The 267,023-nt window shown below is 41.8% G+C and overlaps 21 protein-coding genes and 1 long non-coding RNA gene across 36 annotated transcripts in view; 11 read left to right on the top strand and 11 right to left on the bottom strand.

The window, feature by feature from the left end:
* Nucleotides 1-23,843: 23,843 nt before the first annotated feature.
* LOC115768454 (BTB/POZ domain-containing protein KCTD5) lies at nt 23,844-76,475 on the bottom strand. Of its 3 annotated transcripts, none has more exons than XM_030713018.1 (7): nt 76,328-76,475; nt 38,392-38,547; nt 29,004-29,334; nt 25,581-25,766; nt 25,452-25,517; nt 25,070-25,260; nt 23,844-24,024 (listed from the first exon to the last, which is right to left on the bottom strand). In XM_030713018.1, exons 3-7 carry the CDS (start codon nt 29,187-29,189, stop codon nt 24,012-24,014), a joined length of 642 nt encoding a protein of 213 aa, XP_030568878.1. In that variant the 5' UTR covers nt 29,190-29,334; nt 38,392-38,547; nt 76,328-76,475; the 3' UTR covers nt 23,844-24,011. The 3 variants fall into 3 exon arrangements, with proteins under 3 accessions (XP_030568878.1, XP_030568877.1, XP_030568876.1); XM_030713017.1 differs by lacking the exon at nt 76,328-76,475 and adding an exon at nt 46,692-46,711; XM_030713016.1 differs by lacking the exons at nt 38,392-38,547; nt 76,328-76,475 and having other exon boundaries at nt 29,004-30,040.
* On the top strand, nt 30,791-31,322 carry LOC115768446. Its single transcript, XM_030713005.1, has 3 exons — nt 30,791-30,914; nt 30,990-31,199; nt 31,255-31,322. Exons 1-3 carry the CDS (start codon nt 30,791-30,793, stop codon nt 31,287-31,289), a joined length of 369 nt encoding a protein of 122 aa, XP_030568865.1. The 3' UTR covers nt 31,290-31,322.
* LOC115768453 (glutamate receptor ionotropic, NMDA 2B) lies at nt 46,945-76,730 on the top strand. Of its 2 annotated transcripts, none has more exons than XM_030713015.1 (10): nt 46,945-47,599; nt 68,507-69,278; nt 69,344-69,494; nt 69,718-70,311; nt 70,458-70,747; nt 70,814-70,966; nt 71,159-71,310; nt 71,374-71,881; nt 71,946-72,047; nt 76,506-76,730. In XM_030713015.1, exons 1-10 carry the CDS (start codon nt 46,972-46,974, stop codon nt 76,546-76,548), a joined length of 3,393 nt encoding a protein of 1,130 aa, XP_030568875.1. In that variant the 5' UTR covers nt 46,945-46,971; the 3' UTR covers nt 76,549-76,730. The 2 variants fall into 2 exon arrangements, with proteins under 2 accessions (XP_030568875.1, XP_030568874.1); XM_030713014.1 differs by having other exon boundaries at nt 71,946-72,050.
* A 4,581-nt stretch (nt 76,731-81,311) lies between these two features.
* LOC115768458 (40S ribosomal protein SA) lies at nt 81,312-82,877 on the top strand. The gene is made up of 3 exons (XM_030713025.1): nt 81,312-81,379; nt 81,642-81,884; nt 82,205-82,877. The coding sequence occupies exons 2-3, from the start codon at nt 81,666-81,668 to the stop codon at nt 82,799-82,801; spliced, it is 816 nt and encodes a 271-aa protein (XP_030568885.1). The 5' UTR covers nt 81,312-81,379; nt 81,642-81,665; the 3' UTR covers nt 82,802-82,877.
* A 1,814-nt stretch (nt 82,878-84,691) lies between these two features.
* Nucleotides 84,692-89,174, bottom strand: LOC115768457 (pleckstrin homology domain-containing family F member 1 homolog). 2 transcript variants are annotated; one of them, XM_030713024.1, is made up of 2 exons: nt 87,962-89,174; nt 84,692-84,949 (listed from the first exon to the last, which is right to left on the bottom strand). In XM_030713024.1, exon 1 carries the CDS (start codon nt 88,916-88,918, stop codon nt 88,031-88,033), a length of 888 nt encoding a protein of 295 aa, XP_030568884.1. In that variant the 5' UTR covers nt 88,919-89,174; the 3' UTR covers nt 84,692-84,949; nt 87,962-88,030. The 2 variants fall into 2 exon arrangements, with proteins under 2 accessions (XP_030568884.1, XP_030568883.1); XM_030713023.1 differs by having other exon boundaries at nt 87,968-89,174.
* LOC115768456 lies at nt 84,958-91,284 on the bottom strand. Of its 3 annotated transcripts, none has more exons than XM_030713019.1 (5): nt 91,128-91,284; nt 90,892-91,071; nt 90,125-90,834; nt 89,899-90,069; nt 84,958-86,321 (listed from the first exon to the last, which is right to left on the bottom strand). In XM_030713019.1, exons 1-5 carry the CDS (start codon nt 91,225-91,227, stop codon nt 86,316-86,318), a joined length of 1,167 nt encoding a protein of 388 aa, XP_030568879.1. In that variant the 5' UTR covers nt 91,228-91,284; the 3' UTR covers nt 84,958-86,315. The 3 variants fall into 3 exon arrangements, with proteins under 3 accessions (XP_030568879.1, XP_030568880.1, XP_030568882.1); XM_030713020.1 differs by having other exon boundaries at nt 89,911-90,069; XM_030713022.1 differs by having other exon boundaries at nt 90,892-91,053.
* A 299-nt stretch (nt 91,285-91,583) lies between these two features.
* Nucleotides 91,584-92,940, bottom strand: LOC115768451 (cell cycle negative regulator roughex). The gene is made up of 2 exons (XM_030713012.1): nt 92,762-92,940; nt 91,584-92,706 (listed from the first exon to the last, which is right to left on the bottom strand). Exons 1-2 carry the CDS (start codon nt 92,790-92,792, stop codon nt 91,805-91,807), a joined length of 933 nt encoding a protein of 310 aa, XP_030568872.1. The 5' UTR covers nt 92,793-92,940; the 3' UTR covers nt 91,584-91,804.
* A 78-nt stretch (nt 92,941-93,018) lies between these two features.
* On the top strand, nt 93,019-93,833 carry LOC115768452. The gene has a single exon (XM_030713013.1). The coding sequence runs from the start codon at nt 93,115-93,117 to the stop codon at nt 93,706-93,708; it is 594 nt and encodes a 197-aa protein (XP_030568873.1). The 5' UTR covers nt 93,019-93,114; the 3' UTR covers nt 93,709-93,833.
* A 279-nt stretch (nt 93,834-94,112) lies between these two features.
* LOC115768449 (mpv17-like protein) lies at nt 94,113-96,844 on the top strand. 2 transcript variants are annotated; one of them, XM_030713009.1, is made up of 5 exons: nt 94,113-94,299; nt 95,817-96,030; nt 96,098-96,231; nt 96,288-96,419; nt 96,485-96,844. In XM_030713009.1, exons 2-5 carry the CDS (start codon nt 95,865-95,867, stop codon nt 96,656-96,658), a joined length of 606 nt encoding a protein of 201 aa, XP_030568869.1. In that variant the 5' UTR covers nt 94,113-94,299; nt 95,817-95,864; the 3' UTR covers nt 96,659-96,844. The 2 variants fall into 2 exon arrangements, with proteins under 2 accessions (XP_030568869.1, XP_030568870.1); XM_030713010.1 differs by lacking the exon at nt 94,113-94,299 and having other exon boundaries at nt 95,433-96,030.
* LOC115768450 (protein sym1) lies at nt 95,255-99,849 on the top strand. The gene is made up of 5 exons (XM_030713011.1): nt 95,255-95,369; nt 99,064-99,203; nt 99,259-99,341; nt 99,401-99,583; nt 99,640-99,849. Exons 2-5 carry the CDS (start codon nt 99,068-99,070, stop codon nt 99,796-99,798), a joined length of 561 nt encoding a protein of 186 aa, XP_030568871.1. The 5' UTR covers nt 95,255-95,369; nt 99,064-99,067; the 3' UTR covers nt 99,799-99,849.
* LOC115768448 (trypsin-1) lies at nt 96,841-99,058 on the bottom strand. Its single transcript, XM_030713007.1, has 4 exons — nt 98,860-99,058; nt 98,516-98,765; nt 97,436-97,789; nt 96,841-97,231 (listed from the first exon to the last, which is right to left on the bottom strand). Exons 2-4 carry the CDS (start codon nt 98,684-98,686, stop codon nt 96,848-96,850), a joined length of 909 nt encoding a protein of 302 aa, XP_030568867.1. The 5' UTR covers nt 98,687-98,765; nt 98,860-99,058; the 3' UTR covers nt 96,841-96,847.
* Nucleotides 99,850-100,053: 204 nt separating the features above from the next.
* On the top strand, nt 100,054-101,761 carry LOC115768442. Its single transcript, XM_030713000.1, has 4 exons — nt 100,054-100,241; nt 100,327-100,535; nt 100,604-100,799; nt 100,855-101,761. Exons 1-4 carry the CDS (start codon nt 100,163-100,165, stop codon nt 101,139-101,141), a joined length of 771 nt encoding a protein of 256 aa, XP_030568860.1. The 5' UTR covers nt 100,054-100,162; the 3' UTR covers nt 101,142-101,761.
* Nucleotides 101,762-102,016: 255 nt separating this feature from the next.
* Nucleotides 102,017-105,088, top strand: LOC115768445 (trypsin alpha-3). The gene is made up of 4 exons (XM_030713004.1): nt 102,017-102,110; nt 104,111-104,309; nt 104,375-104,660; nt 104,718-105,088. The coding sequence occupies exons 1-4, from the start codon at nt 102,071-102,073 to the stop codon at nt 105,072-105,074; spliced, it is 882 nt and encodes a 293-aa protein (XP_030568864.1). The 5' UTR covers nt 102,017-102,070; the 3' UTR covers nt 105,075-105,088.
* An 838-nt stretch (nt 105,089-105,926) lies between these two features.
* On the bottom strand, nt 105,927-109,295 carry LOC115768447 (ras-related protein Rab-27A). The gene is made up of 3 exons (XM_030713006.1): nt 108,983-109,295; nt 106,638-106,835; nt 105,927-106,558 (listed from the first exon to the last, which is right to left on the bottom strand). Exons 2-3 carry the CDS (start codon nt 106,794-106,796, stop codon nt 106,037-106,039), a joined length of 681 nt encoding a protein of 226 aa, XP_030568866.1. The 5' UTR covers nt 106,797-106,835; nt 108,983-109,295; the 3' UTR covers nt 105,927-106,036.
* A 1,310-nt stretch (nt 109,296-110,605) lies between these two features.
* Nucleotides 110,606-125,151, bottom strand: LOC115768459 (vesicle-associated membrane protein-associated protein B-like). Of its 4 annotated transcripts, none has more exons than XM_030713030.1 (7): nt 116,001-116,717; nt 115,712-115,924; nt 113,892-114,044; nt 113,714-113,823; nt 113,440-113,646; nt 113,280-113,384; nt 110,606-111,993 (listed from the first exon to the last, which is right to left on the bottom strand). In XM_030713030.1, the coding sequence occupies exons 2-7, from the start codon at nt 115,776-115,778 to the stop codon at nt 111,838-111,840; spliced, it is 798 nt and encodes a 265-aa protein (XP_030568890.1). In that variant the 5' UTR covers nt 115,779-115,924; nt 116,001-116,717; the 3' UTR covers nt 110,606-111,837. The 4 variants fall into 4 exon arrangements, with proteins under 4 accessions (XP_030568890.1, XP_030568889.1, XP_030568888.1 ...); XM_030713029.1 differs by lacking the exons at nt 110,606-111,993; nt 113,280-113,384; nt 113,440-113,646; nt 113,714-113,823; nt 113,892-114,044 and adding exons at nt 117,248-117,375; nt 117,436-119,694; nt 119,749-119,868; nt 124,966-125,151 and having other exon boundaries at nt 115,783-115,924; nt 116,001-116,259; nt 116,417-117,188; XM_030713028.1 differs by lacking the exons at nt 110,606-111,993; nt 113,280-113,384; nt 113,440-113,646; nt 113,714-113,823; nt 113,892-114,044 and adding exons at nt 117,248-117,375; nt 117,436-119,694; nt 119,749-119,868; nt 124,966-125,151 and having other exon boundaries at nt 115,783-115,924; nt 115,985-117,188.
* On the top strand, nt 120,433-124,505 carry LOC115768460 (N-acetylneuraminate 9-O-acetyltransferase). Its single transcript, XM_030713031.1, has 3 exons — nt 120,433-120,820; nt 120,914-121,010; nt 122,007-124,505. The coding sequence occupies exons 1-3, from the start codon at nt 120,598-120,600 to the stop codon at nt 124,261-124,263; spliced, it is 2,577 nt and encodes an 858-aa protein (XP_030568891.1). The 5' UTR covers nt 120,433-120,597; the 3' UTR covers nt 124,264-124,505.
* Nucleotides 125,152-128,358: 3,207 nt separating the features above from the next.
* LOC115768435 lies at nt 128,359-195,411 on the top strand. The gene is made up of 16 exons (XM_030712993.1): nt 128,359-128,522; nt 169,363-169,533; nt 169,692-170,111; nt 170,571-170,754; nt 177,321-177,463; nt 177,584-178,156; nt 178,235-178,392; nt 178,472-178,531; nt 179,814-180,480; nt 184,328-184,452; nt 184,549-184,629; nt 185,984-186,023; nt 186,189-186,297; nt 192,939-193,030; nt 194,119-194,311; nt 194,369-195,411. The coding sequence occupies exons 2-16, from the start codon at nt 169,393-169,395 to the stop codon at nt 195,166-195,168; spliced, it is 3,786 nt and encodes a 1,261-aa protein (XP_030568853.1). The 5' UTR covers nt 128,359-128,522; nt 169,363-169,392; the 3' UTR covers nt 195,169-195,411.
* A 7,681-nt stretch (nt 195,412-203,092) lies between these two features.
* Nucleotides 203,093-208,925, bottom strand: LOC115768444. Its single transcript, XM_030713003.1, has 3 exons — nt 208,898-208,925; nt 203,882-204,717; nt 203,093-203,816 (listed from the first exon to the last, which is right to left on the bottom strand). The coding sequence occupies exons 2-3, from the start codon at nt 204,708-204,710 to the stop codon at nt 203,296-203,298; spliced, it is 1,350 nt and encodes a 449-aa protein (XP_030568863.1). The 5' UTR covers nt 204,711-204,717; nt 208,898-208,925; the 3' UTR covers nt 203,093-203,295.
* A 2,945-nt stretch (nt 208,926-211,870) lies between these two features.
* LOC115768443 (V-type proton ATPase subunit d 1) lies at nt 211,871-214,028 on the bottom strand. Its single transcript, XM_030713002.1, has 3 exons — nt 213,673-214,028; nt 212,871-213,379; nt 211,871-212,676 (listed from the first exon to the last, which is right to left on the bottom strand). The coding sequence occupies exons 1-3, from the start codon at nt 213,797-213,799 to the stop codon at nt 212,260-212,262; spliced, it is 1,053 nt and encodes a 350-aa protein (XP_030568862.1). The 5' UTR covers nt 213,800-214,028; the 3' UTR covers nt 211,871-212,259.
* Nucleotides 214,029-217,009: 2,981 nt separating this feature from the next.
* On the bottom strand, nt 217,010-226,149 carry LOC115768437 (peptide transporter family 1). Its single transcript, XM_030712998.1, has 6 exons — nt 225,981-226,149; nt 225,473-225,533; nt 219,664-219,938; nt 219,528-219,606; nt 218,450-219,453; nt 217,010-218,254 (listed from the first exon to the last, which is right to left on the bottom strand). The coding sequence occupies exons 2-6, from the start codon at nt 225,489-225,491 to the stop codon at nt 217,271-217,273; spliced, it is 2,361 nt and encodes a 786-aa protein (XP_030568858.1). The 5' UTR covers nt 225,492-225,533; nt 225,981-226,149; the 3' UTR covers nt 217,010-217,270.
* A 2,653-nt stretch (nt 226,150-228,802) lies between these two features.
* LOC115768436 (peptide transporter family 1) overlaps nt 228,803-267,023 on the top strand; it is a 52,511-nt gene continuing 14,290 nt past the window's right edge. For 2 of the 5 annotated variants that reach the window (XR_004018558.1, XM_030712996.1), the window contains exons 1-6: nt 228,803-229,611; nt 229,709-229,869; nt 235,477-235,555; nt 236,213-236,441; nt 236,492-237,833; nt 237,900-238,437. Coding sequence is in view for 4 of the 5 variants with exons in the window: in XM_030712996.1 (XP_030568856.1) it covers nt 229,527-229,611; nt 229,709-229,869; nt 235,477-235,555; nt 236,213-236,441; nt 236,492-237,833; nt 237,900-238,406 (2,403 nt within the window). In the remaining variant the exon portion in view is untranslated. Of the gene's footprint in view, nt 229,612-229,708; nt 229,870-235,476; nt 235,556-236,212; nt 236,442-236,491; nt 237,834-237,899; nt 238,438-239,012; nt 239,094-239,114; nt 244,091-264,624; nt 264,765-267,023 lie in introns of those variants that run through there. The other 3 variants (XM_030712994.1, XM_030712995.1, XM_030712997.1) reach the window with 3 other exon arrangements.
* The window catches only part of LOC115768441, a 63,739-nt gene continuing 62,718 nt past the window's right edge, over nt 266,003-267,023 (bottom strand). The window contains exon 3 of the long non-coding RNA XR_004018560.1: nt 266,003-266,174. This is a non-coding gene — a long non-coding RNA (uncharacterized LOC115768441). The remainder of the gene's footprint in view (nt 266,175-267,023) is intronic.

Here is a 267,023-nt window from a genome sequence, read left to right as displayed (position 1 = left end):
GACTCGGCTATTGGTGCTGATCAAGAATATATATACTTTATGGATAATATATATACTTTTTTGCAGATATACAATATACCCTTTTTAAACATTTTTAATGGGTTCAGGGTATAAAAAATGTATGGTCCGCTTTTTACCAAATAGTTACCAAGATATTATGAATATATTCATAATAAAATTATTATATTCATTACTTGCAATGAATGATGAACCTTCTTATGATTTCTTTTCTATTACATTCTATTCTATTCTATATTCTAGCCAAGCAGCATATGGAAATTATAATAATCATCAATCATAAATTGTGTTTATTATATATAATCAATAATAATTATTATTCAAGATATTTGAGTTAATTATGATTGCAAACGGAAAATGCGGAAAAGTTTCATAATACCAGCTTGCAGTGAAAAATTAAGTTTTTTCTGATTTCAATCGGAAAGAAAAAGTCAATAATTATTGTTTTAGATATTTGACAATGCAAACGGAATCAGAACGAATCAATATGCGCCTATTTATGGATCAGATTATTTATTTTTTTATTTTATTATTCCAATATTCCAGATAGAATATGTTAAAATTGGAAAATGCCTAACAGTATTGAAGGGTGTGAAAGAGGAAGCGTTTGCCTTGTTCCATTTTGTATTCTTTGCTGCTTTATCGATTCGCTGGCATTTCGTTGAGATAAAAAAACAAAGGCAAAAACAAAAGCAAAGGCAGAAGTCAAACGAAGCCGGAGATGAACTCGCAACTTCTTCAAGTGGCCAAATAAAAGACTGCAACAATAAAGAGGGGCACATCCGGGCCGCGAATTAATCTGCCCCGTCCAGTCAAGCTTCCCATGCCTCGTTGCCTGTTGATGCCAAGCCGGGCCGGGTGTCTTCCGCCAACTCGGGCTGCTGCTGCTCCAACTCCGGCTGCGACTTCACGGCAAAAACCTTGGGGCACAGGCGTTGACTTTGCACGCATAATTATGCGGCTTTCCTTTCTTCCTTTGCCTTTCCCTTCAGACCTGGACTACCACAACTTGACACATATTTGTCCCCGGTTTTCGACCAACTCTTTACGGGGTACAACTTAACGTAGTCTATATCAAATCAATTAGATTAGTTATATACTCCATTTGACTGTGTTTAATCAGAATCAGGAGCTGGCAATCTTTAGGTTCATTATATGATTACCAGAATATTTAATATTCGACTGTTCTTTGTGCCTCTTATGCCCCTATACCCTTATACCCAAGCAAAACGAGTGTGAAAAACGAGAAAGAGTGCTCTGGTAGAGACTGGCCGACTTCGAGATACCCTGTACGCAGTGTCGAGCTGAATTTTTACCTCGGCTTCTTCTTTCCCTTGCCTAAACACATCTTTTAATTGCACTGCACATTGTATACGAGAATATATATTTAAAAGTACAAGTGTCTAGCCTATGTATTTTCTGAGATCATAGCATGCACACAGATTGACAGCCGCATCGAACTGGTTGCTCTTAGCTTAGCTTTAGTGTGAAGCAGTGTTCTCTGCGTGTTCCTGTGCCGTGAACAGAGCATTGCCTAGCCGGGTGCTTTCTGCCCGAGCAATCTTTTGTCTTTCATTTAAGAATCAACTCCAGCTTCGGCTTCAGCTTCAGCTTCAGCTTTAAATGTGGCTTTTGATGATTTTTGGAAGGCAACACTTTTAGAATCGGAAATGACCCCAAAGAGCGGCAGCCACAAAATGAGGATTCAGTCCTCAGCGGACACAAAGTGCGACTCGCGAAGCAGCAGAAACCTGGCAATTAGCATTAACAGAACAGAACAGAACAGAACACAACTTGACTGCAGTTGGCAAACAAACAAAACCAGGCGATTACCACACAGAGGCGTGGCAGTGCTGGAAAGGCGGACAGGTGAAAAGGTGGACAGATGGTAAGGTGGCATAGTCGAGGCGAATGACTTGTATATTGGCGCACTTGCAGCGCACCTCACGGACCCGGCCAACCGGCGGTAGATGACCAGCCTAAAAGCAGACAAATGCGGCGCAATTTGCGGCACTGTGACAACAGACTGTGTACGGAAATGCAGCTAGGACTCCGACTCCGACTCTGACTCTGGGTCCAGCTACACACTCAGAAAAAAATACGAGCCGGAATTGCCATAAGAATTCGATTCGTACTACTTTGAAGAAAATATATATGTATATGAGAAGGTGAAACCCATTTTAAAACGTAGAAAATGTTGTTCTAAATATCAGAAAAGGCTTTCTGATAGATAAATGTCTGAATTTGTTCTCCTTAAAAACATAAAACCTCTTCTGGAATTTGCAAAAAACTGTCTAAAGCAAAGAATACATATTTTTTAAAATTATTTTTCCAAAATAATTTAATATGTGAAGCTAAGAAAAATATTATTCTCTTTGAGTCGATTTTCTAAAATTTCGAAATATATTTTTTAAATGCAGCTCCCAGCTTCAGCTGCAGAGCTCGTTCTACTTTGAAGAAAATATATCTTGAAAAGATCTAACAAATTTCAGAAAATATAAAGTATTTTCCAAATATCGGAAAAATCTTTCTGCAATTGTGATATTAAAAAAAAATGGGTTAAAAGCAAATAAAACATATATTTTAAAATTATTTGTTCTATCATAAGAAGTTTAATATGTGAAGCAAAGAAAAATATTATGCTCAAAGTTGATTTTCTAAAATTTGGAAATTAGTTTTTCAAGTGCAGCTCGGTGCGGGCGGCGGGCAGTGTTGGACAACGACGTGCAACGCCGCGTAAGTCAAACAACGCAACGAAATGAATTATAAAATAACATGCCAACAAAACCAACAACTGGGCTGCGACTCCTGCCCGAGTCGGGGGGGAGGGGGCTGGATCCTAGCCGCCAGCCAGCGAGGGTGGGCCAACAGTAGGGGAGAGCTGCAGGATAGGGGGGGTAGTTGGGGGCATGGATATGCGGGACTGCTGCATGCTGGATGTGTTTGGGTATATAACTACCTTGTGCTACATGAAATTTTTATTTTATTTAAATGTAATTATCTGCTTGAATAAAAAAATGCTCATCATGATGAGCAGCGAGCGAACAAAAACAAAAAAACAGCGAAAAGTCCGGCAAAAAACAAAAACGAGCCCATGTGCATAAAGTAAAACAAGCGGCACACACGCACACACACACACACACACACACACACACCTACAAAAAAAATCCATTAAAATTGTGCAGGCGAAAATGCCAAAAACAAAACAAAAAAAGAGAATCAAAAAACGAGCACAAAAAATACAAAAACAAAAAGTTATAAAAAAAGGCAGGAAGGTAACGCACCAACACGTTCAGGCCTACTCCGGCCCCAATAACAACAACAACAACAAGCACAACAACAACTGCAACAACAACAACAACAACAACAACAAGTGCAACTGCAACTGCAAAGGACAACGAATGGGCCAGAGCAGGAGCAGGATCTCGCCAGGAGCGGGCGTGGTCTTTTTTTGCTCATTTGCACCGCACTTTGGACACTATTTTCTGGCGCTAGCTGCGCATTCTCCGTCGCAGTCGCCGTCGCCGTCGTCCTCGTCGTCGTCGTCGTCGTCGTCGTCGTCGTCGTCGTCGTCGGCGTCCTGGCTGCAGTTTTCGGCTTTCGATTTCGGGCCTATGCCGCCTATCGGCCCAGGGCCCGTCCGTCGCTTGATTATGCACATGCCACCAATGATGTGTTGCCTTTTCCATTTATTTTTCGACAGCGCCCCAGCACCCCACCCCACAACGCCCCACACCCCCGCCCACACGCACACTGCGCCTGTGTATGTATAGAGAACATTTCATGTATGTACTCTCGCATGTACTTACTCGTATGTATTACCGCGCATCTTCTTTTTTCTTCTCTTCTCTTCTTTTTTTTTTTTTTTTTTTTTTTTGGAAAAAAGCCCGGAAAATAAAACCAACAAAAAGTTGTCAAAATAATATAACGCAGAGCCCGCATTACCCGCGCTTCTGTCCAACACCAACACCCCCACCCTAGCCCCACCCACAACAAACTGCCGCCCACAACTCGCACATAGGCCTATTAAAGCATAAGCACCCTTGGGCGGCAAATTCATGAAAAACGATTGAAAATTTCGCTGCGTTTCCGGACTTTTCGAGCAAAGTGTACGGACCCAAAGTCCCTTCAATTAATTGATACATCATTCTCCACTTTATGCACTTTAACTCTGGCAAAATTCCTAAGATCAAAGTTAGTATTAACTGTAGACGCCGACTTAATTGATGATGATTTCCATAATCTGTAACTATAAAAGTGTTGTCTTGCCTGACGAACTGATTGTTGAACATGGCCGATCTTAAACCTTAAACATAGCTTCGTTTTGGGGGCAGAAGTTTTTGAAAACCCAGCCTTCAAGTATTTAGAAATTATTATATAACAAAGTTATCAACCAGATAGCCGTCACGTCTTAAGCCTGCGCGGCTTGGGTGTCTGAGCGTTGAACTAGCAAGCGGTAGGTCGCCGGCTCAAATCGAAAAAAATACATGATTAAAATAAAAACCTCTTTAATTACCAACTCAAAACCTTGCCAATTGCGCTTATCTAACAATACTTGGAAGGAACATATAAAAAAACTGATTCAAATCCAAAAAAAAAAAAAAAAAAACAAATCATTTACACAATAATAGCCTTTTCAGTTTATAACGATATTTGGTATATAGGAAAAAAATCAAATAAAAACGGGTATTTATACACCCAAAATCAAATAGTTTCATTCAAATTCTGAAATAATATGACAATCCAAGGCTCTAGCAAAAACCAGACAGCATGCAGAAATATACAAAATATTACAGTACGGGAAAAATCAAGAATTTGATCAGGCCTATTTCTCTAGCTCTTAATTCCGCACGTTCCAATATATTGTTATTCCATACCACAATGGATATGAACAACCAGATACACAATCCGAACCAGCCAAAATTGTTTATTGGGATGCATATTTGTTATGAATTCAATCCAGCTAATACAAGAGTTTTTTTTCCCCCAGTGTAAGCTACAATAGAAAACAGCCTCCTGTTATCCAAAGTGTACTCAGTTTGCATTGTGCTTGATTACAGCAGCACTTAAACGATTGTAAATTAATTCGTAGAGCGGTTATTTGATCGCCTTTCAAGGCCCATCGATTGAACCAACACCAAATAATAATTATATGAAATTAAAGGCCCATAAACATATTTAACATTCGTAGAGAGAAGAACAACGTAAATGCGAGTGAGTTGTGGTCTCTTCATAGATCCATGAGCACAGTTTTTGGTTCCAGCCTAGCTTCCAATGCTTAATACAAAGAAAACCAATTACCTTTTCTCATAACATACATTTTAAATTGAGAAGGCAATTTTTAAGCCAGTGAAGACAAACGCTAGCAACTATGGGAAAGAACAAGAGACTCCAGCATAGAAATCCCGCTAAGGTTTCAGTCCATGACCCTTAGAACTATTACAGGTGAGCACCTTCTATTCTATAGATAAATAAATATATATACAGAAGTGAAAAACATAGGTTACATAATCACAAATATAACTTGGCTCTGGCATGGACACAGATTGCATTCTTCCACATATCGTCATAAATTAGGGTTAAACAAAGAAACTTTATTATATTCGTCATACCTGAACGAAAGACTTTTTCAAATAATACGTCTTTATTAGGAATAGTTTTTTAGAAAGATGTTGGACCAGCATGAAGAAGGACAAGATCTCGTCACAAATCAGCAAAAATAATTCTTTGGGTATGTCTACACTTGAGCTACGGCTGGGGCTATTGAGCTCTCTTAACATAGCGAATACTGCCATCTCCCGCCTGCCTGCCGTACTCAGAGGACTATTTGGGTATCCAGTGTTGCACAACGCCCCCTCCCCCCCCCCCTGGAACTGCCACAAGGCCAAACGAAATGAGGCTGACAAAAAAAAAGTGCGAAACATTTGTCAGCTGCAACTCGCTGCAAGCGATTTGAGGACTTCACACGTTTCGCTTTGTTTCTGTTTCTGCATCTGTTTCTGTTGTTGTAATACCCTGCAACCAGTGCAATTGACTAACAAGGCTATACAGTTTTTGCCCATCTGTTTGTAACAGCCAGAAAGTAGCATAAGATCGGACTATAAGCAACGAGATTAATCAAGAATGTATTTCAAACACTATGAGTTTAGTTTAGAAGGAAGACATAATATTCAAATTTCAAATATATATTCTCTTGTGAGATGCGCATTAACTTGACAATTTTTTTTGCTTGATACAATAACTGAATAATTAGAAGAGCTAGATGCACTTAGACAGCTGGAGACTCCATTTATATGACATATTTAAGAGCCTTTAATTTCATGAAGATCGGACTATAAGCACCGAGATTAATCAAGCATTTATTTGTCACAGTATGAGGCTAAGGAAGAAGCATAGCACAAAGAGGAATGCGTTTTTTGTATATTTTGTATATAGCTTTGAACGAATCTCTAATCTTAAAACTTCAAATATATATTCTCGTTTAACAGACGCATAACTTGATAATCTTTTTTTTTTTGATATTATCAGTGGATAATAAGCATAACACATTCAGCTGGAAATGCCTTTTAAGTGACAGAGACTTGCGAACTTTTGTAAGATCCTAAAATTTTACTTAGATCGGACTATAAATTCCGAGATTAATCAAGAATGCATTTCTCACAGTATGAGGCTAAAGAAGCAAGCAGGGGAAGATCTAATGCTATAATAGCGTGGGCTGCAGGGTGTTTCCTAGTCGGGCAGGCCCGAGCTCTCTTGCTTCACAGTCATTGTTGTTGCTGGCCCTTTTTGCCTCATTTTGTCACTTGTGCCTCGTGCCGCTGCATCGTACTGTTGGCCTGCGTGAGGTTGGAGGCCTGAATGCGAATGCCGACTGTGTTTGCGGCTCGGATGGGCGTCCAAGTTGTTTTGAGGCACAAGTTTTGGTCGAGCTCAGCTCGTCATCGTAATTAAAATCATGTTAGAATGCTTTGTGAGCGCCGCTGCAATTGCTGCACTTCCGCGGGCCTTTCTGCCTGATGCTCGAGAGAATATCTATGTGTGTGTTGTGTGTGTTGTGGTTGCTTATGTTGTTGCTGTTTTTTATATTTTTGCTGTTGACAGACAACAAGCTCAAAGACACACACATTTGAGTGCAGATGGTTTGCAAATTCGGCTACAGACAAAGTCAGTCAGCCAGCCTTTGCAGTTAAATATTAAAAACACCAGCGACAACAACAACAACAACAACAAGAACAGCAAACAACAAATTGTGCCTTTGATTTTAGTCGCTGTCGCCCGCTTTCATCTTGCGCTGTCGCGTATCTTTCACAGATACTCAGTTTCTTTTCGGAGCCTGCAGCTGGGCAACATGATTAAAAATACGTAAGTGGCCTCCGACCACAAAAGTTATCAAATCAATTATATTCCGATATGCATGTTGTATTAACAAGGTGGTGCACCACAAGGGATTGATCCAATAACCCTCTTCGCCCTCTTTAGCCTGTCTTTAAGCTAAATTCAATATTTTTAAAGCTTCGAGCAAATCTTATACTGAAACCAATCTAACCCGAAGCCGAGACTCTAATTCTAAAGCCGAAAAGTTGATTTCCAATTATCGATAATTTTTTCCAATTTCGATTGAATCACAAACAAAATCGAAAATCTATAAATGTTTTCCCATTATCGTTACTTTTCTCTATTACCATTACTTAAAAAAAAGTCGAAGCTCGAAAGTTGTTTTCCAGTTATCGATATTATTTCTTTCTATTTCCAATAAATCAAAAAAAAAAGTCGAAACTCGAAAGTTGATTTTCAACTATTGATACTTTTTATCTACTTCCAATAATAGAAAAAAAATCGGGAAAATCTTGGATTTGATAAGTTTCAAAGACGATTAGTATGCAGGTTCTTAAATAGTATACACTAATGCATAATATTTGACTTTTTGGGCACTTTTAGATCATCCTTTCAAAAAGTCAGAATGCATTACCCATAGCGTGGGTCTTAGCGAAGGAGTGTACGCATATAAGTATATGAGAAATCTAAAATGTTTGTACCGGCAGCCTAACGCTTGGTTCAAGGCACCTTTAACCTTTTTCTTTGCCTAGACCATTCTCTAGAAGAAAAAAATACTTCATAACGATAACGATAACGCTTAAAAAAATTGAAGTTTGATTGAATCTTGATTTGAACCGGCGACTTCCCGCTTGCTAGGCCGAACAAGTTTGCCAAGCACACTTCTAGGGGTGGGTAGCTGTTGGTGTCAATCATAAAGCCGCTGTTTTCGCCACTTGGCGGTTGACTTTTCCAAAGGAACGTTTTAGGGCTGTCTTTCGACAGAAAAGTTCAGTAAAAACTGTTTTTTTCTAGCTCTCACAATTGAGGCTGTGCGTTGATAATCAATCAGTCAACAAGGACAAGCAAAAAGAAGTACAAGTTGTACGTTTACAAAATGTGACGATAATTCCATTGCCTGCATACGTATAGGGATGATTTTTTGTGGTGCAGTTTATAAAAATCTGTACGCTTAGCAGGCCGAATGAAAAAGTGCGGAAGTGGTCACGGCTACCATTAGGACTCCCAAGAAGCCGCCAACCGTTCGGCATCTAAATGATCCGCGGTTGGACAACGTCCATGGAGCAAAAAGTTTTACATTAAAATTCCAAACAATCGCAGTTATTTACCTTATCTAAAACATGCCGGCGCGGTGAAAAAGCGCGTCAAATGGGAAACGGTTAGAAATGAGAGCGCGTGGGCAGAGGCGTCGGGCAGAGCAGGGAGGGGGGGAGGGGGGTAGCTACACCTTTTGGACGATTTAAAATCGGCAATACAATGAACAAAAAGCCTTTTGCCTTCCAGCTAGCGGGTGCTGGGGCAGTCAGATTGGGGTACATACCTCTTTTTAAATTGGTTTCTGGCCTTTTTTTTTATTTTATTATTATTAATACCCTTTCAGAGAGTACCACGATTTGTCAGGAAATGTGTAACGCGCAGAAGAAAACAGCTCAATTCTGTGAAATACACTCCTGGTCAATGAGAACAGACGAATCGATATAACTATGACCTGGAAACCTTTCTCCCAGAGATTCCCCTGGCTATTGCAGGCAGTGCATCTGCCGGATCGAAGCACTATATCTTATAGCTATAATAAGCTCTCATGTAACTTTTGAATTAGCTCCAGCCATTTAGCCTTCGCCTAGGACAACACTCCATTAATTAACTGCCCTGAGATTCGAACCAGCATCCTTCTTGTTCAATGGTTTTCAATCTAATATCTTGACCGACTCAGACGCAATCGAGCTACATTATAAATAAAGGCTTTTCTAAGCCGAAAGGATATTAAACTTTCGGCTTGGCACAGCTGGCTATTTATTTTTATTTTTTATTTTTTTGGCTTGTTTTTTTTTTTGGCGTTTTTTATTTAATGCGTGCATTTCACACATTTCACATGTCGACGGCGCAGCGACCGCTATGTCAGCATTGCTGGGGCGCTGGTCAAAGTTTTTATCGATTCGCCGCAAAATATAGAAGCGGGCGGTGGGCGGAGTAGCGGGGCAGCAGGACAGCGGAGCCCACCAAATATGCCTAGAGCAATGCCCATGTCAATGTGTGGTCCAACGGGTAGCTGGGCAGCCGCTTTGGCTAAAACTGAGCCCATCGCAGCGCCAGAAAAAAAAAAATATACAAATAAAAGCAGGAAAACAAAAAAAGGAGCAAACCCGAAAAACCCAAGTGATTAATTCAACATATTCATATGTGCGTGACGGGCGCGGACGCGGGCGCGAGTCGCCGTCGCCCACGCTCCACGTAATGAGCAACATTTCCATTCCCGGATAATTCCCGGAGCCATCAGCGAAAAGAGAGACAAACAGCGAGATGCGATGCTAACCCGAAAATGCTGTCATTCAGCTCAGGGGGGGGTGGGCGTGCCATAAGGGTCTGCGCCAGTGGGTGGTTGGTTGGGTGGCTGGGGGGTGGTTGGTCAGTGGTTCGCTGGTCAGTGAAATATGAGTCGCCGCGTAGATGCCGTCGCAGTCGCAGTCGCTGCTGCTGCTGCTGCCGGCAACCGCAGCTACTTTCTAATTAAGCATGTTTAGTTAGCGAGGCAAGGGTTAGGCTTAGGGTTAGGGTTAGGGAACGGGCAGGGGGACGGGGGTTGGCGACTTTACGCTGGTCATGTCAAAACCAGGCGATGGGTGCTGTGCCTGTGTGTGGGTGTGCGTGTGTGTCTGTGTGTGTGGAGGTCGCAAACAGAAGTGCACACGCATGTCTAAAATATCTAAATCTCCGACCGCGCTTATCTCTGCATGCAAAACGGCAATGAGCAATATGTGCGTGTGTGTGTGTGTGCGTGTGTGTGTGAACCCTTTTTGTTTGACGTTTTGCTGGAAATGATGTTGGTAAAAGTTTCAAATGAAAACTCCCAAAAAACACAAGAGTGCTCTAGTGGGGAGTGCTCGACCAGCAGATGCCCTGCAGCCAAGGTTTGCCAGCTTTATATATACCCTAATCAACATTCTAGCTTCCTTTCTTTACCTTCTTCTCTTAGCCGCTCGATATGGCAAATGTGTTTTTCAATAACTTCCGTCTATGTTGTCCGATTGTAATGAACCTCTAGCTTTTATAGCGCACAGTTAGATTTACAAAACCACAGCCCAATATAATAGTATGAAAACCGGGAGAGGTATCGGAAAAAAGATAAAATCATTCAGATTATTCGCAGATTTAAGGTTTTCAGCTTTAGTAGGTTTTAAGATAGGCGAACAGATCTAGCTCGACTCAACTCGTCGTTCCGCGATCAGGAATATATATAGTATACATATGCTTCCTTCTGTCTGCGGCAACTATGAAACCCTTTTTACCCACATTCAAAGGTTTTAGGGCATGAAAAAAAGTAAAGAAAGGAAGACACACGCATGCAAAAGCCCACCAATACACACACACTACGGCAAAACAATAAGCGAGTGCTTAAAAAAAAAAACGGAGGATAATATATATATTGCAATGGGTCCGCACAGGGTTGACCCCAGCGAGACAGGGTTGCCCTCCCTGTCCTCCCCAGCTGCTCCAACCCAGACCCAGGTCTAACTACCCAAAGCTCATTACACAACATGAATTTCTGTATAAACTGTATATATATATATATATATATATATATATCTAAGTATATAGTATATACGTCTGTGTGTGTGTGTGTGTGTGTGTCCTATGTGCATTGTATTACAATATGAATATGCAAATAAAGCGCTGCATACTTCGAGGCGCAAAAACAACAAACTCTTCGCCAAATGGGGCCGGGTGTTTTGTTTGCCTAAGCAGCTGCACAGCGAGCAGGCACATCATTAGAGCTAACCCCCCGCCACCCCCACTCCCCCCTAAACCCCCTTTTCGTGCCACAACACAACAATTGACAGACAGAAACCCCTAACGACATTGCAATCACTTGCATTTTGCATCCCTTAATAGCGCAACCTCCCTCCGCTGGCCGACAACAAAATATATATATATATATTCTCAAGTGCAGCGGCAACTTACGAGCGCGACACAGCTTGCCCTTGCCCCGGCTATCGGTTGCGCTTACATCTTCGTCTCCGTCTCCGACCGCGTCTCCGTCTCCGGCTCCGACTGCGTCTCGTATTTGGCGTAGTTCAAGTACAGAGATGCCCCCCACCTGCGCGTCTCAAATTTGACACATGCACAAGTACAAAAAAATATATATATATGGAAAAGGAAAAGGTCAGAACAAAAGCGTCTCTCTGCAACTTCATCTGCCACACGGCTTACCCTGGCCCGGTCTCCCTTTTCCGCTCCTAGCTGCCCCTCCCCCACCCCTCTCCACTCACTTTCATTTCACTTTTACAAGTTGCACGCACATCCTCGATTCGTTGTGCCAGCAGCATTCAGTTTCTTTGGCATTTTTACATTTTTTTCTTTTTCTATTCAGCGACTCGCCCCTGTTTGTTGACGTTTCTTGCGACTTCTTGGGGCATGAGGCACCGCACGGTTCCTTTTTTCAATGGCTAAGCAGACGTGGCTGCCACCTCAAACTTTCCATTTCGTTGCATTGACAAAAATATTGCTTTGTGCGCATTACCGTTCCCGTTCCCGTTCCCATTTTCTACCATTTCTATGCCGACTCTTATGACTTGTGCCTCAGCTTGTCAGCCAGCCGCCTCTTCTAAGTGTGTGCATGTGTGTGTGTGTGCGTGTGTGTGTATACTTTAGCATTCATTAGCCGCATCTCCCACTCCAACTCGCGCCGGCGGCATGCAAATTTCTTAAACGTCTACGGTTTATTTTGTTTTGCAGCTTTTTATTCTCAGAGCTTAGTTTCGCTGGCGAAACTTAGGTCCAGCCGGAGCTACCCTATCCTAAGCCGGGCCTCCTCAGCTGGCTGAACGCTTTTGTGATCCTAACGGCTAACCTAGCTAGGTTTTAATTTGCTTTGGAATAAGTAAAAGTCGGAAGTGTTCGACCAGGAAACACCCTTGGCTTGAACTCTTCTTTCATAAGCCTCACAATCACCCCGAAACCATCGATTTTATTGGGGGGCAAGAAAGTTCGGTAGAGGAAACGTGATAGAAACTATTGTAATCTTTGCATAGTACACGAAAAGAATTGTGTGGAGCGTAATCAGTTGTGCATGTGGGATAGGACTAACGAGCGAAAATTGATGGTAGGTCAGGGCTGAGCAGAGAGTGAAGACGCCCTAACAGACAAGTAGAATCCATGTCGCCATCAAACAACTAATGCAGGAAGACAACACTTTATGTTTTGTAAGTAACATCGATCGAGCTCATCAAAGGAGACAATAGACAAGATCCCAATTCTAGCAATTGTGTTTATCAAGGTACTATTGAAAACACTTCTCTCCAGTTCTTTTAATATGCAAACTATTTTTGTAAGAACCAGGCGGAAAAAGTCAGTGTCGATTATTTGTCCCCCAAAAGGCAACTCAGCTTGTCGTCTTGATCAAAAATAAACTAAATATATTTTATGGGGTTCGATACGTTTCGTTCTCCTTGTCCGTTTGTAATGGGCTTGGGGTATAAAAAGGGTGGGCATAGGGTATCCACAGGGTGTTCGCGATTCGGCTAGCCGCTGCAACTCTTTTCCAGTTGCATACAACTCATCTAGACTCACATGTCCACACACTAAAACTCCCAAGTACATGTGTATACAGCAGTCTGTGCAGGAAATGAAGTGCATATAATAGATTTGGGCTTTTGTTTGACAAACGTTTTAGACGAGACACGTAATACCCTAACGCCAAGCAGGGTGGCAGAGGCAGGTTTCCATTTACGAGTTGCAATTAAGAGAGAAGAGTGGGCGTAAGGAGCGAGGTGACGGTGGGGAGAGTGACAGAGTATTAGTTCTAGGCCTAATCTTGATGCAAGAGCTGGTCGAGGGGCAGAGCCCGTCACAGAAGTGGCAGGATGTGTGCGTCAACAGTGAAAGCCAAAGCCGTGTCTTCTGCTTAGTTGCATGCCACGAAAATGGGGTTAAATTGTACAGAAATCACGCACCACGCCCCCCTCAAACAACAGCAAGGCATGGGGGGAGGGGGGAGGGGGAGGAGGAGAACACAGCAGATGGCAGGCAACAGCCAAGAGCCGTGGCTTTGTTTGACGCACTTAACACGGCGATGGCGACATGCACTTGAGTTGCACAAAAGCCCACTCACACACACACAGACACACTCACATACACACAGACACACTCGCACACACACAGGCAAGAAACAAAGCTACACTCAAACAAATTGTAGCTTAGAAATTAGAAAATCACCATGAAAAAAAAATATCTGAAAATATTAGAACAATTTTTTTTATCTTTCTAAAAAATAACAAAAACTACCGTATATTGCCCGGCCTTGCTCGTGAAATGGTTGGTGTTAAAACATTTCCACGAACGTGGAAAATTGAAACCTAGTCGAACCATCTCCATATAAACTTCTGTTAAAAAAAATAGTGCATCGAATAATAAACCAGATTTAAACAAAGATCTTTGAAAATGAGTTTGAGGCCAATCGGATGGTAAACAAAAAAAGTTTCATTCAAACGTTTTTCGCGAATATTCCACACTTGCGGGTGGAATTTTAGCCGAAACCCCGACTCAATGTGCACCTACATCACATAAGGTAAATTTAGTGAAAGTTCCAGCTTCCTCTTCTCTTAAGGTTTGGGCAATCAGTCAAGCAGTCAGTCTGTCAATCTGGACAACGATATTTTAGCATTTTCATTAACATTTTCTGCTTTTAAGTTAAAATAATTCTGAATAATAGAAAATATATTCTATTATCAACATGCATAAACTTTCTACATTTGAATTTCTTTCTAATTAAGAAAAAATTCTGATTAATTGGAGATATATATTCTACTATTTATATGCATAAACTACATTAGAATTTCCCTCCACTTACTAAACAAATTGTGAATAGTTTTGAGAATTGTTTCGGTTTAAGCCTGTTTCTTAATTCTAGTTAGATTCATGGAGAAAATGTTCTCAGTGTACGTTTTTGCACAGTTAGATGCAGTAGACAGCCAGGAGACAAAACGAAGCCAGACGCTTGTCTAGCCCCTGCCCCTACCCCAAGGCGCAACCCTAGTTTTGAACCCTTTCAAGTCGACCACCCACCAGTGCTGCGTGCCACATGCTGCATGCCGCATGCTGCATGCATTAGAATGTCGACTGCGACGCGTTGTCGCTGCCTCTTGTCATGTTGACATAGAATCATAGCTGCTGCTGCTGCTGCTTTTGCTGCTTGCCCCAGGTTTAGTTGCAGCATCAACCCCCGCCAGTGGCAGGTGCAAAAGTGAGTCTCGGCTGCAACGAAAGTGAAACACGGTGGTGGCTGCCATATGAATGTCGCACCATATGAACGTGCCCCCCCCCCCCTCCCCTTTCCGCATGATGGCTGCTGCTTGAGTGCACTTTTTGCACTATTCAAAAGTTAAAGTGGGTGTGCGGGTGTGCGGGTGTGTGTGTGTATGTGTGTGCGGGTGTGTGTTGCATGGTTGGTGGTGCAGCCAACGCTTGCCACGTCTTGCACTTTTTGGGGTCGTTTCTGGGGCTGAAGAACGAACGCGAGGCGTCGCATAACATCCAACCCAACGGGGTGGTTACCAATGCGAATGCCAATGTCGCAGTCGCAGTCGCTGTCGCAGTTACAGTCGCAGACGACGTTGCAGTCGGCGTCGAGTGCAGCGTGGAAGGTGCAAAGATGACTTCAAGTGGCATCGATGCAGGGGCATCCACTTGAGCTGCAACCCCAGTTCGGTTGGCGACGCTTCTTGGCGGGCGCGAAAAGTGAAAGCAGCTCGAGAAAAAGGGGATTTCGATTGGGATTGGCTTTGGGAATGGGATTGAGATTGGGCTTCACGGGCAGGTGTTCGTCATCGTTAGCATAAGAACCAATGAAATTTAGCTTAGGCTTGTGCTGCGTGCTGCGCTTTACGAGCCGGCGGCCCCAAAGGACCTGGCCGGGCCGGCCGGGCTCAGCGCCAACGCGAAACCTTGTAAAACCTTCGAATGGAACCCAAACGCACTAATGTCCTTAACGGCAAGACGCGCTTCCAATAAAAAGTACTCTAGTCGATTGTTGCCGCACCAAGAGATGCCCTGTAAAAGACAACGCTCGGAGGAGGCAAGCAGAAGGAGAACCAGTCAAAAGACAATCTATACAAATGTGACCGAAATCGAAGACAGAAATCAGGCCCAGGTCAAAGGACAAAAATTCTTGCATGCGTTCGAGTTTGTTTGTAATACCCAAATTTCTAAAAACTGAACTCAAATTATTGACTCCATTTGGGAAATGTCGTACTATGTATTTCTAGTTCTTCAAATTCGACTAGTCAAATTTCTGTACTAAGTTTGCGGCTCGAAGTTTCAGCTCGTGCTACTGCTTTTTTATTTCGATATACCCAGCCTATAGATCGAACCGTGGTTTCTTCATATGATTCAAACAATTTTATTGAAACTATATCAATTTTGTAGCCTATCGAAAAACGTGTTCATCTTAATTGTCTATGCACATATTTTTATTACCCCCGAGGTGGTACAGGCAACTGGGCAACGCCTACGTCCAGCTTTATTCGGTTTTCATCTCACCTGTCGCAAGCCTATTCACAACTACATCATGCCTTTTGCTGATACTGATTACAGGGCATGCGTTATAAAAACTTTGGCTGTCGTTTACTGGCCAACAGTTTCGGGCCTCGAGCCTCATGTGCGCGCGGCGACACAACTTTTTATTCCTTTGTTTAGAATAAATATAAATGTGCACGTGTTTTGGCCACGGCCTGCGTTTTAGTGGTGGCAAAAGCAGCACGAGGCACGAGGCATGGGGCATGCGGCATGCGGCATTCGGCATGTGGCATGGGGCATGGGGCAATGAGGCAACAAGAGGCTGTTGCGCTGGGGTTGCTGGCGCAGTTAAATTTTAATGTGGCCATATCGATATGCGTGCATGAATCTGCTGTTGCCAGCCAAATAATAGTCAGAAATAACATTTTGCAACGTGCCAAAGCCATCGCTGCCGCCCCCTCTGTCGCTGCCTACGTCGCAGTCACAGTCGCAGTCGCAGTCGAGGAGAGCGGGAAATGGGGCGGAGGCTGCAACTGAAGCTGGGCGGGAGGCATCTGTTTAGTGTAGGCTGCAGATCTAAGAGTGTCCTCGACACCAGCTGAGAGTCAGTCACACACACACACACACCCACACACAGAGAAAGAGAAAGAGGGAGAGGTAGCTGTGTAGCCGTATGCACTTGGCTATGAATATCTCATGAGCTCAGGAGCTCACGCAACTGAACATTTCTTTTTACTTTGCATAAGTTCGCAATTGCGCAAATTCTAATCAATATCTGCCCCCCTCCCAGCCCCCCTCATCCCACTTCGCGTCACATTGACGCACATCCAGCTGGTAAAAATAAGGCAACGTGCAGAACGCACTCAAGCATTGCTGCTCGACTTAACATTCAATTGTTTCTGCCCGCAACGCAACCAAATGCGTGTCGTTATTCAATTTGCAAGCCTTAGTCACAGTCACTTACTAAACTTACTAACTAACTAACTAACGCTTCGATATGCCTGGCAGATCTTTATTCCCATCCCGATCATATTTAATCATACTCTAGCATTTTATAAGTCAGTATTCGAACTGAAAAAATATTTTTCTAATTATTAAATAATTATTTTTTTTTTTTTTTTTTTCAATTTAAATTATTAAAAATTTAAATTATTTTTTTCAGCTTTGCCCCTTTCACTGAAGTTTATACATGTTATTAAATAATCTCTTTTTGGAAAATTAACAATAAAAAATTACTTACCAGAATCCATCCAAATCAAACTGTTCTGTTTTCAATACAATTTAATATCGACTCGGATTTATTTAGAATCTGGAACAACAAAATGAAAAAACAAGTCGTGATGCATAAGAATTTCCTTTTGAAGCCGAATCGAATTCTATTCATTTGTTCATGTATAGGAAGTCGGTTTGGAACCGACCAGGTTTCGGGCCTAGAATTTGCTAGCGGATTAGTTGGCTAAACACAGACTAGATAAATATATATACTAGTCGATATTATCCAGATTTGCCCTAGTTGAAAAACAATAAATAATGGCTATCTTCGGCACGCCGAATATTTAATACCCTAGCAGACCCAAACTTTTCTTTTCTCTGCTTTTCTCGTATCTAAGAAGCACAGGGAAAATAGTTAATGTCGAGTTTGGTCGAGATATCTTAATAAACAAAATAGTTTTTCACACAAGAATCTACATTTCGACCGATCGTTTCTATGTCTGTCATGATATAGTTGCCCGATCCAGCCGAAACCAACATATGTACTGCAAGCAGCAGAAAGAGGGACTTCGGCAAAGTTTTATGACACTCTTATGAGACTAGTTCGCATGGTAACAGACAGACGGATATGGATATATCGACCTAGCCGGTGAACCTGATCAAGAATATATACTTTTTGGGATCGAAGATGTCTTCTTCTATGCGTTACACATTTCGAGACTGAATTAAAATACGCTCTGCAAGGGTATAATGGGTTTTTACATATGTTTGAAATTGAGTTTCATCCAATCAAATAAAAAACCAACAAGAGATTCTAGTCAACATCAAATGCATATATATATTCTATTTCTGAAGCTATATGTCAAGCTTGGTGACTCCAGCTCTTATTATCTACCAAATTGCCCAAAAAACAGGATATCGATATCGATTTTTATCGATTGCTTTGAAACGGAGTAACCTATTTCAAGTCTCTAGTTCTTATAGGTTCTGAGATCCTTGCGTTCATACATACGGACAGACGGACAGACAGACGGGCTTGGCTAGATCGACTCGGCTATTGGTGCTGATCAAGAATATATATACTTTATGCGGTCGGAGATGCTTCCTTCAACCTGTTACATACATTTGGATTTTGCACAAATACAATATACCCTCCCTTTTTACCAATTTTCAATGGGTTCAGGGTATTAAAACCAATTTATTGATAATGATCCTACTTTGGAGATTTTGTAAAAAGTGTAAACCACGTCTCCAATTGATACTCACAAAGATCTTTGAATACGAGTTAGAGACCGAAATCATGATAATCAGAAAAGTTTTCATACAAGCATTTTCCATAAATTTTCACAACATTTCACAATGCAATTCGCGAAAACCAAGTCCGTAAACTTACCATCATGTAAGGTCGTCTACATTATATATATAAAGATACATATAGATACGATTTGGATTATATGATTAAGAGCTGTTTTAAGCCTCAAGATAATACCCACTGAGATGTATAGAAAGTGTACGGAATATTTCTATACTTAGCCACACTACAAACTAGTCTAGTATTTAAAGGATATACAAAATATTAAGAGCTTAAATCAAACATAGGAAATAGATAAGCTTATACCATAGGAAGCTTAACATAAATTAATTCAATAAAGATTAAAAATTAATTAATGAATATATATACACTATTGGTTGGGTCGATGATTGGCCTTTGCCTAATAGGAAAGCTTTTTTCCGGGCATGTGCTTTTTGTTGACAAGCAGCTTAATTGGTGTGAGGACTTGCTATTTACAGTAAAAGCTTTGACTCCATAAAATAAGCTTAAAGAGCTTTACAAGCAAAGTCCTACGCAAGGACACGCCCTTTCAAAACATGTATACTCAATTTCAACCCTTAAATCTCTTCTTTCCTGGCTTTCAACACGAAGCTTTTCATTAAGCTGTTTTCTGTCAAAGCTTTACTTAAATTTATACTAAATACTTAACCCTTAACAAGCTTGCCAAAACTTCATCCAAATTTTTGTACATATTGCGAAATCAAATTTGTTAAGAGTTTTTCTTTCTTTTTTTTTGTATAATCATTTTATAAAACAATATTGAGGTTTGGAACTTTAAACTTTTGTTTTTTTGTATCGATTGCAGGTTAAAGCTTTAGTAAAATTAAAAAAAATTTTAATTTAATTTAAATTCGATTTAAAATAAAGCCAAATGGTTTAATTTGTGTTGACTTGTCTAAGATTTTCGTTTATGTATTATTTACTTTAATTATAATTATTTAATTATTTAAAAAAGAAGTATTAAAACACGATTTAAACGTTGCTTTTTTAGAAAAGGGATCATTAATTTATTGAAATATTGTCACTGCGAGAGCAGAGATACTTCCAGATATTTCGGTTGATTATAGTTAGTTGCAAGCACAGTGAAGCTTGCCCCCGTGTGGCTTTACATTTGATTTCTATATGTATAAGTAGTATTGTGGTTAAGTAATCAAATACTCGCATATGTGAGAATGTACACATGTGTATATGTGGGCTTTTGAGTTTTCAGCAACGTTTTCACTCGCTTTCCAAACTTTTTTCCACCAACCATTTGCCACTTGTAAATAAGTGACAGATGGTTGGGCTTAAACGGTGCTCGCAGCCGTCTTGAGTAATCGGGATTTACATAAATTGATTATTAATATAATTCATACATATATTTTTGGATGAATTTTGTTGCAGATGCCACGCCCACATCTATATATATATATATATATATATATATATGTGTGTGTGTGTGACATCTGCATCGTATTGCTATAGAACATGTCGCATATTGCATTGCATTTAGTTTTGGATTTTCCTGTTTTGATTTTCCTTGTGGTTTTTCACACACTTTACAAGCTAATGTAAAGGTGTTCTCGAGTCTGGCTTCAGCTTGGGCTTCTACCAAATAATTGTAAGCATTATTCTAACTTGCATTTAGATGCACATAAAATAATTCAAAATGGATACAAAAATGGGTACGAGTAGGTGGCGACGTTCTCTTCTCTTCTTTGTTCTCTTCATCTTCATCATCTTCTTCTTCATTTCTTCTCTTCTTTTTTTAGTGTATAAATTAGTTTACTTTAAAATTATATACATACATAATAAGTATCATTAATAATGCGTATATCTAACAAACGTCGCCGTATTGTTTTTTGTTTTTTGTTATTTTTTTTTTTTTCGTATTTCATATTTCTTCATCTTTTTAGTTGATTTTGTTTTTAGTGCAAGTTCACATAAATTCAGTCGTGATTTAAAATGGTTTTTTGTTGTTTTTTGTTTTTTTTTTTTTTGCCTTTGCTTTTGCTAGTTAAATAAAGCTCAAGGTTATAATGCAAACCGGGCGCTACACACAACGAGGCTGCGTTCGATCTATATATCTATATATATAAATATATATTTATATATGTATATATGCATATATATATATATCAGACACACGTATGTAAATGCAGCTCGAACATATTGTTTTAAGAAAGTAACTTGCTTACAAATAAAGTATGAACACCAATTGGCCTTCTCGCCGATTCTCAATATAGATAAATGCCAACAGAGTTTGTCAAAATTTTGTTGGCATTTTTGTTTTTATATCCTTTTTTTACCCTTAACCCACAGAAAGTGGCTCACAACTGGTTTATAGCTGCTCACATTTTCGTAATATCAACACGATAAGAGCACGGCTCGCAAAACTTTAAGCATATTTTTCTGTTTGGCTAACTTTCCCTGTTACAAGCAATAATTGAACTTGGGTCTGGGTATATGGACACTTTTGTACGCCATATTTAATGCCTGTAAGTTTTTTAAAGATCGGACAACAAATAGCTCAGTTATTGTAGAAAGCATTTACCATAGTGAAAGACTAGGGGAAGAAGAAACACAGCTAGCACGGTTATAGAGTATCTACTAGTCGGACAGGCCCGGCCAGTACTGGCATTATAATAATACTGGTATTCGTCGAATCAGTTTACTATTTCAATTGAATTCTAAAAGAGATGTTCTCTTCATACTACAAGTCCCGAAATAAGAGTGCTCTATTTAGTTTTTCTTCTCTTCTTCTAAATAGAGCACTCTTCTTCTCTTCTTCTTGTTTTCTCTTCCCTTCCCCTGAATACCAGCCCGTGTTTATTGTCAGAGCTTTATGAATTTCTCAGCGCATGCATATTGCATGGACATTTGTGTGGAAACGGAGCTAAAGATAAATATTCCGTATCTTAACGCGAGTCTTCGTATCTCAGAAAAAGGGTTTTCGATTTTCGATTTTGACAAAGTTCTTCAAGTTTAAGAGCTGATCGTGCATACGGACGGACGGACAGACGGACAGACGGACATGGACATATAACGACTGGGCTGAGCAAAAATATATATATATATATATAATTTTTGGGCACAGATATGAGCGCTTCTTCAGTTCGATTTAACCGTATTCAATGGGTATAGGGCATAAAACACCAATTGATTATTATTAATGAGCGAGAGCCTGTTTTAGTAGTTTAGGTTTTAGAATTTAGTTATTAACATTTTGAAAATACATTTAGAATCGCAATTGAAATGAACGCCCGTTCATACTAGAATCCCTATGATGATGCACTAGTATTTCAATATATATATATATATATATATATTATATATTTTTGTATACATTTAATAATCATTTTTTTGTAGTTTGCAGAAATGAGCGCGCTTTTCGCCTCCTCAGGTCCTCATCACCTCATCAATTGTTATTGTTGTTTTTGTTTATATATCTATATATATATATATATATTGTAAGCCCAATAAAAACAGCTAAATAGCTAAAAGTACAAATTGGAAACGTTTCGTCACGCTTCATCCTTAAATTGTTAATATTGTTAAATGTGTGTGTGTGTTTTCTTCGTTTTTTTCTTGTATTCTGTACTCTTCTATTTCATATATCTATTGCATCCGAATTGGTGTTAATGCATATCCTCGCTCTGCTATTAAGCAACTACTTAGTTAGTTAGTGTTAGCTAAATCCTGTTTGTTTTTTTTTTTTTTTGTTGTCTTCTCTGTTTCTATTTCTGTTCTGTTTCTAGCTCAGCATATCATATTAATTGCATACGTAATACATTTATATATATATATATATTTATGGTTTTATAGTTTACTTATTTAGTTTAAACTAAGCAATGTTGGCGGTGTTTTCTTTGTGCTTGCTTGTGCTTTTTTTTTGTATTTGTTTTTGTTTTCGTTTTCGATTCAACTATTAAGCGTATTAATGCACTCTTCAAATGCGGAAGGCAGAAGGGAAGCCAAATTAGTCGACTACTCTCAAGAAAGAAAAAAAAAACAAATGAATAAAATGTATCTAGTGTTCGGTGTGGGTCGTTTGAAGAGCGCTCTGTCTCCCCGAGGCGAGTTTTTCAAGATTTTCCAATAACTCACTAAACCTGGCGAGAAAATCTAAACACATTCACACACATTCATCCGCACTCACACACACACACACACACACACGCAGACATACAGAAATGTTTAACTTTGTCATATTCAGCGTTCGAAAAAAAAAATCAATAATAATTAACAAAGACAAAAAAAAACTTATCAAGCTTGGGAGCTTGTTTGAATCCCCCTTCTTAATTATAAGAGAAAAATTTCCAAGTTTCTTGCAAAGTGAATATAAATAGCAGCATACATAAGGGTTAATGATAACCGATTGATTGATTTAGGTGGTCAACTTCATGATTGATTGATTGACTGACGGGATCTAACTGTATCTCAGCAGCAGATGGAAACGTTTGAGGTAATGTCATGTTTGAAAAGTTAATCAATCGAAATTTACAAAACAAGAAGCAATCAATCAATCGATAAAGGCTACACCATATTGTCTTATTTCTCACAAGAGAAAGAAATGTGACCAAAATGTTTTGCTTCAAAGTGAATATAAATAACATACATAAGGGTTAATGGTTGCCGATTGATTGATTTAAGTGCTCAAGTTCGTGACTGATTGACTGACTGGATCTACATAAGGGTTAAGAATTGCTGATTGATGTCAATTGTCAGAAGCATGTTTCATGCCAATTATGAATAACTAACACTCAGGGTATTAATGATTGCCGACTGATTGATTGACGTGTGACTGATCGATTGAATTCAGGACTGATCGACGGCTGGGATCTATGGATCAGACGGACGTGTTAAACTTGTCATATTTCAGAATTTATCGAATGTAGTAAAAAAAAATATAATAATAAAATATAGTCAATGAATGGGAAATGTATTAAACAAAAATGAAATCTACCTCTGCTCTTGTTTTTGCTCAAGAGAAATGTTTCCTATTTCTGGTTTCGTTTCCTTCAGGATAAATATTAAAACACACATACGGCTTAGTGAACGCTGATTGACTGATTGATTGATTGATTTGAATTGATAACTGACTGACTGCTGGCATATTTTCCAATTGAATGCAGCTCTGCCAAAAAGTGGATCCCTGCTATTGCTGTTTTTGATGTTTTGTTGTTTTGGTTTTTGTTTTATGATTTTGGTTATTTTGTATTTTTTTTTTTTTTGTTTAATTCTTGTTTTCCCGTTTTGCTGGTTGTTTTTGTTGTTGATGATGTTGTGCTTGGTTGTGGTGTATTATTTAAGCTTGGTGTTGGATGATGGGAGTTATTTTTTGTTTTTGTTTTTGTTTTTGATTTTGATTTTGGATGGCATACACACGCTCTACAAGCATTGCTTAAATTCCAAGACTGCAATTAAACAGAGAGAGAGAGAGAGAGAGAGAGAGAGAGAGAGAGAGAAAGAGAAAGAAAGAGAGAAAAAGGTGGGCTTCAATTATTAGGTACTCGAAACAATAAACAGGATAACTTATGCTTATCTAACTAATGTGTGTGTGCGTGTGTGAGTGTGTGTGTGTGTTAATACTAACCAAACCTAAAGCTACATTCAAAAAAAAAATGTATGGAAAAAAAAAAGTGAAAAACTGCGCTGACAAATTTTTGTTTTGTATTCAGAAATTGTGTGTACGCTTATTAAAAGGAGATATCGCTTATTAAATTAAGAATTCAGATTCCAAATCTTTTTCTAAAATTATTTTTGTAAGCAATTGCGAAAGCTTTTGAGAAAATGCATCGCGAAAAAGCATAAAATACTTTTGAAGCAGACGGCTTCGCCTTATCGAGCGCACACTGTACCAACATAAATGCAGCTATGTAAATGTTGAAATACGCAAAGAATATAAAAAAGTTATACATAGATCTATGCTGAAAAATTGTTCTGCGTCTTGTCGGTGTGTTTATGTGAGTGTGCGTGTGTGTGTGTGTGTTTGGTAAATATTGAAACTAGTTTCTAGCCAATGCTGAGAACAGAAGCAGTTGTCATTTTGAATGTACGCTTAGATCTAATTGACAAATATTTTGTCCTAGTTGGACAATAATTAATGTGCGCTTTTTTATTCTATATATTATTTTTTTTGTTTTTTGAATTCAGCTTCTTTTGTGGCGTTTAGATGCATTTGATTGCCAAAATCTGTTCTGGTCTTTCGGTGGGGCATTTTGATGCGAAAAAATGTCAAGCTTTCGAGTCCAATTAGAAAACCGTAACAAAACGGAAACAGATAGCCGCACGCTTTATCAGCTTATCAGCTGCTAATGAGTTCGTAATTGGGCAATGTCAGGCCAAATGGCCTGATTGGGTTTGGAAGAGCGAGTGGGTGGTAGGTGTATAGGTTAAGTGAACTGTGGACTGATAAGGTATTTGGCCTGTCGCTCGATGCCCTGTTGCCGTTTTGCTTACATTCGCGATCCCTTCTGCTGCAGCACCTTGGCGCGATCATTGAGCTCCAACTCACGGCCGGCTGTGGAGCCGCACTCCTTGGAGACGACGCAGAGGAACTCGTTGTTCTCGAACGGGCCATAGTTGGAGTATTGCATGCCGACGCTGATAAGCTGCTCGAAACGCCAGCCATCCGACAGCGTTGAGATCATCTGAAAAGGATAAAGACAAGTTAATACTGGCCAACAGTTAAGGCAAATACTTCAAACTTGAGACACTGATTCATTCAGTCGTTTATTCAAACCTCAGTCTATTTTCGGTTTTATCGATTGAATGGGTGGATGGGTTACCGTGCTCGATGCAAATGAATTTATTCATGCACTGCTCGAGCTAAGGGCATTACCTGCGTCAGTTCCTGTTCGCGGCACTGCAGCACACGATAGACGCGCTTTTTGTCCGCATGCGGTCGCTGCGTTGGGCGAGAATATAAATCAAAATTAAGTTGAGCTGTGCATATTCGATGCGGACTCACCTGGTCTCTGTGGCTGATGCACTCCTTCAGCTGCGCTATTAGCTGCGTCACATTGTAGAACTCGGCCTCCTCGAGCACACCCTCCTCAGAGACGCCGTCCAGCACGAGCTTGCCGTGGCGCAAATAATTGAGCACGGGCGCAAAGTACTTGGGATCTCTGTCAATTAAATATGCGCCCGTCTCATCCTAAATGCAAATCCAAATCCGAATGCGAATGCAAATCAAGTCAGGCAGCGGAAAAAAGGAAACCAATTAGTCATGACTCTGACAAAACATGTGTCTAGTGCTTATAGAGGGCGAATGGGCGTGGGTGGACGTGTCTCTCTCTCTCTGTGTGTGTGTGTGTGTGTGTGTGCAGCTCTTATTGGAAATGTGTCAGTTTCAGTTTCGAGGCAGCCAAGCATTGAGTCAATGCCTCTGCCCGGGCTAGGGGGCAGATTTGTGGCCGACAAACGAAATTTTGTTTTTTTTCTACTTGATGGGCCATGCATTATATATATATATATATATCCATATATAAGTATGTGCGTGTGAGTTGCATTCTACAGTAATGACATTTCTCTGTGCACATATTCCCATTGTGTACTCTTTTATTATGCTAAACGATGTACACAAGAGCTGCCCGCCAGTCCGCCAGCCCGCCAGCCAGTTAGTCGGGCAGCTTTTGTTCTTGACTATATATGACTTTCGGTCTTAATACTCTTTGCAGCAGGTGTATGCCTACTTTGTAAGCATGTACGTAACGTTGAGAGAGACAAATTGTTCTTTATAATTAGAAAAATGTTTGTCCCGATTAATACATGGTATGAAGATAGATAGTATGAGCCTGGGTAATACAAGGTATATATAAATTCCTGATCCAGATCTTGTCAACACTTGGCATAGATAGGCCACATTATGCCATATACTTTCATAGAAGCTATCGGATAGTGTTTGCATTGGGAAACATATCTGAATAAGCTTGCAAATTATGAGCTTCAATATGAGCCTATCGGAATTCCTATATTATAAAACTTCTAAAGGCAGCAAATCTTCCGAAATTGAGTTGCTTTTTTAAAAGATTGTTGTGTGTTTATATGCTGCAAGGAGATTTCATTTGCGGCAGCCCCAAGAAAACTTATTTTCCTGTGTTTACCCTGTACCCATGGAAGGGGTCTTTCGGACTTCAAAGAAGACCTGAGCCAATCTGGCCAAGTCCGTCTTGAAACTTCAAATGTAGTTTCATTAAAAAAAGAAGACCTTACCCTAATATTTCAGACATCGTTTTTTAGGCATAACTCGCAAGTTATAAGAGTTATAAGTTATAAGTAGAAGCCGGAATTCTAGATTCCAGTCTGAAATTTAAAGAAGAATGAAAGAAAAAAGCTGCAATTTGTGCTACTACAGCTCGTAGGGTATCTCCCAGTCGGGCAGAGCAATCTTGCTAATTTTTTTTTTTTTGGGTTTTTCAACAATTTGAGAACAATTTGACTAAAGCAGGCGCAGTCGCATGCTCCCATCAACCATTCATTCATTCATCTAGGTGCCAGGCTGGCTTTCTGTATGCCGAGTGCATGTATATATATATTTGTTATATAGGGTATATCTATATATATATATATATATATGTATATGGTATATATGTGGGTGCTTTAATTGGCGGGCTGCCTTGGCATGAGTTGCGAGAGGCCAGAGGCGAGAAGGGAGGAGAGGGCCGCACGAATTTAATCAATAACAAAAGCGGGCGCACAGCAAGTAAAACAATCAAACATTTCAAGAAAAACAAACATGCACAACTTTTTTTTATTGTAATATATTTGTGCAATCGACAATCGGCAATACGGAAAAGGCAACATCAGCAACAACATTTGCGAATTTATAATAGGCATTCTTTCGGTTCGGTTCGGTTCGATTCGGTTCGCCTTTTGTTCAGAAACTCGGCCAATGGAAATTGCCAAATGCATATTTGTGTGTATATTAGATATGCACACATATATATATATATATATATCTTATGATGGCTAAGACTTGGCCAAATTTATTGCGCTATAGAAAAATGCCGTTTTCTATGTTATTGTTCTCCGAGGCAATACCCTTTCCCCTCCCGCTACCCTCTAACGACAACCAGGCCGCCAAGGACTTGGTCTAAAAAGAAGATAGACTAACTAAAGCTGGAAAATCCGGATAGTTTTAGAGGCAGATTTGTGAAGATAAATTGCGGAGTTTGGTAAAATTACCAAAATAACGCACAATAATTTTCCCTACAAAAACTCTATTTACTTTCTTCTGATATCGACAAGATATGGCTCAGAGCTAACGAGTTTGATAAAGATTTCTATATGATAAAGTGCTCTGATAAATGGACCTATAAAGCTTTTTATCGAGAAACAGACAGACGAACAACTTGGCGTTCAAAGTAATCAGAAACATGCTTTATACACTTTATGAGCTCCAAGCTGTTGAATTTAATGCTAAATTTCCCTTTATTTATTTGCGCTGTTCGAAATTTCTCAAATTTCCTTTTTATTAAACGCGTCGTCTCACGAATATTTCCCAATTTAACTCTGCACTGCTCTAAAAAAAAACACTACGCCAGCGTCGCAGTCGACGTAGAAGGCGCTCTGTGACAGCCCTGGCTGCTGCAGTCCCTATTGTTGTTGTTGTTGTTCTTGTAATTGTTCGTGAAATGACCTGCAGAGACTGTGTGTGTATGTGTGCCTGTGTGCGTGTGTGCACTCATGGGCTGACAATTCTTGGTGTTAGGTTTATGACTATTCACATAGCTGGCAGCTATGAGCAAGGTTGCCATTTTAGCTATTTACTAGCTACATTTGGCCGTGCACACAGGTTAACAGCCGGAAGCAGTTGTAAATTGTAACCGATTGAGGTTTTTTCAATGACAAGCAATAACAACCCTGTTTGGTGCCAATTTGCGCTCAGAAAGCGAATTAGGCTATTTTTAGCTCCTTTTTAAATTGGATTCGGCCACTTTTTTTTTTAAGCGGAAGCTGGCAGCACTGGCTATGCCCACTATAAATACGTAAATGCATTCCACATAAATTTTAAACTATTAATATATAAATATATGAGGGCCGTTAAAGCCGTTGATAGATTAAGATATAAAGACGTTAATTTTCCAATCTTTGCAAGAAATTGAAAAGAAATAAAAAGAAAACTGAAAACAAAGTTCAATACATTTAACAAAAATATAACAATAATTGCTATCCGTATATATTTTTTGTGCATTCTTTGATTATTTTCTTTTTTTTTGAAAAGCGAACAAAGAAACGGCAAATGTTCGCTTAAAGGAGCGTTTACTGTATGCCTAAATATAAGCGCATTTTCTTATGTGTAATTAAATAAATAAATACATACACATGCACATATATATATGAATAGATGTGTGCATGTGTGTGTGTGTGGGTGTGTGTGTGTGGAACTCACCCGATCTGATATCAAATCACAGTCCTCTTGTATAAGACGCGACAAAAACGAATTGGGGTCACGGGAAAGCGTCGTTTTGGTGGTTAGAAAATAGGTCCCACCCACATTCAGCTTGACCCATTGGTCTGTGCCCTGCTTCTTAAGCACATTTGGGCTTTTGCGCGAGTTTATAAACACTGTGCTCATATTGTTGTTGTTGTTGCTGCTGCTGTAGTTGTTGTTGTTGTTGTTGTGTTGGTGTGTGTGCGCCTGCTGCTGCTGGGACGCCGTGATGCTGCTGCTGCTGCGCGGCTGGGTCTGGCAAGGCTTGACAATGTTTCCGTTATTGTAGCTGTTAATATTGTTGTTGTTGTTGTTGTTGTTGCATTGCTTGCTTGCAATTTTAGCTAGCAATTTTTAGTTAGCATACAACACATACAAACATGCATGTGCATACAGGCACACGCATACACATACATACACGTGACTCCGCTGGTTCCAGCAAGCAATGTGCCAATCAGCACGCGGACGTTGGCAGAGCAGATCAATTAGTTTTCCTGCACACGTCGTTATTGTCTTTGTCGCCGTCGAAATTGTCACCTTATTTAAAGTTTCTTGCCCCTGCGTTGCACAGCGTTGCCTTGAAATTATCTTTTTGTGTGGCTCGCTGTCTTTCTGTCTGTCTGTCTGTGTGTGTATGTGTGTGTTGGTGTGCTTGTCCAGTTTCAGCTCATGCTTTCCTGGCCGTGGGTCTTTGTTGCGGTTGTAATTTACTGCAATTTCTACACACTATTCTACTGTGTTCAGCTACACTCGGCGCACGTTCGTCTATACAGCCACGTTTTGGTTTGTGCAACTCATTTATGTCACCGTTCCATTTGCATTTGATGATGGCAAATTATTTTCTCAATGAACATTAAAAAACAAAACACAGCCAAAATACCGATTGATTGTGGTGGCCCAGCGATAACTAATCGATACATTATGGTGTGATACACATGCCATTGAATAGTTCCGCTATTTCCTAACCCAATTCGCCTAACTACACATCGATATTTGTGCACGCAACTCGGGCAGCATGCTAACAAGCTGTATGCCTTGTGGTGCGCGCAGCGTGACAAAGTCTGATTGCTGCAAAACAGCCAGCTATTTTGAATGCGCTTTTCACTGACTTAACGTGTTTTTGTCGATCTTATTGTTGATATTTAATTATTAAACAAAATGTGATTTTAATTATTGATTGTGGCATTTTAATACACCTGTGCTGTCTAATATTTTTGTTGCAGAAAATGTCAATTCTGACGCTATTTGGGAGTGGCGGCAAAGCAAACTTTAAATGCTGCCCCCTATTTTGCATGCGCTTTTTAAACGCAGCACCGCAATACTGGTTTAACGTGTTTTTGGCGACTTAATTGTTGAAATTTAGTTAAATTTTTTTTTTTAAATATCAATAAAGACATTTTAATACAGCTAATATAATGTATAATGTTTTTCGTACGGAAAATGTCAACTCTGTCAACGGCCGCGCAAAAAGCCAAAACCAACTTTAAATGCTGCCCCCTATTTTGCATGCGCTTTTCAAACACAGCACAGCAATACTGGTCTAACGTGTATTTTGCCGAATTAATCTTATAATTTTTAATATGGCAAATGACATTTTACAGCACAGCTGTAGTGCTGTATAATGTCTTTATGATGGAAATTGAACGCCCGCGCAAAAATCCGCAAACAGTTGCGAATCGTTCGCTTAGTTCGTGATCAGTTCTCGACAGCTGCAGACGAAAAAGCGACTCTTTGGATCGTACAAGATGAGGGCTTATCCATGGCTGGCAACTGGGCTAACATTGGCGCTGGCCTTGGATCTGGTTTGCGCAGGCGTCGCGCCCATGACCACATTATATAAGCGCAACTCGGAGGAGAAGTACGAGCCGGGTGAGTTGCTGCTCGAACTAGACTTGGACTTGGACTTGGTAATTTGGATTTAGTCTGACCTGCCACGCCTTCTAGATTTGGTGGCCGTTTCCTCGACCGTTATTCCCTTGACGGTGCTGGAGGTGAGCTACGGGCTGGGCGGCAAGCCCAGCGATGCCTACAAGGCGGCCTATCTGCGCAAGCTGCGCAAACAGGTGCTCCAACGGGCGCAGGCGGAGGCCAGCGGCGCCACGCCCCTCGCCGAACTGCCGCCGGCGCCCAGCGATGCGGACGCCCTGATCACAGGTGAGCCAATAGATAAACGCATCAAATCAACTGCAGCTCACAAACCATTTTGCAGTCAAATCCAAGCAGGCCAAAGTCAAGGCTGTTTAGTCTGAAGCCGGAGCTGGGCCAGACGCGTGTGCGTGGGCTTCCTCATGATATCATACGAATTTTGCTTTTCTCTTTTTTTTTTGTTTATAAAAATTTAGTTAATAAATTGCGTCATTCGCTTTGCCAAGTTGAGGGCTTCAGTTGTCGCTGGCAAAATGTTTTCCTTTTTTTTTTTGGGGCATATTTGTTGAACATGGATCGCATCCTGGTCGAAGCGGAAGGATGTGCGCGCACACGAATTGAATCAAAATGTTGAGTAAATGCAGTTTAAGGGCAAGCTTTTGATTTTTTTGCAGTCGGCTGCAACTGACTGCACGATACTCTGTTCGCTGTAGAGCAGTTTTTGGCTTATAAACTTTTCTTTGCAGAGGGACAGGGGCATAAAACCGAAGGAATCAATTTGCGAAAATTGAATCTAAGCCTAGGCTTAAGTCAATATGAGGGTCATAAAATCGAAAGAATCGAAAGGGAATATCAATTTGTGAATATATAATCGAAACTTAAACTCAAGTCAAACTTAAATCAATATGAGGGTCATTTAACAAAAGAATTGAGGGGGAATATCATCAATTAGAAATTGAATCTAAGTCAAAACTTATGCCTTGCAATTGTTAAGTCTGTCTTGAGAACGAAGAAATTCCAGAGCACATTCTGATCTGAGATCTTAGATATGAGGGAAACGAACAACCTGCGGTCGAACAGAAGCATGTGGCAGCCAGCCAATATACCCGCTTGTACGCTGTAAACAGTGTATAGAGAATAACAATATTTGCAGCTACGGAAAGCACTTCCAGGTCCATGTCCTGTGGCTCGCGGCTTGGCTGGCTTTGGGGGGGGCTGACGGTGGGCATTTTGACGTGCTTTGACAGAATTATGATTAAATCAAACGGGAAATGACGAGAAAAGACAACAGAGACTGGCGACGTGGGACGTGGGAGGGGACGAACAAGGATAACTACAAGCAGGCTGCAGAAGAAAAATGACAGAACAATGTAGGGAAAAAAAATGCTAAGGAATTTCACATAGTTCAGACAACTGTGTGGTTGTCTGTGTGCGAGGCAAAAGGACGATAAATGGCGCTCATAAAAAATGAACAACAAAGCTTTCGCCCTCATCGTTTCACTCCTGCCCCTTGTTAAACACGTGTGTGGGCGGGCGAGAGATAGATAGATAAACCGACAGTTATCATTAGCACACGCTTTTGTTGTCGAAAGTTGTTCGCAAACAATAGGCACGGCGACATCCGATAAATCCAAGAAATACACTTAACACATTTCCACAATTCATCTTGGCCGCAATCCGATTGCCCCAATCCCAATCCCAAATCGCAGGCAGCACACTCAAGTGCTCCAGTCGGGAGTGACCGACTATGCGGTGGTTGTGCTTCCTCCTCCTCCACTTTTGAGTTATGCCCAAATTATAGGATGACAACCTACGTAAGACAACCTACAAAAGGCAACCTACGTAAGACAACCTACTTATCAAGTTTGGCGTATCTAACTCTTATTAGTTTTGAGTTATACCCAAATTATATGATGACAACCTACGTAAGACAACCTACATAAGACAACCTGTGTAAGACAACCTACGTAAGACAACCTACTTAAGACAACCTACGGACAATCAGATTGCCTATTGCCTATTAATTTCTGCTCTGTGACATGTTGTGTTATGCAACACTGGCACGCAATTGGTTTTTTAGTATGGGGCGCAGCCAACTTAACAAGTGCATCGGAATTGTTCAGTGCTGCCAGATCGCACGAGTCGCAAGAGTGGCTTAAATAAACACGAATTCGAATTACAAATTCGATTCGCACGATGAAAAACAAGAATAAGTGCGTGTGTGTGCGTGTGACTTGCTCCATATCGAGCAAACACTTGAACCAACACTCGAACAGGGCAGGCAATGGGAGAAGCATCGGTAAGCCAAAAAGTCGCCATATGCGTGCTGGGCAAACATTAGTCAGACATGGACACGGACAAGCAGTTCGACATGGACAGGGACAGGGACAGGGACAAGCACAGGGACGGGGACATTTAAACTGGCTAAAGTCCTTGCCCGTTACAGACATACACACACACACAGATACCTGTCAGCTCGTCGTTTGCCGTCAGTTGTTTATTTTCTTGAATACTCTTCGCAGCAGGGTATCACAAGCTTGGCATGAGATATGAGACAGCTTCAGCTGCCTAAAGGTAGTTGGTTATCATGAAACTCTGGACATGCGTCTATGTCTATGTTTCACTTTTCTTTATTAATTAGAGGAAATAAATAATAATAATATGCAGAGGTATACCCAAGCGATATGCCTGGGCACACATATGGATAGCTTTGCTCAGCTTTATAACTTCCACACAATTTTTTTTTTCGTGTACTACGAAAAGTCAGGATACCTTCCGAAAGTCACGGGTCATTCCCAGGCATGGTAGGGGAATAAATTGCCAGACAGGCTAAACATTTACCCCAGATTGCCCAACACTGGCTCTTTATCCCATCTACTTAACACTCTATATATTAAGTATAAATTTTCTTACTTAATAACTTCGCGTTTTTGTCGAAATAAATAAATAAACACATAAATAAATCGACACATTTATAGGGTATTAAATGATGTTAATACCCTTGTTAGGCTTGACATTTAAAGGGTATTTAATGATGTAAATATCCTTGCATTAAATGAATGTTTATTGATGTAATACCCTTGTGTGGCGCATTTATAGGGTATTTAATGAAGCAAAAACCCTTGTTTAGCTTAGCTTTTATAGGGTATTTAATGTTCGGCTACCCGCAAACAATTATTCTTTTCCATTTTCTTATTGCTTTGTTGTGCGCTTGGTTGTTAGCGAGCTTAGCATTTTCCAACGTCTTCGCCCTTCTCACACACTCCTCTCTCTCTCTCTCTCTCTTTCTCTCTGTCTCGCTCTCTCCCCTGATCTCCATCCCTCTCGTTTCCTTATTGAAATCGGTGTCCTGTCAATGTAGTTGTCAAACGCACAAGCTGCCTTCCTTCCTCCTGATGCTTTATTGTCGATTCCCGCAAGTCAAGTCGAGCCATATGTGCACACACACACACACACACACACATGCAGGCAGCTAGTTTAGCTATTTTCTAACTAAATTTGGCTGCTTTCAGAGGGGCCTAGCCGCAATGCTGCTTTCCTCGCAACATTTCGCAACACTGGTCGCCTAAGAGTATGCAGCATTTGTGGTTTTATGGAAATGTCGCAACAATTGAAAACCGTCGAGCACCCTCCCCCTTAGCCTGCCTTCTACCTACCCTGCCACACCTTTGCCCACCTGCACGTTGATTAAACAGTGTCAAATGTGACATGAAACTAGTTATTTGCTATAAACACGATTTGCATCTGCCGCGCTGCCAGTTGGCAGATTCCTCCTCGCCACGTATTCAATTTAAATACGTCAACCTATTGCATGTTAATGTGCGAGTGTGTGCATACGTGTGTGTGTGTGTGTGTGTGTGTGTCATCTACGTACATGCACGTAAATGGAGCTGTGATTGTTTTCCACCCACATCGCGTGCTCTGGGCTGGATAGATCATCGCACTCTCTTACACTTAATTGTCTGAGCCAATGCTGCGCGTTTTGCTTTTAAGTTTGCTTTCTGCTCGACTTAAGTATATGCTCTAATACCCTGTAGACATTTCGTGGGCTCAAGCTGGGCATAACAGGCGTGTAACTTACGAGAAAGTGGGCAGAGATTGAGGAAGAGACACGGCTAGATTCTTATAAGCTGCACAGGGCAGGGCAGGGTATTTATTAATGAATTTAAAGAAATCGATAAATATCGATTTCCTGCGATGATTTTTGATAAAAAGAGTTGCATATTGTATATGTGGAATATAAAAGACTTATCAAAAGAAAAAAACCCTAAGACTCGATAAATATTGTATTACCTAAAAAGAACGTTTACAATTCTCTGATAAAAATCGATAAATATCGATGAGATGGTTTTTTAAACAATTATCGGCAGTCAAAAGAGTTCGACTCTGTATATTTGGAATATGGCTTCTCGAATACCAAACGGAGGTCTAGAATATATCACACCTTGGATATCTTTCCCATTTTCCATACGATAAATCGATTAATATCGATTTTCGTCGATGATTTTGTAAAGATCAAAAAAGTTAGAGACTGCAAATTTGGAATATAGCTTCTCGAATATCAAACGCAGATTTCCTCACGCTCTGATACTTGCCCAAGGATTGGTTTAAGCAGGACACGCAGCACAAGACCAAAGACTTTGCCAATGGCTACAGGGTAGCTCACAGCCGGTCACTGGCGCTATTGTTGTATCGGGCTCGCTGGCGCTGTCAACGCCTGCAGCTGTGAAATGTGTTTGATCTGCATATTATGCGTTTGCACGCTTCTCGGCTTTGCCCGGGCTACCCAGCGTTGCCCGGACGCAGCTTATCACTCGGCACGTACATGTTCCGACATGACACGCGCCTGATGAGTGCGGGGAAGTGCGGCGTGGGGAAGGGGGGCCTGCCTTCATTTACTTTAGCCGCTGGCGGTAAAAGCCAAACGAATTACTGGATTTTTGCCGTTCGATTGTGAACTTGTCTCGATGTCTTTTCGTCTGCGCCGTTTCCTGCCTGCCTCCATCTACTTACAACTCCCCTCCGTTCGCTCTCCTATGATTTATGCCAAAATTCATGGCCCTGCCCCGCCCCGTCCCGCCCGGGCTAAGCTTCAAAATCGAGTCTCAGCCTTGTGAAGTGATTTTTTCGTGCCTCTGGATTTTATTGAGCTCTTCGCAAAATCTATTTGGCCCAAATCGCATATTAAACAGACTCTGTCATTGACAACAACTTTCTCAAGACTCTAATGGGCAGTATCCGACTAGGAGATACGCTCAGCCCAGCCTCGAGCTGGAGACCGAGGAAGAGAGAGGGGCAGTAGGGTCGGGAATGCCAAAAAATTTAAATACTTTTAACTGAATAAACTATTTGAGAGCCTGCACAACTCAAGGTAAATAAATCTCGCTCAAAATCGAAATTTATCGAAATGAGAATTATTAAAAAAAATTATCGACAAAAAAAAGATGAGATATAGACAAAAAAGGATACGCCCAATGTCCAGCTCTCGGAACAGTATGAGAGAATATATATACAGATATATATATAACAAGTAAGAGGCTCTAGGCGGGAGTTCCCGACTAGGGAATACCCTACACCCTCTTCTGCCAACACTAAGAGCGCGCTCGATTAAGCAATAATAAAAAATAAAATTAAATAAAATAAAATAAATTAATTAAATATCAGCACATTCACACAGCAGAGCTAATAATAGAATTCAAATAAAAAAAAATAGGAGAGTATACACTTTAAACGGACAGAAAGAAAAAAACTAGATCCACGCAGCTCTTCATCCTGATCAGATATACATATAGCATACTTAATGGGATCGAACATAATGTGGAGCTTCGCTAATTATCAATAAAATGACATTGAACAGGTGTTACCTGCTAAACACCTATATCTAGCCAGACAGACAAGTGCGATATCTCTGGCGCTCGGTCAAACGCGGCGTATACGTAATATCGCTGCAGTCGAGCGAGTGGGAAGGAAGCCTTGCTCGGCTTGCGCATTGTCGTCTAATTAATAAAATTAATTAACTTGTAAATGCATTAAATGACAGCATATGCTACCTGAATGGGCATTCGAGACGAACGCTGGACACGGGCTTCTGTTTGTTGCCGTTGTCAACATTAGTAAAAACGATATTTAATGGCCAGTCGACAATTGCGAGACGGCACCTTTACGGCATTATGTTGCCGCACAGATAATTATGCAAATTTCATGCCAACAAAAACCGAAAGCCAGCTACAAACTACACTGACTCCGACTCCGACTCCGACTCTGACTCCGACTCAGCCTGCGTCTCAGCCACATATTGAATTGAGCACAATTCAATGATGTGGAAAATTGCTTTAATCGACGGCCCAGCCGTTGCCCTCAAATAAAAAGCCAGTTGTTCCGGCCACACGCAGCCTGTTTACCAGAGTTGCCAGCTGCTAGCTCTCAACAAATTTAGCTGAATTTCATGACAATAGCCCCATTCGACAGAATATCGATATCGATTCTTATCGATTGCTTGGAAACGGAGTAAGTTATCGATTATCGGAAACAAACTCAATCTGCGCGGGAACTAGGAGCATCTACATCTAAAATTTCAAGTCTCTAGCTCTTATAGGTTCTGAGATCTTTGCGTTCATATATACGGACAGACGGACAGACGGACAGACAGACAGACAGACGGACATGGCTAGATCGACTCGGCTATTGGTGCTGATCAAGTATACTTTATGGGGTCGGAGATGCTTCCTTCTGCCTGTTACATACATTTGGATTTTGCACAAATACAATATACCCTTATACCCATTTTGAATGGGTTCAGGGTATAAATATAGCTTAATTTGAATGCCAAGAAACAAAAGCTAAATGCGCTAAAAACTGCAACTGCCCGCAGCTGAGAAGCACGAGCCGCATTTGACTAGAAAATCGCTAAATGGGCAGCACTGCCAACTTTCCCCAACCACCCTCTCCCTCAACCCGAGCAGAAAAACCAAATTTACAAAATACAAAAAGCCAACAATAAATGCTAGCTGGTATAACGCCCAAAAAATGTGTTTTAGGCGCTTCCAATTTCGCTTCAACTATGATGATGAGGATGCCGATGCCTGCTCTTAGTGTGTGTGTGTGTGGCTGTGTGTGGGCGTGAGTGTGTGTGGGTGGGTGTGTTTGTGTGTGCGTGAGTGCGCTTAGAAGATATGGGCATATTTTGTCGGCAATGACTATCATATCCTGCCTTCCAGCCAGCCTGCCAAGCAATCTGCGTAAGGCAAACAGAATGTGCTATGCACACACACACACACACACACACACACACACACACACACACACACACACACACACACACACACACACACACTTACTACTAACAGCCAGTTAGTACAGTTATAATTTTGAAGCAATTGCTGAGCGTATGTTTTGGCGCATTTCATGCGCGATTAGTAAGAACTTAAGGCATGTATTTATATTTAATAAGTATATATTACGAACAAAATTGTGTACTTACGTCGTGTCTTTATGATTTCCATGAAGCAGTTGAAGTAAGTTATAATTAAGTTAAATGAAGCATCGAATAGATTCAATCGCTTTTCGATCTCAAGCGGCAGCGCAGCCAACTTCGCTTCTAACACAAATGTTCCATTCCGTCGTTCCTTAATGTTTTCTATAAAAAAAAGTAAAAGTTATATTGTTATATTGTATAGATTCAATCGCTTTTCGATCTCAATCGGAAGCGCAACCAACTTCACGGCAAGTGAAAATGTGCCATTCCATCGTTCCTTAATGTTATCAATAATAAAGTTTAAGTAACTTAGAATTAGGTTAAAGGAAGCATGTATATCGAATAGATTCAATCGCTTTTTGATCTCTTTTGATGCATTCCATTGAAATAGCATCAATCGCCTTTTGATCTCAATCGGACAAATGTTCCATTCCATCGTTTCCAAAATTTATTGGGAAGTTATTAAGACTTTAAATGGAGCAAAAAGAATCTATATATTTTTGAGCTATATTGAATTGTATTACCGAAGGAGACAAGACCTTTAATTTGAGCAGCACATTGGGTATTTTGGCAGATAAAATACCCTAGCATTAACCCAATAAAATATACAATTCGGTTCGGCTGCGAAACTTCTTCAAAATCGAAGAAGTCGCTCGGAATTAACTGAGCTGCGAGTCGTGAGTGGGAGGGGGGGAGTCGTTGGGTGGAGGAAGGGGAGTTATGTTCGCTCTCTACTTCTCTCGCTCACTCACTCTGTCGCTCGCTCGCCCTCTCTCTACCCGACTCGCTGGCAGCATCTATCATAGACATGTCAACAGTCAGGCCTAATCGCTTGTCCCTGCCGCTGCTTGATCAAATTTCTGTGAAAGGACGCACTCGGGGGCCACGTTTTTGCAGGCAGTTTATGAAATTACCAAATTGGCCGCCAAGTTGGCAGCCCAAGTCCGAGACCTGAGCCTGGCCAAACGTGTTCGCGACCAAAAAACCGATGTCGCAGCTAAAAGCCACAACAGCCTCGACAATGCCGACGATGTTGCGCCCATGGGGCGCAGCCACAGCCAAGGGCTGTTCGGAAGGGGGGTTAAAAGGGGGCGTGTGTGCGCGCCTGTCAAGCCGTTCTCGCGTCCTGGCTTGATACCACAAAGGATTCAATTAAAAAAGTTTCAAAGGCAAAATGCGCATAATCAAAACAAATCAACACGTGGTTTTTCAGCCTTGCCAGAAAGCCAAACCGAAGCCGAAGCCGAACCGAAGCCGAGCCGATCCCAACGAAGCTCTGACCTCAGCGAGGGCAACGCAGCTCTGCAGCTCTGCTGTTTATTCTGACCTGCGCAGCATCCGCTCTCGCGCGCGCTCTTTTCCTCTCCCTCTCTCGTTCTCTCTCGCTTCCTCTTGCAGTGTCGGTCCTTGTATAGCCGCATTGGCTGCCAGTGCTGCCAGCCTGTTGCACAAGTGCAATCATTCGCCATATATATAACTCGTGTGTCGCCTCAGATTTACAGCTAGTTGGGCATATTATATGCGCACAATTATTTTTTATTTTATTTTGCATTTTATCAAATTTTTTTTAGTATATTTTTAAGGAGCTCTAGCTGTGAGGTCCTTCCATTTGTTATTTACGAAGATATAAACAGAAATCCATTGAAACTATCTGGCAACGTTAAAGCTGAGCTCGGCCTGTTGGGCAGCGCGACGGGTGGGGTCAGAGAGAGAGGGACAGAGAGAGAGAGAGAGAGCGAGAGAGCGTTCAAATGGGATTGGCACGTGGCTTTCGCGAGAGAGGCTAGCCCATAATACATATACGCAACGTTGAGGGCGTTTTTGCGTCTCTTTGGCGCACAGCAACCGTTACCAGATGCCCAAAAGCCTGCGCGCTCCTTTGACATTGACGAACGCAAGGAGGATGCTGCTATCCACCTCCGCACCCCCCGCGGCCTTTCGCAAGCCTTTGGCCAGCTGTAGAGAGTAGGGCATAGCGAGAGAGCGCGCAATGCCAAAAATCACACACAAATACAGCTAAACACACATACGCGTAATGCGTGAGAGCGCCTGTATGTGTGTGTAAAGTTACTGTAAATTTCGTAATCAGCATCAATTTTTGCTCTGCTGCCGCGGCTGCTGCTGAGGCTGCTGCTGGTAGTTACGGCTGTGCTGATGTCCCGGGTTGGCAGTGCCACATCGTTGCTCGTCGCATTCAGTCCGCATCGGCATCGGCAACGGCAACGGCAGCGTCGCATCTCGTCAGCGGGGCTAACACAAACGCGCGACGACGTTAACGGCAACCCAGACGTAGACCCACAGACCCACAGACCCACAGACCCGCAGACCTGCAGACCCAGACCGAGACCCAAATGTAAACGTTAACAAGCGACTAGACCTGAACGGAACGCAGAACCAAGCTAACCAAGTGACCCCACCCCAGACTGGGCGACTGCTGACTGCCGCACTGATATACCCGAGCAGTGTATTGTAACAGTTAATTGTAAACAGTAAATAAGTGAAACGTAAGCAAAACGAAAATAGAACAACAAATAAATAAAATAGCCCGCATTTAACACAAAAAAAAAAAAAATTAAAAAAAAAAAACCAAAAAAAAATCCAAAAAAAAGTTAGCGCAAATCCAGGCCACAAATTCAGCTCGCAAATATAAATACATATTAACGTAACTGTATGTCTGTGTGTGTGTGTGCGTGTGTGTGTGTGCGTGTTTGTGTGTGTGCGTGTGTCTGGCTGTGGCTGTACGTGTGTGCGCCGTTGTCGACGTTGACGCTGACGTTGACGTCGGCGTTGTGCGTGTCTTCGAATTTTTGGGTGTGGACTTGTTTCTTGTTTCATTTTCTGCTGCTGTTGTTGTGTGTTTCTCTTTGCTCGCTACCTTCTGCCCCCCCCCCCCCCCCCCGCCCCCTGCCCCCTGCTCGCTGCTCGCTGCGCGCTGCGCGCTGCCCGACAACAAAAAAGCCTAAGAGCAATAACAACAAAAATGGCTTCAAAGTGATCAAAGTGCATGACAAGTGCAGCTACAGCTGCTCTCAATTTTGTTCTTGTGTGTGTGTGTGTGTGTGTGTTTGTTTGTTTTTTTTTTTTGCTTTTACTTTGCTGTTGTTATACAAGTGAGTGTTGGCTTGGGATTGTCCCAAAAATGCATAAATTAAATTGCTCTGGAACACGCCTCCCACCGCACCCCGCCCCCGGCGACCAGGCCTACGTGCTGTTCTTTAAGTTAAGTGTCGCCTGAAAGTATGCAAGCCTTTTTGTTTAATGGTGCTTTCTCAAGGCTTATCAATCATGCCGTATCAAACAGTGTGACCAGAGTCGCCACATCTTTTTTTAAATCATTTTTTTTCAAGTGCAGCCGATTTAAAGTGTCAACGTGCAAAGGTAAAGATCAGAGAAGGCGCGCACTGCTAGCCACGCCTACAATTTAAGACGCCTCAAATTTGTTTCAATTGCAGCTGCAGATTTTGTCACGCACACACACACACAGACACACACTCACACACATGCGTAATGTTAAAGCAAAGCGGAACAAAGTTAAGACAAACAATAAAAGGGAAACAACAAAAAAAAAAACGCTGCGTTATCAACTGAATTAATTGCGTATGCCTGTAATTGTCTGTGTGTGTGTGTGTGTGTGTGCGTGTGTGAGTGTGCCCAAAATGTACAACAGACAGCTGCTCCTTTGACGCTTTTTGTTGCTGCTGCTGCTGCTGCTGCTGCTGCTAACGAATCGCGCATCATCAACGTCAAAAAGATAACACGCCCCATTTTTCTCGGCTGGCAGTTTTTGTTTTTGTTTTTGTTTGCCTCCTTTTTTTTTTTTGCTGTGCCTTTCCTTGCGCTGGCTTCTGACACGTCGACGACAACAACAACAAAATGGCGAAAGTGGCAAAATGGCCAAAAACTAATAAGCAGCAACAACAACAACAACTACAACGACAACGACAACAATCAGAATAATGGGACAGCAACAATAAGCGGAATATTCGTAACAAGACGCACGCTGACAGCGGTCGACACACTGTCGATTTACGACTACAGAAGGTGAAGGACACTGTGTGGGAGGGGGGGCATGACAATGGCTGCTGGTAAGGCTGCACAAATTGAAAGCAAAAGTTGGCCCACATCACGAGCCGAACAACAGCAACAACTGCACCAACCTTTCTGCCTACTGATAGCGCTAGTGGGCGTGGCCGGCTCTGCATCAAGTAAATAGAAAAACTGTCAAAGGCGCGCTAACCCCTTTTTTTTTTCTTTTCATGTATATGTGTACGGCTGTGCGTGTGTGTGTGTGTGTGTGTGTGTGTGTGTGTGAGTCGAGAAGCTGTCGCCGAGAATTGTCCTGAGTCGGGGCGTAGTAAAAGTCATAAAACTGGCAACGAAAGCAACGCCAAAGGACAGTTGATAATGATAAAACTGCTGCGGGAGCAGCCGAGACACAACTATGGCCACTAAAATCGCAGCAGTGGGGACACTCGACTAGGCAATACCCTGCACTAAATGTTAATAGAGAAGCTGTCGCTTGTAACTGTAGATAAACTGTATTTGCCTTAAAGGATCACATTATCATGAGTGCAGGGTATGCACATATTCATTAGTTAGTCAGAATACTCGACTAGACAATAGCTCGCAGTAAACGTGAGCTATTAATTTAATAGTTTCAACAGTCAATATCGTACAGATTCCGAAAGTATATTGTTTAATATTGCCCAAAACCATAAGGAGTTAAACGGGAAATACCAGGCTAATGCATGATCTTAGTGTTTTTTGACTCAAAGACCCTAGTAGCCAGACCTTTCCGAAAATTCGTGATAATAAATACACAATTACTAATAACATTAATCCTTACAATAATAATGATATTCATATTAATAATAACAGAAATAAAAATAAATGCAGTATTGCTAATAACAATAACAAATAATTATAATAATCTCTATAATAATAATAACTGAATATATATATCTGATAATGGCATTAATGCTAATGACATTCGAAACAATCATAAATACAGTATGACTAATGGATAATTGCCATTAGTCATACTAATAATAATAATAATAATAATAATAATAATAATAATTATAATTATAATGATGTTCACATTTATAATAATAGAATAATAATAAATACGGTAATACTAATAACAATTATAAATAATATTAATAGTAATCATAATAATTATAATGGCATTCCTAATAACAACAGTTGTAAGCTCAAGAGGTCTGTCGCATGACATTCCATGCACGATTCTAATATGGGGACCACTTAAATTTCTCGCAGTTTTAATTTGGCAGCGTCCACTGTACAAAATGAAATTCCATATCCAGCCAAAAGCGATGTGAATTCATTCCACGTCCGATGAACGGGACACTTAAACTACATGGAACCAAGACAAACGGGAGGGGGGCAGCAGGTACTACACATGGTTATAGTGCGGGATTAGGAGACGGGCAAAAGGGGCCGTATTATGCCGCAAAGCAGCCGGCGAACGTAGTCTGGAGACCGGAGAAACAGGAGCTCGGAGGCCAATGGCGGCTTTTATTTGGTTTTCATAAGATACAATTTATTGCTGCCTTGTCATGAACGTACATATAGATGAGTATATCGTATAAATACGTACGTTGTGTGTTATAAATTCCTCTTTTGTCGCTGTCTGTGTGCGTGTGCGTGTTTATAACATAGGCTCAGACGCTGCCATAGACATAGACAGCAACAAAAAATAAGATATAGGCGAATAAAAGGCACGCCATTTTATAGCCAGCGTGTGTGTGTGTGTGTGTGTGTTGGCATGTGTGTGTGTCTATGGGATAGCTGTGACCTTCTGTGTCTTTGGCTATTGCGGCAACCGATGCAGCTGTTGTTGTTGCTGCTGCTTTTGTTGCGGCTTAAAAAGACGAACCCGCAAAAGTAATCACTGCTTTGTCCCGCTACATTGGGTCAACAACAAGGCACACACACACAGGCAGTTATATGCAGACGTTTGGCTGCTTATCGACAGCAACTAAGTGGGGAAAAAAACAGTGTTTAAGGCAGTGCCAGTCACTCAAAACGCCCAACAAATTGGTGGGGGCCAAAGCTGCCAGCCGACAGTCAGCAAGCCTTAGTATCAGCAGCATCCAATACCAGTTGCCAGCTAACAGTTCCAGTGTCAACAGCAACGCCCTCAGCTTTAGCTGCAACCCGAACAAACACGAGTGAAGGCGACAGCCAGCAAGGCCGACAGCCGCCACAACGGCACAATGTGCTGACGTAGAAAGGTTGGCAAAACACTAACCAAACGCCCAACGCCCAATCACCTCGACCCACTAGGCCCCACTAGGTCCCACTACGCCCCACAACCTATGGCAGCAGCCAAAACTAAGCAGCAGCGGCTACGCCCAAGCAAAAGATAAATAACTTAAGGCACCTAGCAATATTTTGAGAGCATCAATGTCAATAGCGCTTACAACAATATTCATGAAAATGAAAATCATAATGATGATAGTAACAAGAATAAAAATAATGACAATGACAATGATAATGATAATGATAATGATAATGATAATGATAATGATAATGATAATGATAATGATAATGATAATGATAATGATAATGATAATGATAATGATAATGATAATGATAATGATAATGATAATGATAATGATAATGATAATGATAATGATAATGATAATGATAATGATAATGATAATGATAATGATAATGATAATGATAATGATAATGATAATGATAATGATAATGATAATGATAATGATAATGATAATGATAATGATAATGATAATGATAATGATAATGATAATGATAATGATAATGATAATGATAATGATAATGATAATGATAATGATAATGATAATGATAATGATAATGATAATGATAATGATAATGATAATGATAATGATAATGATAATGAGGCTAATGCTAATGCTAATGCTACTACTTAGTCTTAGGGTAACCCTAGTTTGAATAATGGTCAAAGCTAACGCTAATGCTACTTAGGCTAGACTAACCCTAATTCCAATGATGGTCTAGGCTAATGCCAACACTACTGTTTAGGTGAAGGCTAACTCTAATCTATCAATGCTAATGCAAATGCTAATGAAAATGAATAGAAGCGGAATAATACGCATAAGTATGTAGAATGTTGAAACCAACAACCGGCAAATTGAAAGCCAGAGGTCAGTCGCATGCCACGTTCACAATAATTGCAATCGTGCCACGCTGCACGCTTCAGCTGTAAATCAAGGACAGCCAACAGGGACAAGAAACGCTGTGCGGGTGGGGCAAAAAAAGAAAACAGAAAAAAAAAAGAAAATTAAACAAACTTTGCCAAAGTCAAAGCGACACACTAAAGCTCTCACCTGACACAATTTATTAGCAGCAGCCGCTGTGCGTAGATTTACATATTTCTGTATACACTTACATGCATACATATATTCAGCGTAAATTGAATTAATCTCTGAGCTCATTTTGCTCCAGCTAAGCTGCCGCAACAGCAGTAACAACAACGACAACAAGTGCCACCTGTGTAACGCCCATAAATAGAAACACTTCACAGTGGGCCAAGCGGGCGGCCAATGCCATCAGTGCTAGCAACAACAGCAACAGCAACAACAACAGCAACAGTTGCAGCTGTCAATTGGCCAGGCTGTTGCTGCCATTCAACAACAAGCAACAAATTAAGGACGGAAACGGAAGGCGTCAAGTCGTTACAGCTGTTGTTGCTGCTGCTGTTGCCCAGCGGCAACTTTATGAACATGTGTGTGTGTGTGTGTGACTTTTACCTATTCGTGTTTAAAATTAGCAATGCATAATAAAGCCGGTAATAAATGCAATAAATTAAACGACGGCAACAGCTCTAGAACTAGTGCTAATGCCAATGCTAATATTAATACGAATGCTAATACGAATTATACTGCTAACGCTACTGTTTAGGCTAAGGCTAACCCTAATTCGAATAATGGTCAAGCTAACGCTAATACGAATGCTAATGCTAATGCCAACACTACTGTTTAGGCGAAGGCTAACTCTAATCTATCAATGCTAATGCAAATGCTAATGATGACGCCATCCGGAAACGGAAGGCGTCAAGTCATTACAAATGTTGCTGTTGTTGCCCAGCGGCAACTTTATGAACATGTGTGTGTGTGTGTGACTTTTACATGTTCGTGTTAAAAATTAGCAATGCATAATGGAGGCAGTAATTGCAATAAGTTAAACGACGGCCACAACTCTAGAACTTTTTATAGATATGCAACTGTTGATGAACCCAATCCATCCACAAAAAAAAAATTAATGAAAGAAAAACATACCTCTAAAAAGCAGAAAGCAGATAATCAGCTACTGGCAATGAAACCCAAATGAGCTAAAAATCGACAGCAGCAACATCAACAAAATCGACAGCAACAGCAGCGAATATTTAAATTAAATTAACTATAATTATTGCGGCTGGGGCGAAACGAAAGCAGAGCGGATCAATTGGTCTAGGTGATGGTCGAATTAATGCGACATGCTGTGCAGCAGCAGCAGCAGCAACAGTCGCACTGGCAGCAGCAGGACGCCAGCAACAGCAACAGCAATATTAACAGGCAGATGAACTGGAGAAAATGGCAGCTGAGGCGTGGCAATAGCAAAACAAAAGTAAAGCTGAAATGTAGAAGGACAACAGCAACATTAGCTGCCAGGCCGACTGAAGGCAGCAAAAAGCGTGATTCCAAAATTTCAGCAACAACAGCAGCAGCAACAACAGCAGCAACGGGAAATGTTGCTGACAATTGCAATATGGATGGAGCATTGGATATTGCCGCAACTGACGACAACAACAGCAACACTGCCAACAGCAACAGAGTTTACAATAGCAATATAAGAAGAAGTTTCACAGCAGCAACAACAGCGCGAGCCGCAAGCAGAAAGTCGACGAAAATGTGGCTATTGTTGCCAATTTTGCTAATTTATGCATGTCCAGGCAGCGAGGCGCTGCGGCTCACCAATGGCGGCAACAGCCTCAGCAAGGGCGTCGGTGCCAATAAGGAGCAGCTGAATATCGGACTGATTGCGCCGCACACGAACTTTGGGAAGCGCGAGTATTTGCGTAGCATTAACAATGCGGTCACCGGGCTAACAAAGACACGGGGAGCCAAGCTCACCTTCCTTAAGGACTACTCGTTCGAGCAGAAGAATATCCATTTCGATATGATGTCCTTGACGCCGAGTCCAACCGGTAAGTGTTGCCCATCTATGTTAACTCACTGTTAGTTAAACCTTTTCTTGTATTCGTCCGGTTGGTTCCTGGAATCAGCGGGTGGCAACCGCCCAGATAGGCGTTCTAATGCGCCAACACGACACAATTTTAATTAAGATTCGTCCTGGCGGCTCTGACACCCCGTGTCCATATGGACAATGGGGTATATCAAGTTATTTAAATGTAATTTCTGGCATATAGCACGCAAATTATGTTTAATACCTTGACGTTTGTGTTTTTTATTGATTTACAGTGCCCGCGTTTTGAGCAAAAAAAACTTCAAAACTCGACAATCAATCAGTCACACATTTAGTCAGTTAGTCAGTCGTGCACTCAGTCAATCAGTGGGAGAGTCAGTCAATCGCTCAGTCGATCAGTTATCACTCAATCAGTCGGTCCGTCAGTTGGTCAGTCAGTCAAGCCAGTCAGTCGATCAATCAGTTAGGCAGTCAATCAGACAGTCAATCAGTTAGGCTGCCAATCAGTCGGGCAGTCACTCAGTTAGGCAATCAATCAGTCAGACAGTTAATCAGTCAGGCAGTCAATCGTTTAGGCAGTCTATCTGCCAGGCAGTCAATAAGTTAGGCAATCAATCACTGGGCTAGTCAATCAGCCAAGCATTCAATCGGTCGAGCAGTCAATCGGTCAGACAGTCGATCAGCTAGGCAATCAATCAGTCATTCAGGCAATCAATTATATGCATATTTCGCAGCTGAATGCAGGGTATCTACTAGTCGGGGCACTCTTACCTGTGCAACTTGGTTGACTTGAGAACATAAGCTCAGGTACATGGAACCTTGTTTTAGTTGACCAAGGCTGTGCAAACCCTTTCCCCACCTTCCCCCCCGCCCTCACCTTACCATCCTCTGGTATTTAGAAACTAAAAGCTAAGATGAAAACGGACTAAGAATATCTAGAGTAAAGCCATGTAGTGGGCGTGTCTGTTGGGCGTGGCTTTGCACACACACACACATACACACACATACACAGTGAAGGAGCACAAATATACCTACATAATCACACACACAGACACACACATGCGGCATATATATTTATATACATGTGTGTTTATACCGTAATATCCATTTAAAAACTTTGCTAATTAAATGAGAGCGCAATTCAGGGTCGCATAAATCCAATTCTCCGTTTAATGTGCATGTGTGTGTGTGTGTGTGTGCAATACATGTACATAGATGTGTATGCATGTATGTGTTGATATATATATATATAAGTGTGTGTGCATGTACATTCATCCGTAAAAAATGAATCTTGTTATGCCCGCTGACAAGTATAAAGACTGATTGGGTGTGCGTGGGTGTGGCTGTGTATATATATATATATATATATATATATATATATATATATATATATATATATACATATGTGTGTGTGTGTGTGTATATATATATATGTGTGTGTGTGTGTGTGTGGGTGTGGCTGTGTGTTTATTTTACTCAATATTTCCTAGTCTAACGCAGTCGAATGGCCGAATCCAATGATTATTGACAATTTTATTATAGCCCCAACTTATTGAATATGTGAAAAGGGGTAGCATGATTTTGTGCAAGTGTTTGTAACAGGCATAAGATACATTTTCTTGATAGGGACAGCGAGCTAAGTCATGCCTGTCCGACCGTCCGTGTGAACGTGCCGAAATGCTAGAGCTTCAATTCTCGTATGCCTTATGCAAAATGATTTTATTTCATTTTTCTCAGCTCCACCAAAATTGCATAATTTCAACAAATATCGATTTTCAGACGAGATACAACAACAAACTAATTATAGATTCTAAATGTGTCATCAATTATTTCCACCCAAAATTGAAAAAGTCTCCAAAGTCTTACACACACAATTTGTTGCCAAATTTATGAGCTGAAAACTGCATAATGATCGGCCTACAAATACCGAAGTTAATTAGAAACTGGAAGATGTAGCAAGGCTGAATTAATTAAAGTAGAGGGAGGGAAACTAGAATGTTTCATCAGGGCAGCTCAGCACCTGGTTTTAGGGTATCTCGACGTCGTGCAGGCCAGTTGAGAGCACTCGAACTTGTTTCTTGCCGTTGAATAAATTGATAAAACAAACTCGGAGCAGCGGCGGAAATGCAAACAAACGAAATTTACATGATGTTTAATGTTTATTATTGGATGGCCATGGGCATAGACTGGAGTTGGGCCTGGAACTGGGCCAGAGACTTGCTTGAGCCGGAACCGGAGTCGGACCTAGAGCCTGAGCCTGGCATGTGGGTACGCAAATTACAACACATAACAAATGTCTGACGACTGATTGTCTGCTCTGTCTATATGTCTATGTGTGTGTCTATGCCAGTTGGGAATTTATAATGGTTTTCTATTCTACAGCACGCACAAGCTCGCATATATTTCTAACAATAGGCGCACATGCGAGCTAGTCGGCCTGATTTGAATTTCAGGCCCTGGCACTTACTTTGGTTCCACTGATTGCTTATATCTTGTTTGTGCGCAATTGAAAACTGAGCGTTTTGTACCCAAATCAAATCTTAACAAAAAAAAAAAATAAACGAGAAAGAAGGGCACGCTGAAGATTTAATACCCTTGCAGAGCCAACCTTTTCATAATGCTCATAATGCTTTGCCTGTATCCAAGTAGCACACAACAACTTAATTTTCGACCGATTGTTGTTATTATAAAAATATATATAGACATCCGATCCAGCCGAATCCGACATATGTACTGCGTGCTGCTTTACAACTGAGAGACTAGCTCGTATAAAAACAGACAGACGGACGGACTGGCGGGCTCGAAAATGTCTCCGTTACACATTTTACGACAAAAATAGAATACCCTTTGCAAGGGTACAAAGGGAAAAACATTTGCCGATTTTCGTTTGGTTCATTTGAAAAGAAATTGTGCAATAATTGTATGGAAATTGAATTCGATTCCAGACCCAGCCAAAAACACTTCCCAATTCCCAAATGTTTATGGCGCTGGCAGCGCCTTTGTTCAGCATTTTGACGTGCCGACTCAGTGGGGCATTCGATTGAGGCTCAGCTTGATCCCGGATACAAAAAGTGTCATTGACTTGGCCCGAGACCAAACAAACAATGCAACAGCTTCGATCTGGCTGGCACAATACACTGAGAGAAACGAGAGGGTAGCAACTGAAAGATAACCGCAGGCCAGGTGGCTTTTCAACATTCTAATTTTGATCTGTGCACAATGCGATAGGTCTTATCATCTTTAAACCGAACAAACATGATTGTTAAAAATTCACATACCAATTGCACTTAACATTTTGGAGAACAAAACGTAGCAGACTTTCCATCCTGGTCATATTTTCATTAAATATGACGATTATTCCAGGGTCTGTGCCATTCTGAAGGCCATCAACATTAGGTCCAACCCAGACACGTTGCAAGCCACATTGGGTCCCAGCCAGGGCCTCTTGGCCGCAGTTGAGTATAAAATTGTATTGTTTTGACCTCGGCCAGACACAACAAACGATAATGGACTACTATCAGAGCCCTTATTCAGCACAGAGCCGTGCACACACGTCCTTTCAACCGGCTCTGGCAACAGGAAGGAAACGCGATAAACTTTGATTGCCCGATTATCGAGTTAGGCTCATTTGCGGCCTGGCAGCAAGCCGGGGCCGAGCCGATGATATGAGTTCCAAGTATTTGTTGTACTTAATTCGAGGAGCCATGTTTGAGTATGTTTTTCATGCGGCATTCGCTGGTTAACCGACAAAAAATTGTTTGTCATGTACAATGGGTCGTATGATTAACATGTGGCATCAATTATGTTACCACTACGACTCGACCACGATGTGCCAAGTTAAGTTGATTCGGCTTTTTATTTTGACCTTGCGTGTTCTAGCTACGGCCTATATCTATATCTGAGACATAATCGATAATAACTTTGCCATATCCTCACCAAACTCACCAATTATAGTCTGTTTTCACTATGCTCAAAGAATGTTAATTTACAAGCTTCACATTCTGCGATTCCATTAGCAAGTGTCCGTTGTCGGTAACATGTGAATGGCAAAATTAGCGCCTTTGTTAAATGTTAAAAACTTCGGTTTTAGTGAAGAAATGTTGATGTGGAATTTAGCTATTACTCGGGATGAATACCAACATTTTCTGATAATGGGAAAAAATGTGTGGCAAACGTACAGGCAACATATTTCACATTCGGATTAAGGCTAACAGTTCTCCTCAAAACCCTAAGTCCAATGTCTATAAGAGTATTTAATTTTCGGTTTTGTTAACGTTGGATTTAGCTTCTTTTTTTTTGATGCCAACATTGGCAACATTCGCAACATTTCTCCCAATATTTCCGAATGGCAAATGGCAAATTATGGATACGACAATTTACACTTTGAGGCGGTTAACCCAATAACAGCTGCGGCAACCGTTTGGGGCACGTTGTCCAATGCAAATTGCCAACAGACTTTGCCGCATGTCACACATGCAAATGCCCGTGTGTGTGTGTGCTGCACTGGACTCATTGTTGCTATCAATAAATGATTGAATGCCGCAAATCGCCAACCTGGCCCAGCTTCTTCTGGCTTTGCACTCTGCCAAATGATAAGTATTTCAGTTTTTTCTTTTGTCCAAGCGTCAGCTCATTTATCACTCATCCATTGTGTGCCCCCCTCAATGGTACTCAAAAAGAAATTGTTCACAGACGGACAGATGGATGGACCCGCCGACCACTATTTTTAGGCATTACCAGCTCGATGGGGGGGCGCTGCTCTATATATGTATAAGCACACAGGTGCAGCTAGGAGCAGGAGGAGCCCTGCATAATTACTCGCCCAGTTATCAATTGGCTGGGAAAGGGAATTGCACTTGCCTGCCACCACAACCAGGCACACTCACCTTGTTAGCCCTGTTTACACATTGTCTACATGCGGCATTACAAATAGCCAAGCCCCGTGCCGCACTGTCCACTCGTGCGCTCGTTGACCGCATGAGCCCACAATAACGGGGTGAACAATGGGATGCGATCAAAGTGCACATTAATATGCCATTGAAGCATGTTTCTGTCGTTAAGCGCCGGGCGCACACCTGTTAGTGCCGACGCCAATGGCATCGATGCTTAGGTCCTTGTCGATGCCATCAACTCCCCAAGTTGCGGGTCGGGCGAATACTTGAAAAGCGTGCTTAAATCAGCAGAAAGAAACCTCTCGCCCAGCGTGCCCGACAACGTGATACCCTTGCAAAGCTATCAAGCCTTCTGCTCATTAAAGCACACTCTTATAGCCCTACTCCACTGTCAACATTTTTTACATTTTCTGCGAATGTAACATGTGAAATATGTCGCCTGTTTGTAATTCCCAAATGAAACCACATTTTTCACAAATGTGCAAAAAAATGTTGATAATTGCCCCAAAAAAGCTTTTTATTTTTTATTGAAAGAAGATATATTGACCAAGATAGGGACAAAGCCTTATGAGCATTGTGAAAAGTTTGGGTCTGCAAGGGTATTAGATAGCCTTTCTTTCTCTTTTTTGTTTTAAATCGGACTTTAAGGTCCGATCCGTATAAACATCCAAATTAATGCGCTCAAACAAACGGTCCAAACGGACCAGCTCAGCTCGAAGTAAATATAATCAAGCATATAGATATGCTTAACTAAAAGTACTATTGGTCTAGTCGAGCGTGCCCGACTAGCAGATACCCTAAAACACATTGATTTTTTTTGTGTTAGAGGTTTTCTTTAATTACTTCTGCGATTATTGAGCCATCGTCAGTCCCATTAATCATGAGGAACAAGTGAGCTTCGCTTGATTAGTTGCCTGTAGCTTAAAAATGGTTGCAGATTTGGAGGCGGGCAGGAATAGTCCATAAATGGATGTCAGACTGGCAATTGTGAATGAGATTTAATATTGCCAACTTAAGCGTGTATATTGTATATGTATATGTCGAACTACTTACATTGAAAGTAGGTTGCTGTTCATACATTTTTATGATCAACAATTCGAGGCAGTGCAATGGGGTGTATGTGGCTCGGGCTCGAGTTCCATTTGCGCAACTAGTCGAGTGACTTGTTTATTGAAACTTGGCGAGTGTGGAGTGAGAGAGTCGAGCCGAGGCAGCGAATAGCGAAGTGAGAAATTCACAAAGCTTGAAAGCCGCAAAATACGTGGCCCATGGCATAGTCCTTGTGCAGTTGCAGACTGACAACAGACAATGGCATCCATTCAACTTGTGCCTTGTTTGCGGTGCAAAAGCCAGCGGGTGGCCTCCGGCAGCCAAATGGCAACAAGACCGAAACAAATGGCCAGAGAGCAGTGGGGCGAGAGTGAACCACAGCCAAAGCCAGTCAAATGAAAAAGTATGGCCGTGCCCCGGCCAGGACCGACACCGAAGTCAAACCGAACAGGAAAACGCAGAATAACCCAATGCAGCCAGACAGAGACAGAAAGAAATCAAGATGTAGATAGGGAACTGAGATAAAGTAGGTTGCTTGGGCATGCTTCGCATAAATACTTGTAGACGTGCACCAAGCCAAGTCCACCTAATTGGGCCGCAAGGATGCTTACAGTCAGTTTCAGGTCAACTGATGCTGCCCTCCCACTGGGCCGGGCCACGCCAGGCCCTGCCTCAGTACCAGCACCCAGACCCACTCCAACCCCAATCCTATTCCTGGCCGCATCAAGACTTTTGAACTTGGACTCTTTTACGCATTGCTTCAACTTTGTATACCCTGAACCCATGGCCAAAAAGGCTGTAATGGCTTTTAAGCATAACTCAAACATAAGAGCTTGGCTTCTCGATCCGATTGAAAAGAAAAAAAAACCCTTTTAAAACTTAAATCCCGACGCCTTGCTATTGTGCAAGCCTCGCTGAAAATGTAATAAATATCGGATTATGAGCACCGAAGTTAATCAAGAATGCTTTTTTCACATATATAAAGTGTGGGATTATGGGCGGAAGGGTATTCCTTAGTCGGGCTGAGCTAGCTCACTTGTTATTCACACATAATGCTCCGGCTGCGAGCTGGGTTTGTTCTGGTCCTGGCACTTGGAAAAACTGGAAAAAGCAGCAACAACAATCTGGCCGAGGCCCTGGCCTGCGGTTGCCTCGGCCTCGGCCTCGGCCTCAGCCGACCGAAGCTGAGCTGAGCTGAGCTGAGCTGGCAAGCCGTTTGCTTGTCGGTTTTAGGTTACGGGTTATAGCTAAGGTTTTGGTTTAGGTTTCGGTTTGTTGACAGCCTGTCCGCGTGTGTGTGTGTGTGTGTGTGAGGCTGCGGCATGCGGCAGGGCAGCAGTTGCAGCTGTCGCCAGCAGCCCGTGCTTCAAATCGGTTTCTCTTTGAACCAGTCTATTGCTTCATTATATACACCAAACTGCTATTGATGCATTTTTTCCCCGGATGGAACAAGTAAAAGGCTCTAGTCGGGAGTTTCCGACTAGGGAATACCCAGAATCCGCTTCTAACAGCCCAAAATACAATACAATACAATACGATCTTGATGAAATTTTGAACAGTTAGTCATATTGTGCTATAGTATATATATGTTTATAAGCTCAAAGAAACAAAGGGTGACCTACCAAATTCAAAGTCTCCAGCTGCAGCTGCAGATTTTGAGATGCTTGCGTTTATACATGCGGACAGACGGACATGGTTAGCTCGACTCGGCTATTGATGCTGATTAATAATATATGTATATTATGGGATCGAAGATGCTTTCTTCTGCCTGTTACATGCATTTGCACAAATACATTATACCCTTTGTATACATTTTTAATGGGTTCAGGGTATAAGCAGAGCTCCTACTGCCCCTCAAGCCCTCAACACCCTCTCGCTTGACGAGTGCAGCCGCAGTCCAAGCAGAGCTGTTTATGCTTTGCCGCTCTGCGGGCCAAACAGTTCAGCTCGAGACTGGGCAGCAGCTAAACCCTCCGGGGCCAACCGCTGCTAATGGCCAAAGCCTATGCCAGCCAGACGGTCGTCCCTTTGGTTGGGGCACGGCAAGCAGCTGCGGTCATTCCGGATAGCACGCGATTTGCATTGCCCGTAAGTGCTCCGGCATTTACCATTTACCACTCAGTGGTCTTCACATCTTCGCACATACCTGAACGTCTCTCGCACAGCACAATTGTGTCTATGCTGGGGCAGCCATCCATCTGCTAAGATAAAAACGTCCTGACAGACTATTCAGTCAGCTGCAGAGACCACTGAGTGGTAAATGCCGGAGCCGCACACAACAGTTAAAGCTAAATGGGATATTTGACCCGCAAGTGATTAAAATTTCTATGAAGAACATTTAAAAATACCTGCATAAATTCATGTAATTGTCTGGCTAAGACCCTTAAACTAACATGCGAGAGGTCGCCGGTTCAATTGCAGCTGTAAAGTTTTGATTTTTTCTAGTTAATCAATTTCACAACAAGAAAATAATGAGAAGATTGGGAAAATTGTATAATTTCCCTGTGCCACTTTTATACGTGCAAAGCCAGGGTATTAAATCTTCGGCGTGCCTTCTTTCTCGTTAATAGATTCAAACAGAAGGTATATGGTGTGTGGGTAGACGCGAAGTGCATATATTTCAGAGACTATGCATATTTTAGAAATTGGTGCGAATCACACGAACAATGGCGTTTACACTTGCATAATTTCTGCTATTATACTTGTAAAATACAACACAGCGAAAGTTGAAAGGGATGAGCGAAAGTGCGAATCATTTACCTGCACTAAGAAACTGCACGCGGGTGGAAAACTGGGTAGCTATGTTTCCCGACTGACTGACTGATTGACTGACTGACTGATTGATTGACTGACTGACTGACTGACTGACTGACTGACTGACTGACGGACTGACTGTATAACTGACTGATAATAGAAACGTGCTAGTGAAACATATATTTATATAAAACTACAAAATGGAAAACACATTGAAGAAAACATCACGGATCTCATAAAGCATAAATATTAGAGAAACGAGTAAGAGGTTCTAGTCGGCAGCTCCCGACTAGGGGTTACCCTGAACCCTCTTCTTCCAAAATCAAATGCATATATATATATTCTATTTTAGAAGCTATATGTCATGTTTGGTGACTCTAGCTCTTATTATTTACCAAAATTGCCCAAAAAACAGGATATCGACATCGATTTTTATCGATTGCTTGGAAACGGAGTAAGTTATCGATTATCGGAAACAAGCTCGATCTGCGCAGGCACTAGGAGCACCTATTTCAAGTCTCTAGCTCTTTTAGGTTCTGAGGTCCTTGCGTTCATACATACGGATAGACGGACAGACAGACGGGCTTGGCTAGATCGACTCGGCTATTGGTGCTGATCAAGAATATATATACTTTATGCGGTCGGAGATGCTTCCTTCAACCTGTTACATACATTTGGATTTTGCACAAATACAATATACCCTTATACCCATTTTTAATGGGTTCAGGGTATTAAAATAAATCAACAACAAAATTCCTTGTATTAAAACTAGCTTGATATGTAATGAATTTGCTTGTCTTCTTTTTTATCAGCTAGTTAATGTATATTTGATTCAGCGTAATATGGGATATGGGATTGAGGTTAGGTGTAAAAGATTGTTTAAAATTAAATGAAAACTTTTGCAGTATTATAAAATATTAACCCAATCAAGCTGTAAGAGCTGGACCTGTCCTCACATTGTAGTTTCTGCTAATGACCCCTGAAAACTTTTGCTGAGCTCAAGTCCCAAGCGTGTTTGTGTGAATCGTGTAAATCCTTATCTCTGCCCGATATGTAATTTATAATGTATTGAACTATTAATTTGGATGCCATTAAAGTAACGAGCAGTGCTACAAAAGCAACCCTAAGCGGGAAATCGATGGATTTTATCGCCTCGCTTTGTCAGCCAGCCAGAGGGAGAAGGAGCTGCTACTCCTCCTCCTCCTCCTGCTCAAGGCGTCTGCATCAGCTAAAATGAATCAGCTGTAATTTGACTTAGCTAGCACAAAAAAAAAAACATGTCGCGAGTGCCCGACTAGGGGATACCCACTTATTATTTATATTACATTCCCTTAGCCCCATTGTACGCACAGTAGACTTCGGTGCTTATAGTCCGATCTTAATGAAACTTTCAGAGATTCAATATGGCATGCAAGAGTGTATATAAGCCATCTTACATCTATCGATATTTATCGATAGTATAACAATGAAGGATATATCGAGAAAAGTTCGTTTTGCTTATAGGAAAATATACATATGAAATTTCAAGTCTCTTTCTAGATCAACCCATATTTGTAATCTTATATCTATCGATACTTATCGAACGTATTTCAATGAAGGATATATCGAAAGCAGTTCGTTTTGCTTTTAGGAAAATATTCGAATTTCTGAGACTAACCGATGAACAAGTCTAGATTAACTCTGAAATGTATACCTTATAAGCCCATTATACCTCATTAAGCAATTTTTCATGGGTTTTCATGGGTATCAGAAAGTTTCCATTGTCGCACCGAAGTTTTGACACTCTGCCAAGACGAGCAAGGCAATATTAAAAAAAAATGCACTTTCTCGTATGGCTTGGAATGCCGTTTGACTGAAAAGGCTGCTAACTTTTAATTCTAGGAAACAACAAAGCTATTCTAAGCATATTAAAAATGCATTTGTGCGAGTGTCACTTTCTAGGGGTGTGTGTGTGTGTGCGCGCGAATGTGAGCGTGAGTGTGCGTCTCTGTGTGTGTGTGTGTTTGAGTTGTGTGTCGGCTAAACATTTCACGTGTTAAACTCATCTGACAACAGCAAAAGGAGGAAAACCAAAAAATCATCTCAACAACACTTTGATATTCGATAAAAGGCATAAGCGGGGACTATGTGTGAGTGTGTGTGTGAGACTGAGTGTCTGTGAGTGTGTGTGAGTGAGTGTGAGTGAGTGTGTGTGCTTGTAGCACAAAATCCGAGTGGCAAATGGGGCGTCGTCAGCCATGTCCCTATCCTCGTCTTCGCCATCGTCGTCGTCCTCGTGGCTGGTTACTGTGGCTATCATTGTGTGTGTATGTGTCTGTATTTGTGTGCATGTCAGTGTGTCAGTCTGTGTGTGTGTGTGTGTGTGTGTGTGTGTGTGTGCGTTACAGCTGACCATGTGACGTCAACATCAATCTATAAAATATGCGCCAAGTTTAACGCCAACGAAAGTTAACTTTAGTTTGCCTTCATTTATACATTTTTATTTTTTTGCTGCTGCATGCCACGCCCATGTCATATACTCATTAATTTGTATTTGTATGTGTGTGTGTGTGCGTGTGTGCATGTGGTTTGTGTCTAGATTATATTTATGTGCTCGATAGGGAAACAGCGCGAAAAGCCGTCACTCATATGTTCATGCCGTGTGTCAGCTCAGCTTCTAATGGCGATTTGTGGATTAGATGCAGATGACTTTGTATTAGTGTGTGTGTGTGTGTGTGTGTGTGTGTGTGTGTAACACCATGCAGCGCTCTGCTACAGTGAAAACTCGCTCGAGCGCCACTTGAGCAATTTTTATCGGCACAAAAGAATTGTCCGTATACCTGTTCTGTATACCCTATAACGAATTTTGCGAGGGAGCCACCATATTTATACCCTGAACCCATTAAAAATGGGTAAAAAGGGTATATTGTATTTGTGCGAAAGCCAACTGTATGTATCAGGTTGAAGGAAGCATCTCCGACCCCATAAAGTATATATATTCTTGATCAGCATCAATAGCCGAGGCGATCTAGCCATGTTCGTCTGTCTGTCTGTCCGTCCGTCCGTCTGCCCGTCTATCCGTATGTATGAACGCAAGGACCTCAGAACCTAAAAGAGCTAGAGACTTGAAATAGGTGGTCCAAGTGCCTGCGCAGATCGAGTTTGTTTCCGATAATCGATAACTCACTCCGTTTTCAAGCAATCGATAAAAATCGATGTCGATATCCTGTTTTTTGGGCAATTTTGGTAATAATAAGAGCTACAGTCACCAAACATGACATATAGCTTCTAAAATAGAATATATATATGCATTTGATGTTGGAAGAAGAGGGTTCAGGGTAACCCCTAGTCGGAAGCTCCCGACTAGAACCTCTTACTTGTTTCAATGTGGATTTCTTAATTAAGAACAGTTTAGAAAGTTCTTACATAATTTTTGTACATAATTTGAATTATATATTATTTTTTAACATAAACTGTCGTTTTATATTCGAATATGCTCGCACAAGCTGAGCGTTCGTTTTGGCGAGTTTTCACTGTATTTGGTTGGGCATACGCGACGTATACGCGATACATGCAGCCGCATTCGTTGGCAATTAAACCACTTTGAAGTGGAATTGCAGGCGGCGTGCATGTCACACACACACACACACACACATACACACACACACACACATACACACACACACATATACACAAACACAAACACACACAAATACAAATACAAAGACAGAGACACGATAAACAACGGATGACTCTTGACTAATTGTGTTTTATGGCACTTGACACTAGCCTGTCCCCGTTCCCGTCCCAACCCTCCTCTATCCGCACGCAATTTGGCACGTTTGGCACTCCTCCTCCTCCTCATGCTCATACTCATCCTCCAAATCTGTTCAGCATTGGACCCACGTTCCAGCATAATGCGTGTATAAAAATATTATTTTGCTTTTATGTAGCTGCAGGCTTTTTGGACATTTTACCACTTCGAATAGCTTACCGAAGAATTGTGTCGTAAACTGTGACAAGTCGCACACAAACACACACACACACACACACACACACATACATACGCCTAGTGTGTGATCTACGGTCTACAAATCGAAATGTCCGTGAGGAATCGTGGCAAACCAAAATGAATACCAAATTGTACTGAGCGCTCTGCTCTGCCTCTGCCTCTGCTGCCTCTTCTGCTTCTTCTTTTGTGCCTGTAGCCTGATTGTCAGCGCGGCTTCCGTTTCCCGCTGCCTGCCAATATGAAGCTTAATGCAAAAAGTTTGCCCGCCGAAAGGACGAGAGCCCCACACACATGGCCAGCAGGAGGTGTTTATACGCTATACCCCTTAAAAAAGATTGCAAAGGGGTATCCAAATTTTTCAGACAGAAAGAAGCATCTCCTAATCAAAAAAAAAAAAACGTGTGTACTCTTAAGCAACTTAAAAATTTAAATATATATTCGCCCATTTTCGAAATCTCATCCCAACTTCATAGGTGTTTAAAGGATCAACTCAAAGATTGGGACCACGTAGAGTTAAAGCAATCAATCAGTTATATACAGAAAAGATGTATAAAAGGCAGATTGATGGGCATAGCTGGGTGCAGAGTATCTTCTAGTCGGGCACGCCCGACCAGAGACCTCTTGGTTGTTTTCTAGCAACAGCAGCCAAGCGGAGAGCCAAACACTTGGCAACTCCTGCCATTGTTGCCCAACTCTTGATAACTTGCGATAAAAATGAAGGCAATTGAATGATGCTTAAATGAAATTAATGGATGTTATAATAAGTTGACAGACTTGCCAGTTTGCCCAGTGTCTGTGTGTGTGTGTGTGTCTTTGCTTAAATGGGTTTCCTTGACGCGCCGGCTGCTGTCAAGTGTGTGCGTGTGTGTGTGTGTTTGTGTGTGTGCCTAAGCCTAAGCTTGCCTTCAAGTTAGGACTGCACAGTAAAAGAAGAAGTAAATTCTAATTTCGTGCTTTAGCGTTGTAAATTTAAAGCCTAATTGAATTTAATTTAATTGTATCTTAAATTTGGTTAAACATTTGAAAACAACTATGAGGCTCTAGCCGGCAGCTCCCAACTAGGGCATACCCTGAACCCTCTTCTACCAGCACAGAATACAATACAATTGCAATGCTGTTGACAGAGTTGAATAAATACGTGTCTGTGTGTCATATATACAGACTTTCATGCTAACATGTTAAGCAAACAATAACTTCATGAATAAGTCTTAGCCGATCTGGATGAAAGTTTAAACAGTAGATTCTATTGTGCTATGGACAATTGCAATAAAATTGCGGCTTCAAATAACTATCATGGCAATAGCTATTATATATACTATTCAGGAAGCTACTTGTCAAATTTTGTGACTCTAGCTCTTATAACATACGAGAATTGATCAAAAGACAGGATTTCGATATCGATCGAATTATCGATTACTTGGAAACGAAGTAAGTTATCGATTATCGGAAACAAACACGTACTGCGCGGGCACCATGCGGACCTACATTCCAAATTCCAAGTCTCTAGCTCTTATAGGTTCTGAGATCCTTGTTTTCATACATACGGACAGACGGAAGGACGGACAGACAGACAGACAGACATGGCTAGATCGACTCGGCTTATGATTGTACATTTAAAGCTTAGTTTAATTAAATTTAATTAATTTTTAAATTTGGCTAAGCATTTGAAAATTTTCAACACCAAATAGTAGATCTCCCTCTCCCTCTCCCTCTCCCTCTCCCGCTCCCTCTCTCTCTCTCTCTACTAAAGCTCGAACTTTTTCTTTTATTCTTTAATTCATGTGAGAAGTTTAGTTGCCTTCGACCACGAGAAGCCCAGTGGTTGCCCGGTTCTCGATAGCATTTATAGCAAAGTTGTTTAATTATTTATTTCTGGCAGGCATTAACCGGCTTTGCCTGGGCTTAGTTGTTCGCTTCAGATTTTAAATATTACTTTGCCAGCGGTGGAACATTTGAAACTCTACCCTTGAAGTCTGTGTGAAAAACTTTTCAAATGAGCTCGCAACAAGAATCTGTGCAAATAAATCTGAAGCTGTCTGAATGCAACCCAAAGTAATTTAATACAACAATTTTGCGCACATTTTCTGCTGACCTTGGGCGCTGATTTAACAAAAGTCGCTAATTTCTTGAAAAAGAAAAAAGTTAGCAGCCAATCGGATTTCAATTGAATTTTGGCCGCCAATTATAAAATTTCCACCAGCTAGACATAAGCATCTGCCTGGGCTAGAGTCTACAAAAGTTGTTTATATATATTCAAATTCTCCGTCTAAGACGGAGTTTCGAAAATGTTTACCGTTCAATGGAAGAAATCGTTGTTAACAGTTTATATTTAAAACAAATCTTGTCGGGAGCTCCCGACTAGGGCATACCCTGAACCCTCTTCTTCCAACATCAAATGCATATATATATATTCTATTTTAGAAGCTATATGTCATGTTTGGTGACTCTAGCTCTTATTATTTACCAAAATTGCCCAAAAAACAGGATATCGACATCGATTTTTATCGATTGCTTGGAAACGGAGTAAGTTATCGATTATCGAAAACAAACTCGATCTGCGCAGGCACTAGGAGCACCTACATCTAAAATTGCAAGTCTCTAGCTCTTATAGGTTCTGATATCCTTGCGCTCATATATACGGACACACGGTCAGACGGACATGGCTAGATCGCCTCGACTATTGGTGCTGATCAAGAATATATATACTTAATGGGGTCGGAGATGCTTCCTTCTGCCTGTTACATACATTTGCATTCTGCACAAATAGAATATACCCTTTTTACCCATTTTCAATGGGTTCAGGGTACAAAAATGAGCAGACAACGTAGAAATATACGTGTACTTTATCATAAGCCCGGCAGGTAGCCGGTTCAATTCCAGCAGCAAGCAGGGAGAATGCTTAGACGAACTGAAAACAACGCAGTAATATATGTACGTGAACTTAGTCATAAGTTCGACTTTAGCTTAGCTGTTTAAGCGTCGTCCAACAAGCGGCAGGTCGCTGGTTCAAATTCAGCAAGCAGGGGGTACGCTTAGAAGAACAGCCCAACAAATTGGTAAATTTTAACCAGCTGCTGAATAATTTCCTCTTTATGGATAACAAAAGCTAACTCTTTGCTGCTTCTTTTAATCAAAAGAGCAGAAGGCCATGTAAAAATAATTTAAATTTGAAACAAAATTGTAAAATTGTTTCTCGAAACGTGTTTTAAATTTAAACCAAAAACTTTTACTGACAGCGTCTGCCGGCCGAGCTGACAGGCAGAGTAACTGGATGACTGACTGCCTGGCAGCTGATGGAGCTCTCGGAGCTCGGAGCTCGGAGTTCGGGGGGCTGGCTGCTGGCACGGTGTCAAAATTCAATTTTCGCATTATTATGCGTACATAAATGAGCCAAAAGAGCGAGGTCTGCCACCGCCTCCCGCCTCCTGCCTCCTGCTTCAAGTTGCCTTTGACAGCAGCGCAGCGATTCTCAGCTACTTTGACTACTTGCCACGCCCATTTGTATGCCTGCATCTTGGCTGGCTTCTAACTACACCTACCCCTTGCCTCTCGGCACTTCAAAAGGCAGCCGCACAATCAGGGCTGAAGCGTGCGTCGCATCCACATCCGCATCCGCATCCACATCCACATCCGCAGCTCATAAATGTCAAACGCTAGTCGTGGGTTGCGGCGTCTCTGGATCCGCTGAATGAATTATTGGCGGTGCCATCGCTTTCAGAGGCGATGTTGCGGAAAACGTTCAAGTAACGCATTTTTTCGCTATGTGTGCTCGTTAGAGATGGGCGCAAGCCGGGCTCTCACGGCACGACGCAGCACGAACATTATAAAGATCGTAATACCCAAGTATTAGATTGCATAGATAGAGAATTGTGCGATGTGTGTATTAAAATATGAATAAGCGAATGTTGGACTGAGTGGACATTAAGAGTAAAACTTGTGCAACAAAAATATAAAGAAAATAGGAAAAGACTGCGTACTTTACAATGTTGCAGATTTAGCTCTACTTCGAGCTCGAATTTCTCAATATATTCACGTATTCACGTGTTCGATATTTCCCATAATTTAAGAATAGAAATGTCTGAGTCTACTTTCATTACATATCATTATTCTCGCTCACTTTTTACGTGCTTACGATTTCGTGACACGACACGTGGCCATCTCTATGGAGAGTGTGTGTGTGTGTGTATGTGTGGGGGCATGTGCATAGTCGTATAATCTGTGTGCGTCCATTTGACAGGCAGGCAGGCTTTCAAGTTTGTGTTTGAATTTGAATTTGAATCTTATTTGAACAACAAAAAGGGGGAAAAGGGAAAAGGGTAACAGCAAGGATAACAGGACAGGACTCGCCGCACTTAATTACTTTGATTACAGACGCTGCTATTCAGTTCGCATTATGAAAAGTTGTAAAAACATTTTTCAGCCCCGATAACTAGGCTATAGTTTTTTTTATACACGCCTGGCACAAGCGGCAAAAGAAAACGGAAAACGACAGCGGAAACAGCATCAGAAACGGAGCGAAACTGTTTTAGTCGCGAGTATGCGACTACCAAATACCCTATGCTCTTACACTATTTAGAGAAAAACTTCGACTTGTTACATTTACCTTCTTTTAAGACTAAAGATAATAGCCTCCATTCGATGGCAATATAGTAAGTGACCGACTACCAAGTACCCTACACTTTTAGACTATTCAAACAAAAACGTAGATGTGAATTTATATTTTTTACATTTACCCTTCTTTTAAGACAAAATATGATAGCCCCCATCCAATGGCAATATAGTGGGCATTTTATTAGAGCATCAGAAACAGAACAAAACTGGTTTAGAAGCGAGTATGCGACTTCCTCTTCTTCTTTGAACCAGCATTTGTCCCTCGTATTTGTAAAGATGCTTAATTCAAGACTACGATTCGCAAGTTCTGTTTTGTCAAATGAAATTCCGAAAGAGCATGGATGGAGCGACTCCCCACTTGGGTTGCAAGCATTAAAGTAATCATATATTTTTTCAAGGAGTAGGCTACATCCACACACACCTACACACACTCATAGTAGTAATATGTGCACACAATTTGATGACACCCCTTTGACCCATTTAAATGTGCACAGGGTATAGAAATAAACGGATACGGAAGAGGAAACCGAGACAGGAGCGCCAACAACCATTTCAAAAGCAATTAAAAATGTTTAATATATACAATTAAAGTTTTAATGGACAGGCGAGCGTGTTGCCAAAGGAGGCTTCTGCCCTGCTAAATGGGCACGTCCAGTGGGCGTGCTGGGAGGGGGGCATGTGGCACGCGCCATCTGACAAAAATCAAACATTTTCGCTTGGTAATTAAATCAAAATTCATTCGGCTCGAAATTAAATTTGCCAACTGTAAATTTCAGGCCCCAGCCAAAGGGCCCCCGAACAAGGCCAAACGGTTTTGCTAAGTGGGCGTGGCCAAATGTAGCAACATCAACAGCAAAACTCATAAGGCCGAGCGCCAACAAGTCAGCGCTAGAGATGTGAGTGGGCCCAGCACGAGCACGAAAAATGAACGAAAAAAGTGTGAGAAAACATCGATAACTCAAAAATAAAAATAATCGATAGCTCTCAAAACACCAAATGCATCGATATAATCGATATCCCTATGCCAGATTCCATTTGTTTAACTGCAGCCTGACATTAGACATCGTACTCCACGTATTGCTGGGGTCAGCACGGAGCGAATTTTGTGTCACGGAACAAAGCACGACCCATGCCCATCTCTAGGTCGTACACATGGGTCTTGCAGGCGCCCGCTGCGTAAGCCTTTAAGTCTCCGTCTCCCTTTTGGGAAAAGGCATAATTTTAATAAGTGATTTTCTATTGTCGATTTAATGTCAGCCTGGCCCTGACCGGAATCTTTCGCTCAGCTTGTCAGTCTATCCATCAAACGGAACGGTTGCGCCTATCCATCTGTTTATCTATACATCTATCGATCTATCTTCTGGCAGTTCCATCAAGTCGAGCCTCTGTTACGGGCTGCGGGCTGGTAATTGAATGCATGAGAACTGTTGATAAAATTAGCAGCACCTCCTTTTGGCGTTCAAATGCAAATAGCAGAAGTAAAGTGATGAAAAAGTTAATTAAACTTTTTGATGAGATTTCAGATTTTAGCATTGAGCTAATCTTTACTCCTGCTGCTCCGGCTTCTGCTCCTGCTGCGGCTCCTCCATCACAGCCCTGCGGTCACACCCTTCTCTAAGATTCGCGTTTCACGTTCAGCAAAAAACTTCCAATATGTCTGCCATGTTGTGTCACATTCTCCTGTCACCTCTCGCGCTTACTCATTTCTCCTGCCCCAAAGTTATGTTTTGTTCAAGTGTCGCACTCAACTTTCAAGTCTCAACTTTGACATGTCATCCACACTCACATCGGGCCAAGCCAGTCGCCTGAAGCTGAGTGGTTTTTTAGTGGTTCCATCTGCAAAACTTTCTAAATTATCGCCGGTCATTGTTTTCCAAAAATGCTGTACAAAACTAAGCAAAATTCAGTCAGCAACGCATTTGTCCTTGGCACAGAATGAAAATTCCAGGCCAGGCGACCTGCTTTTGTAAAAGTCAGTCAACAGTTGCCCGTTGCCAGGCTCTGCCCCGCGGCGGTTTGCTCATTATTGCAAAATGAGCCCCAAATCGATTGATGCTGTTGCGGATGCTGATGCTGATGACGGGGTCTGCCTGAAGGCAGAAGCGGACACCCGATGCCATCGGGGACTACGTATGAATTAATTACAATGTGTCTATCCCTCATCATGAAAAATGCCTTTTAATTTTGCCTAATTGACATCTTTTGTACACGGTACAAAATTCTTTTCGACTCAAATTCCATGTCACAATTTAACCTTACACTCTGCCATATTGATTTCAAATTCGAATTAATATGACTGTCAATTTTAATGCTCCTCCTCTCTGCGATTCTCATAAGAACTTTAAATAGCCAAGTGGGACTCTCTTTGCGATTCTCAAAAGAACTCTCGATTGCTTCAAAATAATGTGAATGTATATTTTATTACTTCTCCTTTTTGAGATTTGCAAAATAACCCTAGATTGCTTCATTTAGTATGCATGAAAATTTTAATACTCCCTCTCTCTGCGATTCTCATAAGAATTCAGATTGCCAAGTAGGCCACTCTCTGCGATTCTCAAAATAACTATAGATTGCAAACTCAGACTAAGTCTCAGATAACTCTAGCATTCATTATATATTAAAGTTTTTGGCAGTGCATTTAATTAATTATCAATTAAAAACAAATATAAACTCTTTACTTGGAAATGGTTAATAAACCTGACCTATATCCTTTGAAAATTGATAAAGAGGGGTATTTGGATTTTGTCATAAAAAAAGTATAAATCTTCTTTATGGGAACTGTCCACCAAATAAGTTTCACTTTTTGAACAGCAGGCAGTTACTGCAGAGTATCTGCTAGTCGAAAACGCCCGATAACAAATCGCTTGTTAATTTTAGTTTACTCTTAACACCTCTCATCAATCTTTCTTTAGCTCAAGAAAAATGGTTTAACTTTTCAGTCAATTCTTGGATTGTTTTCAAATAAACAGCAAAATGCTTTCAAGTCAACATTTTTTAACGTACAGCAAGCGAAACATGTAAATATGCCAATTAATGTAAGCGGGGCAGGCACTTCCGGCACACATGTGCCGTAAAGAAGCCGCAGAAAATTAAGGCCTGAAATATTATACACCTTCAGCTGGCAAATTCCACAAGCCCAATCAGCCGTGGCCCGGAGCTAACCGCCAATTGAGTTGCGTTCAAACACCTCAGCCGAGAGTGCGAAAGGTTCCTCCTACTCCAGCCCCTGCCCCAGCCCTGACCCACCCACAGCGACACTTGATAACCCAATAAAGCAAAATGCCTGCCACGCAGCCACGCTCAGGCGGTGGCTAATCTGTAATTAATTTGCGCACAAGGAGCCAGCGCATGGATAGGATGGGAACTGTTCCGGTCAGTTGGGTAAGCCAATGCGACCGTGTTTCATACATTGTTGCCGGCGGGCGCGAATGTTGCCCCAAATGAGGGCACGTATAATAGATTGGGGCAGGGCATACCCGTATCCGGATGGGTGGTGGGAGGACCTGCTTTGTCATGCACAGCGGCACGTCGAGTGCGTGGCCGTGTGTCCGTATATCCGTGTGATTACCCTATGCTAATGTGATTGTACCCTTCGGTCTGACCCTTGCAGCCATCCTCAGCACGCTATGCAAGGAATTTCTGCGGGTCAACGTATCGGCCATCCTGTACATGATGAACAACGAGCAGTTTGGTCATAGCACCGCATCGGCGCAGTATTTCCTACAGCTGGCCGGATATCTGGGCATACCGGTGATCTCGTGGAATGCGGACAATTCGGGCCTGGAGCGCCGGGCCTCGCAGTCGACACTGCAGCTGCAGCTGGCGCCGAGCATCGAGCACCAGAGCGCCGCAATGCTGAGCATATTGGAGCGCTACAAATGGCATCAGTTCTCGGTGGTCACCTCGCAGATTGCCGGCCACGATGACTTTGTGCAGGCGGTGCGGGAACGGGTCGCCGAGATGCAGGATCACTTCAAGTTCACCATACTCAATTCGATTGTCGTGACACGGACCAGCGATTTGATGGAGCTGGTTAACAGCGAGGCGCGTGTCATGCTGCTTTATGCCACACAGACGGAGGCCATCACGATTTTGCGTGCCGCCGAAGAAATGAAGCTAACGGGTGAGAACTATGTCTGGGTCGTCAGCCAGTCGGTTATTGAGAAGAAGGATGCACACTCCCAATTCCCCGTCGGCATGCTGGGCGTACATTTCGATACGAGCAGCGCGGCGCTTATGAACGAGATCTCGAATGCCATCAAGATCTACAGCTACGGCGTCGAGGCCTATCTAACCGATCCGGCGAATCGTGATCGTCGGCTGACCACCCAGTCGCTGTCGTGCGAGGACGAGGGTCGTGGCCGCTGGGACAATGGAGAGATGTGAGTATCGATTCCTAAACTGATCTCTAGCCTCTAATCGGAGTATGCTCAATTTGTGTGGTTAGCTTCTTTAAGTATTTGCGCAACGTGTCGATCGAGGGCGACCTGAACAAGCCGAATATTGAGTTTACCGCCGATGGCGACCTTAAGTCAGCCGAGCTAAAGATCATGAATCTGCGGCCCAGCGCCAACAATAAGAATCTCGTCTGGGAGGAGGTATGTGAAGCGTTATGCATGATCCCGTTTCTACACAATAATCACTCGAATCACTTGACTTTAACTTATGTATTCTCTCTGGCACTCACTCTACACTCACTCTATCCGCAATCCACAATCCACGACTTTTTATCTTTCACCTTCCACATTCCACACGAAATGCTTTTGTATAATTGCTCTTCCTCTTCTTTGGGGTCATACTCAATGACAATCACACGGTCAGATTGGCGTTTGGAAATCGTGGGAGACACAGAAGCTTGATATACGCGACATTGCGTGGCCAGGTAACTCGCACGCTCCGCCGCAAGGTGTGCCCGAGAAATTCCATTTAAAGATCACATTCCTCGAGGAGGCACCCTATATCAATCTGTCACCCGCCGATCCAGTGAGTGGCAAGTGTCTGATGGACCGCGGTGTGCTCTGCCGTGTGGCGGCCGATCATGAGATGGCCGCCGATATTGATGTGGGTCAAGCACACCGCAACGAGTCCTTCTATCAATGCTGCAGCGGCTTCTGCATTGATCTGCTCGAGAAATTTGCCGAAGAACTGGGCTTCACCTACGAGCTGGTCAGGGTTGAAGATGGTAAATGGGGTACACTTGAGAATGGTAAATGGAATGGTTTAATTGCCGACTTGGTTAACCGCAAGACGGACATGGTCCTCACATCTCTCATGATCAACACCGAGCGCGAAGCGGTCGTCGATTTTAGCGAGCCCTTCATGGAAACGGGCATTGCCATTGTGGTCGCCAAGCGCACCGGTATCATCTCGCCCACGGCCTTTCTGGAGCCCTTCGATACGGCCTCCTGGATGCTGGTAAGTCCAACTGCTCTGAACAACTGTCTGCCCGGTAAGTCCACGCAACTATTCTACTCCATACGCTTTCTCTCTCTCTCTCTCTCTATCATCTGCCTTCGCCTTGTGCCGCTCCGTTCCTTGCTCCTGCTTGTTCCCACTCCCAGGTTGGTATCGTCGCTATTCAGGCGGCCACGTTCATGATATTCCTATTCGAGTGGCTGTCGCCCAGCGGCTACGACATGAAGCTGTACCTCCAGAACACGAACGTCACACCCTACCGCTTCTCGCTGTTTCGCACCTATTGGCTCGTCTGGGCGGTTCTCTTCCAAGCGGCCGTTCACGTGGACTCGCCGCGCGGTTTCACCTCGCGCTTCATGACCAATGTCTGGGCCCTGTTCGCCGTTGTCTTCCTTGCCATCTACACTGCCAACCTGGCGGCCTTCATGATAACCAGGTTGGTGACCAACTCTCTACTGGCAAGGCGCCTCACTCACTTTGACACACTCTCAACTCTTTGCAGAGAGGAGTTCCACGAGTTTAGTGGACTCAACGATAGCCGCCTGGTGCATCCCTATTCGCACAAGCCCTCGTTCAAGTTCGGCACGATACCCTATAGCCACACGGACTCCACCATTCACAAATACTTTAAGGAGATGCATTACTACATGAAGCAGTAAGTATCAAGTGGTGAAGGTTCGCTCTGGAGGAGGTTCTCTCTGGGGGGTTCTGTCTGGAAGAGGTTCTCTCTGGAGGGTTCTCTCTGGAAGGTTCTCCCTAGTGGAGGTTCTCCCTGGAGGGTTCTCTCTGGAGGGTTCTCTCTGGAGGGTTCTCTCCGATATGAACCCGAATTCGTATTCCGTTGCAGATATAATAAGACGAGCGTTGCCGATGGCGTTGCCGCTGTGCTGAACGGCAACCTGGACTCCTTTATTTATGACGGCACCGTGCTGGACTATTTGGTTGCCCAGGATGAGGACTGTCGCCTGATGACCGTCGGCAGCTGGTACGCCATGACCGGTAAGTCTCCCGACCGTCTCCAGTCTTGCTGCCAGCTGTAATACTCCGTGACGCTCTCTCCAGGCTATGGCTTGGCGTTCAGCCGCAACTCCAAGTACGTGCAGATGTTCAACAAGCGGCTGCTGGAGTTTCGCGCCAACGGCGATTTGGAGCGATTGCGTCGCTATTGGATGACAGGCACCTGCCGGCCGGGCAAGCAGGAGCACAAGTCCTCCGATCCGCTGGCCCTCGAGCAGTTCTTGTCCGCCTTCCTCCTACTGATGGCCGGCATCCTGCTGGCCGCACTCCTGCTGCTGCTCGAGCACGTCTACTTCAAGTACATACGCAAGCGCCTGGCCAAGAAGGATGGCGGTCATTGCTGCGCGCTCATCTCCCTGTCCATGGGCAAGTCGCTGACCTTTCGCGGCGCCGTTTACGAGGCAACCGAAATACTGAAGAAGCATCGCTGCAACGATCCCATTTGCGACACGCACCTCTGGAAGGTCAAGCACGAGCTGGACATGTCCCGCCTCCGGGTGCGTCAGCTCGAAAAGGTGATGGACAAGCACGGCATCAAGGCGCCGCAACTGAGGTGAGCTACCGACGCGACTTAACTGTAATTATCCTTTTACTATATCTTTGCTGGTTTTTCTTAGACTGGCTTCATCTTCGGATCTGCTCAACCATCATCATCTCAAGGAGCGACCGCCGTTGCTCGGAAATCTCAGTCTGGCTGCCAGCGCACAAGATCTATACAGGTGGTAAGTTTTTATTACGGTGTGTGTGTCCCACCCCGCATGCAACCAAATAGTTTCCCTCTCTGTAGTTAGCTGTGTGTGTGTGTGTGTGTGTGTGTGTGTGCAACAATAGCTTCCTCGATTGACAGCTTCGGTGCGATGTCCTGTCCAACTTCCACAGCTCGTTGACAGTAATTTAATTAAGCAATTGATTATAATAACATTTATACCCTGAACCGATTGAAAATCCGGTAAGAAAGGGTATACTATTTCTAGGCAGAAGTATGTAACATGAAGAAGGAAGCAACTCCGACCTCATAAGGAGTATATATAATATATATATATTCTTGATCAGGACGTCAAACGGAGAAACAAGCTAAAGTTTGGACACTTTAAATATATATCCGCCGGAAAAGGAACTTTAAATAGTCCTTCACTCATCTTCTCAGAAGAAGTATACATATTTTTGGTCAGAGCTGAGTCGTTTTAGGATTGTTCCTCTATATAGAACCATCGATCTAGAGAAACTACAGACCTTAAATTCAAATCGAGCTCATCATATCATATCTTCTTCTTATATTTTTATAATATCAATGGGCATATCATATCGATAGCTTCTTTCATTTTCATAATATCAATGAATATCTATTTCGAAACATAGCTCGAGGATTATCAGAGCTAGATACACTAAGCTTAGAGCGTAGGAGTATAAAGTTAACGTTCCCGAGGAAATTTACAAAGGTAAAAGTTATTAAAGGAAAACACAAGTTCCTTAGATTTTACACCCTTATGCCCGAAAACTCAATCAAAATCGGACTACAAGCACCGAGCGCTGGGTTCAGGGTATCTCCATGTCGTGCGCTCCCGACTGGAGCACTTTTACTTATTGGCATCCTGCAGGACAGCCATCGCCCACCTAATGACTGTGTGCAGCTGCCTACCGCCTGGCGCCTGGCCTAATAAAAATATATGGAAATTACTTTATTAAATTATCTCGTCCTTCCTGATTCGACGCACAGTTTCTGCCGTCCTTCCGTTCAAAGTCTCTGCCATAGTCCCAGCAGGACAATTTCCGACAGTTCCTGTTGTCATTCATTTGGATTTTGCCTGCAACCAAGCCGAACGAAGCGGAGCGAAGCGCAGGAGCATAGATTACGCGTTTGGGCCACACACATTTGCATATCACTGGCCGCCGCCTTCGTGTGCCAAACCCATCTCGTCCAGCCGAGATTAGGAAATCAAATCAAATCAAAATCAGTGGCCCCTTCTGTTGGTCTGTTGGTTGTGTAATGCGTCCAGCTCGTTGCGAGGGCTTACATGATATTTAATCGATGGGTTTTTATAACGAAAAATGCATCACCTTTATCCAAAAGGCCATCAGCCGTCTGAATCGGTCTAGCTGCGACAAAGTCGCCAAGTTTGGGCATTCCCATTGGGGATTTGTGTCCAAAAACTTTTGTCATTTTGCCATGAATTTTGGCAGTCAAATAATTAACCCAGCTGCAGCGTTAAGCTGTCCAATTGGGAAGGGCAGGCACAGTCTATTAAAAATATTTCAATTTAATGAAAGAACGACACACCGAAGATTAAATGCCCTTCAGGGCTATGCGGACATGAGGGGAGAACTATGTAGCTCGTTAGCTTCTGTATTGTATTTTAAAAAGAAGCAAGTACAAGGCCCTAGGCGGGAGTTTCCGACTAGGAGATACCCTGAATTCACTTCTGCCAACACTAAGAGCGCGCTCGCTTTATCCCATATAGACCTAGATCGAAATTTACCAACCCCATAATTGGGTCAAATTGTCAGAATTGCACGAGGTTTCACTCTTCCTCAGCCCCTACATCAATCTGGCATTTGAATGTTGAATGTTGACAGTGGAATGAGGCTATAATATGGGACTCTGAGCGAGTATGGCGCAGTCTGTTGCACCCGACCGCAAAGCACTCGCTAATTTTATATTTTATTATTTTGATTTTCATTTAAATACTTTATTCTAAATGTATATTTGTGTTGCGGCATGAAAAGTATCAGCTGCTCTTATTGTTTAAACAATGAGCAGCAGTTAGCAAACAGCAGAAATGCTCCCACAACTTTAAAGGGGGGTGTGGGTGGATCGGGTTATGTTTGTGGCATAAATTTGCATATGAACATGTGTTAGATGATTTGGAGGGTTGCCTGTGTTTTGCAGGTCAGTGCCTAATGTGCTGACTGATGTTTACATTTTCAGCTCACGCTTCAGATTAGGCGAAACACACACACAGAGCCCTTTTATGTTTTTCTTTTAAAGTGGGCGCGGGCGTGGGCATGCCACAAAATTCGAATGAAAACTTTCACAGTAAATTGGGCAAATTAAGCGCATGAATAAAACCGCCAAAAAGTTTGCGATACAACACAACAATATATATATATATATATATATATGCCAAAAATATGAATGCATTTGCATAAGTACACGGCCACACATATGCATACATACAAATGTATATTTATTTATATTCATACCACGTGAAATGAAAGAAGAAAAGCAAAAAAAAAAAAGGATTCCCAAAACTTTGCCAACAATAGGGGCGAGGTTGGGGGCCAGATAGACGTCGAATATATGTATGTATATCTTGTATGCCTTGTGTTTCTTCTTTGTCTGTTGTCTTTTTTTTGAGTAACATGTGTTCTGGTTTACAGCGCTAGGCCCCATTCAAATGTGCATTTTGGCCTCGAAACGGGCCCCCTAACAATTACATACCAAAACACAGACAGATGCCACAGATTCTGGGGCAATATTTAACATCAAACTGTAGACAATATTTAGTCATCGAACTTATGAATATTTGCAGCATGTTCATGCATTGGTTGCTTTAAATCAACTATTCTTATACCCTGTAACTACTGAAAAACAGACAGATCAGCATAAGTGGCCGAGTCTATTTGAACTACAGACTTGAAAGAATATCATATATATGATTATGTCATACGAAGTAGGAGTTTATCATATTTTGTTCGATATCTTCTACTAGGTATCGATAAATATCGATTTTGGGAGAGGCATTTGAAAACATAACCTATACACTCCACATTTGATATAAAATTAGATACGAAACTCATGAATACTTTGCTGTTTGGACAGCTTACACGTTCGTCCTTCCATTGTCACGTTATCGATAAATATCGATTTTGTGTTGAGATTTTTTAAGATTTTAATATGACATGCATTGGTATTTTGTTCTATGGCTGCCTTTAACCAACAAAAAGCGAACACAAAACCTATTCAAACAGAGAGAGAGAGAGAGAAGCGACACAGCTGGTTGCACAGGGTATCTGCTAGTCGGACAGCGTTGGCACATGCTCCTCTGCTTGTTCTATGTTCACATTCACTTTTTGGCACTAATTTATTTACATGCGAACCCTTGGGTGATGCGCTCTCCCCTTACTGATGATTGATTGATGATGTTATATACGCAACGCTTCTCTTCTGTTTGATTCTATGCTCCATCTGGAGCATTCTCGCATCCGTATCCGTATCCGCATCCACATCCGCCTCCGCATCTGTGTGTGTGTGTGTGTGTGTCTGTGTGTGTGTGCCAACTAATGCGCATGCAATGACCAACACGCGTTTGTTTTCCATGGACCATGGACCAGCTGATGGCCCACTATGATGACTGATGCCATCGATTTGCTTCGATGTTTACCGAGTAATGGCGCTCCCCTAATGAACCACATGAACCACTTTTGTGTATATGGGCAACCGTATCCAGCAGATAACCCCTTAAAGTATTCTTAATCAGGACGACGAGCTAGACTAGAAAATCTCCTACCAATTGTCAGGCAGAAAAATTGCATCTCTAACTCCTTAAAGTATTCTTAAGTCGAAGTCAAAAGTTTCACTGTTTTACGCGTCAAATTAAAAAGAAAAAAAAAAAAAACAAAGAATGTTTCGAAGGTAGAGACATGAACCTTGGCATGTGCACACTTTTGTATGTTACATGCAACATGTTACATGCATGTTGCATGCATGCAACGCATGTTTAAAGGTAGACGCATGAGACCTGGCATATGCACACCTTGCATGTCATGCTTAGCCCACGATAAATTTTCAAATTGATCGGACTTTAAGCACCGAAGATAAATGTTAAGAGAGGGCATTTCTTAAGTAGGTCTAAGGGAAGAAGAATGTGTGTGTGTGTGTGTGTGTGTATTTGTGTTTTCATGCAAGCTTAGAGAGGATTTGTAGCGTATCTGCGAGTCGGACACACCCGACTCGGTCACTTTGTTCAATTTGAATGATTTATTAAAGCGTGGGACTTACCTGCCTTTCCTTTCCCATTGCACTCGCATGCATAATGTAATTGCACAATATTCATATTAATATGTCTCTGGCTCTGTGTGTGTTCCGGTGTGTCTTGATATTTTTTTCAATTCAACTAACTTTTTGGAATCTCGTTTCACATTCGCGATGACTGCTGCAACTGCTGCCAAATCGAAAGGTCTTACAAAACGGAAATCGCCGAAATGGAAACGGTGCTCTGAAGCGATTGGAATGAATCATATTGTTGGCATTGGCATTGGCTTTGCCGCTAATCCTGCATCCTAATATTAAATATTTAAGTCCTGCCCACAGCATCCTGCACAACATCAACAACGCGCATTTGCATTTCAATCAATCTGTAATTGAAGAAATGATTATTTTTTTTTTTTTTGGAAATAGGGGCTACGATGTAAAAAACAAAACAAAGGCAAATTTACACCAAAACAAAAACTAAATAAAAGGACAAACTCTCCAAAAACTCTTCATTGCATATATATATATATATATATTTATATATATATATACAAATATAGGTGTATATTTAATCAAAACGATGCCGCGAGGCAATTAAAGAAATGTTTCAAATAAATGTAAACTGAAAGCTTTTTAAAAGTTAAAAAAAAAAAAAAAACAATTTAAAACTAAAAACAATAACAAGTAAAAATAACGCCCGAAGCGCCTCACTCAAAAAAAAAAAAAGAAAAAAAACAAACATTACACAGGAGGAAAATGAGGAAAATGAAAAACAGATGCCGCGTTCAAAAGGAGTCCAGTCTAAGGACAACATTCCATTCAAAAAACATTTGTATAAAACTAAACGTGAATCCAAAAAGCCAAACATGCTTAAAAATAAGTTTTAAATGTTAACAAAACACAAAAAACCAAACCAAAAAGGTCTCAGTTGTTATTTTCATGCCCTGAACCCATTGAAAATGTTAAAAAATTATATAATCTTTTTGAAAAAATGTGTGCAACAGGACAAAAGAACGAATCTTGAAGTGGAAGAGTCAAGTCCGGATGTCCGTCCGTGCTAATGAGATCAAGCTCCGATAACATATGCAGACTAATTTTTAATCGATATCTCCTTCAATTTTTTTAGTGTATCGATAAATATCGATTTTCAGACTTTGTTCTACAGGCATAACTCAAAGATAATCAGAGCAAATTTTATGTGTGTTCTCGCAGAGCAAACGCAGACGAGTAAAAACGCACTTTTTAGATACCTTCCATATTCATTGTATCGATAAATATCGATTTTCAGACTTTATTCACTTTTTAGATACCTTTCACAATTCGGAGCAAAACTGGTAAGAATCTCATATTCGCATTTGTTTGCCATATTGAAGCCCTGAAAACTTGATAAAGATCGGACAACAAGCACCGAAGTTAACCCAGGTTCCATTTCTCATACGTAGTGTGAGGCGAAGGGAAGAAGAAGCGTGAAATCTGGGTACGGGGCATCTTCTAGTCGGGCACGCTCGATTAGAGCACACGTAATTGTTTCTCGATGGAACTGTGACATGTTAACAAAACAAGCGCAAATGTAAATGTGTTTTTTTTTTTGTTTGTTTCTTAAGTATTTAATAAATTATACACAAATGCATAACTTACTAATTAAATGTGAAACGATATATATATATATATGAGAATCGAGTTGGAAATCGAACTGCGAACACTTCCAGGCAAGGCTCAAGGCCGATTTGAGGTCGAAATTTAATTGAGAATTGAGATATGAGAATTGAGAAATGAGAATTGAGAAATGAAAATTGGGAAATGAGTATTGAGAATTGAGAATTACGCATTCCTAAACATATACACATTAAAACATATTTATATGTATGTATTTACTTAATTATTATGATTACGATATGAATGTTATTGCATATACACGTACATATACATACAATTATTAATATATATATACATATATATATATATATATATATATATATATATACATGCATCCAAAATTTATATATACATATACTATATACATTTTTTTCCTGATTTTTTGGATAAACAAGTGCTTACCAAGTAAAACAAAAAAACAAAAAAAATAATATTTAAAAAAAAAAAACATAACCTCAACTTGAAGAGAAATCTTTATTAAATTCAATTCCAATTGCCGCATCGGGCGGACGCTTTCTCATTAATTTGCCAATTAATCAATTTTTGCTGACAAAGCAACAATAAGTTAACTCTCCCCTTTAACACGGGGTCTTCGATCGTATGTAGTGCAAGCTTTTCCATTTTATTTTGCCCCAAATTAAAAACTTCGGAATACCGAAGTTGTACAACCCTGGCAAGGCGAGCACATAATACGTAATTGTTGGATAAACACCTAAAGCTTCTGCAGGGTTGGCTCGCATAATGTTGTATCCTGTACTCAGTTAACACTAAAAACAATAAGTAAATGCATGCATGTCCGTTTTACAACACTGTTCAGCAACTAGCATGCGTGGGCGTTACACAACACTGTTCAGCAGCCAGTATGGCCAATTGTTAACCTAAAAACAGTTGAAACTAACTGCAAATGCCTGCCTGAGCGTTACTCAACACTTTGACTAGAATGAGCATGCTGCTTTTTTAACACTACATCTTTAGTTCAAACTGGTTTTGAACCTTTTTATATACATATATATATGTTTTTTTTTTCACACTCGCCTGAGTACGGGATATGGCACAAAAAAAAAATAACGATTGCTTGAAAAGTATAAAAACAAATATTTAAAAACTAAGAAACATAAATAAAAAAAAAAAAACCTAAATAAATCGGCGAATTGCGTAAAACTTTAAAATCGAACATTTAAAAAAGAAACCCTAAATATAAACATTTTGCATTAAACAAAATCAAAGCTAAAAATTTATATACATAAATGTTTGTGTTGCTCTACGTTTTGTGTGTCTTCTAAGTGTTTAGAGTGTCGAAAGGGAAATATTTTAAGCATATTTTGAATACGCACACATTTATCAAATACTGAAATATACCGAGAAGCTAGTTCAGTCCTGGTTCCCAAAGCAAGCATACCAGGGCTGCAAACCCAACCGGAACCCAGTTTCAAATCCTAATTTGTCATATTTAAATCAAATTTCAAATGTTATTCTTCTTAAAAAATCTCTAAATTTGAGTTCTAGCCAAAATTGTTAGCTTCCAAATAGCTGGAACCCGGTTTGCAGCCCTGTTACACACGAATATATATATATATATATATATATATATATAGACAAATGCAAACCAGTGTTGCCAAGTGTCTAAAAAAACAGTTAAAAATAGCTATATGCGATTTCTGGCCACAAAACGGCAATAAACAGAGCCAAGAAATTGCTAATGAGTTTTAAAGTTCAGCTATTTTCTGCTGCAGACCTTTGAAAATAGCCAAAAAATTCTGCCAAATTGGCAGCACTGGGTAGCATGTACGTGCTTCCTCTTGATTTCTGTATACTAGAATTGGATTGTTGAACTATATAATTAATTAATTACAAACTGTAATCGCTTTAAGCTTGTTATGTTACAAAAATCAAAACAAAAACAACAACAAGCAAACAAACACTTAAAAAAACCAAAAACGGGAAAACGGAAAAAAAAAAAAAAAAAGGAAAAGCAAACAATGTTAACAGTAATAAAAAGTAAACAAATTGCATTGAGTTTTATTTGCAAAGAGTGATTTTTTGTAGTAAAAATATTTTATACACGATTAAGTACAGAGAGAGAGCGAGGCATAAAAACCAATGAAAAAACAACAACAACAACAACAAAAAACAACAAAAATAGCGAAAATGTTAATTATTACGTATATATTTTTTAAGACAAATTGTTCACATTTAAACAGACAGGCAATGAGAGAAAAGTTGAAACTGGAAAGTGGAAATTGAGAAAATGGAAGAAAAACAAAAAAAAAAACATGTTGATGACAAACAATTTAGTATTTAAACGAAAACTTTACGGACAAATTAAAACAAGTAAAACAAGTTAACATTACATTGTATAAGTAGTTAGTAATTTAACACTAAACCCAAAGGAAAAACTAAGCTAAGTCGTGAAAAAAACAAAAAACAAAAAAAAAAAACAAAAATGTTTTATTGTATATGTATACAACATGTTGTTTTTTTTTATTAATGTTATTAAGTTACGTGTACGTAAATGAGCGAAACACACACACACACACACACACACACACACACACACACACACACATAGATAAATACATATAGCTAATGAGCGCATTTTGTTGAATGTTTAAACAAATATACAAAAGAAAAACTAAACGAACGAATTAAATGAAGATGTAAAGCAAATGCAACACACACACACACACACAGAGAATTTTAACTATGCCAACGCATGGAACTAAATAAATTGAATATTTAAATAAATGTGTATGTCCATCGTACATCATACATCAAAGTTCGCTCTAAAAGTATGTACATATATTCCTTTTAAACTAATGCACGTGACAAACAACAAACATAATACAAACAAATAATAATTATAATAACAAGAAAATGCATTGTTGTCTTGGCAAAAGCAACCAACAACGAAATGTATTTCAAAGTTGCCAAAAAAACCAAAAAAAAAACAACAAAAAAAAAACAATTTTTTAAACCAAACAAGAACAACTAAATTCACATAAATTAAATAATATTGGCATATATGCATTGATGTGGTAGTTACATGGAGGTTTAAAGGTGGGGAAACACGTACATTACGAAAAATTAACAAAACAAAACTTGCAATAAATGTGTATACAAAAACAGAAAAAATCATGTGTGTTTTTTTTTCAATATTATTCAGCATAATAATAGACAGAGCTAGCTGCAAACTGTTTGCGCCAAATTTCAAATTCAAATTCAAATTCAAAATACTGGGAAAATTAACGGCCGCTTGCTGCTTACCAAGCAAGGTATATCAATCAGCTTTCCGTCACGCATCTATGCAACAGTGCTATCAAAACACGCCCTACACACATTTTCCAACACCAGCTCTTTGTCAAGTGAAGCGCACGCTGCCCGTCACTCGTCCATTTTGTCAACGCTCCCAGCGGCATCCAGAACGTGAGTGGAGTGAAAAAATTGTTTAACCGCCTCAATTAACATATAAAATAATAGTTATATTGTTAAACTGCTGAAAAATACACAATTTCTGCGACTATTGCAGTTATTTGCAAATAGTGTGTTATTTGGCATTTTATCACTGGCTTTTTTTTTTTCTTTAGTTTGTGGCACGTGTACTTTTGAGAATTAGGTTATGTTCGCGCGGATAAAACTTTAATTGAACTTCTTTTCTCTTTTGCTGTTGCGCCGCAATTTGTTACAGGTTTCGTAACTCTTTCACGTTAAAATGTCGGGAGGCTTAGATATTCTGTCCCTCAAAGAGGATGACATTACAAAAATGTTGGTTGCCACCACCCACCTGGGCTCGGAGAACGTCAACTTCCAGATGGAGCAGTACGTCTTCAAGCGTCGTGCCGATGGCGTCAACATCATCAACCTGGGCAAGACCTGGGAGAAGCTGGTGCTCGCTGCCCGCGCCATTGTGGCCATTGAGAACGCCTCCGATGTAAGTCGCAAAGCGAATAATACGTTTCTCTTTAAAGCAAATACTTGTTGATGTGTGGAATCGCGTAGGTGCACATGATGATTCCTATCTAATCTTTCGGGTATGAAATGCAATGATTTCAATTTCACAGCTGACACGCCGCCACGCGACACACTCAACGCACGCACATAAAAAGAAAGAAGAAGCAGGGATTTGCGTTTGATCATAGCTGGTCACACTGCAGATTCGCTGTTAAATGCGCGCACCAAATGTATTTGATTTAAATAGTCATTTGTATATATTTGTTTTGTACCATTTTAATGGCCGTCTCCTTTTGGCAGGTCTTCGTTATCTCGTCGCGTCCCATTGGCCAGCGCGCCGTGCTGAAGTTCGCCAAGTACACGGACACCACACCGATTGCTGGCCGCTTCACACCCGGTGCGTTCACCAATCAGATCCAGCCCGCTTTCCGCGAGCCACGTCTGCTGGTTGTCACCGATCCCAATACCGATCACCAGCCCATAATGGAGGCCTCGTATGTGAACATACCCGTGATTGCCTTCACCAATACGGACTCGCCGTTGCGCTACATCGATATTGCGATCCCGTGCAACAACAAGTCGCCGCATTCGATTGGTCTGATGTGGTGGCTGCTGGCACGTGAGGTGCTCCGCCTGCGCGGCACCATCTCGCGCACCACCGAATGGCCCGTGGTCGTCGATTTGTTCTTCTATCGCGATCCCGAGGAGGCTGAAAAGGAGGAGGCCGCCGCTGCCAAAGAGCTGCTGCCGCCACCCAAAATCGAGGAGGCCGTCGACCATCCCGTCGAGGAGACCACCAACTGGGCCGATGAGGTCGCTGCCGAGACCGTTGGCGGTGTTGAGGACTGGAACGAGGATACCGTCAAGACCTCCTGGGGCAGCGATGGCCAATTCTAAGATCATCAGACGCAGGCCGAAAGCTGCTTAAGCGACTGCACAGCATAAATAAATACCATCTTTTATGTTTCCCAAATCACGTGTTTTTCCTACTAAACTCTTCTGCTTGTGTGCGAGCGCGAGCGAACATGCATCCGAGCAGTCCAGCAATATGTTTATGCATCCATGCATAGTTTGAAAACGTGCTTCCGTGCATGTTGATGTCGCCTCCTAATGTCTCTTTCTCTTTAATACATTATTCATTTGTGCCAGCGATCGGGAATTAACGCTTGCTTTTATACACCTCTTAAAGGGTTTAATAATTCCGTCACGATTTGTAGGAAACACTGCCGAACCCATCATCAAATATTTATATTCTCAACATAGGCATAGTCTGCCTGTCAATCATATAATCTATCTGCCCGAGTCATGCTCGGTCGAAATTTAAGAAATTGTGTTTCCCCGAGTTATCTTGGCCAAACATGACATTTTAGAGCTCTAGCAAGCTGCCCATTTATAAGTCAAATCTTATCAATATATTCCCCATTAAAATGATCAATTAATTCCCCTTTAAAATTTGATAATCGCTGCTGAAGTTGAACCAGCAACTTCTCGATTATTGGTTCGACTTACATGTTAATAATTTTCTTCATTTAAGAGACTGTTTAGTATCTTATATTATCTCCCTAACTGTGTTTTGATATTGTACCGGCGACTTCTCAGTTACTGGTTCAACGCACACCAAATCGTGCATTCTACTCTCTTGACTTCATTTTAATAAATTTCTTCATAGAACAGTGTTAAGTATCATAATTTATCTCTCTTCTAGCAATAGGTATAAACAATTGCATTTGAGTGCCGATTAAAGCCAGATGATTCGCAAGTGGAATCTCAAGCTCAATGCCTGGGTCAAGGCAAGATAGATGACAGCTTCCTACATCCTGGCAGAAGCGCCAACTAAATTGGAATTTCACTAGACAAGGGGCTTAGCTTTCGACTTAGAGATTGGTTATTGCATTGCATCTCGGACAAATTGAAGACTGATTCAGACAAATTCCACCAATTTGAAGCTGACGGATACGTCATAAATTCAACCTCAGTAGGTCGAACACAGACAAGCAAAATTAGGAGAACTGCGGAGTACAGAGATCTCGATGGGAGGAGTGTAGTCAGGAGGCTCAAGAGAAGATCGTTTAAGGAACCTCCTCCAACTACGACAGATGAGATCTCAGTCTATCTCTGTTGTAATAAAAATGTCTGCTATTTCTGATTATATACAACAAACGTTTAAAAGAAAGGAAGCCTCGATTCGGATGGACTCTATCTGAAGCCTAGAGAATATGGAATTTACGATTAAGATGCGAAAGCAAATCTCGACAGCGCTTACAATATTAATAGATTTATTTTTTTTTTTGTTTTGCTTTATACAAATAGAAAACAATTAATAATTGCTTAGGCGTATAGATATTTATGAACCTCTCATGCTAGACGATCGGTTATACATAAAATGAACAATAATAAAAATAAAAAAAAAAAATTGGTGTTAATCCATATATTATATAAACATGATATTGTTGATTTGAATGTTTTCTCTCTATTGAACAGTACAACTGCAACCGTAACCCCGCGCTGAGTGAATGATTTGAATAAAATATCGTTAACATTTACAAAAAAAATTAAATAAAATAAAAAAATAGAGATAGTTATATTTATTGAACAATTCAACTCCATTTCGCATTAACTAATTGCACAATCGATGATTGCTCAAATTGCGTTTGTCGAGTGCGTTTTTTTTTTTGCCGAAAGTAAATCCTAACCATGATTTAATTATAGAAATTCCAAACCCGGCGAGGAAGGAGGAGGAAACTCTCAACCGGCGACTATATACCCCCCCCCCCCCCCCCCCCTCCCGTTCGCCGTACCAAAATGCAATGATTCATTACGGACCACACAGAACAGAGGAGGACAGCGATAGCGTTAGGCAAAAATCAAAAAGAAAAAAAACATTTGGAGAACAAAAAATATATATATAAATATATGTATACTATTGTGTCATTGTAGAACTATTTAGGTTAGTTATTTAAATGGGTTTGGACGAGCTTTGAATTCCATCATTCTGCGTAATTCCTTTGTTTCCTCCAGCTCGCGTTGCTTGCGTTGTTCGTCTTGCTGCAAAATCGAGTGAAATGGGAAAATTGGATCAGTTCGCGATCGTTCATTTTGGCAGGTGTTTGGTTGTTTCACATAAATAGATGACAAAGGCTGCACCCGACTAGGGAATACCCTGGGGGTCCAGCCGGCCACACTTCAATCATTCCAGATATCTTCCATGAATTCCTGACTAAATTCGGTGCATATAATCCGATCTTCTTTATGGGATATACCCTGATCCTAGCGCTGAGCTGCCCTTACAATCATTCCAGTTTCTTTCTACACATAATTATGATCCTCTTGATTAACTTCGTTATTATATATTACGATATATCCGATCTTCCTTACATTTCCAGGCCTTAAATAAACGTGAATCTCTACCTTTAAATATTTACAACTTGCATCTAGATCATGAGATTTTCTAGTTATTGAAAAAGCACTGCTCAAGATCAATATAAAGTATGTCCCAAAAAATATATCGACTCCTTTTGCGTATACGAACATAAATATTCCAAATTTCAAGTCTTGAACTCCTGTAATTTCCTGTAAATCATAAATACTATGGGATAATTCCTGCTTCTGTCTGTTTCAGATTATAAATGAATGAATGAATGAATGACTGTGAATGTTTCCAATCTTTCAGGGTAGAAGATGAATGAATGTGAAAATGGTTCCGGTCCTTAATTTACTTAAAGCTTTTGCATATGATGAATAAATTTGGATAAGAATTATTCCATTCTGTTGTCAAGTTCGAGAAGATCTTCAGGTCGCGGGGTTCACTTCTGGTTCCCCTTCGCCCTCCTTGGGAGCAGCCACCATTAATTATTCACTATTTTTTTTTTGCGCTTTCTCAACTTTCGGAGCTGCCCGCATTCGGTCAATTAAAGAGTAGATGGGTTTGATCATTAAATACCTCAACTGAAGAAGGGCCCCAAATGGCAAACAGCAAAGAAGAAGCGAACCGTACGACGGCAATTACAGTGAAAGCTCTGCAAACGGACCGCTTGAACGGTCATCGAACAATTTCACGAACAGTTTTCGCAACATCCATTTGAATAAATCATGAACAGGGTAATATGCGAGAACTTGATGCTCTATTTATTGTGTATTTATGGACATCTCTTTTAGGCGAACATCTGGTATTTCAACATGATCCTCTGGAGACCTTTTACTGTATATCGTAGCTGAATCTGTGATTTGATTTAACTTTGTACTTGGGACTTGCCCCCTTTCAACCTTTCTTCCGCACACGTGCAATGAGTCATTCGAGTAGTTTGATGAATTGTGCTGAGTCATTCGAGTAGTTTGATGGATTATTCTGAGTCATACGAGTAGTTTTGATGAATTATTCGGATTATTGCTTGATGAATTCTAATTATTCTGATTATTGCTAAAACACAAAACGAAAATCGAAATTATACTCTATTTAAATAACTATGAATACGAGTATCATAATTATTGTGTTCGTATCTACGCGGAGCACTAGAGGGAAATTTAAAGACAAGCAAGAGCTCTCTAATCGGGAGTGCCAGGCCAGCAGATACCCTGTACACAGCGCCGAGATGTGCTTCTTCTACACTTTGCCAAGCAATAAGTCTTAAGTATAACTTTGAAAAGTGTAGATACCAAGGGGCAAGGCTTTACATTTAAATATGGATTTTGTATATATCCAATATATATATTTAATCTATATATACTCCTTATTTAAACAATATATTACGCTCAAAAATCATGTCCCCTAATCGATATTTATTGAAAGGCAATTAAAAAGCTTTTCTGGTCAAGTCTCCAGCAATAACTAGACAAACGGACATGGCCAGATCGACCTAGTTCGGCCTCCTTACCAAGAATATATATTCATCATGGGGCAGAGGAACGGCTGGTTACAAACATTTGCATAAAATCATGATACGGACGGACGGACGGACAGACAGACAGACGGACATGGCTAGATCGACTCGGCTATTGGTGCTGATCAAGAATATATATACTTTATGGGGTCGGAGATGCTTCCTTCTGCCTGTTACATACATTTGGATTTTGCACAAATACAATATACCCTTATACCCATTTTTAAAGGGTTCAGGGTATTAAAAAAAGAACATGGAACCGTTAGCAACATCTGAGAGCATGTGATAGGCGAAGCGGACTTTATATCTGCGTATCTTTATTATGTATGTGCGTATGTATGTGTGCACACACACACGCATATAGTTATTATTGTAGCTGGGTAAATCCGCTGGGCATGCTTTAAGCGCCAGTCAGAGCGAATTTCGAGAAGAAAGAAGCGACTGCAGTCTGTGTATAGGCGACTAACCAATACGCTGTTTACAGTCTTATAGAAGCGGAAGCGAAAGAATTCTTCACTTATAGAAATATTACTTTAGCTGGATCTTGCGATGGGTCAGCTGCCAATTGGATATACCCGTTCGTACGTCTGTGACAAGAGTATCGCAGCAACAATCTAGAGAAGCAGAAGCAAAAGCAGCTGAAGCTGATAAGATTAACATAAAATACAGAATGAAATTCATGTAGGGAGCCGCAAAAGACGTTGTTTTTAGTGTTGCCAACTTGATAAAAAAAAAAAAAAATTCAATGCGAAAATTCGCAACAGGGTTGCTAGCAAGTCTCCAAAAGACGCCAAAAACAGCTAAATCAGTTTAAAAATTCAGCTGTTTTCGGCTAACGACCATTGAACATAGCCAAGTTGGCAGGATTGCCACCAAATCTCATAGAGTTGTCAAAACAAGATAAATCAGTTAAAAATTGGCAAATCTCATAGAGATAAAAACAAGCTAAATCAGTTAAATATGTCAACTGTTTTCGGCTGAACATAGCCAAATTGGTAGGATTGCCACCCAATCTCATAGAGATGCCTGAAGTGAAGAAGGTTACATCAGTTAAGATTGCAACTTTTGGCCAAATTGGCAGCACTGATCGTGTTATCTATAGGATTCGGGGGACAGGAAGTGCCGCGCCCAGTTCAAATATGTAACGTAAAATGGGGAAATATGTGGTTTTTAGTAGTACCAGTACCAGTAATCCAGTAATCCGCATCCCGTGTGCCAATAATTTGGACAGCGTCGTTTGTAATGCTACTCAGCAGTTATTTGGAGCGTTTGCTGCTGTTGCGGGTGTCGTCGTTGCGCTGCCGATGGAATCGTCCGGGGCGGACGACATACTGTTGTCGCCGTAGAAGCGCGGCTCGTCGTGCGCCTCGGCTGCCGGCGAGGCAGTGTCCTCGTCTGTGTCGTCATCGTTTGAGCTATCGGCGCCACTGGCGTTTAGTTTGCCGGCGCTGCGCTCAGTGGCATCCGTATCCGGATCCGGTTCACCGCTGGCTGGCGTATGCCGTAAACGCTCGTAGCAGGCATCGCAGACGCGCAGCGCCTTGCCGCTTTGCTGGGGCAACAGGAACTTCTTGGAGGAGCAGGCGGCACAGACAACGGCGCCGCAGTTGCGGCAATGATGACGCCGCTGAACGAACGTGAACTGCGTCTTTTTGCAGTGCATACAAATGCTGGCCTCCGCATCGGGCACCCAAACGGCGGCATGATTCTCCACCGGCTTCTTGCCGCTTTTGCGCAACAAATCCTCTACACACTTATTGATATGGGCCATCCATTCCTGTTTCTCGGTGCTGGTTGCCGCATAAACCACAAATGATTTCGTCGTGGTGCGTATATACCAGCCGTTCCTGTATTGTTGATTGTCCGGTATGGACTCCAGTGAGACCTCCTCCAACGGCATTATGTGCTGCTTGTTGTACTTCTTTTTGCCAATAACAATGTTGCCATAGACGAGTATATCGTTGAAGAGGAAGAACTGACGCGATTTCGGCCGTTTGCGGCACATCTTTGTCAGCACCCCCTCGCCGACCAGAACACGTCCGGGCACGGCCAGCGGCACGCCCGAGCTGCCAAAGCAGCTCTCCACGGAGGCGATCCGACGTGTATTTAACTCCGAGTTGACAAGACGATCAACCATTTTGTTTGTGGTTTGTGGTCGCGTTTGCGGTCTGCTTGCTGCTTGCTGCGGCGAAAGTGGCGCCCCTTCGGGAGCTTTGTTTACAGTTTACAATTTGCTACACAAAGCTTCAATGTGCAAGTGAGTGAGCGAGCGAGCGACCGACAGAGAGAGAAAGAGAGTGCGACTGTTGCTTCACAAACCGTGACGACAATGTTGTTGTTGTTGTTGTTGCTGTTGTTGTTGTTGTTGTTGTTGTTGTTGTTGTTGTTGCTGCTCCCACTGCTCAGAGTGTATGTATGTATATATATGTCTGCCTGTCTGACTGCAGTGTGCCTGTGTGCCCGTGTGTGTGTGAGTGTGTATATATTTTGGGCGCAGCAGCTGCTGATAATCCTTTAGCTTTTACAATAATTTCGAGTTTTGTGCTCTGTTGCATTTGTGCCGAAATTTGTTGTCTTTTAAATCAATTACGGTTAGTCACGCGTTGCGCCCTTTATGCAATATATATATATATATATATATATATGTATATGCACAATATAACTGTTTTCTACGCCGTCCGTTTACCGAAACGTCATGACTCACACCACACACAAACAACAAGTATGCATACATACATATGTGTATGATATGTATTACATGTGTGTGTGTGCGTGCGTATATATTATGTGTAGAATGGCTTTTGATATTTGTACTGCGCCAAATTTGTTCACTTTGCCAGCCTACTCTGCGTACTTAAAGTTTCGTGTAGGATTTTTACTTAACAAACTAACGATTTTATGAAAACTGAAACACGCTCAAGCCCAAACGTTAATTTTGCCCCAACCGCTGAATCGCAGCTGCTAACGCAAATATGAGTCTCTATATTGCTATGTTAGCGCAATGTAGAGACGGCCCATACAAGTTATCGTTATCGAATGCACGCAGTGATGCACCACAAACGCAACGCTGGGCTCAATGTGACCAGAATTTTGACTTAATTTTAAATAGAAACTTACATTATGATTTACCTGCTTCTTTTTCTCCTCCTGATGACACTGCACAACATGATTATATTCCCGACGTTCGCGCACGCGCTGATCGGCCCGCAATTGAAATGGCTTTGCCTCATACATGGCTCTGCGCACCATTTCACCGTTCTCTTGCTGCTGTTGACTCATTTTGGCTTCCTGCAGATTCTTTAATTAGCAAGCACTCAAACTGATATTTTACTTGCACATTTACCTGTTCCCTCCGCTTGCGTCGCTCCATGTCGGCATATGAGTGCTTAACTGTTTCCGGAGTTATAGGCACGGTGATTCTATGAATGACTATTGTGTTCGCCAAGCGTTTATGCAGGGCTTTGAAGTTTGGCATCGGTTTACTGTGAAATTCGCGTGCTTTGCGCTCCTCCTCCTCGCGTTGTCGTATCGCCATTTCCCGCTTGGCCTGATACACTTCTTTGCATTCATATGCCCTGGGCGCTTTCACAGCAGCGGCGGCATGTCCATCGCCTTGCTTTTCACCCTGTGGAGTCCAGCCGAGCCGAAGCTTGACTTTATAATCGAGCGGCTCGTTTTTTACGCTATTCTCGTCCTGTAGCTCCTGTTCGCACGGGGATTGGGACTGAACGGAGACCGGCGATGACTCCGACGGATTCAATTGGCGTGGCTGATAGCCGTCGTCATTGTCGTCCAACTCCTCTTTACAGTGAAACTCCTGCACTCGCGGCAAAATTGGCGTCAAATTTAGCTGCAGTTGAAGTTCGGATTCCAGTGACGCATTTTCCTGCTGCTCGCCTGCTATTTCCAAACTTTGCAAACAAGAGCGTGGTTCCTGAATTTTGATATCATCAAACTGTAACTCCCGTTTAACTTCCTGTTTTATCTCATATGCCGGTTCATTGTTCCAGTTCAAAGGACCCCTTATGTTCTCCTTGTTGGCAGTGGAAGCTGCTAAAATTGAAGTTTTCAAAATTAACTGTGAATCGCAGAACAGTCGCGGGAGCATACCACATATAGTTTCCGAATGCTCCATTATGTAGGCATCAGCCCTTACTACGTTCCAGTCGAAATCTGCCTTTGAATGACTAGTATTATTTAAATTATCCAGCTTGTGGCTTAAGTCTATAGCATCGCCAAGATTGTTTGGCGCCGGCGCTGAAAATGCAGCTGCTAAAATGGCGCAATTTTCTTTTGTGTTACAAGTTAACTGTAAATCGAGACGAGTAGGGTCAGGTTATGCGTACCAAAGAAATTTTCCGAATGATCTAGATTAAAATCGCCAACGTTTATTTCGTCCCAGTCGAAATCCGATTTTTTGTTATCCGAATTATTTAAATAAGCCATATTGTTGCTAAACTCTGTAGCGTCGCCAAAATTTCAAACAACATGAAAACGAAGACACACTTGCACAATACAGGGTTGCTCAATTAATATCGATAGCTGCACGACGATTGTTATATCGATTACAGAATTCAAGTATCAAAATAATTAATCGAACTCTTATTAAAATTCATTGAAAATGTAACTAATTTTATTTTTTTTATTTATTATTTTTTTTTTTGGTATTGTCTTTACTTGGCAGATTCTTTTTTTTGCGTTTTACCTATTGGATTTTTTTTTTATGTTTAGGGCGATTCGAACTTTTTGAATATTTTCTTTTATTTTAACACTTAATACAAAAATATATTGGTTTATAATATAATATATATATATATACAATTGGTGTATATGTTTTGAATAATCTTATGTACTCGTATTAGTCCAAAGACAACATTATTTGTAAATTCTCTACAACTGGGCTCAGTCTTCGCAATTAACAATCCGCCCAATATGGGCTTTGCTTGAAATCTATAAGTTAGTTTGGTACAATATTGAGCTAAAACGAATCCGGTTGATTCATTTGGCCAAAAGGCTGATATCTCTAGAAGCGCATGCCGCCGCCAAGTACCGTCAGTCGCTTGGACTTGACATTCGGATCGGTTTTATGCTGACGCTTGCGCGGCGTCAAAGCGGGCGGCGGCTTGGCTGGGCTATCTTCGGGCAACATTCGCACCAGGGACTCCTCGGAATCCTCGCAGTCGGCGCTGGTGAAGAGCGTACGCCGTACGCTGCGTGTTGCCGGCAGCTCGCCCTCATCGTCCGTGTGGACATTGCGTGAGCTGCGCATACGCGACTGACGCTGTACACCCGATGAGGTCCGGATGCGTGCAGGATGTGCCAAAGATCTGGGCTTAAGCTTCTCGTAGATGACCAGACAGATTTCTACTGCACATTCGTTTGTATAGCCGAGTGGGCTGCAGCGATAGCCCAGCGTCAGCGTCACCTGGCACGATTCGCCCAGATCAATGCCACCATCATCGTGCTCATGAGCTGCCTCCAGCACGCCAGACGATTCGATATACTGCAACGGTTGCGGGCTTTCAGCGTGTGCACTGGAGCGTGGAGGTGTCACCAGCTGATTGGGGCAGTGCACAGCAACCGGTTCGCCGTCGTCGTCGTCATCACTCTCTGGACGCATGTGCAGAGATGACGGCATGGGCTTAGACGCCTTTCGGCGGTTGCGAAGCACATGAAAACTGCGCGCGTAGCGTTCCATGAGCAGCGATTTCTGTGCTTCGCTGCAGTGGCTGGCAGCCCGAAAGCCCACATGCTTGTAGCGTCCCGTCAGCTGGGTGCGCACGTAACCAGTTACGGCACCGACGCCTTTAATGCTGCGTCCCAGTACGCTGAGAATGCAGTCGTCGGTCAGCTCCCTGCGCACATCGTCGTCGTCCATGCACTGCACAAAACGGCGCATCACTTGGCTGGGCGACGCTACATCAGCTATAATTGGCGCGCGTTCAGAGAAACATTCTCGACGATATGAGCATGGACTTACCTGGCGCATCGGTTATTTGTTCTTCGTGCATTTCGATTGTTTATATGGCTTACATATATAAAAGTACACAATAAATAAATGTTTGGTTGATGCGGTTTGACGTACAATGTTGCATGTGCTCGATGTGAGGCGATATATCGATAAATATTTGACTCGCATCGATGTTTCTGTTCAAACACAAAAATATATATATATATAGAATCAGAAGTGTGCCCAGACGCAAGCAAAATAAACTGCTATGTATGTTACAAAATTTAATTTGAGTTATCAGACTATATTCAATTTTTATGAAACAAGAAAAATTCTATACGAATCACGAACAACATTAACAACAATTTTGAATAAGTTTCGATATGGGCGCTAATAACAGCAAGCCGCAAACTGTGCAAATGTCGAATACATCGCCATTTCAGATCAGCCGGGACGTCTTGGAGCGCGTGGAGAAGGCCACCAAAGCGGAGAAGGGCAATGTCTCCACTGTCTGTGAACATTGCAGTCGTACAACAACGACAGCAACAACAGCAACAACAGCGACAACAGCTGGAGTCCATACAGTGAGCGGGGCGGGCGATGCCGCCAGCAGTGAGAAACAGCCCCAAGTGCAACCCTATCAGCAACAACAACAACAACAACAGATGGCGATCGCTCAATCCTGGGCACGGCGCTCTACGGAAATTGAAGAGACGCAATTCACCAAGACATTGGACCGTGTGCACAATTTGTTCGGGCAGCCCATCAAATGGGCCAAGGCCAATGAGTGTTCGGCGGACATCGAGAACATGGAAAAACAATTGATATCCTGCTATCGTCAGTACGGCACCGAGCCGCTTAAGTGTGCCCAGCTGGCCAAACAGTATCACACTTTCGTATTCAATAAGCAAGTGGCCGCCGTCAAGAATGCCAAGTCTGATGGCCAGGGCGATGGGAAGGACGCCGATGAAAACTGATCACCCTTTGGTAGACCTCAAGTTGACAGTAAAAATGACTATTCTTGGAATATGCATTGCTTACATTTCATAAACGTTTTAATTATAACGGTCGCAAACTAGCGACCAAACACAAATCAGCACAGTGCGCTTTTAAATTTACAAATATACGGTCACACCGAAATTGCCATATTCGAATTGGAATAGTCACTGCTACTTGCATACCCTGTTAAAAAAGTCTGATATGCAAGTAGCTATGAGCATGCCAATAGAATATATAAAAAATAACACCGAATATACACACTTTGCAGCTGGTTGCGTTCTAGGGTATCAGAAAGCTCGCACAGCTTTTTCATCAGCACGCAGACGCCGCCAGACAGCTGACACAAACAATTTAGTTTCGTTTAGTTTAGTTTAATACAATCAGCGGCAAGAACGTCGACTGTGACTGTGACGCTCTTTGGCGTCCTTCATTTATGCACATAGTACAAAAACTAGCATAACAATAAGTTTTAGTTGCGTTTTTAGCTAACACTCGAATACACACATACATAGATGCGTATGTGCATTCATATATGTATGTATGTATGTATGTGTTTTGTGCTTACATATGTAAGTATGCGAATTAGAAGACGGCGACGCAACAGACATGGTTAACATATTTACCTACAAATGGAACAAAACAACTCTCCTCTAGTTGTTGTTGTTGTTGTTAGTGGGATGACAAGCTTGTTTTCCAAGAATTTATTGCAGGCTGTAAAACTCACTAGGCACATACATAGAAACATTGCCATATGGGCTTACACAGATCTATGCTGGCACACAATTACATAAACATGCGCGTGTTTGTGTGCGTGTGCGTGCTCAACGTTTCCCCATGCAAAAGGCAATTGTTATGACACGGTCACATTTGGGCTACCCCCCCCACCCCCCCCCCCCCCCCCCCCCACACACACACACACACACACGAACTAGGAAATTTGCTATCCACAAATCAAGCAGCACGTGCACAAGTGTGTGCATACTATTTACTAATTATATACATGTATTCATTTATCAGTGTTGCCATGTGATTCTTGAAAGAATTCGCATTCAATGTTAAAATAGGTATAAATAGCTTGCTAGCACTTTGATATGTAAAAAAAACTAGCTAAATCAGCTTTAAATTGCAAGTATTTACGGCTGACAAGCACAAAAAATGGGCAAGTCTAGCTAGAAAATTGCTAAGTGGGCAACACTTGCGCTTGCACTTTTTGATGCAACACACACACACACACACGCGCGCGCATATATGAGTATTCCTATTAGAAAATTGGCGCGCATTTTTGGGGGCCAACTTTTTGGCAAGTTTACGACCAAAATTTATAATATTTACAGCTTTCATAAGCCAGCACCCTTGACAACGCACCCCCCCCCCCCCCTCCTCTTCTCTCCTTCAACTGCAGCAATTTAGCGACACGGAAACGGAAAAGCTTTGCACGATCGCAAATTTTCAATGCAATGAGATGAGATGAGATTTCTTTTTTTTTTTTTTTTTGGCAATTTAAATGCTCGAAACACTTTTAGTATTTGTGCAACCATTGTGACATTTAGATACATTTAACCCAGCCTATTCAGTTGATTCAAAACCCAAGAAAAGGCCAGCAAAAGTGAGAAAGTGCAACAAAAGGAAGAAGATAAAAGCAAGTACCATTTTTAAGCAGATCTCGCTGAACTTGAGCCCATGCAGCAAGTAAAATTTATAAGTTACATTTATAAGAATGACATTGACCCAGACCAGTGTTGGCAAGTGCTGCTTTAAAAAGTAGCTGAATCCAATGTTGAAAATAACTTTAAAAATAGCTGAATTAGCTTGCTGAGCACAATTTGGCGATAAAGTTGGCCAAAAAAACGGCCAAATCAGTTCTAAACTTCAGTTGGCAAGGCCTCTGAAAAAAAAAAAACAAATTTAGCTAGAAAATAGCTGAATTGCCTGGACTCTTGGGTTCGAGGGGCATTTGTATGTAGACTCCAGACATTGGGGGTGCCAGGAGGAGGCAGCTTCTAGGGGAATTTACGGATATATGTTGTTGTCGTCGTCGTCTTAGTTGCTCTTGCCCTGCCAAATGACTTATTATTATTCGCCTTAGTGGCCGTTTCGTATTTAGTTATTGTTTAAGTTAAGGACTGCGCCTTAAATGGTGTCCAAAGTGTTTAAGCTGGCCCAAACGCGGCTCAGCAGCTGGCAGCGCGGGCTCGTTGCCTACTTCCAGCTGCATCCCATGGCCAAGGGCGTGGTAACATATTCATTAATGTGGCCCACGGGCAGCCTAATACAGCAGACGCTCGAGGGACGGAATTTGAGTAAGTTTCGGCATTGACAATCGAACATCAAAAATGGAAACACAAATCTTGCCCCCATTTCCAACAGAGACCTATGACTGGGCGCGTGCCCTGCGCTTCAGCCTGTTCGGGGGGCTCTATGTGGCGCCCACGCTCTACGGCTGGGTGCGCCTGACCAGCGCCATGTGGCCGCAAACAAATCTGCGCATTGGTATTGTCAAGGTGAGTAGAGAGAGGAAGGGCAGAGGCTAGGTCATCAATTGATATATGCTTTCCAGGCGATAACCGAGCAAATCAGCTACGGCCCGTTCGCCTGTGTCAGCTTCTTTATGGGCATGAGCCTGCTGGAGCTGAAGACATTTCCTCAGGCCGTCGACGAGGCCAAGCAGAAGGTGTTGCCCACATACAAGGTTTGTCCCCACAACCCGCCAGATTTGGCTATTCTAAATGGGAATTTTATTGCACCGGTTCACAGGTTGGCCTCTGCGTCTGGCCCGTGCTGCAGACGATTAACTTTTCCGTGGTGCCCGAGCACAATCGCGTCGTATTTGTAAGCATCTGCAGCCTGATGTGGACAATATTTCTGGCGTATATGAAGACGCGCGAACTGCAGCAGCAGCAGGTGGAAAATGACATACCTGACGCATAGAGCTGTTATCTGCTATAAGGGAGAGGTTGTCGGTTAAAATCCATCCCAATTTTATATTCAATTGATTTGCAGCATTATTCATTTGACGCCGGGCAACGCCGACCAATTTCTGCTAGTTGTAAATAATTGTGTATGTGTTAATTTAGCAACAAATTGTAGGCAAATAAAAGGCATTTAAGTACACAACCTTTATGTCTGCAAAGGGGGCGGCGGCACTCGCGCCACAATCAGCTGTCCGATCCACAGTTGGGAGGCAAGCGGATCGGCGGCTGGGCCTGCGCCCACCGTCTGCAAAATCCAGTCCACATAGGCGGACACTTCGGTAAAGACGCCCGGATAGGGCGGTCGTGCGCAGGGCTTTATGCTCCACGAGACTATGCCGATTTGGGTGTCCATGCCGGCGAGCAGCAGCGGGCCACCCGAGTCCCCGCTGCACTGGCCACGACCGCCATCGGGTACACCGGCGCATAACTGACTGCTGTGCAGCTGCGTCTGATGGCGGCGACTGCACTCCTCATCGCTGAACACCTGCAGCTGCACCTTCTGCAATTGCTGCTGCACCACGCCGCCAGTCTGTGGAAAGTTTGAGTAAATCAAATGGATTTGGTGCATACAAAAAAAGAGCACTGCATCGGGTAATGCACGTGTTTTCAACTCGGATACTCAAACGAAGTTCGCTTAAATCGCTCGAGCTTACAATTTGAGTCTTGAAAATAATTGTTGGAGTATCCGGAATACACGTGATGCTCCACCCGATGCGGGGCTCTAAATACGAACCGCATTCAGGCCCCAGCCTGCGAGCACAGCGCTGCTGTTGGCCCGTGTCTGCTGTTGGGGATCCGGCAAACGTACGGGCTGCACGCTGCCGTTGAAAACGACAGACTGCCTCAGCCGGAGCAGTGCGATGTCGTGGATGTATTTGTCCTGCGGCTCATAGCCGGGATGCACATGTATTGCCGCCACCGAGGCCAGCTGGCTGGCATTGCGTTCGATCGTGTTGCTGCCATATTGCACATTCAGCTGCTCCGGCGTCGCGCTGCGCACACAATGCGCCGCGGTCAGCACCCAGCCAGCGTTCAACAATGTGGCTCCGCACGAATGGTGGCCCGTTTTGGCGCGGCGCAGCGACACCTGCAAAGGCAGAGATTCATTCAATTATTTGCTGTACTACAAACTGATTCGGTTCGATCGATTCTTGATATAAAAAGATAGCAAACGTTCGCATAAAGCCTACAAATAAATTTAAGCCGAGCCGGTTCGAGTCCTAAATCAATTTGATTACTAAGAGTGGAACATTAAACCACATCAGTTGTCCAAGAGGGCGCTGATCCTAGCCATATAATTTATGCCAAAATGGGTTGATTACAAAATCAAAACTTTTCTTTATCATAAACTTAAATGCGCCTTCCATTATAGGAGCTGGCTGAATAATGCCAGGCAACGTTCGGGGTTTCACCAAGTGGTGCTCCCAAGGATTTAACGATCTGTACACAAATTGATCCTTACAAAAAGATATTTTTTTATAGCTCCTGTACGTCTTATTCTTGTTTCTGCTCGATCCGCCATTCAATTCAAGACAGATTGGCTAGACTAGATTTTCCTGGGCTTCGGCTTTGCTCCTGCTCTAGCAGTATCCTGATGATCAAGCTTCCCTCGTGAAATTATGCCTGGTTTGACTAGCTAAATAGACTTGTCTCTCGCAGCTTAATCTCTGAAATGTTGTGTAACTAACGTTCGGGATTCTGTTTGGAGTCCTCCCTTCCCCGGGTTTGATTTTTGTTAAGCTAGAATCTTCTCTGAATATGTAGACTCAGTCTACAGTCTTAGTTCATATCGTACCAGCTGGCCTTTGCTTACCGCGTAGGGAAACTCGCCCTTTGCCGCCGCCGTGCCGTTCACTATTTTGCCATCCTGTTGATCCTGATCCTCTGCGTGATCTGCTGACGTGCTGCTGGCCAGCAGGCACATGACAATTAGTCCGGACAAATGCATGTCGTTTGGCTTGTGACAACGCGGCAGCAGTTGCATTTATTTGGGCTGCACACAGCGGGTGTTCTGATAGGGCGCGACCCGTATTGTCAAAAGTTGGCCATGTGTTGTTCTAGAGCTGGGGACGGAATTAATTTACATGAATTACATATGTTTAGATACCCATCGAAATGGGCAAAAGAGGGTTAAATGGTTTACGTTTACGTACGTACCCATAACAAAATATAAATAGTTTCTTCATCACGAGGACGAGCTGGGTCGATGTCATGTCCGTCCGTCCATCTGTCCGTCGATCTCATCCACAACAAGAGCTAGACGACAGCTTGGCGCTGGGTTCAGGTTATCTACTAATCGGGCACGCCCGGCCTTTTGCTTGTTTTATGTGCAATTTTTAACCAGACAATATGTGTGCGCAGCGAAATGGCCTCCTCACTGCTGTGGCAACAACTGAAGACGTTTGTCACCAGGTATCCCATCGCGCGTGGCATGATCTCGTATAGCCTCATATGGCCCACGGGCAGCCTGATACAGCAAACATTTGAGAACAAGAGTTGGGGTGAGAAAAGCCTGTCTTGTTACTGACTACCTGTGTGCTAACAGCTAGATTGCAGGCAACTATGACTGGTGGCGCGTCCTGCGCTTCAGCATGTACGGCGGACTCTTTGTGGCCCCCACGCTTTACGGTTGGGTTAAGGTATGTTCCGTTTAGAGACTCGTGCTGGCCAATGTTATCCATTTGCACACCTTGGACAGGTTTCCAGCGCCATGTGGCCACATACATCACTGCGCCATGGTGTTGTTAAGGCCGCCGTGGAGACCATTTCGTACACGCCTGCAGCGATGACCTGCTTCTATTTCATTATGAGCCTGCTCGAGTCCAAGACAATACGGGAAGCCGTCGCCGAGGTTGGCAAGAAGTTCATTCCCACCTACAAGGTACGCACACTTAAATCAATAGAACCGTAAAGTCATATATATGTATTACTTGATAGGTTGCGCTGGCCGTTTGGCCCCTGGTGGCCACCATTAATTTCTCCCTGATTCCGGAACGCAATCGTGTGCCTTTTATCAGTGTGTGCAGCCTGTGCTGGACATGCTTTCTGGCATATATGAAGCACTTGGAGCATCATGAGGTGGATCAAGTTCTTTAATTATATTGTTGTCGTATGTATTGTTAATATTAGTTTTAATAAAACAAGTAGAAACCAAGAATGCGCTAAACTAAATTTAAGTGTGACCAGATTTTTTCTTTAAACAATTAGCAGCCACACTCGACTAGAGACTTAAATATCGTTAGGCAAAACAACTATCATTAGTTGGTAAATACATATCGATATAAAAACCAGTGCAACGTAAATATCGCATTAACATTTGTCGATATTTTTGCCATCCCCAGCCCCACCTTGCTGTTGGGTGTGTGCATTCTTCTAATTTGTGTCTTAGTTGTTTATGCATAATAAAGTGTTTATTTGCTGTTTTTTTTTTTAAACTAAAAATTAAGTGCCTTCGTTCATAATGCGTAATTTGGGCAAACAGCAGTCGCAGGACACTACCGACACGGGTGTGGAAAAGGGCGACTACCCGCGTGCGACAAGTGAGTGACGCAGCCAATGTTGTTTACCGTAAATAAATATCGCATTTATGTTTGTGTGTGTGTGTGTGTGTGTGTGTGCTTGCAGATGGAGTTGTATTTGGTGCAATTGTGACTTTTGCCAGCTTCTTTGTGCTGATGATGTCCTTTTGCTCGCCATACTGGATCGAGTCGTACGAGGAGACACGCAGCAGCTTCAAGAATATGGGCCTGTGGCAATACTGCTTCAAGAATTTCGTCTACCCGAATTATCAGTTCCCCAAGCAATTCACGGGCTGTCACTTGATCTTTTCCCATGTGAGTACATTCATATTGAAGGCCTGCATCGATTAATTTATATGTATAATAACTAACTGTTGCTCTAGGATTATTATGTTATACGTGAATATCTGCTGCCCGGCTGGCTGATGGCCGTCCAGGGCTTCGTGACGATGTCCTTCATCATTGTCTTTGCCGTGCTCACCCTGCTGGCGCTCACCATCATCCGGCTGCCTCTGAAGCCTGTGCTGCAGTACGAGTGGCTGCTGGTCCGCCTCTCTTACATCGGCACCGCCGTCTCATGTACGTACTGGAGCATTAAATATAGATACTTTTATAGACAAGACCCATTTTGCAGCTCTGTTCATGTTCTTGGCCGTGTGCATATTTGGTGGCTGCGCCTATCGTCGCGACTGGCTCATGTATCCGAAATTCAATGTGCTTGGCTGGTCGTATGCCCTCGCCGTGGTCACCTTTATGCTGCTTGGCCTGGCTGCCCTCATACTGCAGCGCGAAGCACGCCAGGCATACGAGGCGCGTGGCGAACAAAAGAACCTGGTCATGCAGATGGAAATGCAGGAGCCGGGCTACCAGCCGCCGCGTCATCATCATAGTCAATCGCGCAGCCTGCAGGGCTACATATAGTGCGGATATATATATCTATATATATATATATGCACTGGAAGCGTCCAACAAATCAATTTCTTCTTGATTCCATTTTTTATCAGACAATATCTCTTTATGCCGTCCTCCTTTTTTTTATATATATATATTTACTCTAGTAATATTTCTATGCGAAACGAAATCTCTTTTTAAATAAGTGCCTTGGAATTTGTAGTGCAAATTTTTTCATACTTTTACATATCCATATCTGTATTTGTATCTGAATCGGTTTAAATGCATCAGAACAGCCGTCCAAAAAGACACAAACCGAATGTTAACGCAAACATTTGGCAACTCGAATATATATATATATGTCTATACAGTTGAGCCTGGATTATTCCGGTTAAAAGAGGACACATGTAAACGTTCAAAAATGTTATTTCATTTTCATAAACATACATATCTTATTCCATGTAATACATTTGTTTAAGTTAGTTGAGCTCCATTTGGGGTTATAAAATTCTCCGGATTATCCAGGCTTCAACTGTGTATAATACATCAATCTATAAACATATACATATATTTATACACATAACGATAAATGTTCTACACAAAACATATTATAAGACAATTTTTACAAATACAGCCCAAAAACGATTCCATTTGATCGCTTTATGATACCCATTTATTTTCTCGATGTCTACAAATGTGTCATATGTTTATTTTTTTTTTTTTGTTTTTGAGTCTTATCTGGCCACGGACGGGGCTGATAGTAGTCGCCGCTGATTGCCAATTGGAACACCTCGATGCCGTGTCGATTCTCATATGGAATTTTAGTTAGAAATGCGCGCTGACTAAATTCGGTCGTGAAAATTCGACGATAAAACCAACAACAACAACAACAAAAATATTTTTAACTGATTTTTATTGTTGTGTTTTTTTTTTTTTTGTTTGTTTTTTGATCGATTATAATGCACGGCGTGTATTATCTGTGCATATGGCTATTTATGTGTAAGATAAACAATTCCAAGAACTTCAGCTAAATGCAACACACACATACACACAGACACACACACACACGTGCGCATGTGTGTGTGCGCGTTAGCATAAGGTGTAATAATTAGAAGGATGGGTCCATCAGCTGAACATACCCCAAGTATCTCTCTCTCTCTCGCTCGCTCGCTCTCCCTCTCTCTCACGCTCTCACTCTCTTGTCGTGTTGCCCTTCCTTGTAGAGTATATTGAATTTGGTCATGAAATGTGTGACCCCATAGAAGGATAAATAAGAAGAAGGATGAAAATATAAGAATAAAAAAAAATAAATAAATACAAAGGGAGAGAGTAAAGGAAAAGGAAGTATCAAGAGAGCCTATTTGTAATAGGAAGGAATAAAATTAAAAACAGAGAAAAAAGAGAAAGAGAGCGAGAGTAAGTTAGAGCGAAGTATCAATAGGTTTTGCGACTCGAGTCTAAGCATAGATCTGTCTTTTAAGTTAAGATAGTTTTATTCATTAGATCGTATAATTATATAGCTGACATGGTAAATATCGGTAAAATGTTTAGTGCTGTAAAATGTAAAATGTTTTAGTGTTTAGAAGGAGAGTAAGGGAGAGGGAAGTATGCAGGAGAATAAGGGAGAGGGAAGTAAGAAGGAGAGTAAGGGAGAGGGAAGTATGAAGGAGAGGGAGTAAAGGAGAGGGACCTATCGCATTTATGAGAACGCAGCACTATATAGCTATTGACAGATATTTGTTGAAAGCTTTTAAAGATATTCCAGCCAAACCCAACCCTTGCGAGCTTTATTATCTATTACACATCGAGTATAGATGCGTATCATACTGGAAACAAGGGTATTCAAGCTTCGGCATTCCGTAGATAAGTTTCATCTTCTTGTTAATCATTGCGGCTGTGTTTTGTTGTGGCTGCAACAGGGCGGAAATTGACGTAAAATACAAGCATAAAAGATACGGCGGCAAGGCCAAAGCGCGAAGAGTAAAGAGCATAGTTAAATAGTCGGAAGGGGGGGGGGGAGGGGTGGTAGGCAGTTGGTTACAAGAAACAACTCCCGCTGAACTTTAACAAAATTCCCATAATCTAAGGTGAGAAGCATAGATGTGACAGCTCGAGGTGTTGGTTACAGGGAGGAAGGCAAACTCCGGCAAAATAATCATAGTCCAGAGTAACTTAGGAAGGTCCTTTCATTAGGAGCTTACTTCGAGGGTGAAGGAAGAGGGGTTGGGCATGCACAGGGGTATGGGACAGCTTGTTACGAGAATCGACTTCCTGCAACCTTTAGCAAAATTTCCATAATCCGTAGTACCTTAGGCTAGTTCTTCCATTAGGGTCTTCCATTGATGGGAAAGGGGGTTGGTGACAAAGTGAAGAAAATGGTTGAATCAAGTGGAGCGTGTGAGGAAGAAACAACTCTCCGTGAACGCCAACAAAATATAATGGATTACCCCGAAGGAGTCCTTCCGTCAAGTTACGACAATATGTAAAAAATTTGGATTAGCTTGAAAAAGTCCTTCCGTTAGGGGCTTCCATTGATGGGAAAAGGGGTTGGAAGCGACTCCCCGGGAGCTCCAAGAAAATATCCATAATCCGTAGTACCTTAGGCTTTTCCTTCCGTTAGGATCTTCCATTGATGGGAAAAGGAGCTGGGGACAAAGTGAAAAAAATGGTTGGAGCTAGTGGAGGTGTGAGGAAGAATCGACTCCCAGTGTCCTGCAACTATGTCCATAATTTGGATAAGCTTGAATATGTCCTTCTGTTGGGGTCTTCTATTGATGGGTAAGGAGTTGGGGACGAAGTGAAGAAAATGTTTGGGGTAAGTGGAGAGTGTAAGAAGGAAAAGCCTCTACGTGAACTCCAACTAGTCCATAATTTGGATTACCTTGAGAGAGTACTACCGTTGGGGTCTTCTCTTGATGGGAAAAGGGTTTGAGAAGAATATAGAAGGGAAAGGTGGGGAATTTGCCTGGACAGCTACAAAATGGATTACTCTTTAACAGTGGCAGCGATACCAGGAGCACGGAGCCAGCTGCCCGAGTCGCGGATCATCAATGGCACGGTTGCCAGCGTGGCCGAGACAAAGCACCTGGTCTCCATACGTCTGCGCTCGAACGACAAGAACTTCGGTAGCGGCCACATCTGCGGCGGCTCGCTAATTGGCCCCAACAAGGTGCTGACCGCCGCCCATTGCCTGTACAAGTGAGTCACGCTCGGATGGAGCAGCCGCTAGAAAAGCAACCTTCATGCCGTTCTTCGTGTTGCAGCACCTCGAAGAAGCGCTACCGCAAGGCCAAGGAGTTCGTCGTCGTTATGGGCACGCTCAATCGCTACGAGCGCAACAACAACACGATTGTCTCCTATGTCAGCTCGATTGCCTACATGAACACCTTCAGCACGGACAGCATGCGCGACGATGTCGGCGTCATGTTTCTGACCAACGGTCTGGCCGTCAACGGCAGCCATCCCACCATCGCTCCCATCCAGCTGGCCAGCGAAGTGACGCCCGCGGGCGTCACATGCCAGGTGTCCGGCTGGGGACGCACCGAGCAGGTGAGTCCCATTCGGCCAACGGCTGCTCTGCATATCAACTCACCAGTCTCTCGGCAGAGCTCGCTGTCGAACGTGCTGCTGACGGCCAATGTGAGCACCATACGCCACCTGACCTGTGCCAGCATTTATGGCGGCGGCCTGCTGCCCGGCATGCTGTGTGCCGGACGTCTGCGTGGCGGCACCGACTCCTGCCAGGGCGATTCCGGCGGACCGCTGGTGTACGAGGGCCGGCTCATTGGCATCGTCTCGTGGGGCTATGGCTGTGCGGAGCCGGGTCTGCCCGGCGTCTATGCAGACGTCCAGTACTACCAGCAATGGATCGAGGAGCGCAACGGCAGCTTCAGGCTGTCGGCAGCCCCACAGATCTGGCTGTGGCTTGGCAGCGCCTTCTACTGGCTGTGGTCGAGAGGCTAGGCACTGGAAGTAAATAAATTAATGTAGCTAGTAAGCCGTTGGCTCCATATTTTTTTTGGGTGAGTTAGCTTAATGTGGGGCTTGATTGGGGAGAACTGATGGATCCCAAGGAAACATCATTCCAATCTTCCATCACATCTTTCATGAAAACGGTATATTGTTTTAAATAGAGCTGGACAATTCCAAAAGAGATTTTAAAATGACCCCCTCCACCCTCCCCATCTTCCTTATGCTGGCAACCTTCCGGAAGTCTTGATAAGCACCTAGGCCTGTTCTTTTGGAATAGGTTGACGCTTGCGGGCGAGTCCATGAGGCCAAGATTGGTGTATTGTGATGCCGCCGTCGATTAATCAAGCTTCTATTTTCCCAAGGACTAAAATAATAATATGGAGCACTTAACTTCAGCCCGAGACCCGAAGGAGACGCCCGACAGATCCCAAGGAAACATCCTTCCTTTCTTCCATCCCATCGTGTTCCATCCAATTGTTTTGCATAGAGCTGGACAAATCCAAAAGAGATTGTAAAATGACCCCCTCCCTCCTCTCCATATTCCTTATGCCGACAACTTTTGCGGAAGTCATAATAGGGACCTAGGACTCTTCGTTCCGAATAGGTTGACGCTTGCGGGCGAGTCCAAGGCCATCAATTGATCAAATTCCTATGTCCCATCTTCCAAGAAAACTGACTCTTTTGCATAGACCTGCACAGGTGCAAAATAGATGTCAAAGTGGTTCCCACTCCTCCTCCGAATGACAACCTTTGCGGAAGTTGTAATAGGAACCTAGGATCCTGCGTTTGGAATAGGTTGACGCTTTCGTTGGAATTAACAATCAACAAGCAACATTTATTTACAGACACACATAGATAAACGCAATAAAACTGGATATAATTGAATTTGATATGGATTTGGGTAGGCTACGGCCTCCGGCTCCCAGCTTCCGACTTCCGGTTCCCTGGACGACCTAGCAGTTGCAGTTGCGTCGCGGCGGATTGTCGCTGGCCTGATGCAAGCGAACAAGCTCCGGGCCGTAGGCAAGGTTGGGCAGCCGGCGGGACTGAGCCATCAGCAGGGAGAAATCGCGATTGCCGACGGCGTTCTCGATCCGTTCCATGACACGGCCCACGAGCAGCTCGACAGCCTGCTGTATGTTGGCGCCGGTGCAGGCGCTCGTCTCGATGTAGGGCAGACGATAGCGTTGCGCCAACGCGGCCACCTGTTCCCGGCTGACGACGCGCAGCTGCAGCAGATCGCACTTGTTGCCGCAGAGCACCACGTCCGGATCCTCCGTGTAGGCGTGCATGCGCAGCTGCTCCAGCCAATTGGTTACCTCCAGGAACGACTTCTGGCTGGTCAGATCAAAGATCAGCAGAAAACCCATCGCATCCCGATAAAACGCCGTCGTCAGCGAACGAAAGCGTTCCTGCCCGGCCGTATCCCAGATCTGCAAATGGATGCGATGCCGCCTACCACGCGAGTTGTACACCTAAACCGGAGGAGCACACAAATTGGATATCTCGTTGAAGGGGGCGACTATGAGTTGGGGTGGGGTAGGGTCCTCTCACCAGACGCTTCTCACGAAAGTCAATGCCGACCGTGGATATGAACTGAGTGTGAAATCTGCCGTCCGTATATTGATAGAGCAGGCAGGTCTTGCCCACGCCGGAGTCGCCGAGCACCAGGAACTTGAGCAAATAGTCGTAGTCAATGTTGGCGGTCGTCATACTGTTCACACTCCAGCTGATGTCCTTTAGGGCAGCATCCTGTCAATGAAAAGAGCTGATTGAAGACGGCGGAAGCACATGTCAGGAGCTTGCAACTTGAGTTGGGTTCACGGCCAAACGGAACAGGATAAAGGCAAGTCCTTGCTAGAGCTGGATCCTAATATGTGTGCGGGTGTGTGTGTGTGTGAGTTTTTTGTCTGTTGAGGAAAGTAGATCCTTGCAGCATGTCCTTTCTGGTAATCGGAATTTCAGTATGCAAATAACTACACGAAAAATTAAATACTTCCTATTTAAACTGCATAGAAAGGGCAAGGTCCTGAAAGCGTCGCTGCCAGAGTCAGGTTTTTTTCATGAGTTGCTGAAAAGTTCGCTGCTTAAATCAGATATTCTCATGTATAGCCTGGCAACAGCCGGAGTTCGACTAAGAAAATTCCCTTTTTCGGCTTTTAACCCCCTTTTTTGGCAATCAAATTCTATTGGGAATACTACCAGAGAGAGAGAGGGAATGGGAGGGAGAGGGAGAGCTGCTGCCAAATATTGCAAACTCATTAAATCTAGATTTATTGATTTTCTGTCGAGCCGCCCGACTGCCAGGCTTAACGGCCGCAAATAAAGCCTATTGAAATGTTGATGGAATATGCTTAAATATGTGTGTTTGTGTGTGTGCATGTGTGTGTGTGTGTGTGTGTTTGGCTCGACCCTCGGTTCGCTCTTGGAAGGAGTTTTGAGCTAGCACAAAAAAAAAATTCATTCGAAAGATTTCAAAGCGAACATTTTTTCGCAAGGCATTTCAATTATGCAATGCCACATGTTCCATAATTAAAGAGAAAAATACGCTCATGTATAGAAAAGGCAAAGGGAAGAAGAAAGGGTCCAGGCCAGGACGGGCCAAAGGACGCGCATTGCAAAGCGGATTATGGGATCGCAAAGGCTGGCCGTGGGTCGAGGCTTGGTCGAGGAGCGCTCAAAAATAGACGCAAGTTCAGAGAATGGGTGCAGCGAGGACAGCGGAAAGGGGAGTTAAAATGTTGCCAGTGTTGCCGACTCGGCGCCTTTTCCAGCTAAATGTGGCTATTTGCAGAGCTCGTCAGCCGAAAATAGTCCGAATTTAAACGAATTCAGCTATTTTGTTGGCGAGAAATCCGCACAACTTATGCGCTGCAAGCTAAACCAGCTATTTCAAGCTAGTTTTTTGTAGCGACATTTGCCAACACTGGCTGGCAGAAGGATGCTGAGCCTGTCGTCACAAGCTGTCTCGCAAATACAAAAAGCGCATGTCCTTGTTTCTTTTATTATTTATTTGATTAGCCCACTAATTAGCTTAAGCTGACCCCAAGTACATTTCCTTTGAAAAAAAAATATGAAATTCATAAGCTCTAACTAGTTGAGCTGGCCAACTAATGAGGGACACGACTGTAGAAAACAAAAGCCAGCTTTGAACATTTTTTAACGAGATTTAACTGTGACATTTTTCATGCGAATTATCTTTCATTTAAAGAGAGAGCTTTCATTGGCATTATGATTTAAACAGATGATGATTATTTCCCTTTGTGATGCCTCTTCATATACGAAATTCAAATGAAGAGAAGCTCATTTCAAACGGTAAAGCCGAGCGCTTTGGTATGAGAGAGAGAGAGAGAGAGAGAAAGATCGGAGTACAGTTAATCAACACTGCATAGTTCGGGAAGAAGAAGCACAGTGCGTTTGTGTATGTACAAAGGAGAGGAGAGAAGAGAGTGGAAGCTGTAACGTTTATCCCGACAGGGTATCTAGAAGCAGGCTTTTACCTGTTTTATTCAATTATTTTCTAAGCACAGTTATTTTCAAGCGGGAACCGTGGGCGAGCTTTCGCTGTATTAAGGCATTAGCATACACACACACATGCGTGCGCATACATGTTTATGTATATGCAGATATAAGTAGCCAACACGTGTGCATTGAGTGTCAGCAATTAAATGTCTGTGCATGTGTGTGTGTGTGTGTGAAGCCCGCTTCATTGTGTGGCTACTTGTTGCAGTTGCTGTTGGTCCTTGACATTGAGTGCGAGGACGCATTAATTGTGCATGTATGATTGGAACAGCATCTCTTTGTGTATCTGTGTGTTTGTGTGTGTGTGTGTGTGTGTGTTTGCTTTAAAAATAAAACATAATTGTGTTAGGTGCGTGCTCGCATGCCTTGGTGCTTACCTGGTCTCCGCATTGCCTGCCACTTTGAGCTCGAGATAACTTAATTATAAGTCTCCCTTTGAGTTGAACAGGTGTTTAGATTAAATGCATTTCCGCTAAACAAAAAATAAAAAAAAAAAACAAAAAAAAAAGCAAACACATTTGGCGCGCAAGATTATGCAGCGTAGATTCAAATCGTTGAAAATATATGTATTCAAATTTGTCACCATTTGTTGTCCCACATTTGAGTAGACTGTGATTAGCAGTTATTTTTAGCACGTGCGATTTGTTTACACTCAGGTACAGGACTGCAGCATCACAGACAGGACAATGGGATGCGGTGCGTTGTCAGTCGCAAACTGTTTTGCACGTTGCCCGTGGCCCGTTGCGGGCCAAAGCCAAAAGCTTCAAGCTGTGCGGCATCGATACCACAGGCTGCGCATCGTCGTAATCGATTAATTTTTGTGCGCGGCCGCTTAACTATCGATATGTGAAATGGGCGTGTTTTACTTCGCTGTGATTGCGACATCGCTAGCGCTGGCTCGCTTTTGCTTTTGCGATAGTTGATATGAAGCCACCCAACGATAAGTCGATGTCGATAAGTCGCATGTGGCGCGTTGTTTGATTATGAGTATGAGCAACAGCGGCTGCTAATTTATTTTAATTTCTTTTTAAATGATATTTGATGTTTAATTAACAATGTTTTTATTTGTTTTGTTTTGTTTTTTATTTTCCTTTGAGAAAAAAACACTTAGCTTTTAAGATTCATGCTGTAAATATTCGATTTTGTTATTTCATTCAATTTCCTTTTTGGGCTTTTTGCAAACTCTCATTTCCTTCTAGCATTTGGAATTTTGCAGCTAAACATTTGTTGAATTGAATTTGTTTCTCATTTCATTTCATTTTTATTATTTAATTTTTTTGTTGTTTATTTTTTGCTACAGCTGACATCAAGTACATTTGCGTATGATTTTTGCTTATATGCGTTAATTTGCATTTTGTTTTATTTTTTATTTTTTATTTTTGTTGACTGTATTTCTAGGTTAAACATTTAATACGAAATCATGTCTATGAAAATACAGCATTCATAAATGTATATATTAATATATATTTATTTATATATATTTATATAAATATCTATATACCCTTTTCAATGCTTTGCAAAATGTGAAACAAAATTAGTCGAAGCTGAATTTTCCACCTTTTTGTTGAATCACTTCAACAGAAAATGTCTGCTTGTTTTATATAGTACATGTTTTAGATAATACAAATATAGATGTTTTGCATATGTATATATATATATATATATTAAAAAACAAAAAAAAAAAAAAAAGGAGTTCATTTTGGAGAAAAAAACAAAAAATTAATTTACATTTTAAATAGAAATATGCTAAACCCATAAACTGCATTAACAATGTGTATTATGTGTGTTTATTTGTTCTTTACTTTTATTTATTTTTTTTTTTTTTAATTTTTTTTCAACAGTTTTGTCAATAATGTTTATAAAAATTGATTGAATTCTCTTTATATGCATATTTGTTCTATTTTACGCACACTTTCCACATGCATTTGTCAGCGAATAGAAAGTTTTGCAGTGTATTTTCTTTTTTTAAATGTATTTTTTATTTTTTTGCTTTTGTTTTGTTTTTTTTTTTTTTTTTTTTTTGTAAACTGAACTGATTTCTGCATAGTTCTGCTTTTGTTTAGGAATTTGCAACAACACAAATACATACACATTTATATAAATTCATAATATGCATGTTGTTTGTTTGTTTTTTTTTTAAGTTTAAGTTTTTCTTTGACATTTATTATGTTTGTTTACAGTTAATGTGTTTTGTTTTATGTATATGTATGTTTATACTTGGCAAATGAACCGTAGCAAATCCAAAATGAATTAAAAGTAAATGCAAGTGCAATAAAACAATAAAATAATTTTTTAAATATATAACTTTTTCCCAGCATGCTGAAACAATTCTCCTCGCGGTCAGCGCGTGTGGAGTTCTTTCTTCTTCTTCTTCTTCTTCTCACAAAACAACAAAAACCATTTATATAAGTGGGGTGCTTGCGTGCGTGTGTCGTATGTGTGTGTGTGTGTGCATATAAATATATGGATCATGTGTGTGTGTGTGCAGGTTATGCGGTAAAAATTGTGTAAGCAGCAAATGCAACAACGCACGCGCAACGCCGCATTCAACTTAATGGAGCAATAGCGAGAGAGAGAGAGAGAGGGAGAGAGAGTGTGTGAGAGAGAGTATGTAACAATAAGAAGGCGAGAGAGAGAGAGACAAGAGGGAGCACGCTGTACGCATGCAAATGATTGACTGGCTGCTGGCTGTACGAAGAGAAGGGAGAGAGCAAGAGAGACTAACGTCTCTACCCGTCTCTCTCTCTCTCTCTCTCTCTCTCTTTCTCTTTCTCCGGCACTGTTTTAGTATATTGCTATTGCCGATTACTTTTTGTTGCAAGTTGCAGTTTTGCTTACGGTTATTTTTGTTTTTACTTTAACAATTACATTATCTAAACATGTGTCCTTTACGTGTGTGTATATATATATGTGTGTGTGTGTGTGGGTGTACATAATTTTGACAGTTTCGATGGCCTAAACAAATTACGAATTTTGCTCAATTGAATTCAAATTTTGACAATGTTCTTCTTGTTGTTTAGTATAACAGAAATGATTATTAATTTCAAGTGAGCAAATATTTAAACAATTGTTTAACTTTTATGGAATTTGCCACACAGCAAATGGATTTTGTGGCTGCTGTTTTAATTGTTGTTGTTGTTGTTGTTGTTGCTGCTGTGTTCGTTGTTGTTGCTATTTGTTGTTGTTGCTGCTGATGTTGTTGTTGTTGTTGTTGTTGTTGTATTTATGGCATTCAGAGCAAAAACTTGCCCAGCAACAGACCCAAAATGGCCGCAGCAATTGCAATTGCTATAAAAAAGACCGGAATCTGTTTTTCAGCCAGAACCGGAGCGTACGGCTCGTTGATGTGCTTGTTGGCCGGAGAGCTCCGATAGCGTGTAATTTGATCCTTGATATGGAAAAAAAGATTGATAAAAAAATACAGATATTAGTTTGTATAGTTCAAATGAACTGGTTCTTAAATTAATCTATTTTCATTAGTCTTTATACTAAGTTCAATTGAACTGGTTCTTAAATTAATCTATTTTCATTAGTTTTTATACTAAGTTCAATTGAACTGATTCTTCAAATAATCTATTGAACTTATTTATGGTATGTATACTAAGTTCAATTGAACTGGTTCATCAAACAATGTATTGAACATATATTCATTAGTTTGTATTTGAACTGGTTCTTAAATTAATATATTTTCATTAGTTTTTATACTAGGTTCAATTGAACTGGTTCTTTAAATAATCTATTGAACTTATTTATGGTTTGTATACTAAGTTCAATTGAACTGGTTCATCAAACAATGTATTAAACATATTCATTAGTTTGCATTTGAACTGGTTCTTAAATTAATCTATATTCATTAGTTTTTATACTAAGTTCAATTGAACTGGGTCTTTAAATAATCTATTGAACTTATTCAACGATTAGCGAACTAATATCGCTCGATAATGAACAAAACATTTTCTTTACTATTTGGTTCATGAACGATGCTCATAATTCATTTTTAATCTATTCAGTTGCAGTTGATTGACTTAATAAGACATTTATTTTTTTCTAAATTCCATATTTTAATAAAGTAATTCGAATTTGGGAAATTCCACACGCACGTGCGGAAATCGTTTGTAAAATATTTTGTTGTTTACCATCCGATCGGCCCTGAACCCATTTTCAAAAATATTTGTTCAAATTCATTTGAGGCGTGTTTCACACTTCTCGAAAAATGCATTCCTCCTTGGCGAAAATGGGAATCAAATTCATTTCCAAGGATCTATACGAAAATTCATTTGAGGCGTGTTTCACATTTTTCCAAGAATACAAGCTTTCTCGGTGAAAAATGCGATTTAAAGATTTTTAAAGCTTTAAACTTATTTTCAAAGTTCTGAATAAGAGCCTAATGACTACGTGTTTGGGAAATTCCACACGCAACAGTGGAAAATTGGCGGAAAACGGTTGAAAGTTTTTTGTTTACCCTTCGATCGGTTTCAATATAATTTTCAAAGATCTTTGAGCGAATTTATATGAACCAATCGAATAGTTCATGAACTACTGAATAACAGTGGAATGCAACGTTCATAAGAACCGATCTGGTTCACGACTTGAAAATGTTTGATTGAACTTCTCGGACATGAACTAATGTAGCATTTCATACAGATATAAAATAGTTGAACAATTTGGTTTTACCTTCAAATTTAGAATCTCTCTTCGCAGTTCGCAGTTGAGGTCGCGTAGCTCCTTAAGCTCGGCCAGGGCTTCGGCATGCTCTGTAGCATCGGACAGATTTGACGACTGCAATTTACAATATATAGTTGGAAAATATGGCAATATATAGGGGGAAACGCACCTGGACCACGGCGGACATTGCCGGCGCATCGCTCTTGAGCGTCTCGCCTGTGCTGAGTGAGGTGGGCGGATTGGTGCCCGAGCTGCCGCCGGCGCTGGCATTGCCGCCGCCGGCGCTGCTGTTCTCGGCGTTCGCCTCGGCGGGCGGCATTTCAAATACGCACTTTAGCTTGGCGTCCATTAGCTGATCCGGCTCCAGTTCCCGCCACTGCAAAAACAAAAAAACAATTATTATCTCTTAATTAGAAAATCAGGCAGCGGGGAAATGTGCTTACCAACTTATTTAGATCAGTCAAATCGGCATCCTGCGGTGCTAGGACGCTCTGCACCATAAACTTGTGCTTGTTCTTTTCCTGCTGATCGTACATGAACGGCTGCAGGCAAACTGCAAAGGTAAGCGAATACAATTAATCAGAATTTCATTTATATTTTTGTTCGCAGCTTTTCACTCACTTTCCACCTGCGTCGAGCGATAGGGCGCAATCTTGCCAATATTTGGACGTACGCAATAGCGCTTCGGTGCCGTGGTCTTGATCTTGAAGACCAGCGTCATGGCCGAGTTGTTTTTCAGGGTCATGATTGTCACCACGGGTCTATTGAATGGACCTGCAAATAAATGTATATATAATACGCATACAAATGGCATTTGAACTTTGTTTCGTGTCTGTCAAGCTGCGCCAATTCCCGAGATACATGTTTTCTAGAGCACTTCAAGATTGCGTCACTTTTTTTGCCTAAATTCCGATTCCGATTCCGGGTACATTGGCTATGAGACATAAGAATACGCAAGACGCGCTTGATGACCTGTCCCGAAGGTTGTCTTGCATGACGCATCTTTTTGAATTGGAAAAGTTGTGCTTTAGTTAGTTTTTATGTGCTATTCAAGCATGAAAGATAGTCCACATTAAGGTTATAGTATATATAGTTAAGGTATATACGAAGAGGCAAGACACTCTCGATGACTTGTCACTGAGATTGTCAGCTGAGGGCCTGACATGTCAGCGAAATTGTCTGCAGCGAGAACCCGATCATTTTTGTAGGGTATTTAGGCGTCGGTGCGTGCCAAGTGATAATTTGGTTTTGGTTTTTCATGTCAAATTAATTGAATTAAAAGCAAACACCACACACACACACACACACACACACACACATGCAAGAAACTTTGGTGCTTTGATTTTGTTTTATTTCGAAGGAAAACTCATTCAATAAGACGCCCAATACATACGTACAGTTGTGTGTGCGTGTGTGTGCGTGCGTGTGTGTGTGCGTGTGGACATTCTGTCACCGATCGTTGGGGAAATGGTAAGCGACAGGCGACAGGCGACATGTATATGTATGTATGTGTGTGTGCCTAATACCAACACATGCTCACACGCACATGTATACAGTGGGCATAAATTGATAAAATGTCACCTGTTTACAGTATTTTGTGTGTGGTGTGGTGGCTCTTGGCTATTGTGAATGGGTTCCACTGTGCGCACTAGATATCAAAGTGTGTTGTCATATGCATTGTTGTTGTTATTTGGCCAAAATTCAAAAAATAAAAGGAAAAATGGCTCATGAAAAGCTGTTGAGTATAAAAATAACATGTTGGCCAAAAGGCGAGCGACCAAGACAGCGTGCGGCAAAGGTTTTTCACAAAAACTCAAGGCACAGGGAGAGAGCGCGCGCAAAATGTAGAGAGAGAGAGGGCGAAAACGTAGAGCGGCGGCATTTCCAAATGAAACGACGCCAGTTGCTGGCGCTGCTCGCGGTCGCAGCGCTGGTGGCAGCAACATGCCAAAACAGCCGCACACACGTACCCTCAAAATATGTCAAAAAAAAAAAAAAAAAAAAAAAAGCTAAAACAACAAAATTATTGATAAGCTGTGGCCAAACGTAAAAAAAATAACGCAAAGTGAATAGAGAGCAAAAGAGAAACGAGAAGAAGCGGCCCTGCGCCAGTAGTCTGCATGTGTACGTGTATGTGTGTGTGTGTATGTGTGAACTTTGCAGTTTGGTCGGCGGTCGCCGACAGCAGCACTTTGTAGCAATGTTTACAATACGCATTCACTTGCCCATTGCTGGATAAAAGTGATCGATATGCCGCCACACACAGAGGCAGAAGTGACCTTCTTTTTGGATGGCCCATGATGTCAAGTCCAAAACAAAACAAATGCAAGAGCGAATGCAGCTCTACACATTGCCTGCTTCTTCTTTTTTTAATTCAAATTCACACCAACACACACACACCACACACGCACACACACGCAAACAAACATACATAGACTTACCAATAAAGCGCAACTCATGCTCTGGCTCAATGGTCAGCGGAACTTCAAATTGTGGTGCTTTATTCATTTTGATGTGGTTGTTGTGCTGCTGCTGCTGCTGCCGCTGCTGCTGCTGATAGTAGTATTAATTGTATACGTCACTGCCGATTCCTGTCGTCCTCTTGGCTGTAATTTGCAACGATGCTGCGCTGCTGTTAATGCTTCTTCTTATGCCTGGGGAATAATTGAGAACAATGGGAACAATTGTGGCTATTGCAATTATTTATTTGTTACCTTTTTCTTGACTTACGTTCTGTGTGTGTTTTGCGCTATTCTATTTTGGAGTTTCGAACTACTTTTGTTTCGAATTCTTTCAGCTTAGCACACACTTTCAAGATTTTTGACGCGACTCGACAAATTTTGCTTTCGATTTCGCTTGTTTTTTTTTTCTTCTTCACTGCGCTTCACGTCGTCGCCGTCGTCGTCGTCGTCGCTCGTTCTTGTCGTCGTCGTCGTCGTTGCGTTGCGTTGCGTTGTCGCTATGGTTGTGTGTCTGCTGTGCCTTATGTCTGTGTAGCCACCAAAATATCGGTAAATGTATGCGCAAAAAAATTAAATACACGAGGTTATTGCGTGCAAAAACTGACGATCAACGTGTTGTTTGCAATTTACTCGAGCCGCCAATGTGCAATTGGATTAATACGTTTCGCTTTCAAACTGACTTACGTTAATTACACGCACTTTAGGTTCGTACTTTTAGCAGCGAATTTTTCGTATGCAAAAAAAAAAATTCAGTCACCGCCGTCATACATATGTACGTCAGACGCATGCGTCAACCATAGCGTACCAGACCAGCCGGCATTTAGAGTTGCCAGATCAGCAAAATGCGGCAACGCTGCGACGACACTGTACGCGATGCAACGCTGCGTCCAACCAGGTGGCAGTGCACGCGCTGCAGCGCAGCGGCGAATTCAAGCCGCCAGATTTAAACGATTCAAACGCCCAGAAACTAGCCAACAGAACAAACACATTTATTTAAATAGATGTAATTGTTTATATGTATATATTTCTTATTCACTTTGTTGTACATATTCAATATGTAATACTTAATGCTGGCCATCTAATTTTCCGCCGACATCGCAAGACTCTGACTCACATACTGCAGGATGCTCGTCTTGCCCACAATGCCAGCCGGGCCGAGCAGGATCTTCAGATTGCCAACGGCCGCCAATAGATTCTCGGGCATGCGCAGCTTGGGCGTACGCAATATATGCTCGATCAGACGCGGATAGTCGCTGGCAACGGCGCCGCCAATGAGCTCCTGGTTAAACGCGAGCATATAGCACTTGAAGAGGAATCCGTAGGCATGCTGGGCATTCGGCGAGTTCAGCCGGTTCACCTGCTCGGCCAGGCTGTGCATGACGGCGCCGTCCAACTTATGGCGGATGGCACCGCTCAGCAGATTGACGGCCTCCAGCGTTGAGGCCTGACGCAGTAACTGAAATTGGAATATTGAATACACAAATGTGATTTAACAAATAATTGTTTATCCTTTACCCTTGTGTACTCGCTGGTCTCGCGTTTCTTGTCGGGATCCTCCAACAGCGCGACCAGCTGCTCGCCCTTCCACAGCTGCGCATGTTGCAGCCCGGATCCGATCAGGCCCGCCATCCGGCCACGCATCTCTGCAAGTATCACAGAATTATACATTTATCATATCTGGCGATTCATGGTGCGGCCCTCACCTGGCGACACGAGCACGGATCGCGCCATGTTGTTGACGTGGTATTCGACGACCAGATCGAGCAACGCGATGCGTGCCAGCTCAAAGTTCTCGAGCGTGCCGCGCAGCTGATCCATGACGAGCACGATCTGCGAGGCCAGCGGCCAGTTGCTGATGCGCCACGAGCTGAGCTGGCCGTGCAGGCGCACATAGCCTCTGGCCAGCTGCAGCTTGTGCCGCGCCAGCTGCATTCTGTGCTCTGACGCCTCGGCGAGACGACGTCGCTGCTCCTTGTACGATTTGTGGCTGCAGCGCACGATGCGCTGCTCCACAGCCTCCAAACTGAGCAGCGTCTTCAGCAGCCGCTCGAGAGCTGTGTAGTTGCGTGTTTCGGTGAAACGGGCGAGGCCGGCGGCGCAGGCGGACAGATAGTTGTCCTGGCCGGCGTGCAGCTGCCGGCCGCTGTATGGCAGCGCGTCCACACTGAGATTAAGCGCCAGTTCGCGCAGCCGGCGGGGGCGGGGGCGCAGGACGTGGCTGAGACGCTGTCGCCGGCACTTGATAACCTGGCGATAGCGCATGCCATTTAATAGAACCGGCTGCTCATAGAGCCGCACAAGCAAGTCCCCAGAGCTGGGCAGCGAGAGCAGACGCTCGTCCAGGAGCAGGCAGCGTACGGTGTAGCCCACATGATGCCGGGCATGGGGCGAGCAGCTGGCGGCGATGTGCCAGTAGAGTGTGGCGTAGCGTCGATGGGTCATGGCCAGCTGGGCAAGACCCAGCCAGGTCTGCGCCGGCTCCTCGTAGCACAGATCCAGAAACTGATCGAGCGGAAAGCGCTCGATGGAGCAGCCCAGCTGGTTGAAGAAATAGATGCGACGCGAATTATGATTGTCGCGCGTGAACGTGAAGCGGCTGAGCAGCTGCAGCTGGTCGCGTTTGTGGAGCAGCTGCAGCTTCTCCTGGCTGCTGCAGCGCGTCTGATAGATGGGCAGCAGGACGCTTTGCAGCAGCTCGCTGTAAGGTGCATTCGGATCGCAGTCGTCGACGTCGTCGTTGTCCTCGTCGTCATCGTGAAGGGTCAGCACCTGGCCCAAATGCTCCAGCATGAGCTCCGCATGCGCCGCGCCGAGCAGCTGGATGTGCCCAGCTAGCGTCTCGACGCACTCCTCGTTGCCAAAGCAAATGGGACGGCGCAGCAGTTCCTTGAGCGCGGCCAGCAGCTGATCGTCGGGCACGACGCCCATTTCGCCATCGAGCAGGCCGAGCAGCTCGCCCAGAGTGAGCGTGTCCAGGCGCTGCTCGAACGTCTGGGCGCCGTCCTCGAAATTGGCCAGCTGCGCGCGGAGCGTGTGCGTCTGGAGGGTCTCATCTTTGGCCAGCATCTGGGTCAGCGCCTGGCACTTGTTGCCGACGTGCGCCTGGAGGTGGAAAAGCAGCTGGCTGGAGGACATCTCCTGCCAGGCCATGTACGTGTCCACGCTTATGTGATGCAGCAGCAGCTGCAGCGTGTCCATCACCTTGCCTCCAAATTCGCGCAGCTGCGGCGACACCGAAGACAGCTGCTCCGACGACGACGGCGGCGGCTCCTGCGATGTGGGCGAGTGCAGCGCATAGACCAGAAAGTAGGCCGGCAGCTCCGGCGGCTGCTGCAGTGCAGCCAATATCTCCAGCAGAACGTCGAGCAGCTGGCACATGGCCTCGCCCAGATAGCGCTGGCGCTTCTTGGAGCTCAGCGAGCGCAGGCGCTCTTCGCTGTTCAGCAAATGTCGCTGCAGCAGCCGCAGCGCATTGTCCACCAGGCTGAGATTGGGCTGCGCCTGGTAGCAAATGGCCTTGGTCACGGCGGACAGGGCGCCGCCGATGAGCGGCAGCGTCTCCCGCTTGCCGGGCACCAAGTGGCCCAGCAGATTGTTGAGGCAATCAAAGTACTGCGTGGTCAGCCAATGCGGACCGCAGGCCAAGAACTCGAGCAGCATCTGCTCCAGGCCGCAGAGCAGCAATACGCTCACGGTGAGCAGCTGGGGCAGCGGCTCCGGAAATTGTTTCAACAGGTGCACACACTGCGGATTCCAGTGTGCCAGCTCCTGCTCCTCCTTCTGGCTCTTGCCCACCACGCTGTTCAGGATCAGATACATGAGCGTGCCGCGCAGCTGGTCGAGATCGGCGCTGGGATTTGGTTTGACCAGCTGCGGGGGCTGCGGCTGCTGCTCGACAAGGCCGTGCTCCAGCAGCACGTGCAGCACGCGTTTCGCCACATTTCGTATGTTCTCCTCGTTGCCTGCGGGAAAAAAAATGTAATTTAACTGTAATTTTGAGGAGACGCAACGCTTACCGCTAAAATAAATGAAGCTGTTCAGACGCTTTGTTTTTGTATGGAAATCGACCAGCTCGACGCGTATTTGTTTGAACACCTCGCAGTTGTTTAAGGCGCGCAAATCGTGCATTTTGCTCTCTGTAAATGGAACGCAATTAACGAAATTGTTAGCGTTTCCTCATCTCGTTTACAAATGCAGACTGCCGGCAAAATGAATTCGCCGCATGAATCGAGTGGAAGGTTACACACAAGTAGTAAGGTAGTGTTGAGAATGCTTAATGCTCTGTCTGTTTGCAGTTGGCGCGCAATTTGAATATGTGTGGCTGCCACTTGAAATAAATAGATGTGTGCTAAAATCGAAAAATGTGTAAGCTGAAAAGGAACATATTTGTATATATACATATTGTGTGCTATTTGCAGTTTAAATAAGGTCAAATGTAAGGGTACGCAAGTGTCTTTGGGGCAGTGAAGTAGTGTTGAGAATGCTCAATGCTCTCTTATTTTTCAGTTGGCGCGTGGTTTGAATATGTTTGGCTGGTTCATGAAAAAATAGGTGCTTGTGACGTCACAGTGTATTTCGCTGCAACTGGCACAAATTTGCATATCGATAGAAGTTATCGAACAGCTGACTGGTTGGGTGGGGGGTGGCGGCACAACGATTAATTGCAATAGCAAATGGGCCGCCTATCGGCCGGCTGTAGCGCAAAGCGAATCAACGGCTGCATAAACCGAGTTACTGCGCTGTGAAAAGCGTGTGCAACCGAAGGACAGCACAAAAATTGGGCCAAAGATGCAAACGGCCAGCAGGTAAAATTAACACTCACTGCCAACGACTCACCCAGACTGAGATTCGCGAGCGCGGTTACCATGGAGTTGCGCGAGCTGCGCGCTGCTGCTGCTGCTGGCAACAACAGCGCTGGCGAGCTGGGCGGCATTTGCATTGGCAGCTCCTCGGAGGACGGTGTCCAGCGCATACCGACCCGGGCGGATTTGTTTATGGAACAGCTGAATGCGACAAATGCCAAAAAGGTGGCACTGCTGCTTGTGCTCGGCTTTGTGCTCTACCACGGCCTGCTCAATTGGAACTACGGTGCGTTATCGATAAATGCCTATCGACCTATCGATCGCTGGCATACCGTTTGATTTCATTTTGTTTTTGGTTTTCTCTCTCTCTCGTTCACAGGCAGCGACTCCTGCCAATGGCTGCTCTCGAAGGGCCGCTTCAAGGGCGACAACGAATGGCAGCCCTACGGCTGCATGATGCACAAGTACTCCTACACGTGAGTCTGGGGTGCCCAGCCCCACAATTTTATCTAGCGTGTACCCATTGAAAAATGCACAAATCGGGGTATATTCGCATCACATGTCCGTTTGTCGTTTGTCTGTCTGAAGTAAAACTCCAAAATTGAAAGATGTGATTGGTCTGTTTCAAATTATCGATAAATGGCTCCGAAATCAATAATTATCGGTTTATATATATACCTTACTCTTACAGGTATTTACCCTACCGCTTACAGATTCATGTAATTGTTAGGCTTCTTTATAACCGGAAATAGTGTACTATCAATTTGGAATTGATGTTCTTGTAGACGCTTACGCTGATCAAGTATGTTCCAAACTGTTGATAATTCTGCCTATTTATCGATAAATATCGATTTTTATATCTCGGAGACGATAGACACTAAAATTGGGGCTTTAACAGACCTATTGGCCTACAGCAATTTACAGCTGGCTTTTTCAAGGGAGATATATAAGGTATATACCCTACCCTAACAGGCACATACCCAACCCTAACAGATTCATGAAATCATTAAGCACAACAGTTTCTCTATATCCGTAACCAGGACACTCTCATATTGGAGTTTATTTTCCTATTCGATAATTCTGTCTGTTTAGCTGAAATCGATAAATATCGATTTTTAGTCCAGATTTGTTCTTTTTGTATATCTACAGCTTTATTATAACCGGGAATAGGGTACTGTCAATTTGCAGTTTATGTGTTTATAGACCTTCCGCTGATCGATAATTCTGCCGCTTTGGCTAAAATCGATAAATATCGTTAGTTATCTCAGCGATGAGAGGCGCTAAAAGCAACCGATTTGCTGCGCAATTTATTGTCTTTGGAAATGTGACTCTCGACTCATGACTCACTTTGGCTTTTTTGAACACAGGGTATCTGGCGATCGAGCGTACTTGTGCTTGGTTAAAGGCTGCCCTTATCGGCCGACGCTGAGTCACCAAATTGAAATTCGTTATCACGCTCTTTCCATTTGCAGCGACACGCGACGCTGCCTGCGCTATTTGGCCTTCTTTGGCAACAAGAACAACTTCGTCTTCATCGGGGACAGAAGCGTGCGGCTTCTCTATGACCGTTTCGTGGAGCAGCTGCAGCTGCCGCAGGCATCGGCCAGCGAGACGGGCGACGACGTGGACGTGGATGATGAGTACGATAACAATGCCTCGGCGCGGGCAAATGTTGCCCGTTTCGAGGACAAAAAACTGGACATACTTGTGCAGTATATTGGCGCCATGGAGGTCAGTCCGGCGCTGATCGATCGCCTCTACCAGCTGGAGCAGGAGAAGCAACTGTCCTCCGTCTATGTGATGGGCCTCACCTATGGCTCGCTGCTCGCCGGCAACGTAACCGACGAGTTGTTGCGTCAATATAGCGTCAATTTGACGCTTCTTGTGGCGCCCATCCATCGCCTTGTGGCGCAAACATCTCGCGTTCTTTGGAAGCTGGCGGAGCGTGTCGACGAGGAGAAGCTGCCGCCCGCCTGGAAGCTGGTGCTCAACGAGGACATCGATCGCCTGAACAATGTGGCGCGCAATGTGTTCCGCTATACGGACGCCAGCGTCTGGGAGTCGGCCGGTCACATTGCCAATGGGCTGCTGGACAATGCCATCGAGGGGCATCGGCTGAGCGCGCACGGCCAACGACTCGAGGTGCAGCTGCTATGGAACATGTACTGCAACGATCAGATGAACTATAACGATGGCACCTGCTGCAGCAGCGCCGAGCCGCACACTAGCCTTCAGATTGTCGCATATGCTCTCTTTGGTGTTTGCATTGCGCTCGTTGGCGGCATCTGTCTGCGCCGCTGGCTGCTCCACATGCGCGGCCAGACGCTCTACGTGCCGCTCCAGCAGCAGCAGCAGCAGTCGTCGCAGTCATCCTCCGCCTCGTCGCACTCGCATCATCCGGCCAATGCGCTGGCCGTGCTCATCACGGACTATGGCACACCGCTGGTCGCGCTGTCCCTGCTGGGCCTCATCATGGCGTATTTCTATCTGTGCGATCGCACCAATTTCTTCATGAAGGAGAACAAATACTACTCGGAGTTTAGCTTCTGGATACCCGTGGCGTATGTGTTTGCTTTGGGCCTGTTCTTTACGGAGGAGTCACGCTTCACCAAGGTGCTCAATCGGCAGCAGACGGACGAGCTGCGCGGCTGGATTCTGCTCGTGGTGCTCATCTATTATATGACCGGCGCCCAGCGTATTCTGCCCATTCATATGCACATCAAACTGCTCATTTCGGGCTATTTTTTTCTAACCGGCTACACGCACTTCACCCACATCTGGCAGACGGGCGGCTCCGGTTCGATGTTTGTACGCTTCTTTCAATCCATGTTCCGGCTCAATTTCTTGAGCATACTCCTGTGCTTCTGCATGAACCGGCCGTATCAATTTTATTACTTTGTGCCCCTGCTCTCGTTCTGGCTGTGCGTCATCTATTTTGTACTGTCGCTGCCGCCGCGCATCACCAGCGCCTCAGTGGACGCCAATCCTCTACACTATCTCTATCTGGTATGCAAATGCATTGGCTGTCTGGGCGTCATAACGGTGCTCTTCATGTCCGAGGTCTTCTTCGAACGGATCTTTGTGACGCGTCCATGGAAAGCGCTGTTCGTGACCACCGATGATGACATTCACGAATGGTGGTATCAATGGAAACTCGACCGGTATACGGTCACCTTTGGCATGATCTATGCGGCCTGCTTCCATATTGCCCAGAAGTACAATGTCTTCGATGACAACAATCATGGCAATCTGTTCTCGCGCCGGACATCGATTTCGGTCACATTGCTGGCCCTGCTCGGCGTGGGCATCTATACGGCGTTCTCGTTGCTCTGCCGCAATGTCCAGAACTGTGAGGAGATCCACTCCTATATCCTGTTCATACCGATTATCGGATATGTGGTGTTGCGCAACATTTCCGGCATTCTGCGCACCAGATACTCCAGTTTCTTTGCCTGGTTCGGACGCATCTCTCTCGAGCTGTTCGTCTGCCAGTATCACATTTGGCTCGCCGCCGATCGACATGGCGTCCTGGTGCTGTTGCCCGGCTTTCCGACGCTCAACATGATCATCACATCGTTTATATTTGTGTGCGCCTCGCATGAGGTGCATCGGCTCACCCGAATCCTGTTGCCCTATGCCGTGCCCAACGATTGGCGCCTGGTCATGCGCAATCTGGTCATCTTTCTCATTGTCCTCATACCAGTTGCCCGATCCGATGGCATGTTCTAATTGTTGGTCAGGTGTTGGCAATCAAATTGCCCGCCACAACCTACGCGCAACACGTTCGCATACCCTGCTTTTAAAATGGAAAATGAGCATATTGGTGTGTCTGTCTCATAATCACAGTTTGAAAGTCACTTTACAAACTTTTTTAATCTTCATTTTTTTTTTTCTGTGAGCAGGGTATTGCGTAGTCGACTACAAAGTTTGCGCTGTTTTTTTTTTTTTGTTGTTTTCCAAAGGTATTTCAATACACACACACACATAGACGCGCGCGCGCGCTCACACACATGCGTACACACGCGCGCTCACGCACACACACATGCGTACACGCGCGCGCTCACGCACACACACACGCTCACTTATTACAACTACGCTATAGTTTAAAAGGAAAAACCCAATTAGATGTATGTCAAAAAAACAAAAAAAAAAAAAAAAAAAAAAAAAATTAGCTTTACCAACTGCACAATATACTTATTAATTCTACACTTGCATATTTAAATGTAAAAAAAAAAAAACAAATAATACATGTATTTCACAAGCAAACGTAATGGCTGCCATTAAAGGAATCTGTCTGCGAGCGCATTACAATATTCTTTCTTCTACAAGCAGACGAACAAATACAAGTTAAATAAAGAAAATAACATAAAAATTGCCAACGCTAATTTATATCTAGCAAACCAAAAAAAAAAAAAAACACTTTTAACTTACTGAGCACGCGCCAATATAAAATTTCTTGCTCAACTTTTTTTTGGGGAGCTCAAAATTTGCGAACCGAACGCGTCGAAAGATGAACAAAAAGGAAAGAATTGTCACAGGAAACGGGCTGGCAAGTTAGCCAAGTTGAGCACAGGAACGTCGGAAATGGAACGATAAAAAAAATGCGCCGAATTTAATAGCGGCAAAATTTTGGGGCTAGCTTGAAATAAAAGTTAACTACAATTACAATACAAGCTCTTCACATACACATATATACGTATACATACATGCACACAAACATATGCATATTTTCGCGCAGCGAAAGAATCGTTGCCTTGCGAATTCGCCGCATTTTGAGTGGATTGTCAAGACTGGAACGAAAACGACGCAAGTTAAATAGCAGCAAAGTTCGGAACTAGCGTGAAATAAATGTAAGGTTTTATTTTGGGATCAGTTTAAGCGAAATGTTAAGTACAATTACAGTTGTGTTACAATTTTAAAGATCTTATACAAGCCGTTTTAATATAATTACATGCATGCATTTTACAGGCTCTTCATATAACACACACATACACATGCAACCATATGTATGTTCAATATTTTCAAGCAGCAGAAGAACCGTTGCCTGCGAATTCGCCGCATTGTGAACGTCTTACACTTGTTGCTGTTGACGTCGAATGAATGAATAAATGCGCGCAATGCTCAAGCTACGTAAATTGGCGCAGGCAATAAAACAGAATTGATTGGAAGCAAAGAACCGTTGCTGTCGAATTCGCCGCATGGCGAATGAACGGCTTGACATTTCGTGAGCATGAAGCGAAATGGAAATAAATGCGCGCATTGCTCAGTCTGTGTTAAATCGCGCAGTGAATACAACTGAATTGATTTGAGGCAAAGCTTGTGAAATGGGCCGTTTATCGGGGCTCCTGGACACAAATTTGTGCTATTCTATTGAGACGCAGACGATTACGGTCAAGGGCCACTGAACCGGCACGAGTTGCATGACGAGCACATATCTCTTTCGCTAATTATGCTCCATATCCAACTGGACCCAGGACCCGTGACCTCGTTCCTGCTGCGGCCTTTGTTGCCGCACAGTTGCCAGCGTTAATTGAGACGCCGCGGGCGTCCCAGTTCCTAGGTCGGCGGACGACTGGGACTGGGCACAGCCGCTGGGACCAACATCCGTCTATATAAATATATGTATGTATGAATATGCAATTTTTCCTTCTATCTAAAAAACATACTTAAGTACAGTGGGAAGCTGGCAGAGGGAAGCGGGCAGAGGGAAGCAGGTAGTGGGAAGCGGGCAGAGCGAAGTGGGCAATGGGAAGTGGGCAGAGGGAAGCGGGCAGAGGAATGCAGGCAGAGGGAACCGGGCAAAGGGAAGCAGGCTGTGGCAAACGGGCAGAGCGAAGCGAGCAGAGGGAACCGGGCAGAGCGAAGCGGGCAGAGGGAAGCGGGCAGAGGGAAGCGGGCAGCGGGAAGCGGGCAGGCCATATTTCACGTTAAAATCTACTCTACTCAACTGAACTAAATTCAAAGTGTTAGCGAAAATTTGCGCAGTGTAGCCGAGCATGCGCGCTTTTTAGGAGCTTCCCTCTTGTTTTTGAATAGTCGTTGCACACATTGCTATATTTATATAAATACAGCACGCATTCGCTTAACGCAACCGAGCTAAAAATGTTATTTTAAAACGAGTTGCTTATTTGCATATATAATTTTTTGCATTTCGAAAAAAAAAAAAACTATTTGTAATAGGTTAATTTAGTTTAATGATATGTATGTATTTGGGCAAAAATGTCAACTTTTGGTCGTCACTTGAGCGAGGGCGTACTGTAGAGGGCTTTCAGAGCTTTATTAACGGGCAACTGCGTGGGTAAACAGCTTCAGTTAATGCACTTAAAATTTTTGACTAGCATTTCAAAAAAACAAAAAACAAAACTAAAATAGATTAAAGCATAGAGTACTTATTATAGGAAAATTGTGCCTTACAAGAATTTTGAATTTACATTTGTTTTATGCCTGAAAAAAATTTATGTTCAAGAGAGTTTTTAGTGCATGAAATGCATTTTTAATTATTTTGTTTCGATTTTATTGCTAAATTCTTTATTTTAATTGCTGCCGATATATCGATTGCTTTGTGCCGATAGCTCGTGCCGATTATTGACAGCGATCGGCAATTCGAAGCTTTGCCTGCGGTCGCGTTCATTGGTTCAGGAGCTCTCGTTGCAAAAGAGTTTTTTTTTTTTTTGTTGGCAGCAGCAGCAGCACAGCGACAGGCTGTCGGGCCTTTACCCTGGCAGCGAGCTTTCAAAGCTCTCTGCTAACGGTTAACGACCAAAAAGCTCAGCTCGCAACGTTTAAATAGCGGCCGTTTGCCCAGCGCTGGCTCAGTTAGCGGCTGAACGCAGACAGAAACAGTTCGTTCACAATCCCAGCAGCAGCAGCAGCAACAGCAACAGGAGCAGCAACAGGAGACAAGGCACAAAGCAACCAATGGAGAAGAAAGGCAGACTGGTGCTCCTCCCCCCACCAATCCGCCTCTTTGGAACTCTCCGCAAGGCCCAACAAGTGTGTTGAAAGTGGCGCAAAGACAAATATTTGAAGCTTGATTTTTGAAGCGAAATCCCGCGCGCAACTTTCAACATAGTCTACTTTTTGGGCAGCTGCTCCGTTTGTGTGTCTCAAGTTGTTGCTGCTGCTGCTGCTAATGTTGCTGATAAAGTTGTTACTTTCGTTTTTTTTTTTTGGTTTTTTTTGAGGTGTTTAAAGGTGTTTTCTTAAAAGAAAATCGTTGGTTTTTTTTTTTGTTGAGCTTGAGCAAAAGTGTGTCTCAATTTTTTTCCTGGTAATACTTATTGTTCTTTTCGATTTTTCAGCTGAAATATCAAAGCATCTTTAATCAAAACTGACTAAAAAACGAAAGACAGAGCCGTTAAACTCAACACAAGTCAAATCAATCTAATCAAATCAAATTCAATTTAATTAAATTAAATCAAGTAAAGCACAAAAATGAAAAAAATCAAATTTCAAGTCGAATCAGAACTCAAAACTAGCTAAATTTCAAGTTAAAAAACAAAAATTGGTAACTAAAAAGTAGAATAAAAATTTGAGCAAACAATCTAAAAAAAAAACGTTTAAGACATGTGTGAAATAAAAGTGGAAGTCCTTTGGGACTTCCCTTTAGGCCCGAAGATCAAGCTTTACGATTTCTGAGTCGTGAATTCCAAGACTCCAAAGTACTTTGAAAAAACGAATAAAAAATTGAACAATTGAAAAAGAAAAAGAAAAACTAGAAACATTTGAACAAACAATTTGAAAAACATTGAAAAAACTTTGAAAAAAACATTGAAAAAACATTTAAAAAACATTGAAAAAACATTGAAAAATATTGAAAAACATTGAAAAAAATTTAAAAACTAGTGTCTAATAAATACTGAAAGTGTTTCGTGCGGTTTACATTTCTGTCTGCACCTCAATATCATATGAAGCGTTAGGATCTCTGAGACGGGAACTCCAGGAAGACGGAAGATCAACAACATCTGAGGACATCTATTCTTTTTTAGGTAAGTGTTACAGCAATTGTTGCCAAGAAAGTCTTTATTTGTGTATTTGTGTTGTTGCCGTTGCCGTTGGTCTTCTTTTTTTTTTACTTGTTAATATCATTCATTACATTTTGCTGTGGTGTGGTCCTCGTAGTTAGTTCGGGGTCGGGCTGTACATATCTACATAACAATCTTTGTGTATGAGTGCATCATTCTCAATCATAATTACAGCAAGTGGGCGCACGCTACAGTCGGCTGTTACCGACTGCGCAATACTCTGTTCACGGTGTAATAAACACTTTGGCCAAATCGCGATTGCAATTCGCAACCAGTTTAAGCTTCGGGCGACTGAGCCTGACTGCAATTAATGTCCGGAAAAACATTTGAAATCGATTCGATTTGAAGGCTTGTGCCTTGAATAAAAATATAAATCAGTTATGGTCACCTTCTAGGTGAATCTTGGCTTGATACGCTAAAAAGATCAGCCTTAGGCTAGCTGCCTGCCACTTGAGGCGTTGCAATTCGCAACCAGTTTAAGCTTCATAAGGCATAAGTCTGCTGATCGAAGCGGAGAAATCTTGGAATAGGTTAAGTTCAATTTTTTTTGTTATTCAATTGATTTTTGCAATTATTCAAAATTAACTTAATCATATATATTTTTTATTGTCAATTTTGGCATGGTCTTCTAAAAAGAAGAACTGCCAAATTTCTAGACCCCGAAATTGGGTATAAAATAATTTTCACAATTTGGCCGCATCATAAAAAGACATATATACATATGTATATCCAAAACTGCAAGTTTTGTTCATAGGCAATAAACTCATTTTTACTGGTTGGACAGAGTATACGAGACATGTATAATACACACTCGAGTGAAACGCACTCGTGCCGAGAATATGCTGACTGTGAATATATTTCGAGCTCTTCATTCTCATCCGCATCCGCATTCGTATTCGTATTCGTATTCGCATTTGTATCCGCATTCGCATTCGCATTCGCATCCGCATCCTGTTCGCATCATGGCATCGCATTATTTCAACATCTTAATGCCTTTAACTGCGCATTAGTTATCAAAGCGCCTTCTCAGACATTTGCAATTTTAGTTCTGGCCAAAACCGAGAGCTCAGCTCCACAGATTACACGGCATAAATACAAGTTGTAAGATGTGTGTCGCATTTCTTTTTGCCAGTGTGGGCCTAATTGAATTTTTCAATTTCAGAGCCGCTTTCTCTTTTGATTACAAGAGCTTTTACCTTATATATATATATAGAGTATATAAAGGTTGCAAATATATTTTGCCTATAACTGAACCTGATTTTTGAGTGCTATCCTTGAGCTCTTTGACCACTTGAATAAAGAACGAACGAGTGTTTTCTTGCGAGCGATGTGTAAGACATAGCAGAAGACTTCGCCGTCGTCAGCAAGGGTATTCAATTATAGATAGTCCTTATCGTTTTATACTTAAATTTATTTTTCTAGCGATTCTCTTCAAATAATTGTGTGCTATAGAAGTCTACACATTTCCTGACATATCTATAAAGAGTACTAGACCCTAGATCAGAGCACATCTTCTTATATAAGGACGAGTAGCTACTTGCTCGCTCTCTCTCCCGCTCTCTCTCTGTCTCTCGCTCTCTCTCTCTCTCTCTCTTAGTACACATTTCTTGACATATTTATAAAAAATACTAGACCCTAGAGCAGAGCATATCTTCTTTCATAAAGACACTTAGCGATTCGCTAGCTCTCTCCCCCTTTCTAGCCCCCTTCCCTCTCTCTCACTCTCTCTCTCTCTCCCTCTCTCTCTCTCTCTCTCTCTCTCTAACGCTCTCTCTTTCTCCTTTGCCTCTCTCTCTTAGTATACATTTCCTGACATATCTATTAAGAATTCTAGACCCTAGAGCATATCTTCTTTCATAAAGACACTTAGCGATTTGCTCGCTCTCTTCCCCTTTCTAGCCCCCCTCCCCCCTCTCTCTAACGTTCTCTCCTTTGCCTCTCTCTCCCAGCATTTTAAATGCTTGTAAACAGTAATTAATCTTGGCTCACTTGCAAATTCTCAGCCCTTTGGCGTTTTGTCGACTCGCGACAATTGGGCTTCAAGTTTGCCCTCCTTCTCTCTCTCTCTCTCCCTCTCTCTATCTCTTGCTTTGCTCCTCTCTCTTCATCAGGCTGCAATGTTAACCTCCTCCCATCTGCTTATCGCCAATGACAGTGCGTGTGTCTGGCAGTTAATTAGATGGGCTGCGGCTCAGGTTGACTTCGACTTGGCTCCGCTCTGGGCTCTGGGCATACTGGCTACACTTGTTATGATTGCGCCAGACAGTTGATCAGACGAGGAGGGAGACGGGAGTGGGAGACGGCCAAAGAAAACTCAAGTTTACAAATTCCGAAATTTGTCTGTGTGTGTGTAGCACCAGGCCGTTGTTTTTTGCGTGGAGTGTAAAGGGTGGCGAGGGGTGTCGACATTTACCTTTTTGTTATGAGATATCCTTGCGTCGATTGCGATTTAAGCATTAATACTTAGCCCAAAAACCGAATCCACGAAACGACAAAGGGAACAATTTTTCGCAGACCAAAAATTGTACTTGGCACAGCAACTAGGAGAGTACGTGTGTGTGTGTGTTTATTGGACTGTGTGTACAATCGAGGCATTTGGATACCCTTAATCCATGGGCTAAAAAGGGTATATATTTTGTTTTGTGCAAAGGCAGAAGTAAGTAGATCCGAGCTAGGAAAGTATTTATATTCTTCAGGCCATGTCCATCCGTTCCTCCCTGCTGCTACGAGATCCAGAGGCTTATTATCTGGCGCCACGCATAATTCTGGTGGATTATCCTCGGCGTGGCTTGGAACTTTCGAACTTGCTATGCTTTTACCCAACAGCCCAACAATTATTAAGTATTATTGAGAAAAAAAAAACGAATTAAAATAGCAGCACAGAAAACAGTCGCAATTACAATGCTGTTAGATAATTTGCCAAACTAAGAAGCTTGTTCATTGAAAACGAATGAAAATTTCAAACCAGCTTGCTGGTACGAACCTGGAACTGAACCAGCGACTAAACCAGCTTGCTGGTTCGAACCTTGAACTGAATCAGCGACCATTAAGATAAAGATATATATTAGAGAAGACAGGAATTCATATACCTTACTGGCAAAATCATATTACCTCGCCCGATAAGGGCATAAAAATACTCTACATTTAATTGTGCGTATGCCAGGGCTGAATGATTATGACCATAGATTAAACAACTAGTTCGAGTGCTTGCTTAAACCGTTCATTTACGCATACATGGCAAATATTTGAAGTGGCAACAGTTGTAAACATGAGTGCAGGCAGGCAGGTAGCTGGCGGCGCATCGGACAACTGTTTCGCTACTAGATAACGACTTTTTCGACTGATATGAGTTTGATTTGTTATGTCCCAAACAAATGGCCAAAAAGGGGGCATATTGGCTTAGTGCAAATTGATGTAACAGAAGAAAACATCAGGCTAGAGTCTGGGGGACTATAAAGACCGAAGTCTGTTCCCTTAATAGAAGAAAAATCGAAAGCTAGAGTCTTGCGCCTTAGTACACACGCAGCCTTTAAGGCCTTAGCTAAGACCTGAAAATTTTATAAGAATCGGACTATGAAGACCGAAGTTCATTTAGAAAGCATCAAGTATATATCTAGTCCGTCTGTTCCCTAAAATGAAAAAAAGAATGAAAGCCGGAGTCTTGCGCCTTAGTACACACATATTCCTTAATTTTAAGACCTAAAAATTGCTTTGTGATCGGACTATAAGGACCGAAGATAATTAAGGAGCCATCAAGTATATATCTAGTCTGTCTGTTCCCCTAATAGAAGAAAAATCTAAAGCTAAAGTCTTGCGCCCAAGTACACACACAGCCTGTAAGGCCGTTTTAAAGCCCTGAAAGTATCCTTGTGATCGGACTATGAAGTCCGAAATTAATTAGAATGGCAATTCCTTGCAAAGTCTGGGGCACAGCTGTTGGGTTCAGGGTAATTTCTCTCAAATAGACCACAATTACTTGATTGCGGCTCCTATCGTAGATTTGAGGTACAGAGTACCTCCACCAGTCTGGTGTCCATGTTGATTTTGATGTTGACTAGTTTTTTTTTTTTGCTTTTTTGTTGATAGCTTTTATTTCTTTGCCGAGTGCAGAGTGTAAACAAAATCAAAAATGCCAGCCATGTCCTTTGGCGCTGTTGACGTTATTTTCATATTTTTTGTTGTTCGGGCGCGGCGCACTTTTCGGCCGGGCTGTGTTCATTTCAATTGAAGACAGACTGTGGCAAAAATGAGCCAAAAATCATGCACAAATATTCAAGAAACATGAACATGTGAAGAGTTCACATAACTTGGGTCTGCAGGCAGTTTGTTTATAAAATATCCTTTGGATTGCAACTCTTTTGGCTGTATCCATGGGTTAGAGGAACGGGCGGCAGAAAGATTCCCTCATATAGTATATAATATAATCTTAAATAAGCGCAACGAGCTGAGTTCAACGAAAACTAGACGAGCTAGAGACTTCCAAGTTTCTTTCGTATTTAGACTCTCGTCTGGTAAATACAGACTAAAAGTATTAAGAATGCCCAAAATTAAAAAAAGAAAACTCCGTTTAAGTGTTAAAGTCTTAAATTTTAGTATATATATAAATATATATATGCCACACTTGCGCCTCGAAAATGTCATGAATCCGATGTTAATCAAGAATGTTTTTTTTTTTTAAATTGGTTAGTTCCAGCTATTGCTTGTCTTAGATGCTCAGACTCTTGCCCAGAGTCTTCTTGAGACAATATTTCATGAAGATCGGACTACAGAAACCGATGTTATTTAAGAATGCAAGAGAAATCACGTGTCTCTGTGTATTTCTGTGTCCGCAGCTCGGACATCTCCAAGCCGGACAGTTCCCACTCTTGCTTGCCTGAGATGCTCCAGTTCTTGCCCAGCGTCTGCTTCAGACAATAATTCATGAAGATCGGATTACAGAATCCGATGTTATTCAAGAATCCAAGAGAAATAGAGAAAAAGATGGAAAGAATGTAGCCACAGCTCGGACATCTCCAAGTCGGACAGTTCCCACTCTTGCTTGCCTGAGATGCTCCAGTTCTTGCCCAGAGTCTGCTTCAGACAATATTTTTGCCCAAGTGCCAAAAGAGATCCAATACATGTAGGGTATTAGCATAAATCTATATTATATTAGTCTCACCTCATGATGTTGTTATTGGCCGTTTATGCTGAAACCTGGATTGGGGTTCGAGGTCCGATAAATCTGTCGGCCAAATAATGTGTTGTAAAGAAAACAAAAGTAAAGTTCATTTTCCAACCATTTGATACATTTACAATGTTTGCGCTTCAATTTTCATTTTCACTTACATTGTTCGCCTTTTGCGTGTTTTTTTTTCTTTTCGTGTAATTTTCCTTTCTTTTTTTTTTTTTTGTTGTTTTTACCATGTTTTTGTTTGTTCGGTTTGTTGTTGATTTTTCATTATTGAAAGTACTTAGTAAAATACATATACATATACATATAGTCCAGATATAATTGATATAGTTGTTGTTGTTCTTGTTGTTATTTTTCCTCTTCTTCTTCTTATTCTTGTTGTTGTTGTTGTTGTTGTTTGGTTTGTTTGCCTTGTCATGAGCCGCTTTTTTTCTTTTCTTTTCTTTTCTGTTTTTGGTTTCGTTTTGTTACGTATTTAACATTTTGCCAAAAGGCAATGAAATCAAACTTAAGTAGCTTTCCTTCATTTTTTTTTTTGCAAATTGTTGCTTTTATTTCATTCCTGTACAATATGTGCCAATACACACGCACACAAACTGAGAACCTTATGCCACATGCCCCTGGGCAAGGCACACATACACACACATAAATATATGTATGTATTATATGTATAAATATTGATATATGACAGCACAAATGCATATACATATGGGCTAACCATAACCCAAATCTAATAGTTCTTTATTATCAAAAAACGAAGGGCTTAAAAGTATTTTATTTATTGCATTTTATGTATTTTTATTTGGAGTCCAGATCCATTTTGGACTGGGCTGGATTTGACAAGAAAGAAACAACATTCACAAAAATGCTCAAAAGTGCGTTTGAAGCGTATCGCTTGACAAACAAGAATGTTTTATACAAATGCTATTTACTAAATTTTCAACCTTGCATTCGAAAAATGAATATTTTCTAGTCTGTGCAGAACTTACGAGCACCTGCATCTGGCTAGCTTTGAGCATATTCGAGTAAAGCCATGTCCGATCTTTGCAACGTTGTTTCATGGCCTTTTGTTCATGGTTTCGCCTCTTTATCAATTTGGCATCAAAATCTGACAACATTATTGCCGGCCAAAATTCATGTGAAAATATCCTACAAATATCCCATATAGACATAGGTCAAAATTTCCCATCCCATAACTCCCATAACTCGGCCAAAACTCAATCGATTTTCATAAAGTTTAGCCACTTTTCCATGGCTTGCCTTCTAGATCCATTTGGCATCTAAATCTGGCAACAATCAGGTATTCTATCGGAATTCGCTTTGATAACAAATTTTAAGTATTTTTCAATGCTTCCAACTCGAGACTAGATCAACTAAGTTCGGCCACAAGCATATAAGCTCCTTGGCCAGTTGCAAACATTTGACCATGCTCACTGAGCTCGGGGCATAATAAAGGGCAGAAGGTCCAGAGATTTAGTCGTCGAACTGTTGCTAATTGTGCCACAACACGCTGTTAGTACGGCTCTCGCAATATAATCTTTCGCCTGGCTTTTGTGGCCTTGTGCTCCTTGTGCCAATGCCCATTGCTGGTCAGAGGACAAGAGCTGGGCTGCAAACTTATATCTGGCTCAATGTTCTTGGGGCTTAAATCACGACGTGACCCAAAATCGAATGGCAAAACAATTAGGACCAGATTCGGCCTCGGCGCTTCAAGGATTCAAAATCCTCGCTGTGGACGTATTAATGAAATTTTTGCCTTGACCAGCAGCTAAAAACAAACAAAAAATAAAACTGCAAAGTGTGTTTAGATTAGGACTAAAGCAATCCAATTTGTCTGTGGCTAATCTTAATGATAATAATAATAATAATAATAATATAACAAATATGGTTTTCCATATTAATCGATTAATCGATAATATGGATCCTGTGGATCGAACGATATTACGAATATATTTCTGCATGTTAATTGATAATGTCTCCATAGATATATATACTATATGAATTCAATTAGTCGCTGGAATTATGCATTACGATAATAATAACGCGACAAATATATTTCCCATATTAATAGATTTAATAATCGAAACATGCCTGAGGCATAAATATATTTCTGAATATTAATCGATACTATATCTATAGCTCGAGGGGTGTGATTGGGAAAATATCAATCCAATTTGTCTGTGGTTAATCTCAATGGAGCTATGCGTTGCGATTATAATTATATGAAAAATGTATTTTTCCATACTTATCGATAACATAATCGATAATATGCCTGAGGCATGAATATAACATATTTCTGCATATTAATAGATCATCTATCTATAGCTCGAGGGGTTTGATTAGGACTTTATTAATCCAATTTGTCTGTGTCTAATCTCAATGAAACTATACATTGCGATAATAATAATAATAATAATGACAAATATATTTTTGCATATTAATCGATTTAATAATCGATAATATGCCCGACGCTTGAATATAACATATTTCTGCATATTAATAGATAATGTATCTATAGCTCGAGGGTTGTGACTTTTGGCCGACTCTGTTAATCAAGCTGTGTCAGTTGCAACAAATTCGCGCGTGTCCCTGATCGTGTGTGTGTGTGCGTGTGCTTGACAATCCATAAACAGCATACGAAATGAGGGTCTGCCCGTGGCATAAGGACAAATCCCGGCACGCGTGGCTGCAGCAATCGAGGCAATGCCACAGCCGCATGCAAATCAGCGGCGGCAAAGTCAATGCAGGCCAACGATAAACAGCTCAAATCGAAATCAGAATTGGTGACAACGGTGTGCCACATGTTGCATAATCAAGGTTAACTTTGGTTGTGCCTGAAGTCAGTCGCAAATAGGTATAATCGAATTATATATGATATGATATTTTAGTTGATCAAGAAGAAGTTTTCCTTTGGCTGGTCAAAGTTTTCTACATCAAAACAGAGCCCAGTCTAATGTGTCTGGGCGTCTGCCTGGCCTAAGTTGTCGGTGTGTCGGACTAGCAAGCAGCAGGTCGCCGAAATTCAAATCAAATTTTAACTCTATGCCAAAATCAAAGCACAGAGAGGGGCAGCTCTTTTGGGAATATAGATTGATTGACATCTAAAGTTGATTGATTTGAAAAAATCATAATTTTCTATTCCTAAATATTGACAAAATGTTAAATACTATAAGTTCATAGGAAAGTGAGAATAGAATTAAAGGAGGATATATCTTTTTTTGCCCTGTAGATTGATGCGTTTCAGTTGACTGATTGATGATTGATTTGCAGTAAATACATTAAAATCAAGCAGAGTACAAATCTTTTTGTTTATAGCTTTTCCAAAGCAAGCGATTTCAAGGAGGAAATAGCTTTATTTGCCCTGTAGATTGATGCATCTCAGTTGATTGATTAATGATTGATTTGAAGTAAATACATTAAATCAAGCAGAGTAAGCATCTTTTTGTTTATAGCTTTTCCAAAGCAAGCAAGATTTCAAGGGGGATATATCTTTGTTTGTCCTGTCGATTGATGCATCTCAGTTGATTGATTGATGATTGACTGGAAAACAATATTGAGATTTCTGTTTGCTTCAAAGAGACTTGCAAATATACGAAAAGTATTATATATAAAATATTTCTAAGTATATAAAGTACATCAATTTAAACATATGAACTTGTGTGAGCATGTACACACGCATATGTGTGTGTGTGTGGTTGTGTGTATGCCACTTTACAGGGTATTTCCGGTTTTGGCACTCTCGACTGGAGCGCTCTTGGGCTGTTATTGTTTTGTGAGCTCGAGTAGCTGCCGTATGGGAATGAGTGTATGCAATATTGCTGCCTGTTGTTTGCAAGTAAAATTAAAATTGCTGCACCCTCGCGCGCACACACACACACACACACACACAAACACACGCACATACACACACAGACAGCGACACATTTGCAGACACAGCTCTGTCTGTTGTTTGTTTGTGCAACTTGTTGTGGTGAGAATTCATTCGCTTGACGTTTGTCTGAGGCGACAGCTACCATTCTGGCCCACTGGTGGTACAGCGGGGCGGAGGGTACAGGCCGTATTATATATGCTAATGCGTTTAAAATCATTCAAATCGTGTATGCGTATTTCATGGCATACGTACTTTTCAACTTTTTTGCGAGCTGTCGCAAATGTCAGTCAAAAAGTGTGTGTGCCCGCGTGTGTTTGTGTGTGTGTGTGTGTGTGTGTGTGTGTGTGTGTGTGTGTATATATAAATATTTATGACTGCGACTGTGCGTGAATTTGTTTTAAAGCCCAACAGGAGCTGCCAAACGACAACAACAACAACAACAACAAGCACATGAGAATAAAAACACAAATCGTTTGCCGACAACTTCTTCTTAAGCTGCCTGCTACGCGCCTTGCCCTTTTGCTTGCTTTTCTTTTCATTTTTTTTTTTGTAAGAAAAGTGAAATAAGATAAATGAGCCAATTTGACTTTATATATAAACCGAAAGTGTGCTGCGCCTTACTGAGCTGAGCTGCCGCACAAAAGTAGGCAACATTGTTTCGCATATGCCTTGTGATCAACCGTGGGCATTAGCTGGGCATGCCTTGGTTGAAAATCCTCATTTACATAGAAGCTGATCAGTATTCTAATTGATGCCAGATTAGTTCGCTTAATACTAATTATAATAATACTTATTGAAGTTAACAAAGCCGCCTACGCCTATATCTCTCTCTCTCTCTCTCTCTCTCTCTCTCTCTCTCTCTCTCTCTCCCTCTCTCTCTCTCTCACTCTCCATATTGCCATCTTCTGATATAAATTCAAGCATTGTTGTTGACCAAACAAATAAATCAATTGAAAAATATTAACTATTGTTAACTTTTATACTTATATTACTCAATTCTTTGCTTCGCTTCTTCCTGCTTGTCAAACATTTTATTGATTTCGGAATTACTTTATTTTCGTTTTCGATTGAAGCTCGTTTGCTGACACCTGCCAAATACTGGCGCATTCTCATGTAGTTATGTAGCTTTTTTTTCATCTTTTTTTTTTTGCTTCCTGCTTATATTTTCTTCTTTCTGACAGGGTTGTCATCTCCATTGTGTTGTGCCAGCATCATCATCATCTAGGTCCATTTCCGACGGCTTAAAGCAGATGTTTGTTGATTTTGTACAACTGTCTACCAGCTGCTTGCACGCCGCCCCCCGGCCCCTATTAGTCTGGCAGTCGGTTGTGTGTGTGTGTTGTATGTGTGTGTGTGAGTGTGTGTGTGTGTGTGTGTGTGTGTTGTCTATTGTTTCGCTTGTCTCAGCGGCGCGTTCATGTGTGCCGTTGTGTGAATGGCATTAGATGTGCGTGTGTGATTGTGTGTTTGTGTGTGTGCGTCTGGCTGACTGTAGCAATGTTGAAAATTCAGCTATTTTCTAGCTACATTTAGCTTTTTACAGAGCTCGTCAGCCGCAAACTGCAAATCTGACAATTCTTAAATGAATGTAGAATTTTCTTTTTTAATTCTAGTTTATTCGAAAGATGGCTAACACTTTCTTTATTATGTGGCAACTCTGGCAACACTGTTTATCGTTTATCGATAGCTAAATTTAACGCTTTTCTCATCACTAGCTGCATGTGTTAAGGGAATTGCAAGCCTGATTCCATTATGCTCAAAATATGTTACATTTACCAACTTTTGAGGTTTCCGAATAACTCGGAATAACTTTGCAAATGTGAAAAATTTAGTTTCTTTTGGTAAAACATACAGGCCACATATTTGATATGCGCAAAAAATGTAAATTTTGCAAATGTTAAATGGAATTGGACTATTAATCTGTCTTATTAAGCGAGGAGAAGTAGGCAGAAGCATTGCGATGTTTGGCTGGGTAATCCAGACTTCCAAAAGAAAGCAGCCCTTGCTTATATATTTTTAGCTGTTTCTTATAGCTTTTTTAGGCAGCATTTTTAAGGCGACTGTCGACAGCACTGACGAGCGATTTTGAGTTCGCGTTTGAGCTGGGGCATGAGTGTGGCCAAGAGAGTTGGCCGCAAAACAAAACAAAAACTCGCACGAAAAGCCATTAAGGCGTCGAAGTCAATGCACTGCCACGGCTCGCAGTTGAAGTTGGAGTCGGAATTGGTTCGCTTCGGCTTGGATATTTATTGACATTTAAATTGACTGGCAGCGTCTGTCTGGCCCTGTCTGGGACAATGTCCCCCAATCAATGCAAAAGTGATTTGCAGCCGCCGCTTAAAAGTAAGCTACACGTTTGTTGTCTTTGCTTGGGGCCGATTTGACTGAAAAATTACAAAGTTTTTAGCAGCAGAAGACAAAACAATCGCAGCTAAACTGTTTTACTTCTGCCATTTGGAGAGTATTTTAATTTAGTCTTGAACTCTGCCTAATGTAATACAGAAGGCAAGCTCCTCAGCCATGCCATCTTTGTCTGTCTGTTAAGAAGCCGTGCTTAGTTGCTTTCCTTTCTAGTTTCTTTTATTTCTACACTATTTCGTAAAGCTGCCCTCTAGAACGATTAGTTGATGCAGCTTCTTCAGATGTATTCAAGAAGTAAAATGTTCCTTATCTGTATCTGCAGAATCTGTGTACATTGTTGCTCTTGCAATTTGCTTTTAATATCTCAAAATCGATATTTATCGATGGAAGAATCTTACGAAAATCAGTTTCGCGTTTCTAACTCAAGTGCGAGGGAAGGCTACAAGCGTCATTTTCTTATATCTTTTTATATCCCAAAATCGATATTTATCGATAAACGCATGCTTCGCGTTTCTAACTCAAGTGCGAGGCACGGCTTCCAGCCTTGAACTTGACAGAATCTTTAATGGAAGAATCTCTATAAAAATGTATTGCTCTTGCCATTTTCTGCTAATATCTCAAAATCGATATTTATCGATGGAAGAATCTTACGAAAATCAGTTTCGCGTTTCTAACTCAAGTGCGAGGGAAGGCTACAAGCGTCATTTTCTTATATCTTTTTATATCCCAAAATCGATATTTATCGATAAACGCATGCTTCGCGTTTCTAACTCAAGTGCGAGGCACGGCTTCCAGCCTTGAACTTGACAGAATCTTTAATGGAAGAATCTCTATAAAAATGTATTGCTCTTGCCATTTTCTGCTAATATCTCAAAATCGATATTTATCGATGGAAGAATCTTACGAAAATCAGTTTCGCGTTTCTAACTCAAGTGCGAGGGAAGGCTACAAGCGTCATTTTCTTATATCTTTTTATATCCCAAAATCGATATTTATCGATAAACGCATGCTTCGCGTTTCTAACTCAAGTGCGAGGCACGGCTTCCAGCCTTGAACTTGACAGAATCTTTAATGGAAGAATCTCTATAAAAATGTATTGCTCTTGCCATTTTCTGCTAATATCTCAAAATCGATATTTATCGATAGAAGAATCTTACGAAAATCAGTTTCGCGTTTTTAACTCAAGTGCAAGGCACGGCTTCCAGTCGCGAACTGAACCATAATTTTCATTTTTTTTGTGTCATTCATTCATTCATCAAATTTAATTACAACAATCAATAGCTGGCAAATATGCAGTCTTATCGCATACAACAGAACATCCGGCCACATTTCCTGCCCCACACAAGTGCAGCGCTCATTATCATTGTTGTCACTTGTTGTTGTTGTTGCCTCTGTTCGGAATTAATCAAGTGCGGCATCTGTAGTTAATAAACCTAATCAGTATGCCGTACACTCGCCCATGCGTTTCAAGTTTACCCGTTCATCACGTTCACTTATTCATTTGCTCATTTGCTCATTTGGCCATTTGCTCATTTAGACATTTTCGTTCACTAATCGCCGACAACAATGGACGGCTAAAATTAAACCCGCAGTCTTTCAATAAATGTATGGATATTGTCAAACTAATTATGAAGGCCACTGGGCGCACGCATTGAGCTGTGCCCGGGGTTATGGACTAGAGATGGGCATTTGTGCAATGCGGCCAGCTAGTGCCTTGCTTCTCGAGCACAATTTTGAAGGTCAGGCTAGTAAATGGGACATTGTGCTCGCAAAATAATATGAAATCATCAGGAGAACACGACATTTTCAATTTCAGACTTCTCTAGAATTTAGACTTTAGTTCTCGATCGCGTTGAACCGTGTTTCATGCTCATGCTTCTGCTCCTGCTCGTGCTCGTGCTGGGCTATAAATCCGGCCCGTGGCCATCTCTAGCTAGGACACAGGCCCCGCCGAGTGGAGGCTCGCGGCAGAATGCGGTATCTTATCTGGCAGCCAGCAGGCGCAAGTATTTTATCTAAACGAGCCCATGAGGAGCACGACACTGTGCTCGCTCGTCTATGCCAAATGCCATATGTTGTTGTTGTGTTAGTTGTTGTTCTTGTTCTTGTTGTGGTATTTGTTTAGTAAACAAAACTCTCGCTGCGTTCAACTTGTTAGCTGCCAAAGGACAAAGGCAGTTCAAGCCAATCATAGTACAGAGGTGTGTGTGTGTGTGTGTAAGTGTGTGTAAGTGTGTGTAAGTGTGTCATGCAAATACTATATTCAACTAATTGTGAGCCATAAAAATCAAAATACACACGCGCGCATACATGCGTACAAACAGACGTCGACAGGCAATTGATCGATATTACTCATACGACCCGTAATGCACATATAATTTTGAGCATATTTTAGCGTGACTGTTGCTTCAATATTGATAATATTATACATTTCTAAGCTTAGACCTCTCGCATGGGGTATTTTTTTTTTACCAAGTTATGCATAACGCATTGTTGCAAATGCTTCCATAATGTAGTTGCATAAGCTCTGCATAAGCATAAGATTTTCCTCAATTTTCCTTCAATTTTTTTTCCTAATTTTTTTTTGATAATATTATAAATAACTATATTTTGACCCCTGCATGGGGTATTCTATTTCGATGCATTTTAGGAAATGTATCCATAACGTAGTTGCATAAGAATGAAATTTTCCTCAAGTTTCCTAAGTTTTCCTTCATTTTTTAAAATTTATTTTTTGATAATACATTAACTGTACTTAGATCCCTACATGGGGTATTCTTTTACCAATATATGCATAACGCATTGTTGGAAATGCATCCATAATGTAGTTGCATAAGCATAAGATTTTCCTCAATTTTCCTTTATATAATTAAAATTTTTTTTTTATAATATCAATAACTATATTCTGACCCCTGCATGGGGTATTATATTCCGGCGATATGCATTGCTGGAAATGTATCCATAACGTAGTTGCATAAACTCTGCTTAAGCACAAGATTTTCCTCCATTTTTCTTCATTCATTTTTTTTATTTTATTTTTTTTTGATAATATTATCAATAAATATATTTAGACCTCTGCATGGGGTATTATTTTACCAAGGGTACATAACGTATCCATGACGCAGTTGCATAAACTCTGCGTAAGCATAAGAACTTTTCTCATTTTCCCCCATTTTTTTGTATATATTTTTTTTATTGTTTTATTATATAAAACGCGTTCATAATCATTCTATATGTGAGTTGCATGCGAGCGAAACGTAAGACATTTGACAGGTGTCCCGCGTCGTCTGCAGATATGGAGTCTGCAATTCGTGCTGATGTAAGCACGAAGACATACGCAGATCCCTATAAGGTGTCCGATTTCGAGCATGGCTGGGGCACGTGGCAGGCTGATTATACAACGGGCAGTTGTTGAGATTGTCCAAGCTGAATATCGCTTTACCTTTGGCAAGGCCAACAGCACGTGCTCTTAGGTAAGAGCTAAGACAGGGGTATCCATTTCAACTTGTCTTCTTCAAAGTTCAAGTTATATCATGCAATTGTATAAACGACATTATGCATATGACGCGTAAGCCAAGTTGAATATATTTGCTCTGCTTTGTTTAACACTCGAATAATGCAACTATTGTGCTTGAATAGAATTCTTATTTGTCTCATATTAGAATTATTGCTCATACGCCATGTGAGCCAACTATTACGCATAGTCGCACGCTGCTGTAATATTTAGATAATTATAATAATAATTTCTGCCTCAATCTCTGTATACAAAACTGTGTGAAGCTTTCACCTTTCAATCTTTTTTGTATATCCATCCCTGCTTGGTAGAAACAAGGCTCAAAGCTTTGCTGGGCGATGTTTCGAGTTCAAATTCATTTTTATGAAATTTGATAAACATTTTCTGAGACATTCTTCACACTTTTCGCATAGTCTAAGCTCTCTTTCTCTCTGGGGCATTAAGTCTTCTCCGACTGCTTCAAATGATATTGCGCATACGACACGTGCAGCGATTTTTGGGCAATATTTTAAGTGCTATCCCAATGTTTCTATGCAAATAATATTGCGCATACGACCCGTGAAAATAATTCAAATTCAAATTCATTTGAGAAGTGCTTCACACTTTTCGCATAGTCCAAGCTTTCTACGCGGAATATGCAATTCAAAGGTTTTAAGTCGTCTCCCATTGTTTCTATACAAATAATATTGCACATACGCCCTGTGAACCCATTGGTAAAATAATTGGAAATTGTCATTACAAATTGTCAGCTACAATTATATGAATTGTTTCGGTGCACATTTAATTATATTTTTTTTCCGCTTGGCTGCTCGCTCGTGGGTTAAAATGTCCTTTCGCTGAATCGTGGGGGGAGCTTTAAAAATGTTCACCTGTTGTGTCGGTTTTTCATTCGATGCACTCATGAACTGTGACATTGATGGCTGAAGTTTCAAGTTCAAATTCATTTGAGACGTTTTTCACACCGATTGCAAAGTGCAAAAAGGGGGCTAAGTTTTAGTTCCTCTCCCATTGTTTCTATACAAATAGAATTGCGCATTGATAAAATAATTCGAAATTGTTCGTACAAATTGTCAGCTACAATTAATTACATCTATTTTATTCCGCTTGGCTGCTCGCTCGTGGGCTAAAATGTCCTTTCGCTGAATCAGGCGGGGGAGGACAAAAACAACTGAACTTTAGAAATGTGCACCTGTTGTTTCGGTTTTTGATTCGATGCACTCACGAATTGTGACATTCAACTCAAATAGATTATGTCCAAAGGGGCGTTTTATATTGTGTCTGTGTGTGCTTATTGGCATTGAGCCACGGCCAGGGTCAGGGCCACGGCCACGGTTAACAGCTGGGCGGCTGTCAGAAGCATTTTGGCACCTCCTTTTGCACATTTAGCGCTCGCAAATTCAATTGACAGTTGCGTTCGCACGGAAAATCCGCAAATTGCCAACTAAATAATAGAAAAATATAACAAAAGCAAGCGAATCGGAAAACTATATGAAGTAATGAATGGACAATTACGCTGCTCGCTTCAGAGCGCCATTCAACCGCATCTGAAGCTGTCCTTTTTTTTCCATTTTAATTGTTATTTCTCATAAATTTCCTGCGCATTTTAATAACAGTTTATTAACAATACAAGTTGCGATTATTTAAAAGAAATTAACGCGCAGCCTCGCACTTATTGCAGAATTGTGCAGTCAGCTGTTGTTATATTTTTTGCGCTAACATCGATACAAATTATGAGAACTAAAAACATGCAGCATTATGTAAAGGTACTCGCAGACAGACTTAGACTTTTCCTTTCTGCCAAAATGAAAAAAGTGTCAACTCTTTCTCGCTTTGCACCTTCATATGCACACACTTTCGTTTGCCAGTCTTGAAAATGCCTAATGATCGGACTATAAGCACCGAACGTGCAGAGTAAAGCAATGCGAAGAATAACCACATTTATGCTCATGTATGTATGTCGAGAATGTAGCTACATGTATACTCATGTATGTTATGTATGTAGATAATGCAGCTAGAATTTTTGTAAAAGCAGCTCCGGGCGGAGCTCGGGGTATCTAGCAGCAAAGTGCTTTCGACTGGCGCCCCCATACTTGCTTTTTTTTTTGTGGCTCTCGCACATTTGCATAAAATGTGAGATATGTGCTAAATGTTAGATATGTGAGATATGTGCTTCCATATGATTCGGTAATTGCGACCATAAAAGTTATGCCCAGGCCAGCTATAAGTTACTGACAATATGCAGATATGATCTATATTAATAAAGCTAATCAGCATTATCGCAGATCATACACACACACACAGTCGCATATGTGTGTGAGTGTGTGTGTGTGTAGTCAGTTCGTGTGCGTCTTTAAATGTAATCCCATTTAAATGGTGCACACTTTTGCGACCGCGCAATTCTATTAATTCCAGAATAATTTTGCCAGACTGGCAAATAGACATAAATAACAGCCGAGAGTTGAGTCTAGCTGAAAGTGCTCGACCGCACAGATACCCTATAACCAGGCACACAAAAAGATGTCGCACATTAAAATAATCTTAAGTAAAATCTGCTTGATACGAGTTAAACTACAACAAGTCAACGTTGATGTGCCTATATCCACGATATTCTCAGAAAAACCTTATATCGATATCAATCGATTTCAGGGGAGCCAAAAAACTTATCGATCATTGAAAATAACAAGTGCGGGCAGCCAACTTTGTGGCCAGACAGGCAGAATATAATTCGATTTATGCTTTATAGAAACGTGGCAGCCTGCAAAATACTTTCCTTTAACTGCACTAAGCCACCCTTTAAACCATTTGCAAAGGCTATAGGGTATAGAAACGACAACAACAACAGCCACAGAGCCCGTAAAGCGTATAAACTAATCAACGACAACATTTCGGATGGTGTATTTAAATATACATGAGCCCTACTCGACGTGTGTATGTGTGTGTGGTTGGGTGTTAAGCAAGTGAAAGTCTGTGTGTGTGTGTGTGTGAGTGAAGGGTGTTTGTGTGTGCGTGGTGTGTGCATAAATTAGGCACATGTTGCTCCGCTTAAAATGGAAAACTTGTCTTTGGTACGCACAATTCGTTTGGCACCTGTACGTACAACTTACATATTGCCCGTCGGAGACTAAAAAAATATCGATTAAATATACTTAGACGTGTTCGTAATTAAATGATAAAAAAAATGTCGCACGCACACTTAACGTAGAAGCTGATCAGTATTCTAATTGATGCCAGATTAGTTCGCTTAATACTAATTATAATAATACTTATTGAAGTTAACAAAGCCGCCTACGCCTATATCTCTCTCTCTCTCTCTCTCTCTCTCTCCCTCTCTCTCTCTCTCACTCTCCATATTGCCATCTTCTGATATAAATTCAAGCATTGTTGTTGACCAAACAAATAAATCAATTGAAAAATATTAACTATTGTTAACTTTTATACTTATATTACTCAATTCTTTGCTTCGCTTCTTCCTGCTTGTCAAACATTTTATTGATTTCGGAATTACTTTATTTTCGTTTTCGATTGAAGCTCGTTTGCTGACACCTGCCAAATACTGGCGCATTCTCATGTAGTTATGTAGCTTTTTTTTCATCTTTTTTTTTTGCTTCCTGCTTATATTTTCTTCTTTCTGACAGGGTTGTCATCTCCATTGTGTTGTGCCAGCATCATCATCATCTAGGTCCATTTCCGACGGCTTAAAGCAGATGTTTGTTGATTTTGTACAACTGTCTACCAGCTGCTTGCACGCCGCCCCCCGGCCCCTATTAGTCTGGCAGTCGGTTGTGTGTGTGTGTTGTATGTGTGTGTGTGAGTGTGTGTGTGTGTGTGTGTGTGTGTGTGTTGTCTATTGTTTCGCTTGTCTCAGCGGCGCGTTCATGTGTGCCGTTGTGTGAATGGCATTAGATGTGCGTGTGTGATTGTGTGTTTGTGTGTGTGCGTCTGGCTGACTGTAGCAATGTTGAAAATTCAGCTATTTTCTAGCTACATTTAGCTTTTTACAGAGCTCGTCAGCCGCAAACTGCAAATCTGACAATTCTTAAATGAATGTAGAATTTTCTTTTTTAATTCTAGTTTATTCGAAAGATGGCTAACACTTTCTTTATTATGTGGCAACTCTGGCAACACTGTTTATCGTTTATCGATAGCTAAATTTAACGCTTTTCTCATCACTAGCTGCATGTGTTAAGGGAATTGCAAGCCTGATTCCATTATGCTCAAAATATGTTACATTTACCAACTTTTGAGGTTTCCGAATAACTCGGAATAACTTTGCAAATGTGAAAAATTTAGTTTCTTTTGGTAAAACATACAGGCCACATATTTGATATGCGCAAAAAATGTAAATTTTGCAAATGTTAAATGGAATTGGACTATTAATCTGTCTTATTAAGCGAGGAGAAGTAGGCAGAAGCATTGCGATGTTTGGCTGGGTAATCCAGACTTCCAAAAGAAAGCAGCCCTTGCTTATATATTTTTAGCTGTTTCTTATAGCTTTTTTAGGCAGCATTTTTAAGGCGACTGTCGACAGCACTGACGAGCGATTTTGAGTTCGCGTTTGAGCTGGGGCATGAGTGTGGCCAAGAGAGTTGGCCGCAAAACAAAACAAAAACTCGCACGAAAAGCCATTAAGGCGTCGAAGTCAATGCACTGCCACGGCTCGCAGTTGAAGTTGGAGTCGGAATTGGTTCGCTTCGGCTTGGATATTTATTGACATTTAAATTGACTGGCAGCGTCTGTCTGGCCCTGTCTGGGACAATGTCCCCCAATCAATGCAAAAGTGATTTGCAGCCGCCGCTTAAAAGTAAGCTACACGTTTGTTGTCTTTGCTTGGGGCCGATTTGACTGAAAAATTACAAAGTTTTTAGCAGCAGAAGACAAAACAATCGCAGCTAAACTGTTTTACTTCTGCCATTTGGAGAGTATTTTAATTTAGTCTTGAACTCTGCCTAATGTAATACAGAAGGCAAGCTCCTCAGCCAAGCCATCTTTGTCTGTCTGTTAAGAAGCCATGCTTAGTTGCTTTCCTTTTTAGTTCCTTTTATTTCTACACCATTTCGTAAAGCTGCCCTCTAGAAACGATCAGTTGATGCAGCTTCTTCAGATGTATTCAAGAAGTTCCTTATCTGTATCTGCAGAATCTGTGTACATTGTTGCTCTTGCAATTTGCTTTTAATATCTCAAAATCGATATTTATCGATGGAAGAATCTTACGAAAATCAGTTTCGCGTTTCTAACTAAAGTGCGAGGGAAGGCTACAAGCGTCATTTTCTTATATCTTTTTATATCCCAAAATCGATATTTATCGATAAACGCATGCTTCGCGTTTCTAACTCAAGTGCGAGGCACGGCTTCCAGCCTTGAACTTGACAGAATCTTTAATGGAAGAATCTCTATAAAAATGTATTGCTCTTGCCATTTTCTGCTAATATCTCAAAATCGATATTTATCGATAGAAGAATCTTACGAAAATCAGTTTCGCGTTTTTAACTCAAGTGCAAGGCACGGCTTCCAGTCGCGAACTGAACCATAATTTTCATTTTTTTTGTGTCATTCATTCATTCATCAAATTTAATTACAACAATCAATAGCTGGCAAATATGCAGTCTTATCGCATACAACAGAACATCCGGCCACATTTCCTGCCCCACACAAGTGCAGCGCTCATTATCATTGTTGTCACTTGTTGTTGTTGTTGCCTCTGTTCGGAATTAATCAAGTGCGGCATCTGTAGTTAATAAACCTAATCAGTATGCCGTACACTCGCCCATGCGTTTCAAGTTTACCCGTTCATCACGTTCACTTATTCATTTGCTCATTTGCTCATTTGGCCATTTGCTCATTTAGACATTTTCGTTCACTAATCGCCGACAACAATGGACGGCTAAAATTAAACCCGCAGTCTTTCAATAAATGTATGGATATTGTCAAACTAATTATGAAGGCCACTGGGCGCACGCATTGAGCTGTGCCCGGGGTTATGGACTAGAGATGGGCATTTGTGCAATGCGGCCAGCTAGTGCCTTGCTTCTCGAGCACAATTTTGAAGGTCAGGCTAGTAAATGGGACATTGTGCTCGCAAAATAATATGAAATCATCAGGAGAACACGACATTTTCAATTTCAGACTTCTCTAGAATTTAGACTTTAGTTCTCGATCGCGTTGAACCGTGTTTCATGCTCATGCTTCTGCTCCTGCTCGTGCTCGTGCTGGGCTATAAATCCGGCCCGTGGCCATCTCTAGCTAGGACACAGGCCCCGCCGAGTGGAGGCTCGCGGCAGAATGCGGTATCTTATCTGGCAGCCAGCAGGCGCAAGTATTTTATCTAAACGAGCCCATGAGGAGCACGACACTGTGCTCGCTCGTCTATGCCAAATGCCATATGTTGTTGTTGTGTTAGTTGTTGTTCTTGTTCTTGTTGTGGTATTTGTTTAGTAAACAAAACTCTCGCTGCGTTCAACTTGTTAGCTGCCAAAGGACAAAGGCAGTTCAAGCCAATCATAGTACAGAGGTGTGTGTGTGTGTGTGTAAGTGTGTGTAAGTGTGTGTAAGTGTGTCATGCAAATACTATATTCAACTAATTGTGAGCCATAAAAATCAAAATACACACGCGCGCATACATGCGTACAAACAGACGTCGACAGGCAATTGATCGATATTACTCATACGACCCGTAATGCACATATAATTTTGAGCATATTTTAGCGTGACTGTTGCTTCAATATTGATAATATTATACATTTCTAAGCTTAGACCTCTCGCATGGGGTATTTTTTTTTTACCAAGTTATGCATAACGCATTGTTGCAAATGCTTCCATAATGTAGTTGCATAAGCTCTGCATAAGCATAAGATTTTCCTCAATTTTCCTTCAATTTTTTTTCCTAATTTTTTTTTGATAATATTATAAATAACTATATTTTGACCCCTGCATGGGGTATTCTATTTCGATGCATTTTAGGAAATGTATCCATAACGTAGTTGCATAAGAATGAAATTTTCCTCAAGTTTCCTAAGTTTTCCTTCATTTTTTAAAATTTATTTTTTGATAATACATTAACTGTACTTAGATCCCTACATGGGGTATTCTTTTACCAATATATGCATAACGCATTGTTGGAAATGCATCCATAATGTAGTTGCATAAGCATAAGATTTTCCTCAATTTTCCTTTATATAATTAAAATTTTTTTTTTATAATATCAATAACTATATTCTGACCCCTGCATGGGGTATTATATTCCGGCGATATGCATTGCTGGAAATGTATCCATAACGTAGTTGCATAAACTCTGCTTAAGCACAAGATTTTCCTCCATTTTTCTTCATTCATTTTTTTTATTTTATTTTTTTTTGATAATATTATCAATAAATATATTTAGACCTCTGCATGGGGTATTATTTTACCAAGGGTACATAACGTATCCATGACGCAGTTGCATAAACTCTGCGTAAGCATAAGAACTTTTCTCATTTTCCCCCATTTTTTTGTATATATTTTTTTTATTGTTTTATTATATAAAACGCGTTCATAATCATTCTATATGTGAGTTGCATGCGAGCGAAACGTAAGACATTTGACAGGTGTCCCGCGTCGTCTGCAGATATGGAGTCTGCAATTCGTGCTGATGTAAGCACGAAGACATACGCAGATCCCTATAAGGTGTCCGATTTCGAGCATGGCTGGGGCACGTGGCAGACTGATTATACAACGGGCAGTTGTTGAGATTGTCCAAGCTGAATATCGCTTTACCTTTGGCAAGGCCAACAGCACGTGCTCTTAGGTAAGAGCTAAGACAGGGGTATCCATTTCAACTTGTCTTCTTCAAAGTTCAAGTTATATCATGCAATTGTATAAACGACATTATGCATATGACGCGTAAGCCAAGTTGAATATATTTGCTCTGCTTTGTTTAACACTCGAATAATGCAACTATTGTGCTTGAATAGAATTCTTATTTGTCTCATATTAGAATTATTGCTCATACGCCATGTGAGCCAACTATTACGCATAGTCGCACGCTGCTGTAATATTTAGATAATTATAATAATAATTTCTGCCTCAATCTCTGTATACAAAACTGTGTGAAGCTTTCACCTTTCAATCTTTTTTGTATATCCATCCCTGCTTGGTAGAAACAAGGCTCAAAGCTTTGCTGGGCGATGTTTCGAGTTCAAATTCATTTTTATGAAATTTGATAAACATTTTCTGAGACATTCTTCACACTTTTCGCATAGTCTAAGCTCTCTTTCTCTCTGGGGCATTAAGTCTTCTCCGACTGCTTCAAATGATATTGCGCATACGACACGTGCAGCGATTTTTGGGCAATATTTTAAGTGCTATCCCAATGTTTCTATGCAAATAATATTGCGCATACGACCCGTGAAAATAATTCAAATTCAAATTCATTTGAGAAGTGCTTCACACTTTTCGCATAGTCCAAGCTTTCTACGCGGAATATGCAATTCAAAGGTTTTAAGTCGTCTCCCATTGTTTCTATACAAATAATATTGCACATACGCCCTGTGAACCCATTGGTAAAATAATTGGAAATTGTCATTACAAATTGTCAGCTACAATTATATGAATTGTTTCGGTGCACATTTAATTATATTTTTTTTCCGCTTGGCTGCTCGCTCGTGGGTTAAAATGTCCTTTCGCTGAATCGTGGGGGGAGCTTTAAAAATGTTCACCTGTTGTGTCGGTTTTTCATTCGATGCACTCATGAACTGTGACATTGATGGCTGAAGTTTCAAGTTCAAATTCATTTGAGACGTTTTTCACACCGATTGCAAAGTGCAAAAAGGGGGCTAAGTTTTAGTTCCTCTCCCATTGTTTCTATACAAATAGAATTGCGCATTGATAAAATAATTCGAAATTGTTCGTACAAATTGTCAGCTACAATTAATTACATCTATTTTATTCCGCTTGGCTGCTCGCTCGTGGGCTAAAATGTCCTTTCGCTGAATCAGGCGGGGGAGGACAAAAACAACTGAACTTTAGAAATGTGCACCTGTTGTTTCGGTTTTTGATTCGATGCACTCACGAATTGTGACATTCAACTCAAATAGATTATGTCCAAAGGGGCGTTTTATATTGTGTCTGTGTGTGCTTATTGGCATTGAGCCACGGCCAGGGTCAGGGCCACGGCCACGGTTAACAGCTGGGCGGCTGTCAGAAGCATTTTGGCACCTCCTTTTGCACATTTAGCGCTCGCAAATTCAATTGACAGTTGCGTTCGCACGGAAAATCCGCAAATTGCCAACTAAATAATAGAAAAATATAACAAAAGCAAGCGAATCGGAAAACTATATGAAGTAATGAATGGACAATTACGCTGCTCGCTTCAGAGCGCCATTCAACCGCATCTGAAGCTGTCCTTTTTTTTCCATTTTAATTGTTATTTCTCATAAATTTCCTGCGCATTTTAATAACAGTTTATTAACAATACAAGTTGCGATTATTTAAAAGAAATTAACGCGCAGCCTCGCACTTATTGCAGAATTGTGCAGTCAGCTGTTGTTATATTTTTTGCGCTAACATCGATACAAATTATGAGAACTAAAAACATGCAGCATTATGTAAAGGTACTCGCAGACAGACTTAGACTTTTCCTTTCTGCCAAAATGAAAAAAGTGTCAACTCTTTCTCGCTTTGCACCTTCATATGCACACACTTTCGTTTGCCAGTCTTGAAAATGCCTAATGATCGGACTATAAGCACCGAACGTGCAGAGTAAAGCAATGCGAAGAATAACCACATTTATGCTCATGTATGTATGTCGAGAATGTAGCTACATGTATACTCATGTATGTTATGTATGTAGATAATGCAGCTAGAATTTTTGTAAAAGCAGCTCCGGGCGGAGCTCGGGGTATCTAGCAGCAAAGTGCTTTCGACTGGCGCCCCCATACTTGCTTTTTTTTTTGTGGCTCTCGCACATTTGCATAAAATGTGAGATATGTGCTAAATGTTAGATATGTGAGATATGTGCTTCCATATGATTCGGTAATTGCGACCATAAAAGTTATGCCCAGGCCAGCTATAAGTTACTGACAATATGCAGATATGATCTATATTAATAAAGCTAATCAGCATTATCGCAGATCATACACACACACACAGTCGCATATGTGTGTGAGTGTGTGTGTGTGTAGTCAGTTCGTGTGCGTCTTTAAATGTAATCCCATTTAAATGGTGCACACTTTTGCGACCGCGCAATTCTATTAATTCCAGAATAATTTTGCCAGACTGGCAAATAGACATAAATAACAGCCGAGAGTTGAGTCTAGCTGAAAGTGCTCGACCGCACAGATACCCTATAACCAGGCACACAAAAAGATGTCGCACATTAAAATAATCTTAAGTAAAATCTGCTTGATACGAGTTAAACTACAACAAGTCAACGTTGATGTGCCTATATCCACGATATTCTCAGAAAAACCTTATATCGATATCAATCGATTTCAGGGGAGCCAAAAAACTTATCGATCATTGAAAATAACAAGTGCGGGCAGCCAACTTTGTGGCCAGACAGGCAGAATATAATTCGATTTATGCTTTATAGAAACGTGGCAGCCTGCAAAATACTTTCCTTTAACTGCACTAAGCCACCCTTTAAACCATTTGCAAAGGCTATAGGGTATAGAAACGACAACAACAACAGCCACAGAGCCCGTAAAGCGTATAAACTAATCAACGACAACATTTCGGATGGTGTATTTAAATATACATGAGCCCTACTCGACGTGTGTATGTGTGTGTGGTTGGGTGTTAAGCAAGTGAAAGTCTGTGTGTGTGTGTGTGTGAGTGAAGGGTGTTTGTGTGTGCGTGGTGTGTGCATAAATTAGGCACATGTTGCTCCGCTTAAAATGGAAAACTTGTCTTTGGTACGCACAATTCGTTTGGCACCTGTACGTACAACTTACATATTGCCCGTCGGAGACTAAAAAAATATCGATTAAATATACTTAGACGTGTTCGTAATTAAATGATAAAAAAAATGTCGCACGCACACTTAACGCCCTAAAATAACGTCCAGGCGTGGGCGTGGCTACACTCAAAAATCAATACCATAAGCGAAAATAAGCCAAAACGAGTCGAAAGTAGACTTACTCAAATAAAAGCTCGAATAGAATAAACATTTCATGTTCAAATTGTGCTTGAGTTAAGGAAATTACCCGGCCTTGGCAGGTTCTAGTTGCAAGTGGTATCAAAAAAAATTCCCAACAGCTTGATGTCGTTTTTCGCTGCACGTGGGTTCGAGTCTTGGTTCTAGTTATATTGTTTTTTTTTTCCCCTTGTGGACTTGAACCAGTGGCCTGCCGTTCTTCTTCTTTAGGCATTTTGTGATCAAACAATTCCAGAATCTCTTCTAGCAAATGCTTCCCTTTGAGACTGTTGTTTAAGGAATTTAGGGAATACAATTTTGTATATTTTTACTTAGATACTTGTTCTAAAAAATCTAGCAAATGCTTCCCTTTGAGGCTATTGTTTGATGGGCATCTTGGGCTTTAATCTTCATATATCTTTAGTTAAATACTTGGTCTTGAAATTTATGACTTTGGCTGGGTTTTCGCTTCGGTTTGTGCTTGGACTTTTCTTTGAATGTAACAGCTTGTGGAGACTTGAAGGCAACACCTACTGAAAAGCCTAGTTAAGAGGTCGCCCACTTGAACTTGGGCCTGTCACACACACACAAACACACCTATATATACAACCACTTAGCAGGATACTCATACACACGCGTTTGGCAGAAAGTTCGTGTCAAACACGTTCGCCTTCGGTGGCTTACTTTGAGCCCGGCAAATGCTGCTCCTGGGATTTGGGGCCGTGCTGTTTACCTTTTGGCATAGCGTGGCTAATGCATCCATAATTTATGCCAGTCGGCAGTAAATTAGTTGAGCCACAATGGCATAGTCCGAGTAGTCAGAAGTATTATGCTTTTTTTTATTTTTTATTTTTAAATAAATTAATTAATTAGTTTTGTCAGTTGCCATAATTGGATTTGTGTGCACATTTAATGCATTTCGGCACAGTTCTTTTATTTTTTTTTTATGTTTTCAATATAAACGTAAAATAAATACTCGTTTCGCATAATTTGCAATTATATGCGAAAACTCGCACGTCAAAATAATGTTTGTCTATCGCAATATAAATGTCAACGATAATGAAGCGAGGCATATGCAAAATCATTGACTAATGCAATTTAAATTAGCCGCCGCAGCAATGCGTACCCCATTATCCTAATAAATTCACATTAACTGGAAGCCATTTCCCGCGGCCTGCCCCGCGGCATGGTTTTTCCCAGTTTCAGCTCGAGTTTGTTTTTTGGTTCGTGGAAAATGTAATTTGCACCTGAACTATATCTCAAGCCATGCTTGACAAATGAGCTCCAACCGTCGAATTAGCTGTAAAAACTGGGCTTAACGCTGACAAAGATAGACTTTCGACTAACAAGGATTGCACCTGCATTTGCATTCTTCAGCCAGGAGCTGTGGAGTTAGCGGAATGGTGTGAAACACGTATCAAATGCATTTTCACAAAGTTCTTTGAGCGCAAAAAAGTTGCATTCAGCCGTCAATTGCCAAAATTTGTAGGAAAACGTGTTCATTACGTTCTTTGAAAGCAATTTTTCTTTTGACCTTCACATTCCACAAAGGGTTTTGCGTTAAGTGTGATACAGTTCGTAAATTAACTATGAAAAAGATCTTTGCCAATGAATAAGCGTCCCTTTGATCCGCATTTTCCATTTATTCACTTACTTTTCACCTCTGTGGGTGGAATTTATCGAAATCTCGCATTAGTATTTAAACTGTGCAAGCGACAGCTTTCCAGCTCTTACGACTAGGACTAGTCAGTTAGTCAATCAGTTAGTCAATCAACCAGTCAGCTAGTTCGATACATCTTCCTTTAATTCGCACTTTCCATTCATTCCCCCACTCTCCCTGTGGGTAGAATTTATCGAAATCTCGCATGAGTCAGTCAGTCAGTCAATTAGTCAATCAGTTAGTCAATTACTGATTAATTAATTAGTAGCTAGGACAAACAGCTTTAAAGATTTGCCTGTTAATAAGTCGCCTTTGAATTTACACAGACATCTGCCCCTTGCGGGTGTAATTTTTCTGAAAACCCGCTCTAGCACTCACATACATCACAAATCGCAAAAATTTCAGCTTTCTAGCTCCTACGGATTGGGTTGCGTATCAATCATCAATCAGGTCGGTCAATCAGCTAGTAACAACATCTGTGTGCATATTTAAAGACAGATATTTATGTCTTGGTCATATCGAAAAGCTTTAATTGAGTTGTTCAATTGACATTTGTGTCCACAGTGTGGCATTGAACGTTTTTTTGATGCTGATTGATGACGATTGACGACGTCCAACGTTGCTCCAACAATAGCAGCAACAACAACAATAAAATTGGTCGTAGAAAAATCCTTTCAAGTCATTCTAAATAACATCTTTACATTTGATTTGTGTACTGATATTGTCTGTCAGTCAGTCAGTCAGTCGGGTCTGGCAATCAGTCTGCCATCTGTAAAAGAGTCCTTGTAGCTGGCTGCCTTCTGAGTATGCTGTGCTGCATAGTTGTCGCGTTTTGTGCAAGATTGTGAATGCGAATTTTTGCTCCAGCCAAAGCTGGGGGAGTTCTGCCTTTCAGTTGGTTGTTATTTAAATGCAGCGCGAGGCGGCAGCAGCTACAAATGAAGTGGCACAGATGCCTGACAGACGACGCTCCAAACGTTCCGTTTCCGGCTGCAGCCAACAGGAAGGGAGCCGGAGCAAAAAGCAGGTGCCTAGCCTGCCGGCTGGCGGCTGGCGGATTCGTCCTCTCGTCTCGTCTCGTCTCGTCCGCACTTGACTCGTCTTTCCGGCACTTGTTGGCACTTTATTATATGGAATTAATTTAAATTAAAAATATTTTTCGCATTTTCAAAATGCACTAAGCTTACAAACTGGTTTACCTGTGCGTAATGACATTATTTCAGGGCGACTATGCACTGGTCGTCTCTGCTCTGCTTATAATAAAGCATATTTCTCAGAAAACAAGTAAAAGCCCTCTATACGAGAATGCTCGACTTGGAGATTACCTAAGCCTAACAATGAGTTGACGATATATACAAGAAGACTTTCAATATAGATTCCTAAAGTTAGCTATCGATGTGTTGAAGCAAACTCTATCTTTTCGAGTAAGAGAGTGAGCTATGGTATACATATAAGTCTCTTGCTCTTGTTGGCTCTGAGATTTCGATATCGATTCTTATCGATTTCATGGAAACGGGTTGAGTTATCGATGATTTGAAGGAAACTCAATATTTTCGGGCAAGAAAAGGATGTAAACATATAAGTCTTTAGCTCTTGTAGGCTCTGAGATTTCGATATCGATTCTTTTCGATTTCATGGAAACGAGTTGCGTTATCGATGATATTCGTGTAAGAGAATGAGCTCTTTAAGGCTCTGAGATTTCAACATCGATGTTTTTGCTCAAAACCAATATACCGCATTACCCATTTTGCGCTGAGGGTAGAAAAATATTTTCTTGTAGAAAGCAAAGAATGAAAATATTGTACTACAAACTATGTTTTGCATAGTAGATTTCTGTGAATCGCCTCTTCTATTCTAAGCTTGTTAGCATTTAAATAATGTTAGTCTTAAGTCTTAATCTGTATTCGTTCCGACTGCGTGTCGCACGCTTAACGACTTGGTGGGAGGTGGGACGCAGCACGTTGAATTGTGATTCGGGCAAAAAATGTTGTCATACGTAATGGTAATTAAAATAACGAACTTTTCTTATTAACATTCTTTTAAATACACCAGTCGGCTGCAATGCTGGTTAAATGAGTTGCCTAAGTGAGCCAGTTAGTCGGGCTGAACTGAACAACTTAGCTAGTTTATGGTGGCTATTTATAATCTTAGAACTCAAGTAGGATAATTAATAACAAACGATAGGACTCATTCTGCATATGTGGGGGATTTATACTGCAAAGACTTGAACAAAATCTGGTTTTTGATTTGAGAAAAATCTAGTATGAATCTTAATTGAAATTCATAGTAGATTTTTGAAGTAAAGCCTTACCCATTGGATTGATATATTGATATATATATATATATATAGCTGACATGCTGATAATAACATCCAAACAAAACATGTTAACTCGATGACCAGCAGATGTTAAGATAGAAATGTTATTTCAATTAGCAGAAAATGTTAGAGCAACAACAGTTGTTAAACAGAGCTCTTGCTAACTAGTTCTTCCTCAGAATCTGAATTTCTGGTAAATTGCAATTGATTCAACTTAAAAGCAGAGCGAATAAAACAATTTGTTTTATGATATCTTCTCCCTGTTCTCTTTAACTAGAGATTGTATAAACTGAGCAGAACTTTTTTTGCCAGAGGCAACGCCTGTTCGTATATGAATAACTTTACTAATTATATTATCGGTGCTTATGTGGCAGATGAGTCCAGACTGAAAAGTTCTCGGGCAAACAAAATGCAAACATTCGAGTTTGTTAAATAAAAAAAAGTTGTGCACTTTTCCAACAAAGTGCATGAGGGTTAAATGCGAGTTAACTCATTAAATTTACATATCAATTATTTTCGTGATAATTTCGTAGACGTGCAGCCGTTGGAAAAATAGTTCGGCAACAAATGTGGGCTTAGTTTAAAACTCAGCCGCAAATCCAAAAAGTTTAGCACCTGTCTCGTATTTCAACAGGCGCGTGCGGCGGCTGCTTCGGAATTAATTACCGTTGGCTGCTTAACCTTCACACATTGCGTTAATTAATACGTTAAAATTCCTTGCATATCAATTATCTTTACTAATAACTGTTTCGCTGGAAACACACATTTCGCCAATTATTAAGTCAGTCGATGTGTGGCTCTTGTGTCTTGCTTTAAAACTTTTCGCACCTGAAAATCATGGAACGGAATTTGAAAATTGTTAAGCAGAGTGCCGAGTGCAGAGTCGGGAGTGCACGACTACAAGATATCCCAAACCTGGATATCTTCCATCTTCCATCTATCCGTGCCTGTTATTTCCTTTGGCCTGCCTTCCTTCCTTTGTATTTGTAAACATGACTCAAGGTTATGTAGGTCTTTGAAGTATTCTTTCCTTTGCCCCACGCAATGTATGGGAAAAACGTTCGTGATCGTGGCTTAAAGTCCGATCTATGCAGGGCTTAAATATTGCAGTAGTAAGTATTTTTAGTCTTCATCTTTAGCTATAAAAGACTTCGAAGTATGCTTAATTTGTCTTTACCATACGAATAGCTACACACAATATTTCTTGCATGTAGGTTTTATATTTTTCTTGAGCTATGCTTGAAAAGCGTATCCCAAAATCGGCTGACGATCGATTCAAGCATCGATTCGCGCACAGTTCGCTGGCGCTTGATGCATTCAAATGTGAGTGTAGCATACTTATTGGCATGAAACCAGGTGAAAGGGCGTCGAAAGTGATTTAAGTGAATTGTGGCGGGTAGAGAAAACTGCGAGTGTGCCGTTATGCTTAGCGCCCAGGTGGGGTTTTAATTTTGTAATCAACACACACCTTGGCTGGGGCTAGCAGGTGGCAATAAGGTTGGTGAATGGGAGTGGAAATGGGCTTGGCCAGGGGCGTCAGTCAATCAGCTCGGCGTGTAAATTTCAATGTGAATGTAAAGTGAGTGTGGTTTGGTAATGCCCAGTCCGGGGGCGTTGAGCTTGAAGGGGAGGTGGGGGGGGGGGGGGGGGTGTCTGGGGGCATGGCAGCACAGTCTAGACCAAGAACAATTTACTGGGCCGTGGAGTGAGGTCAGCGGACCGGCAGATTCAATGAGCTCCGGCTGCTGATGGATCGGATTTGTCACACGTGCCGACGACTGTCAGTCAGTATAAACCGTTGCCGATTTCCGTTTCCGTTTCCGCTTCCGCTACCATTTCCGTTTGCAGCAGCCCCGTTTGCCCGCTAACGAGCCGCAATTCAACTACATGACAAACTTGGCCACAAATTGCAAATTGGCAGCATTGAATTGGGCCAACTGGTGGCTGGTACCAAAATGGTCAACAGTTCGGCAATTGTGATTGTCGCCGGGTTAGCTTGGCTAACAATCAATCGGTCGCTACGGGCAGCGGCGCCTCTCGGAAAGCCTCTCAAAATTGCCCACACTACGCACAGGACACGCATGTCCTTTCGCTCTAATTACAAGTACACTTCGCAACGGGTTGCTAGCTTGTTGCTATTGTTATTCTTGTTGTTGTACATATCAATTAATACCGCCCATGGGCGTTAATTAGTGGCAGCTTAATTGCAGCCCAAGCACTGGGCGCTTGCCAATAGTTCAGGGGCCAATGTGGGGGCAGGGCGTGGGCCCATTGCTTGAATATCAGATTGCAAGGAGTGCCAAAACTATTTGGTTTCCAGTTATTTAAAGGTGAAAGCAACCGCATATTATATTCATTATTAGCAGGTGTTGCTGGTCTTTGTCCGGGCCAAACATACAATTCATCTTTTATGATTTGATGCAAAGCAAAGGAGTTCCATTCAAGAGTTTAACCAATATTTTCCGAATTTAACATTTAATTTAATAAATATTCGACGGCCGATTGGAGCACATATTGCCTTAGACTCTCAGGTGAGCCCTTTTTCTTGCAAGGAACTTTAAAAATTAGTTGGAAGCCATCTGTAAGATGTCCAAAATAAAAGTTTCATACTATCTCAGTCCTCACAGAAGGTTGCCAAAGTGAAAAATGCTGCTTCCTATATCTTACGCTTTGGGCTGTGCGATGAACATCAATCAGATCGGTCAATCAGTCAGTCATTTTAATACCCAATGGATCAGTCAGGTTAATCATTCAGCCGTCAGTCAGTCAGTCCGCAAGTCCATCAGGGAGTCAGTCAGTGCAGTTATTCAGTCATTTAGTCAATCAGGTAGTCAATCGGATAGTCAATCGGCTAGTTAATCATTTAGTCAATCAATTAGTCAGTCATTTTAACAGCCAGTGAGTTAGTCAGATCAGACAGTCAGTCATTTTCAGTAAGTCAGTCAATCAGCTAGTCAATCAGTTAGTCAATCAATTAGTCAGTCATTTTAACAGCCAGTGAGTTAGTCAGATCAGACAGTCAGTCATTTTCAGTAAGTCAGTCAATCAGCTAGTCAATCAGTTAGTCAATCAATCAGTCAGTCATTTTAACAGCCAGTGAGTCAGTCAGGTCATTCATTCAGTCGTTAGTCAGTCAGCCTGCAAGTCCATCAGTGAGTCGGTCAGTTCTGTTATTCAGCTAGTAAATCGGCTAGTCAATCAGCTAGTCAATCAATCAATCCGTCAGGCAATACAGTTTTTTATCCTTTCATTTCGGATCTATCTTACCGAAAAGCTTATGTAACAGTCCAGTTCAGCGCGGTCAACCTTTATCTTGCTTAGCCAGATGCCATTCGTTGGCTGTTTTCAGCCTCACCTGAGGAAGTCAAGTGCTTGAGTGTGGCAAGGCTGCTGCTGCTGTTGCTGCTGTCAACTAGGAGACTACGTTTTGTAAAGGTTTTGTTATTGCACTGGGGCTTTTTGTCATCCAACTTTATCTCTGTCATTACAACGCCTTAACAGCTAAATCAACATGCCGCAAGTGGCCATTCGAAATGTTTCATGTCCAAAGTCCAACGTCATCATCCGCCTGTTCATGTCCAAAGACCCAGTCCGAGGCCGAGTCCCAGCCCAGCTTATGTTGTGGACAACAATGCGAAGTGAATGTAAAACACAAACAAACAAACAAAAGACCCGGCAATATACACCAAGCCAAAGGCTAGTATAAATGGAGACACATGTGAATCCAGCTACGTTTTGGTTAAGCGAAATCTGCAAAAGACAGAAAGACAGAACGACAAAAGACTTGCCTGACTGGCAGACTGATTGACTGAATGGCTGACTGACTGCGTGATTGAAAGACTAATTGACTGACAGTTAGTGATTGAATGACTGACTGACTACCTGATGAAATGACTGACTGACGGACTGAATGACTGATTGACTGACCGCCTGAATGACTGACAGCCAGTGAAGGACTGACTGACAGTCTGACAATCGGATCGTTTAATGGAATGCTTGAATGATTGATTGAGTGATTAACTGATTGACTGACAATTTATGACTGAATGGCTGACTGACTGCCTGACTGACAGACTTATTGATTGATAGTCAACGACTGAATGACTGATTGACTATCTGATTAAACGGCCTGAGTGATTGATTGATTGATTGACAGTCAGTGACTGAATGACTGACTAGCTAAATGATAAAATGAAGGAGTGACTGACCGCCTGAATGACTGACAGCCACTGAATGACATCGATTAATTGAATGCCTGAATGATTAATTGACTGATTAACTGATTGACTGACTGAGCGACTGATTGAAAAAATGATTGATCATCATAAGCACTAAAGCTAAAGTATAGGAAAACGCCTCACACCTAGGCTAAGATTGCTCAGAATCTCGTGAAAATGTTATTTGAACTGTATTTTCACTATCCTTTCAATTTCACATGTTTCTTATTTTGATGTAAAAAATTGTCACTCGCTAGGATGAAAGAGTAAAAAACTGAACAGTTGTAATTTATTTGCTTTTCATTCTTAAGTGAAGTAAGTTTTAAGTGTTCAGCAGAAGCCTATTTGCTCTGCGATAAACTCCTGTTTCTCCTAGTTAGCAGGACATTAATGCAGTCAATAGAAAAGCGTAGCGTATCTAAAAAGCTTTTCATCAGCAAGTGCGTGTAAGTGTGTGTGTCGGAATGTGTGTGCGTGTGTGCGTGTGTGTGGCCTCTGCTGAGTGTTGCCTTTGGGTTATTGCTTTATTCGCCAGCTCATTCATTTTACTTCATTCATTTGGCTAGGTCATTCAGAGCCTGCGCTTCGCTTAACTTTCGTCCTGTCATGTCCTTCCTGTGTATAAATCCAATTTCATGTGCCTTTTTGCAGCTGTAGCCGTTGTTGCCGTTGTTAATTGCCCCTCGCAACATGCCTCAAGTGGCATTCAGTTTCAGTTTCGGTTGCGATTTTGTTTCGCCTGTTTTTCGGGCGTGGTCTGCGGCCTATGCAAACAAAATCGGGTCCAAATGAAATTCCGTAATGTAAATGCTTGCTGCTAACAAAAAAAAAAAAAAAAAAAAAAAAAAAAACAAATACATATTTATATAGACACCGGATGGCAAGTGCTCTTGGCCGAAATTAAAGTGTGTTGGGCATGCTAATTAAATATATTATTATGTGCAATACGTACAATATATGAAATTGCCCGGCATCGCTTGGCTCAAAGAATGCACCAGCACGTATCTTTGCAAATTGCGGCTGGGTTTGAGACCGTGTCCATTCGCTCGTTAGCCAGCAGAAACTCGTCCAAATACAATTGTAATAAGTTGCAGTTATCTAATAAGAACTATCACACTATGTCTAATAAGAACTCCAACATAAGCACACTGAGTGCTGGTTATGCCCCTTGAGGCTGGAGTGTGCCTTCCTGCCTTTCATTGCTTTGTTGTGGACGCCTTTCACAATTGCCTTGGCTTTATTTGCTTTCCAGTTGACTGCATTGGTCGAAAGTGTGTGTTCGCCATCGAATTTCACTCGATCTCTCCTTCAAATGGAACTGTGTGTGAATTTATTTGCCAAATCGCCTTCTAATATGCACAAAGCACGCCCCCCTCATAACCAACACAAAGTGAATTTTCACTAATAGGCAGATGGCGTGTGCACCTATAACTAGCAGGACAACTACTTATCCCCTGCTCACGCTCCCTTTGTCCCTTTCGTTTCAAACGGACCGCAAAGTCGCTCAAAGTATACCCAATTTAAGCTGGCATTTATTCAATTTGACAACGTCCAACTATTCAGTTTTACAAAATGGACGCATGAAGGCAAAACCTTGAATCTGGGAGCTAATAGGGAGAAATAACCTTGTCTTTGTTGTGACTTGGATTAAATGCACTTGTGCGACATATTTCCATAATAAATAATTGTTCTCATGGTAACGAAATATTAGGAGCATATTCAATGTCGACGCATTGTTAGGTTGAGTTAAAATATATTAAGCGTGGAACTTCCACTCGGGACTTCCATTTATTTAACAATTTTTGTTTGTTTTCTTATTTATTATGCTTTCAGTACAGCTCTTTGTTGAAAATTAGCAAATTCTGCTGGAGTTGAGCTGGCGATATCTCGACCGACTTCCAATTATTTAACAATTTGTTTGTTTTTAATTTATAATGTTTTCAGTATAACTTTTTGCTTAAAATTGGCAATTGTTGCTTGAGTTGAACCAGCGACTTTTCGCTTATTGGTTCGACGCTTTTCTTCATTTGTATAATGAATGTCGAGGCATTCTCAAATTGAGTTAAGAATACACATTTTTGTTTGTTTTCAATTTCTTATTCTTTAAACTCTTGAGTTGAACTGGCGACTTTTTGGCTTGCTAGTTCAACGCTCAGACACATCAGCTAATTTTAAGCCCAAATAGAAGTTGCTGAAAGTTTAGATATTAATATTTACAAGTGAGTGTTGATTAAGTTCATGTCACTTAGTTGCTGTGAATGGTTCAGGTGCTTATGTGAACATGAGCTTGAGTGCTTGTCTTATTCACAGTCACTTTTGGCATTGGCCTGCAATTGCTTGTTATGACTGTTCATTCGTTTCTTGGCTCACCATTCGTTTGTCTTGCCACATGCCCCGTCCAGCATGCCTCGTGCCGCATGCCGCATGCAATGAGATGCATGGCGAGGACCCCGTGCGAAGACCCTTGTACTTAACCTCCAGCTGCAGTGGCAGCTACTTCTTATTCTTATTTCTATTCTTGCCCTCGCACAGCTTTTTACATACCCTGCAGCTATTGGCAATGGGTCAAAGAGTCTGATGTTTTAGCATATGTAAGAAACAGTTGCGGATCGTTACTATGAGAGATACGTCCGGTTCCAAATGGGCGACAGACAGGAAGGCATTTGAGGCTTGAGTTGCTTTTGACAGAGAATATAGGGAATATATGCTAATGCGGCCAGTTCCTACGGTGCATGCCAATAGCAGAATACCCTATAAAAGTGCATAAAGATATATGGTTTGAGGTTTGTCAAGCAGGCGGTCTCTATAACTAACCATAGCTGAATACAGGGTAGCTGCTAGTCAGGCGCTGTCTTGAAGAGCACGCTGTTTCTCAAAGCAGGCGGGGTCTATTTCTTGCCGAGCACAGGGTAACTGCAAGTCAGGCAGTTGCTTGTCGAGTGGTTGCCCTTCAGCCGCTGCAGGCTGTCTGTGGTTCATTTATTTGTTGCCTACTTATTTGGGCATGTTCATAATTCAATGCGCAAGTATGTGTGAGTGTGAGTGTGTGCCTGTGTGTGTGTGAGTGTATGTGTGTGTTTGTGGATCATAGAAAGCAATGAGCTGCACTTCTTATAAAATGGGCCAAGTTGTTTTTTGCCTTTTTCCATTTGGCTTTAATAAAAAGTTTGCATGTCTCAACTCAATGGAAAGAGCTGGGGCATATCTATTGGATATAGCCTCTCGCCCTCAACCCACCGCCCCCCATACCTCCCCCCTTTCTGCTGCTGCTCTTAATAACCGCTAATTAAATATTAGACATAAATGAGAAAATTTGCGCATAGCTTTTTAGACGCTTCTCGCCCAGACTTGACATGGCAATTGAGGTTAGACGTGGATGAGAGATGGTGTGTGTGTAGAAGGAGTACGGGTAGAGGGCGGAGGGGGGGGGGGTGTGCAGGTTGGGTGGACGTGGCACGCCTGCTCCTCCCTTCGAGCTCCGCGCTAAACGCTTAAAACACTTTGCGAACCGTTCCCATGGTCTCTGGCATATTATGCCCCCCCCCCCCCCCCCCCCCCCCCCCCCCCCCCCCGAACAGCTGCCCCTCGAGCGTTGCCACGCCCACAAAGCGTCCGGTAACGTTTTGTATTTTGTATTTTTTTTTTGCTTTTTGTTTTTTAATAAGCTTGGGCCAGGACCAAAAGCGGAGCACTCACACTTGACATCATTCGCCAACTGTCGAGAGCCAGCGAATGTTTCGCTATGCGCTTCACACACCCACACACACACACACACACACACACACACACACACACACACACACCTACACACATACGGAGCACTTGTAAAAACTTCCGGCAACGCCTTTTAAATTGGCCCGCCGGAAAAAGTTACTGCAAATTGGCGGCAAATTTGCAACATCGCAAAATTAGTGCGCATCATTTTTTATATTTCAATTTTTGTAGTTCTTTTTTACTTTTTGCGGGCCGTTGACCTTTGGCCTCCGTTCGAGCAATCGACAAAGGCTGCAACTTTATTGCCCGTGTATCGACGGATTGCCAGACGGGCCAAGTGCATTGCACAAAACGGGGAACGAGCCGAGGACCAAAACCAAAACCAAAACCCAAAATTAATTTCAAAATACAAAAATAAATTTGAGCTTGGAATTGAATTTGCGGTTGCGGCTGTCTGACACTCTGACAATTACTCCGTCCGTCTGTCCGTCCGTCCGTCTGTCCCTCCGTCTGTCCGTCTGTCCGTCTGTCTGCCTATCCATCCGTCCGTCCCTCTGCCCATCCAAAGGCAAAGCTTTTGTCTCTTGACTGTGGATAGCTGCGTCTTACTCCTTTCTGCTGCTGATATTTTCGTTTAGTTTCTAGCTTAAATAAAATGCTGAAAATGTATTTGCACAAGATCAAAACTTAAACCTTTGTGTCAAAAAGAAATAGAATAGAAAAAAGTTGCACTTAAAGCTTCCGCCCATTTGACGTAGACTTAAAAAATCGTTAAAAAAAATTAAAGCATTTTCCAACTATTTCAAATCTGAAATTTAGACCTTTTCTTGTCAAAACTTATGACTCCTATTTGGAATAAATCTTTAGATAACTTCTCTAAAATATTCGTAGCTTTTGCTATTTGATCTCTTATTTCTAGCTTATATTCGTGTCATGTTCTTGTTGGAGGGTATTTGATAGTTGTGCATACTCCGGCACGAATATAAAATTCAATTAATTTGAATTTTAATTCATTAATTGTGTACTTGATTCAGCTGCGCTCAGCTGTGATGCTTGAACCAGCGACCTTCAACCTGGCATCGATGCTTTGACGACAACATCTCAAAAAGCTTGACAAGTCCCATAACTTCTAGTGCTTAGTTCGCAGCTCACAGTTCTCAGTTGTTGGCGGGTGGCTCGAGTTTCGTTCCGCAGCCGATTTTCAAAAACTTTGGTCGGGCGCTTCGTTGACAGCCAAAAAAACCGCAGCCCGTCCATTTGCACTGCATAAAAGTTGAGTGTAGATTCCTCGACCAAAAACCGCCATTAAAATAACTTTTCAACTTTCGAGGTGAGGATGGGCTGAACTGGGCTGGGCAGATCGAGTGGGTCGGGCTTGGGAGTCTCTTGGTTGGAGCCTGGCCAAGTGCCAGACGGTCACTGAGTCGCGCTCTGAATGGCCAGCGGCGTGGCAACTTTTCAAATTTAGCCGCTCGGAAAGAACTCAACGCGCAAAACACGCAAAGCTTCCAGCCCTCCAGCTCCGCAATCCTTGCCCAGCCTCCAGACTAGCCGCCCTCCTCCATTTGACACGCGGTGTATACAAAATGCTCGGCGCGCTTTTGTTCCAGTTGTGTTGTTGTTGTTGCACTTATGGCATGGGCGCAATCAAGTTAGAGTGCTGCAGTCGGCAGTGCCGGACTAGAAGATACCCTAGACTAACATCAATACATACAGACAGACGGATAGCCGTACAGCCGGACGAACCGGAATTTATCGAGCCAGCTCGTCGACCTTATCAAGAATATATTTACTTTGTGGCTTAACATAAATTTGCCCAAAATCATTTGACCCTTTTTTGTCCATTTTTAATGAGTTCAGGCTCTCAAAAATGATTGCAATTAAATAAATACAATTATTTTATACAAAATTGGGCACAAAGAGGCCAAATTAATTTCAAAGCACATTTTGGTTTACTTTTAACTGAGGTTTTGGAAAATTCGATCTGCGATTAGTCCAAGTTTTTGTTAAGAATGAGCCTGCATGGTTTAGGTGTTCAGTCGTTGTATTAACGAGCGGCAGGTCGCCGGTTCAAAAGCAATTCGTAATTTTTGAAAGCTGGGAGACAGCACAAAGTTTAGTTCGAATCCACATGAAGACAAGGTGAAAGATGAATGAAGCTTGCTGGCAATTTCCTTCAGTTGATGTTAAAAACTCCTTCCGAGTTGAACTTTCTCGGTTTTAATCGCCGGTTCAACGTTCCTTTTTTTATATTGTGAACTATAAAGCTGACACACAGAAAATTGCTTTCAATTTTATCTAGTCTATGTTAAATACAGGGTATCTGGCAGTCGAGTGTCTTACAGAGTTGAACTTGTTACCTTTAATCGCCGGTTTAAAAGCAACTATTAAGCTGGCACACAGCACAAGTTAGACGGATCGAACCCCCAAGATGAATGCATAGATACTTTCCTCTAGTCTATGTTAAATACAGGGTATCTGGCAGTCGAGTGTCTTGCAGAGTTGAACTTGTTGACTTTAATCAATTTGACAGTTGTTTCTAGAGACGGGAAGAACTTATTGTTCGAATTCTTAAGCCATTCAACAGTTGAGCGTCGTAATTGTTAAGTCAGCGCACACCTACACCCCTACACACACACACACACACTCACACACACACACTTAGACACCCAAGACACACACACTAATACAGGCACACACTTGAACACACTTTGGCGACTTCCGCTTAAAACTTCATACACACTTTTCTCCATTAAGTTCTTTTAAGTTCTTCATTTCGTTTGGCTTTACTTTTTGTTTTGCGCTCGTCGTGTTGCCTGCTCTTAGCTCTAATTACTTGATGTACGTCTTCTATTGCATGTTACGTGGTTTAGTTCTACGAGACAATAAAAAAAATAAAGAAAATGGATACCAAAATGGATGCGCGTGGCCAGGGCCAGAGCCAATTTCCGGCTTCGTTTCCGGATACGTTTAAGAATTTCTTTGAATTGATGAATGAAGATGAGGATCACTGCGAACTCTTTGCCAATCTGCTGGAGGATAAGGTATAGCCTAGCCTCTGAGACCTCTCAATTCCTGCACAAACCCCGCCCCGCCCCCCCTGCCCCCGCTCGTTGTGTCAAAATCGATGTCGCAACGCGTCTTGCATTTGCAAATCTTACTGAAATTTGCTTCTTTTCCATTTTGCCATGGCATCTTCCAGGTAATTCCACGCAACAGTATTACAATGAATGCCCAGCGGCAACGCTGCGGCGGCAGCCTGCGCAGCCACCATGTTGGCCGTTCCAATTCACATTTTCAGCAGGCGCCATCGCAGCGTCGACAACAGATTCTTTTACAGGGGGGACCTCCCCGCAGCCGTAGCGGCAGCAGTGGTGACATGACATTAACGATGACCATGACCATGGCTGACGGTCAGTCATCGTCTGTTGTCAGCCCTGGAAATGGTCATCGGTTCATGGAATACACCGGGGGTCGTTCCGCTTCTTATCGCTTGAATCGTGCGCGTCGCAGCTCTCTGAGCTCTAGCGCAACCGGCATTAATCGCGTCGGTTTCTGTGGACTTGGCTCCACCAGCTGCTCGAGCAGCAGCAGCAGCCTAATCAATGTAGACGACGAGCCAGTGCATCACGTCCACAGTCATCATCATCATCGTCGTCACCATAGGTGCCGCAGCTGCAGCGGCTCGCTGCACAATTGCAGCCACGGTCTCTGCACCCATTCGCAGCCACACTCTTCCGAGCGCAGGTCGTCGACACACCTGGGCTCGGATGTCCAGCAGGAATGTAGCCTGGACCCAACTAACGCCAATCTATCTCAACAGCCACTGCAGCAGCAGCAACAAATGCAACAGCAACAAATGCAACAGCAGCAAATGCAACAGCAACAAATGCAACAGCAACAAATGCAACAGCAACAAATGCAACAGCAACAGCTGCAGCAGCAACAGCTGCAGCAGCAGCAACTGCAACAGCAGCAGCTGCAGCAGCAGCAGCTGCAGCAGCAGCAACTGCAACAGCAGCAACAGCAACAATTACAACAGCAACAAATGCAGCAGCAACAGCTGCAACACCAGCAACATCAACAGAATCTCGAAGTTGACATGCAGCAGCAGCTGCAACACTTGCGTCTCGGCCCCGACGGGGAGGACAACAATGTCGGCCGTTTGGCGAGCAACTTTATCATACCTCGACGCTTGTCCGACGGCGCCAGAGATCGACAGCCGCCGCGCCACTCGATCATCCTCGAGCGGGCCTTTGATTTTGGTAAGTGCCCAAAACTACTTTACTTTTGACAATATCTCCACAAAAAAAGGGTCTGTCCTGACTGACTGACATACCGATTGATTGATGAGCATCCTCTTGGATAGATATATAGATAATGATATAGCATACACATGACCAAAAAGAATGGACTTTGATTTTGTGAAAATCGCATAGAAAGGCGATATTTAAGAGCGGTAGACAAATCACCCTTGAGCGGGCTTTTGATTTTGATAAGTGTCCAAGAAAGTATACAAAATCAGAGGTTTCATTTATTAACTATGATTGATTAAAAAGTTACTCTTGATATAATGATATAGCTCTATAAATAAACTGACCTACTAATTGATGAGCATCCTCTTGGATGACTTTATATATAATATAGAAAAAGACCTAAAAGCGGCAGTGAGATGCAGACAGAAGGTGTAACTAAGTTAAATTGAGACAGTAGCTATGAAAATGAGAGAATGAGGAAAAAAGATAAGAGTAGGAAGGAGGAAGAGAGAGGAGGGAGTGGAGAGAGAGAGAGGGTCCGTTTGAATATTAACTTAAGACAACTTGTGAAAATCGCATAGAAAGGCGACGTTTAAGAGCGTTAAAGAGAGACAGAAGGTATGAAAGTGAGAATGTGAGAGAAAAGAAGGTAAGAGTAAGAACAAGGAAAGAGAGGGAGAAAGAGAAGAGTGAGAGAGAAGGGGAAGAAGAGAGAGAAGTGGAAAAAGAGAGACAGAAGAGAAAGAGAGAGATAGAAAAAAGAGCCAAGACAGCAAAGAATGGCGACAGAGAGATAAAAATTAAGTGTACTCGCTAGATATTTAATGGGTCTGTTTTTATATTATTGAAGAGACAAACGACAATTTGTAAGCCTTGTTAGCCTTAAGTGAAAAGAGAGAGAGGAAGGGAGGGAGAGAGGTAAAACAGGGAAGCTATAATGAGTGCTATAAATAGAGACTAAAAGCGAGATATGATGAGGGTCAGTTTGATATTGTTGCACGATTGCGCTTTCAGGGATTAGAAGCTAGTTAGGACCCCACGTGAAGGGGCTATTCCAGCTGCAACCGACATTTTTTTATTGCATTGTGTTGCCTTTTGCAGGGCTTAGGGCTAATTAGGCAGCGGCTGCCTTTTTTTTTCGCCTAGTGGATAAGCCCCCGTTGCGATGCCTTCGTGTTTGGCCACGTTCCAGCTTAGAGGCACATGTGGTGTGTATTTTTATATTGTTCAATGTGCGTGTGAGTGTGTGTGTGTGTGTAAGTGTGTGTGGGTGCGTGTGTGTGTTGGTGTGTGTGTTGGTGTGTGTGTGTGTGTATGACTATGATTATGACGTGCGCGACATGCAGCCACAACTTTGCGGCTTGGTGCAGGACAACCTACCAAACAGACCAGGGCACACACTCACTTTACGAGTAAAGCACTCGCACACACACACCTACACACACACACCAACACACACACATCTCTATGTATATACATATAATGGTTAGGAAGCATCGCTTGAGCGGATTCTTTGCATGGAACTAAAGGCAGGTCAGGTGCGCGTGATGCCATATCCATATTTCAATTAAAACACACCAATATGCACACACACACACACGCACACGCAGGTGAATAAACAGTTCATGTTTTTTTTTTTTTTTGGCAATTCGTGTTTGCCGAGCTTTGAGGAGTGCTCGTTAACAGAAAATGGCGCCCGTCTTGATGCCCATCAAAAAACCATAATGCGCATTAAGTTTTTATATATACACATATTCTGTTGAATGAAATAAAAGCGAGCACACACACACACGGGAAACTGGGCCCAAAACGAAAGTTAAACATCAACTTAAAAAAGTGCCAAATGAAGAGCGAACAAAAAACCGCCAAATAACAAGAAACGACAACAAACATTAAAGGGCTGCAACAGCCCAGCCAAGAGCTAAACCCAAACTGAACCTTTTTTTGGCCGCGATTAAAACCGGCCCCAAACAACTTCCAACAATGTAACCGGCCAAATGGCAAAACGAAACATAAGTAAGAAGCTCGAGCTCGACCAGGAGATACCCTGTTTCCAGGCCAATCCAAAATTGAACTTCAGCTGTGGCTAGTAAGACGATAAACCGCCTACCGAAATTTAGTTTCCAAGATTTGCTAGTCTGAACATCGATAGTTATCGATTTTAACGGAATGTTTAGTTATCGAATAGAAAACATAAATTTGCCTGCTTACAAAATATGCTGCTAGCCGCTGCAATAGCCTTCAATATATGCTTAAGAAATATAGTCTGATAATCGATAGTTATCGATTTTTATAGAATTTTAAGTAATCGAATAGAAAACATAATTTTTTTTCGACTCAGCCGGTTGTTCCTACATGTAACATGAAACATGTACTCAAAAAAAAAAAAAAAAAAAAAAACACAACATTATACACTTTCTAGTCCATTTTCACGGGGTATCAAAAGAACCTTCGGAATGGGCCATGGCTACGTGGGCGAATTCCGGGCTGACATCGAACTTAAGCATCGCGTAATCGGATCAAAAGGGAGACGAGAAAAACATCAATTGCTATTAGGAAAAATGAACAGATCATTAAATCCACGTAATTTCGTGTAGATGGCCCAATAAGCTTTTTAATTATATTATGTTGAAATGTACAGAATACGGGAGATATACTTTTGAGCATAAATCAATTACCTTTCAGCTGGAATCAAATTAATTGTATTAACTGTAATTATGGAATTTGCATTTGTAAAAAGGGCTTGCACGAAGCTGTGATGCCTGTCCAGAACTGTTCGAATAATCTAGAATCCAATCAAAAGTTAAATAATGGACAGAACATGCTTAGTTAATGCACATAATATGCGACAGGCTCTCAAAGTGAAAGCCCAGCAATGCCTTTGACAGTTATGAAATGATGAGTACATTAAAATCACATTTACCAAGGCCTCGACGAAACGACAAAAGACATATTCAATTGGGCATGCTCGAACGGGGCACACCCTGTTCGCATACCCAATGACTAATGACTAATGACTAATGAGTACTAATGGAACCTTTAAGAACTAGACACTTGAAGTGTCTATTAATAATAATCGATATTTCATCGATAGATCGATACGCTGCACGATAACGATAATAATCGATTACGACATCCCATTTTTGATTCTAGCTCGAAATTTAAGAGCTAGGGACACACAATTTGGCGTGTAAGTTCTCCGATTTGAAATAAAGCACTTCTTGTGTATCTTCTCCCGTTCCAAAAAAAAAAAAAAAACCAAAAAGAACCTCCTGTTCTGGGCACCATAGCCTGGGGCCTCAGTATATATGCACTTTGGTATGCCATATTATGCCAAGATAGAATAAAAGCTAATTCCAACAGCAGCTCAGTACCAGAGTATCCCCTAGTCGAGTATACCCGACTAGAGCACTCACACTTAGAAGGAAGCTAGAATAAAAGCTGAACACAACAGCAGCTCGGTGTTTGGTGCTGAATTCTAAGGTATCTCCTAGTCGGGCACTTGCACTTATTTCAAATATATCCCCTATTTGTTATGTGATAAAATTTGTATTTTAGAAATTTGTTTTCCTCAGACACTTTAACAGTGCCGCCAGTCTCTGGGGCTGCCCAAAAATTTAATCGTAAATACATAAATAAATAAATGGTATTCTGCGATTGTCAATCAATATGTAACACGGGCATTTTCGAGCCCATAAGTGAAAACGATTCACCCGTTCCATCCGATACGAATTTTTTATAAACAAGCCAAGTGTTATTAAAATGGGATCAAATCGTTTAAGAGTTACAAGATTAAAATAAAATATACATTTTGAGCGAGTTTTATGGCGAAAGCAAATAATTGAATAAATAATGTTGGTAAGGGTATTCGGCAGTTGCTAGCTGCAAAAAAACTTGGCTATCTTGTCTTGTTTTTGATGTTATTTCTTTAGCTGGTTTTCTCGTTCAAAGCTCTAAGATTATTAAATTTGGTGTCTAGCCAAAGTGTTTGACTAGCAGATACCCCGTACAAAGTTATGCTTTCAATTTTGTGTCCACCCAAAGTGTTTGATCAGCAGATACCCTATGCTAAATGCGATTTTGTGTCCACCCAAAGTGTTTGACTAGTAGCTACCCTATAAAAAATGATGCTTTAAGTTCAAAAAATAACTTTACACTCAATCTAGATAGCTTCTGGAATGAAAAATTTCTTATTTCGAAACATTATATGCTCGCCTTGTTTTTTTGCAATATGTACAGGGTATACAAAAACGTTTTGTTTACAGGCTGAGTTGTGCCGTAAACAGACCTCGCAATAAAGCCTTTGAAAAATGAAGGCAGCAAAGTTTTCGACTGAACACATTCTCATATTTGACTTTGACTTCAACTTGGCAAACATATTTCTCAAAAAGAAGCTCACATGGAATCCGCATGTGTGTGTGTGTGTGTGTGCCAGTCAGTGTGTCGGTGTGCGTGTGTGCGTGTGTGTGTGTGTATTTCAGGTGTATCTGCACATTTTGGGACAACGCAACGCCCACAACATGCACAAAACTGTCAGGCTGCCCGCTGGCCAATAACTGGGCCCAAAGGCCATGAATACACTCAAAAAAAAGTTTGTTTTCCACAATTCAAGAACATGTTTAAAATTGTTCTAAATTTAGTTTACTGCTTGGAAAAAAAAAGACTAGAAAGGAAATTCTTAGAAATATTCGCGGCATTTTTGGCAATTTTTAAAATGTAACAAATTGATTATTATTATTTTTTTGAGTGTAGCACAGTTAGCCGCAGTTGTTGGCCACATTTTTGAGGTCTTCTTCCTTCAACTGGTCGACTGTCTATGTGGGTGTGTGTGTGTGTGTGTGTGTGACACATGGTATTTGTCTTCCCGAAAGCTGTCATATGTTAACTCTGTTTAAGACAGTTTCAATTCGAACTCTTTGATAGAGCATAGATAGAATATCTTTAGTCCTAATATCCAATGTTATTTATTGTCGGACGTGTCAGATAATTTAAATCAAGGCTGCTTTCAAGCCTCAAATTGAAAGTAGCTTCACCTTTTTAAACTCTAAACCAATTAAAATTGGGTAAATTGTGTTACATTCTGTTGAATAAAAAATTAAGTATACTATATATATATGCCTGATAAGTACAAGGAGTTAAGTCAATTTGACAATGTCCAACAACAAAAACTAGTTAAATGGAATTTCAAATGGATATTTTCATATATCATACGCCAAATGAGCTTGTTATTTTGGCCGATACCTCCTCCTTATTCTCATAATATCAAAATATATTTCGAATGTAATAAAAGCTAGATTCAAGAAACTTGATGCTTAGGCTCTCGTATAGCATGCACATGTCAAAAGTGTTTCTCTTATTGGAAACTTTGCCCAAAGAAAAGACAAACTTAGAGTCATAAAAGCACTTTTCTTTTGAATTCCGAATAGATTAAACTATAAACACCGAGGTCAATCAAGAATGCGATACATATATAGTTTCTAAATAGTACCCTCAAATATCCTAAAACAGACATATGTAGGTCGAAATTTCTCACACCCATAACTTGGACAAATCTAATCAGATTTTTTCGAGGTTTTGCTCCTTTTTCATGGCTTGGCCTCTAGATCAATTTGGTATCTAAATCGGACAACATTAACTCAGGTCAAAATACATGTAAAAATTTGTACGAAGCCGTAAAGAGTTACATATATATGTATATATGTGAATGTGCGTGTGTGTGTATGAATGTGTGTGTGTGAGCTTGGGCGTGTGTGTGTTAGTTTATGTATGTGTGCATGCTTGTTCGTTTTCTAATACCAAACGCAGATGAAGCTTCTTTGTCGCTGTGCTGCAAATTTAACTAAAACGAATTTCTACCAAGTGCTCTACTCCTCGATTCTCAAGAACTCAAGTAGGCTCTGCACTTTTTCATGCTAAGCCAGTTGAGTTGTGCCTTTTTTGTATTTTTTTTTGTGTTCTTTTTGTATGTATGTATGCATGCATGTATGTATGCATGTATGTATGTATGTATGTATGTATGTATGTATGTATGTATGTATGTATGTATGTATGTATGTATGTATGTATGTATGTATGTATGTATGCATGTATGCATGTATGCATGTATGCATGTATGCATGTATGCATGTATGCATGTATGTATGTATGTATGTATGTATTCATGTATGTATGCGTATGTATATGTGTACATATATATTGGTATCCGGACATGTATTCATACCTGTACGCATGCATGCATGCTTGTATACATATAAAACAAACATGCATACATGTATGTACAAACAGGCATACATATGTTGTATATGCAAACTTAAAACTTTGCCTTAAATGTCCTTGAATCGTATTTCTACCGAGACAGTGTGAAACACCCCTCAAATAAATGCGTTGATCAGCCAGTCAATCAGTCAATCAGTTAGTCAATCAGTCAGTCAATCAAGATAAACAGTTTTATATATAGAGGTAGACATTTTATACGTGCCACAGGTAAGGCCGGGGTGTGCTCGCGATTATAAATATTTATATAAAGACACATTTGCTCAGGCAGTTGGTATAAATATCGATTTTGTCAATTGCAGACACCAGCTGTGACGAGAGCGATATACCCAGCTCCAGCACGCCAGGGCCTGTGCCCTCGCCGGCCCCGCATCAGCTGGCCTACAATGTGCTCAAGCCCATACTGAAGCAGCCGCAGCCGCACCAACAGCAGCAGCTTATGCCGCAGCAGCATCTCCAGCAGCAGCATTTGCAGCAGCAGCATCTGCAGCAGCAGCATCTGCAGCAGCAGCATCTGCAGCAGCAGCATCTGCAGCAGCAACATCTTCAGCAGCATCATCTGCAGCAGCAACATCTGCAGCATCAACAGCAGATGCACCCAATGCAGCCACAGCAGTATTCCCCGCTCCCGCAGCATTCCCAGCTCCCGCAGCCTCCGCCGTATTCCCAGCTTCCGCAGCTTCCACAGCATTCGCAGCAGATAATGCCGCAGCATCCAGGTACATCGGGACATGGGCACGTACATCGGCTACTGCCGACGCCGCCGACACATGGGGGATTGGGCGCCTACCATACGCGGGAGTCGGCGCTGCAGCGCGTCCAGCAGCAGAGCGGCATGGGCAGTCACGGCAATTTGTACGGCAATGCAGCGAGCGGCTCCAGCACCAGCTCCATGCCCGCCTACGGCTATAATGTGCAGCAGCCACAGCAGCAACATCTGGCAGCTGGCTATAATATGCCATATAATTGGGAACGGGAGCGGGAACGGGAGTGGGAGCTAGAGCAGGAGCAGGAGCAGGAATGGACCGACGAGCCGAGCACATCGACGCAAGCAACACGCAGTAGCTATGGGGACTATCTGAATGCAATGGCCGGTTCAGGACCGCCGGGACCGGGCCTGGCTCCAGGCTCTAGTCGTGTAAGCAGCGCCAGCCCCTTGCGAGCACCTAATGCCGGCAACTCCTCCTATCCTAACAACCAATCTATAAACTTGTAGCCGAGCACGCGAGCACAGATGTCGCCCATTTTAAATAGACGTCGCTCCTCAACGATTGCGGCCAACAGCATGCTGCTGCATGCCGATCCCGGCCACGGTCGCAACAGTATCGCCGGTGCCGAGGATCAGCAGCGTGGCGGTCACAGTAACAGTAACAGGTAGGAGCACGATATGGTATATTCATATTTGCACCATTCCCAAAATTAGACCGCATATATTACCCATATCCCCATTCAGAGTTCCACAACTAAGTTTACCGACAGCCCAGCCGAAACATTGGCAATGTAAACACCAATAACAACGACTACAACAACAACAATTACCACAACTATATAGCTACAGCCATGATCACGACCACGCCCACGTCCACGATCACGCCCACGATCACGCTTACAAGCACAACCACAACCATATCGACAGATGTACAACAATTTGTGAACGCCTCCAAAGTTTGGCTGCGAAAATCCGTTCAACATTTCAAAGCACAGAAATGCGAAGCAACCTCTCATCGATTGCTACTCACAATGAATTTGGCATTCGAGCTGTGTTCGTATTACATGTATTTTTGGCAAAGAATTCTTTGTATACAAATCTAGTGCATAATTTTCAAAATTATTCTAATCGATTTCTCGATTCTTAACATTTGAAACGGAAATGATTTCACCAAATTATCGATTGCTTCTCTATCGATTCAATTGGCCTTAAAGTTGTGTCTGTATTATATTTTTTCGCAAAGAATTCTTGTTATCGAAAAAATTAATTTTTAATAATCTATCGATTTAATCGATGTCGCTGTTCGTTATAATTTAAAGGGGATCGATATGCACAAATCCATAGTTTCTCTATCGATTTAATTGGCCTTAACGTTGTGTGTGTATTCTACTTTTTTTCGCAAAAAATTGATTTTTAATATTCTATCGGTTACTCAATTTCAATTATGGAATACGTTATTCGATATCGTTGTTTGTGAAATTTTCAAGGGGATCGATATGCTCGAATTATCGATTGGTTTTAACGATTTAATAGGCCTTTAAGTTGTGTCTCTATTATATTTTTTCACAAAGAATTCTTATTATGGAAAAAATCAATTTTAAATATCCTATAGATTACCCAACTTAAAAATATGGAGAATACTTAATTTGATATCGATCTTCGTAAGATCGATATGCCCGGCTGTAGAGTTGTGTCTACTTACACGTTTTATGAAAATTAAAAAAAATTTCAATCGATTAGCGATTGCCTTAATCGATTCAATTACCGATTATTCCTATCGGTATGATTGGCTGTAAAATTGTGAAACGATAAGAAACATTCAAAAGCCCGGAAAAATTTGTTATTCATACTGAAAGTTCATGAAATATGCTTTTAGAAAGCTATTTAAATGTTGGCAAATCAATGAAATGCAGTCAGCTAGTTGAATTGTTGGTCAGCAAAGGCCGAAACGTTACGGACATCATGTAGTTTTAGATCGAACCACGTAGCACATGTAGCACCTACTCCCTGCTAGCCTGCTTACACGCGATTTTAGTTAATTGCACGCAATGCGATCGCATATTGAATGAGCTGCATAACCGGCGAGTTCTGCCAACCCGATTTTGAATGCAAACGCAATTTACTATAAACCATCAACTGTCCGGCCATCGACTATCAACCGTGGTGGGTCGTCGACTATGTGCGCTGTGCTTTCTAATTACAGGGAGCGCGCCTGCCTAGCCAAATCGCCGCTCGGGCGTGGCGGCATTGAGAGCTGCACCGTGCTCACCTTCCAGCAGGCAATGTCAGGCGCAGTGTCGCCACAATATGCAGCAGCCGGAGCCGTAGGAGGAGGAGGAGGAGGAGTCGCGTCCAACGGGCAGTTGCCAGTCAATGAGCTGGACAAATGCCTGTTGGGCTCCAGCAGCGCGCTGGCGGCTGTCGCCGAGGACACAACAACCAGTGGACCCGATGCCACCGACTCTCCGACAGCCGATTCCAGCGACTTCCTGGGCTCATCTTTGCCAAAAGCAAAGATTTCACAGCAACAACAACAACAACAGCAACAACAGCAACAACAACAACACAGCAGCCAGCACCGAGAACGGGGCGTCGGAGAATCTGCAGCCGGACCTTCAGCTGGAGCCGGCGCCACAGCACAACAACTGGCAGCTCATGGCAGTTCCGCAAACTTTGCGGCTGTCCAGTATGGCAACCGCATGGCGGAACGCCAGCGTCTGAGAACCTCCAGCATGCCAGCAGAGGGTCGTAAGGTAAGGGCATCTAGAGATTAGATGCTGAATAATCCACGCTTAATTACTTTTATTACTCTCGCAATTACTCAATTTGATTATCCAAATAACCAACAGTTATTAATGATTTTGACTATCCGTTCAATGACATTTCTTGCCGTACCTCTTCAATTACCAACTTGTAATTTAGTAATTCCTTATCGCGCTTAATTACTTTAATTACTATCAAAATTTTTTAAATCACTCTGACTGTCCGTTCAGTTACCTCTCTTGCCCAATTAAGCTATTCCTTATCACGCTTAATTACTTTAATTACTCTACCAATTACTCAACTTAATTCAATTACTCAATCACTAACTATTATTAAATGATCCTAACTGTCCGTTCAGTTACCTCTCTTACCCAATCACTTCAATTACCAACTTGTGATAAGTAATTAAGTAATTCCTTAATTACATCACAGTTCTGCCACTTTTAAGGGATTATCGCTAGATTTAGTGGGCGCAGAACGAGTTCCTGCGGCATTTTCGACGAGAATGTCGCCTTCTGTTTTATTTTGCGACACACAAAGCTCCAGGGAACAAGCCACAAAAGTACTAAGGAACATACTTGTCTATCTTGTTAATCCCAAAGAGCACACACTCACGCACACACACACACACACACACGTATCTGAACATAACATTTCCTGGGGATTTCTCTGGCTGTTTGCACTTGGATTCACTTCAACTTATTGCCAAAAAAGAAATAAAAAATAACTAAAGTTGGGAGTGCCCGACTATGATGTACCCTGTACCTAACTGTAGTTAAATTGCTGCACTTTCTTCTTCTTCTTTGCTTCTTTTTCCCGTTTTAAAATCGATATTTATCGATATTCCGAAAATGGGAAAATATATCGAGAAATAGTTATAAACTCGAAAACACTTTCTCCTGCCTGTCACATACGCTTAAACAAAAAACATTCGACCCCTTTTGAATGGGTGCAGGGTATAAGATTTTTAACCCAAACCGAATCACGCATTCAAACCCGGCTGCTTCTCGTTGCCCTTGCGTGTGCCCAGCCTCAATTGAGAATTCCGCATTCTTGTATGCACAAAAGTGAGACGCCTCCAGGGTGCAGTGCAGCCGCACGGCTTAGGACCTCGGGCGCCGGGCAGATCGTTGCAGTAGACAAGTTTTTGCAGCCAGTGCCACAGTCCTTTTTTACCGGAGTGCCACACACACCTGCTTGACATTCTTCTGGCTTCAACTTGTGCAATTTATATGGCACTCGCCGGGCTGCCAGCGGCATTCGCTCGCTACGTGTTTGCCATTGATTCCTTTTTGGGGGCCCCCACCGAAAATTTTGCGGCCAGGGACACACAAACTACGGTCCCAGCTGTCGTTTGTCGTCTGCCCGGCTGCCATTTGCCAGTTGTCAGTTTCAATGGAAAGTGTTGCATAAATTTTGTTGCAGCCACCGAATTTCATATGTGCATACAAATCAATACTGATGTTCTGCCCAAAAATGTCAACTAGAAAGTTGAAAGGTGGCAGCCTGCCTTTATGCCTGCCTGTCCCCCGCGCTGGCAGGTCAATGTCCCAGTTACCCCTGTTGCCCATTCTTCCAACACAATTCACCCACACTAACACCCCAGATGCTGCTGCATTTACCATGGGAAGTCGGTTCCGTTTTGCTGGCAATAAACGAATTTTTTTTTTTAATTTTTTAAATGAAAAACTCTTGATTTAAGTAAATTTTACTTGACGTAAATGCTGTTACCCGGTTCTGTTAAGATAACTGTACCTGTAAAGCACATCAAACACATCAAACTTACATTCATAAAATGTTAACTAACTTAATGTTAAATGCATAAAATGTTAACGAAACTCGATCCTTTGAAGATAACAGCTCTTAAATACATTAAACCTTGTTGTTACGTGCATGCAATGTTAACAGACCTCTATCCTGTTAAAAGAACAGCTCTTCAACACATCAAACTTTAATGTTAAAGGCATAAAATGTTAACATAAACTAATCATGTTAAGATAACAGCTGTCAAGAACAGATAACAGCTGTCACATACAATATGTAATTAGCTCTTTCGATCACGACATCAATTTGTGTTCACGACTTTTTCCAAAGCAAACGCACCCGAAGGGATTTAAAAGTTCGCCACCCTTCGAGAGCTACCCTAATCTTTGAGTTATTAATTTTTTTTTTTGCTGCAAAAACATGTAAAATTCCCCATGGTGCCATGTCGGCCTCGGTCCCTTCGCACTCCTGTGGCGCAGCTGCTGTATTTGCATTTTGTGTTGCCTACTTTTGTGCGCCGGCTGCAGTTTTTTCAGCCTCACACGCGACGCGACGCACGCGCTGCACAATTTTCACCCGAGCAATTTCACAAACTAATTACATTAGCTGCAGCGACCAGATAATTGCATACCAGATAAACAAGCCCTTCCTCCTAGGAGGTGGTGTGTGTGTGTGTGTGTGTGTGTGGGAGTGCGCACACCCACAATGAATGTCAGTCCCTCGTTGTGGATTGTTGAGCAACAGGAAGTCGCAGCCGAATAATGATGTGTGGGGCTTGGGCCATAGTCTAGTTGTTGCCATAGTCCTAGCATAAATTCAAGCGAACTAGTGCACACACACACACACATATATATATATATATATATATATATATATATATAGATACATATTTCTTGAGTGTATCTCGATAGCACCTGCTCGGCCTCATTTGGCCCGCTTCAAAGCGGGCAAAATACCGCACTGAAAGCCGAGACGATGCGAGACAGTTGACAGTTGCCTAGTCATTGCCAAATGGTTGGCTCACAAGTTGCCCTAACGACGCACCATTAGTAATCCACTCTGCCGACTCCAGTTCCAGCTCTAGCGATCGCGCCTTTTCGTATCCCATTTGTTCCTTTCATATTTGGCAGCATGCACTACATTTGCTCACAGTTGACTGAATTGTTAATTTCGCCAAGCAATATAGTTGCCTGACAAACGCCCTGTAACTAAATATACAAAATTCAAGCTGTATCCTTAGTCGAGTATGGTCTTAAAAGTCAACCAAAGCTGGAAATCGATATTTATCGAGTTTTGCGAAAATTTGTAACCATCATCGACCGAGTTTTAAGACGCTTACGGGCAGAACTCAAGTATATCCAGCTCTTCATTATTATTCTCATCTCGTTTTAGTGTAATATCTGTTGTCTTTTTGCTGGTTCGAACTCTCAAAATAGCCCAAAATCGACTGCTCGGGTTCACAGGCAATGCAAAGGGTTTAAGTGCGCAACTATGTCTAAGAGCCGTAAAAACCTAATGAGTAATAATGTTCAGGCCAGGTGGATTAGACATAAGCACTTGCTAATGACGCCCTTGTGGCGCGTTCCTTCCGCTGGCCAACTCCTCGATACGAATGTATTTCGTGCCATAACAAAGCCCCAACTACATGCGTCCCAAAAGGGACAGCACTCTGACTACACTCGAACCAAATGAATAGGCGTATTGTTGCTATTAATAATTGAATTCAATTTGATTTATTGAAGTGTGTACGCAAGGCTGGACACGGGTCCTTTTATCTGGTCTAGCTCCCATCAACGATAACTAACTTTGACTCGCTGAAATCCCATTGAAATCCAAGAGTAAGGTCGACTAGACTACTCCAGCTCATGTTCGAGAATTCTTTGTTTTTCGGTTGAATTTCCGGCTAGTTTTAAGTTCGACTGATTTTGAGCGAATCTGAAAGCAGTACCTGTTAGTTTGGTATAGTTTTTTTGTGTGCTGCTAATGCAATCACGGCAGAGTCCGTCGAATATGTCTTATAATCGGCTTTTGTTGCATGTGTTGGATGTGTTGGATGTGTTGGATGTTGTGCAGCCGCGATTGGCCGAGACGCGTCGGTCGGCTATTCACTGTGGCCCGGATGCGGATGTGGACTATTATCGTTTGCGCAGCTTTAGCATAACCTCGCATGGCGTTTGCAATCTGGGCGATTCTTTACGGTAAGTGGGCGTGGCAGGCACACACACACACACATAATTGATTATTTGGTTAATTCAATTTCTCTGCTTGTTTTCCTTTTTTTTTTCCCACAACAGCAGTCGCAGGTCACGTTCGATCAATTCGGTGACATCGGCGGGCACCGGCAACTCCCACAGCGCTGCGGATCGTCACAACAGGTAAGGGGGGATTCTGAGTGCGAGTGTGAATGTGAGTGTGAATGTGAGTGTGAATGCGAGTGCGAAATGTTAGGCATTCAGTTATTCAGAGAGTCGCTGCAATAAATTGTTTATAAAATGACAATAAAGCGGCGCAGGCCAAAGTTCATAGGCAGCGACAACAATGACAAGCACACTCACACACACACACACAAACACACACACACACACACACTTACTAATTTCATACATTTTGCACCACACAAAACAACAGCAGAGACGGTTTTCCTGCTTTTTGTGCGCGTGGACTTCGTGTTGCATTCACAAAGGAATTCTTCGCTTTTATTGTTGCTCACCGCCCACCTGAACATTTTATCATTTTCATTTCTCCTACCCCTGCTTATTATTGTTATTACACGGCCCCGCCGTTGTCATCTCGTCTCTGCCCGTTTGTTATTATTGTCAGCCAGTGCCAATAAAATCGTAAAATCAAATTCCTTAAATAGGCGGACATCTCCGACAACAATAAATACCTTCGCATCAAATGTCTGACGGTATTAACAACATATCTGTCCATAAATACATGCACGGGAATAACTGGGCGTATACTTAACCGATTCGCACAGTGAATAAAGGAAGCAAGCATTTCCAGAGACTATATATATTCTTGATCAGAATTAGTTGATATAAAGTCATGTTAGTTCTGGCTTTACGTCTTTTTATCTCAATTTCGAGATACATAAGAACGAGTTTACCGATAATTTTCATAAGATCGATAAATATCGATATCAAGAGGTTATTTCCTAGCTCAAAGATTATAAACGCTAGTTATGTCAGTTCTTCTTTTCGTTTTTGTATCTCAATTTCAAATTAAGAGTTTTCCGATAACTCCCTCCATTTTCATAGGATCGATAAAAATCGATAATTTGGAATCAGCTTATATAGTCATGCCAGATCTTCCTTCCGTCTCTATATCTATACATTGAGATACTTACGCTCGCAATCGAATTAAGTGCTTACCGATAACTTCCTTCATTTTCATAAGATCGATAAATATCGATACTGAGAGATTATAAAGGCAGAGAATTCTAGAGGTCGGGCATATACAAACAGCTGTATGCCATATTAAGTTCTGATAATAAATAAAGTCCATCAAGACAAAGTATGGGACTGGCAGAAAAAGAGGAAATTAATGTTGTTTTGTGACTGAATGTACGAGGGTATCTTCTAGTCGGACACACGCTCGCTTGTCAGCAAGATTGATGGCAGTTGAGTGAATTTTTCGAGTCCTGGCCTTGCCTTTAACCTTATTGGATTTGTAAATTATTGATTATAGGCTTTTAATTATTTGTTCTTGTCTGCTTTTCATGTGTAGCAATGCCTCGGGCGACATTGCCGAGGGCGACCATTCGCACGCTCCGCAGCAACAGGCCTACAACCAACAGCAGCAGCAGCAGCAGCAACAGCAGCAGCAACAGCAGCAACGGCAGCAACAGCAGCAGCAGCAGCAGCCGTCGACGTCGCAGTCGGCGTCGACGTCGCAGCCGCCAAAGGCGACTAGCCAGGCGGCTGAGGTGGAGATTCCGGCATATAAAATCGCCATGCTAGGCGGATCCGGCGTGGGCAAGACAACGTTAACATATCAGTTCACAACCTCGGACTACATATGCGCCTACGATTTGAGTCTGGGTAAGTGGCACGTGTCAAAAGGCAGCATTTTGTCTAATCCCAGAGCTTTGCGTGTTCCCAGAATGAACTTGGACCTGGATCTGGCTTTGGCTTTGAATTTGGTTTGGGGTCCTCGGGTTCGGGTTTGGGTTCGGGTTCGGGTTGGTTCTGTGGCTTTTAATCAGACGCATTTGCATTTTAATTGCGCCGCAAACTCATAAAATATGAAAAGCGTCTCGCTGCTAATTTCATTAACTTGGCCAACTTTGCAACGCCCAGAGGGGGTGGGGATTAGGTCAGGTAATGCTCGTGCCAGCGATAGCTACTTAAGCTGGGCTGGACTGTTAATACCATCCGGACCGGAAACCGCTTAAAAACAGTTTCAGCCATTTGCGACCCATTATTAAAAAGGATTACATTCAATTATAAATAGATGTGGAATAAAAACATGCTTCATTGCTGACCGACTAACCGGGCAACAAATTGCGCAGTTCGCAGACAAGGACTCTCGGCCTTTAAAGTCCAGTCCGGACTTAAACATAATACGGACTGAGGCTTTCAGATATACATATAGATATATATATCGTATAGAAGCCTTGTGGTTAACTATTTAAACAAGAAACAAGAAAAGCTTTAGTTATGATTGTTCGCTTTCCATTTCTGTTTCCGTTGCGGCTTGAAGCCTTCAGATATGAATTCCTGTTCCGTGTTCACGGGCATCTAGGCATCCCTAGACTTTGCTAGACCTCCAAGAAATACATATAGGTAGCTTTGTGGATGACTATCCAAACAAGATATAAGGAGGAACTTTAATTATGATTGTCCGCTTCCCATTTCTGTTTCCGTTGCGGCTTGAAGCCTTCAGATATGAATTTCTGTCCTGTTCTTACGGGATTTCGATTCCCAGACTTTCTAGACTTAGGTATGGGAAGCTTTTTTAGTTGACTATCCAAACGAGATACATGAGCTTTAATTTAATAGAGCTTCAATTATATTTGTCAGCTACCCATTTATGTTTTTTTTTTATTTTTTTTTATTCGTATGTCTAACTGCGTAATAACTAATTAGGCACACTGGACTCGAACTGGCAACCTGCCTCTTTGTCCACAACTTTGTCCAGCTTTTCTTTTTGCTGTCAAAGGCCCTGCGCTCTTTTGAGGCCACAAAAGAAATCGCAACCCTCAGTCGGGACAAGCGCTTTTATATATTTGGTTTAGCTGTGTTTTTTCTCCTTTTTTTTTTTTGTTTTTTATTAAGCTGATTAGTTGGCTTTGCTCAGCGCTTGACTGCAATTAGTTAGTCGCCGGCACTTGGCTAATGCATGCACCACGCACACGTGTCCTGGCGTGGGCCTGACCTGACCTAAAAGCCCGCCCAACATGTCGGAAGTGCATGCAAGGGATACGCACACTGCGTGTCCGTCCTGTCCGTCCAGTCCGTCCTGGGGGAAACTGGGGGCGCCCACCGAATGATATATGACTGAAGGAATAAAGGGACTGGAGCCTGGACGTGAACATGGCTGGGAGCTGCAAATGGCACTGGGGCATGCGAAATTTTTGCACGTCGCAAATGTTGCCAGCCGCATTGTTGGCCCCGAGCCAAAGCCTCAACAGCATGCGGCATGCAGCCGGGCCAAGAATGAAATCCCCCAACCCCTTCCAAACTTTTAATTAGCACTTGAGTCAAAGAGGCAACAGCAGTAGCTGCTGCAGCTGCAGCAACAAAGCAACTTTATGCCACACGCAACGTTTATTGTCCTGCTTGCATTTTGTCTGAGCGTGTGTGTATGTGTGTGTGTGTGTGAGTGTGTGCCAACGAGCACCAGGGACTATTGTTGGTGTACGTTTAACGCACATAAACTGAACAAGCTGCAAATGCGACAGTTGCTGAGATGCTGCTCGGGTGTTGTTTTCATAATACCCTGTACTCAAGGAAAATAGGATTGAAGAAAGGCAGAAGCAGGCATCTTCTGTGTCCATTCTAGGTCAAAGGCAAAGGCAAAAGGCCGTCGTATATTATACCCTATAGTTTTTCAGATTTTTTCCTGGTTACGCGAACAATTCCTTTGATTCATATCGGTTCGTAGGCTAGATTTTTGTATAAAGGAATTTTGTTTTGGGAATATTTGAAAATTCGAATTGAATTCGTCGGAGTGAAGGCAGAGCCAGGCGTCTCCTGTTTCCATATCTTTCGCGAGAATTTTACAGATATTTTCCTGGTTACTCAAATTTTTCCATTGAAATCGAGTGATGTTGATTTGTAGGCTAGATTTTTGAATAAAGGAATTTTGTTTTGTCAACTCGTATTGAATTCGTCTGCGTAAAGGTATAGGCACGCATCTCCTGTCTCAATTCTCAGTCAAAAAGGCTCTCGTATATCTCGTATACAAGAATTTTGCAGATTTTTTCCTGATTACTCGAATTATTCCTTTGAAATCGAGTGTTGTCGATTCGTTGGCTAGGTTTTTCGCAAAAAAAGCCTCGTATGACTACAGGCATTGCCTGTTTTCATATCCTTCGCAAGAATTTTTCCGATTTTTTCCTGGTTACTCAAATTTTTCCATTGAAATCGATTTGTAGGCTAGATTTTTGAGCAGGAATATTTTTGTGGGAATATTCGGATAGTCGAATCGAATTCGTCAGAGGACATAGGCAATAGGCGCTCTTTGCCAAAATGACAAAAGGCTCTCGCATATCCTTCGCAGGAATTTTTCAGATTTTGGATTTTGTATGGAAGCGAGGCCTGGCCCTCAGACCAGGAATATTTCCCAGCATAATTCGGCTTAGTTAAATTGAAGCTATCTGAGTACAGGGTATATGCAAATTCAGTCGGCCTCGCACCTTGTTTTTTTCCAAGAAATGGCAAATGTATTTGTCGCTGTAGAAAAGTTGCCGAAATGTATTCATTTAGCTTCTGCCCCAAACTTGATTGGGTTCCATGTGTTCGTGAAGCTTGGAAATTATTTCAACTTTCTGCAGTTTATTAGCTTGCACCAGCTTTCAATTAAATCCATTTGGAGAACTAACCATTAATTAAGACGCCACAACCTGAATACACCACTCGATGCTCAACCTTCGCCCGTAGCCCAAGTGTCCAAGTCCGAGTGGAATTACGTTTTGGCTGTCACATCAAATGCCGTTCGCTTCAGTTCCAATGAAGAGCTGCAGCTTATGCAGCACCAGCATTAGCGTATTTTTGTCTATTTTTCTTGTTTGCCCTGCTCTCTGAATGTAAAAGGGCGTGGTTACGGTTCGTTTGTTGTGGTTCTTTTGGAACGCTAAATATACCCTAGAAAAGCACAGCTCAAAAGGTGGCCACAGCTTGGGAAATCCTCAGCTTATTACAGAAGCTGTAGCTGGACTTGACAACTTTCTAGTCACAGTTGGAAAGCCACTGCTTACAGTTTTAGAAGCTATCTTATTTTAGGCAATTTGTTAGGCCCAAAGCTTATGAACTTGTCGAAATTTTGCCAACTTTGTGCAGATTCTCATTCACAGTTGGAAAGCCACTGCTTACAGTTTTAGAAGCTATCTAATTTTAGGCAATTTTTGAGGCATTATTGAACTCCGAACAGAGCATTGTGTAATCGGTTAGATTCGAGTCAACTTCTTTACATTTTACACGTTTATTCTTTCTGCAATATGTCAGTTTTTGTGTTCAGCGGCGGACACGCAAGCGAGCGAGAGGGCGCTGGTTCTAACCCTGCATGCGACACGCCATTGCATGTTCGGGTCTGACCACTAATGCACATAGACTAACTGTCGTTTCAACTGGGCGTAAGTGGGCTTGGGGGGGGGGGGGGGGGGGGGGGGGGGGACTGTGAGTGGGCGTGGGCGTCTGAGTGGGCGTATCCCTCCACCTGTTTTGTCCGCGTGTTTGTCCGCGTGCTTTGTCCGCATGTGTGCGCACGTGTGCGCAAGCTGCATTGACGTCTTAAGAGTTTGCGCGAAAAAATAAAATCGAAAATAAATATAGGAAAAAATGTGAATGTGAATGTGAATTCTACCACCCACCCACCCCCCTACAATACACAATAATATCTCGCGCTGCGAATATAAATGACATCAATGCTGCGAGCATCTGCGTCAAGGCATCATTGTACGCATCCATTTACGTAGATAAATATATGAACCTTGACATTTCAGTTGAAACTGAGAGTTTGCAGCGAGTTTTGCAAATTAGCATTGTGTTTCATATTTATTAGTTTCGGTAAGGAGAACATCTGATTTCTTTAAATAGCGACATATCCGATACCTGTTCACAGTTTTTTTCTTCCCTTATGCTGTTATCCATTCACATCCCACAACAAATTTCCACACATATGCTTTCATGCTTAGATTATCAGCTTAGATTTATTATTTGCCCTGGATTGGTTGGTAATTGCACTCGAATGACTTTGCCGTTTGCGAGTCCAGCTCCTGTCAGCTGCATGACTAATCGCAAAACACGCAAAAAAACAACCTACAAAAAGTAATATCTCCCAACAAAAAAACTCTTTCTGAATGGGGTAACAATTAATCGATTTCCCAATAGTTGGCTCATAAGGACCTAAGATATAGTTCTCTGATCCGGTCGACATCAACGAATGTTCGGGTTGAAATGGGCTTAATGCAGCTTTAATATCTAATATCTAGATCAGATCAGAAGAAGTTACCTGGCATATAAATAATGTTGAAAATTCCATTCTAATTGCTATTCCTATTGATTTTTTTTTCAATTGAGTTGAACCGGCGACCTCTCGCTAGCTTATCCGAATTGCAGATACATAAGCCAGAGGCTAGTTCTGATCAGAATGGAGTAAAACTTATGTTGAAGATTACATTCCTATTGCCTTTCTTTTTGTTTGTTTCTTTGACAACAACTGAGTTGAACCGGCGACCTCTCGATAGCTAATCCATCGCTCAGATAACTAAGCCATACTCCTTCTCCTTCTAATTAAGCTCTACTAGCTTAAATGCCAATTGCTCCTTCGATAAGTACAAGAAAACAATTGAGTTGAACCGGCGACCTCTCGCTAGCTAATCCGATGCGCAAGCCACAAAACCTTTTCCGATTGGTCAGTTAGTTCAGACATCTTTGCAGTACTAGCTCAGAACCCCATTGCTGCTTCGTTAAGTACAGGGTATAACAAAGAGACGAATTGCAGCATGCTTTTAGGAGCCGCCAACAAAATGCTGTTTTAGTGTTTGCCATTCAATTTCTGTGCAAATTGCTTGCGACATGCAAATCGGGCGGAGTGGAGGGCAGCTAAAAAAAAAACTCCAATCGAAAGAGTCCTGCATTGCTTGGCCCAAAGGACCTGCAGTATCTGTTGCAGCGGGTGGTCTATGAGTTGCAAGAGTAGGGCGAGACGTCGGGGTTGGAGCTGGAGGTGGAGGAGAGGATCTGGGTGACTCGCACATATCTTGATTGCAGCACTTTACGACGCCTTTTTTGTTGTTGTTGTTGTATGCGACATTTAACTCCCCTGGCAAAATGAAATCACATTGATTACGCGCTTTTTATGCGGTCACGCCCTACTCCACTCCTGCCGCCTCTCAACCCCCGCTCCATATGCCGCTTCAATAGGAAAAAAACAAAGGGAATGAAAAACCGACGCATTGCAGCTTTGATCGATTCCATTTACTATTTACCATTTACCATATTTGGCCATGCAAGTGCCCCGCGGCTCTCGACGGGGTTTCAAACAGACAATGGAAGTGTCCTTTCACGGAAAGCGAACAGTTGTTCTCCGGAATTCCAATAATATGAACTGCATAACAATGGGCTCCTATAGATGAGCATATTAATTGCTGGCATTTAGCTTTAATGCGCCTTTGGGCCGGCCAATTCCATAATTAACTCAATTTGTGTTAAGTAGCCGGGCAAAGGCTTTTTCCAATCAATTGCCATCTAATTAAATGCAAGACTTTGCATGACAATTCACAATTGGCCATTACAGAGTTTGTATATTGTGAATGAGCTTCAAGTACTATTACAACACCGAGACAACGCGCAGTGTTGCAGAGTACAGTAATGAGCTACACTTGAGTGCAATTTTATTTTTTTGTTAAACCGAACTGATTGCACAATTTGATGAGTACGCACTTATAGAAAAAATAATATATATTATATGCACAAAATGTGGAGACTATGGGGCAAAGGATTTTTTCAATCAATTGGCATCTAAATAAATGCAAGACTTTGCAGTCAACCTGTACGAATCGAATGACGCACAGCTTGACGATTCATAATTGGCCATTAAAGAGTTTTGATATTGTGAATATCCATATGCATTCATTTGCGTACTTGTCGTGGATTTTCATAAGCGAGCTGCGAGCTGCGAGCTTCAAATACTATTACAACACTGAGACAACGCGCAGTGTTGCATAGTGCAGTAATGAGCTACACTCGAGTACAGTTTCCGCCAAATTAGCTGATTCGAGTGGCGGCTTCTGTTAAACCGAACTGATTGCACAATCTCGAGTACGCACTTCTAAAATAAATAGCATATAATATATATGCACAGAAATATTATGAGAATAAATTGAGTATGCGCACTTTAATCCGATTAAGTTGTGCTTCAGCTGGAACGAATCACGGCAACTACTCGAGATGAAAACTTGAAGTTGAAGTGCGCTAATTTGCTGCTCTCTGTTTGCTTTTCCCCCCCACCCCTACAGATGATGACTACGGCCGGAAAACGGTCTCCGTGCTGGTCGACAACATTGAGACGGACCTGGAAATGATTGATCATCCGGCCTGTGAGATGTCGGTGAGTATAACGGCCCAGCTCTGCTGAGGCTGAGTGGGTCAGACATCGACGCTTTCTGTGCTAAGAGCTCTCTCTCTCTCTAGACACACACACACACACACACACGCACACACACGCACACACACACATGTATGGGAGTTGTTGGCTGACACTTTTGTCAAATGTCATTAACACTTTTTTAGCAGCTGCTAAAAGGCCAAAGCACATTGCATTGTTGTAAACGTCTTTTCTTCACACTGCTCACATGCTGTGCGTGTGTGTGTTTGTGTGTGTGTGTGTGTGCTTTGTCGCAAAGTGTGGCGCAAAATTGCATTGACAATTTCTGTTGCCTACTTTTGCGCGCAGTCCCACAGACCTCGACCTGACTCGTATAGTGTAGGAAAACTTTGAGGACTGCCGCTTAAGTGTTGAATAGCGCATTTTAAAGCTAAATAGTGTCAACATCTATTTATAAATATGTCTAGCTAGGCAGTATATACATATGTGTTGTACCTAATTCTAAGGAAAAAACTTCCCTTTCGACCGAAAGTTTCTATATAATGTAGTTGTCCGATCCGACCTGACTCGTCAGTGTAGCAAAACGTTGAGCACTGCCGCTTAAGTGTTGAATAGCGCATTTGGCTGCTTAATAGTGTCAACATCTATTAATGAAAGTGTCCAGCTGGGCAGTAGTTAATTGTACTACTTAATGCTTAAAATGGAAAAACATTCGCTTTCGACCGATCGTTTCTATATCCATATGATATAGTCGCTCGATCCGAGAGTGTCACGAGGACAGCTTTAAAACTGAGGCACTTTTTAGCATAGAAACAGGGCTTGACTTGGCTTCAGAAGCTGTTCAATTATGTATAAAGTATTAAGTCGGAAATGTCCCGATCCAAGCGTTACATTCGTTATGAGATAACTATAATAACTATTACAGGACTATAAAAAGAGTATTTAGATGATATGAATAAAGCTTCTAAACGAGATGTTCGATGAAGAAATCTTGAATAGTTTGAATAGGTAGAAAAATGAAAGTTGGATGTAGGCTTAACTTCTTTTATTGCTTTATTCCAATCGTTAACGTAATCGTTCTCCAACTGAAGACTGAGGCTTTCTGCGCCACATACAACATTGATCTGTTTGTGGTGGTCTATTCGGTTGTGGATCGGGGCACCTTCAAGGCAGCCGAAAAGGTGCTGACCTACCTGAAGGAGAACGACATGCTTTTGACTCGCGGCGCCATTCTGGTTGGCAACAAGACGGACCTGGAGCGTCATCGCGAGGTATCGCGTCAAGGTGAGTGGCAATCGTTAACCTAAAACCGAGACAGGCTCGACATGTCTGCTCTTCCAGTCGGCCGCAAGCTGGCCAAGGAAATTGCCTGCAAATTCATTGAGACCTCCTCGGGACTGGACCATAACGTGGACGAGCTGCTGGTGGGCATTGTCGCCCAGGTGAAGCTCAATCCGCAGCGCATCCGGCTGCTCAGCGACTCGGAACGGCAGCGTCTCAATATGCAGAGCACAATACAGAATCATCGGCACATGCATTTGCCGGCCCGACGCATGGTGCGCCAGATGAGCATGTGCCGCAGCGAGGATGACGACGGCAGCGATGAGGATCTGGGCATGGAGCCGAGCACCTCCGCTGCGGCGCGCAGCCAACAGGTGCGCCGGGCAAACCGGCGCGCCCTCAACCTGGAGAACATCCTGCGGATGGGCGAGAGCGAGCTGGACGATGAGGACAGCAGCGACTCGCACCGACCGCGTGCCTCTGGCAGCGCACTCAGCAAGTTCGAGCAGCTGGCCGCGGGCATCCGCAAGCGTCGAGCCCGGTCCAACTTCAACGAGAATGGGCCATCCACCTCGGCGGCGGCCGCGGCAGCCGCTGCAGCCGCAGCAGCTAGACGCCACTCGAGCGCAGCTCTCGATGGAGTCCTCGACTTCGAGGACGACGACGACGACGACGTCGACGACGATGATGCTGATGACGATGATGACGATGATGACTCTAACGGGGTCACCGATTGCAACCGAAAGGTGGTCACCAAGCTGACGACTCGGACGCGAATCTTTCTGGCCACCGTGTTGCGCTTCAAGAGGAACTTGAAGAGGCGCAACTCCTCCAGCTGCAGCGATTTGTTTGTCATCTAAAAGAAGTGAGTGTCCAACTGAGGTATAGACTGATTGTATATTGAGGGAACCAAACCATAGAGCGGGACAGCTGGAGCAGATCGGAGGAAACAACGATGGAGCCGGGTCAAATCAAAATCAGAATGTGGCTTAGCCACGCAAATAAGTATATATCCTAAATATGACTTCAAAAAATACTAAATACTAGGTTAAGCTAATATGACTAAACAAAAAATACTAATCTAAATACTAATTAGATTAAGCTAAGCTAGAATATTCGCATGGTAGATAGAATAGTTTTTTTTTTTTTTTTTTTAAGAATAGGATAAGTCTATACATTTATATACATATATATGTCTATACTATATACTCGCTGGTTCGTTTTGACAGTGGCAACTGATCAAATTGAGCATTTTGCATAGAACCATCAAGGATTCTGTGTCCTTTTCGGCGTGCCGAAATTCGAATCCTACAGATTGATTACAAAATCTGAAATCTACAGGGAATATATTTACCTGCTGTCTGTTAGTTCAAACAAATCAAAAAGTCGCCGTTTTCGTATAGTTTCTTTAGTTTGCCTTTAATCGATAAGTTTATCGATATTTTATGCCCCATCCTCTGCCTATGTCATAAATCAAATCAATTCAAATCTAAAATCCGTTTCGTTGCATGACAATTTCAACTGCTGTTGTTTTCGTATCGTTTCTCTGGTTTACAATTAATCGATTAGTTTATCGATAATTTATGCCCCATCGATTGGCTTTGACAATAATCAAATCAAATCAAATCTAAACCACGTTTCAACCAAATACAAATATCCGAAAACTTTGGATAAGAATTGTTGCTGTTGTTTTCGTATCGTTTCTCTGGTTTACAATTAATCGATTAGTTTATCGATAATTTATGCCCCATCAATTGGCTGTGGCAAAAATCAAATCAAATCAAATCTAAACTCCGTTTCAACCAAATACAAATATCCGGAAATGTTTTATAAAAATTATAGCTGCTGTTGTTATCGTATCGTTTCTCTGGTTTGAATTAATCGATTAGTTTATCGATAATTTATGCCCCATCAATTGGCTGTGACAAAAATCAAATCAAATCAAATCTGAACTCCGTTTCAATCAAATACAAATATCCGGAAATGTTTTATACAAATTATAGCTGCTGTTGTTATCGTATCGTTTCTCTGGTTTGCAATTAATCGATTAGTTTATCGATAATTTATGCCCCATCAATTGGCTGTGACAAAAATCAAATCAAATCTAAACTCCGTTTCAACCAAATACAAATATCCGGAAATGTTTTATAAAAATTATAGCTGCTGTTGTTATCGTATCGTTTCTCTGGTTTGAATTAATCGATTAGTTTATCGATAATTTATGCCCCATCAATTGGCTGTGACAAAAATCAAATCAAATCAAATCTGAACTCCGTTTCAATCAAATACAAATATCCGGAAATGTTTTATACAAATTATAGCTGCTGTTGTTATCGTATCGTTTCTCTGGTTTGCAATTAATCGATTAGTTTATCGATAGTTTTGGCCCATCTTCTGGCTGTGTCATAAATCAAATCAATTTAAAGTAAAAATACGTTTCGACCAAATACAAATAACCAAAAATGTTGCTGTTTTCGTATCGTTTCTCTTGTTTGAAATTAATCGATAAGTCTATCGATAGTTTATTAACCCAATATGTTCAAATCTTCACGAAAGTCCCATTCGCGGCGGGACGGCGCTGCCGCTGCCAGCTACAGAAAAAACGGACAATAATTTTTCAAACTTTTTGAGACATTTTCATATGAAATTAAACAAAAAAATTCCAAAAATTTATCGATATACGATAAGGACACTAAAAATCAATGTGAAAATAGGCTGGCTGTCTGGCAACGCCGTCAACAACAACAGCAGCAACAACAACAGCAGCAAAACAACAACAATAGCAGCAACAACAACAGCAACAACAACAACAGCAACAACAACAAACAGTTTGGTATTTAAATTTTTGTATTGCTTAGCATTATATATGATTTTATTCTATTTTCTATTTACATTTTTGATTTACATTAATTTATTGTTTATTTTTATCCAAATTGACCCATTTGGTGGGCAAACAGGGTATACGAGTAGCCCGGCGTATACCTTGGCTCGCATTTAACAACATTCAATTATTGGGCAGCTTTTGTTTAAACAAAAGAAAACGAACGAGTATATTCGGCACACCGACTATGCAATACCCTTGTAGTACGGCAAAGAATTATGCAGCTTTCTAATTGATATGGAAAACTCTCTCAGATAAAAAGACATATTTCGACCGATTTTGCTAAGAATATCGAAAGAATATTTGCATAGCCTTTTTAATAGCTCTCGCTAAAATGGAAATAGATTGTTAAACAAATAATATATTTGGATTCGATTCTTCCTATACAACTACTTATATATATATATAGTCGTCCGATTTGAATAGGTTTCAAATGAATATATTCATATTCTCTACAAAGGTATTATGAAATTGGATTTGAATTGGTTTCGGGTGACGAACTTCTTTTGTTTGTGTGTGTTTTTGGGTCAAAACCGAGTCGAGTTGCTCGACTACGGCATACCCTGCACGGAGTTCGGCAAAAGGCGCGTCAGACCAGACTGACCTAGCGAGAGCAGCCAATTTGTCTTTTATCCTTTTTGGAAGGTGAGCCTGGCACTCATCCACACACTTTTGCAGCAACTAAGTAAAGTTAAAAAGATATAATTAATTGCTTAATGAGCAAAATAATAATAGTTGAAGAAAACAAACATAATATTTAGCCAAAAATTACTTTAAGCATTAGATGTCGTTTACAATTCTTTGTGCTATATTTAGGAAATATGAAACTGGATAACAGGGTCTGGCAAGAGCAGGCACAGTAAATGAGTTGAGCCCAAATTAAGATCAACGAAACTGTCACATGGGGGAATTCGAACGTACAGCCAGGGCTGCGAACTTTTCCCCGGTTTGGCTCACGATTCGAACCAGACGCGTTCCATTAAAACAGGTTTCCCACCGGATCCGGTTCGACCCGATCAATCCCCATTCGTAGTTGAAATCTAGCTTCCAATTTGGTTTGCCAAACGAAACAAATTTTTGAAATTAAAACTTTAAATATAACATTTTTCAGAAACTGGTTCAGTTCGTGAACTTAAAACCGATTCGCAGTTCCGGCTCAAGCTCAGCCCTCAGCAGTTCCAAACCTTATTCGCAGCCTGCTCTTGCCACTTGTTAGTATTAAATATCACAGCTTAAACTATTTGATGTCTTAGAAAAAAACATTGCCCATTTTCTATATCTAGAGTTTCACACAATGCTTTCGATTCAGATTGCATGTTTTTGTTTTTCTTTTGTTTTGCGATATTTTAACTCTCAATCAACGTTGAGAATATGCGGCTGCGCGACACCAACAGACACAGACATACATGCATGCATATGTGTACATCACCGTCATTGCATCGCAATCCATCAATCAATCAATCAAACGCATAACATTCAAAACCATCTGGGGTAACCCAACACTGGACGCAAACTGAACGCGGGGCAAGTGGAGGAAGGCTGGCTTAGCGGGGAGTTGGGTTTGAAATAAAGCCCAGATACATACATACATATGTGAGGAATGTGATCGCAGATAATATGTGACCATGGCCAGAGATAGCCATACATTGCAGAAGATACTCCATATGTGTATGTATGTATCCCCCCAAGCCGCCACAGAGAACTGCAAAAGATTGACAGGCGATAATATCTATATATACATATGTACATATATATATCCCAACGTGTGATGGTTGCGATCGTATGTTTTTTGAGGTAGTAGCGAAAATTGATATTTTAATTAGGCCTAATCTGAGGAAAGAATATTGCTCTCGTATGTGCATGATTTTATATTCTATATAGTTGCGATATAGATACATATACAATAAGAACTGCGAGAGCAGGAAGTGTTTTTTGTCGCAAAATATTTGCCAGAGAATTGTCAAAGTGTGTTTGAAAGCTGCGCCATAAAAAAAATAACAACAAAAAAAACTGTAAACGGAATTGGAGAACAAAATCCAACGCAGCACTTCGGAGTTGCGTGTGAGCGAGAGAGAGAGAGAGACAGACAGGGAAAGAGCGAGCAAGCGAGAAAGGGAGACAGGGAGAGAGGGAATTTAAGCTATTGAGCAAATGAGCGAAACTCCGTCGCAAAGCGCACACGAAACATGAAGAAGCAGAGGAGGAGAGAATCAATTGCAACAATTGAGAAACATGGCCAATAAGTGAACCGGTCAAGCGAACCGGTCAAGTGAACCGGTTGAATGCACAACGAAGCAAGCGAAACGCTTAGCGCGCGCGAGTAGAGGACAACCGCAAGATGGAGAGTAGACTAATACAGCTGCAACAGCTACACACGCCCACACAAACACACACGCCTGTGAATAAGCCCAAGTAGAGAGGAGACAACCGAAAAATTGAGAGTAGACTAATACAGCTGCAACAGCTGGACAGACACACACACACATACACGCACACACACAAACAGCAAAAGAAAAGAATTGCGGAGACAACCGAAAAATGGAGAATAGACTAATACAGTTGCAACAGCTGGCACACACAGACACGCACACACACACACACACGATTAGCACGCATGAGAAGCAGTGCAAAGAGCGTGAGAGAGAGAGAGAGAGAGGAGACAAGCGAAAGATGGAGAGCTGCAACAGCTGGACATATACACGCACATACACGCACACATACATATCTAGAAGCCACACACACACACACACATACAGAGCATATCAGGAAGCCACACGACTCAGCGAATGCAATGGGATTGCTTTTTGTAAGGGTATTTAGAGGGCACAAATTTATCATTAAGCCTGGGGATAGGGGCCATGTTGGCTGTTTTGTATAGCGCACGGATTTGGGGTTAGGAACTAACGACTACAGAACATAACTGCACACCTGGACACCTGGACACCTGCACACATGCACCTGCATTTGCACGCACATAGTCAAGACCCGCACGCACCTGCATACTTTTTACTGAACTTTTTACAAAATCGAGACTGATTAAAAGCCCACACTAACTAACTAGAACTTGGATTTTGGTATAACTTTTTCGACGAGTTTCCATCTATAAACCAACTTTCCCCGACGCATTTCACCAATCCATTTCCCACGGGATTCCATATGCATACACACATATACACAATTATATATACATATATATGTGAACGGAGATACATATGATAACCAATACATATACAAATATATATATATATACAATTTAGAATTATACACATTTATCTATATACATGCATTATATATGTTCTATATATACATATATATCTACAACGTACTATGAGATTGACATTTTTGCTCTTTATACTAACTTTAATGTTATAACTAAACATAAGTTTCGTGTTTGTTCTTTTGACAACAACTCCAAAACTTGCAACTAGAAAAATGAGCACCTTGAATGAGATGGCGTCGGGGTCCCAAATGTGCGGTATGTGCGAATTGACACAAAGAATTTTTTGAAAATCGAATTTCGAAAGCGAAAATCGAAAATCGAAAACCGAAAAAATACATACATCATATTAAAACTAAAATACGCGAAGGTTTTTTGAAAATCGAATTTCGAAATCGAAAAAATATATACCATATTGAAGCTTAACTGACGCAAAGAATTTTTGAAAATCGAATTTCGAAAACGAAAATCGAAAATATATACCATATTAAAAGTTAATTACGCAAAGGATGTTTGAAAAAACGATTTTCGAAATCGAAAATATATATACCATATTGAAAGTTAATTACGCAAATAATTATTGGAAAATCGAATATATATATACCATATTGAAAGTTAATTGATGTTAAGAATTTTTGAGAATCGAATTTCGAAATCGAAAACGGAAAATATATACCATATTGAAACTTAATTACGCAAAGAATTTTATGAAAATCGAATTTCGAAAACGAAAATCGAATATACATATATACCATATTGAAAGTTAATTGACGCAAAGAATTTTACGAATATCGAAATTCGAAATCGAAAACGAAAAATATATACCATATTGAAAACTAATTACGCTCTAGGCGCGGGCTAACAATGCCCTTTTCGGTGTCTCTTACATAAATATATTATATACACGTATACATGTTAATTAATCCAATATATTCGAGTATATGCGCACTATGGATACCCTGTCGGCCGCTTGACTATTTAGAAACCGTGGAAAATGTACCGTTTACTATTGAAGTATATACATATACACATCTGATCGATTGGAGTGAAAAATGATATACCACCTGTCCATTTTGAGTACACACTTTTTGAGATCAACCCGTTGTCTAGTCTAGTCTAGCTACTTTTGTAAGGGTATTTGGAGACCAGCAAGAATCCGAATTTTTCCACTGTGCCCAGGCGGGGGGCCTGGCAGTGTATGCATAGGCCATAAGCATACCGAATACAATATATACAATATATACTATCCGATGTACAACAATTTGATACATGTGAACAATATTATTGATAACCGAAACTCACATTTTTGAACTTTATAAAAGCATACATATATACCACACACACACACACACACGCACACGCACACACGCACACACATATAAGTTCCCTTCTTGGAAAGCATATTTAGAGTTCGGCTATGCATGTAGAATGTGAGTTTTTTTTTTTTATCGTACATTGGCTAAAGGAATGGCATACACATGTTCGGAAATTGTCTCGGGATCGACCCAAATGGGGATCCACAGCTCGGAAACGGACGGAATTTGCATGGGCACAAAAATTATAAAGTGAAATAAAAGTGGATATGGCATTTTTGTTCATTCAATCAAATTGGATGCAAAGTTTAAAAACACACAAGAAGACACACACAAAAGTATCTTATTCAATGTTTCAATAAAAATTTATATATGTATGAAAATGCAAAAAAAAGTATAAAAGAAAAAAAGCAAAGCAACAAATACTTGTTCTATTTTTGGAATACCGACTGAAAAAAAGTGGCTGGCCCGGCGAGTGGAAATATCAGCATCAAGGCACATTCACGCGCAGCCAATTAAAGGCGTGGCAGTTGGGTGGGGCAGGAGCAGGAGCAGAAGCAGGAGCAGGAGCAGAAGCTGGGGCAGGCGCAGAAGCTGGTTAAGGAGCTGCGATTTATCACTCGCAACTAGCACGCATAGTTTCTAATTAAAAGTTGGCCGCATCCTCGGCGTCGTCTGCGGCATTTTGACAAATGGTGCGGCACTTAATCAGCGCCCGGACTTGGAGCGCCTACCCATTCCGGCCATTGCCCTGGGAACAGGTCAGAGCTGCCGTCCCCTGCTCCGAACTGCTCTAGAGTGCAGAGAGAGTCAAACTCGCCGTGAATAGTCCAAGTCGATTTGTGAACAGCTTGATGTCACGTAGGAGCCTATCAATTCTTTTTATCGATAACTCTACTTGCACAATATCGATTGATTCGACTATAGTCGAAGTGTGGATGTTACCGCCTCCAGCTTGGACTAGGTCTGGAGTGCATTGAGAGTTAAGTTCGAAGCTCGAAGAGCTTGATGTCGCACACGGTCATACGCGGGAGCTTATCAATTCATTTGATCGATAACTCCACTTTTACAATATCGATAAGTATCGAAGTGCATAGAGAGAAAAGGTGGCCGTGGAGTGCTATATGAAGATAGTCCAAGTCCATTTTTAAAGAGATCTATCGATTTTCAGAATATCGATCAGTATCGAGGAACTATGCCTATCGATTTTCATAATATCGATAAGTATCGAAACACTAGGCAATACAGGAAAAAGAAACGAAATGGTCTTGAACACAAATGTGTACGTATTTTTGAGCATTATTTAATTCGTTATCAATTTAAAGTAAATGAATTGTTGATGAGAACAATTTGGGATGATTTCGGGTTCGATGTTGCCAGACGGTTCGAATAAATACGTATATATATGTTATATAAATAAATAAGTTAGCAAAATTACAAACTAACTCCTCGGCATGATCTCGCTCTCGTTCTCGCTCTCTCTCTTTGCGCCCTCTGTCCGTAAACGCGGCTCAACGTCATCGCTAGAAGGTATTTACAGTGTTGCCAAGCATGTTGGCGAATTCGCGCTGGCCGCTCAGTTGAAAAAATCCAGGATGCCGTTGAGCAGCTCGTAGGCGAAGTCGCCCTCGCCCTCGCCACCGACGGCCGCATCATTGGCGGCCTTCTTCTTCTTCTTCTTGTTCTTGTTCTTTTTCGCCTTCTTGGACTTGGTGGCCTTGGCCGTAGTTGCCTCGACGCCGGGCGCCGCAGTCACCGCCGCCTCCTCGGGCACGGGAGCAGCTTCAGCTGGAGTTCCTGCCTCATCCTTGCTCTGGGCGGCATCCGGTTCGACGTGCTCGCGCGTTGTCTGATCGGGTGCTGGGCTGGGGGCCACGGCCGGTTTCTTGCTGGGCTTGTCGTCCTCGTCGTCGTCGAGCTCGTCGAGCAGACCGCCAAGGCTGAAGCCGCCGTAGTCGGCATCTTCGGGCGCCTCGGTGTCGTCATCCTCCGCATAGTCGTCGGCGTCGTCATCCTCCGCCGAGGGCTCCGCATCGCCATCGCCATCGCCATCATCGTAGTCGTCCTCATCCTCATCCTCGTCATCGTCGCCGCCAGCTGGAAGGGATTGGAATAGGGTTTAGGATTGGGTTTGGGATCAGATGCTGGGCTCATTCACTTACCGCCAAAGCCGAAGATGTCGTCGTCGTCGTCCTCCTCCTGCTTGACCTTGGTGGGCAGCGGTTCCGCCTCGGCGACGCGCAGTCCCTCGGCACCGAACTTGAAGCAGGAGATCGGCAGCTGCGCCTCCACCTCGTCCTCGGCGCGCAGCTCAAAGGCCAGGCACGCCTTGAAGTTCTCCTTGGCCCGGGACAGGCCGTAAACCCGGCCGCAGAACTTCGAGTAGCCGCCGGGCATGCTCACGCAAATGGGACGCGCCCGCTTGCTGGAGATGCGCCGCGAGGCCAGCGTGATCTCGCCAAACTTGAGCGAGACGCTCATCTCGTCGTTGCCCAGATACGAGATCTTCGCACAGCCGGGCCCGCTCGGCAGCAGCGGCAGCCCGAACTTACGGCAGCAGTCGCAGTGAGATTCCGTGCACTTGCAATAACGGCTAATCGGATTCTTGTCCGCATCCTCCTGCGGCTTTGTAGGAGCTGTCGTTGGCTTTGGCTTTGCCGTGGTAACCTCTGCTGCGGCGGCGGCGGCGGCAGCTGGTGCCGCATCCACGCTAGCAATTTCGTTGGCGCTCTCATCCACAATTGCATCCGCCGCGGACGCAGCCGGAGTCTCCGCCGGAGCTGGTAGATCGGAGCTGGTTGGCTTCTGGGACTCCGTCTCGGGCTCGGGTGGCGCCACATTGGGATCGATTTCCTCTGGCGGCAGATCGAGCTGCTTGAAGTTCTCGGAGATCTTGTCCGTGCGTCTATGCACGGTCTTCCCCTGCACGGAAAGCAGCGCCGAGCTGGCCAGCAGCAGCAAAAGGAGCGACCGGGCGAGAGCGTGGCTCATCTTGGAACTGCAACGGGAGAGTGGAGTGGAAGAATTGGCATTAGGTTGGAGGGAATTAAGAGGGGGGCTGATTCAGCTCCTCTGCCCCCTTTCCACACTATCCGTAAACGAGGAAATGTGTTGACAGTGCTGCCAATCGAGTTGATGGAAGGTGAGGGATTGGCTGAGGCGGAGGCTGAGATGGAGACGGAGACTTGGACTTCGATTAAACCATGGAATTCAGAAGGGGGATTAACACTCTCTCTCTCTCTCTTTCCACCCAATACAATGAATATGTTGGTAAGTTTGTTCGTCTTCTTCTTTCTTCTTTACGCCTTCTGGATTTTGGAGTTTGTTGCAATTAGGATTAGCTAGTCAGAGGCGTTGGCTGAGGTGGGGAACTCGACATGGATAGAAGCATCGAATAGAGAAGGTGGCTAAACTGTCTCTTCCTCTTTTCCCCCCTCTCTCTCTCTCTCTCTGCACCCTATCCGTAAAGACAGCTCAATATTGACACAAGAAATATGTTTACAGTGCTGCCCATCATATTAGGCAGTTCGTCCTGACCAACACTGGCGACTCTCTGCTTCCGCCTACTTTTCACGTCTTTTGAACCTTGAAGATGGGGAATACGGTAGAGCTTGTCAGAGGCGGGAATGGGGCGGAAGCTGTGGGTACTTCGCTTTATTTAGCACTAAATCCGCGTCGAGGTTTCACCCAAAAAGTATTCGAAAAGCAAACAAAAAGCCCAACAAAAAATCGCTTTCAGAGTCGCGCGCGATTAAATTTCACCGTTTCGGTTTGATTTTTTTTATTTTCATTTGTTGAAAGAAATGAATTTAAATAAATATTGACATAATTTCTACCACTTGCCATGCACTTCTCTTGCTCGCCCTCAACGAGCCGTGCGAAATAATAAGAGCGCTGCTGGGCGAGGGGGAAGCGGGCAGGTGGGCAAGGTGTTGCACGAATTTCAAAGTAAACAAATTAGCAGCGCCATCTAGCGTACAGCAGCCGTTGAGTGGGCAGCGCATATCGAAATTCGAAAATGCGTAAATATTGTGTCAAATGCGTATGCAAACAGACAAAAGAGGCCGCAGCAAAAGACAAAAGACAAAGCGCCCAAACCCAAGACAAAGGCCAAACGAGACAAAAGCGAGAGTGAAATCTTAAGTGACCAGCAACAACGAGCACAAGAGGTCGGCGGAGGAGGGGGAGGAACAGATGGGACGGCAACAGGCCCCGAAGTTATTTAATTGACTATTGATTTGGGCAACGGCTTGTAAGAATGTAAACGCTACCCCCCCCCCTGACCATTAAATTTCCAGCTTAAAGCATGACTTATTCCGGTCAAAGTGAAATTTCAGACATTGACTCATTGAAGCGCCCCTCGTCGGCCAGAAGCGGCATAATGAGGCCCACTTGCGACTAGAGCTTCGTTTTCGATCTCGCTTTCAACAGCTTAGACAACAGTCGGCCAAAGCGGCAGAGCGAAAGAGAGAGAGAGAGAAAGCTCAGCATGCATATTAGCTGTTAGATAAAATTCGTATATTTTGTGGAAGGAATGCGCACAGTGGTTATCATCCATAACATTTGCACACTAAATAAACAATTTCTAGATATTCAATATATATTTCAGGTGAGTGCATTATGCTTTTGGTAGTGTGTATTTATCTTTGAAAATATCTCCTTCTCTCCTTCTCTTCTTCTCCTTCTCTCCGCACAACAATATGGAACCACTGTGCGTTCAGTCAAGCAGGCAGCCAATCAGCACATATCCGAAAATGCACGCGCGTAAGAAGAGCCTGCTGCTGGATGTGAGGGCAGGGGTAGGGGGGGGCGAAGGGGTTGCAGTGTCATAATATTTGTTCAGCTCTCATGGTCAAGCGCGAGAGAGAGAGAGAGAGAGAGAGCGAAAAAAATAACAAGAGAGAAAAAAATGATGTGCGCGTTTAATTAGCAGAGCTTTGTTTCACAGAATGACCTTCCACTAGACAAAAAACAAGAAACGAAACGAAAACCGCGGACAACAGTAATTTGTAACCCAATTGTTGATGCCGTTGATGTTGTTGTTGTTGTTGTTGTTGTTGTTGTTGTTGTTGCTGTCAGCCTATTAGTGGAAAGAAAGTATGTGACCAAATGCGGCAACAAGTCGCGGCAGTGGCAGCGGCTGCGGCTGCGGCTGCGGCTGCGGCTGCGGCAGCGGCAGCGGCAGTAGGAGCCAGAAGTAGAATGCTCCAAGCGACAATAACAGTAAACATCGAAATGGCCATGGCCATGGTAATCAAATTGTACTTGAAATTCAAATTGGAATTCGAAACATATTCATATTCGAATTCGTGCGCGTGTTGTCCAGCAATTGGGTGGGTGGTTGGGCGCTTGCATGCACTAAGTGCAACCATATTTGTTTACTGCATTCTGCTAACGAATTGCATTCTGCCCAATTGGCCCAATTGGAAGCGGTTTGACATGTGCTGCCTCTGCCTCTGCCTCCTCCTACTTTTTCTTCTTCTTGTTGTTTACTGCTTCACATAATTTCACTAGCATTCCAATACGTAACAGCATTAAATGAGTGTATTCATATTCATATTCATATTCATAATCAGATTCATTTGTATTTGACGTATTTGGAACATAACCAAAAACAACAACACAACGTGTGCCCCTGTGAGTGCGTGTGTGTGTGCGTGTGTGTGTGTGTGTGTGTGTGTGTGTGAGTTTTGTTTGTTTGCTTGATTTGTGTTGTCAGGGCGCATATTTTCTATTTTTGTCAATAAATTATAACGGTTGTGAAAAGTTATTAGCATTAATTAATTATTAATCGCATAGGAAAATAGAAAGTAAGCAGCAACAACAACAACAACAACAACAACAATAACATTAGCTTTTATCAAAATTATCATAAGAGATGCGCCGAGCAGACGAAGGCGGAGGCGAAGGCGGGGCCACAGGCTAGTCTATCAGCGACATCGAATTCGAAACCGAAAACTGTTAATTATGCGCCGTCTGCAGCGCTTAAGCCAAAGGCGCCCCTAATTGTTGAAATCAGATTCGAAATCGAAACCGAAACCGAAAATCTGAAACTGTTAAACGGTCCACGCAGCGAAAGTGTCGCCTTTTGGTTGTTTGTGTTTTGTTGTTTGTTTAAATCACATGCATTTAAAAAAAAAAAATTAAATAATATATTAATTTTGTTGGTGATGCCAAAATCTTACTTTCAGCTGTCGCTGATTACGAAACGACTGCTTCGATTATGCTTAACAGCCTTACGGACTTTTACATCCTGCCATGGCTTACATAACTCTCTCACACACACACACACACACACACAGAGGCTGGGCAATTTGCATAATTTGCGTGTCACTTTCTTTAACAAGCCCGGCGCCAGTTTTGACTCCGCATTGTGGGTGAAAATTGGAATCGATGTGAGCTATCGTAATAACAGAAATTACGATATCAAGTCGAATAGGCCGATTATCGGCATACGGCTTAAGTAACCGCATTCAATGCCAGAGAGAGGTGAAATTTCAAGATTGATGAACGAGCGACGGCTTGGCGCGGCCAGCGACGGGGAGGGAACAAAGAGAATAAGCCAATGCAACGCTGCTGTGCGGTACTTTCAAAGGCCCAGCTTAAATGCATGCGTGTGTGTGTGTGTGTGTGCTGGGTCACAATAGTATAGCAGGTTCTTGTGCATGTGCTGTGACTCTGAGTGCAGGCAAAAGTGCACTGTGAATGGAATCCGATTAAGCGTGAGAGCCAAAGAGAGCGAGAGCGAGAGAGCGAGAGAGGAAGTTTCTTGGCGAATGGGAAAACGAATAACATAACTTCAAGATGATCAATGCTAGAAAGTAAAACGAGTGCCAAATTCAAATACATAAATTGCGCAGCAACGCAAACAACAACAACAACAGCATTAAGCAGAACACCAAACAGAAGCGGACGCGACGTTGGCTGCGACGCTGACTGCGACGGCGACGGCGACAGCGACAGCTACGCAAACTGGTTGACACAATTTCTCGGCGACTTTTACGTGCATTTGGACATTGCTGCTTTTGCTTCTGGGTTTCCTGGTCATCGTTAGCAGCGACGTCGACGTCGACGTCGACATCGACGTCTTGGCCAAGGTGCTGGCCGCATTACACACTTCATCAGCCAAAATTCTAAAATTCGAATTGAATATGTTCTTCGAAATTCTTACAATTTACCTATTTACACGTTTCTTTTATCCTGACGCCTCTCACGCAGCAGCTCAGCAGCAGCAGCAACAACAAGCACTTATGAATACAAAAATATTAAAAAAAAAATAGTTCACAGCAATATAACGGCAAAGAATCGGAAAAAAAAACAAAAACAAACAAAACAGAATCGTTATAATTTGGATTGGGCGCGCGCAGAGCTTATCCGTTGGATGCCAGGTGAAAACAACTTTTTTGTTGGAGACGCGAAACACAACTGCGCCAAGAAAACGACAACGCGTTCGAGTTATTGGCAATTCGAACGTACCGAAGCTCGACTCGAAGACATGGTTTGAGGCTCAGCTGAGCGCGGCTTTCTTTTTGGATTCGAACGTGTTGCCACCTGTTCGGCCTAACGGAGACGCACGCACGCACACAAATGTACGAATTGTGTACGTGTGCGTGTGCGCGTGTGTGCGTGTGACTGCGACGCCCTCTGGCTAACGGGCGCAACATGCGATATGGACATGTTCGGCCGCTTTGCATAATTAACTTTGGATCGAACAGACACGGCTGTAATTCGTGCCACTTGGACAATAACTCTCTTCCTCCTTCTCCTCCTCCTCCTCCTCTTCTTCTTCTACTTGCCCATGCTAATGAGTCTGTTGTTGCGGCTTGTAAATTTCTTATTTGATCGTGGAATACGGATAAGGGGCTGCCATTGTCTAGCCACAAGCTCCTTGTGACTCAAACGGGCGCACCCTGGAAACCTTGAGACACCTGCAGCTCTGTTCCAACACAAAGAAGCTGCGCTACGTGACCAAAAGGCAATCATTAGTCACAGGTAAATTGTGCATTGGCCTTGAATTTAGCACCGTTGCAGTCGCAATTTCAATTAGCTGACCCAGGCAATTAATATCTAAGCTCATTCTATTATTATTCCAGCGAATTTCCATTAATTGTGGCTGTGATTTAAGCCAGAAAAGGATTACTGCCTGCTTTTACTGGTTCAAATGACGCTGCATTAAGCTTAATTCCGAAATTCGTGGAACAAGAAATATTTCCAATGCTAAAATTTCGTTTTTCGACGGATTCTGCCTGAAGAGTTATATAATACGAGTAATTTGTGCGAAGGGATATAAGTATTGTGAGTGTGCATGTGTGCATGTGTGTGTATGTATGTGTGTTAGTGCATGCATATACATATGCATGCATGTATATATGTTTGCATGCTCGTTTTCTAATACCAAACGCCGACGAAGCTTATTTGTCGCTGTGCTGCAAATTAAAATAAAACGAATTACTGCCAAGTGCTCTCCTCCTCGATTCTCAAGAATTCATGCAGGCTTTGCTGAAATTCAACAAGGCAGGAAACGTTGGCTCCAGCGGCCGGTGGAGGAGCAGCAGGAGGCGGTGGAGCAGGAGGCGGCGGCGCAGGAGGAGGCAGGGCGGGTAAGTAGGTATGTATGTAGATGTATGTATGTAGATGCATGTATGTATGTAGATGTATGTATGTAGATGTATGTACGTATATTCATATGTATGTAGATGTATACACGTATGTACGTATATACGCATGTATGCATGTTTGTTTGTATGTATGTATGTATGTTTGTATGTATGTTTGTATGTATATATGTATGTATGTTTGTATGTATATATGTATGTTTGTATGTATGTATGTATGTATGTATGTACGTATGTATGTATGCATGTGTGTATCCATGTATGCATGTTTGCATGTTTGCATATACACAAACAAACATACATACATTTAAATGCAGCATGCACACAAACATATATGCATGCATGCATATATTTATATATGCAAAAATATATACATACATGCATGTATATTGTGTATGAATGTGTGTATGTACACATGTAGTTTTGCGGACGTGTATTTCTACATGTCAGTATGCATGCATGTTTGCATATATGGAAAACAAACATGCATACATACACATACACATATGCAAACTTAAAACTTCGCCTAAAATGACTTTGAATTGCAGGAAGCTTGGACTCTGCGAAATGTGCGAAGCACGTCTCAAATGAGGATCGCATAGATCTTCGGAAATAAATTTCAACTCGAAACGTCGGCCAGTGAAGTTTTTTTCGACAAACATTTCCACCAAGGAGGAATGCATTTTCCAAAAACTGCGAAACACCCATCAGATGAATTCGAACAAAGACCTTTGGAAAAAGAGTTTAAGGCCAATCGAATGGCATGCGACTGGAATTGCCCGAATATGCCTTCTTTACGTGCACCTTCATCACAAAAGGTAAAGGTAAGTGAAAATTTCAGATTTCTAGCTCTTACGGTTTATGCTGTGTGTTGATTAACAATCAGTCAGTCAAGCAGTCAATCAGTCAGTCAGTCAAGCAGTCAGTCAGTCAGTCAATCAGTCAGTCAAGCAGTCAGTCAGTCAATCAGTCAGTCAGTCATATATAGAGATAGTAGTCCAATGACGATAAGTTTTGGCTTGAGTAGGATTTGGTATGGAGCATGAAAAACTCGTGTATCCATCATTTCATGGCATCTATATTATATCCGTACTCCATGGGCAACCGATTGTGCCTAGAGGTTCTATCTAAAACTTCCCCATGTGACGTGTCGAGTTTGATAAAGATCTTGAGAAATTGAAAAGTTGTGCACAAAAAGTTAACAAACTATGAATCGAACATTAATTTGAATTTTAAAATAGATGGAGAGCATGATAATTAAATATTTGCTAATATCATTGGATAGTTTATCTATATAGAGAACGGATTATGCAAAGGCTACATTATGTTTCATCCAGATAGATTCCATACTGAGACAGTCGATCTCAGAAAGAACACATGGCTGCAAGGTCAAGAATATATGTACTTTTATAATTTGGGGCTTTTCTCCATTTTCCGATTTTACTGCGAAAGCTCAATAATATGCTCGGGCTTGTTTCAAGGTTTTCATTCTTTATACATGCGCTGAAATACACTAAAACAGTTTGGTTTATTTTCACAATATGATATATGGATATATATTTGTATTTATATTTATATTTAATGCGCAGCTGCATGTTCGAAAGAGTTAACAATTGTTTTATAGTTAATGTTTAACCGAAATCGGAATCGGAATGGAAACGGGAACGGGAGCTGCATTGCACCTAACAAGACTTTCGTGCAGAGCAACAGTTTGTTGGAATAATACTCGAAACAAAAAATACATATACAATAGTATCATATCATAATAATAATAATATACATACACATTAACAATTGCATAACAGGGAAACGAAAGAAAAAAAAAAACAAAAAAAAGTTGGATGCTAAACGACACGAAAGAAAAATTGCTTTTTAGAAATTATTTTGTATGCGTTATGGGAGCCGCCGATCACGTGACAGGTAGCTTAGAATATGGGTATGTAGTTGTCGATCTTGGCGCGATGCTTCTGGGCGACGCACTCGGCAATCCAGACAATGTTGCGGCACTCCTGCTCCTTGAGCTTAAGGTACGCATAGAAGACACCAAAGTGGAATTGTTGCAAGAACGCAAACACGTTCAGCTTGACCTCGTGCTCGAAGAACTTGTCCTCCAGCGTCTTGTCGCCCGGATTGTTGCCGGATCCATCGAACAGCGCCGCATACTCGGCATAATACTCGGCGACGGTCTTCACCTGTTCGTAGTCGTCGGCGCGCGCCAATGCGGCCAGCCCATCGGGATACATCTTGCCGCAGTTGGGATACAGCTTGGCGCGATCGTCCTTGGAGAGCTCCGTGCCGAACGAATTGATCGTTATGATGATGGCGCGACGATCAGCCTCGAACTAAAGAAGCATATCAATTAGTATATACATAAATTGGACATCATTGAGACTAAAGCCGGGCATCGGTTAATTGATTTCTAAACTCGGCTATTCAATCGAGCCGAAGAGTTGCATTGAAACTCTGCTCAACCCGGTTCGAGTTGATCGGTTGGGAATCGGTTGACTCGATGCCGGGCTTAAGTATACAAACTTACGGCCAGAATCTCGCACATGACATCGGCGGTGGAGCCGCCCATGTTCTTGCAGAAGTTGTAGAATGCCTCCAGGTAGGCTTTGTACAGGGTATTGCGTATGATCTCAATGTTCATCTCGTCCAGATCCTGCTCGGAGATGCAATCAACAAAGAACGGCGCCAGCGGCGTATCCACCAGCACGGCATTGTAGAGCTCAGCGGGCGTGGATGCCACATGTATCGCCTCCATCTGCTCAAAGCTGCCCAACGGATGGCATTTGGGTATCAGCTCCGAAATGGGACGCTGGTGCAGCGTGCCCGTGATCAACAATATGATATTATCGATCATATAGCCGTACGTGATAAAGTCCAGGAAGTTGGACAACGGCTCCACCGCATGGTTGCGCATATGCTGGAACTCGATCACCAGCTTCTCGCGCAGCTTGTCATCGATCACGGACACCGACAACGGCGACGGCTCGTTGGCCAGAAAGCTGCCGTAGTCCGTGCCCTGCAGATGCAGCTTCAGATCTGAAGTTCAACAATAAGTTAATATATGTGAAAAGTGGATTGTGGGGCGGGCACATGGCGAGAAAACTGTTTAAACCAATATACTCGCTTTTCAGCATGAAAACAGGGCAGTATGACAACAAATCACAAGGCAAGCTTACGCACACAATCAAACGCACACACACACACGCACGCACACAGCTACAAGCATACACACGCACACACAGACGAGCTGATAGCAGTGCTTGATTTAGTCATGTGACCGAGCGGGCGTGCACCAGGCAGCGGCCACTGGAACTGGGAGTGAAACTTACCCTCCAAGGTCTCGCACTGCACCAGGTTCAGGTAGTCCGCCTGCTTCAGTATGCCGCACTTGAAGCCGCGGCACAGGCCCTCCAGATAGCCATTGTCGACGTTGAACATGAATCCCGAGCTGTCCATTATTGTGACTTACGCACACAGGCAAACGCACGCAGAGGGTGGGATAGAGAGTGTGAGAACTGTTGTTGTTGTTGTTGGTGGCTTCAAAGAGTTGGCTGCTGGTCACAGTTTGTCACTCGTTCGGCTGTTTGAGTTAAATGGTAATTAACTTTTCCAACGTAGCAGCAGCGTTCACGAAATTGCAACCTTTATTATTTCTCTATCGATCGACAAGTCATATGATTGCAACTGTGCTTCTTCTTGTTCGTTTTTTTCACCGTCAGCGAAAAAAGCGCTAAAAATGCCCAACGTCAAATGACCAACAACCCTGCCAACCTGCTTACGTGCCGCTCGCGTCGCAGCGTTAGCCAACCCTGCTCATGTGCATGTGTCGAAAATATATTCTGAGTACGGTCACATTGAAGTGGCGCCAAATTTGAATAGTAAGCAAACAAGTTGTTATATATCAGTTTTATTTATATGAACATAGATTGAATATTGAATACTTAACTCAATATATATATATATGTTGACATTTTATTGGTAAAGTGCGTGTGTCTATAAAATATTTTCTTTTTTGCGCTCTACGGTGACACTTAAGTGGCGGTAAATTTGAATTTTAAACTGCACAAAATCGGTTTTAAATGTCGATAAATAAATGTAGATAAAATACTTGATGATATTTTATATGCATGTTGCATCTAATGACATTTTCGATTTTTTCGCTCTTTAGATCTGCGTTTGTTCTGCTCCAGAGCCGCAGCCTCATCGTAGCTGATGTAGTAGAAGGCGAACCACATAAAGATGAGCATGTCGACAAACATGAGGCCGGCGAACAGAAAAAACTCACTCGCCTGCGACTCAAAGAACTTGAGTTCGGCAACCACGACGACGATGACATTGCCAAAGGCCACGGTGAGCAGCCAGAAGGCCTGCAGCAGGGATTTCATGCTGGGCGGCGCCTGCGAGTAGGAGAACTCCAGACCCGTCACGGAGAACATGACCTCGCCCAGAGTCATGACCACATACTGTGGTATTAGCCACAGCATGCTCATCGAGTTGGACGCCGTCACCTCGAACATGCGCGACACGAAGCCCTCGCTGTCCTGGCCAATGACCAGAGCGTAGACGCCGCCGGGTCGCAGCAGCTGGCAACTGAGCAGAACCTCGCCCGTTAGCACCTCGTACTCAATGGTGCTCAGCTCGTGCAGATCGTGGCTGCGTGCCTGCAGCTCCAGCGCCGTATTGCCGGTTTTCACCTCCCTCCACTGGATACGCGTGCTGGCCGGCAAGTTGCCCAGGGTGCGCGCGAGCGCCAGGGACTTGTTCGACTTCTGCAGCTCGTCCACGTACCAGAGCTTGGTCACGGTCTGCGCGGAGCGCAGGAAGAGCGTGTGCGCCGTCGCCTCGTACAGGAGCTGGGTGCCACCGTCCAGCCTGGGACAGCCTGCAAGCAATGGCACCTGCCATGGATCACTAACGCTCAACTCGGGCCTCCACTTCTGGCCAACTCACCTGCCGTCAGGCTTTCTATGCCGTAGCTCAGCGTGAAGCTACCATTGCTGGTGGCCACGTTGCCGCTGGCATAAAAGTCGATCCCATTCAGGGTAAAGTTGCTTCCGGCTGCCAGGTTGCTGCTCACCCGGTAATCGCAGCCGGGTATCCCGCTGAAGATGCGCAGCTGGGTGCTGCCTGCGCCTGGCAAAACCGGATAGGTGCGCTGCAAAATCGGACTAGCTACAGTGAAAGCTCGCTTGAGCCAATCCCTTCCACAGCCAGCAAATCGTTAACTACATTTCAAAACCACCTTGCGTTGCGAATTTTGCGGTAAGTGTGAAAAGTTTCTTAAGATAAACGTCATAGTGATTGGATACCATTGGAAAATTGCGTGTGGAATTTCCCAAAAGACCGTCTTAGCAGACACTTACATCCCACAGGGTTGATCAGCAATCAGTCAGTCAATTAATCAGTCAGTCAGTCAATCGGTCAGTCAGTCAGTCAATTAATCAGTCAATCAGTCAGACAATCAGGCAGTCAGTCAGTCAGTCAGTCAGTCCGTCAGTCACTTATCAGTCACTCAGTCAATCATAAAGTCCGTCCGTCAGACAGAAAGTCCGTCAATCAGTCATTCAGTCAGTTAATCAGTCAATCAGTCAGTCAGTCAATCAATCAGTTAATCAGTCAGACAGTTAGTCAGTTAGTGAGTCAGTCAGTCAGTCAGTCAGTCAATCAGTCAGTCAATCAGTCGATCAGTCAATCTGTCAACCAGTCAGTCAGTCAGTCCGTCAGTTAATTATCAGACACTTAGTCAATCATACAGTCCGTCCGTCAGACAGATAGTCCGTCAATCATTTATTCAGTCATTCAGTCAGTTAATCAGTCAATCAGTTAGTCAGTCAATCAATCAGTTAATCAGTCAGACAGTTAGTCAGCTAATCAGTCAGTTAGTCAATCAGTCAGTCAATCAGTCAGACAGTCAGTCAGTGAGTCAGTCAGTCCGTCAGTCAATTATCAGACACTTAGTCAATCATACAGTCCGTCCGTCAGACAGATAGTCCGTCAATCATTTATTCAGTCATTCAGTCAGTTAATCAGTCAATCCGTTAGTCAGTCAATCAATCAGTTAATCAGTCAGACAGTTAGTCAGTTAATCAGTCAGTTAGTCAATCAGTCAGTCAATCAGTCAGACAGTCAGTCAGTGAGTCAGTCAGTCCGTCAGTCAATTATCAGACACTCAGTCAATCATACAGTCCGTCCGTCAGACAGATAGTCCGTCAATCAGTCATTCAGTCAGTTAATCAGTCAATCAGTCAGTCAGTCAATCAATCAGTTAATCAGACAGACAGTTAGTGAGTCAATGAGTCAGTCAGTTCGTCAGTTAATCAGTCAGTCAGTCAGTCACTCAATCAGTCAGTCAGGACAAACAGCTTATATATAGATATATAAGAATATGTAAATATTCTTTTAGGCGGACAGTAGATAGTATTAGAACCGTGGCTGTCCGCTCAAGCGTGCTTTCACTGTACACCTACCTTGGCTACGCACTGGAAGCTTGAGAGATTTGGAAAACTGTAATCTTGGGCGCTGGACAGGGTGCAGTTAGGAAAGGGGAGATAGGAGAGAGGTGCTGATAAGATAGAGAAAAGCCAGAGAATGGCAGAGAGAGAGAGAGAGAGAGAGAGAGAGAGAGAGAGAGAGTGGGGAAGATAAAGACAAACACATGGAGACAACTATGATTACAATTTTTGATTTATTTGTATAAGATTAGTTTAGTTAAAACGTATGTCTTGGCATATTCAACAAGGCCCGTCCCGTCGATCTCTGGGTCCGATCGTTGACCCGGGCAGAGCTTTACACTTACATTGTAAATGGACACAAAGTACATATATGAATTATCATAGGAGGGTGGGGGCGGGGGGTTTTTTTCTTCATTTATATATAATACACAACATTTGAGGGGGGCGGCGTGTCCCAGGGGGGGCGTGTCCCAGCCTAGCCATCGATCTCCTTGCCCTTGTTGTCGACGCCCGTCTCGAGAGCCTTGATCTGACGACTGTCGTCGCCGTTGGTTAGAGGCTCGGCCTCCTCGACCCGGTTGGGATCGTTCGGCTTGTAGTTGTAGGCCATGAACATGAAGAGCAGCATGTCGATAAACATGAGGCCCGCGAACAGGAAGAACTCGCTGGCCTGCGAATCGAAGAGCGCCGCCTCCGCAATGATCACCACAATCACATTGCCAAAGGCGACCGTCAGCAGCCAGCAGGCCTGAAGCACGGACTTCATGCTGGGCGGCGCCTGCGCATAGGAGAACTCCAGACCCGTCACGGAGAACATGACCTCGCCCAGAGTCATGACCACATACTGTGGTATTAACCACAGGATGTTCATCGAGTTGGGCTCGGTGACCTCGACCAGCTTGTAGCTATACCCGCCGGCTGCAAGCTCATTCAGGAGCAGGGTATAGACGCCGCCGGTGTGCGCGTGCACCGTACCCAACGGCTGGCTATCGATGGAGATCTCGTAGTTGCCGGAGGAGACGCGCTGTCGGTAGGTCTCGTTAGCATTGTACTCGTAGCTCTCCTTGCTGCTCTTCAACACAATCTGTCGCTGTTGCTGGACGTTGCCGACGATTCGGATCAGCGGGTAGCTGTCGGAGGGTTTGTTTACAAAGTCCTCCTCCCAGAAGGTTTCGCCCGTAATGTTGCGCGCATTCAGGAACAGAGACCAGGCCTTCTTTTCTGTGAGGGTATGGCTGCCGCCTGCATAGGCATGGCAAGCGGGATCCGTGCTGCTGATCGTGTACTCCAAATTGAAGGTGCCGGGCACAAATACATCCTTGTCCGTGAACATGCTGTACGGCTCCACGGTGAAGGTCTTCAGCGAGTCGATGTTCGTGGCGAAGTTGTAGGCGCAGTTCTCGGTGTTGAAGACGCGCAGCTGCGCATTCTGGCTGTAGGGTAATGCGGGATAGGTTTTCTACAGCGACAACCGAGTCGTTCCAACAGAGGAGAGAACAGTCGGAGAGCGAGGAAGGGAGGCAGGGAGGGAGGGAGGGAGCGGGAAAGAGAGCGGGGAAGAGAGTGGAAGGTAGAGAAACAGTTGGTGCAATTTGGTGCAATTAAAGTAAACAAGAAGCCGACAGCGACAACGACGACAACAACTGGAACTCACCTCGAGATTGAGCTCCACAATGCCCGATATGATGAACGCAATGCCAGCCAGGATGCCGCCCATGGTGAGCTTCTGCAACGGTCGACGTATGCCGATCAGGCTCAGCACCGGATAGAACGCAACATCGTACAAGGGTATGAAAACCAGAATGAGCAGGGGATTGAGCACTTGCAGCTGATCCGGCTTGAGGTCCCAGGAGCCCATGTCGCCGTCCATGCGCGTCGCCTGGAAGGTCCAGCGTGAGCCCTGCTGATCGAACAGTGCCCAGAAGATGGGCAGCGGCAAATAGAGGAACAGGACTCGCATCAGGACCTTGACGTCTTCGATCATCTGGCGATCGTACTTCTTGTCCGCATAGTCAAGCCAGTGTTCGCGCGGATTGGTCTTCTTCTCCTTGCACTTGGTGGTCAGGGCCGTCCAGATGGTGCTGCTCACCAGCACCACCATGTTGCCCGCTGGGGGCTTGATCTTGTAGAGCGGCCGGCCCAGCACAAAGATCACCACCGAGACAATCATAAGGACGGCGGGCACACCGAATGCCAGCGGATAGCAGTTGATGTCGTCAAAGCAATGGACATCTTCGCGCAGAATGGGCGTCACGGTGGTCGAGATCAGCGAGCCGGCATTGATGGAGAAGTAGAAGAGCGAGAAGAACGAGGTTATCTGCTTCAGCTGCTCTGGCACCTTGAACTGATCGCCGCCAAAGGCCGATACGCACGGCTTGATGCCGCCCGAGCCGAGCGCAATTAGCGCCAAGCCCAATATCGTGAACGTTTCCAGCGGCAAGTTGAGCGGTCCAATGGCGCCGAGAGTCAACAGAACCGAACCACATATATAAACCAAGGACAGATACAGGATGGTCTTGAATTTGCCCAGCCAGGAGTCCGAAATGATGGCACCAAAGACGCACAGAAAATAGACGAACATCGTAAAGATATGGAACACCACGGTGGCGGTGTCATCCGAGTAGCCAAGCTTCCGGCTCAGATAGAGCACCAGCACAGCTGCATGGGGTAATAGGAATAACCAGGGATTAGCAAGGTTTTACCCTTTCGGGCGCGTTGAACCAGCTACTTACTCCGCATGCCGTAATAGTTGAAGCGCTCGCAAAACTCGTTGCTGATGATGAAGAAAACCGACTTTGGATAGGGCAGTTTCTGAAATGGGACTCGATTAGACCTGAACCGTATCTGAATCTTAGTCTGTGCGCCTACCTTCTGCTGACCTTCTGCCTCGGCCACATTGCCGAAATCCTTGCTGTCGTCGGTATCAATGCCATTCTTCTTGGGCTCGGATTCGGCCAGCTTGCTGGCAGCCACCAGACTCTTGCCATTGCTCGCCGGCTCCTGATCTGGCACAGCTGTTACGGTCGGGGCCTCGGCTGGAACAGAACTCGACTCTGCCGGGGCTGACGCTTCGACTGGAAGAGTTCTGGACTCGGCGCTGGCGATGTCTGAAGGTTCGCCGCCAGCCTCGGTGGGCTTGATATCTGCAACGAAAGCTTGACGCGATTAGATGGCTTTCAGGCAAGTTTTTCGTGACAGCAGAGCCCACCCAAAAGCGGCACTATCTCCTGAGGCGTTGTCATTGCTAACTGTCGCCGATTTCATCAGCATGGGCAACCCAACTAAATGTTCAAAGTATACTATATGCATGTATATGGATGGGATGGGGCAGATCGCAGACGTCTGGCCGTGTGAATTTGGCGTGATTTATGAACTTGAGAGCATTAGACCTGTCAGCAGACATAGCTGAGCGGGCTCCATATATGTACGTCAGGGTATCCAGATAACATACTCGGACTTGTCTTTGTTTGTCATATAATAAATGGATACGGGCTGCACGTACCTACGGAAGCGATTACAAAAGCTACACATATCCATATCTCAATGTAAACAAGCATTGCTGTAAGCAGAGCAAATGCAGCTCTGAGAGCAGAGTTTCATAGCTGTCAGCTGCTAGTCAGGCGCAGCTCTGGACGAAGAAAAAGTCGAAATCGACAGTCTCTGCAAGGAAAGGCTTGCTTGAAGGAAAGTTGATAGAGCCCGTCCAATAAATGTATCCAAATCGCAATGCAAACATGAATTGCAGTCGGGCGAGCGAATGCAACTCTGCTCTGCGAGTTTCATAGCTGTCAGCTGCTAGTCAAGCTAGTCAAGTAGCTTAAAAGTGGAGAGTCATTGCAAGGAAGGGCTTGCTGAAAGGGAATTTGATAGAACCCGTCGATAAATGTATACAAATCTCAATGCAAACAGGAATTGCAGTCGGGCGAGCGAATGCAACTCTGCTCTGCGAGTTTCATAGCTGTCAGCTGCTAGTCAAGCTAGTCAAGTAGCTGAAAAGTGGAGAGTCATTGCAAGGAAGGGCTTGCTTGAAGGGAAGTTAATAGAATTGCTGTCGGGCGAGCGAATGCAACTCTGCTCTGCGAGTTTCATAGCTGTCAGCTGCTAGTCAAGCTAGTCAAGTAGCTTAAAAGTGGAGAGTCATTGCAAGGAAGGGCTTGCTGAAAGGGAATTTGATATAGCCGTGCCGTGCAGTAAAGACGACGATTAGCCGCTCAGCCGTAATCGAGTACTCGCTAATCGCCTGCATTCGATAAACATTTATTTTAGTTTTATGACGGGCATTAGCCAATAATGTGCCGACTACGCACATCCGTCGCGTCACATCGCGGCCATAAAGCGCCCAGACTTGAGGCCAAGCAATTGCTCAGGAATTTATTCCTATTTGCCATTTACCATTTACCATTTGCTATTTTCGTGTATATCAGAGCGCTTATCAAAGTCAGGTATCGCGGCGCGGCAACTGTTTGAAGTCGGGCAGCCGACGAGGCGCAGCCAATGCCAATCGCAATGCCAATGCCATTGCCAGCCCATTGGAACTATCTCAACCTAATTTGGCCAAAATTAAACATGCGCCAATGCATCGACATGTCTCCATGGATTCTCGATTGTTGATTCTCAATAACCGTTTGTAAAATGTCCGAAAATGAGAACTCTCTTTTGTTAGCTTAACCCGAGCATATCTCGAAGATTAGAACCTTAGCAGCACTGAGCTTTGGTATATACACGCTTTGGTATGCCATATTTAAGTGTTGAAAATTTCAACAAGATTGGACTATAATTAGCCGAGTTAATAGAGACTGCATTTCCTATATATAATGCGTAGCCAGGGGAAGAAGGAGCACAGCCGTAGTCGGGCAAACCATCTCGAACTATATATATATTTACATTTTTTTCTCGATATATAACTAGGAGAATCTATTATCATAATATCAATTTTGGGATTAGATTTCCTAGGCATAACTCACAGATTTATAAGTTTCTATTTGGGCTTTGATCGAAAATATATTTGACATTTTGGATATCTTCAGCATACACCACAGTAACAAAAATAAACAAGTAAGAGGTTCTAGTCGGAAGCTCCCGACTAGGGGATACCCTAAATTGTCCAATAAACAGGATATCGATATCGATTTTTATCGATTGCTTGGAAACGGAGTAAGTTATCGATTATCGGAAACAAACTCGATCTGCGCAGGCACTAGGAGCACCTACATCGATTTCAGGTCTCTCAGACAGACAGACAGACAGACGGACATGGCTAGATCGACTCGGCTATTTATGCTGATCAAGAATATATATACTTTATGGGGTCGGAGATGCTTCTTTCTGCCTGTTACATACATTTGCATTTTGCACAAATACAATATACCCTTTTTAGCCATTTGGAATGAGTACAGGGTATAAAAATTCCCTTGCATTTTGATCGGACTCTAAATACCGAAGTTAATCAAAAAACAGTTCGATTAGGTTGAGGCCTTTTAATTCAATTTGAATTTTATTTAATTTAGAACAGTTTTCATTAACTAAGTTTTGAATTCATTTAATTTTCATGATTTTCTGTGAGGAGCATGTTTTAATTCAGAGTAGAGATGCGGATATTTTTTAGTTTTTCGATGAAATATATAGGAAATAGAGCAACTTTTTTGTTGAAATAGATATTGAGTTAGAAAAATATCAATCAGAAGCCCAAAATTTCTATTCTTAGATTATGAAAGTAAGGGAATAATTAAAGACCTTGGCGAATATATATAGTATACATATATATATATATATATATTAATGTATATATGGTATATGTAAGCCCGCTAGGTTTATTGTTTTTAGCCAGATTTCTTCCTTTATGGCCAGACTTGGCTGGGTAATCGCTTTTGCCGGCTGCACGTGCATATTTGCTGAAGTTTTTATGGCCCAGGTATTTAGCTTAGCTTATTTGGAGAGATTTTAATGGAGCCTTGACAGCACATGAAATGCTTAAAAACTCAATTTTCGGAAAGGTCTCCCAATTTAAGACAGACAGATGTCTGGCTAATTGATTACGCCCAAATTGCCAGCTGGCAGTCCAATATCCCCCCCAAGGTAAGCTTACCAGAGCGTAGACCCAGCAGGAAATAGGAACAAGAGCAGGAGTGTGCCCGACTGAAAGATACCCCAACAAACTGTATAGTAGCATAAACTCGTCTATTCTGTGAGGAAAATCTAGCTATGCGAGAGATATATAGAGTTGGCATGGGCTACATTCATTGGAACTTGTAAGGATATAGTTTTCTTAATTAATTTGTTTAGTTTCTGTCATCTAAACATATTCCCTTCCGATTCTTGTTTAGCTTGTATAGAAATTCATGACGAACACTTTTCGATTACTTGGGATTTCGATTACTTTGAATTTCCGGGGCGTACGTGTCCGCTGGGAACTGTATGGGATCCGGGCAGTCGGGTCGGATCCGGGCATGGGGACAGCGAGTCGTAAATTTGAGCTTGGCCAAAATGGGAATACCAAAAGTGTTCAGCATTCGATTTGGCTTATCATTATATGGGCCTTATCAGCGATCTATCTGGGAACTATATCGCTTGTTTGTTTGGCTGTTGTGAACAGCGCTAACTGATTTACAAGCGATTAAGCCGGCACTTTGTGCTTACTGCCATTTTTATGGGTCCTTTGTGTAGCGAGCGATAAGGCCTAAGAATTCGGTTGAATTTGGCATCCAACGACACGTAGTTTCCCACGCAGCACAGCCCAGGCAGAGCATGGCCCAAGTTTGTGCGTGCCGCATGCCTTAGACGAACTCGCACATGTTCTGGATATCCGGTATCTGTCGTACATACTCGTACATACTCATAGATACACGTATATATTGTCGTAGATACTCATATATACTCGCAGATATCCATGCATACCCGCAGATACTCATATATACCCATACAAACACGTATGTACGTATCCTACATACCTGTACATACTCGTACATACTCATAGATACTCATTCATACACGTAAATATTGTCGTAGATACTCATACATACTCGCAGATATCCATGCATACCCGCAGATACTCATATATACTCATACATACTCGTACATACTCATAGATACTCATTCATACACGTATATATTGTCGTATATACTCATACATACTCGCAGATATCCATGCATACCCGCAGATATTCATACGGACACGTGTTCGCTAATACTCATACATACTCGCAGATACTCATACATGCACGTAAATACCCCCAGATACTTATACATACTCGTACATACTTGTAGTCGAACATGCGGCTGTGATTGACTTGTTTGCCGTTAATTAACGTTTGGCAAGATGTATTACCAAACAGTGCTGCGGCCTTAATTGCTGGCTTATCAGCAACATTTTGGCAACTTCTCGCTGCCAGCTGCCAGCTAAAACAATTACTCGAACCTAGCAACCCGGCATCCAGCATGCAGCTCAGCTCAGCTCAGCTCGAGTCAGTGATTCAATCGGTCCGTTTAGATTGCAGCCAATTAGTCATGCGGCAAATTAAATTTAGTTGGGTGCCTAACGCCGGGGAGCACCGATTTCGACTAGAACACAATACTATATGCAACAGACGAGCACAATGCTGACTGAAAAAGTACCCAAGGTGCAACCGAATACAACAAATACAAGCCAAATTAACTAATGATTAACATGAACATGCATTCGCACACACAATATACTCGATATATACTCATTCCCGATCGGCAGCAAGAAGAAGTATTCTTTTGTGCTCGTCCTGGCCTCAAAGCGAGTACTAACTATATATCCAGGTATTCTCTGCCAGATTAGTATGCAAATGACTTTAGTTTGACATTGGAGTGCCGTCTTCGGCATTAACATATTCCGATATATATAAATAGATATATGCTATATGAATGTGAGGCTGTTCGTTGCCAAACTAACGTTGTGCTTATTAACCAAGTTTGGCATTTGGCATTGTCTTTCGAGCCGAACTCGGAGACCAGACCCGTAAACGGGCAAGCGCTACAGTGAAGACCCGCTATGCGAACAGGGCAGGCACACTTGAGGGCTTATCGGCCAGATAAGATTGGCTCGAATATGATTTAGTGGCGAGTTCTTGGAAACGCGCGACGGCTCAACCCCAACCTGACCAAAGAAATAATGCCTAATCGCCTATTATATGATAAGACCTATCTGCAATACAATGTATACAGATTATTTATGGGAGAATTACTTAAGCGTTTGTTGACAACAAATCAAATCAAAGCAAGCAATATAGGGCATAGTTGCTTTTGTCCAGATCTAAACGATCTATTTGCCAGCTTTGAGCAATCGTTTCAGTATTTACTAATTTATAAGTTTGTGAATTAGAAGTTTTTGAAAAATCCCCCTGCTAGCTTAACCCGAGCATATCTCGAGGATTAGAACCTTAGCAGCACTGGGCTTTGGTATATACACGCTTTGGTATGCCATATTTAAGTGTTGAAAATTTCAACAAGATCGGACTATAAATAGCCGAGTTAATAGAGACTGCATTTCCTATATATAATGGGTAGCCAGGGGAAGAAGAAGCACAGCCGCAGCATAAATAGCGTCGACTATTTCTCAACTAACTTTTAGTTCTTGCCTTTGTTTGGGAATCCCTTTTTATTATAATTTAGTATTTCTTAGAGTTCTTATCGTGCATATAGTTTAAAATAGTACCGTTTTCATGATCCGTCATATTGTTACTGGGCTGTAATCACTTCACATCCGTTAGGCAACACTTGAAATCAAAAGAGAGAGAGAGAGAGAGAGAGAGAGAGAGAGAGGGAAAAAGGAGAAATCAGAACACGGTATTTAATTTTCGAAACACGATATTTAATTTCGGAAAGTTCAAAAAAACACTAAAAAAAATTAATTATTTAGGTTTACGTTGTAAGCGAAAAAATTGAAGAAAAAAAAACAGAAAACAAACAAAAATTAAATCATAAATTTGCCGCCGAACTGAACTTGAATAATTTATTTCGTTATTGTAATTAGCACGTAAAGCAATCGCCCGGAGCGAAGCACGCGAAACATAACAAAAATGCAATAAAATGAAAATGGCAAAAAATGACAACAAATTAATGTAAATAAACAAAAAGTCAATATGAGTTGAACTGAGCGCGCCTCGACGCTATAAAACATGATTTGAATTGTATTCGTCTTTGCTGCAAGTCGAATAACTCACATCAGAAGCATTTATCGAAACGGAAAACAAAAACAAAAACACAAAAAAAAAAAATTGTAAAGAACAAACAGTTAAACGCAACAGTTACAAACGCGAAGTGGAAACAACTGTAAACTGGATGCGCGCGGATTCGCTTGATCGATGCGCGTCCAATTCCGCCAACGGCAATCGACTGACTGATGTCCGATGCGTGTAAGTCAACTAAGAAGCCGTCGGATGACGGACGTCGACGTCGACGTCGACGTCGGCGTCGGCGTCGACAACTTCGAGCTTGACGTCGACTGCGCGCGTGCCCTGTGAAGACGTTGGCGTCGACGACAACTATGAGCTTGACGTCGACTGCGACTGCAACAGCGACAGCGACAGCGACTGCGCGCGATCCCTGTGAAGGCGTCGGCAACAGTTTCGAGCTCGACGTCGACTGCGACTGCGACTGCGCGCGTGCCCTGCGCCGGCGTCGCTGCAATCTGTTTTGGGCACCGTTAAACATGCCGCTAATCGCTTTTTGGAGAGCTTGGCCAAAAGCTTATCAGCCAAAACAAGCTTATCGCTGCAGCTGAAGTATTTACGAGCAGAAAGCGCGCGTCCTTCACAGCTCGCAGCTAATTTACAGCCAGATATCGCAACGATCAGACGTCCGATATATATACATATCTATCTAAAACTGTATCATCGGGTTGAGCTCTATCTCAGTGTTTGTTTAGTCAGGGGCATCCGATACCGTTACCTGGCCCGTATCATTATCTGGCAAACAGCAGCCCTTGTCGAGTCGTGTCTGCGGCGTCATTAATTAAGTATTTTTTTTGTGTCAATTCATTTCTTATCTCCACCTGGCAGATAACTTTTACTAGTTGCCCGTTCAGGGTATCTACAAGTACAGTTACTTTTCAATTACAGTCGAGATATATTTGTTTTCCTTCCTTCCTTCCTTCCTTCCTCTTCGATTGGCCAGAATGTCCCGTAAAGGTGTCCATTTGTCACCAGGTGCTCGCTGAGATCCATCCATTGATCTTATCTAATACTTGCGCTGACTTGGCTCCGTTTTATATGCCTAATCGTTCCGATAATCGACGGCCTGATAACTGTGCATGGCGCACATATTTATGATTACCCATAATTACGGGCACTTAGATTAGCACATCCAGGTGTGTGTGTGTGCAGGTAAGCACAGGTATATCGTAAACATGACCATTGCATTGTACGACCGAGTGTTATTGCATGTTGTTCGAATGGCCGATTTATGGACTTATTTTCTACTCTTGCAGAGGGTATTACAATTTTATCTCTAGCTGTGTTACGCATATAACGAGATATCTTCCATAAAGTATATATATTCTTGATCAGTATCAACAGTCGAGTCGATATGGCCAAGTCTCTCCGTCTGTCTGTTTCTATGCGAACTAGTCTCTCAGTTGGATCGGACCACTATATCATATAGCTGGCATAGGAGAAATCAGTCGAAATTGAGGTTCTTGTAGGAAAAACTTTTTTGTTTTTCAAGATATTTTGACCAAACTCGACATTTATTAGCTTTACTATGCTTCTCATATATATACAAAATCCTATCAACATCGGACGACTATATCATATAGCTGCCATAGGAACAATCGGCCGAAAATAATGTTCTTGTAGGAAAAACTTTTTTGTTTTTCAAGATATTTTGTCCAAACTCGACATTTATTAGTTTTACCATGCTTCTCATGTATATAGTAAATCCTATCAACATCAGACGACTATATCATATAGCTGCCATAGGAGAAATCGGTCGAAATTGAGGTTCTTGTATGAAAAACCTTTTTGTTTTTCAAGATATTTTGACCAAACTCGACATTTATTAGCTTTACTATGCTTCTCATGTATATACTAAATCCTATCAACATCAGACGACTAAATCATATAGCTGCCATAGGAGAAATCGGTCGAAAAGTAGATTCTTGTATAAGAAACTTTTTTGTTTTTCAAGATATTTTGACCAAACTCGACATTTATTAGCTTTACCATGCTTCTCATATATATACTAAATCCTATCAACATCGGACGACTATATCATCTAGCTGCCATAGGAGCAATTGGTCGACAATAATGTTCTTGTAGGAATAACTTTTTTGTTTTTTCAAGTTATCTTAGCCAAACACGGCATAAATTATATTTCCTATGCTTCTTAGATACGAGCTTGAAAAGCTTAGGTCTGCAAGGGTATTTAATCTTCGGCGTGCCTTCTTTCTCGTTTCTGTTTTGGTTTGGTTCTTCTTCTTCGTCTTCGATCGATTGTCATTTGCTCAGCGACAAAAGCCAAAAGCGACTTGAGTTATTATGAAGTACCCGATCCAGTGTACGTATTCAGGTATATATACTATATATGGCATTATGAATGGATTGAGTAACACTTTATTGAAGCTATTAAGAGCAGCGCATGGCCCATATCTATAAGACTCGCACTTGAGCTGCAACTACAGACTATAGACTGTATATATACATATACTAATATATGGATTGCAGCAGAAGACAATGGCCCTGGGCCTCTTGAGAAACGTTTCGAGTATATGTATCTCTATGGGACTTACATCATGCTGGATTCGATCACATTTTCTGATCTAGCGCGGGGAATACAAGAATCCGCCTTTGTTCCACTCAGTGAATTCGAACAAAGCCGTGGCAGTGTTGCCACCCACCCCCCCTTCCCCTGCCCCTCCACTACTCCAACCCTATAAAATGATGACAGACTAAATAATAGAATTTGTAAATAATTTCCAAATAAAGTATATAGCTCTTAACTTTTATAGGCAACCCACTTGAAGAGCTTGCGTAGCACGCGTCCCGATTGCAGAACCTACGCGGTCAGCTGACAAGATTTTCCCGATTAGATTGCAATCCATGTGTAAGTGGTGCTCGCGGATAGATTAGCTTAGCGGTAATCTAGTCTAAAGCTCACTTTGGACACACTTTGGCCCGGAAGACCCCCCATGAGTACTCTTTAAGGGTAGCTTGGAAGGAATTGAATAGTCTGAAGCTCACTTTGGGCAAGAAGACCACCTATGACTTCCCATTAAGGGTAGCCTGGAAGGGTAGCCTGGAAGGAATCGAATAGTCTGAAGCTCACCCCCTATGACTTCCCTTTAAGGGTAGCTTGGAAGGAATAGAATAGTCTAAAGCTCACTTTGAGCAAGAAGACCACCTATGACTTCCCCTTAAGGGTAGCCTGGAAGGAATCGAATAGTCTAAAGCTTATTTCGGGCCGGGAGACCCACTGTCACTGCTCTTTAAGGGTAGCTTGGAAGGAATGGTAGGGTAGCTTGGAAGGAATGGAATAGTCTAAAGCTTACTTTTGGGCTCACCAGAAGACCCCCTACGACTTCCCTTTAAGGGTAGCTTGGAAGAAATGGAATAGTCTAAAGCTCCCTCACTTTGAGCAAGAAGACCCCCTGTGACATCCCTTTAAGGGGGGTCGGGCTCGGATGGAATGGGAACAGTGCACACAGCTAGCCAGGAGCCTGCTGTCAAGATTCGAGTCTTCGCATCTCATTCAAAATCATATTCATATATTCAATGTTTCGGAAACTGCGCGAGCGCATGGCTACCCCGTCGCTGAGCGAATCCTCGGCCTGTTCCTGCGGATCCGACAGCTCTCTGCGTAAGTCGTTTATTGTCTTCTCTCTGGCTCTCTCTGTCTCTCTCTGTCACTCTCTCTATCTCCCCCCTGTCTGCTGTTCGCTCTCTTTTGTTGGCAGTGCTGCGGTCTGCCGGCGGCGTCGATCAGCTGCCATTGGAGAGCGCCGGCGTCTACACGGCCCGCACACGCTACTACGAATCGGAGTTCGATACCAACGAGTCCGAAATCCAAACCGATACCACCGACAGCAGGGACTGGCCCCGAGAAGCGTGCGAAGAGGTAAGATATTATCAAAAAAAAAAGAAACAAACAAATTAGAATTTGAATGAAGGGAATGTATGTCAATTCTCTCTAGGGTAGAATGTAGACGCTTTTGGGAGCGGGAGGTATTTTAGCTTGTACATGTATATTCTTGATCAGAACAAACTGTTATTTTTGTTTATAGACATTTTTCCCAAACTAATCAAGTGCCAGCTACAGGGTATTTAGCTGTCGCATTGCAGAAGCAACTGCGCTTTCTTTAACCAACCCTCAAGCCTGACCGAAGGGCTAACGGCATAAAAGACGCACACACACACACAAATATATCCATGCATGTGCCTCGCTTTTATCTGCATTGAACTTGACAGCCTCAGCTAGAAGAAGGCGCCGACGGCGACTGCGCTGCTTGCCTACGCTGCGCTGCAACAAGCAGCTGACAAACTCAACAGAGACGGAGAGCGACAAAAAGAGAGCGCGTTCGCGAGAGTAAAACTTGATGTCCGTTAATTGGCGCTGTGACGCCACTGTCATGCTTATACCCCCTCCCCCCGCACGCCTTGCACAGCGCTTGATCGCCCTTTTTTTTTTTTGGCGAGGGTGTCTGCAGGCCTTCGCTTAAAAGCGCAGCTTGCACGGCTCGCACTTCATTCGCACATTTGTCGCTCTTAAGGTGTCGCGTCTCTGTCCGCTGTCCGCTGTCCTCTATCGTCTGTCGGCTCTCCTCGTCTTGTTCGTTTTGTGGCGCAGACGTGACTGCACGTCGTCGCCCGCGCTGCGCCCGCGAGAGATTAATAATTGCAAGTCGCGCGTGTGTTTTTTGGCAGTTGCGTTAAATTCCAAGCCGTAAATTGAACTTGAGATTAGGCATTTGTTCGTTTAATATGTTTTGTGTTCGTTTTCGACTGTTTTGTTGTGTGTGCATTACATTTACAATGACAAATCACAAATGAAATCGTCGAACGTGAAGGCAGCAGAGTCTGCTGCCAAGGAGCTGGAAGCTGGCGAGAAACAAGAGAAAGAGGTGAGCTTAATGTACCGTTGCGTTAAACGATTTACCGCACAATTATGGTGCGCTTGTCAGTTCCACATGCATGTATGTACATATGTGTATACATATGTGAGTAGAAATATGTACAAGCCATACATATGTACACACCGAGCCCTACCTGAAACAAAAATCAACCAGTCACAAATGTCAGCATCTGCGTTGACTGCGACTGCGACTGCGACTGAGACAGCGCTGTAGCGTCTGCGTAGCGTCTGCTTATTGTCACTTTCAGTTGACGAACGAGAAAGTGTAATACACACAAGCACTCGCATATATCAAAGCACGCACGTGCAGCATTTCTGAAAGCACACACGCACAAATGCACTCACATACATATGTATGTATGTATGTATGTATGTTGTGTGTACATATAAGAGATAAAAACCAGAGATCGCTTGCCAAAGTGGACAAAGCCACTGACCGCTTTTGTCTATAAGTGTATGTGAGTATATCTACACATGTACATATGTGTGAGTGCATGTGTGCAATATGCTTGTGTGCTTGTGTGTGTGCGTGTAAGTCACAATTGCAGCTTAAACCGTTTTTGCCTTTTAAAGGGCACAAATTAAATACCCAAGGAAATACTTTCGCATAACGAAAATGCCCTGTTAGGGAGTTAGGGGAATATATCGAATATTTGCGGTATGGGAAATTTCGGATGTTACTTCTTTATTTTTAGCCAATTGGAGCAATATGCTATTGTGAACCAATTTTGATGACATATTTGTTAATATGGGGAAAACACAAAGTACCACATAATATATAAACAGATATATCCTGTTGGAGATAGTGCAGGGTATTATGTATATCGCAAATGTCAAGCAAAGAAGAACAGTTATTTTCGGCATGCAAACACATAGAAGATTTCGAATGTTTCCTATTGGAGCACTACGATATTGTGACCCAATTTTGAGTACATATTTGAGAATATGTTGGAAGCACGCGTTCGACACGCAAATTGATGAAGATTTATCGAAAAACAAAAGAGTTTAATCGTAGGAAAAACTATGCCCGCTTTTAAGACAATCATATGATATACGATATAGTGGTTCGATCCGGCCGAGTAAGAGATTTCAGCACAAGATAAACTCATAGAAAGACTATTTCCATGCCGAATCGAAACTTGATTGAGATCAACACAATATATATATACTTTATATGGGGCAGCTCTCGGCTGTTGATGTTGGTCAGGAATTGCTTTGGAGGCTGGTATGATGCTCACACTTGTTCGCATACTGACCTTGGTTGCCCGCCGATCGCCGATCAATCCTTTTATTGCCCGCAAATTGATTGAATTAATCAGCGAAATGGAATCGATATCGTGGTCGAGATTCGAATCAAAACAATAGAACCCTCCGCCGGTGCCGATGACCCACTTTACTCAGACCAAGCAAGTTGAATAACCCATACAGCTGGAGTTACGGGTATCTTGGTTAACCGGACTTGCCTAATATATCTATCGTATTTGTTTTTCAACTATGCGAGCGATTTGTGTCTAGTCGAACGTTAAACAACAACTAAGCAAAGATATCAACTACAATTGATGTCGGCTCTACAATTAGTCGCAGCTCGAATCATCAGGTGCATATTACAACCTATAATTGCCGTTCAACCGACTGAGCGTACAGAATACAACAAATTTATAGCGAGAACGTGACGTCATCATTTCATAATAGATCTGTATTTCGGTTAATCGCATTTGCGAGAGGGTGTGATGAAAAATGTCAGCGGGAAAACTGGGCAACTCCTTTGATATGAAATTGTTAGTCGAATCAAATAATGCCTTGACACAAATAATCTATGCATATAAATATATGCTATCTATATCAAATAAATATCAACTAAATTCCGATCGGATACAAACGTTTTTCGCGATTTTCTCACACGAGTGCGAGTGGAGTTTTCCCCAAAACCCCGTCTTAACGTGCATCTTCATCAGATATTGCTGACAACAGTGAACATTTCAGCGTTGCGTGCGTGATCATCAATCAGTCAATCAGTCAGTCAATCATCCAGTCAGTCAGGACAAACCTTTTTAAACATAGAGATATATAAATATTCAACCGTTTATGCAGACTGTCAGTCGGACTGATTGATTGATTGAATGCACGCGTTGCGTGCGTGATGATCAATCAGTCAATCAGTCAGTCAATCAGCCAGTCAGTCAGGACAAAATGTTTTAAACATAGAGATATATACATATTTAACCGTTTATGCAGACTGTCAGTCGGACTGATTGATTGATTGATTGATTGAAAGCTGCCTTTTCATCGGGTCTTACAACAAATATATAAATTTAATATACCTTTTGGATAATCTACGCCAAGATTGAATAACAGTCAATTGCATGAAAAGTACGTTGGCCGGGCAAAGCCGGATAGCACCTGTCTTTTGTTTTGCAAATGCTTCAACCTTAGCTAGACTCAACATTTGAAATGTTGTCTATGTCTGGGACCAGTTAGACGAGCTCAGAACTTTTAATACTATATACATATATATAAATATGCAGATAGAAAGGGAGGCAGACAATGCGAGAGAGCGAGAGAGAGAGAGAGAGAGAGAGAGAGAGAGAGAGAGAGAGAGAGAGAGAGATCGAGAGAGAGAGATCTGGAGAGCACCGCTCAATTGAGTGGGAAAACTCAGCGAAGCTCTTTCAGTTGGGTTCTATTGTGTTTTCTTCTAAAGAAATGTCAATGTCAAACAATCGGGAGGGGCATAAAGAAGAATTTACTGGGTCTGGGTCTGAGAAACGGCACTTCATGCTATCTAATAGCTTTTTTTACACGTCGTAACTCGTTTTACAAGATTTCAAATGCCAGCCAAATCAACATTAACATTAGAGCCAAAGCTAGAGCCAAGTGGCTGTTGAATACCCTGTAAACAGAGTTGGGCTCGGACTTGACTTTGGCTCGGGCATTACGCATGCAGAATTCGCAATTTGATTAGCTTTGGGCCAACAGCTGTTGGCTCAAACTCGTTTAGCCAAAAGCAACCTTGGCCAAAAGCAACCAAAACAAAACGAAAGACGAAAACGACGAAAACAAAACGTAAATGAAATCGACAAGAGGCGACAGCCAAATACATTCATAACAACAGTAGGTCAGTCAGTCTTACTATCTGGCGAATACATAATTATCTATAGATATTCGTATACCCTCGACCACTGACAATTGGTGTAGAGGGTAGTTTGTTCTTGTGCCAAAGTATGTAACAGGCAGATGAAAACATCTCGATCTTCGGATCTGCAAAACTTTACCATTGATATTTGGGATATATATTCACATTTAGTCAATCTTCGGATTTGCGAAAGTGTAAGCCTTTAAATTCTTATTAACCATAGTTAGAAATAGTTTATTTGCTTATCTCAATATCTTTCCATCTCCTTCTATTTTCATAATATTAATAAATACATATAAGATAAACCTGGCACTGAAGCACGTGGGTACAGGGTATCACTAAGTCGCGTATTTCCGATTAGCGCACTCTTATTCAAAGGCTTCCCGACTGTTCAAAGTGAATATACCCTGTAATAAATAAACAAGCATGACTGTAATGGTTAGAGAGAGATGAAGAGAGAGAGAGGGAGAGTGAGCGAGAGAGAGGAAGAGAGATGAAGAGAGAGAGAAAGGGAGAGGGAGGGGGAGGGAGAGAGAAGGGTTGAAAAAGAAGTATTATCGACTTTTATAATCTTTTTTTTGGCATTTTGTAAAACTCATAAATATAGTTTAATGAGTCGATTACGCTCGAATGCTCTTCAACAATGAAAACGAGAAAGAAAGGCTATCTTCGGCAAGCCGAATATTTAATACCCTTGCAGAGTGAAACTTTGCATAATTCTTGTAATTCTTTGCTCGTATCTAAGAAGCACAGGGAAAATAGTTATTGACGAGCATGTTTATCTAAACCAATTTTGATAAACAAACAAGTTTTACCTCAATTTCGACCGATCGTTCCTATGGCAGCTATATAGTGGTCCGATCCAGCCGCTTCCGCACATTTTCATGACGTTAGCTTTAAAACTGAGAGACTAGTTCACATAGAAACAGACAGACGGCGAGACGGAGGGACTTGGCTATATCGACTCTCGGCTGTTGATGCTGATCAAGAATATATGTACTTTATGTGCTGGGAGACATCTCTCTCTTCTTCTATGCGTTACACAGCTCGAGCCAAGATTATAATACCCTCGGCAAGGGCATAAAAGAGATTTGTCAGGCATAGACAAGGCCTATCTTCAGTTACGTATATAAAGATACCCGTACTACACACACACACACACACACGCACACACTCGGACTGGCAGATAAAGTCGTAGTAATTGGCAGTTGTCGGATTCGACAAGTCAGCAAATGATGCGGCACTTTGCAGTTTCCATTTGATTATTCGGGCGTAGATAATGACGGGGACAGGTCCAATAAACAATAAATCGTGCGACGAAAATAGTTGCGATAATTACGAGTCATCTAACTTGACTATATAATTGGCTAAATCGGATAACAAGACTTAGATGTCTGCTAAATAAGAATTGTTGTCTAATCTCCGGTTCTTCTTCTGCTTCTTCTTGTTCCGTTCGACAGAGTCCGGAATATCCCAAGTCGGTGGCCTTCATCATCAGCAATGAGTTCTGCGAGCGTTTCAACTATTATGGCATGCGTGGTAAGTAAGCTCTCCAGCTCTCCACCTCTTCCTCCTCCTCCTTTCTTCTCACGTACTAGTTGTCTCTGGTATCTATGATCCCTTCTCCCCACAATCTCTATGACCCGCTTCTTCCACACGTAATATGTCCTCCACGATCTCTATACCCCCCCTCCCCCCCCCACACTCTTTACCATGTGATAAGTAGGCACCGATCTCTGCGTCCCCTTTCTCTCCCACGTGGTAAGTCCTCCCCGTTCCCTATGACCCCTACACCCACCGATATCTATGTCCCCTCTTCCTGCCCCTTCCGATCTCGACCCCAATCCCACACGTGGTATGTAGTCCCCGATCTTTGACCCCCATCTCCTCCTCCTTCTCCACATGCTAGTTGTCCCTGATCTCTATGACCCCTTCCCTCCCACGTGAATAGTCCTCCCCGATCTCTACGCTCCCCTCCTCGCCCCGATCTTTATGCCTTCTCCTCGCCCACATGGTTGTTAGTCTCAGATCTCCATGGCCCCTCTTCCTCCACATTATAAGTACTCCTCGATCTCTTTGCCTTCCCCCCCCCCCTCGCCTTCTCCACCCCGATCACTAAGTAAGTTCTCACCGATCTCTAAGGCCCCTCCTCCTCCTAGCACGAATAGTAATTCTCCAAATTATTATCTACCGCAGCGATTCTGGTGCTTTATCTGACGCACAAGCTGGGCTACGACGAGGAGACGGCAACGGTACTCTTCCACGTGTTCACCATGCTGGTGTACATCTTTCCGCTGGTCGGAGCACTCATCGCGGACGGCTGGCTGGGCAAGTACAGCACAATCCTGTATCTGTCGGTCGTGTATAGCTTGGGCGCGATGATTGTGGCCTTTGGGGCCATACCCATAGCCGGAATGCCCGTGAAGTGAGTATCGATACGTATCCGTATCCGTGAGTTATGTTCTTGATTGGCAGGCTGGTGACGATTGTGGGACTGCTGCTGATAGCCGTGGGCACCGGCGGCATCAAGCCGTGCGTCTCGGCCTTCGGGGGCGATCAGTTCCAGCTGCCGGCGCAGGCCGTCGACCTGGCTAAGTTCTTCTCGCTCTTCTACTTTGCCATCAATGCCGGCTCCATGATCTCGACGACGGTGACACCCATTTTGCGGGCGGATGTCTATTGCTTTGGCGAGGAGGACTGCTACTCGCTGGCGTTTGGGGTGCCCGCCATCCTGATGATCGTCTCGATGCTGATCTTTGTGGCTGGGAAGCGACGCTACAAGCTGCATCCGCCGTCGGGCAACATGATCTTCGGCGTGTCGCAGTGCATCACGAACGCGTACAAGGGCTGGCGCCACAATCGCCGGGACAAGCCGATGATGCACTTCCTCGACTATGCCACGCCTGTCGTGGGCCAGCAGATGGTGTACGAGACGAAATGCTTGACCAAGATCCTGCTGCTCTACGTGCCGTTCCCGATCTTCTGGGCGCTGTCCGATCAGCAGGGCTCGCGCTGGACTTTCCAGGCGACGCACATGGACGGCTCGATACTGGGCTACCAGATCAAGCCCGACCAGATGCAGGTGGTCAATCCTCTGCTGATACTCGCCTTTATACCGCTCTTCGACTATCTCATCTATCCGCTGCTCGCCCGCGTCGGCATCAAGCGTCCGCTGCAGAAGCTCAGCATTGGCCTGCTGCTCGCCGCCTTTGGCTTCTTTCTGTCCGCCGCCGTCGAGCTGCGCCTCGAGCAGCTCGAGCCGGCCGCAACGCCCTCCGCCCCGGACATGGCCCATTTGCGGCTCTACAATGGGATGCCCTGTCGCTATGACTTTACCAGCGACCTGGTCAAGGATTCCGACTCCGACTCGATTGAGTCGCTGGGCATGTGGTCGAATCTGGGCCTGCATGTGCCCCAGCCCAAGGAGTACACGTTTCTGGCCCGTCCACAGACCAAGCAATGTCCCAGCATCGAGGGCAGCATACGCCTCGAGCCGGGCAAGTCCGTCAGCTATTTCCTGGCCAATGCCAAGCTCCAGGAGTTTCCCGACGGCCTGAGCAGTGCCCAGCGCATCAACCGGCCCCCGCTGCTGCGCACCCTGGTAAACACGCCCGCGGGCGAGGGCCCCGTCCTGCTGAGGGCGCCCGTTTCGGGTGTGCCCGGCATCAGGCTGGACATTGGCAATCTGACGGCGCTGCACGAGATCTCGCTCGGCTACGGCGAGCTGGATATCAACGGGAAGCGCGCGGCCAGCTTCGAGGCCAAGAACGGCGGACTCTACAGCCTCCTGGTGCAGGGCAATGCCCGCGACGGCTACGTAAGTCCCCGATGGAATTAAGCTCAGAGTTTATTGCTCTAATGTTGTCTTCTTCTGCTCCTCTAGCAATACAACATGCTGGAGGTGGTGCCGCCCACGTCGCTGTCCATACTCTGGCAGCTGCCGCAAATCGTGGTGATGACCGCCGCCGAGATCATGTTCTCGGTGACGGGTTTGGAGTTCTCCTTTACCCAGGCGCCGGTCAGCATGAAGTCCGTGCTGCAGGCCTGTTGGCTTCTCTCGGTGGCCATTGGCAATATGATTGTCGTGGTCATAGCCGAGGTCAAGTTCGTCAGCACCCAGTCGGCGGAGTTTGCGCTCTTCGCCAGCATCATGCTGGTCAACCTGTTGATATTTCTGTTCCTCGCGCGCAACTACAAGTACATGGAGATGCCCAAGGTCGTCAAGGACGAGGAAATCAACGAGCTTACGCTGCACAATATCGTGGGACATCAGCAGGTGCCCAATGTGAAGCGCGGCGCGGCTGGTGGCGGCGGCGGCGGCGATGTCATAGGCACGCCAGGACACGGCAGTTATCGCAATCAGGCCTATGATACTTACCTGGAGCCCTAAACCTGACCACCTGTTCACCTGTGCTAAATATGTAAGTACGTTTATCTCTGCAATACCATATAATCCGTAAAACTCCAAGTTTTTATATTCCTTTGCCAACTATTTTAATTGCATATTCATTTAAATTTACCATTTAGTCTTTTTGAATTTCCCGCTAAATCATTGAAATTTCTCATTCAGACTAATCGAATTTCCCTTAAAATGTCCAATTCAGTCCTTTTGAATTTCCCGCGTAAATCATTTAAATTTCCCATTCAGACTAATTGAATTTCCCTTAAAATGTCCAATTCAGTCTTTTTGAATTTTCCGCGCTATTCTATCCTATTCAAAAAAACCCATTCAGACTTTTTGTATTTCTCGCGCAAAACGATTTAATTGGCAACTGTTTTTTTTAATATATATATTTTATGTGTTTATTGTTTTTTTTTACCATTTTCTAAATAATTCAAATTAAGTCCATGTTATAGCAACCTTTTTTTTATATTTATTTTCTGCGTTTGCTATGTTTGTAGCATTTTTTAAATTAGCTATATGCATTCTTACAAAAGTGTTTTTGAATTAAGTACCATTTAATTTCTAATACCATTTAATTCGTTAAACTCCTAGGTTTAATATTGCTTTGCGAACTATTTGAATTGTTCTTGCACAACAATTTAAATTTCCCACTCAGACCAATTGAACTTCCCGCTATTTATATTTCCTATTCAGACAATTTGAATTTCTCTTGCTCAACGATTTCAATTTCAACGGTTAGTTGGCGCGTCAAGTCTTGCGCTTGCCAGGGCTGCACGCCCAGCGCTGCCACCCGGTCGTAAAAACAGTGCGGCCATACTAGTGTTCGTGTGATTGGCAGCACTTAGTTGGCTGCTGCTGCTGCTGTGTTTAGTGCGCAGTGCGCGCGATCGCCCACATTAAAAAGTGAAAAAGTTGTCGAAATGAGAGTTAAAAATGATTAAATAAATGTATTAAATAAATGTGAAAGGTGAATTTCTGTGAAGCTCCCTTGAACCAGCTGCAACTCGGTGAGTAGCTGCGTCACAGCTCGTGACGTCCGGAGCCCCAACCTGTGGAGAGAGGCGTCGCCCACGCCTGGAATATTTAGTCCAGCCAGAGAATCGAATTACAATAGAGCTGCAATCAAAATCAAAGTGTGTCCTGTGCGAGAAATGGCAGCATTTTTGTGGTATTAACAAAAAGCGAGTTTATGCAATCAACTGCAAAGTAACGCCGAGTTTTGCGGCATTGCCAACAGCACAAAAAGGAAATTAGCCAGGGCCTGGAGGGAGGGCTGGCCTACCTGGAAAGCGTGTGTATACCTGAGAACAAAGGAAGCCGAAGAAGTATCTGGAAAAACAGGACATGCAGCTGCTGCAGGGCGCCTAAAAATAGCCTCGGCTGCCTGCCTGCCTGTTGCCAGCCGGCTCGAACCCTCGCGACGACGACGAGCTGCCTCTACCTGGCAGGCTTATGCCCGAGCGAGGCTAGCTCGTCGCTGTGCGCCGAGCGTCGGGCACAGTCGAGTGAAAACTCTGCAGCCAGCGACACGGTCTTCATTCCAAATTTAATTTTTCAATTCAATTTTCAACTAGTTCAGGATAAAGTGCAAACAATTAATTTTCATATTTCTGTGCTCATTTTTGTTCAAGTGCCAATTTTGATTTACTGCAAAGTGTCCGATTTAAAGTCCTTTTTGATGTTTTGCTTCTTCTTTTTTGCTTCTCTTTTGCCTGGCAACTGTACCCAGGTTCTGCGTCAACTGCTTTCCGAGCTGCAAAGTGCGCAATATTCGATGTATAATCCGTGTGCCTGCATCAGTCCGCCTTGTGTGTCATCGTATCCATCGATCCATCAAACCGATAAACGGAGCTGCAAGCAGCGCTGAAAGAAGCATTAAAGCAAATCCCAACGGGCGGGTGCCGCGGGTGAGTATGTCCCGGTTGGGGGCTTGTGGTGCCTCTGCTTTCCGAGGAACGGTTGGCAACTCCGCCGCCCAGCGAAAGGGCGGCGCGTGCGGGGCGTGTGCGGCTGCTGTGGGCTCAGATCAATCACACTCTGCGATTGCGGGCGGGTGCACCTAGGCCAAAGGGGGGGGGGGAGAACTAATTACGCTCTTGGATGGAAGGGCGCGGCGAGCGAGTTGGACAAATGGACAATAGATAAGCACATCGAATCGTGTCCGTTTGGTGCCGCACACACAACGAAAGCGAGACAAAGCGTAACCACATACTTCTATCGCGAGTGTGCGCGGCAGCACACGGATGCGAGCGAGATGGCGATAGAGAGCAAAGAGTACAGAGAGCGCGTTCCTCTCGAACAACGCAACAGACATATGTCCATCTCGCTCGGCGCGTGGCGGCGGCAACGAGCGTCAGAGCGGGACGGCCATATGCACCCAAACGCAAGAGCGGAGACCCATCGATAAGAACGCGAAAGCAATACAAAACCCATAAACGATTACAGTTACACGCTGCAAAGTGTGTATAACAATATAATTTGCGGGTCGAGTACCCCCCCATGCCGCGCGCGTTTCCCCCGCCAGCACAAGCCCCCGCACAACCGAGGCAGGCGCACAGTTCGGCGCCAGGCCGCGTTGGGCTCAAGCTTCCCTAAAAACCAGCCGAGCACACGACTCGCAGTTCAATATGATTATATATATATATATATATATATATATATATATATACATAACAAAATGGCCGCCAAGTGCCGTTAACCCACATATTCGATCAATTATTAAACGCATAAGCCGCAACAAATGTCATCGTAATTCACACACAAATCCATCAAGCCGCATCCCATTTGGCATGACTACGTCCGAATATTGTGCAGCAACATTGCGTCCGATCCAGAGTCCGTGTTTAGGCAGAGTATTCCTTAGTTGGTTCTTTCTTCTTTTTTGTTTAGGCCGTGTCGCTGGGGCAACTGTCGCATGGAGAAGCAGGCAGAGAGCCAGAGAGAGGGAGAAGAGTGCAAAGCGATAAGTTGACAGTCCTGAAATTCCTGAAAAATCGCAGCTGCAAACGTTTTAAAGAAAAACACAAAAGAGTGAGGGAGAGAAGGAGAAGAGTGCCAACGTGTTCAAGCAGAACATCAAAGAGAGGGAGAAAGGAAGAAGAGTGAAATGAAAGAAGCTGCCTAAAATTCCTTCAAATGCAAACGTGTGTTAAAGCGGAACATAATAGAGAGCGAGAAGAATGCACAGAGAGAAGTTGCCTAAAATTCCTTAAAAATTACAACGCAAACAAGTTCAAGCAGAACATAAAAGAGAGCGAGAGAGGGAGAGGGAGAAGAGTGCAGAGAATGAAGTTGCCTGAAATTCCTTCAAAGGCAGACAAACAAGTTCAAGCAGAACATAAAAGAGAGCGAGAGAGACGAAAAATTGCTTATGCATGGACCCGGCCCCGGGACGCAGCTTCAAACGTGATGTACCGTTAACGGAGCACAAAACAGTTACACCATGCGCCATAACCTCGAAAAATTGATTTGAAAATTGTTAAAATCGAGTTTTGTCCACTTTGAAATCGCAGCTGGCAGCATCGTTTGTCCTTTGATTTAATGCCATCAACTCTTGATTTTCCCATGTACATATGCCATATGCCATCCCATACCAGCTGTGTGTCGTATAATATGTACTTTGCTTGCAGCCGAGTTTCCCAGTTCCAGTTGCGAGTTGCGTAAAATGCCCTTTTCAAAGCTGCTGCCCGGTGAGTTTTTCCGACTTCGAGACGGGACGTAACGCCGGCCTCTCTGCGGGCAATTGCCGCGTCGCCTTTGCCAATGCCAAAGTAAATCAATAAATCAATCAAACAATTAATTTGAAATGGAACAAAAATTGTCCACGTTATACGTGGTGTGCACACTTAGCGCAGGAGTTTAAATAGGAAAAAAAAAAAAATATGCATGCAAAAAACAAAAAAAAAAAAAAAACAAAAATAAAAAGAAATTCATTTTGAGGAGAGTTTTCGTCGCGTTTTCGAACGCGCCGTAAACGAAGAATTTATGATAAAAAAAAAATGAGCAGAAAATGAAATGGAAAAAACGGCAAACCAGTTGCTCGCGACACGTGTGAGTCGCGCAGTTGGTTTGCCAAGTCAAAGCTAATCATCAAAAGCGTTGCTTTCGATAGATCGATAACAAAACAACAAAAAATGGCGCTCAATTGTGCACATCACATCACATCAAGTGGAAATACCGCGTTTTAGGAGAGTCAGCCTGAAAACAAGGCGGAAAGGAGAGACGCGCGCAATTGCCGGGCCTGGTCGGGCGCGACGTCTTCTAGGCGAAGCCCCCAGTAGAGCGAATTGGGCCTCGTTATTAACCTATTTCCATGCTGTGTTCTTTCAGATGAGCTTGTCTCTAGACGAAACTAGGCGAAACTTGGAGCCAATCGGAGCCAAAGTTTTCCTTTTCCTTCTTACTTTTCCATTCCATTCCGTTTTTTGCCAAAAGCCTGCCGCGATTTCAAAGCCTTCCAAGCAACTGTCCAAATTGAATTTGATTCTCTTCTGCAAACTGTGCTCCTTTCCGGTACTTCACACCTGCTGCGTCCCTCTTTCTGGGGTCTAGATATGCATGCCTTGCCAGACAATCCAAATCTATATAAAGTAGAAGAAACAAACTATTTACAAATTGAATATGACTTAAAGGTGCTGCCCTTTTAAAGTTCAAGAAATGTTGCCATATTCGCGCAAGATTTCCGCTGTAATTTACCATGAAGATGCAATGAGGATTTAAATGCCACGAGGCGTTGCCATATCAGCGAAGCGGCGTTACTGTAATTTAACATGAGGATGAGAAGCGTTGTCGAACGCCAAGAGGCGTTGCCATATCCGCAAACAACAAGATTTCAAATGGCTTTTGCGCCAAGAGGCGTTGCCGTATATCCATGAAGAATTTCTTGAACCAACTCTGCCGCCAAGAAGCGTTGCCAGATCCAACAGAAGATACCCCCCAACTGTGTTTACTAATTATTAAAGTTTCTATTTACAGCACGTTTTTTTCCTGGAGCCTGGAGTTCAACAATTTTCATTTTGTTAAAACTGTTCACAGTTTCTGTTCCTTTCCGTTTCGTTCCATTCCGTTTCGTTCCATTCCGTTTCGTTCCATTCCGTTCCGTTGCGTTCTGTTCTCACGTTTCAGTTCGTATTTGGTGTATTTAACCCGTTCAGTTCCAGACTTTCAATTAACCCAAGAATGCCATACACCATATGTTTTCATCCACGTTTCTTCTTCTGTTTCTGTTTCTGTTTCCAATCGTCTCACAATATCCACTGCACATTCACAGACATCTCACAATCACATCCGATCGTCGTTGTTAGGCACCGCGTCCGTTTTAGTACTTCTAAATTTTGCGAATCGTGCCTGCAAAGAGATAGATATTCGAGTAAAAAGCGAAAAGTAAAGAAACGAATTTTTGAATTGCGTAAAATATTTTGAGAGCCGTGTGCGAAGCATTCAATATAAAATGCTTGGAGCTCGGTTCGTATATAAATAATAAAAGTATTCAAGTAAATACTGCCGGATATATATAAATGTTTTACGCAGCTCGAAAAAAAATATATATCGAATAATTAAGAAAATCGATTGTGTATGGAAGCGTTATACGCGGCCACATAAAATCGCGTTAAAAAAAAAGATTGAAAAAAAAAAAAATATATATGGAAACGTTATACGTCCGAGCCGAATCTCGCTAATAACCAAATCGTTTGTGCAGTATTTGCTTGAATGCGAATAAATAAATATATATATATATATTTGAGGTTCGGCGCAGGACGACAGGCTCCTCTCCTCTCCTCCCCTCTCCTCTCCTCCCCTCTCATTCAACATCGAAACACGGAACACAATTTGTATTTTCTTTTTTTTTTCTTTTTGCGAATTAAAAACTTTGATTTGAGCCAAATTTAATCTGCGTCTTTTACTGATTGGGAAAATAAAGAAAACAATCGACTTTTCTTTCAGAGCTTTAAATTACAGATGGCAAAAAACGATCGCGATGCACTTTTGCCAGCGAGCCAGGACACGTCTTGCGCCGGATAAAAGCCAGGCATGAACATTTTGAAAATTGTTGAATAGTCTAATTCTTATCCTTTATGTTCTTGCATGCCAATCGATTCGAAATGCAAGGATATGGCGATATGGCGAGCTACAGCCATTTGTCTATGCACTATACAACCGAAAGGACTCGGGTCCTGTCAAGTTAAGCGCGGCATCCAGGAGTCTCAGCTGCCCGAAAGACAACAATAGGGTTAATTTTTTGCTATATTCAATGCAGCAACATGTCCGCACAAGATACCCAAGGACATCCTTGCCTTAACCGTCTTATGTTTGTTAAATAATTGAGCTCATTCTAGACAAATGCTCTATATTTTAAGAATCTTGAGCAGGGTTCAAACGTGCTTTAACGATTTAGCCTGAAAGTATGTGTATTTTTAATTAGTTACGGCTTCTTTTATGCTACTCAGCCAGAAAATATGCTGCGCAATCATTGATTTTATTGATTTTCAGCTAATTTCTTGTGCCAAATATCCATTCGCGTGGTACTTTTATTTCTAAGCGGTTATGGTTTGTGTCTTTGCTTTTAATTCTGCGCAGTAATCAATTCGCGTGGTACTTTTAATTATATAACGTAAGGTTTGTGCCTTTGCTTTCAACGCTCATCCTGAAAGAAAGCCGTAAAATAAACGAGTTGCGGTATTTTATTCGCTGTTGACGACTCAGGATATATCCTTTAAATTTAATCCTGAAAGTATGCTGGCACACAATCGATGAAATACAATATTCAGCTTATGAACTTATAACCAAATGACAAGCGACTAACAAACAAGCTAAAAATCGATGGGTCACAAAAAGTTGTTGACCAAAAAGCAATTGGTTCTTGTAAAGTCTACTTTTTTGATGATTTTTCGGAGTATCTCCGCCAAATAAGGTCCGATTTTGGAATTTTATACTATTTTGAGCTCGTAAGGATCAGTACTATCGATTGGCATCAAAAAATTGAAAATCCAAAATTTGACCCAAATCGACCAAAAATCAAGTGGTTACATCACGTTTTTTCTCAAAATCGTGGTCGGTTCGAAAATCAAAACTTTTTTCATACTTCTTTTTTGGATATCTCGGGTATTTATTGTCGGATTTTGAAATGATATACCTTTTTGAACTCGTACGGAACCCTAATATGAATTTGCATTCAAACAAATTAAATATCGATGGGTCACAAAAAGTTGTTGACCAAAAAGCAATTGGTTCTTGTAAAGTCTACTTTTTTGATGATTTTTCGGAGTATCTCCGCCAAATAAGGTCCGATTTTGGAATTTTATACTATTTTGAGCTCGTAAATTGAAAATCCAAAATTTGACCCAAATCGACCAAAAATCAAGTGGTTACATCACGTTTTTTCTCAAAATCGGGGTCGGTTCGAAAATCAAAACTTTTTTCATAATTTTTGTTGGATATCTCGGGCAAATATTGTCGGATTTGGAAATGATATACCTTTTTGAACTCGTACGGAACCCTAATATGAATTTGCATTCAAACAAATTAAATATCGATGGGTCACAAAAAGTTGTTGACCAATAAGCAATTGGTTCTTGTAAAGTCTACTTTTTTGATGATTTTTCGGAGTATCTCCGCCAAATAAGGTCCGATTTTGGAATTTTATACTATTTTGAGCTCGTAAGGATCAGTACTATCGATTGGCATCAAAAAATTGAAAATCCAAAATTTGACCCAAATCGACCAAAAATCAAGTGGTTACATCACGTTTTTCTGAAAATCGGGGTCGGTTCGAAAATCGAAACTTTGTTCATACTTCTTTGTTGGATATCTCGGGTATATATTGTCGGATTTTGAAATGTTATACCTTTTTGAACTCGTACGGAACCCTTATATGAATTTGCATTCAAACAAATTAAATATCGATGGGTCACAAAAAGTTGTTGACCAAAAAGCAATTGGTTCTTGTAAAGTCTACTTTTTTGATGATTTTTCGGAGTATCTCCGCCAAATAAGGTCCGATTTTGGAATTTTATACCATTTTGAGCTCGTAAATTGAAAATCCAAAATTTGACCCAAATCGACCAAAAATCAAGTGGTTACATCACGTTTTTTCTCAAAATCGGGGTCGGTTCGAATATCGAAACTTTTTTCATACTTCTTTGTTGGATATCTCGGGTATATATTGTCGGATTTTGAAATGTTATACCTTTTTGAACTCGTACGGAACCCTAATATCAATTTGCATTCAAACAAATTAAATATCGATGGGTCACAAAAAGTTGTTGACCAAAAAGCAATTGGTTCTTGTAAAGTCTACTTTTTTGATGATTTTTCGGAGTATCTCCGCCAAATAAGGTCCGATTTTGGAATTTTATACTATTTTGAGCTCGTAAGGATCAGTACTATCGATTGGCATCAAAAAATTGAAAATCCAAAATTTGACCCAAATCGACCAAAAATCAAGTGGTTACATCACGTTTTTCTGAAAATCGGGGTCGGTTCGAAAATCGAAACTTTTTTCATACTTCTTTGTTGGATATCTCGGGTATATATTGTCGGATTTTGAAATGTTATACCTTTTTGAACTCGTACGGAACCCTAATATCAATTTGCATTCAAACAAATTAAATATCGATGGGTCACAAAAAGTTGTTGACCAAAAAGCAATTGGTTCTTGTAAAGTCTACTTTTTTGATGATTTTTCGGAGTGTCTCCGCCAAATAAGGTCCGATTTTGGAATTTTATACCATTTTGAGCTCGTAAATTGAAAATCCAAAATTTGACCCAAATCGACCAAAAATCAAGTGGTTACATCACGTTTTTTCTCAAAATCGGGGTCGGTTCGAATATCGAAACTTTTTTCATACTTCTTTGTTGGATATCTCGGGTATATATTGTCGGATTTTGAAATGTTATACCTTTTTGAACTCGTACGGAACCCTTATATGAATTTGCATTCAAACAAATTAAATATCGATGGGTCACAAAAAGCTGTTGACCAAAAAGCAATTGGTTCTTGTAAAGTCTACTTTTTTGATGATTTTTCGGAGTATCTCCGCCAAATAAGGTCCGATTTTGGAATTTTATACTATTTTGAGCTCGTAAGGATCAGTACTATCGATTGGCATCAAAAAATTGAAAATCCAAAATTTGACCCAAATCGACCAAAAATCAAGTGGTTACATCACGTTTTTCTGAAAATCGGGGTCGGTTCGAAAATCGAAACTTTTTTCATACTTCTTTGTTGGATATCTCGGGTATATATTGTCGGATTTTGAAATGTTATACCTTTTTGAACTCGTACGGAACCCTAATATCAATTTGCATTCAAACAAATTAAATATCGATGGGTCACAAAAAGTTGTTGACCAAAAAGCAATTGGTTCTTGTAAAGTCTACTTTTTTGATGATTTTTCGGAGTATCTCCGCCAAATAAGGTCCGATTTTGGAATTTTATACCATTTTGAGCTCGTAAATTGAAAATCCAAAATTTGACCCAAATCGACCAAAAATCAAGTGGTTACATCACGTTTTTTCTCAAAATCGGGGTCGGTTCGAAAATCGAAACTTTTTTCATACTTCTTTGTTGGATATCTCGGGTATATATTGTCGGATTTTGAAATGTTATACCTTTTTGAACTCGTACGGAACCCTAATATCAATTTGCATTCAAACAAATTAAATATCGATGGGTCACAAAAAGTTGTTGACCAAAAAGCAATTGGTTCTTGTAAAGTCTACTTTTTTTAAGATTTTTCGGAGTATCTCCGCCAAATAAGGTCCGATTTTGGAATTTTATACCATTTTGAGCTCGTAAATTGAAAATCCAAAATTTGACCCAAATCGACCAAAAATCAAGTGGTTACATCACGTTTTTTCTCAAAATCGGGGTCGGTTCGAAAATCAAAACTTTTTTCATAATTTTTGTTGGATATCTCGGGCAAATATTGTCGGATTTGGAAATGATATACCTTTTTGAACTCGTACGGAACCCTAATATGAATTTGCATTCAAACAAATTAAATATCGATGGGTCACAAAAAGTTGTTGACCAATAAGCAATTGGTTCTTGTAAAGTCTACTTTTTTGATGATTTTTCGGAGTATCTCCGCCAAATAAGGTCCGATTTTGGAATTTTATACTATTTTGAGCCCGTAAGGATCAGTACTATCGATTGGCATCAAAAAATTGAAAATCCAAAATTTGACCCAAATCGACCAAAAATCAAGTGGTTACATCACGTTTTTTCTCAAAATCGGGGTCGGTTCGAAAATCAAAACTTTTTTCATAATTTTTGTTGGATATCTCGGGCAAATATTGTCGGATTTGGAAATGATATACCTTTTTGAACTCGTACGGAACCCTAATATGAATTTGCATTCAAACAAATTAAATATCGATGGGTCACAAAAAGTTGTTGACCAAAAAGCAATTGGTTCTTGTAAGGTCTACTTTTTTGATGATTTTTCGGAGTGTCTCCGCCAAATAAGGTCCGATTTTGGAATTTTATACCATTTTGAGCTCGTAAATTGAAAATCCAAAATTTGACCCAAATCGACCAAAAATCAAGTGGTTACATCACGTTTTTTCTCAAAATCGGGGTCGGTTCGAATATCGAAACTTTTTTCATACTTCTTTGTTAGATATCTCGGGTATATATTGTCGGATTTTGAAATGTTATACCTTTTTGAACTCGTACGGAACCCTTATATGAATTTGCATTCAAACAAAATAAATATCGATGGGTCACAAAAAGTTGTTGACCAAAAAGCAATTGGTTCTTGTAAGGTCTACTTTTTTGATGATTTTTCGGAGTGTCTCCGCCAAATAAGGTCCGATTTTGGAATTTTATACCATTTTGAGCTCGTAAATTGAAAATCCAAAATTTGACCCAAATCGACCAAAAATCAAGTGGTTACATCACGTTTTTTCTCAAAATCGGGGTCGGTTCGAATATCGAAACTTTTTTCATACTTCTTTGTTAGATATCTCGGGTATATATTGTCGGATTTTGAAATGTTATACCTTTTTGAACTCGTACGGAACCCTTATATGAATTTGCATTCAAACAAAATAAATATCGATGGGTCACAAAAAGTTGTTGACCAAAAAGCAATTGGTTCTTGTAAAGTCTACTTTTTTGATGATTTTTCGGAGTATCTCCGCCAAATAAGGTCCGATTTTGGAATTTTATACCATTTTGAGCTCGTAAGGATCAGTACTATCGATTGGCATCAAAAAATTGAAAATCCAAAATTTGACCCAAATCGACCAAAAATCAAGTGGTTACATCACGTTTTTTCTCAAAATCGCGGTCGGTTCGAATATCGAAACTTTTTTCATACTTCTTTGTTGGATATCTCGGGTATATATTGTCGGATTTTGAAATGATATACCTTTTTGAACTCGTACGGAACCCTTATATGAATTTGCATTCAAACAAATTAAATATCGATGGGTCACAAAAAGTTGTTGACCAAAAAGCAATTGGTTCTTGTAAAGTCTACTTTTTTGATGATTTTTCGGAGTATCTCCGCCAAATAAGGTCCGATTTTGGAATTTTATACCATTTTGAGCTCGTAAGGATCAGTACTATCGATTGGCATCAAAAAATTGAAAATCCAAAATTTGACCCAAATCGACCAAAAATCAAGTGGTTACATCACGTTTTTTCTCAAAATCGGGGTCGGTTCGAAAATCAAAACTTTTTTCATACTTCTTTGTTGGATATCTCGGGCAAATATTGCCGGATTTGGAAATGATATACCTTTTTGAACTCGTACGGAACCCTAATATGAATTTGCATTCAAACAAATTAAATATCGATGGGTCACAAAAAGTTGTTGACCAAAAAGCAATTGGTTCTTGTAAAGTCTACTTTTTTGATGATTTTTCGGAGTATCTCCGCCAAATAAGGTCCGATTTTGGAATTTTATACTATTTTGAGCTCGTAAGGATCAGTACTATCGATTGGCATCAAAAAATTGAAAATCCAAAATTTGACCCAAATCGACCAAAAATCAAATCAATCAATCACTTTTTTTTTCTCAAAATCGGGGTCGGTTCGAAAATCAAAACTTTTTTCATAATTTTTGTTGGATATCTCGGGCAAATATTGTCGGATTTGGAAATGATATACCTTTTTGAACTCGTACGGAACCCTTATATGAATTTGCATTCAAACAAATTAAATATCGATGGGTCACAAAAAGTTGTTGACCAAAAAGCAATTGGTTCTTGTAAAGTCTACTTTTTTGATGATTTTTCGGAGTATCTCCGCCAAATAAGGTCCGATTTTGGAATTTTATACCATTTTGAGCTCGTAAGGATCAGTACTATCGATTGGCATCAAAAAATTGAAAATCCAAAATTTGACCCAAATCGACCAAAAATCAAGTGGTTACATCACGTTTTTTCTCAAAATCGGGGTCGGTTCGAAAATCAAAACTTTTTTCATACTTCTTTGTTGGATATCTCGGGCAAATATTGTCGGATTTGGAAATGATATACCTTTTTGAACTCGTACGGAACCCTAATATGAATTTGCATTCAAACAAATTAAATATCGATGGGTCACAAAAAGTTGTTGACCAAAAAGCAATTGGTTCTTGTAAAGTCTACTTTTTTGATGATTTTTCGGAGTATCTCCGCCAAATAAGGTCCGATTTTGGAATTTTATACTATTTTGAGCCCGTAAGGATCAGTACTATCGATTGGCATCAAAAAATTGAAAATCCAAAATTTGACCCAAATCGACCAAAAATCAAGTGGTTACATCACGTTTTTTCTCAAAATCGGGGTCGGTTCGAAAATCGAAACTTTTTTCATACTTATTTGTTGGATATCTCGGGCAAATATTGTCGGATTTGGAAATGATATACATTTTTGAACTCGTACGGAACCCTAATATCAATTTGCATTCAAACAAATTAAATATCGATGGGTCACAAAAAGTTGTTGACCAAAAAGCAATTGGTTCTTGTAAAGTCTACTTTTTTGATGATTTTTCGGAGTATCTCCGCCAAATAAGGTCCGATTTTGGAATTTTATACTATTTTGAGCTCGTAAGGATCAGTACTATCGATTGGCATCAAAAAATTGAAAATCCAAAATTTGACCCAAATCGACCAAAAATCAAGTGGTTACATCACGTTTTTTCTCAAAATCGGGGTCGGTTCGAAAATCGAAACTTTTTTCATACTTCTTTGTTGGATATCTCGGGTATTTATTGTCGGATTTTGAAATGTTATACCTTTTTGAACTCGTACGGAACCCTAATATCAATTTGCATTCAAACAAATTAAATATCGATGGGTCACAAAAAGTTGTTGACCAAAAAGCAATTGGTTCTTGTAAAGTCTACTTTTTTGATGATTTTTCGGAGTATCTCCGCCAAATAAGGTCCGATTTTGGTATTTTATACTATTTTGAGCTCGTAAGGATCAGTACTATCGATTGGCATCAAAAAATTGAAAATCCAAAATTTGACCCAAATCGACCAAAAATCAAGTGGTTACATCACGTTTTTTCTCAAAATCGGGGTCGGTTCGAAAATCAAAACTTTTTTCATATTTCTTTGTTGGATATCTCGGGCAAATATTGTCGGATTTGGAAATGATATACCTTTTTGAACTCGTACGGAACCCTAATATGAATTTGCATTCAAACAAATTAAATATCGATGGGTCACAAAAAGTTGTTGACCAAAAAGCAATTGGTTCTTGTAAAGTCTACTTTTTTGATGATTTTTCGGAGTATCTCCGCCAAATAAGGTCCGATTTTGGAATTTTATACCATTTTGAGCTCGTAAATTGAAAATCCAAAATTTGACCCAAATCGACCAAAAATCAAGTGGTTACATCACGTTTTTTCTCAAAATCGGGGTCGGTTCGAAAATCGAAACTTTTTTCATACTTCTTTGTTGGATATCTCGGGTATATATTGTCGGATTTTGAAATGTTATACCTTTTTGAACTCGTACGGAACCCTAATATCAATTTGCATTCAAACAAATTAAATATCGATGGGTCACAAAAAGTTGTTGACCAAAAAGCAATTGGTTCTTGTAAAGTCTACTTTTTTTAAGATTTTTCGGAGTATCTCCGCCAAATAAGGTCCGATTTTGGAATTTTATACTATTTTGAGCTCGTAAGGATCAGTACTATCGATTGGCATCAAAAAATTGAAAATCCAAAATTTGACCCAAATCGACCAAAAATCAAGTGATTACATCACGTTTTTTCTCAAAATCGGGGTCGGTTCGAAAATCAAAACTTTTTTCATACTTCTTTGTTGGATATCTCGGGTATATATTGTCGGATTTTGAAATGTTATACCTTTTTGAACTCGTACGGAACCCTTATATGAATTTGCATTCAAACAAATTAAATATCGATGGGTCACAAAAAGTTGTTGACCAAAAAGCAATTGGTTCTTGTAAAGTCTACTTTTTTTAAGATTTTTCGGAGTATCTTCGCCAAATAAGGTCCGATTTTGGAATTTTATACTATTTTGAGCTCGTAAGGATCAGTACTATCGATTGGCATCAAAAAATTGAAAATCCAAAATTTGACCCAAATCGACCAAAAATCAAGTGGTTACATCACGTTTTTTCTCAAAATCGGGGTCGGTTCGAAAATCGAAACTTTTTTCATACTTCTTTGTTGGATATCTCGGGTATATATTGTCGGATTTTGAAATGTTATACCTTTTTGAACTCGTACGGAACCCTTATATGAATTTGCATTCAAACAAATTAAATATCGATGGGTCACAAAAAGTTGTTGACCAAAAAGCAATTGGTTCTTGTAAAGTCTACTTTTTTGATGATTTTTCGGAGTATCTTCGCCAAATAAGGTCAGATTTTGGAATTTTATACCATTTTGAGCTCGTAAGGATCAGTACTATCGATTGGCATCAAAAAATTGAAAATCCAAAATTTGACCCAAATCGACCAAAAATCAAGTGGTTACATCACGTTTTTTCTCAAAATCGGGGTCGGTTCGAAAATCGAAACTTTTTTCATACTTCTTTGTTGGATATCTCGGGTATATATTGTCGGATTTTGAAATGTTATACCTTTTTGAACTCGTACGGAACCCTAATATCAATTTGCATTCAAACAAATTAAATATCGATGGGTCACAAAAAGTTGTTGACCAAAAAGCAATTGGTTCTTGTAAAGTCTACTTTTTTGATGATTTTTCGGAGTATCTCCGCCAAATAAGGTCCGATTTTGGAATTTTATACCATTTTGAGCTCGTAAGGATCAGTACTATCGATTGGCATCAAAAAATTGAAAATCCAAAATTTGACCCAAATCGACCAAAAATCAAGTGGTTACATCACGTTTTTTCTCAAAATCGGGGTCGGTTCGAAAATCAAAACTTTTTTCATAATTTTTGTTGGATATCTCGGGCAAATATTGTCGGATTTGGAAATGATATACCTTTTTGAACTCGTACGGAACCCTTATATGAATTTGCATTCAAACAAATTAAATATCGATGGGTCACAAAAAGTTGTTGACCAAAAAGCAATTGGTTCTTGTAAAGTCTACTTTTTTGATGATTTTTCGGAGTATCTCCGCCAAATAAGGTCCGATTTTGGAATTTTATACCATTTTGAGCTCGAAGGGATCAGTACTATCGATTGGCATCAAAAAATTGAAAATCCAAAATTTGACCCAAATCGACCAAAAATCAAGTGGTTACATCACGTTTTTTCTCAAAATCGGGGTCGGTTCGAAAATCAAAACTTTTTTCATACTTCTTTGTTGGATATCTCGGGCAAATATTGTCGGATTTGGAAATGATATACCTTTTTGAACTCGTACGGAACCCTAATATGAATTTGCATTCAAACAAATTAAATATCGATGGGTCACAAAAAGTTGTTGACCAAAAAGCAATTGGTTCTTGTAAAGTCTACTTTTTTGATGATTTTTCGGAGTATCTCCGCCAAATAAGGTCCGATTTTGGAATTTTATACTATTTTGAGCCCGTAAGGATCAGTACTATCGATTGGCATCAAAAAATTGAAAATCCAAAATTTGACCCAAATCGACCAAAAATCAAGTGGTTACATCACGTTTTTTCTCAAAATCGGGGTCGGTTCGAAAATCGAAACTTTTTTCATACTTCTTTGTTGGATATCTCGGGTATATATTGTCGGATTTTGAAATGTTATACCTTTTTGAACTCGTACGGAACCCTAATATCAATTTGCATTCAAACAAATTAAATATCGATGGGTCACAAAAAGTTGTTGACCAAAAAGCAATTGGTTCTTGTAAAGTCTACTTTTTTTAAGATTTTTCGGAGTATCTCCGCCAAATAAGGTCCGATTTTGGAATTTTATACTATTTTGAGCTCGTAAGGATCAGTACTATCGATTGGCATCAAAAAATTGAAAATCCAAAATTTGACCCAAATCGACCAAAAATCAAGTGATTACATCACGTTTTTTCTCAAAATCGGGGTCGGTTCGAAAATCAAAACTTTTTTCATACTTCTTTGTTGGATATCTCGGGTATATATTGTCGGATTTTGAAATGTTATACCTTTTTGAACTCGTACGGAACCCTTATATGAATTTGCATTCAAACAAATTAAATATCGATGGGTCACAAAAAGTTGTTGACCAAAAAGCAATTGGTTCTTGTAAAGTCTACTTTTTTGATGATTTTTCGGAGTATCTTCGCCAAATAAGGTCCGATTTTGGAATTTTATACCATTTTGAGCTCGTAAGGATCAGTACTATCGATTGACATCAAAAAATTGAAAATCCAAAATTTGACCCAAATCGACCAAAAATCAAGTGGTTACATCACGTTTTTTCTCAAAATCGGGGTCGGTTCGAAAATCGAAACTTTTTTCATACTTCTTTGTTGGATATCTCGGGTATATATTGTCGGATTTTGAAATGTTATACCTTTTTGAACTCGTACGGAACCCTAATATCAATTTGCATTCAAACAAATTAAATATCGATGGGTCACAAAAAGTTGTTGACCAAAAAGCAATTGGTTCTTGTAAAGTCTACTTTTTTGATGATTTTTCGGAGTATCTCCGCCAAATAAGGTCCGATTTTGGAATTTTATACCATTTTGAGCTCGTAAGGATCAGTACTATCGATTGGCATCAAAAAATTGAAAATCCAAAATTTGACCCAAATCGACCAAAAATCAAGTGGTTACATCACGTTTTTTCTCAAAATCGGGGTCGGTTCGAAAATCAAAACTTTTTTCATAATTTTTGTTGGATATCTCGGGCAAATATTGTCGGATTTGGAAATGATATACCTTTTTGAACTCGTACGGAACCCTTATATGAATTTGCATTCAAACAAATTAAATATCGATGGGTCACAAAAAGTTGTTGACCAAAAAGCAATTGGTTCTTGTAAAGTCTACTTTTTTGATGATTTTTCGGAGTATCTCCGCCAAATAAGGTCCGATTTTGGAATTTTATACCATTTTGAGCTCGTAAGGATCAGTACTATCGATTGGCATCAAAAAATTGAAAATCCAAAATTTGACCCAAATCGACCAAAAATCAAGTGGTTACATCACGTTTTTTCTCAAAATCGGGGTCGGTTCGAAAATCGAAACTTTTTTCATACTTCTTTGTTGGATATCTCGGGTATATATTGTCGGATTTTGAAATGTTATACCTTTTTGAACTCGTACGGAACCCTAATATCAATTTGCATTCAAACAAATTAAATATCGATGGGTCACAAAAAGTTGTTGACCAAAAAGCAATTGGTTCTTGTAAAGTCTACTTTTTTTAAGATTTTTCGGAGTATCTCCGCCAAATAAGGTCCGATTTTGGAATTTTATACTATTTTGAGCTCGTAAGGATCAGTACTATCGATTGGCATCAAAAAATTGAAAATCCAAAATTTGACCCAAATCGACCAAAAATCAAGTGATTACATCACGTTTTTTCTCAAAATCGGGGTCGGTTCGAAAATCAAAACTTTTTTCATACTTCTTTGTTGGATATCTCGGGTATATATTGTCGGATTTTGAAATGTTATACCTTTTTGAACTCGTACGGAACCCTTATATGAATTTGCATTCAAACAAATTAAATATCGATGGGTCACAAAAAGTTGTTGACCAAAAAGCAATTGGTTCTTGTAAAGTCTACTTTTTTGATGATTTTTCGGAGTATCTTCGCCAAATAAGGTCCGATTTTGGAATTTTATACCATTTTGAGCTCGTAAGGATCAGTACTATCGATTGACATCAAAAAATTGAAAATCCAAAATTTGACCCAAATCGACCAAAAATCAAGTGGTTACATCACGTTTTTTCTCAAAATCGGGGTCGGTTCGAAAATCGAAACTTTTTTCATACTTCTTTGTTGGATATCTCGGGTATATATTGTCGGATTTTGAAATGTTATACCTTTTTGAACTCGTACGGAACCCTAATATCAATTTGCATTCAAACAAATTAAATATCGATGGGTCACAAAAAGTTGTTGACCAAAAAGCAATTGGTTCTTGTAAAGTCTACTTTTTTGATGATTTTTCGGAGTATCTCCGCCAAATAAGGTCCGATTTTGGAATTTTATACCATTTTGAGCTCGTAAGGATCAGTACTATCGATTGGCATCAAAAAATTGAAAATCCAAAATTTGACCCAAATCGACCAAAAATCAAGTGGTTACATCACGTTTTTTCTCAAAATCGGGGTCGGTTCGAAAATCAAAACTTTTTTCATAATTTTTGTTGGATATCTCGGGCAAATATTGTCGGATTTGGAAATGATATACCTTTTTGAACTCGTACGGAACCCTTATATGAATTTGCATTCAAACAAATTAAATATCGATGGGTCACAAAAAGTTGTTGACCAAAAAGCAATTGGTTCTTGTAAAGTCTACTTTTTTGATGATTTTTCGGAGTATCTCCGCCAAATAAGGTCCGATTTTGGAATTTTATACCATTTTGAGCTCGTAAGGATCAGTACTATCGATTGGCATCAAAAAATTGAAAATCCAAAATTTGACCCAAATCGACCAAAAATCAAGTGGTTACATCACGTTTTTTCTCAAAATCGGGGTCGGTTCGAAAATCAAAACTTTTTTCATACTTCTTTGTTGGATATCTCGGGCAAATATTGTCGGATTTGGAAATGATATACCTTTTTGAACTCGTACGGAACCCTAATATGAATTTGCATTCAAACAAATTAAATATCGATGGGTCACAAAAAGTTGTTGACCAAAAAGCAATTGGTTCTTGTAAAGTCTACTTTTTTGATGATTTTTCGGAGTATCTCCGCCAAATAAGGTCCGATTTTGGAATTTTATACTATTTTGAGCCCGTAAGGATCAGTACTATCGATTGGCATCAAAAAATTGAAAATCCAAAATTTGACCCAAATCGACCAAAAGCAAGTGGTTACATCACGTTTTTTCTCAAAATCGGGGTCGGTTCGAAAATCGAAACTTTTTTCATACTTCTTTGTTGGATATCTCGGGTATATATTGTCGGATTTTGAAATGTTATACCTTTTTGAACTCGTACGGAACCCTAATATCAATTTGCATTCAAACAAATTAAATATCGATGGGTCACAAAAAGTTGTTGACCAAAAAGCAATTGGTTCTTGTAAAGTCTACTTTTTTGATGATTTTTCGGAGTATCTCCGCCAAATAAGGTCCGATTTTGGAATTTTATACTATTTTGAGCTCGTAAGGATCAGTACTATCGATTGGCATCAAAAAATTGAAAATCCAAAATTTGACCCAAATCGACCAAAAATCAAGTGGTTACATCACGTTTTTTTCTCAAAATCGGGGTCGGTTCGAAAATCAAAACTTTTTTCATAATTTTTGTTGGATATCTCGGGCAAATATTGTCGGATTTGGAAATGATATACCTTTTTGAACTCGTACGGAACCCTAATATGAATTTGCATTCAAACAAATTAAATATCGATGGGTCACAAAAAGTTGTTGACCAAAAAGCAATTGGTTCTTGTAAAGTCTACTTTTTTGATGATTTTTCGGAGTATCTCCGCCAAATAAGGTCCGATTTTGGAATTTTATACTATTTTGAGCTCGTAAGGATCAGTACTATCGATTGGCATCAAAAAATTGAAAATCCAAAATTTGACCCAAATCGACCAAAAATCAAGTGGTTACATCACGTTTTTTCTCAAAATCGGGGTCGGTTCGAAAATCAAAACTTTTTTCATATTTCTTTGTTGGATATCTCGGGCAAATATTGTCGGATTTGGAAATGATATACCTTTTTGAACTCGTACGGAACCCTAATATGAATTTGCATTCAAACAAATTAAATATCGATGGGTCACAAAAAGTTGTTGACCAAAAAGCAATTGGTTCTTGTAAAGTCTACTTTTTTGATGATTTTTCGGAGTATCTCCGCCAAATAAGGTCCGATTTTGGAATTTTATACCATTTTGAGCTCGTAAATTGAAAATCCAAAATTTGACCCAAATCGACCAAAAATCAAGTGGTTACATCACGTTTTTTCTCAAAATCGGGGTCGGTTCGAAAATCGAAACTTTTTTCATACTTCTTTGTTGGATATCTCGGGTATATATTGTCGGATTTTGAAATGTTATACCTTTTTGAACTCGTACGGAACCCTAATATCAATTTGCATTCAAACAAATTAAATATCGATGGGTCACAAAAAGTTGTTGACCAAAAAGCAATTGGTTCTTGTAAAGTCTACTTTTTTTAAGATTTTTCGGAGTATCTCCGCCAAATAAGGTCCGATTTTGGAATTTTATACTATTTTGAGCTCGTAAGGATCAGTACTATCGATTGGCATCAAAAAATTGAAAATCCAAAATTTGACCCAAATCGACCAAAAATCAAGTGGTTACATCACGTTTTTTCTCAAAATCGGGGTCGGTTCGAAAATCAAAACTTGTTTCATACTTCTTTGTTGGATATCTCGGGTATATATTGTCGGATTTTGAAATGTTATACCTTTTTGAACTCGTACGGAACCCTAATATCAATTTGCATTCAAACAAATTAAATATCGATGGGTCACAAAAAGTTGTTGACCAAAAAGCAATTGGTTCTTGTAAAGTCTACTTTTTTGATGATTTTTCGGAGTATCTCCGCCAAATAAGGTCCGATTTTGGAATTTTATACCATTTTGAGCTCGTAAGGATCAGTACTATCGATTGGCATCAAAAAATTGAAAATCCAAAATTTGACCCAAATCGACCAAAAATCAAGTGGTTACATCACGTTTTTTCTCAAAATCGCGGTCGGTTCGAATATCGAAACTTTTTTCATACTTCTTTGTTGGATATCTCGGGTATATATTGTCGGATTTTGAAATGTTATACCTTTTTGAACTCGTACGGAACCCTTATATGAATTTGCATTCAAACAAATTAAATATCGATGGGTCACAAAAAGTTGTTGACCAAAATGCAATTGGTTCTTGTAAAGTCTACTTTTTTGATGATTTTTCGGAGTATCTCCGCCAAATAAGGTCCGATTTTGGAATTTTATACCATTTTGAGCTCGTAAGGATCAGTACTATCGATTGGCATCAAAAAATTGAAAATCCAAAATTTGACCCAAATCGACCAAAAATCAAGTGGTTACATCACGTTTTTTCTCAAAATCGGGGTCGGTTCGAAAATCGAAACTTTTTTCATACTTCTTTGTTGGATATCTCGGGTATATATTGTCGGATTTTGAAATGTTATACCTTTTTGAACTCGTACGGAACCCTAATATCAATTTGCATTCAAACAAATTAAATATCGATGGGTCACAAAAAGTTGTTGACCAAAAAGCAATTGGTTCTTGTAAAGTCTACTTTTTTGATGATTTTTCGGAGTATCTCCGCCAAATAAGGTCCGATTTTGGAATTTTATACCATTTTGAGCTCGTAAGGATCAGTACTATCGATTGGCATCAAAAAATTGAAAATCCAAAATTTGACCCAAATCGACCAAAAATCAAGTGGTTACATCACGTTTTTTCTCAAAATCGGGGTCGGTTCGAAAATCGAAACTTTTTTCATACTTCTTTGTTGGATATCTCGGGTATATATTGTCGGATTTTGAAATGTTATACCTTTTTGAACTCGTACGGAACCCTAATATCAATTTGCATTCAAACAAATTAAATATCGATGGGTCACAAAAAGTTGTTGACCAAAAAGCAATTGGTTCTTGTAAAGTCTACTTTTTTGATGATTTTTCGGAGTATCTCCGCCAAATAAGGTCCGATTTTGGAATTTTATACTATTTTGAGCTCGTAAGGATCAGTACTATCGATTGGCATCAAAAAATTGAAAATCCAAAATTTGACCCAAATCGACCAAAAATCAAGTGGTTACATCACGTTTTTCCAAAATCGGGGTCGGTTCGAAAATCAAAACTTTTTTCATAATTTTTGTTGGATATCTCGGGCAAATATTGTCGGATTTGGAAATGATATACCTTTTTGAACTCGTACGGAACCCTAATATGAATTTGCATTCAAACAAATTAAATATCGATGGGTCACAAAAAGTTGTTGACCAAAAAGCAATTGGTTCTTGTAAAGTCTACTTTTTTGATGATTTTTCGGAGTATCTCCGCCAAATAAGGTCCGATTTTGGAATTTTATACTATTTTGAGCTCGTAAGGATCAGTACTATCGATTGGCATCAAAAAATTGAAAATCCAAAATTTGACCCAAATCAACCAAAAATCAAGTGGTTACATCACGTTTTTTCTCAAAATCGGGGTCGGTTCGAAAATCAAAACTTTTTTCATAATTTTTGTTGGATATCTCGGGCAAATATTGTCGGATTTGGAAATGATATACCTTTTTGAACTCGTACGGAACCCTAATATGAATTTGCATTCAAACAAATTAAATATCGATGGGTCACAAAAAGTTGTTGACCAAAAAGCAATTGGTTCTTGTAAAGTCTACTTTTTTGATGATTTTTCGGAGTATCTCCGCCAAATAAGGTCCGATTTTGGAATTTTATACTATTTTGAGCTCGTAAGGATCAGTACTATCGATTGGCATCAAAAAATTGAAAATCCAAAATTTGACCCAAATCGACCAAAAATCAAGTGGTTACATCACGTTTTTTTCTCAAAATCGGGGTCGGTTCGAAAATCAAAACTTTTTTCATACTTCTTTGTTGGATATCTCGGGCAAATATTGTCGGATTTGGAAATGATATACCTTTTTGAACTCGTACGGAACCCTAATATGAATTTGCATTCAAACAAATTAAATATCGATGGGTCACAAAAAGTTGTTGACCAAAAAGCAATTGGTTCTTGTAAAGTCTACTTTTTTGATGATTTTTCGGAGTATCTCCGCCAAATAAGGTCCGATTTTGGAATTTTATACCATTTTGAGCTCGTAAGGATCAGTACTATCGATTGGCATCAAAAAATTGAAAATCCAAAATTTGACCCAAATCGACCAAAAATCAAGTGGTTACATCACGTTTTTTCTCAAAATCGGGGTCGGTTCGAAAATCGAAACTTTTTTCATACTTATTTGTTGGATATCTCGGGCAAATATTGTCGGATTTGGAAATGATATACATTTTTGAACTCGTACGGAACCCTAATATCAATTTGCATTCAAACAAATTAAATATCGATGGGTCACAAAAAGTTGTTGACCAAAAAGCAATTGGTTCTTGTAAAGTCTACTTTTTTGATGATTTTTCGGAGTATCTCCGCCAAATAAGGTCCGATTTTGGAATTTTATACCATTTTGAGCTCGTAAGGATCAGTACTATCGATTGGCATCAAAAAATTGAAAATCCAAAATTTGACCCAAATCGACCAAAAATCAAGTGGTTACATCACGTTTTTTCTCAAAATCGGGGTCGGTTCGAAAATCAAAACTTTTTTCATAATTTTTGTTGGATATCTCGGGCAAATATTGTCGGATTTGGAAATGATATACCTTTTTGAACTCGTACGGAACCCTAATATGAATTTGCATTCAAACAAATTAAATATCGATGGGTCACAAAAAGTTGTTGACCAAAAAGCAATTGGTTCTTGTAAAGTCTACTTTTTTGATGATTTTTCGGAGTATCTCCGCCAAATAAGGTCCGATTTTGGAATTTTATACCATTTTGAGCTCGTAAGGATCAGTACTATCGATTGGCATCAAAAAATTGAAAATCCAAAATTTGACCCAAATCGACCAAAAATCAAGTGGTTACATCACGTTTTTTCTCAAAATCGGGGTCGGTTCGAAAATCGAAACTTTTTTCATACTTCTTTGTTGGATATCTCGGGCAAATATTGTCGGATTTTGAAATGTTATACCTTTTTGAACTCGTACGGAACCCTAATATCAATTTGCATTCAAACAAATTAAATATCGATGGGTCACAAAAAGTTGTTGACCAAAAAGCAATTGGTTCTTGTAAAGTCTACTTTTTTGATGATTTTTCGGAGTATCTCCGCCAAATAAGGTCCGATTTTGGAATTTTATACCATTTTGAGCTCGTAAGGATCAGTACTATCGATTGGCATCAAAAAATTGAAAATCCAAAATTTGACCCAAATCGACCAAAAATCAAGTGGTTACATCACGTTTTTTCTCAAAATCGGGGTCGGTTCGAAAATCGAAACTTTTTTCATACTTCTTTGTTGGATATCTCGGGTATTTATTGTCGGATTTTGAAATGTTATACCTTTTTGAACTCGTACGGAACCCTAATATCAATTTGCATTCAAACAAATTAAATATCGATGGGTCACAAAAAGTTGTTGACCAAAAAGCAATTGGTTCTTGTAAAGTCTACTTTTTTGATGATTTTTCGGAGTATCTCCGCCAAATAAGGTCCGATTTTGGAATTTTATACTATTTTGAGCTCGTAAGGATCAGTACTATCGATTGGCATCAAAAAATTGAAAATCCAAAATTTGACCCAAATCGACCAAAAATCAAGTGGTTACATCACGTTTTTTCTCAAAATCGGGGTCGGTTCGAAAATCAAAACTTTTTTCATACTTCTTTGTTGGATATCTCGGGCAAATATTGTCGGATTTGGAAATGATATACCTTTTTGAACTCGTACGGAACCCTAATATGAATTTGCATTCAAACAAATTAAATATCGATGGGTCACAAAAAGTTGTTGACCAAAAAGCAATTGGTTCTTGTAAAGTCTACTTTTTTGATGATTTTTCGGAGTATCTCCGCCAAATAAGGTCCGATTTTGGAATTTTATACCATTTTGAGCTCGTAAGGATCAGTACTATCGATTGGCATCAAAAAATTGAAAATCCAAAATTTGACCCAAATCGACCAAAAATCAAGTGGTTACATCACGTTTTTTCTCAAAATCGGGGTCGGTTCGAAAATCGAAACTTTTTTCATACTTCTTTGTTGGATATCTCGGGTATTTATTGTCGGATTTTGAAATGTTATACCTTTTTGAACTCGTACGGAACCCTAATATCAATTTGCATTCAAACAAATTAAATATCGATGGGTCACAAAAAGTTGTTGACCAAAAAGCAATTGGTTCTTGTAAAGTCTACTTTTTTGATGATTTTTCGGAGTATCTCCGCCAAATAAGGTCCGATTTTGGAATTTTATACTATTTTGAGCTCGTAAGGATCAGTACTATCGATTGGCATCAAAAAATTGAAAATCCAAAATTTGACCCAAATCGACCAAAAATCAAGTGGTTACATCACGTTTTTTCTCAAAATCGGGGTCGGTTCGAAAATCAAAACTTTTTTCATAATTTTTGTTGGATATCTCGGGCAAATATTGTCGGATTTGGAAATGATATACCTTTTTGAACTCGTACGGAACCCTAATATGAATTTGCATTCAAACAAATTAAATATCGATGGGTCACAAAAAGTTGTTGACCAAAAAGCAATTGGTTCTTGTAAAGTCTACTCTTTTGATCGCGCGGAGATATGACGTTCCAAAACGACATAACTCCAGTTGGAGATATGGCGTTCCAAAACGACATAACTCCAGTTGGAGATATGACGTTCCAAAACGACATAACTCCAGGCAGAGATATGACGTTCCAAAACGACATAACCTAACATCTCGTTTTTTTTCAAATTCGGGGTCGGTTCAAAAATCAAAACCATGTCCTTTGAAAATCTGCAAGGACATGACAGAGTTATGTCCTTTTTTCGTTACATAAAATGCCTTCATATATTTTTGCCTTCTTTAATTTAAATGTGTTTTTATCTTTTCAGACTAACAAATTAAGGACTATTTAAGCTCTAAGGACCTTCACGAGTGAAAAAGCAGATTTTTCCAGGATCGGACATTAATTAAGCCAGATTTTACGTTTAAATAAGTTAAAACTGTACATTATGCTCGATTTGTATAATTTTAAGATAAATAATTAAGAAAATAACATAAAAAACAAGAAATTTATAAATTTAAACATAAATAAATAAATTATTTATAATAAAAAACCAAATTGCTGTTTGTTTCATTTAAGAATTCAAAAATCAACGGTTTTTAGAAACCTATTGCATACCCGAAAGGGGCGTCTGTTGGCAGCCGCTGGCTGCCGAGATTTTTTTTAAAATCTGCCAAAATACCAGGCGAACAGAAATGCCCAGAAGGTCGACAAAAAATATTTTTAGCTGCCGAAAAATTTCATTGCATACCCAAAAGGGGCGCCCTCTTCCCCGGCTGGGTGCGCCAAATTTTAACTAAAATTTCCCAAAAATACCAGGCGAACAGAAATGCTCAGAAGGTCGATATACAATATTTTTGCGGCCGAAAAATTCCATTGCATAGCCGCACGGGGCGCCCTGGCCGCCGGCTGGGTGCGCCAAATTTTTACTAAAATTTTCCCAAAAATACCAGGCGAACAGAAATGCTAAGAAGGTCGATATACAATATTTTTAGCTGCCGAAAAATTCCATTGCATACCCGCACGGGGCGCCCTGGCGGCCGGCTGGGCCCCAAATTTGCACTAAAATTCCACTCAAATACCAGGCGAACAGAAATGCGCAGAAGGTCGACGAGTTCTTTGAATAAAAATTTTCATTGCATAGCATTAAGGGGCAGAAATGTAACTCATTTATAATAAGTGCTGTTAAGTAACAGTTCATGTAAAAAGAGTGCTGTAAGCCGGCTGTTAAACAGCAGCTGCAGCTGCAGCTAATGAAAAAGAACTCCTGAAAGAAAAAGCATGCATGTTTTTGGACCATTTCAATGCACATTTTGCAGGGATCTGATCCTTTAGGTTTCCAAGGACTATATCGATGGTATGGTATAACCAGGTATATTCTAGTCAACTAGAGACCATCTAGGGGGCGGGACTGTTGCTGGGGGCGGGTGTTAAAGACAAGCATACATATTTTGGAGCCTGTTCCTACGCATTCTGTAAGAACTTTGTCCTTTAGGTTCGCTAGGACTATATCCATGGTATGAAATAACCAAGGACATTTAGGTCAACTAGGTACCATAAATAGCGATCATTTGCTGATTAAATGTTGTCCATGGGCGTGGCAGAGTTGGCTGAAAAATGCAAAATGAAAAATATAATAGTTTTTGTAAACTAAAATACATCGGTTTAATTACGTCCGAATTTGGGCGTGCATATGTTACCCTTAAGGATTCGTGAGTCTTCAAATCTGTTGATTTGCGAATCGACGCAGATTGGCAAAATGTTCATTTTGGTCATAATTGAGAACCGATTTTGTTTAAGGTATATCCATGGCATAAAATAACCAAGCTCATTCAGGTGCCAACATAGGTGAATGTTTTATTGTCCATGGCATATAAGCTGCAAAATTAAAAAAAAAAAATTAATAAAAAGAATTAGTATTTTGCAAGCTTTTAATATCGGTTAAATTAAGTCCGACTTCAGAAGAAAATGACCCTTCAGTTCTTCAAAATCGGAAGAGTACTCAGAAATTGTGACTTCACAGCCGACAAATCATTTAGGAACCACTTTAATGTAACTATTGCCCCATCTGGATAAAACCTCAAAAGGCGACATGTTTCAATTGATATTGATATTATAACCGTAATCGTAATCGCCGTTCAAGGTTAGACAACGCGCAAGCGAGCATACGTAGATAAGAATTGCGAAAACACAAGCCCAAACATACGCACATATGCAGAGAGAATCGCCAAATATATACATACATACATACATACATGCATACATATGTATGTATGTATGTATGTGTCTATGATGGATTGTGCCTTATGTTCTTATTTATCACGCGCTCACGAAGAAGCAAATTACAGTTAAATAAACACTTCAATATGCGTGAAAGTCTATAAAGTCTATTAATTCGATGGACTTCTTCATTTTTGTCTAACTTTAGAATACGATGGCATTTACTTGAGAATTTGCACTTCTTATTTTTGTTAAGCAACTTTACTCGACTGCTGCCATCTAACACTCACCCAAGCCTACTTACTTACCTACTTATCCATCACCACATGCACAAAAAGGCATAACAAAATAATAACAGGCTTAATAGATCAACGCACGCATCTAGCAATATCATGCCCTGTTGACTTACCACACTGACTCAGAATAAAGTTGCGCAGGTCCATGAGGACGGCGCTCAAAACGAAGAGCACTCTCACGAACAGACGAGAGCTTCGCTGCCTTCGTAGC

This window comes from Drosophila novamexicana, unplaced genomic scaffold (assembly GCF_003285875.2).
Source record: "Drosophila novamexicana strain 15010-1031.04,08,12 unplaced genomic scaffold, DnovRS2.1 tig00001783-arrow-arrow-pilon, whole genome shotgun sequence".
Taxonomy (NCBI): domain Eukaryota; kingdom Metazoa; phylum Arthropoda; class Insecta; order Diptera; family Drosophilidae; genus Drosophila; species Drosophila novamexicana.
This window is presented reverse-complemented; position numbering and strand designations above follow the sequence as displayed.

Coding starts and splice junctions, on each gene's coding strand:
- LOC115768449 (XM_030713009.1), top strand. CDS start 95,865: ATGGTGTCCAAAGTGTTTAAGCTGGCCCAAACGCGGCTCAGCAGCTGG. Junction 96,232..96,287: donor TGCGCATTGGTATTGTCAAG/GTGAGTAGAGAG, acceptor TATGCTTTCCAG/GCGATAACCGAGCAAATCAG. Junction 96,420..96,484: donor AGGTGTTGCCCACATACAAG/GTTTGTCCCCAC, acceptor ACCGGTTCACAG/GTTGGCCTCTGCGTCTGGCC.
- LOC115768446 (XM_030713005.1), top strand. CDS start 30,791: ATGAGGGCTTATCCATGGCTGGCAACTGGGCTAACATTGGCGCTGGCC. Junction 30,915..30,989: donor GGAGGAGAAGTACGAGCCGG/GTGAGTTGCTGC, acceptor CACGCCTTCTAG/ATTTGGTGGCCGTTTCCTCG. Junction 31,200..31,254: donor TGCGGACGCCCTGATCACAG/GTGAGCCAATAG, acceptor ACCATTTTGCAG/TCAAATCCAAGCAGGCCAAA.
- LOC115768450 (XM_030713011.1), top strand. CDS start 99,068: ATGGCCTCCTCACTGCTGTGGCAACAACTGAAGACGTTTGTCACCAGG. Junction 99,342..99,400: donor CGCTTTACGGTTGGGTTAAG/GTATGTTCCGTT, acceptor CACCTTGGACAG/GTTTCCAGCGCCATGTGGCC. Junction 99,584..99,639: donor AGTTCATTCCCACCTACAAG/GTACGCACACTT, acceptor ATTACTTGATAG/GTTGCGCTGGCCGTTTGGCC.
- LOC115768451 (XM_030713012.1), bottom strand. CDS start 92,792: ATGCACGAAGAACAAATAACCGATGCGCCAG. Junction 92,707..92,761: donor ACAAATAACCGATGCGCCAG/GTAAGTCCATGC, acceptor CGCCAATTATAG/CTGATGTAGCGTCGCCCAGC.
- LOC115768454 (XM_030713018.1), bottom strand. CDS start 29,189: ATGAGCACAGTGTTTATAAACTCGCGCAAAAGCCCAAATGTGCTTAAG. Junction 25,767..29,003: donor GTGATTTGATATCAGATCGG/GTGAGTTCCACA, acceptor ATTTGCATTTAG/GATGAGACGGGCGCATATTT. Junction 25,518..25,580: donor GCATCAGCCACAGAGACCAG/GTGAGTCCGCAT, acceptor CGCCCAACGCAG/CGACCGCATGCGGACAAAAA.
- LOC115768458 (XM_030713025.1), top strand. CDS start 81,666: ATGTCGGGAGGCTTAGATATTCTGTCCCTCAAAGAGGATGACATTACA. Junction 81,885..82,204: donor CCATTGAGAACGCCTCCGAT/GTAAGTCGCAAA, acceptor TCCTTTTGGCAG/GTCTTCGTTATCTCGTCGCG.
- LOC115768437 (XM_030712998.1), bottom strand. Junction 219,607..219,663: donor AGGCAGAAGGTCAGCAGAAG/GTAGGCGCACAG, acceptor GTCCCATTTCAG/AAACTGCCCTATCCAAAGTC. Junction 219,454..219,527: donor CAACTATTACGGCATGCGGA/GTAAGTAGCTGG, acceptor TACCCCATGCAG/CTGTGCTGGTGCTCTATCTG.
- LOC115768456 (XM_030713019.1), bottom strand. CDS start 91,227: ATGGCTTATTTAAATAATTCGGATAACAAAAAATCGGATTTCGACTGG. Junction 91,072..91,127: donor TCATTCGGAAAATTTCTTTG/GTACGCATAACC, acceptor GTAACACAAAAG/AAAATTGCGCCATTTTAGCA. Junction 90,835..90,891: donor GCATTCGGAAACTATATGTG/GTATGCTCCCGC, acceptor CTTCAATTTTAG/CAGCTTCCACTGCCAACAAG.
- LOC115768452 (XM_030713013.1), top strand. CDS start 93,115: ATGGGCGCTAATAACAGCAAGCCGCAAACTGTGCAAATGTCGAATACA.
- LOC115768443 (XM_030713002.1), bottom strand. CDS start 213,799: ATGGACAGCTCGGGATTCATGTTCAACGTCGACAATGGCTATCTGGAG. Junction 213,380..213,672: donor GCAGTGCGAGACCTTGGAGG/GTAAGTTTCACT, acceptor GTTGAACTTCAG/ATCTGAAGCTGCATCTGCAG. Junction 212,677..212,870: donor TCATGTGCGAGATTCTGGCC/GTAAGTTTGTAT, acceptor ATGCTTCTTTAG/TTCGAGGCTGATCGTCGCGC.
- LOC115768460 (XM_030713031.1), top strand. CDS start 120,598: ATGGAGTTGCGCGAGCTGCGCGCTGCTGCTGCTGCTGGCAACAACAGC. Junction 120,821..120,913: donor CCTGCTCAATTGGAACTACG/GTGCGTTATCGA, acceptor TCTCGTTCACAG/GCAGCGACTCCTGCCAATGG. Junction 121,011..122,006: donor ATGCACAAGTACTCCTACAC/GTGAGTCTGGGG, acceptor TTCCATTTGCAG/CGACACGCGACGCTGCCTGC.
- LOC115768447 (XM_030713006.1), bottom strand. CDS start 106,796: ATGACGACCGCCAACATTGACTACGACTATTTGCTCAAGTTCCTGGTG. Junction 106,559..106,637: donor ACTTTCGTGAGAAGCGTCTG/GTGAGAGGACCC, acceptor CCTCCGGTTTAG/GTGTACAACTCGCGTGGTAG.
- LOC115768444 (XM_030713003.1), bottom strand. CDS start 204,710: ATGAGCCACGCTCTCGCCCGGTCGCTCCTTTTGCTGCTGCTGGCCAGC. Junction 203,817..203,881: donor CGACATCTTCGGCTTTGGCG/GTAAGTGAATGA, acceptor AATCCCTTCCAG/CTGGCGGCGACGATGACGAG.
- LOC115768445 (XM_030713004.1), top strand. CDS start 102,071: ATGCACGGCGTGTATTATCTGTGCATATGGCTATTTATGT. Junction 102,111..104,110: donor GTGCATATGGCTATTTATGT/GTAAGATAAACA, acceptor ACTCTTTAACAG/TGGCAGCGATACCAGGAGCA. Junction 104,310..104,374: donor GCCGCCCATTGCCTGTACAA/GTGAGTCACGCT, acceptor TTCGTGTTGCAG/CACCTCGAAGAAGCGCTACC.
- LOC115768457 (XM_030713024.1), bottom strand. CDS start 88,918: ATGGTTGATCGTCTTGTCAACTCGGAGTTAAATACACGTCGGATCGCC.
- LOC115768453 (XM_030713014.1), top strand. CDS start 46,972: ATGAACTGGAGAAAATGGCAGCTGAGGCGTGGCAATAGCAAAACAAAA. Junction 70,748..70,813: donor GCGGCCTTCATGATAACCAG/GTTGGTGACCAA, acceptor AACTCTTTGCAG/AGAGGAGTTCCACGAGTTTA. Junction 71,882..71,945: donor ATCAAGGCGCCGCAACTGAG/GTGAGCTACCGA, acceptor GGTTTTTCTTAG/ACTGGCTTCATCTTCGGATC.
- LOC115768459 (XM_030713028.1), bottom strand. CDS start 119,860: ATGCACGATTTGCGCGCCTTAAACAACTGCGAGGTGTTCAAACAAATA. Junction 119,695..119,748: donor CAGCTTCATTTATTTTAGCG/GTAAGCGTTGCG, acceptor TTTTTCCCGCAG/GCAACGAGGAGAACATACGA. Junction 117,376..117,435: donor ATCCGTGCTCGTGTCGCCAG/GTGAGGGCCGCA, acceptor TGATACTTGCAG/AGATGCGTGGCCGGATGGCG.
- LOC115768442 (XM_030713000.1), top strand. CDS start 100,163: ATGCGTAATTTGGGCAAACAGCAGTCGCAGGACACTACCGACACGGGT. Junction 100,536..100,603: donor GTCACTTGATCTTTTCCCAT/GTGAGTACATTC, acceptor CTGTTGCTCTAG/GATTATTATGTTATACGTGA. Junction 100,800..100,854: donor CATCGGCACCGCCGTCTCAT/GTACGTACTGGA, acceptor CCCATTTTGCAG/CTCTGTTCATGTTCTTGGCC.
- LOC115768448 (XM_030713007.1), bottom strand. CDS start 98,686: ATGCAACTGCTGCCGCGTTGTCACAAGCCAAACGACATGCATTTGTCC. Junction 97,790..98,515: donor AGGGCGAGTTTCCCTACGCG/GTAAGCAAAGGC, acceptor CTGCCTTTGCAG/GTGTCGCTGCGCCGCGCCAA. Junction 97,232..97,435: donor CAGGCTGGGGCCTGAATGCG/GTTCGTATTTAG, acceptor AACTTTCCACAG/ACTGGCGGCGTGGTGCAGCA.
- LOC115768435 (XM_030712993.1), top strand. CDS start 169,393: ATGGATACCAAAATGGATGCGCGTGGCCAGGGCCAGAGCCAATTTCCG. Junction 170,755..177,320: donor CGAGCGGGCCTTTGATTTTG/GTAAGTGCCCAA, acceptor TGTCAATTGCAG/ACACCAGCTGTGACGAGAGC. Junction 178,393..178,471: donor GGTCACAGTAACAGTAACAG/GTAGGAGCACGA, acceptor ATCCCCATTCAG/AGTTCCACAACTAAGTTTAC.